The 265,217-nt window shown below is 42.9% G+C and overlaps 2 protein-coding genes across 3 annotated transcripts; one reads left to right on the forward strand and one right to left on the reverse strand.

The window, feature by feature from the left end:
- Positions 1–247: 247 nt before the first annotated feature.
- Positions 248–47,488, forward strand: SLC41A2 (solute carrier family 41 member 2; the record flags this gene model as incomplete). The annotated part of the gene is made up of 10 exons (XM_084272032.1): positions 248–802; positions 3,438–3,545; positions 10,271–10,342; positions 11,180–11,324; positions 14,170–14,316; positions 23,714–23,861; positions 24,425–24,504; positions 36,061–36,192; positions 37,095–37,243; positions 47,183–47,488. 10 exons carry the CDS (start codon positions 248–250, stop codon positions 47,366–47,368), a joined length of 1,722 nt encoding a protein of 573 aa, XP_084128158.1. The 3' UTR covers positions 47,369–47,488.
- A 17,627-nt stretch (positions 47,489–65,115) lies between these two features.
- On the reverse strand, positions 65,116–233,953 carry CHST11 (carbohydrate sulfotransferase 11; the record flags this gene model as incomplete). 2 transcript variants are annotated; one of them, XM_084279593.1, is made up of 3 exons in its annotated part: positions 65,116–65,964; positions 159,972–160,063; positions 233,851–233,953. In XM_084279593.1, the coding sequence occupies 3 exons, from the start codon at positions 233,951–233,953 to the stop codon at positions 65,116–65,118; spliced, it is 1,044 nt and encodes a 347-aa protein (XP_084135719.1). The 2 variants fall into 2 exon arrangements, with proteins under 2 accessions (XP_084135719.1, XP_084135718.1); XM_084279592.1 differs by having other exon boundaries at positions 233,836–233,953.
- Positions 233,954–265,217: the final 31,264 nt, after the last annotated feature.

The raw sequence follows: 265,217 nt of genomic DNA on the forward strand, positions 1-265,217 counted from the left end.
GTGTAGTCTGTAGTGGTAAAATGTTTCAAAGCTTGAACATATACTTTTTACTTTTTTGCAGATCCAGTCTTGCTTATGGAATTGTTGAAGATCTGAGATCAATGAAAAAACATTTTTGCATGCAAAAAAGGATAATTTTGGTTTATCTGTTTTAAAATCAAGTGTGGTATTTGATGACTCATCTACAAGATCTCTTCACTGACGTCTGAAGAACAAAGTGCTTTTCAACCTGTACTTCTGTAGCACTATGACTAACTGTAAAGGCAGATCTACCATTTCCAAAACAAATAGCAAAGTTCACGACCGAGAAGGTTTTGTAAACTGGACCATAAATCTTAATACAGTTCAGTCTGATAAATTTTTGAGACTGCTTTTGAGTATGGTTCCTGTTGTTTACCAAATAAACCAGGATGAAAGACACAAAAAAGTGAATGGTGTCTGGCAAGATGGATTACAACCCGCAGGACACAATTTTAATGTTAGGTCTGAACAACACACAGACTACCATCACTTCTCAGAAGCAAGTTTTCATGGTAGTAATGGACACAGCCCATCTAGCTGTAGCCCTAAATATGATGATTTTACCAGTTATAATTACTGTGATGGAATGGGAACTTCAGAAACAGATGCCATGTTGCAGGAAGACAGCCTATCTAGTGACAGCAATGAAGATGTCATTGTGGAAGGAAGTAGAAAACAACCCAAAGAATCCAGTAGTGTTATGGCACTGCAGATACTTGTACCATTTTTGCTAGCAGGATTTGGAACTGTTTCTGCTGGCATGGTTTTGGATATTGTACAGGTTGGTATTTGCTTTGAAACATATTTTTTTAAACAGGTGGTCTGTGGGTTTTATAGTTCTGACGTGATATTGTAGATGATAGGAATGTTGAAAAGAAACTAGGTCTGAGTGTGGTTGTACTATTGTGAACTCCTTTTCCCCAAACCTCATTTTAAACAGTTCCAGTGTTTCAATTGGAGTCATTCAAGTCTTGTAATTGTTGTTGCTTAGCCACAGTGAGCTGCTGAATAATGCTCTTGCCTACTGCTTTAACTAAGGATAGAAATAGAGTAATGGTTCAAAATTCTGTTGACACTAATAAATGTATACATTGTCAAGTGGACTTGTAATAACCATGAAGCTGCAGTAAAGGAGAGTTTAACAAGATTAGAAGAATTTATTCCATTATCTAATCTTCTTGCATGCTTCAAGTCTGTGCAATTTCTGAAAAACTGTGTAGATGATAATGCATATGTTGTGTAAAATTGTGCACGACGTTCATACACTGTATGAAATTCATATGAAGTGATTTAGAGCTTTTTTGAATATTGAGGCGTATGTAAGGGACTCCTTCATATAACATTAGGTATACCAAACACTCAGAATTATTGGTATTGGTGAGGTGAATAGGGCTGCAAAGTCATGTCCAACCTGAAATACAATGGTAGTAAGCCCAGAGAAGCTAGATTATGTTGGCTTGTGGTAGCAGGTTTAACTTATGATAGTTATTTAGGACTAAAATAAAAGAGAACTTTCTCTAAACTTTAAGGCTTAGTACAATTACATTTTAAAACCTGGCTCAAAGTATTATATCACTAAGATCCTATTGATACAGAACGTTTTTAGAACTATTTTCTAACTTAAAACAGTTGTAGATGTCAGCAGCATTTCAGTGGAGTTAAAAGTAATTGTTGCCTATGAAATAATTCTTTGTGCATGATAGTTGAAGAAAGTTCTGGAGAAAGTAACAGTTAAGAAATGTTTATTGGACTTCCTTACTTTCTTGCCTAATTGCATTTTGAAGGCTGTGTTTACTTTTGTTTGCGAACTAATTTCTGTTTTTTAAAAGTCTGGATTTCTTATAAGCAGACCTCATGGAGTCTCTTGTTCTGTGTGAGTAGAATCACAAAAATTACTCAAAAATATGAAATAATCACAATATTCAAATTGAAAGACAGTAGAGATTTTTTCTTTTGTTTCATTCAGCTCTAATGTTTTCTTTAGTTACACTTAAGGACTTAACAGAGTTAATTTAAAGAGGAGTAAGAGGTGACCATCTTTGTCACTCCAAAATTTGCAAGAGTAAAGGAAATTTGGACTTTAATAAATTGCAATGAAAAGACACTTTTCTACATTAAGAAAAGGGAAAATAAAGATTGACATGCAGGCTTTCCTGATTCCTTGCACTGATTTACACCAATCTTTTACTTCGTTCATTTTACCAGTTTATTCTTTGTACAGATGCTTGTTTGGACTCTGTTAATATGTGCTTTATTTCATGATACAGCCTAATGATCACCCAAAAGAGGCAGTTGTGCCTACTGTCACTGCTGGGTTCCAACCAAATGCTTTACCTTGCCTTCCCTCCCTTAAGGGAATGTGTTTGTATAGCTGGGTTTTGAATCGGGTGGAAATACATCTTGATTTTTCCTTTTATATTATTTTTAATCTTGATGGATTTCCCAGTCCAGCTCGCCATGAATGAGAGAGATTTGACAGCTAGTCCCAGTGCTACCTTTTTTAACCTTAAACTAAGCATTCAACTGGGATGCAGTACAGCAGGATTTTGAAATGTGGCAGAGCATGAGAATTTGAAGACAACAGAGCATTCTAAGCTTTTTTATTTACAAACCATCTTATGGCTATTCTTTCTCAGTAGTAAATACCTAAGTAACTTGACATAGAGGGAATTCTCAGATCTTGTTTGCAAGACTTGAATCCTTTTATCTTAATTCAAATAATCATTTAAATGAATGCAAATCCATGAATGCAAAAGCAGTTTTCAGTTTTCTTACTTTAGTTAAAGATGGGAGATGATTACAAATTAAATACACAGATTGACAGACATGCAAAGCAGCACAGCATTTCTGTGTGGAGAATCAGTGCACACAAAATTAATGGGAGAATCCGTCTTTGCTTTACAAAATCTGAGCTTTGGAAAACGGTTCTCCTCTAAACTTGACACTTAGAAGTAAAAATTAAAGACAAGCTTTTTTTCATTTACAAGTTCTATTCTTTTGACACCAATTTCCTTGCTGCTTTTCTGTGAGGTTTCTACACAGCTGGAAGGGAAAAGATGAAAATACTGTTGTAAATTAAGAGCAGGATTCAAGAGCAGTCATAGCACCTGGTACTGGTCTAAAGTCATGAAATTAAGACTTCAAATTAATGACATCTTTTCTTAACTAGCTTTGTTTCATGGCCAAGTTTTATATCTCTTATTTTTGGTATTCTCAACTTTGAAGTTGTAATATGCAGTCATAAATCTGTTTTATCTAGCCAACGGTTCTGGCTTTAGACTTCTAGGTCTAATACAAAAAGATGGATTTTTTTTGTTTTAAGAGGAAAAATATATAGGTTATAGAATTTTAATACTTTGCTGAAGGTCTAAAAAGAATTTTTCAATTGAATAGTTCCCACTGTATCATTTATACAGCACTGGGATGTGTTCAAGAATGTTACTGAAGTTTTTATCTTGGTTCCTGCACTTCTTGGTCTCAAAGGAAATTTGGAAATGACCTTGGCATCCCGCTTGTCAACTGCTGTAAGTGATTTTTTTTTTCCTTTTGCTCTTCATATATATGTTATAAGTTCTTCAAAAGGAAACAAATCTTTGGAATAGAAATGTTTTATGTTTATGGCTTAATCTACGTGCTACAAGAGCCCTTCAAACCTGTTATTAAATTGGCAGAGTTAAAAAGATGACCCTCTTCTAATGGCTATAAATCAAAATTTTGCTTCTTCATTCTTTTTCAAGTCATCATTCAGAAAAGTTCATTTTTGAGATTTGCATGTGTATTCTGCAGGGTTGACAGATCTCTGTGGCTTTGATGGGGTTTGAACAGGCTAACAAAATGTGAACATTTTGAACACATATTTCTCTAGACCACTTGTGTGACACCAAAATAAAGCATTTCTAACATTGCTACTCTAGATCCTTGTTGGTCAACCTATAAGAAACTCTTTTGTGGATTTCTGGCTGAATAATTTAATCCTTTTTTTGTTGTTGTTGTTTTTGGAGGTTTGCCTATTTTTCTGTGTGTGCATGTCAACGCCATGACATAGCATAACAACATTTTTTCTATGTCTTCTTTCCTACATGCATGTCCTAGTTGTTTTCTGTGTCACAGGGGCTGTTCCATTCCTTTGTTTTTCTAGTCTAAGCAAACTGGATTACCTTGCCATATAGCTTTTTTTGTGGGTGTGAATAAATATAGCGAGCAGAATGTTCTAATAATGTAGCTAAACTATTTCTGGTACCTGAACTGGGTATCTCTGTAAGAGGTACAGTGTAATGAGGTGTTTTCCCTTGGTAAGATCATTTTTCTGTTCTCCAGCAGGGCACCCACTCTCTGCCTGTTCCTGCTTGAATGACTCTAGAAATGATTCTAGAAAATGTTTGGTCAAGGGTATACATAGCTCCAGATGAGACCTTACTATGGCTTTGTTGAATAGCACTTCCCTAGTACTCTCAAAAATTGGTCTTGAAACTTTCTAGGTTTATATGCATTTATTTTCCTAGCAGTGTCAGACTTAGACCTCTCAGTCACTTTGTGATCAATGACTGTCCCCTACTATTTTCCCTTTTGTGATAGTTCCAGCTGTCACTCTGATTTCTGGCAGAAATATTATGAGTCTGTAAGTGCATGACCCTGTATTTCTACTGATGAATTTAATCTGTTTTCATTACTGTAATCATCAAGATCATCCATTTTTTGTACAATATCAAAATGTTTTGTATTGTCAAGGTCTTCCAGTTTTCTGTCATTAATAAATTTCATTGCCACATTATATTGAGTTATTGCCCAAATGCCCACCATGATGGACATACCATTCCTTAGCAGCCCTATGAAGGTTTGCCTATGTCATGCTCATTATAGAAATTGATCACTTTTGCCCCATATCCATTCTTTCCTATATAAGAATCAACCTTTTGCTGTATCTTTATCAATAGCAGTCATCTATTCAGTCTTGTTTTCTGTTTGATTTTAATGCTCTTATTTTTCTGAGTATTCTTACTGTTTATTAACAATATTTTGTGTTTTAACTGTAGTGCCTTTACTGTCAGGCATGAATACTTTTGTCTTTCACATGGCTGATTTTTTTTTTCCCCTGTTGACTTGTTGCTTAATTTGTTCTTGACTCGCACAGTCTGTGGCCTGAGAAGGGAAAGTGCTTGCATTGCATAGTGAAGAATGCACCAAGTCCAAGATCTACAAGTGCCATATTGAAGGCTTAAAAAAAGAGTCAAAATCTTCTACACCACTTCTGATTTGGTTAATGGGATTTTAGTTCTTTGTCTCAATTGAGCTTATGACCACTGCCAGAGAGGTCAGAACTACTCCAGAACTACTTCTCTGGGTCAATCCGTGGCTGATTTTCCCCTCCTCACCAGTGCCATCTCATTTGTGAACTTCATGGCTCTTGGAAGGTTTAGCTAAGTGTCATGCACTTTTCTGCACCAAGAATCCTGACTTTGGTTCTTATTATCCATTGACTGTTACCAAAGGTCAAGGAGTTGATCCTCCTCCCACAAACAGGAAAAGGATACTGGAGTTTCCACCACACTGACAGCATGGTCAATGGTTTATTAAAGTTGGCATCATGATGTTCAGGCCACTTCCTCTCAGCTCAAAATGGCATTCATGTGATCACTAACTGTGTGATAACGTGATCTTCCATGTGATTTTTTGGAGACAATTTGTCCACTTGAAGCCAGACTCCTACTAAGACTCAACAACATCCCATTCTGAGAGGGCTTAGTTTGGGGAGTGTTACCAGTGCCACTTAACACTGTCATTAAGTCTCACCAAGACATAAATCAACTGATGTTTGAAAGGTTTTTACTCAAGCATGCCATGAAGCCTTCCTCCCCAGTAGCAGAAATTGTCATATGTGTGTCTTGGCCAAATTGTGTTAGCTGGCTCTGTTCACGTCTTTCCACCATGAGGGTGAATTAACTGGCTACAAAGAGGTCTATGAAGTGTACATTTCTGCAGACAATGCTCTGTGGTGTGTGTGAGCTCCAGGAAGTCATGTTCACAGCATTTCAAGCACCAAGCTTATTCCTGCATTTGCATCAGCAGATGTGTGTGTGTTGTTATTTCTGTACTTGTTTTCAAATGCCTCTGATTTCCTTGTGTGACCTGTTTTCTTCAAGAATCATGACAGACCCTGGACTAAGTTACACAGATGATTGAAATACTTTCTGGGACTTCCTTATTCATATTGTAAATCCATTGGACATCCTTCACAGGGAGTAGGTAGAGGCCCATCACAGTTCAGTGAATGATCTTTCTTTTGCCAGTGGTGGCTTAAATTTATTCTAGTTGGTGGAGAGCTCATCCACAACAGACTGGAGATTTCGGAGAATAATATTCTACAAAATAAGAACAGTATAGATCATTCATTATCAAGATAATGCTAACAAGATTATAATTAGGCCTTATATGTGAAAAAAATAAAGAAGGTTTTTATCTTGTAAAGAACCTTCCACCTTTCTCTGATGTATTTTTTTTCATGCTCCACCCCAGTTGCAATCTGCACAGCTCTGCAAGCTGGTGGATAGCTGGCCACATGTGCCCAAATGCTACTGCAAAGGCAAACAAATACACAAGAACTCAGCAATTGTTCTTGTTGTTAGTTAAAAAAACCCACAACAAAAACTATGAAACCTGTGACTCCTACAGGAGACAGCTTGGGCTGAGTTGTCAGGTACGAACTTAAACTCCAGGACAGTTGCTTTGATTGCTCTGCTTCCCTCAGGTTTTAAAAACAGGTGCTATGTCATAGTGTATCATTTGTTACTGGAGAGATTAAAAGAAAGCTTGCTACTGTACCTGAAATTTACCTGACAGTTCTCTCAGACCTCTATGAAAGAGGTTATTCTGACCTTTGCACTCCTCACACTGATTTCATTGACCCTCTACTCTCATTAGCCATCCAATCTTTGGCCCTGTCATCCCTACCCTAAGCGAAAACTGAGAGCATATTAAGTCAGGGCATATGTAAACAGTTATTTGAAGGCAGTAGTATAATTAATCTTCCTTTTCTGACCTAGATTTGCAGTAACTGGCTCCCCACCAGATACTGTCTTTACAGTAAATGCCAATCTGTGCCCCTGTGAAGAGCTTTACCTTTGAGTAGGGCATTTCTAACGTGAGTTCAGCATTGGAGCTAATTCATACCCTTCTTGCTCTGTGATCTAATAATTGTATCTGAATTTGTAGACATGTCTGTGCTCTTGCAGCTGTAAACAAGTTATCTGAACGCCACTGTAATTCTGTAGTCAGCCAAAAAGTAATGTCTTGTTAGCAAGTTTCTGTTACCCATAATATATGTGATTCCAAGGTTTGCCTGATCACCTTCATTCATCTTGTTGCCCAAATTCCTATTTTGGCTGCTTGTTACTGGCCACTCACAATTTCCCATCCAATTCAGAATCAGCTCACTAAATACGTCTCAGGACTGTGTTTTTAATCTACCTCATGGCAAAGCTTGTCCTTCTCTTTGGTGTTGGTGTTAATGTAAACCGTTCTCCTTCGTCTCACTGCTGTGCTGGTGTAACTACGTGAGGTGAACTTAGGTCATCTGCCCATTCAAGCACAATAATTATATTGTGTGGTTTGAATTCTTCATCTTTGTTCCATAGTTCGAGTCACTCCCCTCTTCTCTGTTCACACTGTTGCCTTCTCTTCCCATTCCTTTTTTTTTTTTTTTTTTTAAGGAGAAGTAAAAAACCCCAAGCCAACAACTAACACCCAACACCCAAACACCACTCATCCCTGTAAACTTACACAGGCTCTTGTTTTGACCGTGTGTTATCAGGGTTAGGCATTAGCAATATGACTTTACAAGCTTTTGGGCTCATCTATTCCACAGTATCACAATAAACATGATCTTACTTCATGGAAATCTGCAGCTGCAAGGAGTCCCTTCTTGCTCCCTGAAAAAAGTGGTTCACATCAAGCCAGCAGGCAAATTTAAGTTGCTATGAATTCACTCATGGAGTGGGTCGATCTGGTACGAAAAAGAAAACATGAACATGCACATGATAGTAGGGGAGAGAAGAGCTGTAACTATGCCATCTGGCAGCAGCTCAAATTTAGGCTGGAATAAGCATTTTGCAAAATTACTGTATAATCAGATGGGGTTTTTTGATACTTTTCTAAAACTTATTCAAAGGGGAAAAACTGGGAAGCTCTCTGCAGCCTGCCATTTTGTGTATTTAGCATATAAGAAGAATGCAAAGGAGAGTCTTATCTGCACTTCCTTAAATATCGTCGTAATATTTACTGTATGCATTTGCAGAGCTTTCACTGTACTTTGAACACCGTAAAATATTTATAGTGTAGATTGAGATAAAGTGTCTTATTGTATTTCTAAGTTTTCAAGTTAGTATACTTTGTTCCTTGCAAGTCTCTACTATCACAGAATGGAACAAAGTGGAAAAGACATGGAAGGAAAAACGCCTGAAAAAAATTATCAGAAAAGAAAAAAAGAATGCATTAAGACTTTCTGTATTTTGAGAAGTATGTAATCTTATAAATTAGTATTCTGTGGGAAAGAAACACTAGAATTTAAATGCTAGAATTTGTGCTTAATATATAAAAACTGTTCTGTTATCTCAAAAGGGAAGTTATTTTAAATATAGTCATATTGCAGTGGTATGTACTGTTCTTCAGATCTTGTCCTTTAACAAAAAAGATGAAGTAAAAGTAGGAAATACGTTATAAAAGTCTATGTATGTACTTTTTCATTTTTTAGGATAATTAATTTACCATCTAGAGCTACTGCCTTAGGACTGGACATTTACAGTATCATAAGTTTCTAGCCATATGGTGTAAATGGATGGGTTAGAATGCCAAACAGATGTGGTTTCTGATCTTCTGGAAGCACTTACAGTTTCTCTATGCAGGTAGTTTCGTTGCAATTAATTAACACAGTTGTATGGGATTGCATGTGTCCACACACTCACTCTCATATGTGTCTACACATGCACTCTCATACCATAATGATAGATGTGGTACAAAACTGGGAGGAGTGGCTAATAAGGCAGGTGGCTGTGCTGCCATTCAGTGAGGCCTGGACAGGCTAGAGTTGGGTGGAGAGAAACCTAATGAAATTCAGCAAAAGTAAGTGCCAGGTCCTGCACCTCCGGAGGAATAACCTTAGGCACCAATATAGGTTGACCTGCTGGGAAGCAGCTCAGCTGGGAAGGACCTGGGAGTTCTGGTGGACAACAAGTTCTCCATGAACTACCAATGTGCCTCTGTGGCCCAGGCCAATGGTGTCCTCGGGTGCATTGAGAAGAGTGTGGGCAGCAGGTTGAGAGAGGTCATCCTCCCCCTCTACTCTGCCCTGGTGAGGCCACATCTGGAGTTCTGTGTCCAGTTCTGGGCTCCAGTTCAAGGAAGAGAAGGAACTACTGGAGAGAGTCCAGTGGAGGGCTGTGAGGTTGACGAGGGAACTGGAACATCTCTTGTATGAGGAAGGGCTGAGAGAGCTGGGGCTGTTCAGCCTGGAGAAGAGCAGACCAAAAGGGGATCTCATCAATGCTTATGAATATCTGAAGGGCTGATGTCAAGAGGGTGGGGCCAGTCTCTTTCCAGTGAAGCTCAGTGACAAGACAAGGGGCAGTGGGTGCAAACTGGAGCATAGGAGGTTCCATGTGAACATAAGGAAAAACTTCTACACTGTGAGGGTGACAGAGCACTGGAAGAAGCTGCCCAGAAAGGTTGTGGAATGTCCTCTGGAGAGATTGAAAACCCACCTGGACATGACCCTGTGCAACCTGCTGTAGGTGATCCAGCTTTAGCAGGGGGGTTGGATCAGATGATCTTCAAAGGTCCTTTCCAGTCCTGATGCTCTGTGATACTGTGATTTTTCTATTGGCTCACAGAATTCAAGGGTGATAGAAGCAAGTTCAGTGTAAAGTGACTGAGCAGGTTGAAGGTTTCCCTTCAACCCACTGATCTAATCAGCAGTGGTGCTTGGACATTCCTGGAAATGTTGGGTGGCTAGTGTATCTTCAACAAGTTACTACATAAATTTGCATAAAATTTAGCTACTTTTGGGTAGAGACTGTAAGTACAATTTAAAATCAACAGCAATGATTGACTTGAATAAAGTACTGCTTAGTTTTAACTTGCTTTCACAATGTTTCTTTATGTGTTTGAGTTGAATCATTTGTGGGTTTCTGCCTTGGTGCATTTTCAAGTAATAAAATTTTAAACCCAAATGCCTGAAATTGTGTTGTAATTTCAACAGGTAAATATCGGAAAAATGGATTCTCCAATTGAGAAATGGAACCTAATAATTGGCAATTTGGCCTTAAAACAGGTAAATATAATGGAGTTACTTGATTAAGCCTTGTAAGTGAGCAAAGGTATTGAAAAAGTCTACAACAAGCATTGGTAAGTATGGAGATGGACATTGTTAATGGGAAACTGGCTCTGCTACACTGGCTCATGCTTAACATACAATGTTTGCATGATTGGTTTTGGGGTTGTTTTTTAACACTAATTTTTCTCTAAAGCAATATGAGCTTATATTTATCAGAAGAAGAGGTAAAGTATTCTTTGGGACTGTACCAAGTGTATTTCCTTTTTGATTTTTCTGAGGGAGGATCTGATGATAATTAGAAAAAAATTTCAGATTTGGCAAAAGCTTTTAATTTTGACCTCGCAAATGTTTTCAGTACTGTATTTGTATTGGATTCAGTGTTTAAAGGAGGTATGTGATAAAGCTTTTTGGATAAACCCCAAAGTTTTAAATAGGTGGGTCATTTGAGGAAAAGAGTGTTTGTTCTCCAAAGCAAGTATTTCTTAAGATTAAGAACTATTTCATCTTCTTATGTTATAATATGACATGCCTAAAAATGAGTGAAAAGTTTATGTTGTCACTTCACTCTTTTAAGTGAGGTATTTCAACTTTGGCTTCTGATAAATCCTCAGCTCTTTTCCCTGATTTTACTTTCGTTGTTCTTGAGTCTCTGAAACATTGGTTTCTCTTCTGCATAAGATTTTTCTGCTTGATTATCCAAGGTTAGCATCATCTCTACAAAATGAATCAGCATGATTTACACCTTGAAAATAAATGTATATAGGAGGAAAAAATAACAGGAAATGTTTCTGTATTCCTCTTAAGTCTATCATTCACTTTATTTTTCTTTTCTAGGTTCAGGCAACAGTTGTTGGCTTTCTGGCAGCAGTCGCAGCAGTTATATTGGGCTGGATTCCAGAAGGCAAATACAGCTTTGCTCATTCAATCCTTCTGTGTTCTAGCAGTGTAGCAACTGCTTTCATAGCTTCTCTTTTACAAGGTAACAAGACTGTGTATGTTACTTTTTACAGTTTTTTAGTTTTCTGTGGATGCTGAATGTATATTATGTTGCTATTCCTTAAAACTTTAAGTGTGGTAAGGTGCAATACATCTGAAACACAGCTGATGACAGGATGCCCTTTTGCAATTTCCCTGTAGGCCTGCATATTGCATTCCTCTCCTGTCATATTCTTTGAAGAGATTTGATTTGCCGTGACCTCCTGAGCTTGTCTAAAACAAAAAGTATGGGGTTTAGATTTTTTACTAATATGATGGAGAACTTTTCTCCCCTGCTTTCTATATTCATTATTATACAAAATATATTCTTAGTAGTAAAAAAGTAGAACTTATTTGTTTAAGCTCAAGTGAACCAGGATGTCAGCTCAGCTGAATCCAAACTTCTGGTTGCCCATGCTGCTTTTTGTTTCTGAAATGATCCAGCTGGTTTGGTATGTGAAGGAAACAAGTTCAAGTCCTCCACTACTAATAGTGCCAACATATCTCTGGAGCAATATTCATGAATTTAATCTTCTCTCCCCAGTTGTACTTAACTACAAAAGACAGTACTTAAGGGACACGAGGGCAGAAAAATGTACCTCTACTTGTGACATATTCTTAATGAAAATACATAGTCAGTAGTCTTAATCATAGTAAGTCAAGTAAAATGTTCAACTTTTTTTTTTTTTACAAATGTGATATGCTTACTTATGTGAAAATTACAAAACTGTTCAATTTTGGCTTGGAATTAAGAGCATATCTAAAAATTATACTGATGCTCTTATGCACCTTATCTGATGAAAGGAAATTATGGAAGTTATGCCAAAGACGACTGTTAATAACAATGTGAAAATTGGTCTCAGTATCCACTTGCTTTCTGTGGGGAAAAGCCTCTTGAAAAAGTTACTGTTCCTGTTTATAGGATCCCCGCCCCCCCCCCCCAATTCCCAACATCATAGAATCATAGAATCAGAATGGTCTGGGTTGGAAGGGACCCCAAGGATCATAGAACTCCAACCCCCCTGCCACAGGCAGGGACACCAACCTTCAGGCCTGGATCTACACAAGGCTGCCCAGGGCCCCATCCAACCTGGCCTTGAACACCTCCAGGGATGGGGAATCTACTACTTCTCTGGGCAGCCTGTTCCAGCACCTCACCACTCTTTCTGTAAAAAACTTCCCCCTAATATCTAATCTAAACCTTCCCTCCTTTAGCTTTAGTCCATTCCCCTTTGTCCTGCCATTATCTGCTCTTTTAAAAAGTCGAATCCCCTCCTGCTTATAAGCTCCCTTCAGGTACTGGAAGGCTGCAATGAGGTCCCCCCGCAGCCTTCTCTTCTCCAGGCTGAACAAGCCCAGTTCCCTCAGCCTCTCTTTGTAGGGCAGGTGCTCCAGCCCTCTAATCATCCTTGTGACCCTCCTCTGAACCCTCTCCAACAGTTCCACATCCTTCTTGTATTGGGGGCCCCAGATCTGGACACAGTACTCCAGATGGGGCCTCACGAGGGCTGAGTAGAGAGGGACAATCCCCTCCCTGTCCCTGCTGGCCACTCCTCTCCTGATGGAGCCCAGGATACCATTGGCCCTATGAGCTGCAAGAGCACACTGCTGGCTCATGTCAAGCTTCTCATCCACCACAATCCCCAAGTCCTTCTCAGCAGGGCTACTCTCAAGAAGCTCTTCTCCCAGTCTGTATCTGTGTCTGGGATTCTTCCGTCCCAAGGGCAACACCTTACACTTGGCAGTGTTGAACCTCATTAGGTTCCCTCGGGCCCATCTTTCCAGCCTGTCAAGATCCCTCTGGATGGCTTCCTTTCCTTCTGGGGTGTCGACCACACCACTCAGCTTGGTGTCATCCACAAACTTGCTGAGGGTGCACTCAATTCCATCATCCATGTCATTGATAAAGATGTTAAAGAGCACCGGTCCCAAGACAGATCCTTGGGGGACCCCGCTTGTCACCGGCCTCCACCTGGACATAGACCCATTGACCACCACCCTTTGGCTACGGTCTGTTAACCAGTTTCTTATCCACTGGATGGTCCATCCATCAAATCCACATCTCTACAATTTAGAGATAAGGATGTGGTGGGGGACTGTGTCAAAGGCCTTGCACAAGTCCAAGTAGATGACATCGGTCGCCTTCCCTTTATCTACCGATGCTGTCACTCCATCATAGAAGGTCACCAGATTGGTGAGGCACGACCTTCCCTTGGTGAAGCCGTGCTGGCTGTCCCGGATCACATGCTCTTCCCTCATGTGCTCCAACATGTCGTCCAGGAGGATCTGTTCCATGATCTTCCCAGGCTCAATTTAAAATGTTTTACCTGTATAGCAAGCAAGATTTTTATGTGTTGTCTAGTATTTAATTTATGATGCAACTTTTTGATTAAGTACATGACTGGATATGTGCTAAGTACATGACTAAGTACATGACTGGAAATCTTGCAGTGTCAGATGTCAAAGTATTTAAACTTCTGTTGTTTTCAGCCTAGTCTACTTTCAATTTCAGTCAGCTGAAGTTAATAGGGTGTAGAAATAGTACACTGATTTTTTTTTCTTCAGGAAACAGCTGATTTGCAATTTCAATAGTTCTAATTCTAATCATAAGCAAAATAGTTCAGATTGTTCTTGATTTGTGTGTGTGTGTGTGTGTGTGTGTGTGCTTGCTGTGTTTTTTTATGAATACAACCCCTCATTTTTAAAAATGGCTGAACCTTAAAATACAGACATCAGTCTGGTGGGAATAACAATCCTCCTGGGACAAAAGCAACGAGTTCTTACTTATCATGATCTTGGAATTTTCTGTGGAGTTAAGATTACTCTGTTGTCTTCTGTGTTGATTCTAGGAATAATAATGGTTGGAGTTATTGTTGGATCAAAGAAGACTGGTATTAATCCTGACAATGTTGCCACCCCTATAGCAGCAAGTTTTGGAGATCTTATCACTCTTGCTATACTAGCATGGATAAGTCAGGGTCTTTATGCTTGCCTTGGTAAGTATGTTTCTAAGTGTGTATGTCTGCCTAAGATACTCTTTTGGGTTAGAGGGGTAGGGAGAAGGCAGGGAAGGAGAGGTTTAGAATACCTTTTGGTTGGACTGACTTTTTTGGTCAGTATTTATAGTATTGAATGATAAATCTGGGGTTGCAACATTACAACATGATCTTTTGTGAGAAGATGGCAGCCACTAACCACAATCTCAGCAAAATCTACTAATACTTGAATGACTCTCACAGAATCACAATCAATCTGCATGTGATTTAGAAAGTATAGTTTTTGAATTTGCTTTCTTCGGGGGAGGGAAGCTGTCTTCATCCAAGCTTTCTTCAATCCCTGACCCAAAATGAAATATTTGCCTCTCAGAGCCCTTTTGAAGTGTTTTCCCCATGCACTAAGGGGAAGGAGTTCAACTGACTGTCTTGATCAGATGCTGGGAGAGGAGTTCTGTTTTGAGAACTCTTTTTGTTAGGGTGTGGTTTTAGGCGACATTCAAAATATATCTTGAGCTGCAGCTATGCCCAGAAGTCAAAATAACAGTAATTTGGTACTCTGGTTAGCAATAGCAAGTCTGGAACAAATATGTATTCAAGGAACTGAAGCCTAATTTTAGATAGATGTTGTACTCTGTGATTGCTGTGACTTCTTAATGATTTATGCCAAGACAATTATGAGTTTCCTTCTGATTCCTTCCAAGTGCTTTCCAGCTGCCATTGCACTACCTCCTTGTTTCTCATTCCAGCCTCCCAGTTTCCTTAGCTCTTTCCTATTTCTTGTTTCTCTCAGTGTGACACTTCCATGTCTCCCTCCTGTTGCCCGTGCTTGGTTTTACCAGCATTTCCTTCTGCTTTTAAGTAAACAAAGTAACAACTTTCAGCTTTTCCACATAATGGCCCTGTTCTTTTCTGTTTTCTTTCTGTTTTGTTTTCTAAACTCTATTTCAAACATAAATCTGCTGATTTAACTGTAGCTTTCTTTAGAACAGTGGTTCTGCCATGAAAGATGAAAAAATATATAACCACTCTGAATAGCTAAGCAGCAAAGGAGAGGCCTTCACTGACTGTTGACTGCAAAAGGCAATGATCTAATCCTACTTCATGCAATCCTACTTGATGGCAGCTTTTTACTGTTTGCTTATTTTCCCACTAGTATCTATGAACAGGTGAATTATACACAGGCAGCTCCAAACTAACTTGTGAATTACTTTTTTTCAGTTTGCAGTTCTCTTCCACTAGTTACTTGCATGTTTCACAAAAAGTGTGGAAACATTTTCTCACAAGAGGAGAACATTCAGAACAATATTTAAAATCAAATGATTGCTGTAATTAACTCCTTCCATAGAAACTATTTAAAGTATATTATGTTTTAAAAGACATTACTGTAAACAATTATAGTATAGTGTACCATACCATACCATACCATACCATACCATACCATACCATACCATACCATACCATACCATACCATACCATAGGCCAAATTCTGTGTTGTCCATACTTGTTTTACCAGACATCTTGGTATCACCACATAGATTCTTTACATTTATGCTCATTGTTCAAGCCCTTTTATGTAAAAAATTGAGCTCTTCTGTGTAAGTATTATAACATCAGTCAGAAAAGGTATCTAATAAGACTCAAGCTCACTTTGTGTGACTTGGTATTTTGTTTCTTAGTTTTCAACTGATTATATTTTGAACATTTGAATGTTCTTATTTAGAAAATGATTAGTGTGCAATACAGACATTTTAATATTTTCTATATTTTTGTTAAAACTTAAATTGCATTGTTGATGTCACAATTCTATTAAATAACCTTGTATTCTAATAACTACAGAAGAAATATATTAGTAACTATATAATATTTATATAAATACAATATTTTTTAGTATTTATCAAAGTTTTCCTTTAGATACTTGTTTTAAGTGAATTTATAGACTTACAGTGAAAAGAGTATTTGAAAAGATTTTTTAAACCTCTCCTCTTTCTGCTGATGAGAAGAACAGAGAGGAAGCCTCTTATGAAATTTGATGTCTCAAGCTAACGCTAGGACTGGGATAATAATTAGAGTTTAGCTTGTTAGAGACTGTTTATCTAGATTTATTGCTATGCCCAAAAGTCTTACTAGACTGGAACATTGGGTTATTCTGCTAAAAATAGATTTCATGTCCCAATAACTGGTACGTTGGATTGGAATTTGGCTTGAAACTAGGGTCTGTGCTAGTCATTGAAGTGCCAGGGAAGGTGACATAATGGCTAGATGGGAAGGAGTTAGCTAGGAGAGTGTTAACTGGGATTATTGGCACGTACTAGCTATCTGGGAGGGTGTGGAGGTGGAAGAGGTTTCCAAATTTGGGTTAACACTGAGATGAGATTTGGGGCTAAGGTTGTGATTAAAATTTATCCTACTCAGGCTGTGTCTGATTTGAACACTAATTGAATGCTGATTTTAATGCTAAACTTCAGGCTTTAAATGTTAACTAGCAAGTATTTCAAATGAAGTTTTTTAGAAACTTGCACCCTGTAGGTCAAAGTACATTTGGTTTTGAAAGTTTTGCTTTGTAAACTACATTGTAATGAATATGCCAGTGATTTTTTCATTTGATTCCTAAATCTTTTCCCTACAAATAATATTCTTGTGTATTTGCATTACAGTGTTCTCTATATAATTGCTTAAATGGAACTCACATAACTAAAAGACTGTAAATCACTAATACTGAGTCTTACTGTTTTTGAACAGCTTTCTCTATTCATTTCCAATTTTTTAATTGTGGCCACAGGCAAAACTTAGTTACGTGTGCTGGTATTTTAATAGTACCTACATTTTTCATTTGTAAATAAGCAATATATATTATATTGGGGCTGTATCTAGTTGTTTCCCCTGCATTATATAAGTTAGAGATCACATGCTTTTTTAAAAGGAGTAGCTAATTACTACTAATATTTCAGTTACTCCTAAACCATGTTTGTGTTTTTTTAATCTTAAAAAAAACCCAAACAGCAAACACTCAGCCCCAAAAAGGCAATGGGGAAAGAATCATGGACTTCTTTCTTCCTTTCACACATTTCCAGAAATTTATATCTATATTTACAGGTGGCCTAATGTATCCCAGTGCAATAAAAAAAGAAGTAGGGCTGGTTTGATGGATCCTTTGCTACTTTTACAGCTGACGTGGCCTGTCATGTTTTAGTCAGCCATGGCAGTTGAAAAGCTGATCTCACACCTGTGTAGGGTGAAAGGATTAGTGCACTCAGGTACACTTTTCAGAATTACTCTCAATTTTCTGCTAATTGTCTTCTGCAAATACTTCTCTTTTGGTGGCACATGTAATTATTTAGCTACCACTAAAATGGCTGCTTCTGCTCTTTATATTTTTCAATGCGTTTGTATTTCTTTCTCTTAGAAAACAGCCTTTCTAAAGCAAGAACATACCACAAAGACCTTGGAAACGTGGTTTCCAAGATACATGTATTTGAACTATGAAATAATAACAAGGAATAGAAGTATGGAGTAGCTTCAGCTCAGGAGAGGTACATAAAGTTGTGACTGGCAGTGAAGAGGCATTTGGAAAATGATTAGACAACAGATTAAAAAAAAGTTAAAGAAACTTTTTTACACAACATGTGATTGGGATGTGGAACTTAGTGCCATGGTGTATTAAGAGAACCAAAGTCATTTTAGAAAACTATTTGAATAAACTAATCAGAGAAGAATCCGCTGAGGTGTACTGAGTGGAGGGGTGCTGACAGAAACTTGAATGATGAAATCCCTGAGGCAGACAGCAGCAGCAGCTGGCAGAGCACACTGAAAGAAACATCACTCTAAATTTGTCCTTTTCTTCTTTCCACAGGCCTGACTGTAGTCAGACCTGGGGTACGGTGCTAGATGAGACCTTCGGCCACATCCAGCCCATCCTGCTTTCTCAATGCTAGAATAATGAGCACAGTGGGAATGTTATAAAGCAACCCACAGTTTATGGGCCAGTAATGAAGCTGTATTCTGAAGCTCTGAGCTGTATTCTGAATTAACTATTTTCCCCTACGGTTTACTAGGTTAACTACTTAAATGTGCTGAAACAAAGTGCAAGTTTCTGGCTCCTTTCTGGAGGAGAAGAGTTGTTTTCAGCTGAGAAGACTGAAAGGGGGAAATTATTTCTGTCCAAGCTTTCTGTTTGTCTGTAGCAGAGCTGTGTGCCTGTCGTCGCTCAGCCTTTGGTCTGAGAGAATGCTTCATGACATGCCCAGAAGAGGCAGGGGAAAGGACTGTCCCGAGGCTAGGGCCAAATCAAACGTCTTATCTGGACGCCATCGTATATGTAATTTCTTAAAAGTTATTTTTTAAAAATAACGGCAAAGCTGTCAATGGGGGTTTAGATAGCAGAAGGTTAGGAGCTCGTTCAGGCTCCCGGCCCAGCCGGGGAGAGCCGGGCCGCTGGGTGCCTGTCACGGAGCAGCGAGGCACTAGAGGGCGCCCCAGGACCGTCGCCCGACGGGCGCGGGGTCTGGCAGCGCGCGGGGCCGCTCTGCGGCGGGAACACCGCGGAGCACCGCGGTGCGCGTCATTTGGCAGCGGGGCTCTGGGGCTGCGGTTAAAGCTTGCTTGCTTCTTTTAGTTTCTTTCTCACAGAGCGTGGCCTATATATATGCAGTTATCTCTAGTGTGGTGGGGTGGGGACCTTTAAACGCCATCTAGTCCAACCCCCCTGTCAGAGCAGGATCACCGAGGCTAAATGACACAGGAATGCATCCAGGCGGGTTTTGAATGGTTCCAGAGAAGGAATACTCTACAACCCCTCTGGGCAGGCTGTTCCAGTGCTCCGTCACCCTCACAGGGAAAAAGTTCTCCCTTATATTCACATGGAACTTCTTAATGTTTGAACTAAACCTACCCTGCTCTAGTTTAAAACCATTGCCCCTTGGCCCATCACTACATGCCCTTAAAAACAGGCCTTCACCAACTTTCTTAGAGGCCTCTTCTTCTACTGTAAGGTCACTATAAGGTCTTCCCTGAGCCTTCTCTTCTCCAGGCTGAACAACCCCAACTCTCTCAGCCTGTCAGCGTGTTGGATCCAGACTGAGAAGACAAATTTTGTGATTCATATTATTGTTTTCAGGTTCCTAACAGTTGCTCTGAAGTAGTATATTTTCAATTTTCCTCTCAGTACTGTTCAGTGGCACTGCGGTAGGTATCAGTAGATACCCTGCACAAGGAATAAAACATTAAGCATCTCAGTTTTCTGAACTACAAGATGAATTTATATCACTGTTTACTAAAGGGATGAGAGCTTAAAGTAAATGAAGAGCAGTAACGGACTCAGTTAAGAACCTTGACTCTTTCCTCTTCCTTCCTGTCTTCTTGCCTTTTTAAATTTAAGGACACAGTCAGATGTTTGCTGAAGAGTTGGGTGCCTTTAAGTGTTGATCTTACACTGCAGGATGGTACAAATTCTATAGCAGAGCCAGGTTGAGCAAGATTCCTTTTACCATGTAAGCTACCTCTTACAAAGCTACCAAAATAGACTTGAGCCCTAAAAGAGGAATCATTTATTCCCTCTTCCCATTCTCCAGCTATTGCAGAATACATTTTATTCTGTGAATTAAATATGAAGAGGAAGATGGCCCATCATTCCTTACAAGGTGCATCTCAAGGCTAACATCTTTTATATTTTTATAGTAAGGTGTTCTGCAGTAGAGTCTTCCATAGTTTAAAAAAAATAAAAGCCCTGCACTCTATTCCCCAGAGTTAGGTTGGAGCTGAGTAGTTTCAGTGATCCTGTAGGTAACTGGAGTCTATCATTGCTCACTTGTGACAGGTCCTGTAATACAATTCTAAACAATTAATTGCTTCTACAGTTCTGATTTTAATTCCACTTAATAGACAGGCAATAGTTCTGGTAGTGAGCAACTAAGCATTGCCCTAATTTTTATATCATCTTTGTCTAAAAAAACCTGGACAGGGTGAATTTAAGTTGTCTCATCTAAAACTTACAAATGGATTTACATGTGTACCTGATTTCCTCCTTGTTTAGGAGTGCAGAGATGGTTGATGGGCTTTTTTTTTTATTCATTCCCTCCAGCACTTCAAACAGAATTCATTGTTCACTTCTTGGACTGATTTCAATTCTATCTGTGTGCACCTTCCCCCCCACCAGAAGAAAGGAATTTATCATATAATTACTTATTATACTTTACATATTTTTAGTGCTCTGTAATTCTTGGTCTGTGTTCTTGGACTAGCTCTTCCAGTTTGGAGACCAGTGCAGCTGGTTAAATACTCTCCCTTTTTTCATGAACACGTTGTAACAAGTTCTTTAGTTGTTAGTGGCCTTGAAAATAATTTATTGTAAAAGGCATACTTTTTTGAACTTTAATTTCCTTTCCTATGTTGGTAGAAGTTCTGTAGTGAAGAGTACAGTGGCTTAATTGTTGATGTACAAGTGAAAGAATTCGTTGATCAATTAGGATAATGTTCATCTCTGCATCTATATTTTCCTGTTGAATGTTTATTTGCAACAAAGGATCTTTGCTGACCAGCAGACTTTACTTTTTAATGAAATTGGCAACCTCTCCAAAAATGTGGCAGAGCCTTGGAACTTGTGTTGTGCCTTTTTCTATTATACTAAATATACTACATTAGAGTTGTTCTGTCATTCTGACCTTCAAATCAGTTATTTGGCATATGGTACATGCCTATGCCTCAACTTCATTCCATATGAGAATCATAGAATCATAGAATGATTTCAGTTGGAAAAGACCTTCAAGATCATCAAGTCCAACCGTCTATCCAGCCCTACTACGTCCAACACTAGACCATGTCACCAAGTACAACATCTACTCTTCTTTTAAACACCTCCAGGGATGCTGGGTGACTCAACCACCTCCCTGGGCAGCCTGTCCAATATCTAACAACCCTTTCAGTAAAGAAATTTTTCCTAATATCAAACCTAAACTTCACCTGGAGCAACTTCAGACCGTTTCCCCTTGTCCTTTCACTAGCAACCTGGGAGAAGAGACCAATCCCCAACACACTACAACCACCTTTTAGGTAGTAGTAGAGAGTGATGAGGTCTCTACTACTCAGTCTCCTTTTCTCCAGACTAAACAATCCCAGCTCCCTCAGACACTCCTCATAAGATTTATCTTCCAAACCCTTCACTAGCTTTGTAGCCTTTCTCTGGACATGCTCAAGCATCTTGATGTCCTTCTTGTAGTGAGTGGCCCAAAACTGAGCACAGTACTCCAGGTGCAGCCTCACCAGCACTGAGTACAGGGGAAGGATCACTTCCCTACTCCTGCTGGCCACACTGTTCCTGGTGCAGGCCAGGATGCCATTGGCTGCTTTGGCCACCTGGGCACACTGCTGGCTCATATTCATCTGGCTGTTGTTCAACACTGGAGGTGTCTCTCCTCCAGACAATTGTTGAGCCTGTGGCTTTGCATGGGGTTGTGACCCAAGAGCAGGACATGACACTTGGCCTTGTTGAACCTCATGCAATTGGCCTAGGCCCATCTATCCAGCCTGTCCAGGTCCCTATGGCAGATCAACACTCCTGCCAATCTTAGTATCATCTGCAGATTTACTGAGGATGCACTCGACTCCCTCATCCATGTCATTGATAAAGACATTAAACAGCACTGGCACCAGTACCGAGCCCCAGGGAACGCTGCTGGTGACCGGCCTCTAGCTGGATTTAACAGAGAAGAACAGAAAGAAATGGGGAAAGAAAAAGTAGCCAGGATAGAGTATGATTTATGTCTTGGGGGGAAAAAAAGGGAGAGGGGAAAAAGGAAATTCCAAAACTTTAAATAAATAGGTGCAGAATGAATGATGCCTTTCCATGTGACTAATTTTAGTGCACACAGGGATCTTTCTTCATTGTAAGTGGATGCATTACCTGGACAGTGGGTAGTTTAAGAACTTTACTTTTTTTACTTTTTTATTGTTTGATAAAACAAAACTGTAATTATCAAATAAAGGAATCACGTATTGTGTGTACTCTTTTGAGTAAGAACTCTTTGCATTAGGCCCACCTCTTAGTTCGTAGAAAAAGGAGAAAGGAGGAAAAAAAAAAAAAAGGCACCACAAAGGAAGGAGAGAATATATTGTAGGATGGTTAGATAAGGAAAGGAAAAAATTAATTCTCTTTTGGGTTTTGTCTCATTCTAATAGCTTTCTACCTTTAGCTTACCCTGTGAAAGGTATCTTACTATCTTCTGCTGTCTCTGTTGTTACCAGTCAATGCAGAAGTGTAGTAACTTCTAAAAACTTCTACAGCAATTCTTCCAGGACTAATTTTAGATCCACCAAGATAACATCAAAGTAGTAATTGCTTGAATATGCTGCCTTTGTAATAAGCCATAATGCATGGTTAAGAATATTTTTTATATACTAAATATTGTCTTTTGTAAAGTGTTTGTGTGTTCTATATTAACTACTTCAACTTGCTAAATAAAAATGCAATTTGCATTAATACCTGTCCAAATTCTGAAAGTTTAGACAGAATGTATTTAACATTAAATACATGGCAACATTGCTCCATTTCTCATAGAACAAAATATATGTAAAAGTGGAATGTTTGCATATTATATATATTTTTACCATTATGATAGATTTTCCATTTATTTCTTTACTGTTAAATTAGGAAGTCTTGAATCACTGTGATAGCTTCTGTGTGGATGGGATTATAAAACCAAGTAATCTGAAAAAAATAGTATTCTTTCTGGGAGACAGCTGTTTGCTGTATAAGCTCAGCTTCATGATGGTACACACTGGTGTATGCAGTTGCGTTCCTATGAAATGTGATGCATTTCCGATGGATAGGTGCAAGCAGCAGAATCGTGGCTGGGAATTTTCAGACTTAGATTGGTTATAAAACAACTGAGCTACAGATATAAATGTCTCAATATTGCATACTGTGCTTGCATCATTTCAGATATGCTATTTCTGGGACAATTACCATATTATCTGTGCTTTGGAAAGAAGGGGATAGACATATGCTATGAATTTCTGTATAAACAAAATACATTTTTAATATATACAGTTTCTTTTTTGTTTTGGTATTTATGTTACAATATAATGTTTTATATTCCACGTCCTTATTGCATTTTTATCATAGAGCATCAAACAAAATTCCTCTTCAAAATTCCTTCTTGGTACAGATAGTTCTGTCCTTGAGGAGATGGCAGACAATCATCACAGATGGCAGATGTTAACCATATTGTTTAGTGCAGTAGTTGAAACTTTAGTACAGCAGTGATAAAGGCTATTAAAATTCCTCAATTGCATGATTTAGATTATAATTTATTTTAGAGTTCTAGATTAGGAAAAATACATAAGAATGTATTGAAAGTAAAACAGTTTTTGTTTTGTTTTGTTTATTTTTCTATTATCATTCTAGAGACATATTACTATGTATCTCCTTTGGTTGGTGCCTTTTTTTTGGCTCTGACTCCGATGGGGATTGTCATAGCTGCCAAACATCCAGCTACCAGAACTGTTCTCCATTCAGGATGGGAGCCTGTTATAACTGCCATGGTTATAAGCAGGTAAGTCTGGTTTGCTTCATCTTGACAGTCATCCTGTGTCTCCGTATATCTTATTTAACATGTGACTGTAACTGAAAGAAACATTAAGAAGCATCTAGGATGTAGAGTGTGAGTCAAATTTAACCATTCCAAGAAAAGGAAGTTGCAAATTTAAGTTCAAGGTGGGAAGAAGTTGGGAAGGCAGCAGTCGCCTGTGGCAAGGACTGGGCAGGTGTGTGGTATCAAATGAAGGGAATAGTGAGCTGTTCATCTCCTGCAGTTTCCAGTCCAGATTGTACACTGATCTGAGTGATTATTTAATTCAGTGAAAGTTATGAATCTTAAAAGTGGAGTGTTTGGCTGAGAATCTATGGTCTTTGTTATACAAGAAGCCCATTTTAATATATGAACAACTATGGGAATGATAGTCTGTAGCTGAGAACAAAGTAATGGGGTAGGAAGAAAGATGAATTGAGAAGAAAACTGTGTTTGAAGATGTTCTAGGACAGACTGCTAAAAAAGCTTTTAAATACTAATTAATGTACCCGCTTGCCTTATTCTAAATATTGTACCTTGTTTTTCAGCATTGGTGGCCTTATTCTGGACACAACTGTATCTGATCCTAATTTGGTTGGAATTGTTGTTTATACCCCAGTAATTAATGGTAAGATTCTGACAGGATTATGTGCGACTATGTATCACTTGATATACTTTGGTCTGAGAAAAGTCTATCACAGTAATTTCTGTTATACCAATTAGTACTGGCTTAACCAATATGCCAATTAGTATACCAGTCAGCACCAAACTGCTGCTGATTGACTCAGTGTTGGTCAGCAGCGTGTCCGTCCTTTAGCTGGCTGGTATTGAGTCTGTTAGACCTTCTCACAGAAGCACCACTACCAAAACTTGGTAGGCATTTTCCAGGTGTGTAAAAATATATTTGTGAAAATTTGATCCTTAAGTGTTCTATCATCTAAGGGTAGCCACAATTTAAGTTTATAAGAACAGTTAATATATAGTTTTATAGGAACACTTAATGTTAGACGGAAGCAGTTTGGAAATACAGGGTGTTTTTTAATTCTACAGTATCACAGGGATAATACATAGGTAGTCTGCAATAATTACAATCACCAGATTTGTTTCCACCGTATAGAAGCCTAGCTGTTCTTTTGCCCTTTTGTATTTCTCCATTTGATTTCTTACCTTATTTTGCACTTTAATGTATTGTTGATTTTTAAACCATTTTTCCGATTATCAAGATAATTCTGACTTCTAAGTTTTGGCTTATGAAATACTTTTGACTTAACTTGACCTTTGCAAATTCCATATGGGTACATTCTGTTCTGTGTTCTAAGCTATCTATTAAATGAATTACAACCATTTCTTTTCCCCCGTTGATAATAAGCTGTTAACATGGACTCTGAGTTTTAGTTTTCAGCCATATTGGCCTGATATCATTAATGTTCCAAGGGCTGCTAATGGAAATGTAGCATGAGATAGCACCAAAGCATTCTGCTAAGCTTTACTACAACTGAAACTTAGTACATCTATTGCTGTGCCCATTAGGTAAGATGTTTAGTTAGAGGAGGAAATCATATTGTTTTGACAGAAGCATGTTCTTGGCTAATTCATGTTAGCTCTTGTTTTTCAGTTTTCACGTTTTCTAGATGGTTCTGAATTGTATTTTTAATATTTTTTTAATACTTATGTAGGAATAGAAATCTCACTCATACAGATTCTCCAGATCACCCTTTTTGGCCCCTATTTAAGATACATCTTCTGTTTTCCCCACCACAGCCCTCTGGTATTCTCTAACCTCCAATTTAATCAGCATGCAGTAATGATCACTGATAATTCATGGATTGTTCATCTAGCTCTCTAAGGATGCACTAAATTTAATTTACCCTCAGGCCCTACAGACTTAATACGCATCAGCTTGTGATCAGCCATCACTGTTTTTATGAAGGCAGTAGACAAGAGGAACCGAGTATTTCAGTCTTCCAGAGAGTCTGTTGCTTGTTCTTTCCCATTAAGAGGCTTTATTTCCTTTCTTCTTTTTTAATATGAAGCATTTCTCTGTTGCCCTTTGTGTTCATTGCTAACTGTAAATTCAGTTTTACACTTCAGCTTCTATGCTTCCTTGTCTGTGCCTTGTCTTTATATTAATTTGAAATTGCAAGTACTTACACACATTTTGTGTGCTTCCATTTTGATTTCCAGCTACCTAAAGAGCAGGGAAGGCATGTTGGTCATTTTCTTTCACAGAAATTGGCTGTGAAACCATATTTGCTATGTGTTTACATTTTACTTTTTTAAACAGTTTTAGCTAATGATTAGACTTAAATAAATAATATTAATTGCTGAGAATGAAAACTTACTATGAGCACACCTCTAGAGAAGAGTATAAATGTACCACTTTGTTTCTGATTTTCACTCCTAAGTTTATCAACAGAATTAAGACAATGCACATACATTTTTTTGAACTATCTTTAGAGAAAAAGAACCAGCCAAAAGCTGTATGAAGCCCTGGAGCATGAGCTGACAGGTCAAAAGATCCTTGAAGAATTGGGCAGGTGGAATAGAGGGAAGGGGGGGTGCTATTGGAGTGGGCAGGGAGAGGGTCCAAGAAGGCAAAGGTAGCAAGAGGCATGCTTGTATCTGTGGCAGTTCCACAGTGGTTCTGCAGTGATGATTCCTGTGATGATTGTACCACCATTATGATTGTACCACCCCTATTCAAAATGTTGTTTTTTCATGAGAAGTTTTGTATTTCTAGACTGTTCTTAGCTTTTTGGATCTGTCCCTCGGACAATATCCCGCAATGCCTGACAGTGTCATTTTCCAAGCCACACCAGGTGCCTTACTCCATTGATCATCTGGGTTTTGCATGTTTTTCTCCTTCTTTTCTTGTTATGTGTAAAGCAGTCTTTGCCAGCTCTCAAAATTTAAGCTTTTTCAGTGGCTCGTAATGGACCATCAGCGACTTGTTCACAGTCCTGTTCTTATTCTCAGGACCTTTGCTATCTTCCCAAAGTTAAACTCCATATTGTAAGAAGAGAAAGCTCATACATAGCTCCATTTTTGAGTTCTTAACAAGGTGACAACAAGCCTAATAGGCCGAGACTAGAGTTTTTGCCATGCCAGAATATGGTGAAGTTAGCATAAGGCCTGTGGCCCGTTACCGGTAATAGCAATACTACTTCTGCAGTGCCACTGGGTGACAACAAAAGTACTAAGGGATCTAGTTTTCTATCATCCACAAAAAAGCAGAGGGAATCGATGTGTAAGTGTTGTATGTGTGCGTGGTAACCCTCTCAGAATTCTGAGGATAGAGGCATTTCTATAGGGAAAATATGTTCTGTGTAGAGGATGCAGATTTTTCTGGTACACGTCCTGGAAAAGGAAACTGTAGGTGATTTTTTTTTTGTTCCTGTTAGATTAGCCTCTCCTGGGTTTCATAATTCTACTGGCACCTTTTGATATTACTGGTCAGTATTGTGCAGTAAACCAGAGCTTAGGAAATCTTTCAGTTAAAAAAAGCATATTTACTGACACTTATTTACTGTCAGAAAAGGTGTGCTAGACCACTTAACAGATGGCTTTTATGTATTACTGTTGCAGAAAGCTTTCCCAGCCTTGGAGTTCTTATTGTAAGCCTAACTAGCAAAATAAGGTGAGGGTTTTCCCCTCAAAACTCTTCTCAGGTGCCTTTTGCTTTCTCTTACCTTAAAATTTGCTGCTCCTATGATACAGGAAACCTGAAAGAAACCAGGGAAACCTGGAATAAATATTGTAACCTGATGGGATTATGTCTAGCCAAAAATTTGTGGACAGTGTAAATCTGTCCAGGATTTCAGTCTGTCACTGTTCTTTTTCAGTGCCAGTTGCCATATCTTGAAATCCAGATCAGTATGTGGTGCAAAGTCATCAGGTGTTAGGATTCCTGTGTGTGCCATTAAGGAGCTTCCAACCTGGTCCTGCCGAGGTGACTTGTGTATTCTTAGGTGGGAAACAAATTACTTTAATCACGTATGTTACAGTGTGAAGCCATAAATCTTTTGGTTTAAGGAATATTGGTCTGGAATTTGAGCAAGCTCAAAAGTTCCTACCCTTATTAACAATAACTGCAAATATTTGCCAAGAATATTAAAACGGATTTTAAGCAGACAGGCATTTATAGTCAGCTCTCCTGCTGGTGGCCAGAAGTATTTTACAACGGCTTTTCCATTTTCCCCCGTTAAACACATTTCTTGAGATGAATAATTATTTTTAATTCTATGGTTGGTTGGGTTTAATTATAACTCTGCTTTTTAGAAGTAATTCATTTTGCGGTTTCAGCCATTGTGGTACTTAAAAATTACTGGAGATTTAGATGTCTGTGTTTGATGTACTGAAGTTCCGAATAAAATAACTAGGCATGAGCTTCAGCCTAGATACTCAAGTTGATCTTTATGTTTTCAAATGGATGAGATAGTTAAAGTTTGAAAATCCTCTTACAGCATCACAGCATGTTGGAATTTGGCTCAGGAATTGCAATTTGTGAGTAACTGTGCTCCTTTTGTGCATAAAAAAAGATAATGCCTTAATTATATTCCTCTGAATATACAGCTGAAATGAACTAAGGTGCAGTTACCAGAGCCACATTCCTCTCCATTCTTGTGGGATATCTTCTAAGTATTTGCATTTCAGGAGTTACTGCACAGTAAAAAACGTGTTGGTAGACCTTACCCCATTTTTGTAGAGTTAAGGTTCTGCAAATTAATTCTGAAAACATCTGAAAATCAGAAATGCTTGGCAGGCTTTATGTAGAAAAAAATTGCCTTCGCAGATGGTTTGAAGCAATACTCTGTAAGGGTAACATAAAACTGTTGTAGTATTTCTTACTCTTTGGCTGAACATGTTGTAAGATTATTTGGTATCTGGAGGGAATAAATGTAGATCAAGGAATATGAGAAAGCCATATGAGAAAATCTAACACAGAACTTACTGAATGTCTGTTGTCTGGGAGATGAAAGTTAAGCTTATGTTGTATATTCCCCAAACCATACCTTTTTATCTATTAGTAGGATAAATTGAATGACAAACTTTCAGGTTTTTCAGATTGTGTAAATTGTGTGCTTTGGAGAATATGGAAAGAAAATACCCAGAAACCGTTCATCCTCAAAAAAGAACATGCATTTTTTAATAACTTTGTATATTTTTATCTCTTACAGCATAATTGTACTCTCAGCTTTCACATAACATAGCAGTGCTTTGATTGGAAGATATCGAGACAGTTTAGCATCTGAAATTTGCCTCTGTAAATTACAAGGAAAAGCATTAGTGTACCTGTATGTTATTAAAGCAATTTGGCTGGGTGGAAAATTAATTTTTCTGCATCCTGAATTGGAAAGAGTCTTTATTTTCACATGAAAATGGAGGCAGGCTTTGATTCTGGATATTGAATTCCAATGCATTAGTCATCATTAGTTTCATGACTTTTTAGTTGCTAGCCTGTACATGGGAATCTGCATATTCTGTGCTATTAGAGATGTGTGTTCTTTCTTTTCAATCTTGTAAATTTTTCATAAGATGTCAGTATTTATTAGTTTTCATGTCAAAATTATACACAGAATATTTTCATTTTTTAACAATCATGGAACAATTTTGAATTAGGCATAAGAAAGAAATTATTTATAAGCCAAATGAAACATAAACTACTCAATTTTAAAATATCATCATTTGCATGTATAATGTTGTCTCAAAAATGTCTCCTAAAAACCATGCCTAGAGGAAAAGGTAATCATTTCCAGCTGTTTCCCTTCAAACATTTTTAAGTGTTAAAAGAAATATTACAAAATGCAAAGGAAGACAAAGGAAATATAGATGAAAACCCAACATTAACAAGTACCTAGTTAAGCTAGGCTTCCATTCTAAGTATTTCATTTGTATAAAACATGATTTTTAGTTAGTGATAAGGAGGTCAGGGAAAAAGTTGATCTTGAATTTTCTGAAAGATAACCTGATTATTCAATAAATGTATAGTTTTTATTCATTATTGTAACTGAGATTCTTTTCCTTTCTCTTAATTTCATTTTTGTAATACAAATGACATCAAAGAGCAAGTTGTTGTAGAACTCCAGAAAGACAAATTGGCACAAATTAGTGTTTTGAACTATGATGGATTGTACACAGGAATGCACAAAACACAGAATGTTCTTGCCTTATTTCTCTTGATATAGTTACAAGAAAATCAAACTGGTAGTTGTATTGGCCTCATTCTTCCCTTATGAGGGTATCAGTTGTCCCTGCGTCAGACTCACTCCAGTGAGTCTATTTCTTGCACTGGGAAGCCTGGGAATGGATGTGGTACTTCAAAGGTGGTCTCACCAGTGTGGCTTACAGAGGAAGCATCTCCTCTGTGGACCTGCGGGTGATACTTGTCCTGATGTAGCCCAGGCTGCTGCTGGCCTTCTTTGCCATGAAGTTGGATTCCAGGGTCAAGGTCAATTTCTTGTCCTCCAGGACCCCTGGGTCCTTCTCTGCAGAACTGCTTTCCAGATGGTCAGCTCCCAGCCTGTACTCGTGCATGGGGTTATTCCCACCAAAGTGCAGGACTTTGAGTTTCCTCTTCCTAAACTTCATGAGTTTCCTCTCAACTCAGTTCTCCACCCTCAGAACTGCAGTACAGACCTCTGGTTGATCAGTCACTCTCCCCTTTTTTCCCTGGAAAATGTCGCCCTGTTTATCAAATACACAGTGTAAGGTCTGAGGGGAAAAGCCAGCCTGGTGTGCTACCCAGAGCACTGGATGGTCTCGGACTAGTCTGTGTCAGCAACACCCATCCAGCTTCCCTTAACTTCTGGTTTTATACCTGCAGGGGAAGTTACGAGCCACAGACTTGTTTTGAAACATTCCTTAAGTTGCATCGGTGTAAAGTACTTATAATGTGTTTTTCAGAATAGTATGGTTACTTCTATTATTAGAAAAAAACCCCTTTCTCCAAATAATGATTAATAGAATCACCCCTGTAGGCCTATTTGCAAATACATGACATGATTTTGGCTCTACTTTGGCTATGGTTTTCTGTGCTTGTTAGACAAAGAGCTGTGATAATTTTCAGAAGTATTTATTCTTGCTTAGCCCTAAACTGGCTTGATAAAATGATGAGGTTCTCAATTTGCTTCTAATGCTGTAAGTCAGCATGACACCCTTCACACTTCAGCAGACAATGTCTCTTCTGCTTACTGACAATGAGCCGCTCTCGTATTGAAGTTAAACACATCAGCTGTTCTGAGGAGAATGCAGTAGCAGTTGCAGGATTTTACTTTTGAAAGAAATTATTTTCCTCTGTGTTGTAGTTCTCAGGAGGATGAAAAGAAGCTAACACTGTTAGTCTTTTATTATAAAGTATTTGCTGTGATGGCTGCAATAATGTTTTCCAGGAAAAAAAAATCTGACTTAAATGTTCATGGAAACAGTCCTCATACATGCCTACAGAGATTTTCATAATATGAGCAGCTGCTGAAGACACAACCATTTTATGCATTGAGAAGATGCTGAGAAGCTGTCAATTTTGTGTATTGACATCTTGTCAACCTACGTGGTTTTATCTTTTCTGCTTCTTGCAGGGATCCGATTGATCTAATACTGCCAAGATAACTTCACATGCACAGCAACTGCTGTTATAAAACAAACTGGGTATCTCTGTACATACTGAAGCTATTTATTCCATGCAAGCACAGCTTTGTACAAGTAATTCTGTGACCAGCAGAATCATTAAATTAATTCTATGCTAATTTGTAACCTGGGTTTTTAGAGTACCAGACAGCCCTTTCAACCCCCAGTATTGCCTGTGACCTCATGTCCCTGCAATACCCGCTGCTCACAATGCTCTCTCCATTCTTCCTCTGCTTTCCACAACATTCCTCTGCATTCCCCTCCTGTGTCACTGAACTACTGGATAAGCAAGAGGCATCATGCCTAGCTCCAAGCTAGGTGCTGGTTAACTCACACTGTTAACTATGAGGCTCATACTACTGCCTTTCTCTCACTGAGAGCAGAGGTTTGAATCTTTCTCTTTGTTTACCTGGCCACTGTTACCATTTTGTTAGCTTGTTTATCCTTTCTTGGAGGTAGGTAGTATTTGTATCCCTGTGTCAGACATGGTTGAAATTGGCCAAAGGTTCAAAAATAATTAGAAGGAAGAATTGGTAGATGAATGGACAGAACTAAAATGCAGTGTCCATCAGCATACGTTGTTAGCTGATTGAGACAGAGCAGGATGTATGGATTCTAGAAGGTTTTTACACTTGAGTATACCTGCCTATCTTCTATGAGTTACAAATATACTACTAATAATAGAGTATTGAGACTGAGACCAAATGAACTTTAAAATAATTTTGCTTAACATGTGAATATTGCTTTTCCAGTTAGCTAAAATAGATGTGTATGTTCAACATCTATTTTCTATTTTAATTAAAACTAATGTGTTACACCTCTTGAAATCACACTCCACGCTGTCTGTTTTGCACCTCTTTTTACCAGTGTCTCTTGACTGGCCAGTTTGTTTTAGTATCACTTTTAATACTTTTCAATCACTTTTTTTTGTTACCTACATGAACACTACGGCTTGGGACATACATATGTTGGGACATAACATTGTTTCTCTAAACAATGGTTATAAAAGTAGAAAAAAACCCACATTGATTAATAGTTATCCATCAAAGGACTGAGAAGCAATCTCATACCTTCCTGCCCATGTCTCTCTTGTCCAGGGTTTTTTTATTGCCATTTTAAATGGGCAATTTTCTGTTTTCCTTAATTCTTTTCTCTCATTCACTTTCCCTTGTTATTAATTAGGGAATGAGGTCCAGATCATCTATAATTTTTCTGATTGTCTCAATTTGTTGAAGCAGATAATTATCAGTCACAAGAGGAAATTGCAAGCACTTGAAATCTGGAGATTTTTTTGTGCCAACATGGTTTATGATTGCATTGCTACAGACCTCAAAGCTTACCTTGGAAAACAGCCCTATTTACTTCTCATGCTATATGATAGATATGGACAGTGAAAGAAGAGTTTACTAATTTTTTGCTTTTAATATTCTTGTGAATATGTCAGTTATTGCAGTTGTTAGCCTGCTTTTAATTACCAAGATTGCTTTTATCCCTTCTTTTTTAAGCAGAAACTGTTTCATATTTTCCAGTCATATGGCAACATCCCCAGCTTCATAGCTTTATTAAGAAACGGTTTTACATAACAGCTTTTTCATAATTCAGTCACAGAAATTATCTGATCGCCATCCAAATACAGTGCATTGATCCTTAGTTTTATTTCTGTCTCCCTTTCCATACCTTATTCTCATTTGTCAGAAGTCTCAAAATTATTGTTCTCAGTCAAAAGACAGACTTTAGACCCTACTTAGATTGGTTTTAATCTGTTTAAACCCCTTTTGTAGTTTATATAAATCCCTTATTTATGATTCTGTAGTTTATTTTAAAAAGCTATTGTTGTTTTAATTTTCTTTGCAAAGACTGACTCAACCTTTCAGTAGTTCACATTTAGTCCCAATATCTCCTGACTGAGATGTTGCAAGTCATTTTCATAATGAATCCTTTCTGCCAACTCCCTTACTTTTTTTTACCTTATTTCCTAATTAATATTTAAAGCCTTTTGTTTAAAAGTCCTACAACCTTGTTAGGGTCTGCAATTTTTGGTTGTTAAGCAGTGGTGAGACAGGAAATCTGTGTCCTCAATCCTACATGTTTGTCCAAACCAGGCCATTCAAAAGAATTTAATAAATAGCATCTTCTGGTGACCATAGACATTTGTTCTGCATCCAAACAAAGCTCTAAGCATCAGATAAACAAATCAGTTCAACTATGATAAACAAGAGTTTTCTCCTTCCAAAGTTGGGCAAGATCTGCCTAATTATATCTTCTTGCTATGTGAAGCATCTGGGAAAAACAAGCATATGCCTGATAAGCAAGCAGACAGCTCTGTAGTGTATAATAGAATTTTATGCTAGTGCTACTGCATCCTGCAATGTAGATAGAACAAATTGGTTTAGTTTTCTATTCACTGAAGTAATAATGTATAGAACAGCCAGATTGGAAGGGACCTTGAAAGATCATGTGGTCCAACCCTTCATGGGAAAGGGAGTCTAGATGGCATTATTTACAGAATCACAGAATCATTAGGTTGGAAAAGACCTTTGAGATGAGTCCAACCATACCTGTCCTCTACTAACCATATCCCTGAGCATCTCATCTACCCATCTTTTAAATACATGCAGGGATGGTGACTCAACCTCCTCCCTGGGCAGCCTGTTCCAGTGCCCGATAAGCCTTTCGGTGAAGAATTTTTTCCCAGTGTCTAATCTGAGCCTGCCCTGGTACAGCTTGAGGCCATTCCCCCTCGTCCTATCACCTGTCGCTTGGGTGAAGAGACATTTAGCACCCTGTCCAGTCGTGCCTTGAAAACTCTAGTGGTGGGGACTCCACCGTGTCCCTGGGGTGGTTGTTCCAGTGAATGGTTGTTATCACTGTGAAAGAATTTCTGTATTATATTAAGGTGAAACCTTTTCTGGTGCCTGGTGCAACTTGTACCCATTGCCCCTTGCCCTGTCCATGTGTCTACTTGTGGAGAGAGAGCCTCTGTCCTATTTGTAGCTGCCTTTCAAGTGCTGGAAAACTGTGATGAGGTCTCCCTTAAGGCTTCTCTTCTCCAGGAAGAAAAGACCTAACTTCTTCAGTGTTTCCTGCTAGGGCAGGTTCTTCATCCCTTAATCATCTCTGTAGCCTTCCTTTCAACCTTCTCTAATCTGTCCACATCTTTCCAGGATTGTGAGGACTAGAACTGGACATAGTACTCCGGGTGTGGACTGACAAGTGCTGAGTAGAACAGGATGATCCTGTCTGTATCTCCGCAAGTAGTGATAGATGCAGCCCAGGACCTGATTTACCTTCGTTGCTGCAGCTACACACTATTGAGTCACGTTCATTGTGTCCCCAGATCCATTTTAGCAGGCTGCTCACCAGCCTCTACTGGGCTTTTTGATTATGTTGTCCCAGGACTTTGCAGTTGTCCTTGCTAACCTTCATACTGTTCTTGCCAGCCCACTTTTCCAGCCTGTCCAGGTTTGTTTGTAGAAGGGTCTCCCTTCTGACATGTCCACCACACAGTTTAGTGTAACCAGCAAACTTGGTGAAGGTATTTTCAATCCCATCATCCAGGTCTTTTTGAACGTACTGTGTGGGGCCCAGTATCAACACTGCAGGATGCCTCTTGTGCCAGCCTGCCAGCCTGAGCAAAACTGATCACCCTCCTCCGAGTGCGACCTATTAGCCAATTTCCTACTCATCTCGCAAATTATCCATGCAGTCTGTAACTTGCCAGTTTGACTAGGAGGAAGCTGTGGGAAACTGTTGAAGATAGATGTGACATTTTCCCTTTTCCAGTTGTCAGGGATATCCCTTGGTCTCCACAGTGGCCCTGTAACAGTGCCAGCCACTTCACATGGTAGGGTGGTTTGTTTCATTGAAAACATTTTTCTAATGGGAAATATATTAACCGTCATCAGGGAGAAGATAGAATCTCCATCACCACCATTCTTTTAAAAATCAGTTAGACACTTGTCCTTTCAACCTGAATTATGAATGGCAGAAGGCTATGGCTAATCCTGCTATGTGGCAAAGGGAATGGATAGATTAGCTCTCGAAATCTTTTCCAACCCTGTGATTCTTTGTGAAATCTGCATTTATGCTTGTGGTAGTGAGTGCATCTGCTTTGCATTATTTATACTTGCCAGCAATAATGACCTAGGAAGGTAATCCAGCATTGGCACAACTGTGTAGTACTTTTGTTGTTCCAAGAGGGATTTCCAAACAAGAGGAGGCAATAAAAGGGATCTTCACCTATGAGAAAGCATCAGATTGAACCTTTTGGAGGAATCTTTTGCTCTTATAATGAATTAAAACTGACCTCCAAATATCCAAATTTCCAATATGGATATTCTAAATATCCAGTGATACAACAAACTGTAGCCCAAGGTTTTGATTTATTTTAGTACTTGGTGTTATCCTGTCAATAACTCATATACATTCTAAAGATGTTTCTAACATCTGTATGTAGGAGACTGTGGTAAACACAGGGGACGTTGGTAAATTAGAGGAAACATTGCCTAGTAGACGAAAGAAATAGTTGAAAATTCACCTCTTGTTCCCTTTTGTGTTTCAGGTATTGGTGGTAATCTAGTAGCTATTCAAGCTAGCAGAATTTCTACCTACCTCCATTTACACAGCATTCCTGGAGAACTGCCAGAAGAAGCCAAGGGTTGCTATTACCCATGCAGAACCTATTGCGGTACAGGTATGTATTAGTCCCTTGTTGAGACCACTCTCCCATGTCTCCTCTTTTTCCCTCTGTATGCCAGACCGTACGCTCCATGAGAAACAGCAACAAACTGAATTACTTGTATGCAGTTCAAAGGCAGCAGGGGCTTGGCAGTTCCCTTTGCCTGCAGCTGTTAGCAGTGGGAATCACAGAGAAAGGTGTAACCCTGGCAAGGGCTGCTGATCAGCAACAGGACACTGATGATACCCTTTCAGAAGGATTTCAACCTTCATCTTTCCTTAGCTTGTTTACTTGCTCCTGGTCTTTGTTATTTAACTCCATAAGTTCAAATCAATATCCTGTTAGGACCAAACTTTATATCTAAGACAACTCCCTGCTTTCCATTTGCCATTTTTTTTCTAGATGCTTGCTTCAGAGTTTATTTCTCCCCTGTATTCATCCCTTTCCTAATAATGTAATGATTGTGGTAAAATGTGAAGTGTCAACAGCATGTATAACGCTTCCATACTCATGAAATGAATTGAACATATGAGAAAATGGTAAATGTGGGCTTACTTTTTAGAAACATAAGGTACTTTTGAGGATGCCTTGAATATGGTGCCCAAAACATTTGCTTTCATAGGTTTTAGGAGGTCACTGCAGCTCCCAAAAAGTAGATGGCATTACATGAGTACAGAATGAAAGCAAACAGATTTGCACCTTCTTCTGGAAGGGCCCTGCTTCTCTTTTCTGGCAGACACTAGTGGGGCATTTTTTTCTTCTGTGAAAATCCTCAAGGAGAATTTTAGCAGAAAATAATTCCCTCTGTTCCAATAGTCAATGCTGTGGAATTTCCAAACTGCTTTTTATATTAAAATTAATAAAAATCTGATATATTAATAGAAGACCTTAACTGTGTCACGGAATTTTTATTTCAGGTGTAAATAACAAGTCAGCCCAAGTTCTGCTTCTCTTGGTGATTCCTGGACACCTGATTTTCTTGTACACTATCCACTTAATGAAAAGCGGCCACACTTCTTTAACTCCTATCTTTATAGCAGTGTATTTGTTTGCAGCCCTGCTACAGGTAAGAAGTAGTACAGCTTGAAAATGCTTGTATAAAATGAAGTTCTTGAAGGAATTCATGGTTTATCTGATTTGTGAAATCTCATTAATAGTACAAGAAGGTACGGGTTAATACGAGCTTTCAGAAAGTACAGTTTTGAAGTAACTAATGATCTCCACACATAGACAGTTTACACAGGTGCATCTGTATTGTGGGGGCTTTTCAGAAAACACTTGGCTGCATTATTTCCCAGTCATGCATTTTGCACTTTCACATGCTTCTTGGAACCATTGCATCCAAAACCCCCATCATTTTAATTGACTAGAAGGGAGATGGATAGAAGGAAAAGTAGCATTTATAAATAATGAATACATCAAGAAAAGCTCTCAAAGAAATCTCCTACAGTAGTTCACATTTCTGTTTTAGTCAAAAATGCCATAGATGAGAATGTTATGGCTTGCTTGGTAGGTTCTTACTATTTATTAAAGTTGAAGTTAGTCTGACAGTGATCACTGTACAAGAAATTGTAATTGCATGAATTGTCAAACATCATTACATTATTTTGGCTGGTCTTACTTAGTGGCCTGTTCACGCCCATCAGGGGCAATTCTTGAAAGATGCATTTTGAAATAGCAGTGTCTTAAGATGAAATAATTTCACTTAGAGAAATCAGTAATACAAAATGAAATATTATTAAATCCACAGCCAATTTTTATCCAAAACTTGGCTAAATTATCTATAATATTTCCTTATACCTTAATCCAAAAACTCGACTGTTTATGCTACACAATATAACTATAGTTAAAAGATCCATAAGTTCAATGTACACAAGGCTTCTAAAAATGTGACTGATTTAGTTTTAAAATACAAAGAACATTATCATCAGTCAATCCTTAATAAAAATTGCCATTTCCAATGTTCTGAATTGCCTGTCTTTAACAGAAGGCTATTTCAATTAAGATAGGCTTTGAAAACTGATAGTGTTTTAATTTCATATAAGAATTATATTTTTTTCTGGAATAAACTCACAGCATTCCAACATTTGCAGGTGAGAATGTCATACTGAAAGTTATAAAACTGTTACTCATATACCTCTCACCTACTGTCCCTAATTTCCAACCTTATTTTACATTGTGTTTTGTTGAGGAAGCGATGCTGTTTATTCACTTTGTCTGTCCTTTTAAAGAACTTTTGAATCCTTTGGCCCATTTCAGTCAAGTTTTTCTAAGTTTCGTCTCTCTCAGTGATACTAAGTTCCTATGAGCTTAAATAAAAACAGGTTGAGGAGTTGATGCTGTGTTTGAGTCCCAGTTAATGCCTCTACTGAAGGTAAGCCTGCAGTGTGATTTCAACAACTATTAAACTCAGGGATTCCACATGGGAGTCAAGCTCCGGTCAAACCCATATGAATCCATATGGTCCTCCCACTCACAAAACTGCAGTCCTGTTATGTTTAAGCTTAAAGACCTTTTCTTGAGCAGCAAAGGATAGATTAAGATGTGAGAAATGCAGAAGTTCACTTGAAAACCAAGTTAAGGCATTAGGGCAGGACTTTCAGCATCAGCACATTTACAGATGTAAAGTTGATTTTTATACAGTAAAGGTCTGATGAGAGTATTCAGTTTTGCAGTCGTGCATCTCCATTGCAGTCTACAAGGCCACCCTTGATTTTCTTCATTTTTCATTTAGAAAGCAGATGTGTAGTTTTTTTCCCTTTTTCTCACTCCCTCTTATAGGTGATTTTTTCCTCTTTACCTTCTGTTTTTAGAACTAAGAGGCAGCTTGGCTTGTATTTACTTTGAAACTAGGTAATAGTATTGCACATTATAACTTCTCATGGGTATTAACAGACTTACAATTTGGAATCCATGGGTTTTGACACATTCTGAAAATATTTATAGATTATTTTCCCAATTTAATTTTTCCTGGCATTTTCCTAGTAGTGATTATTGTACTTTTGAGTACCTGTAATTATAGCAGATTTAAAGTTTTCAGAGAGTTGATTCTTGCTTTAACCCATAATCTTGACCATGTTTTATTGAGCTATCAGTCTGAAGCACTTCCCTACAGCACTTCCCTATTAAGTTTCTCCTTTCTCAAAGAAAACTCCTAAATATTTGTACTCATTCCTTTGCCTTTTCTTCAGTGACATCATCTATGCACCTGGATGTAGTAAAGAACAGTTTTCATGCTTCCATTTCTTTTGGCAAAGGCCAGAACCTACTGATCTTATTTTTCCAGAATTCTTTTATATTTTTGTCCTCCCCATGAGACCTCTTCTGTAAAACTGAAAAACCTCACAGCTTATTATTGTCATTTCAATTACCAACAACAAAAAAATCCATTGACAGTCTTTTGAGCAGTGAGTGATCTATCTGCATTCTAAACCTTTTTTATAATATATTGGACTTTGCATTTCTTTTTCACTTTGCATGGGTGGCATGTGAAAACGGATGTCAAAAATGATAAGCCTGCATTTGAACTGGCTCTTTTAATTTTGAGGTGGTAGATGATAATTGAATAGATCACAGTGATTCCCAAAGGTAAGAATTAATTATGGTCAGTCCTGTGTCAGAAGAGGTTTGAGTGCACTACTTTGCTCTTTCCTATTCCTTAATCCCTTGCTTATATTGAGCTGGGGGTGGAAAGGGGAGCTGAATAATGATAGTGGCAATATACCACCTATTTACATTTTTTCCACTATGTTAAAAAATTAATGCTAAATTAAAACCCAACAGTAACAAAGTGAATGTTCTATCTTTAAAATCCAGGTGACTATTGTATGATGTTAAATTATTTAATGAAATATTTTACAGTGGACTGAAATAGATTTTTAATTAACTTCAAGATCTGGCTATGATCTCTGATTGTCCAGCTCTGCTTTTGTTTAAAATGGAGAGGAATCACAGAATCACAGAATTATAGGGGTTGGGAGGGACCTCGAGAGATCATCGGGTCCAACCCCCCTGCCAAAGCAGCTCCCTAGGACCTATCACTCAGATAGGCATCCAGACGGGTCTTGAAGATCTCCAGAGAAGGAGACTCCACCACCTCCCTGGGCAGCCTGTCCCAGGGCTCTGTCACCCTCACTGGGAAAAAGTTCTTCCGTATGTTGGTGCGGAACTTCCTATGTTCCAACTTGCAGCTGTTGCCCCTTGTCCTGTCTCCACAGACCACTGAAAAGGGGCTGGCTGATTCCCCCTGCGTTCCATGCTTAAGATACTTATAGACATTAATTAGATCCTCCCTTAGTCTTCAAAGGGGAAGGGGTTAGGAAAATAACGAAAGCAGAACTGGAATGTTATAATAAGCTGAAAAAAATCAAGGAAATGTTAACAGAAATATTATTATTTTTATATTTCTCTCTTCTTCTGTCAGTTTATGATATTCCACATTATCTCTGCAGTAAATTTGTAACATATATATATATGAATTCTGTTTGGCATTTTAACAACATATTTTCAGATTGCCTCTAGACTTCAATTTTCCTCTTGCTGAAGTGATAAAATGGAATTTAGTTGCATTGCAAGCTTGATACGATATTACTGAAGTTCCAGTTGGGTAGTTAATTTCATTTTAACCCAATTCTGAAACTGTCATTGTAATTTTTTTTCCCCCACCTATGCCTACCAGATTCTTTTGTCTTTTCTCCGTACCTGTTCCTAGAGAGTCTCTCCCCAGCATGTCATTTAATTTAAATATTTATGGGAAATATGTAATTAATATGACATGATGTACATTAGCAAGACTATGATTTAGTTATTATTGAGGAAAATACACTATGTAGTAATATAAAGTACAGTTTGACTGAATATGTAGTTGTTCCCAAATATCATTAAATCAAGATATTCTAAATAATATGAGTAGTCAGTATTATGACCTGCATTCTCTCTGATTCTCTGTGAACAAAATAGTTCTGGCTTTCTAGATTTAAGAAAACCCAGAAAGTGTTTTATTTTAGTTTTATTTTAATTTTCCTACTTTTAATACTACAGCTGTTTCTGTTCTTTAAATAACTACATATTCTTGAGGTGTTCTTCAATTAAATTTATAAATTGGCTGTATTGAAATCCAAGACTGTATTCCCTTTAACTTTAGTGAGGCTAGGATTTTGCCATTATATTTTCATACAGGTGGGGAAAATCACACAAATATTAACCTGTGTTCAACTAGAACTTATAGGCTTGGATTTAAAAGGTCTGATTAAGTTTTGTAGTGAAGAGTCTGTTCCGTGTTTATGAATGGCAGCATCAGAGAAGAAAAACCCACCAAAATTATTATGAGGAAGGTATACCCTGTAAGAATGATTGGTATGTCACGATGGGTGTGCAGTATCTGCAAATGTGTGCATTAATGATTTTAAATGTGTTTTGGATTTAATGACTGGCCAGTATTTAAGAGGGATGCTCTTTTGTTGACAAGTTTACAAAACCAAGTCACACACCAGCACATATCAGTATGCTACAAGCAGTAATGATTTGATGTTGAACCAACGGAGAATACACTAATTGGAAAACAGTCCTCCCCTTATACCTCACCAAGGCACAAGTATTTTTTAACTGCATGAGGCTATGCACTGAGCAAATTTTCATACTGTCTTGTCAACCTGCAGTAGAATGAGAGCAGCACTGGAGCTGCCAAGCCATCAGTCCTGGCACTCGGCTCAGAGCATTCAAAGGTGGCCTCTGTTCTGCATGTCCTCACTGAGCCAGTAAAACACCCTCTAAGGAATTTTCACACCTCCCAACCAAATCTGAGCACACAGAATGTTTAAGACCTGGGAATAAACAAACAATAGGAGATTCCCAGAGCTATCACCATCAAATAAGTAATTCCAAAATGCAGTACTTCTTATCCAGTGAAGGTTAGATGTCTGCTGCGGTGAAGGAACATCTGCAGTGCTTTAGGGCTGTTTGGGGCAATAGAAACCCAAGAATTCAGCAGTGCTCATAGTGACTTCCTACTAACTTCAAAAAGGCTTTCTCAGTAGTGTGAGGATTCTGATGATGGTATGTGCCTCTTCAATGTGGAAAAATAACTCATGTGATACACTGTACATTAAAGAGAAAAAGGAAGGTTGTGTTTATAGAGAAAATATTAGTGCATTACTTCCGAAATGTAGAGCATGTAACTGCTAAAAAGATTCATGATTCAAGGAAATAGGGAAACTAAGGTCCAAGCCTTGACAGTTCTGCATGTTCAAGGCTTTCTCATTGCAGCATGAGAAATAGACTTGCCAGATTCATTGGGATCTGAATGTGGACATCGCCCAATGTTTCACTTCCAGGCACATTGCTGTCTGTGGTAGAAGCCTGGCTCCTACTGAGTTATTAGCAGTGATGTACAATTTTTGTCTCCAGAAGACTGAGCTCAAAGTGGTTATGTATGTAGCATGACACACTGCTCAACTTGGTGTCATTTACAAACTGACTGGGGGTGCACTTGATCCCCTCATTGAGACCACTGATAAAGATATTACAGAGAATTGGCTTCAGCACTGAGCCCTGGGAACTCCCTTTGTTACACCACTGGATGTAACTCCATTCACCACAACCCTTTGGGCCCAACCATCCAACCAGTTTATTACCCAGCGAAGTGTGTGCCCATCCAAGCTGTGAGCAGCCAGTTTCTCCAGGAGAATGCTTTGGGAAAAGGTGTCAAAGGCTTTACTAAAAGTCCAGGTAGACAAAACCCACAGCCTTACCCTCCTCCACTGAGCAGGTCACCTTGTCACAGAAGCAGATGGGATTAGTCAAGCAGGACCTGGCTTTCATGAACCCATGCTGACTGGGCCTGATCACCTGGATGCCCTGGGCATGATGTGTGGTGATACTCAAGGGAAAGCACTCCATAAATGTCCCAACAATGAGGTCAAACTGACAGACCTGGGGTTCTTCAGATCCTTCTTTGGCCATTCCTGTGGATGGGTGTCACACTGGCTAATCTCCAGTCCCCTGGGACCTCCCTGGTTAGCCAGGACTGCTGATAATTGATGGAAAGCGGCTTGGTGAGCACTTCTGCCAGCTACCTCAGTCCCCTTGGGTGGATCCTATCTGGCCCCATAGCCTTGTTTCTGTCTAAGTGGTATAGCAAGTCACTAACCATTTCCTCTTGGTTTATGGAGGCTTTGTTCTGCTCCCCAGCTCAGGGAGCTGGGTACCCAGAGAACAACTAGTGTCACTGTTAAAGACTGAGGCAAAGAAGGCCTCAGCCTTTTCTTCATCTTTTGTCACTATTTTTCTCCCTCACATCCAATGAAGGATGGAGATTCTCCTTAGCTCCTCTTTTGTTGTTAATGCATTTATATAAACATTTTATTGTCTTTAATTGCAGTAGCTAGAGTACTTTCTAGTTGGGCTTTGGCCCTTCTAATTTTCTCCCTGCATTGCCTAACAAGTTTCATTATTTTTCAGTTTCAGAAATTATGAGAAATGGATTGCACGAGAAAACACAAATACTTTGTAGAGGTCCTTGATACATGCAAAAGACAAAAAATAACTTTTCATTAGATAAACTTTTTATTTGTATCTAAACACCTGCAAAGAGTGAAAGTAGGTTTTGTTCCAAGTGATGAAGGGAAAACCTGCTTTGCACTGTATAATATTCCCATTTTTAGTCTTGCAGTCATGAGATTGGAGCTATAAATAGTGAGACTCGCTCATATTTGAGCATTCGTGTTCAATTCCAGTTTCAACTTGATATTCATGATTTGAATCAGAAAGTTCAGTATCAAGAATTAGTTGCTATTTTTGCCCTTTGTTGTACAAAATGATATGTGTACTTACACTCCTTATTTGCAGACTCTTTATCATTAGGGCCTGAGAAAGACTTACTGTTGCCTTCCCTCTCTCCTTCTCTCCCCCACCCCTCTCATTGATACATTCTGCTGCTTCTGAGGACCTTCTATGACAATGTGACTGATAGGTCATTTTAGAAATACAGTCAAAAAATGATGATGTCTTTAGTATAATTTTCCTCAATTTTGGTTGCATTTTTTCCCCCAGAGAAGTAATAATACAGCATGATCTTCCTTTTAAAATATAAAAAAATCTGGAATTTTGCCTGTATTTTTCCAATCCTAGCTTTGGGCTGTTTTTTCTTTGTCATTTGTCTCCCTTTTCTTAGATCTTTTTATGTATATAGATACTTAGATATTTTTTTACCTTTCTTATGCCTTGCAGTTATTTCATTCTTCAGTCTGGAAGGATTCTTAGGACTCTTTCATAATTCTGCTACTACTTATCTCCTTTTGTGCAGAAAACACTCAATTGTTCTCTTTCTCTGTATATTAAATAATTTAAAAATGCTAGCTCACATCTTGAACAGTTCTGCATATACTTAAAAGCTTTTCTTATCGTTATTCTACAGCATTTCATACTGAACAGATCACTTTTGTACTATCTTATTGGGCTTTTCTGTAATGTTGATCCCTTTATTTTTTCCCTTAAGCCCAGCTGGTTTTCAGTTTGAAGTAGGAAGGCTTTCTTCTTCATAGTGTGAGTGCAGAGCAGGAGTACACAGGATTTGTACTGCTGTGCCATCTGTGCCATTTTGCTGACATTAAATATAGGCCACTGCTAAATCCCAGTGAAGTGCTGTGCCACCAAAGTAGTAAGTCTTGTAATGGTTTTTGTACAATTTTTCTCCCCCTGCACTCCTTTTTTTATTTTTACCTCTGTCCAATCTCTGTAAGTGATTTCTCTTATCATTGTAAGTTCACAGATTGTCTCACTTTTGAAAATTCAGCCAACTCATAGTAGGGCTTTTGCTTATTTCTTCTTTAAGAGTACCAGTTGACTGATGACTTTGATCACATCCTGTTACCATTGATAAGAAGCAAAATCTCATTGAAGTCTTAAGTGACATTGATTGACTTCTATCTTGCAACACTGTGGCCAAATAAGTAGTTCTTAATTTCCAGAGACTGATCTGTGTAATTTTTAAATGTCAGTGACTGCCCATACAGAAGCACGGTGACAGCATTATTCCTCCACCAAAATAAAGGCTGGCAAACTGCAGTCTCGTAACTTACTCTAAGCACTATGCCCCAGCTGCCATAATATACTGTTATAAGAGTCAGTTAATATAATCTGTTATAACCTTTTTCCTATTAATTGCAGAAGCCAGGTTTGTTATCATTTGCATGATGTGTTACGCACGCGCCAGTTAATATAGCAAGAGATAGTAATTTGGGAAGGTTCACACAACTGAATTTCCAAACTACCCATTTTTCACAGCAGTCAGTTTTTTCAGGGTAGAAAATGCATGGGCAAATTAAAGGTTTTCATGTCATGATTTTTAAGAGCCATAAGCGTATACTGTCATTTAAATTGGATGGTGTATGATACGCCTAATCGGTTGTGTTATTCCCATGAGTTATGAATTATTCTTTGAATGAATGCTCTCATCTTCAAGTAGAACATGCATAACTCCTGTTGATGTGGGGTGCTACAGAGTCTTCTGTGCACATCCTGTAGGAGATGTTAAGGTACAGTATCTTTTATAAAAAGGCCCCTCTTTGTCTCTCTTAGAAGAAGGAGCTGACTCAAAGAATCTGATAGTCTTCCAAGGAAAACATCTGTTTTAAATATATTTGTTTGGATTCCAGTCAGCACACCTAGGACTTGCATAATTAGCTTAGACTACAGAGTTCCCTTTTCAGAAGATATGTTTATACAAATAAGCTGTGCATTTTTCATTAAGCAAATACTCCTCCCTTTCTTTTTTTTCTTTTTTTAATTAGAAATTCAGGCTTGTATTTTAACATGTACTTTTCCAGAGTAAAGATTAATTGAGAAACTTTTTCAACGTTTTTCAATGTGACATTCATTTTACTGTATTTCATTTCACAGAGAAGTGTCTTGCAACCATCTTATCAGTATTTCGGTAAAAGTCTGAGTACCTTCAAAAAGACACTTTTGATACCAGTAATTGATCATTGACCAAAGAAAATATTAATTTCGTACCTTTTGACACTGCATATAGTAGACTTTAAAAAGATTAATTATGGCAGTAACTGTCTTAAATTTACCCTTCTCAAATATCTGATTAACTAAAACCACATAAAATACAGTATTTATTTAATCTTAAGAAGCTCCTTAGAAGAGACAAGAAGAAATGGAAGCTCAGTGAGTGGTCCTTTCTCCATTCATCTCATGTCATGCCACACCACATGATTCCACTGAACCAGAATCTCTTATCATGCAGCTGTGCAATGTTAAAATAATTCTTTTCTGAAACTGGATTAATGATTATGCATACCTTTGTATTAAAATCAAACCTCTCAAATGTTCAGAAATTCACAGTTGGGAACAAAATCTTTTGCTCTGGAACAAATTCAACCTGGAGTGGCAATTTCATAATATACATTGCAAGTGTGCCTTATTACAGAAGGGCTGATGCTGGTATTTCATGCATAAAAGTAGCTTCTAGGACATTCTTTACGGTTCCTACCATCCAGGTGAAACTGTTCTTAATCTGACACAGTATTCTTTATATCACATCTGATCTCAGCTCTGTCCTAGACCTGTAGAAACAAGAGTTGTGCCTGTGTTGAGTATGGGCTCATCTGGGACAATGTCAGTCAGTTCTTAATGATCTTGAAGCCCCACTTTGGCTCTTGCTGTATGTGTGAAGAAGTGCAGTCACATGTTTTGTTGGAATGTTTGCACTTTTTTTTACCATTTTCAGAAGCCCACAAGTACAGATTGGGTGAAGAATGCTATATTCCACATGTTCTTTCTAACTGTGCATGTGACTGACTGAGCAAAGTTGCCTAAGTGTTCTGGGCTCCAGTTGTGGGGAGTATTTAAAAAAACTATTTTTGGAAAATATTTTTCAAAAGCAGTTGTATACAACAGTGCTGAATGCTAAGGAGACAATAATGCCAGCTGCTGACTTCCTTTTAGTATAACTTAAGCAATGATAATAATAAGATTTTGTTTGCTTGGTGTTCCATAGGTGTTTACTCTGTTATGGATTGCTGACTGGATGGTGCACCACTTCTGGAAAAAAGGAAAAGATCCTGACAGTTTTTCTATTCCTTATCTTACTGCACTGGGAGATCTGCTTGGAACTGCCTTATTAGCTATAGGTTTTCATTTTCTGTGGCTCATAGGTGACAGAGATGGTGATGTTGGAGACTAATTATTCCTGTGGATGCAATGGCTTTTCCTGGAATGTTGCCATGACCAATCGTTCCACTTGAAGGTCCTCAAAGTGATTGTTCCATTTGGGATGAACAAATCAAGGTGACACGGATATGAAACAGCCTTAATGATTTTAGTTGGTTTGGTTTTTAAAAAATAAGATGGAACTAGGAGGATACTTGTGACCCTTACTCTGAAACCGGGACCGATTGCTGCTAGTTGGAAACATCTGAGTAGACACAATGAAGGGCAGATGGATTCTATATCAAGATCCAGTCTTTAAAAGGACAGTTCCATAGCTGTATTACAAACCAGAACAATCTCCAGTTGCTCATTCAGTGGTGATGAGGAAGAGGGCAAGACCCAATCTGTGACTTGCCTTGTCTTTCCCTCCCAGGGACAAAGAGGAACAAACCTTTTCACCTTACCACAGAAGTGGTTAGTAGACCTCAGATGAATTCAGTTCAACAGACATTACCCAATTAGCTGATGATACTTTCTTATCTTGCAATTTCAGTGCTGTAGCTCTCTGACCATTGCATACTTGATATCAATAACAACTGTTATGGTGATTTGAACCCTGATTGTCTAAACATTTTTTCACTTTATTTTATGTATACTAATATGACCATCAGCATTTATATAATTAGAACTTGCAAAGCACTTTGTGCTACAAAGAGCAACATAATTATTTTGATGTTCTGATTTATTAGAACAAGAGCATAGGAAAGACAAATAATGTGACACTGACCTGATCGATATTAATGGATGAATGATTAAAACTCCCTGTGCTGGAAAGTGTATTTTCATTTAGCAACTGAAAAGTTGTTTAACTAACTGATATTAATGGTGTGATGGCCAGTAACCTGATTTTAATGAAGTATTTAGAGGTGTTAATTCAAATGTATATACTGATCCCTGATTGAAACGCGGGGTATAAAAGGTTATGTTTCTTTTTCAGGCGCTTAGGAAGTTACATAAACTTCTAAAATTCCAGAGCGATGTATGTCATCCATTTCTAAGCAAAAATCTCTGCTAACAGGATTTCTCCTTTCAAACTGTGCAAGTAATATGGTCAATGTGGAAAACAACCGCTCCCGAATGATTTCTCTTACTTTTATAGCTCAATGTGTCTAATAAGACCTTGGGCACGGGGACTCCCGGTGCTGCTTTGAAAAAATTGACAGATCCCTCTGTTTTAAAATGTAGCGGGGTTCCTCAGGGCATATGTTTTTAAAGGCTATAGCACACACCCTAAATGCAGAATTAAATAAACAACTCCTACTTTAAGTGTTGTGATTGAAAGTTTTAAATTTTGAGACTTAGACAACTAAATCCCTGTACCAGCATATGGTGTAATCCTGTAAACATTAGTCGTGTGATTTATGCATATAAATCCTCCCTTTTTATTTGATGGGCCTACTCAGATGAACTAAATTATGTGGATGAGTGTTAATGGGACTTCTATAAGTGTCGGTCACCTTAAACTCTGTGGAAGTTGAAAGTGTTTGCAATTCTGAAAATTAAACCAGCTATTCAGTGCCTACACATGGATTTAGATGCCTGACTTTTAGCTCCCTCATTTAAACACTTACTTAAGCTTTTTCTTACAGTTATGATATAGTATAGTTGTTTGAATGAATCGTGTATTATGCCTTTTATTCTGTGAAAGATGAAATCTTTCTAACTTCAGGTTCTCTGACTTTTCTTAGTTTGTATTAATGTTATTTAAAATAGTTTATTGTATGTAGCTTTGCAGGAAATACTCCTATTAAATTGTTTAAAATGGACTAGATGTAACAAGTTTGGGGATTTTTTTTCAGTAATAGTTACTTATTTTCGGTACAGCTGGAGATGCAAATGATTTTTTTTTTTATTCTGATAGAAATGCCACCTGAATCAATGAAGCAGCCATATCAAGCAGATTTCTCATTAGAGTTACTGAATTTTCAGTCCTTTTTAAATGAATTGCCAGATTCTTAAAAATTAAAATCTCTTGAGATGCTTGTGATCGGTGCTTATGTGATGTGCGAGGGCATTGCAGGATTTAGTCACGACAGTACCCCTAGTGTGGAAAATCTTTTCCCAGTAAATAAGCAATGACTGTTGGTAGAGTCTGCTGATAAATGGGTGAGTGTTTAGGTTGCAGAATTGGGGAAGAAATAATAAATGGGACAAATTCCATGAAATTTGAAAAAGGAAAATATGTTGACAGACTGGAATAATCTGGGCAGGGAAACAATAAGTGATGGAAAAGTATAATGAGAAAATTTGATATTTCAGGAGGGGGGAAGTTCATTGCATGGTTAAGAGAGCAAAATTTGTGTTGTGGGTGCAAACTTTCAAGCATCCACTGCGAGAGGCAGGAGCAAGCAGAAGGAAGTTATTTGGAGAAAAGAATAAAAAGGCACAGCTGAACTTGTTTTTCAGGAAGGGAAGAAAAATGTACCTTGAGTTGAAGGGAACTGGGGATGAAGTGGAAAAAGAGATACTTTGGTGAATGGTGGAAGTTAGGAAAAAAAAAACCTGCTCTCAGTAAGATATGGTTAAAGAGGGGTTTGAGTGGGGAGAGAAGTAGGGCATTGATAAAGCAGAGGAAACCCTGACATCTGGAAGAGCAAAGGATAAATAATCTATGATGTGGAAAGGGGCTTGATTCCTATGTAGAAGGAGCATTTTAAAAATAGGTTTTGCTAACTCTGCTACTTAGTTTTATGAAGGTAAAAAGCTCTTACCATGAAGTGTCGGGGGAAATATTATTCCAGCCATGAGGATAACGTGGCAGAAGGCACAAAAAGGTACTTGGACACTAGAGCATCTATCATCTACTCAAAAGCTGTACTCCCTAAACCGTTTCTAACTCTAGTCAAGTCAACCTCTCCACAGTATTCCACCTACTCAATCTTTTAAACCTGTCCCAGTAATAATCAGTTACTTCACTGTATGTGTGAGTAAGAAATGTTACTGAAATTCTGTGTGAAACAAATTGTGTGCTTTTGTACTGCTCAAAGCATACAAACCAAGAGGGACATCATTAGATGATATTCTGCCTCTCGTTATGAAAGCAGCCATGTTTTGTAATCTTGCAGATCAAGTGATCACTCTTCATATTAAAATTCAAGTGTTTTCCTCCCCTCCACCTGCTGTAAGATTCTTTCAAACCCTCCTTTATAATTTCTAGCCTAATTAGGGCTATGGCTGATTCACATTTGTCTGCTTTTGTATCAGCATGCAGCATTTTCTTAATTTGACTCTTGCTCATATCATCTCATTCAGCTGGTGTAAGCTGCATGTTGTCTTAGGCTCCTCCTGCAACTTCTTGTGCTATTTCCATGCTGATGATGAGCTAGACCAGGCTGAAGCTCCAGTTGCTTTGCCTTTATAAGATACTCTGTAACCTGCTACTGAGTAATGGCTGGAGTGCTCCTGTTGGGACCCATTCCTACTGTCCACTCTTTTTTTCCTCTACTTCAGAAATATAAATAGAAGTGGGGGCAGGTTATCTGAGATGTGCATCATTTACCATTCTGAAGGACTGTGAGACCATCATCTCAATTGTTCTGGGGGCACCCGTGAAAGTGGGCAGTCTCATTTGTTAAACTACAGCTAAATGCAGCTTTAAAACATGGAGTCAGAAGCATAAAATACCTATGGTGTTTATTTTCTTTTTCTGCTTTGAAATGACCTCTGCATTCAAGTGAATTACTGAATGATTCCAGCTTATTTTTAGACTGATTATATAGCCAGGGTAGTTCCACAGTTTACTAGTCTGTTCGATACAGGGGAGAATTCTTCTTTTAACATATTTAGATCAATATTTTGAGTTTTATAGCATCGCTGTACATCTTGCCTTAATCTGTGATGTTTAAATTTGCAATATCCTCTTCCACTCCCATGTTTAATATAATATTTTCACTGGGACTTTTTGAATGCTAATGAGAAAGTGGCAGGCAGCAATTTAATTTCACTTCATTTTACAATTTGCCAACTAAATTAGAATTTTTCTCATACAAAGATTAGAACAGCATGAGGATTAAGGCTTTATAAATGCAGAATAGTTTGCAGAATCAAGACTCAAAATAAGACCTATCATCTTTTTAATGGATTTGCTATTTCATTTCAGTTCTGAGCATCATGAAAAGCTCACTTAAGTCCAAGAATAACCCAGAATACTCATTGGGAAACAGTAGTAGAAGCACTCTGTTAAATGAAGTGTTTGAAATTTCCTATTATTATAATGGTAAAATTGCCATTCCAATGAGATTGTCTCTTTAGAGGTGCAGAAAATGGCAATAGAATATGGTAATTGAATTATAACCTGCTTTAAAAAGAATAAGCTGATGTTCAAAAATAGTACCAAACTGTCAGGTCTCATAGTAGGGTTTTCCTTTTCTTTTTGGCTAGATTTTCTGTGGTACAATACATTGCTTTAATTGTATTCTTCATTCTGTATCAAGTCAGTCTGTTGATATATTTTGGATTATCTTTTTCCTGTACGTACTCAGAATTAAAAAACCAGCTTTCTGTTATATAAAGGTGAGGAAGAAGAACCGGCAGAGAGGCGTGTTTTGTCATTAAAGCCTCATTCTGAGAGCCATAAAGGGAAGTGTTCCTGTTCAATTCAGGGAAAATTTGATCATCATCCATGCTGTGCATGGATACTCTAGGGAATCTAGGATTAACAAAACAAGAACAAGTCACAATTAAAGCTAAGAACCAATGTTTTTATACATGTCCAAGATGGCCGTCTTTCGGGTGGGTAGCCAAGAGCAGCAGCATACCCCTTAGTCACTCAACACTGGCAGGGCTGGGTGGGCTTTACTTTCTCTGCAGCTAAAAATTTAATTTGTTTTCAAGTCCTGCTAGTTGTTTATTTAATATGCAGGGTGGTTCATCATATGCTCTCTTTATGCTTCTGCTTCTCAGTTCAAGCTGTACTTGAAACTTGCTGCCTCTTTTACTTTGCAGTCTTCAACTTGCTCTTTGGGGAGATTGCTCTTCAGTTGTTGCTAAAAGTCTTGAGAGGTCAAGGAATTGCTTTACTTGAATAATTTTAAATTTGCTTTTTGCAAGTGAAATAGGGTCCTGAATGAATTACATGCTAGACAGCTTTGGGAATAATTAACTTCAGAATAGTTCCTTGAGATTTAATATCTCTAAGTTCTCAGATTTACATTCCGTGTTTTACTCTGAACAGGATCGAGAAAGGATTTTGTCTGTTTACCATTTTCTACTGTCATCTCCTGGTTTTGATTAATGAAGTTGTTGCCATGTCCTGTCTACAGTAGAACAGCATTTTAATAAATCTGACCCTCTAAATGGTTTTCCAAAAGTTATGAGCAATAATGCTCGTTTTATACTTGGGAAGCAATCATCCACTCTGTTCCTATGAATCCTCATGCTGTGGTTGGCTTTAGATCATCCAATGCCCTTTCTTTCCTGTTTGCTTTTGAGGCAGGTGTTTTTCCCTGTACTGACACAACCAATTATTTTGTTCTCTTACAGTATGCAGGATTCTGGACTAGCATTAGGACATGCTTCATTTCAATTGCTTTGAAGACTGAACACATTTTTACTCATTACACAGGAAAATTTAGACATGTCTGATTAATTCTAGTTCTAGGAAGATGAATGGTAGACTTAGAAGAGTGCCTCTGAAGTCTGGAGCGTTTCCAAAACAGAAGTTGGCTTGTGTCATGGTTTAACTAAGCAAGCCCCACGCAGCCACTCGCCCACTCCCTCGAGTAGGATGGGTGAGAGAATTGGAAGAGTGAAATGAGAAAACTCCTGGGCTGAGATAAAGATAGTTTAATGGGTAAAGCAAAAGCCACACACACACACAAGCAGAGCAACACAAGGAATTCCATCCCACTTCCCATAGGCAGGCAGGAGTTCAGCCATCTCCAGGACAGCAGGGCTCCATCACAGGTAACTTACTGGGGAAGACCTGGTGTCTTCCTGAATGTCCCCTCCTTCCACCTTCTTCTTCCAGCTTTATGTGCTGAGCATGACATCACATGGTATTTGGTATCCCTTTGGTCAGTTGGGGTCAGTTGGGGTCAGCTGTCCCAGCTGCATCCCCTCCCAACTCCTTGTGCACCCCCAGCCTGCTCACTGGTGGGGTGGTGTGAGGAGCAGCAAAGGCCTTGGCTCTGTGTAAGCACTGCTCAGCGGTAATTAAACCATCCATGAGTTATCAGTGCTATTTTTGGCACAAATCCCAAACAGCCTCATACAAATTGCTATGAAGATAATTAACTCTTACCTCATCCAAAAGCAGCAGTATGTTAAGCCTGACCACCTTAGGTAACTGAGACCAGCTCAGGTACCAAGATCATCTTAGTTTGTGGGCAAAAACATAGATGATTTGGAGATGTAAGCAAGCTCTGTACTTGCCTAATACATGAAGATTGGCAGGTCACTTGTCTCTGTTTCATTCATTGCATCTTCATGATTTGAGATTGCCACTGCTGCTTCTTTAGAGCCAGCCCACCAAGGCTGCTAAGTACCACAGCAGTGCAAGTCTATCACATCTGTGTGGGAACTGTGGTCCCCCTCTGTAGCAGAAGGCGTTAATGCCTCTCAAACAAGCCCCTTACAAAACCTGCATGTCGTTTGTGCAAGGTAAAAGATCTAAAATGCTGCGAAATGAGATACAAAAAGACACTCATTCCTAGGTTTCATTTTCAGCTGGCCTTTGCTTATTCCCACAGTCAAAAGTGGATATATATATATATTTAAAGACTTCTTTTAAAGCACTGTGTCAGATTCTAGGCCTGGGGGAAACCAGGACACACTGTAAGGTTACCATGCCAGAGAACAGGAAACCCAGCTCTGTTAGATACCATGGCTCCGGGCTCCGTGCCTGAGACTGACCTGAGCTGTGGCTGCACTCTTTGAACAGAACTAAATCCCTTGCCTTGAGCACAACCTGGTCATATAGTCTTGGCATTAAACAGAATACAGCTCTATACAGGATTGGCACTGTGCTGAATGTGCAGTATTGGCTGCGTGGGGTTCTTCATCTCAGACAGCTCTATAGATGGAAGAGCTGTCACCGGGACACCCACTGTTTTACTGGTACGTGGTAAGACTTGGCTGAAAATTGGGAAAGAAAAGCTTTCTGTGCAACAGTTTTTCTAACACATCCAAAGGTGCTTCCTGAGCTATCCTCTCTCTGCTCCACGGGCTGCCCCCTTGCTCCATGCCTCAATCATCTGCTTAGGTTCTTCTTCACCTCGTTGACTTTGTATGGGGTAGGAACTTGCAGATGCCTCTATCCAGAGACACAGGAAGATGCCAAAATGTCCATCAGTTCAAGGGAAGTCCAGTTCTGCTGTTTGCTACAAAAATTGCATTTTAAACATTTATTAAGACCTGTAAATATTTTAAAGTCCTTCTGACTTCAGATTATTGCATGACATAAATGTTTAATAGATACAGAAGCTGCACTTAAAGTGCTGATTAATGCATATATACCTCTGGAATATGTATAGCTTGCAGACTGGCACTAAGAAACAAACCTGAACATTTTTAGCACTCACTACAAGGAACAGAAAAATGTCCTCTCCCAGCATGTATTCATGAGACAAATCTAAGAACTGTTCACCTTTCTGATTGTTGATTCTCATTAAACTCTAACAACGTTGCACCCAGCTTCCTGGCTTAGTACAGAACTGAAGTGTCCAGCGTACGCTCATTTTTAGTTAGCTGATTTTTTCAGAGCCACAGCATTCCTGCTGACTCCCTGCTACCTGCACCATGTCATGGCTGCCTGTATCCCTCACATGGCCACAGTCCTGCTAGGTAAGGACGAAGTCTTGTAACCCATTTAGTCCTGCTTGTACCTGTGTAGGAAGCTCCTGCCACACGTAAGACATTTTTTGTTCTTTTTTTTTTTTTTTCCATTTCTCCTGCTTGTAGGAGGCTATGTGAGTAACAGTGAGTAACTGGGGTAGGCTGCCCAGGTTTAGGATGCTTCTTTGCCTCAGGAAAGTGAGGGAAGCATCTGGCAATGCAGCACACGGTTGCATTCAGTTCACGTCTATCATGACACGTATCCAGATCACATCAGTGAGACCTCTGTTGCAGAAGGAAACCATTAGCTATATCACCATCATCTCTTCAGCTAATTATCCCGAGGCTTTTTTTATTTGATCAAAGGAAAAATGTGAGCATGTTATTTCACTCGGAAGCAGGAGCACACCTGGTTGAATACATCTACTGAAACGTCCTGCTGGAGGGAAAGCTACGTCTCTGTTTCCAGATGGAAATCTCTGCACACCTCAAAAGCTCACTTTGCAAGGTAATTTGATAATAAAGAGAGTTAAGAGTAACACCTATTGCATGGACTGTGACTGCACCTGTGAGCAAAAGGCTGGCTGCAGTCTGATCCTGGTTTAAGGTATGGAGGGCAGACAGTTCCTAAGGGCTTTGGATGGAGCCTCTGCTGTTCAACTCCAAGCACAAAATGTCTTACACCTGAAACTAGTTACTTATGTCAGAGGTGTTCACCTGCACGCTGTCCATCTGACACCTTTCACTCATGAAAACTGAGACTGAAATCTGGACACTGCAAGAAGATTTGCCAGTAACCTGAAATACACCACAATAAGCAAAGCAAGAGTACTCACCTCACTGTGTTCTTAAACGCTTCCCTTTAATGTAATTCTCGGTACCTCACAAGGAGACTCTCCACACTGAGACATTCCATCTTAAATTTCCTCTTGCATTCCTCTCCCTTAGTTACACAGACTTAATTTCTCACCTCACTTGCACTCAGCTGTGCCTCCTTCTAATTCTTGCACTGCTGACTTCAAGGGATGTTTTCTTATAAAAAAAGAATTGTGGATTTATTTTTTTAAATTATCCTAAGTGAAACAAGGAGGCTTTAAAAGCATCTGCTGTGGAAATGATACACATCGCACGTAAAGTTGTATTACACACACACAACAGTAAAATTTTTATGAAAAAAGCAAAGCACAGTGTAAAAATTAATACAAAATAGCTGATTTTGTTATGTCTTTCCATATAGCTAAATGCAAATTTCTCACTAAATCATGAATAGTCATAATTCCAGGAGGGAAAATACTTTGTTTTTCTTGCATGGGTGTCTCAGCACTTACCCAGACACCTCTGCAAACAGCACTTGCCTCTCCAGAGCAGGGCTGCTTGCTCTCATTTGATCTTTTTCTTTCCCTACATCCATCTCTCTCAAGTTCAAAAAATGATAAAAAATAATACATGCAGCAATTGATTGCATTAATGGAACAAACAAACACTTTAGAAAAAAACAACAACCCAACACAGTTTTAGACATAAAACTAAGCCTGTTTTAACCAGAATAATTATCTGCTGAGATAAGCCTGGCTAAACTGAGCCTAAGGAAGGCCTGGGCAGTGCCCAAGCCCTGTCTCTGCAGAAGCTTTTACAGTTACTGATGCTGGTTGTGGGTTGCAGGTTTTGAGTTGGTGTAGGGCTGCAAATATTGGCTGACAGCACAGAGACCTCTTGCTAGCTAAAAGGTCATGAATTGCCACAGTATAATTCTAGTTTTTAGAATAAGCCAAAGCCTAATGGCCTAACTGCTATTATTCAGCGGTGTGTTACCCTGACAGCTTTATGTATTTGTAAAAAAATAGAAATGAGGGCATAAACCTTGGATTGATTTTTCCCTTACTGAGGCAAACAGCTTTGCTGGTTGTTTGTTTTTTAATCAAAAACTCTGACTGAAATGAGATTTTTCAAACCAACATAATTTTATTTGAAATGCTATGTCTCATTTTCCACCTTCATCTGTCCAGTTGTTGCACAGTGATAGTGTGCAGACTGCAAAACACCTCAAGAAATGTTATACCAGCTCTGCAGTTACTCAAAAAATGGGGACAGAGCAATCAATTTCAGTGTCGAAGTCAGGAACATTCCAACAATATCGGCAAAATATGTTTTTAACAATGTATAAATGAATGGAAATATTTGCTAATTCCCCCCCCCCCCCCATGAGTAAGTCGCTACTCTCAGTGCTAAACGTGCCTGCCCTAGCCAGCAGAAGCCATTAATTGACAATGAGCTGGAGCTCATAGTCTGGAGGCTTGAGTACTCCAGTAAAGTGACATTTCAAATAACAGGGGGAAAGGCCCAGTGTTTATCATGCAAACTGGGAAAAGAAAGTTGATTTTTTTTTTTTCCTCTTTTAACACAGCTTTTTTTAAAAAAACTGATTTGCATACAATTTGGGGAGGTGGCACTGAAGAATAAACCAGACTCAGCGGACACCCCCACCATGCAGGATCTTACCACTTCATCACATCCCCCAGTGCTCTGCACTCATCTCCCCAGTGCCCAGGGGGCTGTGGTCCTGCTGCAGCCAGTTCCTCTGTCATACAGCAGCAGAGGGTGGTCTGTAATGTGGGACAGCCACGGTGCAGAAGCTGTATGCTGGGTACCAGTAAAAAGGGATTTTGTACATTTATAATTATTTAATGGAGAAAATAAAGGCCCAGTCAGCATGGGTTCATGAAAGCCAGGTCCTGCTTGGCTAACCACATCTCCTTCTGTGACAAGGTGACCTGCTCAGTGGAGGAGGGAAAGGCTGTGGGTGTTCTCTAGCTAGATTTTAGTAAGGCCTTTGATGCAGTTTCCCAAAACATTCTCTTGGAGAAACTGGCTGCTCACAGCTTGGATGGGCACATGCTTTCCTGAGTAAAAAACTGGCTGGATGGGTGGGCCCAAAGGGTTGTGGTGAATGGAGTTATATCCAGTTGGTGACCAGTCACAAGGGGGGATTCCCCGGGGCTCAGTGCTGGAGCCAGGTCTCTGTAATACGTTCATCAGTGGTCTCAATGAGGGGATCAAGTGCACCCCCAGTCAGCTTGTAAATGACACCAAGTTGAGCATGAGTGTGGATCTGCAGGAGGGTTGGAAGGCTCTACCGAGAGACTGGATCAATGGGCCAAGGCCAACTGTGTGAGGTTTAACAAGGCTTGGTGCTGGGTCCTGCACTTGTGTCACAACTTCAGGCCACACTACAGGCTTGGGGAAGAGTGGCTGGGAAGCTGCCCAGCAGAAAAGGACCTGGGAGTGTTGGTTTACACTAACTGAGTACAAGCCAGCAGTGTGCCCAGGTGGCCCAGAAGGCCAACAGCATCCTGGCTGACATCAGAAACTGGCCAGCAGGACTAGGGAAGTAGCTATCCCCTGTACTCAGCACTGGTGAGGCCTCATCTTCAGTAGTACTGTGTTCAGTTTTGAGCCTCTCATTACAGGAAGGACATTCAGGTGCTGGAGCATCTCCAGAGAAGGACAACAAATATGGTGAAGGGTTTGGAGCACAAGTCTTATGAGGAGCAGCTGAGGGAGCTCAAGAAAAAGAGGCAGAAGGGAGACATTATTGCTCTCTACAACTACCTGAAAGGAGGCTGTAGAGAGGTGGGGGCTGGTCTCTTCTCCCAAGTAAAAAGCAATAGGACAAGAGAAATGGTCTCAATTTGCATCAGGGCAGGTTTAGATTGACTAGTAGGAAAACTTTCTTCACTGAAAGGGTTATCAATCATTGGAACAGGCTCCCAGGAAAGTGGTTGAGTCACCATCCCTGGAGGTGTTTAAAAGCCCTGTAGATGTGGTGCTTAGGGAGATGGCTTGGCATCTCCCTAAGTGGTGGACTTGGCAGTGCTACATTAACAGTTGGACTTGGTGATCTTAAAGGTCTTTTCCAACCTAAACAATACTATGATTGTTTCTAATTGAGGCTTGCCAAAAAGACAAATCCTTGTGCTTCCTTCCACTGGAGCAAATCCAATTTCGTCAGTCTCTGTGGCAGTATGAGGGACTGGGCTCTTCTCTGCTATCTTACAAGCAATGCAGGAACTCACCCAGGAGCTGTGCACCTAAGACCTGTCCAGAGAGGCCATTTCTTACCCCATTACCTCAAAAATGGATGTTTCTAGAATTGTGTGCATGTAATTTCAATTTTTCTAACACCCCCCCCCCCCCCCCCCCCGCTTCCCACTGCCCAGATTGCTCCTCCCGTGGCTGAGCTCTGTGGCTGCTGATCCCTGCTTGTCTGGGCTCAGTGTCTTGGTGTGCCCTGCCCCACCTAGTCCCATGCAGCCAGAGGATTTCTCCTGGCCCCTGTTTCTGCGTGGCACCATGCTTCATCTTTGTGAGCAGCAGATGCTGGTGAGGCTGATGGACTCTCTCAGTGCAGCGTTGTGGCTTGTTTAGGTGCATGTGCTGCCAAAACAGGATTGCATCACTTTGAAGCACGTGCAGTCCATGCCTGGCCAAGCTGCCAAGGGAGGCAGAGCAATGAGCAGAGTGGCTGGTATCAGGCTAATCACTTAGATTGAGTTCTCAAGATCTTCTTAATTATTTCCCTCTCTGATTGAGATTGTGGAGGAAACAAATCACCAATGTTTTGGAATGATCTGTTGTTGCCTTGATGTGGCACAGCCAGGCTGTGCTTTCAGGAAGCTGTGCTGCAGTTCTGCTTATTGATTAGAGAGCACAGGGTGGTGGGGGGTTTGAGGTGGGACTGGGCTAGGACTCTGAAGAAAGCCATTGCCCCACCATGTGCTATGACACCTACTCAGCAGATTTCCTATTTTCTGTTGTCCTTGCTCTCATGGTACATGTCTGCCTTGTGAGGAGCGGGGCTGGCAGATTAAATGGTCCGTTTGCCACAGAATATGGCACCCAATTTTGGGGCCCTCCCCAATTCAAGAGGGATGTTGAGATTTTGGACATGTCATTCTGATGGGATACCAAGATGTTCAGTGACCTAAAGAATACCACCTATGAGGACATGTTGAGTGATCTGGCCTTATTATTTAGTCTGGTGATGGCATGGCTAACTAGGAATCCAATAGTAACTGCTTGAAGGGGACTTAGAAAGCCAGTGAATCCAAACTCTTCTTCCAGCAGTGACAGATGATGGATGCAAATTAAAGGCTGGGAGTACCAAAGTGGCCACTAGGAAAAAACACCTCTGCTAGGTGTGCAGCATGGCATTGGGACAGGTGGCCCAGAAAGGCTCTCCATCCTCAGAGGTACTGAAGCCTTGGCTAGTCGAATACATGCCTGATCTAGTCTTGGAGACCTTCAGGAGCAAGGTGGCCCAGCTGAGCTTCAGTCAGCTCCAGCAACATAGGTGTTAAGATGCTGAGCAGTTAATGCCTTAATTTATGCTTTTCCTGAATATAATTTATGATGCTATTTACCTCATCAAATTTGTCTTCAAAGCCCAGTTGAAAGTTTCTGCTCTGGGGTTATACGTGGCCTCAGTGAAAAACACAGGTGAGCCCATGCAGATCTGAGCACTGCTGGAAATGTTGAACTCAAAGCCACAGTTAGTAAATTCACATGAACGTGAGCAAGCACATGGCCTAAAGTTCATCAGATAGCTGGAGTTTATGTCTTAAATTGACAGCCCTCATCCTTGCTGGCTGGGAACTCGAGGAGGAAGGGAGCAAGAGGGATGTTGTTACAGAACTTCAGCTTCCTTGATCCATTGTGGTAGATAATTTTTGAGTCTTCTGCTTGTCCTGCCACAATAACCTTCATGAGATGGCAAAGCTATGCAGAACAAAGTCCCACTGTGAAACATCCACCCTGAAAGCATGACCCAGAAATAAAGCACACAGAGAGGAACTTTCTTTCTTCAATTTAATTGAAGTTACTTAGAAAAATAATCAGGCTTGAATGGCTTTTTTAAGGAAAGATTCATGAGCAGTTCACACTTGTGTTGGCAATGTATAATTTAGCTTTTTCTCTTTATTAACAGTATATTTAGGTATGAGGAGATACTTTTCTACAACAAGCCTTCTACTGCATACAAATAGGTTAAAAAAAAAAAATCCAACCCCACATCGATGTTAAATTATTCGTACACATTGTATTGTGCATGCATGTAAGAAAATAACACTCTCTGTAACAAGAGTAATAGTAAGGACAGTCCCTTTTTGTACCTGAAAAGTGCAGCAGACTACAGTGAAACCTGAAAACATCTGGGGTCAACTTACTTCTAAAAGCATTTCTGCTTGTGGGTTATTTATTTCACTTGCCTTACGCAGCACATGGGTCAGGCAGTTCGCACGTTTCTGCAATAACTCACATGGTTTATGACGAGGCTGAAGCATGGACCAAGTCAGGTTTGGGGGGAGGAGGGGGACACATACATCCCACCGCCCAGGAGTGACCACCGTGTTCAGATGGGCCAAATCCAGGTTAAGGTGCTTGGGGCCACCTGGGCGGGGGGGGATGAAACCCTGGCTGTGGGTATCACACCGGGTAAGGAGCCGAAGGTGCTGCTGGGCTCAGTGCTGGCTCTGCCAAATGATGGGGAGGCACCGGCGGCTCAGAGACTGGTCTCACCACTCCTCAAGACCAGTGGCTTTGAGAGGGCTGGGGACAGAGGCGGGGAGCTTGAGCAGGACCATCCCTGCTGGGTCGTTCCTCTCTGCTTTCACCACTACTCAACCATAACTAACCTTCTAAAACAGCAGGTCTCCGCGTGGACCTCGCAGCCCATGGGCACATCCATATTTTGCATTTTGCTGTGGCTGCAGTTTCCCCTGTTTGTCTCCTGGGATCAACCATGTCCGCAGCAGAAATGAACCCCAAAGGGAGGCAGAGCTCTGGGGCAGACCAGCCCCTTCATTCCCCCGGCTGGGAAACCCAATGAAGAGCTGGGCATAAAATCAACCTGCTTCCCCGCCTGCCCCCGCACTGCCTTTGGTGGCTGCCAGCTCACTGAGATAAGGAGGAACGACCCTGAACATCCTCCTGTGTGGGTGCAAGGGAAACAGGTTTGGGGTTGGGTTTTTTTTTTTGGCTCAGTCAAAACAGCACACCCAGTAGACAGAGAAGTCTATTCATTTATGGTCATCCTCTGACCCGGTGAGGGCTTCCCGCTCACCACACTGGACATGATCATACCCAGCATGTCAGCTGTTCTGTTTTTGACACAGCCCATTCACAGCACCCCAAAGTGGATATACCACACTCGATGGACAGTTTGTAATAGTTTGGGATCAAGGTTTTTTAAAAACTGACCTTTTAAGTACCTGCCTAAGACCACACAAATGCCATTACAGTGCTGAGCATCTGCCCGCAGGGCAGCTCCCGGCACGGAGGCAGAATCTGGGTAATTGAACCCAAAGCTGCTGCTTAAAATCCTGGCTGGAGCAGCGCTCACCTCTCAGATCTCCTGAGCATGTTTCTCACCTCAAGCTTTCCCTTCACAGCTGTCAAGAAAGGGTCCTGTGTCTCCAAAGCAGTGAAACTAAAGAGAGGATTTCAGAACAGATGAAAATGTGGTGCTGACAGGGTAAAGTACACAAAGAGAGGGAGAAGCACATCCCATTTTTAAAGTATTCACTTTCTGAAGTAACTTTTTTTTTCTTCTTTAAAATCAACAAATTCACACCACAATCTGCTGGGGGGTGATTAACAGCTAGCTGAAAAACAAAGTTGGACCAAAATATTTGCACTGTCAGATCAAGACCGAACATGCCCACAAAATAGCCTGTGGAGAATACTGGAGGGGGAAAGGGGGAATCTGCCCTCACACAGATTATATTTTTTATTAACAGACATGAGAACCACGCACAAAAGACAGCCAGGGCACACTGTGATAGGCACTTGCAACAGCAACATGCTGAATGAGAGAAAACTCCTTTCCAGCAAAACACCGGCCAGGGATCCGGAATCGGGAGCTGTCAGGCGCAGTCAGCCAGCCCTTCACTAGCCACTGGTTTATAAACAGGACCTGGGTTATGAAAACTGGGGCTGTTCCGGGATGGATGAGAGATTTATTTGGAGGGTATGATTAAAAAAATAATGACCCAAATCCTGGCTCAGAACAAATCCAATTGCAAAAGGACTTCAGTTGCTGTTTGTTACGTTAATTTGTTCTTCGCTGAGATTTGTTCAGCGACTTATTTTTATGAAATAAGATGGAACCTGTTTTTCCTCTTTAACCACGTATGTATCCTGGAGACTAATGTAATTCACTGGATGTAATTTGGCTGCTGTACAATGTGACGTTTTTTGGCTCTCTCTGATCTGGTTAAACCAGCTGAGTTTATTTAAATCTTCACTGATTTGTGGAAGGGTTTGGCATGATCACACGACTGACAAGGCAGGCAAATCAGAAGCCCCGTTTAAGCATCAATCAACTTTAAAACAGATTTTGGGTTCCCACAAGTGCCTCAACTTAAGCCTCTGCCTCCTCCTGCCTCTCAGCCGGCTGCTGCCCTGGGATGGGAAAGCTTGTAGTGGCTACAGACCATTCCCAGGCAGGTCCCTGCTGCCCGCTTGGCCGTACACCCCACCTGCATCAAACTAAAGCCAACCTTCGGAGAAGCCTGTACTTGTGCTGACTAGCTTGCTAACAGAGCCACACCAAAGCCTCAGTTTTCATTATTTATTTGCCATGAATAGATTACTCTTTGCCCAAAACGATCCCTCAGTGTGCCACGCCAGGTACAACCTGCCATCCCAACAGGCTGCTACACAGAACACCATCAGTACCGAGACATTCACCTTAACTAGAAAGGTCATGGTCTCACACGAGAGCTGACTCAGAAGCAATACTAACCCCTGGAAATCAGAAACATCCCTGTCAATGGCAGTTAGGCACCAACTAAAAAAAGATTCCCCCTTCTCCCTGGGAAAACGCCACGAATCCAGCATGTAGGAAGATGAGACCTTGCACGCTCAGAGATCAACACAAAGATGACTTTCTAACTTTTCAAATGACATGCCCACATCCTTCACAGCAACATATTGTGACCCTGTTTTTGAAGCTAATTTTGCTGCCCATCTTAAGATCAGATAGGGAGGGATGACTTGCGGAGGATGGAGCTCCCCCCAGCCCCATCCTGGATATGAATGAAGTCAATGCCAATTGCTCGGGGCACTCAAAAATCTCTGCAGCCACTTTCAAAATGCTGATATTTTTCTGATGGACCATCTGCAAATCTGCATTCATTTGGGCTGGAAGCCTTCAAATTAAGAAACAACAGGACTAGTCATATTCTTGACAAAATCATGAAGTCTAGATTTGTAAGAAGTTCATGGTTTCTCTTCCCAAGGAATACATTCACATTTCTTTCAGTCATGTGTTTTAGATAAGCTATCAAAATCTGTTTTGCTTTTCCCTTTCAGGGCTAGAGATTTTTTTTTTTTTTTTAGTACATTTAAGTGCAATATCACTTTCTGAAGCAATTATTTCTACCACTCTTCTCAAAACATGTGGTATCAAAAGCCATTCCCTTATTTACCTGCACCGACGATTAATGGAAGAATATCATTACCCAGAGACAAACTCAACTGAGGGAAGCACAAAGCCAGACTCCTTTTGTCCAAATGTTATCTTATCTCTGCTGCTGAAGAGACACCTACCAAGAGACCATGTTTTAAATAAGTATAAATAACATTAATTAGAATTGGAGGAATGCAAGATCAATGAAATTCACCAGAACACAATTAACTTTTTTTTTTAAAACAGTGTAGCAGTATTATGCATTTCTACAGCTAGATCGTCACACTCCTGTTACCCTGCAAAGAGAGCTGTCCTTTCTTACAGTTGATTTAAATAATTTTGACTGTGCTGCTCGCAGCATCATTCAAAAAAAAAAAGAAAATATTAATTTACAAAATAACCCATTCTCCATATTTATTATGACAAATAAAAATCTTAAATAAAACAGGCTTTCTCTCCCCTCTCTCCCCCCGACCCATCCCTCATTCCAATTTCAGGTAGCTTGGCACTGAGTAATTGAACATTAAAAAATCAAGTTTGTAGACTTCATACAGCTGCGTTTGGTGCTCAGAGCTGATGTTCTGGAAGAACTCTGTGGTCATTTCATCAGTAGTTCTCGTGGACTTTGCATAGGTGGGGAACTTCAGGTAGCTGCCTACCCCCGCCAGCTGGAGAATGTAATTCGAATCCTCTTCGAGCGTTTCGTATTTTCCTATGAGGTCGTAGTGGATGTGGCAAGGGTGGCAGAGGGAGTACACAGTCTGCCAGTGCTCGTTGAAGGGCTCTTCCCTTTGGGTGTGCGGGTCGATGAGATAGGCCACGAACTCTTCGAATTTCACGTCGTCACCTTTCCGCAGCGCTTCCTGGGTGGCGTTCTTCCGCTGGCGCCGGACGATTTTGGTGCCGTATCGCTTGTGGAAGGAGGTGTTGTACTTCTGGGTGAACTTGTTCCTGTAAGCTGACACCAGTCTCTCGAAAGGCTCGCGAACAAAGAGGAACTTCATGTAGTTTTTCAAGCGGTGGTTGATCTCTGGGATGCTGTACTGGTTGAGGGTCTTCAGGTTCGAAGACACGTGGGCTTCATTGGCTGGGATTTCCATTGGATCGCTGTACTTGCCTCTTCCTGTCAAAACCATCATGACTCTCTTCCAGTTTGTGCAGGCCACTTTGGGAACATAGCAATAGATCATTTCATGATCTTCATCCACGACCAGGTGTTTGAGATCGTTGGGTGTCAACACGCGGCGCTTCCTGCTGGAAACACTGTTTGCTCGGCACGTGTCTGTCACTTGGTCTCGTCTAATCTGATGAAGAATCGCGGTGTTGGACAGCTGCAAAGAAAGCACAGGTACCTCTCAGTCAAGTGGACAGGAAATCCTTACTGCCCCTCTGTTTACTGTACCAATCCAGGGAACAGCGGATTACCGCCTGTATAGAACAGTTCATTGTGTCTCTGAGCAAAAAGGTTCTTAGGCTAGAAGATAAAACCCTTATTGTCTCTGAAGGTCTTGATACCTAATGCTTAAATGCTGCTCACAAAGAAAGTGCCCAGGGCTTTGCTTTGAAGACAACACAAAGGAGCACAAGCTCCCACACAGCCTGGTGGGAAGTGTATTTACAGCACCCTCCTCCTGAAATGCAGTCACCGCCTTTCTTAGTCCTAGAAAACTGATCTCCCCTCCGCTCTGCAGCCTGTCCCATGGCTACAGCAGTGCTGGACCCTGCCTGACCTTTTTCTGCTGAGATGGGCTAGGAAGACACTGGAGTTGGAAAATGTGTCAAAATGAAATCAGCACATGCTCTTGCTGCTGATGTCTGCTACACTAGAGAATTAATAATTGCGGCTTGTTTCTTGGCTATGACCTTGGCAGAAGAAATGAAGCCTATAGAGATTCCTACAACTCCCCAAGGGGAACATTCACTCATATGTGACTTCTTGAGGGGCAGGGAGAATATTAGCAATAAATTGGCTGCTCTGTAAAATCTATATGGACAGAGAAGGAAAAAGCACATGGCCTTCAAACACACACAGCCCTGCATCGACCCTTTATGATTTTGTTAACAGCACCCTAACTTTCTACTGTTACTGCTACTGGATGCTTTGAGAGGCTGTGATCTACCCTGGGTAGGCCCACAGGGCAGCTCCACAGAGATGGCCATGGTCTTGCCACCAGCCACCTCCTGTCCAGACTGTGTCCAGCAGCAGCAGCAGCGAGAGGTTTGGCTGAGGCAGGTAATGAGCTCCTCTGGGAAACAGGGAGTATGAGCTCAAGCAAAGGACCATGCTGACGCAGGGCTCCCGTGTTTGGTTACTTCAGAGCCATGTGAGGTGTCTGCACAGCATGGTGTTTTGCTGTGCAGCCCAACCTTCACCACTACAAGTGACGTTGTACATATTCTGAATAAATTCCGTCAGAGTATCAGGGTTTCGGCAATATTATTTACTTTTACTTAACCCCACTTACCTGGGGATTTCAAACTTATGCATAATAATTAGTTTGGCCTCAAAGCTGAGTATTAAGCAAAGTATTAACCTTCCACTCTGACAGGTAAGGAAGTCTCAGATGCCTTCTTGAACACTGAGTCTTTCAGGGGTGTTTATCTGATGCCTTCTAGCTAGGCTAATGTGAATCACAGGACACTGCAATCAATCAGTTGAGGCGAAGTAGACTGCAGCCATCTGCTATGGGGGCCTTTGGTTACAGGGGTCTTACCCCTTGACCATGTAAAACCCTTGGCAAACGCTTTTGCACAGCTTGGGGGTTCCTACTGAAACTTCCAATTCTTGCAGATATGGGTCAAATCTCCGCTTTCAGCCTCAGTAGTTAGTCCTGATTCATATCAAAAGAAAAATCCCTTTAAGAACAGGGTCCAAATACACATTAGAGGCAAAACTCAAACTGACCCACAAGATGGGAACAAGCCAGTTGCAGCTTTTATGAGCTTTGGAGAGAAAGGAGATAGGAACCCTGTTGTTACAGACAAGAGCCCAGGTTTCATCCACCCAAAGGGCAGCACAAGTTTCTGCAACACGGGAACAGCAGAGATTCTCGTTCCCTCTGAGCTGCAGAGGGTTGCAGAGGAATGTTCCTGTGGGATGGGCAGCACCAAGAGGCTGGTCCACCTCAAGCTGGGCAGGAGGATTTTTCCTTCAGGACAGCATTTATATGCCAAGCCTGGGACCTCTGTATTTCATACAGTGCCACCCACATCCCCTCCGAACTCCTTGATACTTTCCTCATCTCTTTAGCCCCTTTGTTCAGCAAAATGCTGGCTAATGGTTAAAACATGCAATAGCCCAGTGCAGCTCCTTTAGACAGCTTGGCTTGTCTTTTGTGCTTGTGTGGTATCCCCTGAGTACCTCCCAGGTGCATCTCAAGGGCAGTTTTGTATTACAGTCCAAGAGATGAGAAGCCAGATGTGAATCGTGCTTCATGTTTCCTATGAAAACTGACTGGCAGGGAGTTTCCAAAATAAGATGTTAGAAAGCAGTTGTCAAGGGCCACACAGATTTTTGAAGAACATTACTTTTCTCTTTAAAAAATAAATCCATATTTTGTGATTCTATTATATCAATTTATGCTGTTCTTGGAGAGCAACAGGATGGTCAGCCCTATACTGGTTAGTTACCAGTGAATAGTTTTCAAAGAACTAAACAAAACGGTATGCAAACACACAGACATACACATTCTCTGCAGGCAGATGAACTGCTCAATCTCTCTCCTCCTGCAGATCCTCAACAGTATCATATCGCAGAGTACTGCTGTTGGCCTCTGGTTTTAGGGTAAAAAAATAAGAACTGCCTGACTATAGACTGCCACATTACAATATGTTAATGCACAGTATTTGCTCTTCTGAGGCTGTTCTTGGGATAAATACAGAATTGAGTAGATGAGATTCTACAGCCTGAATTAGATAAAAGGTCAGATTTGATAATCTAATGGTTGCTTCAGACCCTAATCTGTGGAGGAGTCTTGTAGAGCTGTGCTTTGCTCCTGATTTCATTCCTACATCAATAGGCTAAGCATTCCTTCCCCATACATTAACATTAATGAGATTTTCAGGCATTCAAGAAAAAATGCAGCCTTAGTATTTGCAATTTCAAATGAGATTGTACTACATTAAATTCACTTAAAAGATGATACTTGTGCATTCTGAAGTGGTACTTGTCACCCACTCTTTTTAGCATGGAAGAAATATGAAGAAATGGCATAGAAGTTTGGTCAGTGACGTTTACTAAGCACACACCAGCACCCCAGGGTGCTCTGGTAGCACACGGAACACGTGTTAAATTGCAGTGTAACGCCAAAAGGGTATTGCCCTGTTTCATAAATTACAGATCCATATGGCTGATGGATGAAGGGTCATAGAGGAAAGAAGAGTTTGGAAAGCTCTACTTTTTTGATTGTTTTTTCCTATTGCCTTCAGCATATTGGGAAGAAAAAAAAAAAAAAAGGCTGATTTAGTGACTGTCCTAGATCAGTACCAGCTGTACCAAACCCCATTTTCTTCTGCAGCTAACACGTGATGCACCGTGGAAGAGCTGACCCACCTGAGGCCCCATCCCTGGAGATATTCAAGGTCAGGCTTGATGGGGCTCTGAGCAACCTGATCTAGTGAAGATGTCCCCGCTTCCTGCAGGGAGGTTGGACTAGCTGACCTCTAAAGGTCCCTTCCACCCTTACACATTCTATGATTCTGTACCTGGTCCCCCCCAGAGAAGCAAGGAGTCCTGCTGCCTCTCCTTGAGCTGTGATGAAAGCAGCCCTCTCACTGAAGGAGTGGGTGACATAAAAGACACGGTCCTGCTGCACTAGTGAAAAGTTGGGTAAGGCACTGGAGAGCCTTTAACTGAGCTCCTGCAGAGCCACCAAGCCCTTCCTTGGAAACTGCAAACATCAGAGGACATACTCCATGGTCCCTGGAGCCTACACCACCATGCAAGGTAAGCATAAGAGCATTTTTCAGTTCAATATTTTGAAATGATACGTTAACACTGAGTTATGGTTTCTCAACGGTTTATGTTACAGGCAAAGCTTTTGAGCCGCGTAATAATTCCACTCTTGAAGCTGGTGGGAGAGGTAGGATCCAAATGATGGGCATCTTTAAAGCTACGGATGGTGAAAGACAAGTCAAAAAAAATAGGTTCATCGACTGTCTTCACCCCAAAGCTGTTGTAGATGTGGCTACAGCGGAGCTGTGAGAGCACAGCCGCTGCCTGAACCTCATCATGGTCATCCCCACAGGTCCCCACTGATCCCGCAGTTCAGGAAGCCCCAGTAAGTAACGGCCTAAACCCACCCCACTTTAGGAGAGGGCAGTTTTCAGCATGTGTGCAGGTTGGCCTGAGAGCTGCATGGCGATGTGATAAAGCCAATGCTCAGGTCTGTCCTTCGACAGTTCAACCTGGACTTCAGCTGGGCATTAAGACATGTGATAAAAGCATCTGTTCCTCTCTGAAAGGACTGATACCACCACAGAGGCACTTGATCGCAGGGTTTTTTTCCTGCAGAAGTTGTAATAGGGCCAGAGAAGAAGGGCATGTCAAGATAAAAGTTTTATTTCCTTTTCTGATGCAGCAAACGAGTCTAAGAGGGAACATGAGCAGCGGGAGACTCCTACTCCTGAGCTCAGCAGCATTGAAAAGAAGAAGAAAAAAAGGTAGTCTGGGGACACTCTGATCCCAGAAGCTTTTCCTCTCCCTCAGTCCCAAACTAACAATAAGGGAGGAAAGCTAAGTCCAGCACACACTGCTCATGTGGATTTTTCTATACAGCGGGGGACAGGTGGGGTGGGGAGGGAAGGTGTGCTTTGAGGGTAGAGAATCTGTACCAAAAATGCATATTCTGACTAATTGACAACCATCAACCCACGGATATGCAAAGGTTATTCAAGGTAAATCACAGTAACAAGAGGAGAGGTATTTTCTTATGGCTACTTAGGCACAGCAGGATAACATAATCTTTGAGGGCCTTTCCAAGCTTGATGGCCAAACAGCAAGCAAGTCCAGATTTAGACACAAGACACTTTTAATTAAAGTAGGAGCAGAGATCAATCCAATTCACAGGTACCTGCATTGAAAGCACTTTTTAAATAGAAAATGTCACTCAAAACCCCTCCATTAATTAAATTTTGCCTTGCTACAAAAAAATTAGTGTGTGAAGAAGTATCCCCTGCACTTATAAGGCAGGGTTTTATTTATTTCTGTTGGGCTGCCTGCAGCTGCAGCTGGTTCTGCACATCACTCTGCTCAGGCTCCCAATCAACCCACACTGAGAACGCTAACGCAGCACTGGAGCATGGCAGAGCAAGGGGCAAAATTATGCAAATCAGTTTATAGTGGAATAAGGAGGATGAATGTTGTGAATGGGGTTTGCAGTCCCACGCCCCACTTTTCTCTGCAGCTTTGCAGTAATGAAGGCTTTGCATCTGCCTTTAATTCTTCAGTCACACTTGTGTTTGGAGGTTTGGACTCTGTCCTGCACTAGAACTATGTGAGTTGCTGCAGCATCTCCCTTACCTGTGGTCCAAGCACACATCAATCAAAGTCAGCTGGATCTCTGTTGAACACCCAGTTGGGTCTATCCAGTTAAGCTTTGCATGAACCACAGCTCATCCCCACCGAATTCACGTTAAGGGTGTTTGTTTAGGAGGTGTGTGCAGCAGGCTCATAATCTGTCACAAACAAGGTCTTAAAAGTGGGAAGTGTCAGGCAGACTAACTATAGGTGGCACTAACGGTCCTAGTTATGTGACATCAAGAGACACTAATATTTCAGTTGACTAAAATCTCTTGGGTATTATCAGCTGTTTGTCCCCCAGCCCATCAGCCACACTATCCAAGTTCTAGGAGGTGTTTAACATTTAATATATAGGCTATGTCTTGGTAATATTTATATTTCCCCAAATGCTTAAGGGTTGGGATTTTTAAACATGAGGTTACATGCAAGCACATTTCCAATCCTGTTTTCACATCAACAGTGTGAGGAAGATGATTTCAACCTTGATTGACAGCCTTGAAGTTACTGACGTATTTTAGGCTACTTTAATATTTGGTTTCTACAATTTGGATCCATAACTACCCTACTCGGTACATATGTTTTCAATACATGAAATTCTAGGTTGTTTTCTTAAAAATGTTCAGCATTAAGACAATAAAGGGGAACTAGCAATTTGTCATACTTGGCAGTCCAAGCAGAAGCATTTCTCACATCATCACAAATAATTATTACTTCTCACAGATTTCTACAGCTGACAGTCAGACAATTATAGCTGTGAATCAAAACACTGAATCTAAAAGAACAACTGCATTCTAGATAAAGGAATGTTATTAAACTGACCTGGACTACAATAATATTTTTTAAAGTAAGCTTTAAGTAAGCTTTGCAATGTTTCATTTATTTCACATTTCATAGTGTATTATCCTCAACATAACCTCTTAAAAAATGCCCAGCACTCAAATGAGAACTCCACCAAAACCTCAATTAATATTTGCTCACTTAACGTTTTTGAAGATTTCCAGCACTCAAATGAGAACCCCACCAAAACCTCAATTAATATTTGTTCAAAGTCCAATAAAGCCGACTAGAAAGCACATCATGTGTACTGGGGATGGAAATGCTTAACATCTTCCCTGACAACTTGTGGATGGACAAACTGGAATACAAATTTGCTATGAAAATGTCTCTGCAGAGTATCTGGATAATAGAAGATAATAAAACTAATATTAACATAGGAACGTTTTTACTGAGCGAGAAAATTTTAGAGACATAATTATATCCTCTGAAGGAAACTCTTGGAATATTACAAAGCTGCTTTCTTGTCTCCATTTCATGCATTGAACTTATTGCCCCACAGAAAAGATAAGGCTGAATATGCATTTTTTTTTTTTCCCAAATAATTCTCTGGTTTGCAACCCAAGATAAACACACCCTCTTCAGTTCCCACTGTACAGAATGCACCGGGGCTACGAAAAGAAAGATCAAAGCTGTTGAAAGACAGCCACATGCAGTAGCTGCTAGTGCTGTACTGCCACAAATCCTGAATTGCTCCACAGGTTTCCTCCTCCTCCCTATGCACAGTCCCAACTTCATCCCTGCACACCCGTGTGCGTGCAACGTAGCAAGGTAGGATGAAATAACCCAGTAGTTGCATAGTTCTGTGTCCAGAGGCTACAATTATTTGAGTAATGACATGCCCCAAACCCACATCAACTTTGTCATTCACTCTTCTATGTCCAGGTACACGATTTGGGTGCTAGAAAAGAAACAACACTAAACCAGTCAAAATCTGGCAGCAGACACACATGCAGCTGCAGACGCTGATGCTTTCCTGGGAAAGTCATTATGTATTGGCCTTTTTGTCTCAAAGAGAAAGTAAAGTACCACAGTGAGCCTAAACGATGCAAAAAAACCCCCTTGAAAAATCACAGACTGGCACCAGCTGTATGTTAAAACCAGCTTTTTAATCAGCCTGTCACACAATAAGGTATGGATTCAGGAAGAAAAGAGCGGGCCCTCTTCCAAATGCCACCTTCTCCTGTATAATCCTGTTCGTTCCCATTCTCCCTGCTGGAAACTACTTGTTGTAAGGACTCAGCCAATGTGCAGGGTTTGGGGCTAATAAGATGAATGCATCCATCCTGTAAAATGCCTCCTTTAAACAAGGAGATGGAAAATTTTTGAGGTCCCTGGAATGCCTGGGCAGAAAGAGCAACAGCCTGGACACACAGGGGATTAAGAATGAGCTACCATGTATGTTGCTGGTTGGAAGCTCTACAGGAATCTTACAAACATGGGGCAGGCAAAATTCGAGTGATGGAGCTTTAAGTGCAAGACACCCCAGAGGTAAAGAATCATCAGGAAGGCTGGAGGAGCTGGGAGCTACAAAATAATTAAAGCAAAAAAAATCTTTATGCTGGCAGGTTTCTTGGGACTTTATTTGTAGAAGACAAGTTTGGTGCATCATGCTGTGTGTACAAAAAGCACTTTGCATTCTCTTTCCAGCAGCTGACGCTGGCTGTCGGACAGGAAGGGGGGGAAAGGGGCATTTGGCAGATGGGCAATCCCGTTTTTTTTAAATCTCATAGCAAAAAGAAGTGGATGAAACCCCTGCCCAGGCACTCAGCTGCTGCCAACTGAGGCTGATAGAGATGTGGTGCCTTCCTGGGGCAGAGGCTCTGCTCCCTGGAGCCTGACTGTCCCGTGCTGCCAATGAAGTGTCTTGCCACTGCTCTGACAGAAAAGGACAGCGCGTGATGAATTTGTCCGCTCCTGGCTCATTCTTTAAGTGGAGCCATAAATCACTGTTTGTATGAAAAAGCAGAGAGGTCTGGCTATCTTATGAATTTAATTTTAAAATGGAAACTTCCTGGCCTTTTGCCTCTAAGAGGCAGGCACACATGCACAGATGTGATCTCTGGCACTGAGCTCATGCGCTCTGTACCCATGTGTATCACCTGTAACGCACAGAGACACAAGAATGGCCTTTCTAACCCTTCCTGGTCCCCAGGCACACATGCTTCACCTCTACACAACAATCACTGCCACTCAAATATGCCTCAAGCAGCCCGTAGGAGCCCCTACCTATCATCATCTTTCTTTGGAAGACTTACGCTGACGGGTCGCTTTGACAGAGGTGCAGCAGCAAGGAGTGAGTTTGCTCTCAGGCAGCTGGGGGACAGAGAGTGGTGACCTGTTGGTGGGACACAACAGAATGCCACATCCAAGGGTATGAGGCCGCACTCAGTCTTCTCAGTCAAGGGGAAACCGATTGCATCTGGCCTGGCCTGAGAAAGCCCCTTCCTGGGGATACGCTACTGTTGGCTGCAGCTGCTTGGGACAAGTCTGGGCTTGCAGAACTGCTTCCAAGTCACCAGGGTCTATAGAGACAGTCAAAGGGACTTCCACTGTTTGTTTACCTCATGATTCCCAGGTTGCATTCACAGAATCACAGAATTCAAGGTGTGGATGGATAGCAAACTGGAACAACCCAAACCTGGGTTGTTCTGGGACACATGCACATGCACTGGGAAGCTCGAAGCCAAGGGAGTGACCTATTGCCCGTGTATTACATCTCTACTGTGGGAGCTGTAGATGTGGTTTTTCAAGGAGAGTGTTGAGAACTGGTTAGCAAAAGGCATGCCACGGGTATCTATCTGCACATGGTGCGACAGGATGAGCACTGGGCTAGTGATGCATGGAGTCAGCCAGGGTGGAGCTGGGAGTAGCCCTTACAAAACAGAGTAAGAAACTGCATTTTAACATCACTGGCTTCTAGAAGACAATGGAAAAACTGACATTTATTTCTCTGTTGCAAGAAGTTGTGGCAGGAGGGGTGAGATAAACTGGGTGGAAGGACGAAACAGGATGAAGTAGATACGTAAATACAAAAATACATAAAATATTCCACAAGGAGGAAGGGAATTACCTATTCACTGTGGTCAGGAAAAGTAGCAATAAAGCTAAACAAGAGAGATGCAGTTTAACTGTAAGAAAAATCCTGACAGACATGGTGTGTCTGTGAGGAGACAGTGAGGAATCTCCAGCATTGGGAACCTCTAAGAAACTGCCTGTGAAGGTGTCAGAGGACCAAAATGATCCTACTTGTGGGCAGGTGTCTCTTTGTGGGTCCTTCAAGCTTCATGGACCTGGAATGGCAGCTTCTGGAAGCTAAGCCCACTGTTGCAAACCTAGGTGTTAAACAGGCTTCAGGAACAAGAGGTGCAGCAAATACTGGGAGTCACGCAGGCAGAGAGGTGAGGTACAGCTCTGAATGAAACCTCCCCCTGGGAAAGGCAACAATATCAAACCATGGGCTGGGCAGAGCCCAGACAGGTGCTCAGGCACCGTGAGGACAGACCCTGTGCGAGACCCGTCGCAGGACATGGTGGAGGAGGTGGGGCAGCCTGAACGCCTGGCGTTCCCCAGGACACGCACGCACCAATCGCCCCGGCAGTTCTGACCCGGCAGCCGATGTTAATGGATTTCTTGGTAACACAAATCCTCCTCCTGTACCTCTGGGTTGCAGCTTAGGTGTCACACAGTCAAGTAGAAATACTTATTTTCTTCTCAGCAGGGTGTCTGCTATTCTAACCGAACACAATTTACTCGGTCCCATGCTAAATCAGGGTAATACGTTTCCAATTTTTAACTCAGCGTGTAACGCACCAATATTGCTCCAAAGCTTTTGAAACCCAAATAGGAAAAAGAGAAGATATTTGCTGCATAGCTGGTTTCTTTACATCTAATTCATGTGCTTTAGCAACCCACTGGAGGCGAGGGGAACCCCATAATTACATGTTCAGCCCTGCTGAGTCCCTGTGAGTTCCCCCATGACCGGGGCAGGCACTCTGTGTGGGATGCTGCGGGAGGTCCCCTTCTAACACCACCTCCCTTCCATGAGCCAGGGACACAAGCTCAGGTCCCCACCAAGAAACATGGTGCTGGGTTTTTTTCAAGGCAGGATGCTGGAAGTAAGTGTGATGACACCCAACAGTGTATAACCCTGCTGTGAGCTCTTCCTGGTGAGGCTCACTTGCTGTCTAACTGGACAGCGCAAAGGTCTGGAGAAGGGAGAGCTGATCTCACCCCCCAGCAGGTCAGAGGCAGAAACCAGAACAGATTACATCTCCTATCTCAGTCTGACTTTTTTTTAAAAATTAATTCCTCTGGACACAGACTGGCAAAATACACAAGTCCTTTGGATGATGGATTTTCTTCACCTCAACTCAACAATTACAAATCAACGCTGTATTTCTTTTACTCCCCTTTGGTGAGGTTATCTTGTGCTAAGACAAAACCTTGCTATCCCAAGGTAGCTTTTCCTGGCACATGTGTCCATGCCGCTCACTAAGTGTTCACAGAAGGCAACTAAGGAAGGCTGCCCTTTCTCCACGGCCTTAATTACAGTTAACCAGAAATGTCACCTTTCTGCTGCTGTACAAAAAGAATTCGATGACCCCCTGTTTGAAAAGACAAAAGGCCTTTTTGTCAAAAAATCCTAACATCCATTTATAATCTTAATTACAACAGGTTTCCCAGGAAAATTTCCTGCCACAGAATGCAGTCTGGAAATAGGAATCTGGGTTAACATGGAAAGCCTGTTTCAGCTGTAGGTCTGATTTCTCCTACCTTGAGCTAAATACCAGTTGACTCCAACCCTGAGGTAGGCTCAGCCACAGACAAGCCAGCAGCAGTCATTTAGTCCAACCCTAACACTGTCATGATTAGACCAAAAGAGGGACCAAAGCAAAAGACTGACGATGTACCATGGCACAGGAGAGGGATTTGTTTGCTTTTGCAGTATTTTCTGATTCTTGTTAGAAACCAGACATTTCAGTCTTCGTGCCCTAAAAGAAGCTCACTGCCAGGAGCTGACCACAAATGACTCCACCACAGGCTTCCCTGGGAAGGAAAGAGCATCTGCATAAGGCTGCTCTCTCTGTTGGCCACCAACGCCTCTTCCCAAATGTCAGCACACCCCGTGCACCGTGCCAGCTCTACAGCGACAACAACATCCAACAGCCCGCAGATCTGACCACCAGGCCCTCGCTGGAAACTTCCCATCTCCCTGGGTCCCTCTGAATTGCAGAGGGGGAGACCTCAGCACGGCAGTAAATGAACAGAAAGCATGCCTAAGGAATCACCTTTAAATCCTGGCAAACCTAAAAGTGTCTCGGTTGTATTTTTATGCATCTGACTTGCTACATAATCCTTCTTGTGTCAGATCATGAGGGCAATGTTAAAAGTAACTTCCAAAAGCTATTTAAGACAACTGGAAGGTACAATTATTAGCATGATGCCTTGTTAATTTTCCTCATCTCTACAGCTGTGTTTACTGTGTTTTCTAAGGGCACTCTGTCTCATCTAATAACAGATCCGTTTAGGGACTGCATACTAAATGTTAACTTACAATAGAAGAACAAATTCTTAGTATTTCTTTAAAAGGCTGCTATTTTTTTGAAACTGTTCCCTCAGCTATACCCTGAAAGAAACTGCACATCATCTTTTCCCCCCTTTTTTAAAGTGCTCATTCTTTTTTAAACTTCTCAAAGAAAATGAGCCACTTGCTTGAGTTCTTGCTTTCGGGTTCCTTCTCCGGCTGCGGCCAAGTGCCATCTCCTTGCACTCTGCTCCTTTCATGGATGCTGAACGTGTGCCAGCCTCTCATCAGTTCACACTCTGCTCTTATATCCTTGTCATCTGCCTTGTTCCACCTGCAGCTTGAGCATGCCAGCAAAGACCAGAAGAAAAATAAACTCCAGGACTGAGTCTTCAGCTAGATCTTGCTCGGCATGCAAACTCCCCCAGAGCGGATCCTTGCTGTCCCTGAGCCCACCGCAGAGTTAGACAGGCACTCAGGGCATTTGTTAGCATGGAGGACATTGAAAGATCGGGGAGATAGCCCCTCTCCCCAAGCAACAGGGCAAGGCGGTGGCGGAGAGGTGCCAATCCGCAGGCCAAAGTGACGCGGTCTGACAGCCAGGAGCAAGTTGAGGCATTCAGCCGTGCGGGCAAGGGGAGCCAAGAGCATGCAATGGATGGAAAAATGCCCTCTCCTGTGCAGCAGGGAACAGGGAGGCTCTGTCCTGCACCCAGGGCCAGCACTGTTCCATGTCCCATCAGAGGCCTGGCAGAGGAGCTTTGCCTTAAGCTGCAAACAGGGGCAGCTTCCCCTCAGAACAGGTAAAATGTAATGCCTGGCAGGTGACACCCAGGGCACCACGTTTTGGTATGACAGCCTTGGAAACGTACCTGGGGGGAACCGACTGCTTGGTCACCAATGCCTACCCACACCAGCTTGTTATTGTTCTCTGGGCTTTGTATAGCTCTAAGCTACCTAATTCCTCTTTGCTTAGCAAATACCACTAGTAAGCTACGCAGGAATACATACATCTCCCTGCATACATGTGGATGCAGATGCATAGACACATCCTGGTGGTAAGCACCCAGGCGGCACTTGGGCTTATGTCGGTCACAGACCGGGGTGCACGGGTGTTTCCAGGGAGTATGGAAGCACTGAAAGGCATTTCATGTGTCAGTAGGTGGGAGTGAAAACACTCAGTAGCACAGTGGAAGCAAAGCATGGCCGGCTGCTGATCTCAGTTAGTAGGTTGGTCTGAGAAGCATGTGGTCCCCACAGTCAGTACCTGAAACTGCTGTCACCTTTCTGATGAATTCAATCAAGACAGCAGAGGCATTTGATAGCTCCTGAGAAACTCTGGGAGCTGTTGCCGTTCTGGCATACCAAATGCAGGTTGTTCTCCAGAGCTTCCAGGTGACACAGATTTAGGAGTGGGGAAAAGTGACAAGTTCACATAATGCTGGAATAGCTGGTATTCCTGACAGGAGAAGTAAACCTAAATTAAAGTTTTCAGCTAAGGGTGCTGTCACTTTAGATTCTCTGTGTGGTTACTTCCACCCACTGGATCCATGAATGAAGAGCTGATGTCTCCTCAAACATGCAGCGATGCCTGCTGCAGGACCCATCTTCACAACGCAGGGAGAGCTGCCAAGCACCACCATGCCCTTCACCCCTTGGGAGGTCTTCCATGGCACAAATGCCCCCCACAAATAAGCTGATAATTAACAGTGCATTTTGCTCTTTGAACTTATCCTGCCTTTTACGAGTTGCATCAGCAGACCTGACCTGGAGATTAATAGTCATCCAACTGCTCTCAAACCTTTTAGCTCTGCATTTAAAATAGAAAACAGTTTTGTGAAAGTCAGCTTATCCTGTTGTTTCTGAATGCCTTCTCAAGGTTAATACTAGCTGGAGCAGGTCACCATGTGAAGGTCCCATTTGCAAGGACCACACTTAAACACTCTGATCAGGTGTTCAAGACCCTGTATCCATTCCTGTAATTCATCTCCACATGTATTTTCCAACTGCTGTGTAGCTCAGCTAGCACAGGCAGAGAAGTTTCATAAAGCATCTTCACAGCTCCTCCTACTGTTTCGAGAGACCTTCTTTTCCTGCTCCACAACCTAACTTTATCTCCAGCTTTGTTTGTCTAAAAATAAGCTTTGTTCACAGGGGAAAGCAGTATGTGGGATTCGCTGCTTCCAGGAACACACTGCCATTTTGTTCAACTTCTTCTGTCCTCCTGGGTGCTCTTTTCTTCCAGCTTGCCATCACCTCCCTTTACACATGTACGTGCAAGCCCCCACTTTCAGCTTCTTCCCCCTCAGAGCTCTTCAGAGGTGGTTAACATCCCCTAACTCACCTTCTTAAAACCTCTGTGCTCTCTCAGCCCCTGGCTGATGCAATGCAGTTTCCAAGGTAATCCCAGTTACTTTAAGGTTAGTCTTAAGTCTTCATTCTGCCTGAACTTCTTTTTCACTTGTGCCTCTCACTGCTCTTTCCTCACTCTGGCTGCTCTTCATCTAACCCCTCCAGCATCCCTTTTGCAAGCTGCGCTCAATGCCACTAGAGCTCAACTTGAACTTTCAAACCCATGGAGGGCTGGGAGCAGAGGGGGGAGATGCAAATATTTTCAAGGAAGACATGAATGTCAAACAAGACGAGTAAGAGGCTGTTCCAAACCACACATAGTGTTTGGGAGATTGAGATAAAGCAGCTACCATGCAGTACTAGTTTCAACCTGATGCAGAACATCTGCTCCTGTGTCGCTTTTAATGATTCATGTTCTCTTGTCTGCAGCTCCAGAGAGAGAAGGACCACCTGAGCAGAGATAAACTACAGGTTCACTTATACTGTTTCCAGGAGGAGAAAATGCTTGCCAAGATTAGCTGAGAAAAAACTGCACTGCTGAACAGCCAGCTAAACTATGCAGAGCCTACGCATCAGCCTAATAATATGCCTTGTTCCTTCTTCACCAACCCCAACATTACAGACAGGATCAGGCCCCTCTCATCCACCCCCCTCACCACCACCCCCCACCCTTAGTTTTTGTGGATCAACTGCTATCAGTAAAGCTTAGGAGCTCAGCCTAAAATCAGTTTGTTGGAAATAATATGAGATCACTCAGCTCCCTGCAGCAAGGTACTGGAGCAGCCCTGAGCCCATGAAAATCTGGGCATATTTTAGCTATGACCTGCCTCGTTAGGGGCTGAAGGCAACAGATGTACACATTCAGTGGGAATAAATGCTGGTTCCCAAATAAACCTCAGATAAACTGCAGAGGGATCTGCAGGTGCTGGCAGGATGGATAATTCCTCCTGAAGCTGCATCTGGAGCTGTTATTGCAGACCGAGGTCTGGGATAAAAATAACACTCAGTACTTATCTGGTCTTTTTCCATCTGTAAACTTCAAAGCTTAATGCATCACCCCCACTTTCCAGATGTGAGAAGCAAGCCACAAAGAACTGGCCCAGTGCTGCTGTATTTTTCTACCAGAAGCTGAACCTTGTCCTCTCCCAAGCACGACTCTGCTGGGTTCAAGGCAAGGCAACCCAACGCAACCAGCACTTTTCCATGATTCTGCTCATATTTTAAGATGGGGGATGGGGTTTGTTGTTCAGCCCTGGTTCCCAGGACTTCTCTGGGAGCATTTCAGAATGAAAATGTTTCTTTAAATGTTTGTCCTCCCTGAAGCTTCCAGTCCTCCCAGTTACATACTGTTTAAGTAAATGGATTACTCAGAATGCAGGTTGAGGAACTGTGGCAGCAAAGAATGCTGTTACCAGCAGATTACAGACATTCAGAGCCTTTGGTTTAGATTTACACCTTTCCCTCTCCATTATTTCTTTACTGATCAACACTGGTGAGATTCACCACTGGGTGTAATGCCCATATGAAGCTGGTGTCTGTGAGAAATTGGTAACAGACATTTGGCACCGCCCGTTGTGAGAATGTATAGCGCGTACCACGGCAGCACATAGAATTCTCCATTTATCAAAACAACTGTGAGGTAGCCACTGAGACCTGATGGGAAGCCATCAAAGTCCAGTACAAAAAGAGCACTCCAAGATTTGTCCCAGGGTAAAAAAAAATAATCTCCCAAAGTACAAACAAAGAAGGGTTACATGGGTTGGTCTGGATTTTAATGTGGTAGCTTGAGTTTGCCACAGCCCTGAAAACCAACGTGTATGTTACTGAAATGTAAAGCTCATGGATCTGTAAAGGTCATGTTGAGAAGTAAAAAGCAGCATCTGTTTCTTTTTGGAAAAGTGCTGCTGAAACAGGGACGTGAGAAGCATACGGCTCATCTGGAATAGGTGGGAGCATTAAGCCAGACCAGTCTAATTTGGGCTGCTGGTTAGTGGATACAGCTTAAACGAAGTACAACTCTGCCCACCTGCTTTAGCCTACTGCCTCTTACAATTAAACCAACCAGAAACACAATAGTGGAGAAAGCGTGAAGGAGGATGAGTTGTTTGAGCAATCCCCTGGAAACAGAAACCAGTAAGCACAGCACAGGCTGCCTGGGAACAGCTCTCTGGGTTTGAATGGCATCTGGCAAAGCAATCTGGTACCTTGACATTGGTGTGAAGATGAATAAATGGTCTGAAATCTCTGTCCATGGATGACAGGAGAAAAAAGTTGGTGAACGTGTTTTTAAAGCGTTGCAGTCCCCTCCAAGGAAGCAAGTGAAATCAGAGCCTGGCTCTGGTGTTAAGAAAGTGAAGGGGAAGGAACACAGAGAAGAAAACAAAACCCGATATGTAGTAAAAATATTGCTCCTACATCTCTGGGCTGAAGAGCTTCCTTTGAGGAGCTCTTGCTTTTGATGGCAGAGGATGACATCTCTCTGGGACAAGAGAGGAAAGGAAAACAGAAAAGCCTGTGATAGATGAAAACTACTAAACAAAAGAGACTGTCAGGGGAATTAATATTTATGAAATGCAAAAAAGACTGTAGTAAAATAAGAGATAACACAAACCTAATAAAAGCAGAGTTGTTCTGAATTAAAAACCCAAGATGCAGAGCCTGCAGTCGGGTGCTGTACTATCAAGAAACCAATTCCCCTCTGTATCAGGCAATGTCAAAAGAAAAAAGAAAAAAACCCAACCGACACATAGGCTTGATCCAAAAGCCAGAGAAGTAACTGGGAAAATTCCTCTTGATTTCCAAAAGCTTTTGATTTGACTCTTTGGGAATTTCTGATGTTGTTAAAGAGATGGAAACTGCCACAATAACTTGCTGATGAATTCCTACTGCTCACCCAGCAGCACAGAGAAATGCTGTAGGGCCAAAGGGTTACTGCCCCAAGTTGAGTGGCTCCTCTGCTCAGTAAAGGACAACGGTGCATCCTAAATATTGGCATGGGTCGTTGAGGGGTGGTACCTGCAGCATTATGGAGATGATTGATTAACTTTGAAACTGCATATAGGAGTTACTGCACCAATGGCTCTTAAAGCCCTTCAAAATCTTCCCCCATCATGAGTGTGAGCTAGAAAAGATGTTTTCACTCAGAGTCCCTCCCCCTGCTATGGAGTACCAGTGTGCCACATTCAACGCACTGTCTAGTCTTGTTTTTAAAGCCCATTTGTTTTTTGCAGACTAAAATATTTTACAATCCTAGTGTATCTCTCTGTTGAGAAGCATTTCTTCTGATAGTCTGCTAAAGTTTATGGGGTTTTAAATTTTTTTAAAATTTTCTATTAAATATACCCATGGCCAGAAGACGGTGAATGTGGAAACGGGTCAGTTAGAAAAGGCTGAATGAAAACCACTCTGACAACCTCAATTCTGAGTTTGTTTCTCTGTGGGTCTGTTTCTTGGATGGGGTTTTCATTTTAGGTAGGGTTGTTTTTCATTTCCAGGCATGGTTTGCTCTGGTTTTTGCCCAAGGACTTGCACTAACAAAGTCCTACGGTTCTGTGAAAGGAGTATAAACATAGATGGTGATCATCTAAAAATCATACCTTCTGCACCGCTGCTTTTCTTCAATAGCTCTTCCAGAGAGAGGCCTTTAGGTGGTGTAACTGCAGCCTGGGTCCCCAGGCTCAGAGTTACAGATGCCAAATAACCGCCGCAGCCCTTCCTCACACGCCGCCATGTTTGAAAGAGTGTTTGCTCTGGCAAGGAGTGAGCATGTCTTCACCCCAGGGTACTCATGGAGAGCCAAACCACACAGACCCTCTGCTCACACCCTCTTCACAGGGGCAGCCTTTGGTGCCCAGCACTGACTTGAAGAGGGTTGCTTACCCCACACCCACACAACATTGGCTCAAGACTGTGTGGGGTGCCGTGGGGTCCCGCTTCCTACCTGGCATTCAGGGACGAGTGCAGAGTCCCACAGGGGCAGCGGAGTGAGGGTGATGCTAACCCACCTTTGTCCCATTGGTTTGTAAGGGCATGATGGTGCAGCAGTGATGCCACCTGGCTTGAGCCCGTGGCCATCCCGGTGACAAATCTGTACAGGCAACAACCCCTGGAATTACCGGCTTCTTTCCAGGGAAGAAAGGGTGAGCCTCTAGAGGGAAATGCCAGGTCACAGGACATTTCAAGCCTGTTAATGTAAGTTAGAAAGAAAGAAAAAAATCCATGCTGGGCTATTAGCAAAAATCAGGTGTTAGAGTGCAGGGAAGATGCATAAAAAACTGCATTAAACTCTGGCAGTTTTGCTCTACCTCAGAACATAAAGGTTATTGAATGGCTCCCAGAAGAGGGGAAAATGGATTTGGCACTCAGCAATAAAGTCTATAATTAGATTTTATAGAAAATTCACAAACCATGCTCGACTCCTGATGATTTTTTGTGATGTTGTGATGTTGACCAATGAAAGCCATTGTCCAACGCCGCCATCAGTGGGAGTAGGACGCACAGCAGGAGGAGGACTCAAGGATGCGTCTTACCCTTCATGAGGACCCATGGCAGAGCAGGAGCCCATGGAGGGGTCTGATTCTCTCTGTTGTGTCACTGGAAAGGAGGAGTGACAGGTCCCTTCCTTCAACCACCCAAGGCCACCTCAACCACCCAGAGGGCCAGCAGACAGGACCAAAGCTGTGGTTGACCTGGCCTTCAGTGTATCCCAAAGTTGATTGAGGCAGCAAGGGTGACCCATCCTTGTCTGTGCTGGAAAAGCCAAACTCATGAACATGTCTGTGGCAAAGCAGGCCTGGTGTTCTGTGACTCATGGACTCTTGAACATCCCTAACATCTGGTTTTCCAGAAATGGCCAACCTGATGCTTTCACTGCCAAATTCACAAAATAAATGAAATGCGTGGGTATGTGAAATCATTCAATGCAGACAGGGACGTAATCTCCCTTCATGGAGGTTAAAAAAGCTTTGCATCTCAGATCAGAAGGGATGAGAAGAGATGGGATAATTAAAAAGATTCTGTAGCACCACAAAAAAAACACTTTCTGAAATTTATGCAACAAGATTTTACGTTCAAGGACACCAGAGTCATTCAATAGGAGCTACTGCAAAGAATAACAAATACAATTTTGGATGAAAATTTATAGATGTGTTTTTGAAAATGCACATGCTGATACCCTCATTTTGCTTTTTTTTAATGGCCCTGCGTTCTGCATGTTCATGGCCTTCCTGAACCTTATGAGAAGTCTGAGAGGACTTGTAAATCAGTTCCTCTCCTGGACCTTTAAATAGCAAGTGAATAAAACTAAACCCAAGCTCTAATTATATCAAGGAAACCACTCAACTAGTTCTGGCTGTGGTCATCAGGCATGATGCAAACTTGCTCCCTCTGTGGCCCAACAACGTTGAGAAACCACAGACTATTCCCAGACCCTGTTAGAGTCTGACTCTAGACAATGGTAATTTACACTACAGTTAGTCACCCTAACCTATCTTTTATATCCAACCTAGAAAGACCTTCCAAGAGAGAAGACATGTATTTTACTTAGAGATTAAAGAAGCCCACTCAGCAGAGCTCCCACTGCTGTACATCGAATAGGTGAATGCCAACAGAAACATGACTAGACCAGCCCCATCTGTCATCCAAACACAAAGCATCAGCCATATATCTGGGCATTTGTGAACAAGCAGACAGATTCTTTTTGTGGGGGGCCATACAGGATTCCCGCAATGAAACTCTCAGCCCCACTGTGAGGCCTGTAAACATTACCAGAAATGTGAAACTTGGTCAAGCTGACATGGTAAGGATGTGGCAGAGACAAGCTCAACACCCACCAGTGTTGTGGTCTCCCGTCATTAACACCAGCTTCTGCAAGCAGCAAATCTACCCAAGTAATGAGGAGATAATAAAAGAAAAAGGTTCCCAGTTTGTAGCCCAGTGTTTTCCTTTCTGCATCACACTTTTCAATTTTCTTAGTGAGTTCAGCGCTCAGTGAAAAGCGTGTTTGCCACTGACAAGGCTGGAATTAAGCACGACGCAACTTTCTACTGTGCCCACATTTCACTGCAAGAAGATTGTGGTTTGGATCACGGGCCTTATGAAAATTAATGTCAAGCCTGCCAGTGACTTCAAGGAATTCAGAACTTTGTCCTTTGTGTTTGTGCAATGTCCAGAACTGTGGAGGGCTGACTGCTAGCTGAGACCAGCAAGTGCTATTCCAATAATTAATAGAAGTAAAGGAGAAACTGAGTGGACTCGAAAGGTAAAGAAAATGAGCAACAGTGAGAATACAGACAAATAGCATGAACATGCTTTGACTCCTCATGGCAGTGTTTTTTTCATTGCAAAGCCGGGTATGAGAGGTTTCCAAATGCTTTAGGGGCTATTGCATCAACAGCAGCTTCAGAGAGAAGCGACACTTTTTATAAAGAGGAAACACACAGCAGAGTTTTGTGAAAAACAACAAGCAAACAAAAAAAAAAACCCCTACAAATGTTTCCAATCTCTATACCTCTATGGGGCTGCTTTGCTTCATCAGCCTCAAATGATGGGAATTGTCCAATTGCTATCATGAAAATATCCACCTGAGAAAGTTATGAGAATTCCTGCAGGATGCAACGCACCCTGCGGAGGGCTGAGCAGACAACCCGCTAACACGAGGGAGATTTATGTTATTAGGAGAGCTGCCCACAGGTTTTATTATTAAGTTCCACACAAAAGTTTTCACACAGGAGGAATTAAAAAATGACAAGGGCAATGATTTTGATATCCTAAGCCTGAGTCCATGTCTGAAAGTTTACATGGTGACATGACTGAGAACTGCAACAGATGAGAAGAATTTGATGTCTAGATCAACAGACTGACAGTGCTCTGCAGGTGCCTCCTGCGGTGCTGGTGTTTGTTTTAAGCTCTCTTGCTTTGAAGAACATAATAGAGACATTGAGGTTTGGTAAGTTCTGACATGAAGACATTTTTTCCAACCTTGCAGGTCATGTTTTCTGCCTCTTCAGTCACGGGAAGTTCATGCCAAAGCAGTATTTCACGCTCTCAGTAACAATCCAATTTCTGTAACCAGATTTTTGGAACAGAAAGTTCTTATTTCGGTCAAATCCCATGTGAAGGACAATCCTTGGTAGCCAGATGGATACTTTCAACTTACTAATATGGTTTATGGAATCTTTCATTAGCAGATAAGACAGCCACTGACTTGTTGCACTTCATCTGTTAAAAGCTATTTAGTGTAATACAGAATCTTGTTAATGCAACCCAGAAAGCCACATGTTTTAAGTGAAAGAGAAATGCTCTTATTGCAATACTCTAATTTGGACCATGATCAAAAACAAAAAATCTGCTGCTTTGCACTTCATGGTTCAGATGTACCGCAGCATGTCTGTAAAATGGTTTGACTCTGGAAGCCTTATCATAGATAAAGGGAACAGGCATCTTTACTGGAAATTTCCATATTATATAATTAGATTAATTTCCATATTGTGGTACAGAATTGCTGCAGGACAGAGTATTGCCTGGTGCTGCATGCAAGGATGTGGGAACCTTCAGACCCTTAAGGGCTGATTTATGGAGAACGAGAACAAAACCTGCGCTGTTTCTACTGGAGATTTGTACTTGGTTGCAGCAGGCTGTCATTTTTTTTGTGTCTGCAAAGAGTCTGGCAATTTGAGTACAAATTTTCTGCTTTCAGATCCGTAATGTACAGAAGATCAGTTAATGTCAATGGAAATCCCTCCTGGGGACTGAATACAACAGTGGATACAGAGATGTGAGAGCGAGATTTTCTTCCTGTGGTTGGAAAGGCTGTTTTCTGGAAGGCGCTCAGGAAAAGGCAGTCTTTTGACACAACACTGCAGAGCAAAGAGGCACTGGTAATTCCACCACCTTGGACTATTTTCCACCCATATTTCAAAGATGGTCTCATCAAAATTGCCAACCTTTCGTGCGGGCAGCCCAGTACATAACCAGGCCTTGCACTGGAGACATGAATGGCAACCTGTGACACAGGAGGCATCAGCGTACATCTCATAGATGTGATATGCAGGTCAGGTCCACCGGATGGGGAACCACGTCACAAAACTTCTCTGCAATGGGATACCAGCTTCTCCCTTTCAGTCGAGAACCCCAGGATGGACAGGGGAGGCAGCAGAATTGAGGTGGTGGCAAAATAAGGTTTCCTGGCCCTTAAGCATCCAGACCTTGACCCTGGCTCAGCTGCTGGAGAAGAGCCTGTGTTTGGTACACCCTTGTTGTCGCCCTTGTCAGCAGTCTGGGCTGGGCACACTGCGGTCAGTCATGGCAACCTTGGTTTCTGTCTGGGACTGGTGCAAAGGGGACAGCAAATGCCCTGGGTTTGGGTTGACTCTCAGCTGCAGGACCGAGAATGCAGAAACTGTATGTGTTGCCCTGAATATGTATTGAAACCAAAAGAAACCAAATTCACCAGGCTTTTTTTCTTAAGCTTAAACTGAGCCTAGGGAAATTCTATGTGCAATTCTAGTTGAAAGTAACAGACCTAATCTGCAGGCCCTTTCATGTCTTACCCCGCTCAAACTCCCAGAGCCTGGATATACCATCACGCTGTGCAAACTCTGCAACACATCGCTGATGTGCGTGTTTAGTAGTGCTGCGTATCAGCCTGAGCTCTGCTCCCACCAAAGTCAGGTCGATGAGATTAACTCCCCGCTTCAGGGGGAAATTAATTAATATCATGTCAAGTGCTTTTTGAAAAGTCCACCTCTCTCACTTTTCAGTTGTGGGTTTGGGTTTTTTTTTTTTTAATAATTATTAAATTTCCACTGAGAAAGGCAGAGCTAATAGAAATACAGAAATAATAGCAGAGAAATACTGGAATGCTGCCCATTAATACCTAACTGAGTAACTGGCATGGCTCATCTGACCACTTACTCTACTTCCCATTCAAATGAGGTCTGTAAATAAGTATCGAGCAGATATATAATCCATGTGCTAAATTTTATTTTTGCTATAATAATAAAAGCTACAGGGAGAGAGTCATGATAACATGAATCCTCACTCGACTGCACACAGCAACGGCGTTCATTACATTCTGATGATGCATTTAGCCCTCAGAGTACAAAGAGAGTTTTTACTTTTTTTTCTTTTTTTTTTTTTTCTTTTTTTGGGGGGGCGATTTGCATGAGAAGTACAGAGCATTTAGTCTTTGAATTAATCAAAATATCTTTGCCTCCACTGAATAAATATATTTGAATACATGAATAAATAATATATTGAGTAAAATAATGAAACTAATTTAAAATAAGGCTGAGAATGAGGTCACAGATTTTATTAAATGTGACATTTTCCACAGTGTTTATACTGCAAGAGATAATGGCCTATGTATTTTAAAGTGGGTAACAAACCATCAAAAATCTACTTTAGATAAATTAAAGTAGCTTAATTTTCAGCAAGCACTAGGCTTTTAACCCGACTTTCTAAAAGTCAGGTTAAGATGATTCAAGATGAAACTTGAGCTTATGTGCCTAGGATGAAAAACTTGATTTAAAAACCAAAGCAACCACTTAAATGACAGTCAATCCTAAGGACTAGGGGTCCAATTGAAAGGTCAGTCTTGCTAAAGCTCTCAGGCGCCTACCCTCAGAATTAGATGGAAATGTTTCATCTAGTACTTGCATTTAATCTATACATTCAATCTATAGGCATACCATAAATACAATACCCTGATTATCTGGTTAAGTTTGCACAAAATCCCATTCCTGGAAGCAGAGAACTGTATAGACATAAACAGGAACTAAGCTTGAAAGGCTCTCATGAAAACCCACCAAGCCAGATACAAAATCTATTCACGAACAGTTGACTTGAGGACAACTCTATTTTACTTGGCTGCCTATAGTCATTGCTTGCCCAGACAAGTCAGCAAACAAAAATGCAAGTGAAGCAGGTACTAGAAACTGACTCCCATTAAATTGCAAAAAGAGGAGAAAGAAATGAAAAAGATGACAGATGATACTTTAAATAATGGAATCCATGGGACACACCCTGTAAAATACCACCACCTCCTATCTTCATCCCTGGTGCCCCCCCAACCTGCATTCGATAAGCAGTAAGATTGTTTTCATTTGCTTCTGTCTGTTCGGGGCTCATCTCAATTAGCACGGGATAATCAACAGTTCATTAAAAACAGAATAAAAAACCTAGCTCTAAGAGACATTTATAGGATTGTCCGTTACCGCCATATTCGAGTGCTGCAGTTAAAACAGACATCCACTGCTTCACCTCTTGTAATTGCGACTCCACATTAGGTTTCACTCATTTAACCCCTTCGTGACGCTCTTTGTTATTACCCCTATGCTCTCAGCTGGCTGACAGGATGAGTTTCTCAGATTAAAATGATCCAAGGACAGCAAGTACTGGAGTAATGGGAAAGGTGTGTCCCGCTCTGCTCTTTCTGCCAAGGCAGCAGGGGAAAGGTTACCTTGCCACTAATTTGTCATACGCTGCACAGTCACAGTAGAAGGGGTTAAATGCCCAGACCATTTGATGAAGCTACCTAATTCAGTGCATTAATTTGCCAACCTTTTTCAGGTGAAAGATTCCAGTCCAAAGTTAATTTCTATATTGAACAAACTGGACAAAGCCAACCCTGGGCTTGAGCACTGGTCGGCCTTGTCCATCCCAATGGCCAGAGCTCTGCCAGGCATCACCATGCAGCTCTTTCCCAAACTATCCTTGGGCAGGGTTCAAGGGTCTGCCCTGACCTGGGCCATCTGGATTTTTTGGATACAGTCATCTTGGTCTGGGGGAGAAGGGGGCTGAGCTGCAGGCAGGGAATCAAACTGTGCCATGGCAGTTCATCTTTGGGCCAGAGAATGGAGCCTGGTGCTCTTTGCTCGCTGCTACATCCTGAGCTTTGTGTTCACTCTGCTCTAAAAAGAAAATGTTTCGGTTTATACTTTGATATGCTTTTGAGTTTAAAAGCTTTTTTGGCTTTTTTTTTCATTTTGTTTTCCCTGAGAAAAATAGTTATTGTTGCCCATCACTGTAACCTTTTCATCAAAGCCTTTATAAATCTCATGCATTCTAATGCACTACATTTTCTGGCATGGTGGAGCTATTTGCCCAAAGCAATATTCACAAAGCATAACGCAAGCAGCGCTCGCGGCGAGTCATTAGGATTAGTGATGAAACGATCTGCAGTGTGGCTTGCCCACGGAACCTGCTGAGAAAGAGCTCAAAGACTTCAGCTGACTACACATAAACCTTCCACACTTAGAAAAAAATAATAATTTACTCTCACAATAACTCAAGTTGAAGGCTGCCTTTAGGCTCTGATAACCTCTCTCCATCTAGCAGATTTCCCCAGCAGTCCTGGGAGGAACTTTTCTGTGCCAGGAATGCATGAGTGGTTTCCACTCCTATGCCCAGGTACTTCAGCAGGTGAGGAAATGGGTGGAGGAGTGCTGTGGGAGATATTCTTGGAAGACTGGTGAGGAATTGAGGATAGAACAGCACAATTTATAGACCCACGTGAGCAATCCTGTTTGTCAGTGCCAATCACACTGCTATGAATGACGTCAGGGGAGTCACAGAAGCAGGACAGAGATGCTTCCCCAGTTCCAGCCAGTTAACCCTATCATACTATAGATTACAAACCCCAGTGATGTATTACCCAAAGTTTAACAAGTCTTTGCCTTAAAGAGTGCTTAGGTAAATGAGGTCAATGATATTCAATGCTTTTTGGATAGGTTTCACATAGGTTTCGCATTAGGCAAAATAGCACTGCTTTAGGAACCCCCCTCCACCCCAATCTTTCCTTTTCAACCTGAAAAGTTAGTACCTTACGTCCCTTTTAATTGACTCTCATTGAGCCAATACTGCCAGTTACTTTCATGTCATAACTCGTTTATGCAACTAGAAGCAACTCGATACAAGCACCTAAGTCCAAAATACATGTGCAAACCCCTTCCAACAAGCAGTCCTGCTCAGAGGGGACCAGATAACTGAGACCCCCCACTAGTATCATTGATACAATTAAATAATGCCCACTTTTGTAAATGCCATCCTCTGCTACCTGACATCCCATTCTAGGGGTGCTTTTGACAATAATACAAATAGAATCCTTAATTTTTGTGAGAATAATGTCAGAACTGGACACTGCTGGACAGCAAGCCCTGAGCCATGCCAGAGACAGTGCTGAGAGGCAGTGTTAAGCCCTCTGCATTGTCTGACACAGAATCACAGAATCATTAAGGTTGGAAGAGACCCCCAAGATCTAGTCTAACCGTCCCCCTACCACCTGTATTACTAACTAAACCATGTCCCTAAGTACCTCATCCAATCTTTCCTTGAACACCCCAAGGTGGTGACTCCACCACCTCCCTGGGCTCGTCCCAATGCCTGACCACTCTTTCTGAGAAGAAAAGAAACTCCTCGTTTCTAACCTGAACCTCCTCGGCACAACTTGCAGCCATTCCCTCTTGTCCTGTCACTACTTAGCTGCAAGAAGAGGATGACCCCCAGCTCACTACAACCTCCTTTCAGGTAGTTGTAGAGAGTGACAAGGTTTCTCCTCAGCCTCCTCTTCCCCAGACTAAACATCCCCAGTTCCCTCAGCCGCTCCTCGTAAGGTTTGCTCTCCAGCCCCTTCACCAGCCTGGCTGCCCTTCTCTGGACACGCTCCAGGACCTCAATGTCTTTCCTGCAGTGAGGGGCTCAAAACTGAACATGGTATTCGAGGTGTGGCCTCACCAGAGCTGAGTACAGGGGGATGATCACCTCCCTGGTCCTGCTGACTACGCTATTCCTGATACAAGCCAGGATGCCATTGGCCTTCTGGCTCATGTTCAGGCGAGTATCAACCAATACCCAAAGGTCCTTCTCCTCCGTACAGCTTTCCAGCCACCCTGCCCCAACCCTGTAGTGTTGTCTCGGGTTGTTATGACCAAAGTGCAAGACTTGGCAATTTGCCCCATTGAACTTCATCCCATTAGCCTCTGCCCATCATTCAACCCGTCCAGATTCCTCTGAAGGGCCTGACACAATGTGCTCCAGAAGTTCCCATGAAGCTTCTTTAAAGAAGTCCCCATGAAACATTGCCTGGAAAGCTTGCTCTAGGCTGAAGGTGCATGGAGCATGTGACAGCATCTAGAGATACACTATGTAAGAAGTTAAGTAAGTTAAACCAGGTTTGTTGGTTGCTTTTTGGGTGGGGGTTTTTTGCCTCCCCACAGGTTTTTGGAGAACCTATGCAAGAAGAACTCCCAAGGTAAAGTTCTCCAGCAGGAGATGCCACATGGGATGCTGCCAAGGACTACTAGGTGGCAGGAGCCACCATAATAAGGACAGGGAAAGGCAAACAAATGACTTAGTAAGAGAAACCATGTCAGCACAAAAACAAAGAAACAAAATAAGCAGAACTGACAACCTAGAGGCAAGCTCCCTGTTTACATCCAGGCACCAGGATGGAGTGCACCCCATGTGGGTAGGAAAAGAAAGGCCCCCATATTGGCTGCCTCCCATTAAAGTCAGAATGGGCCCATGGTATACACATTTCAGGAGAAAAATGGGAATTTAATTAAAAAAAATAACCAAAACAACAAAAACCCAACAAAAACATCCCAACACATGGGAACAGTGACACTTTAACCAATTCCTTTTGCAGCTCTGGGCAAGGAATGTTAACCCTTAGCCACAGCTTTCCCCTCCTACAAAACACAGTTGGCAATTCCTACTGTTGCTTGACATGGGGGATAATATGCATCCTCCCAGCATTCAGAAGATTAAATACTCCACGCAGCTTGATATATTTCTGTTACTTTCTGATACAAATCACACAAAACCATGACTCATGTTTTAATATTGATCCTGTAATTAGTTCAGTGCAGGTAAGCCTTCATGCCAGATAGTCCCATATTTACTCACTTGGATACCATTGTAATATTGGGCTCTAGATGCTAAACCTTGACAAAGAATCCTGTTCCATGCCAGTTCACATTTCCCAGTGTGGTAACAGCCTCCTGTAACGGTATTTTATCTGAACTAGAATTCTCACACAAACTGCATGCCCTCCCTCCCGTACACATCCAGATGGGACATGAAAAGCACCATCCGTAGTGCCTAACCCCTACCCCTGGGAAGGAGCCACTGGACAGGCGATGCACAGATTAAGGCTCCACAGGAGCTGTTGATCTGGCTCGTGTTGCTCTGTCATGTCTCCTTATTTTAACAACCATCCAATGTCTCAGGGGCTCACCTCTAGCAGTTCGTGGCAGCAATGCAACGCCTGACGATTGCTTTCTGGGTGCTCTTCATAGCTCCACACTGCCCACCACACTGCACCATTCTTCATTGGGCAAGATGAAATGCAGGGTGCTGGCATGGTACATTTGGAAAGCTGCAACATACAGCATCCCAAACACAGCAAACTCAGTGAATACCATCAGAACCTGCAAAGCACTGGATCATAGCTTTGCAATCTTCTTACAGAAAGCTAAAAAGGACCTGACCTCTGTGCTTTGCTGTAATAGCATATTCACTGTGGGTTTGGTGGGTCTGTGGAGGATGGATGACTCATCCTTCCACTGAACAGCACCATGGGATTTGGAAAGGCTAGAACCCTGGATATCATGACAGACATCTTATTGAGCCCTGCCAAGAAGCCTCCACCTCCAGATGCAACTGCTAATCCCAACAGCTGGATCACTGGCAGCATCTGTCAGCACCTTGGGTGGCTGGTGGGGACACATAGAGGGTGAGCAGTCCCTTCTGCCAGGCTCCAGAGCAGTTGAGGATATGGGCAGTGAACCCAGGAACATTCCTCCACCTCTTCAAAACCTCCTGCCAGGAGCCCCAAAGAGCTAAGCTCTGTATCAGATGGTGCAACCCTCCCATCCCATCTGACCTTCCCTTGTCCATCAGAATACGCCTGTGTGGGTCCTCCTCTCCCTGCAGCGTAAGGAGCAGAATTTCCCAGCACTAAAGCAGCTCTGCACCTTCAGAGAAATTCTTCTCACTTTAGTTAACAAGAGAATTACAGATCCACTGGGTAAAGCTTAAAAATAATACCCCATACTCTCGAGTCTGGTACAGTAGTGTGTGCAGAAAGTTCCTGATCAAAGTGGTCTTTTGGCAACAAAACCAATCACAAAAACAAATCCTGCTCAATTTTGTCTGGCTATATTTTTTTCCTTCCTGGTAAATGATCATTTAGCAGACTATACCAAGCCTGAACATTTCACAGGCTCTTTCACTGCTACCGGAATATCCTCCCAAATGAAATACTAAACTGCACCCATTTATCCAGACCATTACATGGAGAGATGCAGTCCTTGGCTATTTTGGGCTTCCTTTTCAATCTCACTCACAAAGCGCAATTGCAGATTTTCATTTACTCTTTTTTCATAAAGGTAAATTCTTCTCATCACAACTGATTTAGAAGCAAATCAGATACATAGCCAGTAACACAGCCCCATTTAAGACATTCAGCACTCCAACTGGCATCACCCTGTAAGCTGAAATAAGCTTCTCCTTTCATTCAGGAGAGAGAAGGGAGCTGTTTGTATGGATGGACATTACAGGCACTGTCTACTTCAGAGCACACATCCAAGAAGTGGCATTCAGCTGATTTAGTTAGTGGCCTGAGCAGGTCATGTATTAAAGGTCTTATTTACATGCATTTCTGAGAAAATATCAGGCTCCAACTTAGCTCATCATCTTGATGCAGCCATGAGCTTAAGTGAGCGTTTAACATTAAGCCTGTGCCTAGCTGTTGTGAAAATCAAGCAGCTGTTCCAGCACTTTGCAGAACCATGCCTTCTGCTTTTAAGAAATAGCTATGAAAAGTAATAGAAAAAGTTCAGTAATCCTCCATAATGTGCTAAGAAACTTTGTGGGCCTTACAAAAATCATCATCACCATCTCTTTACACAACTGCTGCAGTTTCTCAACTCGTGAAGGTGTAATTATCCCTACATTTTGAGGGCAAATGTGTGATCCCAGAGAATCTAGTCATGTGGTATGTGCCACTTGATGTCACATAAAATGTACTAGCTCCCAGACTACCACCTTCCTCTATTGCTACTACTATTAAAAGCTGAAGACATATTTGAGAAAAGCTTTGTAATCCCAAGTGTCACCAAAACCTGGAGATGGAGACTGAGAAATAGTGCTGCACTAGATACAAATTCATAGCTCCCATCTTCTCAAGCTAGGCAGCGCAGGTGGAGGATTACACCTTTGAAGAATGCACCTGCCCTGAGGAAACTTTGTTGAAACTCATTGCTGATGTGTTTGAGAAGGGCTGGCCTGAGGTGATAGAACCAGTGGCATCACTTAAAATTCGGGACAACAAAAAAAACGTTCCGGTTTGGTCAAGTTCATCATGGCTTCAACTCCAGATTCTTGTGCAGGGCACCAGCTTTTCCTACACCATGAGATGTAAATCCACATTCATTCCCATGAGCAAACAGAAAACAGCATCCTCTGATACTGCAGCAATCACATACTCAGGCAGTAGTCCATGAATTTCACTGCTCCTTTATGGAATGATTTTTGACAGCCAAATGCCAGGGTAAAGACAGCCAGCACCATCTGACTAGCCCTTCTCCTGTGCCAAACACCCTGCTAGCCACCAACATGGCCCATCTCCAGCAGTGGATCTGTCGTGAGGCACGGTTAAGATCAGTCCCATTGCCCACCTCATGCAACCTCCATTCCATGTTGGCAAGGTATGACAGCAACATCACATCTTCTCAGAATTTGTGCAGACCAAGCATTCACATCCTCAATCCACAAGCATTAGCCTCAAACAAATAGACATTTCAGAGGGATTAAGTCCCTCTAGCCAGCTTGTCTCCTTAACCTCTTGCTTCAAAGAAAGCTTGTTTCTAAGCCCTGAAAAATAATGCTAGGGGTAGATAAGTACAGAGTTGTCCTTCAGTCACTGACACAGTTAGCTACAGATTTCCCAAAATGTTAGGCTTGCACTGTGCTTTAATTATGAAAAATCAGGCCCTATTGCCTACATGGTAGACAAGAAAGGATTTATAATGCCATATGCTGCTTTTATTTTCAGTCTAGTGCCTGCAGAAGTGGATACTGGGAAGAAACCTCCCTTTGTAACCTACTGGGAATGCCACAGGCAGGGTAGCAAATGCTCCCATTCGTAGAACTGGCCAAACAGGGCTCACACCTCTTGCGTAAAGAAAGGGCGTTGGGAGCAACAAGGAAAGCTGAAGCATGTGCCACATTGGCTATCGTCCTGAGCTACGCATTTGTTTGGCTCCAGTTAGAAAAGCCCTTGGGCCACATATAGCTACACAATCAAAGTCTGTTTTATAACACCCAGAGGGACTGTGTTAAGGTTACCAGGCATCTTTAATCCTACTCTTTCCTAAGTTCTGAGAGACTGACTTCCCCCCCTCCACCATGCATTCTTGCATGCAGCCCTTTTTAATCTAAAATTAGTGATGACCGTGAATTTGAATAGCAATAGACTCAAAAGGAGTCATGGGACCATTTATGTTAAGGAAACAGGTGATGTTCCAAAGAGATGTAGAGACTGATCTTCAGATGTACTAAGAAAATTGTTGTATATTACATTATTTTGTGAAAAAAAAAAAAAGGAGAAGTGTCAGTATCAGGAAAATGACCAAGATGAAGGAGACAGTTACTTCCTAGGAATATTTCCTTTAACCAGCTACCCATGATACCACAACAAAGGATCCTTTGCTAATCCCCTTAAGCACTCCACCAATATGAACACATGCAAACACATTAAATTCTTACAGAATACAGAGGTTTTCTGTCTGCAAGAACAATAACGTAGGCTCCAAAATGCATAACCTTCAGGACACTGATGATTTTTGTCAATTACTCGAGTGGGGACAGCAGGTCTACTGTCACAAGCAAAAATAAAGCTGTTATTCTTGGAACCAAAAGCACTTATTTCCAAAGCTGAACTCAGAAAACTGACTCATAGACCTGTCACTCAAATCAAGATCAACATGTTCCCAGGTATAGCTCAACTGTAGGAAATGAGTTACTGCTCAATGGAGACTCCCTTGAGATGAAGTTCACCTCTGGCAGGCCAACACCACGAGACCATTATATCTCTTGGAAACCAAGGGAGGGATGTGAAACCAACCGAGACCAACCAATGTCTTGACTGATCGGGGATTATTCACTGTCAGTTCTGCTCAACCATCAGGTATTTAACTGCACTGCATCTGCCCTGGGGCTTTGAACTGTGGATCTGTGGTCTCCAAAAGCTTGAATAAGGTCAGTTTTATTGAGATAGAATGACAGAAAGAGGACTCTGGGGAAAGCAGGGTTCTTTCTCCGGAAAATAGCTAAGATGATTATGTTTAGGAAAGCTGCCTCCAACAGAACAGCCAGTCTCAAGACTGAGAGCAGTGATACTGGAATGATACCAAACTCAAGAGCTAAAGCCTAACCCAAGAGGGCAGATGGCCTCTGCTGCTGGTGCAATCAACTGGAAAAAGACATACATACACCAAAGGGGGATCAGAGCAAAAACTATTCTGTCTTGTCCATGAGGATAAGTGCTTGTAGCCTTAAAGATGTGTCAGGATCTCAGAGCATTTATACAGAACTACAAAGCTGCAGTTGCAAACCAGAGCCATAACTATATTCCTATTCAGTGTTCCTATTTTTAAAAAAGCCACTTGTCATGGCTTACCCCCCAACAGCAGCTGAGCATCACCCAGCTTGCTCACTCGCTCCTCCCACACTGGTGGGATCAGGAGGAGAATTGGAGGAAATAGATAAAACTCATGGGTTAAAATAAGGACAGTTTCATAGGACAGCAAAGGGAGAGGAAAATAATGACAATGCCAATAAAAGAATATACAAAGCCAGTGATAGGCAATGAAATTTGCTCACAGTCCAGAACCCGATGGCTGTCCTGCCCCTGAGCTGTGATCCTTCCTCCTTGGGCAAGTCCCTCCCTTATGTACTGAGCACGATGTCACACGGTATGGAATACGCCCTTGGCTAGTTTGGGTCAGCTGTCCTGGCTGTGTCCTCTCCCAGCTTCTTGCAAAAACTAACTCTATCCCATCTAAAACACTGAAGAGGATGAAACATCCTGCACTGCTTTTGGTCAGTAAAGATAAGCTTCTGGTGCCGAGTTAACTCAGGTGACTGGCTGTCTTGCTCAGCTGAAGCTGGGTGTGAGCAGCCATCCTGCAAAACTTTACTTGAGATAGTATGTCCTCAAGGGTACATCACACGGAGCACCAGGCATATCAACACCTTGTAGAGGAGAAGTGCCTAACCTCCTGGGCTTCCCTTTAGCAGCAACAGGGCAATGTCCTGTTTGTCTTTCTGGGCACACTATGAATAACAGAAGATCCTAAGGCAACTATGAGGAGAGCATCATTGCTTGAGAGGTGGACGGTCCTCACAGGATCCTTGCTGCAAGGAGCTCAGGTAAGCATCTGGAAGCAAAGGACTACCATAAGATATTACCTCCTAAGCAGCACTACATCCAGAAGGGCAGGGTTTGTGTGTGGTCAAGGACTCGAAAATCATCTGAGTTGATACCGCAGATAAGATTAAATCTCACTTTGCAACCCACTTGAAGCTCTCTGTTACACAAATTCAGCTGCAGAAACACAAGACACAAGGGTGATATTTCACACACCTGGGAATTATCTAGTGCAGGGGCTGGAGCTGTTAACAGGCTGGCAATTAACATAACCACATCTCACTCTATGAGAGGTCACTGTTTTTCAGGCCAAGGCTGAGATCATTCCCATGGACATCTGTTTACATGTTCCTCAACCTCCATTAACTGCAGTATAAGCATAGTATATCACATGAGTGCATTGTAGGCCAGTGCTTCATCATCACCATTTTATAAAATTGTACAGCAAGACACAGAGACAAGGTTTAGATAACCTCTGCTGAATGAGGTTGAAATGTATGAAAGGGTCCCTCTTACTGTTGGAGCTCTCACAGTAACACAACAGATTGTTTTAATCCCAGTGGAAATATATTGCAATGATTCTGCCACAGTAATATATGCATTAGATATTGTGGGCCCTTAACACCAGCCATGGTAATTACTGTAGGAAGTGAGACAGGAACACAGGGAACTGTGGGGGGTCCTTTCAAGGGAAGGAGCCCATCACTGTCTATGCAGGAGAAAGCAAGGTACTGCTCTCATTGCCCCTCACTTCCCCTCAACCTGACGTTATTTGAAATAACTAGAGGCAATAGAAAATAACATAGACACAGAAATAGAGGCAGGCACATTTGCTGAGATACATCATTCCCAATGAACGGTGCTCAACTTCTGCTCCTCTGCCCACACCAGGGCTGCCCGACAAGCAGGTGCCATTTTGAAGAGGGTGGAAATGCTCAGGATACCTCTTGAACTGGACTAGAGAGGTGTTTGGATAGAGCATGCACTGACAGGACCCATGGCTGGTAACAGAGTCTTTGCTGTTTGTTCTTAAGACATGACTCCACACTGGACTTGGGGGTTGGACTCAATGATCTCTTGAGGTCCCTTCCAACCCCTACAATTCCGTGACTTTGGGGTGAGCACATGCCCTGTGCCAGGCATGTGTTTTATATGTGCATGTGCTTTTCTAAAGGCTGCAATCACTGAGTCTAACAAGAGGGAAGAACTTTCAGAAGTGGCAGCCTACTAGCAAAACAGACTTCTTTGCATCTTAAAAGAGGACACAGATTATATGCTAGCCTTCCATGGAGAAATGAATTTCACATGCCGTTTCCCATCTTCCCTTCAAGTATCTGATCCTGTTCTAAGCCTCTAGTGCTATTTTAAAAAACACTCTGCCTGTACTCCTGTGAAAGCCTGGAGCAAACTCTTCAGTGGCTTGTACTCACAAAGGGTCTCTGTTGCCCATTTCCTGGAGGTGATCACAGATTGAGCCCTCTATGAACTGCTTTTCCTTCAGACATATTCATCCCAGGACAGGCGAAGCTTTTCAAGCTTCAAGCTAACACCAAAGTATCTTTTACAAATTTTTGAGCAAATGTTCAGTTTTAAAGCCCAGTAAGGAGAGCTAAGAGGCCATCACAGGGCAGTCATTTGCTAAGCAAACTCACTTATCATCAAAGGAGAAGAGCAAGGAATGATTTACATTGATAAAAGTCAATAAGTCATTAGGGGAAGAAGAAATGTGTAGATGGTGTTTAACATGCTTTGAAGGGATCCCCAAGGGATCTAATGTTACACAGCATGTATTCAGACCGACTGCTCTGCCAGAGGTAAAATAAGTAGATCCCAGATACCTACTCTTCCTTAAGTGTGTGCTTTCTCCAGAACAGAAAGGTCAGATGATGTATTTGTAGAATCTTTCTCTTTCGCACACATGCAAATTATTCAGCAACTCTAACCCACATCAAGACAATGATTCCAGGAGACTGTCACCATGGCCTCTTTGTAAAATGTAAGACCATCTTACATTACCTCTGCACTGAAACAACAGACCCTATAAAATGAATTGCAAATAATGACCTGGATTAGTTAACTCCACCTCAAGCTGCTTCAGGAATCTGACTCCTCCAGCTTCTAAACGTTACCTCCCACTGGCACAACCTCTACTACAATCTAAGCTTCTAGTTAGGAAAAAAAAGTTTCCACTGCGACCTTTCTTCTGATCTATTTACAATGGTCAGCACACCTGCAATTTCATAATCTGTCCAGTTTTGACAATGGAGGATGTAGTTTGGTCCACCATGACAGACATCATTAAATCAGCAAGTGATCGCCTCTTCAAGAAACACCAGCCCTTTAAAATGTTCAGTTCTCAAAACTATTGATCCAGTTCCATTTCAGAGCTACGAAGAAGGCTGTAATCATAGCAAGTGCAGCATGGGACAGTGACGGACACGCTTTCCCCTTCCCAAACCAGGGGCTGCACAAACAGGACCTCAGCGGTGGCTAGGAGAAGCTGCCTCTCAAAGAGGCACCAATGCCACCCAGCAGCTGCCTGGCAGAATCCTGCCCACTGAATTTCAGATCCCATTGGAAGAGGAAAACACTTTCTTGAACAGGACACCAAAGCTCTCAGCTTTGGCATCTCGTTTTGGCAGCTGTGCCAAATTTTGCTGTCCCCTGGCATACTGTTTCTCTGCACATACCTGCAGGTAGCAAAGCAGGTCGGCATCGAATGACATTCAGAAGTGCAAATTCTGCTCTCTGATACCAGCACTATCGGCTGGGGCAATCTACGTTGGAGCATTAGGATGTATGAGGGAGGTTTCAAGTCTGAGCTTCCCGCCTTGTAGACCTGATCTGAACCTTGCTGAAGTCAGAGGAAGTCTTTCATTATTTTCAGTAGAAATGGATCAGCATCACTTTAAACCTTAATCACAATGCCTTCTAAACACAGCCTTCCATACCTGAACACTCAGCGAGGCTGAACGAAAGCAATATGCTATATATAAACATGTGGAGGGAAGCATCATGAAATTCTTTATAAGTTTCCTATAATGCTCTTGTGAATTGAATCCTTTCACTCAGCGTCTCATCATGATAAGAACCCGTCATTATCTTCCCGCGTACAGCATGCAAAACTAAACCTAGCCTCTCTTTCCTGTACCTTCTTATTCTTCCTCACCGCTGGAATACCATCTACAAAGGGGAGTGTTAAACCTTCAAGCTAGAAAAACAGAGTTTGAGTCACTTCTTCAAAAGATTATGTAACGTGACAAAATCTCCGGTGCTTCCAGGTCCTCTGAATTCAATGCAATTTGGCCCTGTAATTGTCATGGAGCGAAGACAGAGAAAGACAGTTAATGAAACCATGCTCCTTTGCCATCTAATACTCCATCCCCCCACGCTGCCAGTCAACCACTCTTAAAATTACCCCTCATAAAATTTCATTCCTAGCTTCAGAGGGCTGAAAATCCTTTCGAGGTCTAATTATATAATTTCTTGAACCCACGAGACTGACGCTGCATCTTCTGTAGGTAAGGGTAGGTGCCACGTAGAAGCGATTTTTTGCATATTGATGGCTGCAGCCCAACATCAACATGGAAAAAGTCAAAGGCTCCATATGCAGCTAGGAATGAAATTTTAAGAACACGTGGATTTATTTTTCTTTCACATTCATACAACATTGTCTACAGCGTAACTGGCATAGTCTGGGCTCTTCAAGGAAGGCAGAAAGGATCATACAGTACCCACTGTGTGTTTTAATATCACTTCACTTGTCTAAGCAAAGCCCCACAAATTACAGGCAGCATTTGATGGGGAAATTAAAATATCATCTACATTGCAACTGGTCTGCTGCCAGCTGCATGGATCACATTTGGGATGCAGCTGCTGTATAAACAGAGCCATTTACCAGTTTTACCTAAGGCAGACGGTTAAGTAGGTTTCAGATGCTACACAAAAGATTGTGAAGCTTTACTTGCCTGCAAATACAGTCTCTGTAGAGCCACAAATGTTTCGAAGCTATGTTGCATTTCAAATCCCACAAATTGGGCCTGAATGGGCTGAGTATATCAAAAAGGTATTACCCAGCTTTTCTGCTGTTGGTTATGTACGCTGAAAGGAAATCTCTTTACTGCCAAACTACGTTTCCTTAAAAGAAACTCGTGGTTTCAACTTTCTCATCTCTCATAATCCTCACAAAGCAGGACACCGTGTACCTTGGGAGGTGTTTCACTTGCAACTTGTTGAAACAAAAGGCTCTGGATTTCACCAGTGCTATGTCTTTTACTTGCTGCAGGCAAAAAAAAAAATAATAAAATAAAATAATAAAGAAAGAGGCTTTGAGCACTCCTGTCGAGCTATTATCTTTGGGTCTCATTCTGACTGCAGGCTCCCTGCTCTTGAAGCATGCCCTTTGATGAAAAGAAATAGCATCCAGTTGCAACGGAGACAAAATGTATATAGATCACACTGAGCTGACCAAGAAACTTTGCTTCAATGCCTCTCTCTGATGGTGCTTCATTTGTCTCCGGGACGTGCCGTAGAACAGAAAAGCATTCAGACAAGGAAAAAAATTGAAATATAACAGAAAATTTCTCTGTAATTTTGATACTAGCAGTTGATTCATGCCATGGGAGGGCGGGGGAGCAGTTCTGTGGCAGTCTAAGTATCAGCGATCATTTTTTTTCCAGCATCACCGTAGCAACACTGTAGTTATTGTCAATGAAGCACTTTCATTCTAAGGTGCTATTTTTAGATGATTTTACCTTTCCAGAAGAATTACCCTCTGGGCTGCAATTTATCATGTTTGTTCCTTGGCCCATGGGTGAATTTTTGTGGGACCTTTATTTTATTTTTAAAGCAAAACCAACCAGCTCTGTTTTTCCCCCCGCAGACATTTCTGCACTCAGCTCAAAACGTCTCTGCTTTAACAGCTCAGACCTGGCAAGTATCAATGAAGACTGAGCTCCTGGTGGAATTCAAAACAAAATACCAGCCTCCCTCCTCCAGCAACCACCAGTAAAGGCAAAAAGAAGAACAATTACACTTTCAGTCCGTGGAAAAATGAACTGAGGATGAGGATGGGGAGTAGTGGGGATAGCTGCAGGAAGATGAAGACCCAGCCTTCTCCAAGGCTGGAGGTGGTGGTTGCAGCAAGCTCCTTTGGCTGTGCCTCATCCACTCCTGGCAGCAAATCTCAGCCTTTTCCCCATCACATCATGCCAACAGGGCAGCTGCCGCCCAGCAGCGGGTACCCCTCTTGCTGGGATGCTCCTGTTTAGCTTGTCCCATCAGTGCAACCACAAGACAACCAGACTGTCTTGGAAGCTGCTCTGTGCCACTGTGGGTGGAGAGAAGCATCAGGAGAGCCATCTGTGGAGCAAGTGCCCCTAAGTGTCCCTGGCACACCTCATTCTGCATTTGGGGAGGTTAAGTATATATTTATCCATCAAATACACAGAACTGAGATGCTGTACAGGTCCACAGAACTTCAATTCAGAAGCATGAAACAGACATAGTAATGGCTCAAGAACATGGAGCCTACAAGCAGGAGAGGGTTATGCACATTCAGATACCAGATCCAAATGAGCCCTCTGCTCCTACTGCTATAAAGTTAAAAAGACCCTGTGCCTACTGAGTGCAAGTGTACTCACTGAGGCGTTGAATTGGTGCAACTGTTTCACTACAACCCTTCCTTCCCACACACAAAAGTCAGATAAAATCCCCAGGTTACAGCAAAGCTTCAGGTTTCTACGGTCTAGGGGCTTGAGGGATGGTTTGGGGGGCATGTCATCACACAGCTGGGATGACAACCCCCAAAGCACTGCTGCAAGACAACACACGCTTGCACACATGCAGCTCCATCTGCTGAGGTCAGGGCCAGGCATATGTGGTGTTCTCAGCACTGCTGAAATCTATGCAAGGGCACGGTTCAAGCACCACGCCTCCTAGCTGGTTTGCTGGAGGTACCACGGGAGGCCCTTAGGGGCTTTTCACATCTGGATTGAACTTCATCTTCCAAATCGTGACATCTCCACACCACCGTGGTTTTGTCATGATATGAAACTGGCAGTGAACAGGTTAAGTACCTGGTCAAACATCGATCATGCTGCTGTTCAGCACTGTATGCAGTGGGGGCACAGATCTGTACAAGGGCAGGAACAATTTCCTATTCGCATTGCTGAATAATGTTATTGTCTCAAAATGTGGTCTACTTTTGGGGTCTGAAAACAGTTCCCAGGTCCCATAGTTTCCCTCTCCCTCCACCCTTCTGAGCTGCGCCAAATGTAATCCCTTGGCAAAGACACCATGGCCCTGCCGGCAGCCATCCTTGGGTGGGATTTGGGAGTGTTCCTGAGCCTCTCGCCTCACCCAAGCCCCACAACTCTTGTCAAGATCTCCATAATTACATCATCTTTTGCTCAGGGCCACAGTCTCCAGACACCAGTTGCCTAACTCATGGAAATCAGAGTTCAGAAAACACTAGTTTTGCTCTCACATTTAAGACACCAGTGATTACTCTGGCACAGGGTTTGTATCAAATTGCATAAAGCTTGATTCTCTCAAATAACCACAGTCACAAGTGAAGGAGAGGATTATGGAGTGCTATTAAGAAGTCAAAGAATAAAATATCTGCTGCTTCCTGACTCCCTAAAACATTTCTTTAAAATGTAGGCTATACACTGTCACACATTCTTCATACCACAACTCCATCCATGCACCAAGAAGCTAATGAAACAACCTGGGTCTCTGTCTGACACTTGACAATAGAAGTGCATCAAACCAGCGCTGAAAACAGGACACCACTTCTCACAAAAATTCTGCCTTCCACTTCTGTTAGACATTTTATGTTTTTGAAGAAGAAAAACAAGCACTTTTCAACCTTAATTATGTCTAGGCAAGCCGTAGTAAAGCGAGGAACCAGGATAATGTCACTGCTTCCAAACAGTTCTTTCACCTGCCACACTTTTGTACTCAGAGCACCTCTTGTTAAGTTTTATTTTCATATTAGATTGAATGCCCACATTCTGCTCTCAAGTTGTAGAAAGAGTAACAAACAAGCGCTTCTAGAAATTATCTTTTCTGAGAGCTGCTATTATGTACCAGCACGTACAGCCGCCGCCTTCATTTGTAGCCTGCGCAGCAGAGAATGACTCATTCGAACACCAGCGCATCAGAGGATCAACTTTTTGTGCTGGTGATGGGGATGTGCTCATCTAAATAAATGAGTGCAGGTTCATCATATGAATGGCTCGTCATAGGACAGCACAGGTTGGAATTCCTCACAACCCTGAGATGATGAGATCAATATAAAGCCTGGTTTTACAGATAGTGGGTCCAGAAGCCAAAGCTGGGGGTCCAGCCAGCCCAGCAATACACGTGAGGGTATAAGCACCCAAACATAGCTCCACACCACATCATTTTGTTCACTGCTTAAAATTATAATTACTGTATTAAAAAAATACCAGGATCAACTCCATACTCTTCCTAAAGAAAACAAACCAAAGTGGAAACAAGTAACTAGTGTCCAGGGAAGCAGAAAGGACTGTAGAAATGCAGGCGAATAGGGCAAATTTCCTGCAGCAATTCTTTCTCCTTAAAAATACACCCCAGGCCAAACAAATCTGTCAACAATTTCGACAAACTATTTCAATCAAAAAGGGCGTATTTTTAGTGGGTAAGAAGTGAAAATGTTTAATCAATAAAGCCATTTTGAAGCCATCGGTGGAAGAAAGAAAACTACCATACAAAAAATTATATTTCTGTTCTATAAAAATATGGTTCAACTTGGGCTGAGAAACAAAAAAAATAATTAAACCCCCTTCATTTTGGATTTATTTTCAGTTGGGAAACGCCTTTCTTTTGTTCATTTCAGATACATTTTCTGTTATTTTGCTGGACTGGCTAACCAGCTGAAGAAATCAAGTGTTCAGCTCAACTACTACCAAGCCAGTTATAATTCTAATTTAAGGTTCCTGTATGGCAATTGCTTGGTGATGACAAGTGCTGGGTTTTGCAATAGCGCAGCCTCCATCTTCTGCAAACTTGCCAATATTTCAAAAACTATAAATGGAAACCTTTAAAGAGGAAAGTAGGGACATACCTAGGGAAATACACTGGTCTTTTTTAGACTAGAAAAGAAATAGTCTGTACTTTATTTAAAAACGCAAAGAGAAATGCAAATTGAGGCTTCTAAAGGAACGTAACTTGCATCTTGTAATTATAAGGGTGACTAATGAATTCTTTTAGGGCAGAACTTTGCCCTAATTTTTATATATGCCTATTGCACAGATCTGGAGCAGAAAACTTTTAGCTTCTCCATTTTGGAACAGAAAACTTTTACCTTCTTTGCTGTCACCAAACAGTTCCACCTTTGGGATCTCTTCTCTCTCCATCTGGATGACAAACTCGTTAAGTCCCAGTGTGAGTTGTCATCATGACAGCAGCTCAGCTGAAGTCACTGTTATTTGAATGCCTAAACCCATGTTTAAGTGTAATTTGTTGGATTTCACTATGTTTTGGTCTGCTGTTCTATCCTCCAGCCCTCACTGTGTATTTTAGCTTTTCGTCTTTTTTTTACCATATGATCTGGATTAGCCAAAGAAATTCTTTAAAAATACTTCAGTGGGAAGTCAAATGCCAGCTCAAATAATTCAGCATTTAACTTAGGAAGTTTCACATGAGTGCCAGAAAACACTTCTGGCAATCTGGACGGCAGCTTAGCAATCATGGCAAATCCAAAACCCAAAGCAGCCAGGTTGTCCTGGCATTTCTTCCTTGGTCCTCACATCTCCTCTCTGAACTACAACGGGTGGATGTTACCACCCAAGTTTGAGGTGGAGACGCTTCATCTGTGGTCACCATGCTTGCAGCTTCTGCTGTTCCCTTATAGATCTAAACCCATGATATATTTGTGGTTTGTGATAGTTGGGGCAGCAGGAGAAGATGCTCTGAGCATCCTCCTGTGCTTAAACAAAAAATTCCCACAGCAAACTGGGTGGGTCCTAAGGGCCAAGATTCCCAGTGCAGGGAGGGATGACTGTGGATATCCAAACCCATTCTTAGACAGGCCATATCCCCTAGCACATCTCCATCTCCAAAATCTCTAAAGACGTGGTGCCTCTCCATAATACAAGCAATACTGTGCAGAGATGCCTGTACTGGTAACCTGGATACTAGAAACAATGACACCTGTGCAAAAATCTTATCCCAATTATCTTGCATGTCATAACATGACTCCTGGACTTCATTCAGTCCTTTCAGAGCTAGCCTGGATATCTCTAGAGATCCCTGCACCCTCCTGATGAGCAAAACCTCAAGAGAGGCAAAGCCATGTGTTTTGGCTGTCTGCTAGTCTGCAGGCAGGGAAGTAGTTGATGGAAAGGATGGGCTCAGAATTCCTCCTCTCCTGCATGTCACTTGCCTCAGCCTGCTAACATGCAATCCCAACTGGAGAAGAAATTTGGAGTTAAAGGGTGCCCATCAACTCTAAAATCTGTGAAACACAGAAGCCAGCCTGTCATTGACTTCGTATGGGTTAGGTAAACGTTTTAATTAAAGAAAAAATCCTCCCGAGTTCTCTTGCTGCACATCACCCTTAAAAAGTCTGCAGATTCATTCTACAAATACTTTTCAGGTGGTTGCTTTCTTCCTGTGTTTACAGGGGAGGGAACCCCAAGATAGAAGGGCTGGGTTTGCAAATCTTCAGCTTTCCCAGAGGCCATTGCTCAGTTTCCTGCAAGTTTAGGTACAGCCCAGAGTGCAGGAGTTAGCCAGTAGTGCATCACTCTGGGCCACACTGGGAGCTGGGGAAGGGCTCCTGTCTCAGTCCTGCATCTCCATCAGGTTGCTCCCAACGTGGTTCCTTTGTTCAGACTCTGAGCAGCCTGCAGCCTATGCAATCCACAGGAGAGACTGCTCTCCTCATCCTGAGTGTGTGCAGTGTACGGCCTCATCTTCATTTGGGCACAATAATACAAACTGTGGAGTATAATAAAAATAATAACAATAATACCACAATTTTATGGTTTCCATTTAAATATTTACAGTTGTCTTTTAAGCTTTAAAATTTCTTACAGTCCTGTGTCCTGGGCTGCTGCATATTGGCATAGATTATACAGATCCATGTGCAGATGGGGGAGTTGCCTTACCTCTCTAAAGCAGTAAGGCTGTTATGTATCTTTTTAGTGTGCTGTTTTGAGCTGCAAACATCCACTAAACTATTGTTTGTTACAAGTCTCCCCCTCCTCTGTGTTATAAAAGAAGTTTTATGCTTAATTCCTAGTGGAAACATTACATTACCTGTGAAAGCCTGATCAAACACTGCTGCTCTTTATGCCCTGTCGCTGCTGATAGGCACAGTAATATATCCTGCTTTTCTCAATACAAACCCTCTTCCAGTGCCAGGCTTAAGCTGGGTTATTTAAAATGAAACGCTGTTCGACACAAGGTCTTGCACCCCTTGTCCCATTCATTTGCGTCTATCACTTGAGCGACTGAATAACTCTTTGTTTCCCCTTGCCTCAGACTTTTTTTTTTCCTTTTACTTTTTCTGAAGCAGTTCTGTATGTTTTCTAGTCTGCTTTTTGTAACCACTATATTCACTCCTCCAGCTGAAGGACTGATCATTTGTTTAACCCAGCTCTGCTTGACATAAAAGCTGCGTTTGTTGTTTCTTGTTTCATTTACTTTTTAAGGGTAGCTAATAAAGACTACAACACATACTTGCTATATATTTAAAAAACAACAACAACAAGAAATCAGCACAGAGGTGCGATTTTCAATCACTGCTCTGGAGGGGCACGGGAAAGGAATAGGACTATTGTCAGGAAAGCCTGGGGTGCTTTGGCGGGGTGAGGGAAATCTCGGCTCTTGCCAGCATCGTTTCAAGCTGTTCTGAGTCCTGCTGGGTACTGGCTTTTCATGAGCACTGAAATACCTTCCTCTTTTAAATACATGAATAAACAAACAAACAAAAATAAAAGCAAGGCTGCCTGAAATCTTGCAGGAGCGGGGAGGGGTAATTTCAATGTGTCATTTGTTTCAATCCGAATGACCAGCCAAATGCTGCTCTGGGGAGTTTTGCTCCAAGCCCTCTTGCAGAGCAGTCATGCTCCAACATCCCACTGCAGAACAGTTGGCAGCTTATTAAGCAGCCGATAGCGCTACGCCGGCCGTGCCGTCTGTACAGCCCAAGTCTGCGGAGGCCGGTAAAACTGTATCATTGAGGTGTGGATGAGCAAACCTGTTGTAGGCTTCCCTGTGCATTGGGCACGTGCGCTGCTTCACTGATTTAATCCATGTTTGCAGATCGTGTTTGGTATCTTAGGAATTACTCAGACATTTCAAAATGATCACGCCTTCCCCCAGCCAATCCACACAAAAATAAGAATAGAACTAAAAAAAACCCCAACCAAAAATCCCTAACTAGCCTTTATAAATGTACTGGTTTTGTCAAAGTTGGATTGAGCATGAGGGATGTACTGGTAATAATTCAGCCTCTAGAGCTATGTGAACCTCCAAGAATCCAATTTACAAAGGACCGATGATTCTGTCAGAGATGGTTTATATGTGCTCTTGAAGTTCAAGAAAAATTTGTTTTGAATTAATTTCAGTTTCTCAAACACAATCCGCATTTTGAAAGCCCAGTATCTGGGAATGCCTCACTGGCAGCTGCTTCCATTATACAGCAAGCTTCATAATACCATTATGCTTTTACAGCCTTAGTGGCTGGGAGAAGGGATTAGGCTTCCTGGATGACATATCTACCTAGCTGACATACCTAAACAAGATTTTCATTAGCCAACCAAGGTGAGGGAAAGCAGGACAGCTTCCCTGATGCTTGTAGTCATGTAAGTGTGAAAAGCATGTTCTCAGACTTTAAACAGGAAATAAAAGCAAACACATCTTTAGGTGTTTCAGTTTTAAATCATACAACTCATTACATTTTTTACTATTTGAGAGCCAACCATGGTTGGGAAACATCCCTCAGGGATTGCACTAAGAGTTAAGGGAGCAAGTGACAACCTGGGCATTTTCAACCATGCTCAGTGCCACAGCAGATGCAAAATCACCTTCCTGTTACCACCACATGAAAGATGGGTGGTTAACCTTGGCATGTAAGATCTGACACTAGATAAAGAGAGATTCCACCCTACTCTTCCAGGGTGGCACCTGAGGACAAGGCCAGGTCAAGGATAAATCTGGGGCGAAACGGTCCCTCCCTCTTGCCATGCCTCTGGATGCCAGTAGCAGCAGAAACTCCACCAGCCAACAGTTCCCTCTAGAAAAACAGGAGACAATCTCAACCTCCAGTTTCCACCAATGGAGAGGAGAAATGTCCTTTCAGCACACAGAGGCAAAAGGATCTTGTGCAGCAGCTGGAAGTAAGGAGGTTGTAGCAGCATGGAACAGGGAAGGTGTATGAGGGCTCAGTGGAGTACTGGCCTCAGAGTGGAGCTTCTGGGCCGTTCAGATAAATGGGGGCTAAACCTATAATATGAAAGAAGAACAAGGTTAATGCGCGCCTCAGACAGAAGGAAATAAAGTGCTTGCTTGCGCTAAGCTTGACTCGAGCCAACTATTAATATAAAACTTGGCTATAAGGAGTGATTCAGTAGTGCTGCAGCAGAGCCTTCTTCCAGACAGCAAGCGAGTGCAGGAGCAAAATAAATCTTCCATTGGTTTCACCTCTGGATTTGCTCCCGAGATCTCTCCCCCACTCCAGACACTTAGAATCCCTATTGTGTTACTACTGCGATATATCATCATGCCAGGGATGTGACAGCATCTCTCAAACAACATTTTATAGCAGACATAAAGTTTAAGTTTGGGGAGAGGGAGGTAGTAAAGGGAGAAATGATGCTTGTTACCATGCCAATCCCCATGAAACCAGAAGGACCAGATTGCTGTGCTTTTCCAAAGAGCAGTATTAAGCCTCATTTCTCTGATGGTTTGATTTTCCCTGTTTAACATTGTAACCAGTTATCAAAAAGACCTTTAAGAGCAGCTAACTGCATCTGGAGACACTGTGGGCCAACGATGCCCTAAGTGAACAAACAGTCGCTCTCATGCCAGGGCCTCTGACTCTGAGGGAGGCATTAGGGACAGTATCATTGCTAACAAGGATAGAGCCCCAAATCTGTACTTTTGAAAAGCCTGTCAGTTTAGCAGCTTGCCTTTTGCCTTTTTCCATGTGAGCGATTGAATGGGATGTCTGTTGCTGGAAATCAGGACAGGGTGCCAGAAGACATGGGATTTAATAACCGGGTGTGACACTGCACAGTCACCAAGCCCTTCTGAATCTCCACCTCCCTGCCTGCACATGCATATAATAATTATCATCTACCCCATGGGGTTTATTAAGTGGTATTAATTAATAGCAGGAGTGCTTTGTTCAGATCCTTTCATTATAATGCCTATAAAAGAAAAATACTGTTATTGCTACTGACCAACTAAGAACCCAGTGAGCCCTTTACTTGGTCCCTTGGTATTCCTGATGGGCAGCAAGGACAGGGAAGCTGCCTTTGAAAGCTAAAATGCAAGGGAACGCTACTTAACAGCATATTGAGTGTGACAGCATGTTGGAAAGTTCACTCTGAGGCTTATGCAGTAACAGCATTTTGTGCGCATGGAGAATCGCTGTTTAGATCACTAAGGGTCAGAGAAGTATCATCGACCTAAACGTTCCCATTATTCACAGAGATTTGCAAACCCACCACTGGTTCTCACAAAGCCTCCCCGATATGAGCAGGTACCACCATGCACATGTAACAGGTGAAGGAATCGAGGTGCAGAGATGACCACAGTGCCCCGGCGAGCAGAGGGAAGTGCCCGAATCCACCCTGTTAGGAGTCTGCAGAACAGCCATACCTTGTGTGGGGCTGCCAGCCTAACTCACTACGTGGCTCCTGCACTGTAGGACCCTTCATCCTAAACATGCTGCCGACCACAGGTGAGGCTTTGTCTTGAACAAAGAAGATGCATTTTATGACTGCCTGTGAGGCAGCATGCCTCCAACCACACAGCTGACACAAAAGGAAGGCTGTGGAGCTGGGAGAATACAAATATTCACTGGTTAGGGTCTGCTTAATCAGCTGTAAGCACACTGAAACCCAAAAGCAAAGGCAGCAGAGGACGTTTGCAAGCGGCAGCCTCCAGCGGACTCGGGCAGCCTGTCAGAATCTCCACTGCCAGCAACAGCTAAAACTCCGATTCCCCCAGAGCAGCAGTCAGCGATAAACGTTTGAACAAATCCTCGCAAAATCTAATGCCTTAAGGGCTCTGGTGACATTTCCAGAATGCAAATGTGAAGCAATAACTTCTCAGTTCGACAGTTTAAATGGGGAAATGGATAGGGTAGAGAGCAGCTGAAGAGACACTTAGATTCCGTGCTGAAAGAGAAGAGGAAAGCCCTTCCAAAACAGAATCAGAAAATCAGTATCATTTTAGAAAGAAAAAGAAACCCTCAAAACCAACCCCTGCCCAAAAAAACCCAAACCCCTTGGAAACACCAAGTAAGACCATATAAAAATAATTCTGTAGTCTAGGCTTGAACCATCTATTGGTTCTGTATAATTACGCAAAGGATCCAGGACAATGGGCTCGGATCTGTGGCACACAGACACCACTGCAGAGCAAATAAAGACCAAAGTGCAAAAAGAACAAGGAGATGGCATCGAGAAAATAACTCTTAGATCTCTTTACATTCTGGCTTTTTGTAAAGCTCCCTGATTTTTGAGTGTGGAAGACATAGGCAATGATTTTTTTTCCATGATTTGGGAAAGACATTGAGATTCATGATTCTCATGACACCCCAAAACTTCATCAAGGATTCACTGAGCCAGAAGCTGTAGAAGCACAGGGTAAGAGGCCATCTACACCTAATCAACTGACAGGTTTTAAAGTGTATCTAAAAATACCATGACAAGCACTTTTATTTTCTTCTTCTATAGAGTGGGAATAGATTTTCCTTACAGAGATCTGGCAACATTCCCGCTCAAGGGGAAAAGGGGTCAGACATCTCCACTGGGACCTGGGGGAAAGACTCCCCGATCTGACCGTAACGTTATGGAATGTGTCAGCAATTCACAATAAGACTATGCCAGAAAGGCCTGAAAGAACGTCTCAGGGAATAGTCAAAGCAGGACAGGTAAAGGATAAACTCTTTGGAGGTAGAAGCTTTTCCCCTTGCAAATATTCACACAGCTTCAAATATCAAGTGGACTAAGTAAAGCTGAATAAAGCTAAATAAACCGAATAAAGCTTTTCTGAGCACAAGCTAAGCTTATGCTAAGATGAAACTCAGAAAAACTCAGCATGCAGAGCCCTAGAAGCAGAGTGGCATCTCCAAGATCCAGTTATGTCAGAAAAAAATCTGACATTAATTCTACCAAGTTTCAGTTCAGGTCTGTAATTTGACAACAAATTACAGCACAGGGAAAATGGAAGTAATCCCACACACCAGTTAGAACAGAGACCTGATGCACAACTACTGTGCAAATTAAAAATGAGTAACAGATTTGAAAACTGCATTGAGGCTATGTGTAAAATATGTGACTTTAAAATACACTATAATTAAACTGGTGAAGACAAGTACAGAGAATGAAGTTGCACAATTTTTTCTTGGCCAAATTACTTGGCGGAAGTAGAGGAGATTAAAGGGGTGATTTAACAGATGCACCACGAACAAAAATTCAGATTGCAATATTAACATGATTTAGTACTTTAGCTGGAGAACTAACAGCAGGCCACCTGCCACGCTGAGAAACTGAAACAAAGGTCATCTTGCTCTCTCTTCTTGCACAGACATTCAAACACATGGTCACTCTTCCTGGTTTCATCACACGGTAGAGATTTGCTGTATTAGACTGGAAGGACTGGAAGGACTGGTGCAAGCAGACAGAAGACAGTAGAATCTCTCCACTAAATGGTTAAGTACGGAAATTACCAAAAATTAAAATCTGCTCCAAGAAACAGAAGTTGCTTTTCTGAGGGGGCAGAGAGGTAATTCCTTGGGGAAGAGTGCTGACTGAAGGCACCGAACCCCAATTACAAACTAAGAGCAAGTCACTCACCAAAAATAGTAACACAGAGTTTTCTGTTTGTCGTATACTGAAAGCTATAGGGCTTGATTCATAAACTCCACCAAATCCATGGGAGTCCATATGATTCACTCAAATGGGCTTTGGACCCGATCCACTGCAGGTTTAATTTTATGGAGGGTCTCAGAATGCCATAGATTTATTACCCAGATATAACAGCACCAACTTCCTGCACTGAGTATTAAAAAGAAAGAAGAGTTATTCTGATGAGGAGTATAGCTTCACTGTAGCAATTGTCAGCTGCTCTCTCAACAGGGCATTTATTTTAATTCCAGAGCGTATTTGGGGTTTGCGAGCGATGCTACAGTAAGGAGGCAGAGATAGAAAGCACAGCAGCACACCTCCCTGCTCTCCCCCACCACCCTCAGGAGATGCCAACTAACCCCAGGAAGCCTGTGCTTGCCAGCTAGCACCCAACAGGGTTGTGATTAACAACTGGCATCCAAACTCACTTCATGCGGGTCACTACATCTCTGCTGGTGGCTGCTCCAGAGGATGAGTCAGTCGCCATCACCAGCTTTAGTTGAATTCCCGTGACGGAGCTAGGCTGGGAAAGCTGCAGGATGCCCTTTCCTCGACCTGCTTACTCTGGTACTTTGGGGAATTATCCACACTTTTCACCTCCTGAAACACAGATGTGCTGGCTAAACAGAAGTGCTGAGGTTCAAGTGACACCCCAGCACGCCTGGGATGCACCCAAACATTGGCTCGCACCACTCCTGTACAGGCACTTTGGGTCTGGCACATGAGGACTTCAGTCCTCCTCTTGTGTTGTGGACACCACAAGTCATTTCTTTGACACTATGGGATGGACACAAAGTCATGCTGAGGACCTTTCTGCCCATTTTACCCCCACAAAGCCCAGTATTGATGCCCTGAGTTGGTATTATCCACTTCTCTCCTGAGAGCAGCCTGCGCCTTACAGTCACAGTGTCCTCGGCTGCTGTACGCCTTCCCTTCCCTTTCATTCAGGGGAGAGTTTTCCTTTTGTGTGGATTCCCCTGTCTAAAGAGGAAAAAGAAAGGAAAGAAATCTAAAAGCTATAAAGGAATTTTGGAACCCCACCCTTTGGAGGCACTGTCTGCCTGGCACAGGTCATCAGTGTTTTTGCTGCATATTTTTACACATCCTGAACTTTGGGAACTGCATGTTCAGCTGCGGCAAACACACCCATTCATTTACACAGTCCTGTGTTTGTCCTTGTCCCACATCCCAAAAGTGAGGTTAGTCTGCGTGCCGGAGCAAATGCATGAGAGTAAATAAACTCAGAAATTGGTTTACACTGCATTTAACCAATCTGCAAATAAACATACAAACATACCCCCCCCCCCCCCCTATTTTCACACCTTATCAAACCGTTTAATATTCCAAAAGTATGCAGCCAGGTTTTCCAGACCTGCCTTAATCCAAACTAGAAGCATCTCATTCTGGGATCAAGGGTTTGTCATGTAAAAATAACCTCAAAGTCAGAAAGACTTGTACTGAAATAACCAAAATGAGGAAAGAAGGGATCCATAAACAAACAAAACTCCACAAATAATACTGAAGAGCTAGAATTACCCAGTTAAATTTAAAGATCACACATGGAACTTTTTTCAACATAAAAACAAGCTCCTGATTGTTGAGGTTTAATACCAAGCCCATTAAAAAATGGAAAACGCACCAGAGGCACGGGAGCTTGGAGCACAGCTGGCCTAATGAAAAAACAAAGTATGTAATTGTCAGCGATTAACAAAATTGTGCCTTGAAGAGTTGCTAATTTATCCAAAGCTCAACGCCGAGCAAGGATTGACTACTTAATGATTTTAATTTTTCCAAAGACTGTCATATCGCAGAGAAGTTACTAAGAATTTGGTTTCTTAAGTAATCGCTCCAGGGCTGGATTTCTCCATGGGATGCAGTAAAAGTGGACTTCTTGATCATCTTCTTCCACTTCTCTACTTCCTTCAGGGCTGACTGCACCTTTGGAAGAGCAGTGACAGAAGGGTGGCACAGAGATTTGGGTAAGTAGGACAGTGCAAATTTCAGCTGCATCTTGACTTTCGGTGAAAGCCACTGTGCAGGAAATCAGAAGAGACTCCTTACTGGTTTGTTATGGGAGACCACCACAGAGTGCCTGGTCCCTCAGAAAGCAGGTGCCGGTGGCACGTTCTCTAACAGAGGGGCAGGACCAAGAGAAATATTTAGTGGGAAACGTTGAGCTCCCCACAGAGAAGGGTGAAGCCCACTACGCTTTCAAGTGGCACTGGAGTTCATGGAAAGCCCACGGTACCTGTCAATCATGCCGCACCCGAGCGCAAGTGTGGTTGCCAACAGCAAATTACTGCAACCTCTAATTTGTTTCTTTTTTGGTATCAAATGATTTTTCATTGCCAGAGTGCTCTATGAACTCGTAATAAATTTGTTTTGATCTAACTCATCACATGTTACTGTATGTCTCACTCCACTTATGAGGTGCCTACGGACAACCTACTTCCTATGAATTTCCTATGGCTGCATGCTGAGGTGGGGAGGCTCACACACAACCCTTTTAATGACCTTTATATTCAACAATATTCAACCAGATGAGTGCATTGGCCCAAGTGATTAATGTAGGGACAAAACTAATTACTCTTTCTTTTCCTGAGTTTCATCAGAACACACACCAAGAAAGATGATGTTCAAAGCTAAGTCCTTCAGAAGACCTCTGCGCCAAGCCTGGTGGAAGGGACATCATTCCCTAAAGATTAAGAAAATGAAAATCTAAACAGAGCAAGTACCCTTGTCCCAGCTTCTGCAGATTCATAGGATTAAGAAAGATTACCAGGAACATCGAGCCTGAGCTACTGCTTCAGCCAGAGCGCACAGTTTCACAGGCGGGCTCCAAGCTGAGTAACTTGTCAATGTGAATTTTTAATGACTTTTTGATTGCGAACATATGCTGTAGCTGGGCTTGCTCCAGATCCCAGCTGAAGTCAGCTGGCGCCTGTCAGGGTGCAGCTCTGTGTCACGCTTCGTTCGGTTTAAGGGGGGGAACTCCTGATGAAGCAGGTAGTCTTGGCTTCCCTGCCTTGCCTGGCATTGCCTGAACCAGGTCCGCTCATTGATCGGACAGAAGCACTGGTGGGTACAGCCTGTTCCCAGTGACCAGCACGTCTCCACGAAACTGCCACAAATGGAAAGCCATCTGCAGTGTGCTATGCCAGGGGCAGGGCCCCACAGGAACACCCACTGCCCACCCAGGAGTGAGCGTCTGCCTAAAAGTACACCAGAGGGAAAGGTATCAGGAGCTTTAGAAGTTTGGGGTTGAGGAACACGCTATGGGCATGTGGAAAATTGACAACAAATGGTGGTTGTTCAGCTTTTGCAGTATTTAACTGTTCTCTCTCCACTACACTACAGGCATCATGTGCTTATATCCTTGTGCTTTTCCTCCTAAAGCACCAACTTTTCAATATATTATGGGACATAAAGAAAGAAAAGCATCCTGAAGTGAGTTTGCATGTGCTGTCTTACATAGGGAGAGCACTACCAGCAGAAGCGCTTCTTTTTTCAACAAAGTGTCTTCTGTGTTGACCCAGGAATAAATACTCATTACTTCCTACTCTGTTAAGTGTAAACTGTTTGGAATTTAGGTTTAAAATATGAGTAATATAAAAATACAGGTTCTGCTAGGCACCTGAGCCCAAAATCTGTCTGTAAGCAGAATAGTGACCTATGGCAACAGAAGTTGCGTGTGCTCCGCAAGTCTGAAACAGAAACTCTTTTTTTGCTATTTCAGAAGAGCATATGGGAAAAAAAACAACGAAATCCCATCGAAACGTCACAGAAATTAGGCACCCAATTGCTTTAGGTGCCCATGAAAACTCTGTCTGTAACCTATTTTTGTGTGTGTGGTTATGATATTCCAAAAATAAAACACTGTGAGACACTGAAATGAAAAGCTAGACTGCGACAGAACAAACCACACTTCTGATTAGCAGGGGTGGGAAAAAAAACCCTACTCTTATTGTTGTTACTGTTTTTTTCTCCCTTCCCAGGGAACAGTTGACATTTGTGGTAGCTTTGGCTGTAGGTCATAGCAGCTGGTAGTATGCATCACATTAAATATACTGGTGGGTCCTGCATGGTCATTCTGGCACCATTTCTATTTCACACAATGCCTTCAGTTTTTCTATTTAACCTCAATAATTTATCAATCATTCACCAATGCCAATAAATCAAAGTGCCTGGGGACTCTTAAACATAAAAATAAGGAGCTGTAAAAAAAAATATTACTAGAGCAATTAAAGACTCAAATAGTAATAAACTCTCCTTGCATTACACCTTTAGAAAGCCCTATTGAAATTAAACAAACATCCAATATCAACAATATGAAAGGGGCTTTTTCTTCTAGTTTATAATAGCTACTGGTTTATTCAGAGCAGAAGCGAATTAGGGTTGTTTTTTATAGATCATGGGGACTACATGTAAAAAATAGGGAAGGAGGAAAGAAGTAGCAAAACGATAAAATAAATTACGGTTTGTGTTTTGGCTTTTTCCTCCATACTAAAAAACAGAACCAGAATTTACAACATAAATATCAATCTTTTTATCCATGAAGTGTAATCTTTTGGTTTGGATCAAAACCTTATGGTTAACAAATCTATTTTGAGTCAACCTCATAGCTGGGTGTTTTAAACTAAAGTTTCCTATTTTAATGCATAAACTTCTTTTTTTGTTCCTTTCCTCAAAACTTATTTTTATTTTCCAGAAAAGTTTTTGGTTGGTTTTTTTTTAGCTGACACCCAAAGTGAGGACAAAGGTTTTTGCAGCATTAAATAAAAGAATATTACAGATGGGTGAAAAAGTAATATATGGAGATGAACAGACCTAGACATTGCCTAAATCAAGATCGATGTCTGAGCTGCTACAACCCTTAGGAAGAAGGGGCATCTCTCTTCAGAAAGGGTGATAACACTGTAACTGTCATGGTAGTCTGGCACTGGCAAGGACAGGCCACTCACCATTGTGTTTGCTGAGAGCCTGACAATTCCCATTAAAAGCTACCACAGAAATGCTGGCGTGTCCTAAAGAGAGCCCAGGCTTGGGTTTACCCATGCCAAAATCCTGAGATTTTTTCACAATATTCCCATCTCCCCTTGCAAGGGGAAAGTAAGTCTGAGACTTCGCATGGTTTTTCCACCAAGAAGCTCTTGGAGGGTGCTGTAAGTGGGCACTGCCTGTACTGCGGGCTGGGGAGGGCTCTGCCCCCAGCTTTTTCGTTCCACTCATTAGCTGAGGCCAACACTTACTGTGAAGAGGAGCTTTTTCACTTTTTACAGTGAAAATACTGCAGGGATCCCAGTGGTCTTTATTAAAAATTACCGGTTCCACAGTCCTGTTGGTTTGGATTGGCTTTTGTTACCAGCCCGCTGTAATTACTGCCAACAGAAAGGGGCTGATGAGTTGAACTGAACAATAAAAAACAGGGTTTCATTTTCTTCTTTCCCCCCTGCTCTCTGTTGTTGGAGCTTTCTGATGGGACCGTGGCTACAAAAGGTAGTCAATGGCCAGGCCCAAGGCAACATGGAGATCCCCATGTTTGGTGGCCTCCTGGCAGTATCCCAGCTTGGGGTAGGTTGGTGGCTGCAGATTAACATTTTCAGACCCAAAACAATGTAAACTGTATTTCTAATTTCTTACTTTTATCAATCACCTCCAGAGTGTCCTTATGGTTAAGTCAAAAATTTCATAAATATTGACATCATCTGAAAGAATACTACTGGGGAGCGACCAGAGGCCGTGCCTAGTTGGGTATCTGCAACCAGTGGAAATTTCCTTCACGCTTTTTTTGCAACAGTATTCTCTTTCAGTAGTTTCCTCTCTGCTATAAAAGCGTGCTTTTATTATATCTGCGTTGAGCTGGTTCCAACGACGCACCGAAAATAGATGAAACTACCCCAGTGTGTTTTCCTACCACAGAACAGCAAGCTGTGCTGTCTGCGGCAGCAGCACCGGCATCAAGACCAGGCATTCAGCAAAGCGCTTACCTCTGCCAAGCACAGGTACTGCCAACATCGCCACCAAGACAGGGCCAATAAATCCAAGCACGCTGTGCATCTCTTGCCTATGCTCCCTGTGCGCACTGAATAGTTCAGGGACCTCTTCTCACAGCCCAGTTATTACCCTTCCCTGTGCACCTTGGCGTTTCAAAGCCCCAGCAAGCTGCAAATCTACAGGAAGAAGACAAACGGACTCAACACAAAGCCTTCAAAAAGCTGTATGATTAAAGCAGTCTTTGGGAAATAAGCTGTAGGCTTTGAGGATGGCTGCAAAAGGGCCTGGCAGAAGCAGGGATGATGAACCCACAACCCAAGCTGCTCCAGCTGGAGATCCGTCTGAGGAGCCTGCACTGAGCATGCAGTGGCCCATTTAGTAACTTAGCGTGGGTAAGGAAGCTAAGACTGGGCTTGTAGAGACTGACTATATACAGACCTCAACAGGAAGGTGCAGAATCGACACAGTTTGAGTCTGACTCATTGTGTCCTTGTTACGTTGCCGGTTGCTTGGAGACTGACTGAAGGCACACAGCAAAGATGCTGGCTTGGGAGTCACTACCCTGCCTTATTTTCTTTTTCTCCATGCACATAATTTTCCTTTAAAGGCCTGCCTTGCCTCTGCAGATCGCTCAACTCCCTCTACCACTGTGGAAAACTACGGCAGGGGAGGCAGCCGGGTGTCCGGGAACACTGTCAGCGTTGTTCCACCTTCACCTCCCAGCCCCGTCTCCGTGTGCTGCAGGGGGAAAGAAAGCACGCCTTTATTCCTCTGCAGGCTCGCCTCAATGCTAAATTTTACCTTAAGCCAAGGCACAGATTGCTTATTGAGAGACGTTCCCACACATTTCCAACAGGTTACCCTTAAGCCTTCAAACTTCCTTAGCTGGGAATAAATATCTACAACCCCCCAAATGTGGTTGAAATGCAGTGGGGGACTTGAGCACATTCCGCTACTCGACAGGCATGGCACAGCTGAGCTCTGATGGTTAATGTGGAAATCTTCCTTGTATCCTCCACAAAAGCAAGTGGTGTGGGGACAATTATTCGTAATTCAACAAGTGCTGAAATTCAATGCCCATTGTATCTCAAGTGCTAACAGTATCATGCTTCAAAGCGGGAGCCTGTAAAATATAAGCTGGACTTCTAGGACACTGTTAAATTACAGGGGCTGGAGTCTATGCTGGTATAAAAGTAAGGATTGTGTGTCCACTTCTAACAGCCCTGTATCTCATGTATTCTTAACAGTCGGAAAACAAGCACTGTGCATTGGTATACGGTAATGAATGACCTCTTACTTCTCTGTTTTAACAGATCTTTATTCCCCTAATCAATCTCATCATTCACACCAGGGGAATTGGCTAAAAAGCTCTTTAAAAATACATAGGTGCACTCAGGGCACATCCTGCAGATTTTTCTGAAAAGACTATTTCTGTAAATAAATGATTAAAATGGAAATAGAAGCAAAGAGGCTTTTGTGCAAATTACAGCGTGCAAAGGTTTCTTCTCTGGGAGCCAGAGAGCAGGAGGGAGGTGAGCCGACCTCAGCAACAAGAGGTGACATGAAGCACTGGGCTTCTCAGACCTCTGAGCTGCTCTTTCTCCATCCAAAGTGGTCCTCCCCTAACTTTTCTTGGAGAAAATAACTAAGGTAAGAAAATAATGGTGCTGAGTTACTTGCAATTTTCAGAAGGGGAGAAAAAAAAAAAAGCTTTTGACAGTGAAGGAAGGAGCCCCACAGAGTTTACTTACAGCCCACTCAACTTGAATGAAATCCCCCACAATGAGTCAAATGACCTTAAGACTATAAGGGCACATTGTAGTTGCATGTGGGACCACGTGGCAGGAGGATGGGTTTTGGGAACACCAGTTTGTGCCTTGGGCCCCGCTCCAAAGGCATGGATTCAGCCCAAGCTCAGTGGCACGTCACTCTGCCACCTGAGACACCCCATGTCCCCAAGGTGGCGAGATGGCACAGCCAGGCACCATGCTGCACAAAGAACAGAAAGGCGAGCATGTCACAAGTCTGTATCAATCTGCATGTTCAAACAGCTCCCCAATTTTCTCTCTTTGCCATACAGCCGCTCCTGTGATTCAGCCTGGGAAGGCTGACATACACTTGGTCAGTAGTCAACAGCAGGACACAAAGACGGCTTAAAGCTGTGTTAGTCCCGTGGGGTCGGGGCTGTGGTGCTTCAATCACACCAGGCAGCCTTGCCACTGGACCCTGATGAGCTGTCAGCAGTGCTGTGCCCAGCAGAGCTCCACAGGACCTGCTCCCGCTTTCTCTGCAGGGACAGAATTCCTCAAAGTAAACGAAAACCCATGCCAGAAGTGGCCTTTAACAAGCTGTCTTAATTGTCAGCAGCTAAATCCAAAGCTTTCTGCTAGGTTAAATAGCTTATAACAAAAAACTGGGAAGGGGGGGGGACACCCCTAAACAAAATAGGACTTCTCCAGAGAATCATTACAAAGGTATGCAAGCTAGGCACAGACTGTACCACAACCCTTTCAGGAAAGCCTTCATCACAAGTAAGCTGGGCTACAAAGCAAAGTGTGCAAAAATCCAGTTAACTCATTGATGCTGATTGTGATCATTCAGGGTTTTTTCTTGAACGACCCAGATACAGTTTGGCTCAGGGATAAAGCAAAATGAAACATGAAGCAGCTCTTAAACATGGAGATTTGACGTCGGTGTTCAGTCCTGATGCAGTGTGTCAGCAAACCTCAGAATCTCCCCACCGAAACAAAGCCAGTGCCTTGCAAGAAAAAAGAAAATAAAGAAACCCAACCCCCAAAAGTATGCAATTATTTAAAATTACATTGATTGTGTATGGAAAAAAAATAGAGTAGGGAAGGGTAATCTGGGCAACCTTCACTTCAGTACTTTCTGAATTTGCAGGCTGCTCCTTGCAGCCTCCACCAACCACTAATACCAGTTTTGAATAGGGTCTCTCATTGCATTTCTCTGTGTCAGTGGAAGCCAGACAGCTAGCTAGTGTATCCTATAATAAATAAACAAACATCCCCCCTGTCCCCAAACACATGTAAAAGATAGACTTAAATCATTAGGATTTACTTAGCTCTGAAAGGGAACAATTTTTCCCCAGCCTGCAGAAAACCCCACTGCAATGGAGGCACTAAGGCTGAGGTTTTTAGAAGAAACGGAAGGAGTTCAAGTACCCAATTTCTACTGAATTTCAAGGTAGTTTGGCCATCGGGCTCCCTCTTGTTCCTTTCCCTGAGCCCTTGGTTTTACTGAAAATTAGATTTTTACTAACTCAAAAAGTAACAGAGTAATTGCAGAAGGTTACAAGCTATTTTTAAAATAACATAGGGCTTCCTTCATCCTCCACGGTGGCTGAACAGTTACAGCCAGAGTAATGCAGCTCTCAGGACACAATCTGTGCTGGGGAAAAAAACCTTGTGAAATTCCTTATTCTACCACTAACTTTTTGTATGGACTCAGGCAGCCAGTTAGACATTTATACTGTGTCCAGCAATGTGTTTGCAGAAGTGCTGGTACACTTCATTTCTTCAGATTTCAAATGAGGACAATGAGGTAGTTTTAAACTCACCTCAAATAAAAGTTTGACAGAATTTGCAAACACTGTTGATAAGAGCAAGGATTGCTCTTTACAGCTGAAACTTTCCATCCAAACAATATCATAGCTCTTTATACACAAGAATGATTAAAGATGAGGAATGTGCTGGTGATACAGGTTCCTTATTTGCTTATAGCTTGAGTTTGGCAAAGCATGTAAGCGCTCTAGGATGGGTGCCAAGGTAATATTTCAGTGTGGCAGAACTGAGAAGACTCCCAAGACTTCCTAAGGCTTCCTTTAGGCTATCCGAGGGCTACATGTAGGGTAGACCCTCCTCAAGTGCCAGACTGCAAATGAGTTTTGCCAGGACCTTGTCAAAGTCCCAGACAAACAGCGGCTCTTGCATTCGTGCAGGCAAGCAGGGGGTTTATTTCTGTCCTTGTCCAGCATGGCACCGAAGCCACACACAGCTTCTGGCTGGGCCAGGAAGGATATCTCATCTGCTGTTCTTTGCCTAAGGGGACCTTGATAAAATTACCCTTTAGGCCCCCTAGGTAAAAAATCGAGTAGCCCATGTAAATTCAAAGAAAGAGTAGAAGTAATTCCATCTTCATGCAAATTTCCTACCTCCTTTCCTGCCTCAAGCTAAATGATCAAATGCAACAAAAGGAGATATGAAAGTCATACAAGAAGCTTCAAATGGCCTTCACTTTCTTCATGCAAATATCTTGTCTTTGTTTCATGACTTCTGATTTCTGACATAAAGCTTATACAAATGATGGGACAAAAGGAGAGAACATCATCAAGTATCTGGCAGCAGTCAGACTGGACTCCAACCAACCAAATTCACATAGAAGATCACAACTCATAAGACCCTTTGCAAACTATTTTATTGGTTGTTGCTTAGACTGTGGGCATGCATCCATGCACCAGGGAGAGCACTGCAATTTCCATCATACTTCTGCAGAACCATATTAATTCATATTTGCATGATCCATTTATAGGAGGTGCAAGATGCAGCGTGTGAAGCTGCCCTCCTACACCTTATGGCAGATCCCAGCTCCCTGAGGCTGCTCAGCACGTCTGGGAGGCACTGTCACTCTTGGAGATGGTTTCGCACCAACAGGGGACAAGATCAACAAGGCACCAGCTAGAGAAGGCTTCTGCCAATTTGCACTAACTAAAAAGGCAACTGCTTTTCAGCAGAATGAACCCCAGCTTACAGAAACCTGAGCAGCTCCTTCACTGAGCTCTGCTGCATACTTAGTGAATTGGCCACTGAGAATTTGATCCTAAATGTAGTGCAGCCTTTCAATCAAATTCCCCTTATGTGCTGAACCACAAGCTTGCCAAGCAGTAGGAATGCTAAAGCATTAAATAAAGAACATTTTTAGCAGTCAAGGCCAAGGTTAAAAACATAAGGAATGTGAGGAGTTGCTTGAATTTACTGTACAGGCAAAGTAATAAGCCATTTGCATCTGAAGGCTCTATACCATAATGATGTAGGTTAGCAGCACTTCCGTTGATTTTCTAATTTTATGTTTTTAAACACAGATTTTTGTTACCTTGCACAGGGCTCTGCTCGTACTCTTTTACTCTCTGTGGCACCTCAGTAACAGCAGTTTCTGCAGGACTGTGGTGGTAGGCTCGGAGCAGTGTCTCCCAAATTTCCATCATTCCTTAAGGAAGGGGGAGGGTGGACTGTCTTTTTACACTATTATTTATAAAGCATACTTTCTTTAATAAGCTACTTGTAAAGGAAAAACAACTGATCTTTTAGACCAAACTGAAGAGGACATCTGCTTTTTCGGATATGGGGTCTGTCTGGTTCTGTCACTCAGAGACACAAGTCCCCATCTGCAAATGCCTACATACCTGGGGTTCCACTAGCAAACACTCAGGCTCACAAATTAAAAACCTGTCTAAAAACCTACCACTATTCATGCATTCAAATGCTTTTAAGAATATGGGTTTGATCCAGAAGTCCATTAAGGTAAATGGAAAGATGAATTGATTTTCCACTGACATTGTATTAGGGCCTAAACTTGCAGCACTGGTCTAAAGATCACCTAATTTCTTCAGCTTTTAAACCGAACCCATTCAAAGCCTCGATTTACAAACACAGGCATTATAATGGGGCATTCAGATGCTGGTAGTGGATTGTCATTATTAGCTCTTTGGTCCGTAAAATATGCACTACGCACACCTCAGTGCCAATATAAACACCCTGCTGCAGAGATTTCTAAAAAATCTCATTATGATTGGTCTCAACAAAAATATGTTACTACTTGGGACTACTAAAGTGTGAGGGAACCAGAGGAATGAATGAGAAGGCAAAGCTGAGTGACCTCACTTCAATTCCTCTCTATCAACTGCTTCTCACTTGCAAAGCCTGCCTGGCCAGGTGAAGGCAGCTGACAACTTTCCAGGACAAGATGACTCACAGTGAGATGAGAATTCATTGGCAGTCAAGGAAAACATTAAGATACGCAACAGGTGATCAAGAATCCAGCACTGTGGAAACCAGGAAGGCTAAAAGGTGTTTTGCAAGATGAAAAATGGTACAGAGAGAGATGAAAGTGTGTGTATTTAAAACAAGAGTATTTGAGCAGAGCAGCTGCTAAGTTGCTTATGGTAAAGCAAAGTCTTCCTTCCACACAAGGACTGAAAGTGAAAGTCTTTAAGGCTTTAAGAGCTAAGTTTTCCTACCTGACAAAAAAACATAAAGCACTTCTTAAAAATTTCAGTTAATAATCAGCATGGAAACTCTGCCAAAACTGATGTAGCTCTTCCTGGAGCCTTTTCTAAATATACAAAAATCAAAATTTAATGAAAGCTGCCAAATTTCCAAACTTGAACAAACAATGCCAGGTCAAGAGAGCATCCAAGCCCAAACACTCCTCCTCTCCCTGACAAGTTCTGGGTTACAAAAAACTACTCTTTATTTAAAAGCACAAGGGATAGCTCTCTTCCATCAGCAGATCACTAAGGACCTTCATGAGATACTTCTTTATTAGCTCTGTGTTTATCACTGGCAGCTGCTGTCCTGAGAAGCCCGGCATGTGCTGCAAGCTGTGGTGACAAAGCTGTGTTAGAGTGCTGAATGGGGCCTTTAAAACACTGTTCATAGCAGCACAAGATGGAAATGGGCTCCCCAGTGGTGTTGTTCATTGCCTAACAGCGCACAAAATACCATCTCTGTCAGGAGCTGCATCCTGTGTTTGCTGATACGAAACCCACCTCAAAAGGGGAAGACGGGGACAGCTTCAGGTGGTGTTACATGATACACCAGAATCTAACCTCTAATTATCCTGCAGCAGGGTATGAACCAGGTGCTCAAACCACTGCCAATGCTCCCCCCCAAAAAAGCAGTTGACATTAAAGACAGCTGGAGCAAAGAAGGCAGCACCCCCCTATGCTGGGATTGCAAGCATCAGTGGACAGAGCTCTGATGAAGAAAAATGCTATGATGACATCACCACTTGCTTCACATCAAACATTTCCCCAAACTGATGGTGTTTTACTTTACTAATGGATTGGGGGGAAAAAACCCACACTCTTGAGTTGAATTGGAATCTCAGTCTTTTCCTTCTCTCACATCCTCTGTATTCCCCTTAGAATAAATTATATGGAAATGTTCAAATACTTTCTGTATTGATACTGGGAAGTAAGAAGATATGTCACCGCGGGCTTTTGCCAGGCTGCGATCCCGCAAGACAGATGACTAGCACATGCTTGCATCCTGCTGACATGTTCCTCCGATAATTTTTACAGCGTGCTGCTGAATACATGATGAGGATACAATGCCTGCTATTATGTTCAGCTCTCACTGTTAACACATTTATACCAGGGTTTCACTTTGTCGTGCGCTGGGTGACCGAAAATTGCCAAGGACACTAGGACTTGAATGTACTAATGGTAATAATTTCCACAGCATCCAGCTGCTTAACTGAACACTATCTCCATAGTCTTTTCCATTTCATCCTTTCTCACATGTCAAGGGGGCAACTTTCACGGTTTAGCATGAACAATTGGGACACCCAGCACACATTTAGGAGGTGCCTGGCATACGCTGCTGAAATTTGTTTTGTCGGTATGTAGTTTTCTCTTCCCTACATACATTACAGTTGTCCTGATAGATCTCAGTTATGGATGTATCTACAACACATTCCCTGCTGTTGGGAGGAATAAATTGATTTGCTCTGAGACTGACATTGCCATCATTAGACTATTACCATCACCCAAACATGAAGTTGCTCCACGGATCGTGGTACTTTACTTACTGTATGCATTTTCCCTTCTGTGGCTTAAAAGCATCAAGATTTGCAGACACACAGCTCTGTCTGACACTGTCTTGACTGTTGTGTTGGCCTTTTAATAAGCTTTTTTTTTTTTTAACAAAATCCTCAGCATTACTAACGAAAAATGAAACAACTTCTTTGTAAAAATTTACTTTTAGTCAAAAAAACATTTCCCCCCATGAATTTAGAGGCGGCCTGGGCGATAACATTGTAATAAAGAACCAAGTAGGGATCTAAATGCCAGACCTGCTTCAGTGTAAATCACCATTAAACTGTGCTGGTTCTGGGGAAATTGGTTTTAACAGCACATTTCACCACAGATGTAATAAAAAAGGAAATTTTCCTGCCCGTGTTGAGCTATTCAGGATAAGAACAGATTTGGGGTTTCATCCTGGAGAATTTGCTTTCTCGTTCTTTAAGCTATGGGATGAACAAACAGCCGCTCGTTTGGTGCTGCTGGGTGGTCTTAAAGTGATCATAAAACCCCCTAACTTTGGCTTTGGTGAGTCCCAGAGTACTTTAGGCAATTCCCCGAGCCACAGTAGAAGGAGAATGATTTAATGAATCCAAATCTAGGTTTAGGACAGAGGTCTGAACTTCCCAGCTGCTCTGTACACAGGTATGCACCCTGCAGTTACACAAGCCGGATGTATGAGATACGGTTACAGGGCACAGGCTCAAATAAATACTCATTTGCAGACACCCTTGTCCTTTCCCTTTTATCCAGCCAGGGCTACGGCACTTCCTGAGGTATCCCACAGAGGATGAGATCATGAGAGCTGTCCCTATCCCTTGCGGAATTCTAATCTTGATATTCTAGTTTAAATTCTAATCAAGATATTTTTGTCAAAATTCATTGTATATTCACTTTTGTTCACTTAGAAGAGAGCCTCCTAACTACCACACATGCCATCAGATTGTAAAAAAATTAAATTATTTCAACAATGCAAGCATTTGAATAAACTGGGTTTTTTTAATCCAATTTGTGATTTTCCATGGAGATTTAATGACATGGAAGATTCTCGTAAGCCTATTGCAGTGCGGTCTCCTAAGCTGCTGGAACACATTATCAATAACAACTGGCTCTAGGATTGGGAAGGTAAAAATACATCGAAACAACACACCAGAGAAGTTTCCCAATATATTCTGTAAAACAAACAGTCCAGGAAGTTAGACCGTACAGGCTGGAGAGACAGCTTTGAATACTTTGAAAGCTTTTATTATAGAAATTAACATTTTGCCTCCAGGCCTTCAGCTGGCCTCTGTCATTCTCTCAAGCAATGGAGAAATTCTCCCAGTGATGCTCCAGCACTTCTGCTGTCAGCAGTTGACAACCCACATGTAGGACTGTCCAATCTGGTTGTTTCAAAATACATACACACTTTTGCATTAGGACAGTATGCCTGGATTTAAAGTCCACCCCTGAAGTCAACGAGAATTATTTCTATTGACATTAATGGTGACTGAAATCAAGTCCTGCTTCTTCTCATCAGCTGTATATTAACTGTTTAATCCTTTAAGTGTCTGACTTTGCAAAATGCCAAGAATCCCTAGAGAGGCAGGAGCAGCTCATAGCTTATCTCTAGTTTTCTGTTTCTCCTGGTTTTTCTTCTAAAGCATTTTCATTCTTCAGTAACTGCATCACATACAAAAGGAAGTTTTAGAAGAAATAACTCATTAATAACAAAACTTGTGTGCCTTATCAGCCTCCCAAGCTTTTATGTGCCAAGAAAGACTCAAATAAACCCTGCGGCCTTAATACTGAAGCCAAACTCCCCCTCAAATCCATGGCTAAGTAGCGCCCAACCCACTGGGAACAGATCATGAGTTAAAGATTGTTCTTCAGTAAAGCAACAGATGAGTCAACTTTCCTAGCAATTTAGGGTGTTCCTTCAGAAAAGGTTGCTGTCATGTATGGAAATGACACTGAATGGGAAAATGGCTTTCCGAGAACTCTCAGGAAATTTCTGTTGAAAGCCCTCAGCAGACTGAATGCATCAACGTCAACTTCCACCTACAGCTGAGAGGACTTGGCTCTGCTAAGAGGTCGTGAGAGACCGAGCAGAGTTATAACATGGCCCTTTTCAAGGGCTGGAGAGCCAAGAACAGCCATGGCCGATACTGAACTGAGGTCAGTGTTGTTACTGCTGAACAGTCTTCACCGCCAGCTTATCATGGGCACGGCAAGGGACAGATTAAGAGGACTAGGTCCCACCCACCAACACTTCAGTATGTCCTTCAGATCACCTGGACAGGTCTGTCATTGCCATCACAACTTCAGCCAGCATTAGTAAACTATTAAGACAGCCAAGTCATCTACCGTAATCTATGGATTACTGTTTTCCATACAGGCATACCAAAAAGCCATCAGTTGATCTCCCTCACCTTTTTTGGGACCATCTTTACAAAAAACACAGAGTGCTAAATAATGCTGCCAATTCCGGGACCTCCAATCAGGCGGTCTCCTCTAAAGGGTTAATAGCAATAAACTCTTCTCAGGTACTTACCAGAAGGTGAAGGGTCTTTTAAGGTTCTTTGGTTTTTAATTTTTTTTCCCCTCAAACTGGTGAGATGAGCATGTTCCTGAGGGCAGACACTATGTATCACCCTGCACATCACTGTGCAGTAGAGCCACATGCAGCAAGCTCCACTTCTGCTTGAATGCCACAGTAAGAGGTGCTACATTCTTCTCCACTGCCAGATGTGGCATTTCTTGCCAGCAACATTAATTATGTTTCCAGACATAGAAAACCACTAAAAGACTTGTTAACAAATTAGTAGGGATGTTCATACTGCAATTTAATAAAATGATAACCACTGCATTTCCTTACTGTACAGAGGATGCCTCGCTTCCCTGCACCAACATCTATCTACTAAGCTACCTTAAAATAAATTTCATTTATTATGCCTTCTTACAAATCCCATTACTTGCTCAACAAACAGTTTTGTTTTCCTGTCTGGGCATCCCTCCAAAGACAGGCTGCTGTGTATGTTTTTGTAATTACTGATACACTGCATAAGAAACTATGGCATGTTTCTGACAGACTAATTAAAGGCAAAGAACAGCCTTCCCGGGACCTTGATTCAATTGTTATTCTCCCCTTGGCTTCTCCTGTGATCTCCACCAAGCAATGTAATCTCTCTACGCTTCATTTCCCCACCTGTAAAACAGGGATGGAACCTCTCACCTGCCTCACCTACTTAGGAGACGAGATCCTTGTACAACAGGCCACGCCTTCAACTGACAGCCAAGTGCTCCTGCATTAGTTGTGTGGTTTAATAAAGGCAGAGGGCAAACCCAAGCCTTCGGGTCAACACGGGGCTCCTTGCAGGCACCTCCAGCAGCAGCACAGCTATTGCAGCTTCGCAGATCCACTGCTACTGCACAGGGAGCAGCAGGCAACAAACACGGTGATGGGAAGACAGACCACAAGAGAGTTACCGATCCAGTCATTCCCTGAGCCACAGCCCAGTTTGCCCTCTGCAGCCTGTTCAATGGCTAGAGTCCCATTTCGGCCCCACCAAGTCACCAAGGGAACTGCCATCAGCTGTTAGGCTGGGGGGGGGGCCGTGGCCACTCCCCTGCCCAGGAGGGTGGCAGCAGCCAGGACCCTACCTCCAGCCAGGGAGTGGCTGCAGACCTTAGCTCTCCAGGCCCCTAAACAAGCGTTTAAATGCATGAGTGGAGACCTAAAAGCAATCTTTTCTTCAAGTGTGTGTTCTAGACTAAATCATAAATTTTCTACAGCTCTCCCTGGGTAATGTTGTCATCTGGTTTTCTTACATAGTAACACTGAAGGGCAATAACTGTTATCCTCACCGGCAGATCCGGGGGAAAAAAAGAGGGGAGACTTGAAAAGCTCATTACAGAAATTCCTGTGGTTTTTGCAATTTCTTTGTGCACATTAAAAAGGAAACAGCTGTCATTTTAAGCCAAAAATCATGTGTAAATATTTCATGCAAATACACAGTTTCAAGTAACAGTTCAAGTCCAAATGTCAAAGCAGCCTCCAACACCGCTTGTCTCAGTTGACTGTAGAATTTTATCTCCAAATCATTAGAGCAATGCAGAGTTTTGCTTCACTAAGCACAATTTTTACCCAATTTGCACCTTTTCAGCACTACTGTTAAGAGCATAATATTAACAATAATTATTATTATAATTGAGAAGACAGAAAATGCTAAGACTCGATTACAGGGCTGGAAGAAAGGAACTTATCTTCCCAGAAGCTGCAGGAGATAGGCAAATATTAACATAAAAGCAGAGGTCAAATTCTGTATCAACTATCACGTCTAGAAATATTCGGTACTTACGTCAGCTAAGTATATGACCTTTTTTTCCTAATACCTTTATCATGCAATTGGAATAAGCTGGCAATGTTTGTCTAATATAATTTTCTTTATGTTACGGGAATCAATCATTCTGGAGAAGGGTGAAAGCATACAAGCTAGGCTGGGAGGTCTTAATTACCCTATCCTCTCTTCAGGTGAAGAAGAGATGAAGATTGCTTTTGATAAAGAGTAGAAATTGAAGTAGGAGGGGACAAAAGAGAACAGTCACATTGTACAGGCAAAATGCAGACTAGAGATTTCTATATTATTCTAAACTTTATTAAGAGGTAGACTAAGTCAAGCCCCGTAGAGTGGAGTCCTGACTTTAAAGTATGATTTTTTTTTTTTCTGAAATAGATTAGGACACAAAAAAGAAAAACCAAAGAAGGATTTCTTTTCTTAGCACCATACGGGTATTTTTCTCATTTTAATACAAATTTGGGAAATGTAACCATGGAGCACATTATCTGGACCACACCAAGGCCAAACAAGTTTGAGACTGCATGAGGAGTACCTTTGGAAGGCCTTTTGTAGTTCCTAAGGAGCCAAAGGGGGAAGCACAGTCCATAATGGTGTTTGCCCAAGTGGGCAAGGCAGCCAACAGCATCCTGGCTTGTATCAGCAATAGCTTGGCCAGCAGGTCCAGGGAAGTGATTATGCCCCTGTACTCGGCATTGGTGAGGCTGCACCTCAAGTGCTCTGTTCAGTTTTGGGCCCCTCACTACAAGAAAGACATTGAGGTCCCAGAGCGTATCCAGAGAAGAGCAACGAAGCTGGTGAAGAGCAACAAAGCTGGTGAAGAGTATGGAGCACAAGTCCTGTGAGGAGCAGCTGAAGGAACTGGGATTGTTTAGCCTGGAGAAGAGGAGGCTGACGTGGGACCTTACCGTGCTTTACAGCTACCTGAAAGGAGGGGTCCGGTCTCTTCTCCCAGGTAACTAGCAATAGGGTGAGAAGACATGGTCTCAAGTTGCATCAGGTGAGGACTAGATTGGCTATTAGGAAAACTTTCCTCACTAAAAGAGTGGTCAGGCACTGCAACAGGCTGCCCAAAGAGGTGGTGGAGTTACCATCTCTGGAGGCGTTCAAAAAACATGTATACATGGCACTCCAGAACATGGTTTAAATGATATGGTGGTATTGGATGGACAATTGGACTTGATGATCTTAGAGGTCTTTTCCAACCTTAAAGATTCTATGATACAACATTTTCTACCTCCTTAACCTTCCAGGTTTCCCTGTACTTATTAGTGACAGACAATACAACATTAAACTTTGCAGGTATCACCAACATCTATTACAGGTACAGCAGCACTTTCTCTATACATTCTCCCATTTTTTGAAGAATCAGTCTCTTTAATACTCACCTTTGGACAAATACATAGTAGCCTAGCTGCCACAGAAGCAGGAAACGTGAGAGAAAGGTCCAGTTTGCCTATCCCATAAATGCTTCCATCAACTTCTCTAAGAAGTCTGTAAAGCCCATGGAAAGGCAGGTGTAGGACTGTCTCCATTAGAATATAAACTCAGTGTTTTAAACAGAAAGAATGTGTACATATATCCCTCCAGGCACTGTTTGCTTTCACTGTAAAAACCTACACACTACATGTGGACCTTTTATTAATAGTCATTTTATTCCACCTGCATGTTTTTTCTTAGTAACCAATTTAAGCAAAGCTGACGATTTGAAAGGAGGACTCCAGCGAACAGTATATTTTACATGAAGGTTTGTCACCAAATGTTATTGCTGTTTCCTACAGAAAACCGTGTAGGTTACAAATACATTTTATTTCAGCTGCGGTGCTGATAAAATAATTTCCTTTCACACAAAGAAGCACTTAGCATCACATAATCACAGACTGGTTTGGGTTGGAAGAGGCCTCAAAGATCATCTAGTTCCAAACCTCTGCCATGGGCAGGGACACGCTCCACTAGCCCAGGTTGCCCAAAGCCCCATCTAATCTGGCCTCAAATGCTGCCAGAGAGGAGACAGTGAACAGCAGTGTGCAGCTTTCTGCAGTACTCAGGTCTTCTGTGTGGAAACTGTTGCAGTAGTTGAGCCTCTCTGGTAAACCCCATGGTCTCAAAGCAGAGGGTACCAGCTGTGCCATTCGGCAAACTTCAGCAAGCACATTTCAGTACAGAACAGATTTTGACCTCAGTGGTCCCATCCTTCCATCTCTTTGTATACAAAACCCTATTGATCCAAGAGCACCAAGCTCTCAGATGCACTGGGGGGGGGAGGGGGGGGGGGGCGGGGAAGAGGGACAGAGGGAAAGAACAAAGCAGAAGAAACAAGGGGAAGAGAAATGATCTCGTGATGTTGTAATCTCCAGGCTGGAAGGAGCAGACTTAGCTCCAGCTAACTCTGCAACTCGATTCTGCTGTGAGAGCTGAGCAGGAAGAAAGTGAAAAAACCTGAAACACAATAGCTGTACAGAAGCATGCTGATAAGAAAATGACTGGCATTTATGGTGAAGATTACTGACATTTTCCCCATGCCTATTTTGTCAGTCTTGAAAAGGCCTAGCATGTATCAGGCATTTAATGAATCACGCAACACATCACCTTGTGAACTGAGTGCAATCAAGATCAGGCAAAGGGGGATAGATTTCAATGAACGTGACATCAGAAACACCTTACTTGATGAAGACATGCATAGGTTCATGTTAGAGCAGCATTTAAACAATCTCACTAAAGGGCACCGGGCTGATGAAGAAAATCAAACATGAGGGGGAAGTGAAAGTCCTCTAAAGCTGAACATTAAATCTTTATACAGATAGGCAAAATTGTCTTTTCAAAGCTGTAGCACCTCACTAAGCCATGGCTAAAATGATTCTCCTTTGCAAACTACAGTTTTTCAGCATTTAATATTGCGACCACTTCAAATCCTGCCAACTATGAGAGCCTACTCTGAGCTACTCACTTTGTTGGAGAGATTTCTAATGGTTAGTTTTCTCCTCCTAAGCTGCAGATGTTATCTTAAAACTTAGGCATTGCCTAATAAGACTAGAAAGCTTATTAGATAAGATGTAACTTCATTAGGAAGGCTGCTGGGGTACTGATTGAATCAGGAGACCGGAGACAAATCCAGAATGAAGGTTTCCATGAATTTAAGGATACTTGGTTGGCCTAATTTGTTCATTCTTTCTTAAGTAATACTTCATTTATTTCAATCTCTTAGAACCAAAACTTTTTTGCTGTATTTGTTATGAACACCCCATGCTTTATTTATACCTCTACACTAATGACAAACCCCCAGAGCTTTCAAAACACGTCTGTAGAAATATGCAAATTATTGCCCAGTACAAGTGGAGAAGTTTTCAGTCAAGTCAGATGCCTTTTCTACCTTTTTTTTTTTTTTGACACGAAGTTGGGACAATTTTGGTCACATGAGAGAAGATCAAAGCAGTGAGGAAAATAAATGTGGTCATTTCACTCCCAAGGTTGATCCATGGTACTGTATCTCTCCCACTCACTCATACTGCTTAGCTATCAGGCAATACAGTCATAATCTGCTCTGTCAGTATAATGTACAACTAATTAACATCCATTCTACTGGAAAGAAGATCTAAGGTACCTCAACTCCAAAAATTAGTGTCCTAAGTCACAGTCCCAAAGCTACATCCTTTTAATCAAGAGACATTAGCTACATGCTTTGAACTATCAGGTAAGAGGAACCCACCAGTAATTCTTCTTCTGTTAGTGCTGCCAATCTAACCCTGAAAACCAAGTTTTGTTGGTAAACACACCATACAGAACAAGAAGTCACTGGGGGTTACATCCAAAGCGCAGACACAGCAAACAGCATCCTTCATTTGCTCTCACCTGCACCATCTAGAAAGTCCAGCAACTCTGATGGGTCAGTCTCTCCAAGCCACCTCAGGCAGTGGGAGAAGCCGAGGAGCCATACCGCTCCTACCTTCATCACCACGTTAACCTACTCCCCAGCTAATGCTGTCTGCAGCAGATTAGCAAGCACTGATGTAATCCCTTCTGCCGGTTGGATTGGGAAGAAACAGATGACAACAGGAGGAGTCTGGACTAGTCTCAAACAGCACCCAAGAAAACAAAGAAAGCATCTCTACTAATAAATCATCTCTAATGGCCCCTGCTGGGTCACACAGCCCAAAAAGGATTCAAATTGCTGTAATTTAGATATTGAGTGGGAGAGGGGGGGGGAGAGAGAGAGAGAGAGAGAGAGAGAGAGAGAGTACATTAAAGATTTAAATCACAATTTCCTTTTTGGTTCTGTAGTTATTTAAAACTTGAGAGTTAATCACTTTTTCTGCTATGCCGCTCTCCAAATCTTCAGCCTGTAAAATACACACACATATATTCTCTTGGATTGGATTACTAAATGGGCCTATAAAGTAATAGGAAACAAGTCTAAATTATACTCTAGCTCATGAGTTTGACTTTAAGGATGACTGCTTTAGGTACACTGGAGTAATGACCTTAAAAAATAAAAGCTGAGCACACAGAGGCCGGCACATTGCGCACCTGCACACTGGGCAAGGCACTGCACCAGGATTAAAAGTGCCCACAGCAAGGTGAGAAGATGCTAATTCATCGATGCTCACGCAGTACTAGAGATCCTCTGATTGAAGGCTCTACAGAAGTATAGAGAATTACTAACTACAGAGACGCTAACTGTGAATTTATGAATAATGAAGAAAGCAAAGGACGAACAACCACATAGTTCAGTTTCGTAATCACTGCCTCTTCAGTATTCACCCGCACAGTCAGATTGGCAGACAGTGACTGCAGCTAATATCTTATGTAAAAAGGATGGGATTTAGTAATACAGCATTCCCCATACAAGCCTCAATTTGGCAATTTATTCAAGTTTGCTCTTGAAGCTTGGCACTTAGGTAAGAACGCCGCTGAATGAAGGTGTCAGCATCCAGCAGCACAGGAAGCCAGGGGAACGCAGAAGGCAACAGAGCCCAGAAATTACGGTGAAGGGTGCAACGAAAATCCTCAAAACACTGACCAAGAGTCAAGCTCAATACAGCACTAAGAGCTTCACAGATGAACAGCCCATGGTGAGGATTCCAGCCCTTTCCTGGACTGGAAAATACATTAAACCCTGTGCTCCTAGAAGGTAGCAGGCAGGCGTTTCTCTGCTGGTTTTCACTTGAGCCTTCCTATGCCACAATGTTTCTTTAGTGCACGCAGCTAATCAGCTCACGGCATGTTACCAAGGCTCCTAACCTGTTAATGCGAGCCCAGGCTCTTTAAAGAACTGTAATTGCCACGTGTCTCACAAATCAACTCATCAAAAGAAGGGTCAGAAGAGAGTTCAGGAAGCAGACAGCAGAAACAACACCTGGCAAATCCAATTCCATCTCTGCAAGGCGAGGAACAAAACTGAAAATTACTACATAGTGGTACCAGAGGTTCCTTGACATTTGGTGGTGAGACATAACTATAAAGCTTATTTATGACTGCAGTGGCCATAATGGACTTCTTTTTTTAGGTTTCATTAATCCCTTTCTAGTCTCATGTTAACAGGCAGGAATCTCATCTCTGTTCCATTTTAAACTGATTGAGGATATATGACTTATTGCACACTGTTCAAATTTAGGGGTATAGCTTAGAAGTCATTACTTACAGTAGCAGCTGCCAATGATAAAACAACTATTGTACTCTTGTGACAGGGGTTGACAGCATAACGCAACTTTTAGGACTTCAATTTTGGGTTCGCTAGGATGCCTGCAATACCAGGCAAAAATAACTGAGCAAGAGAAATGGCATTCTGCCAGTGTTTTTCAAGGCTTTTACCAAAAGACAGGGAATTATCTATGAAGGACATGTTTTCCATGTGAGCTTAGATATTTATTTATATGGCTATCTACAGATATCATTATTTATCAGATCACGGTGTCTCAAATGCCAAAGCAGTATGTTTTAGAAATTCAGGGAAAACCTGTGTCATTGCAGGTTTAGCCTTAAACTGGTAGTAAACATTCAGTTTTTTAATGATGATCACTTTATATCCACCCAAATCACAAAACCACCTTGAGGCATTTACAGAAGCTAAAAACGAGGAGAATTTCCCTCCTTCAAAACATGTCTAAGCTCTGAGAAGCACCAATGCATAGGCAGTACCATGCTACTCCACAAACCTGCATACTTACACAGAAAGCTAAGTGCATAAAAATAAAGCCCAAGCCCTGCTGCCCAAATTTCTGCAGGATTTTACTGCTTTCAACCCTCAAGGATCAATCCTGACAAGGAAAAGCCCACCTTATATTCTATTTCTGCTTTTCCACCATCTAACAATCCCATTTGGAGCATTTCACACTCAGAGAATTAGTGCCACACCAAAGACAAGCAGTTCAGCAAAGTTACTGCATTCATCCCCTGAGACACTGGCAATAGGGGCAAAAAGAGGCCAAACTGGAAACTACGGTGCCTGCACCAACCTCCCTCTGGACGCTGGATATTTGTTTCTTATTACATGATTGGGGGGGGGAGGGAGGGGGGGCAGGGAGAAGATAAGAGAAAGATCTCTCCAATTTTCAGCACCCAAACCAAGCTTCAAAGGGAGACGCTCAAGAAGTCCTTCTCTGCGTCAGCTGACAGCACACAAACCACGTGTTTAACATTTTTATACAGCAGCCATTTTATGGCAGAGTTATGCTTTCAGATTCTCCATGGTGCAGGCTGCCTGGAGCACTACGTACAGCAATCCTAGGATACACACCTCCACCTCTGTCCTGGGACCACGGCTTCAGAAATGAGCACATGAGAGAAGCACGGGGTCCTCTCGCCACCTCCACAGCATGATGCTCCCATCCAAACACCAATTAACTCACCAGTTCCCTGACTTTATTAGAGGCAAGAAGAGGGCAGGCTTGGCTACGTGAATACAGCAAACAACATCAGAACCACTGAAAGATAAAAAGACATCTGCTGGCCTTCAAATTTAAGGTGGACAGATAGTAAACCCGTCTTTGAGGACAAAGCGGTCCATCCAACTCTTAAGGTCAGAATCTAAGCTCTAGTGTAAGTCCCTGCAGCTCTGTGTAAGATCTGAAGAAGTACAGATGATATGTGGATGATACATGCATGAATACAAGGGACCTTGTGCTGGCAATACTCCAGCAAAACACTCGGTGCCAAGTGGCTGCTGGGTGAAGGAAAGGACACAGAGAGCAGATCAAGACCCAGCCAGATGATTTAATCTAGCTATAGGATCGATAAGGTCAGTAGCAACAAAAACACATTAGCATTTCTTCATCAACCCTGACCCTTCAAAACCTGCAGAGGCTGAGAAAACGCCATCGCGAAGAGCCATCACAGTGAGCTGCTAGGGGTTTCTGATGAGTCCCAGGCTGCCTACAGCCAGAGTACTCTAAGTAACAAAAGCAAAACCAGGAGAACGTTACTTTATAAAACACAATTAGAAGAATTTAAACATTGTTCGATGGAATGATGCACTGTTCCATGTAATTGCTTGTTTGATAAATAGCAGGCAGTTAGAGTGCACATTTTTAGCCTTGAATTATTGCCAAACTGAGTTATTTTGTGAGGTAGAACTGAATCAGCAGTTCACTCACAAAAATTAAGCCCTGGAGAATGTGAAACAACGAAATATTTCTACTCATTAAAGAAGCTACTGGTGCTAGGTAATCAGCATACAGAAACAGCACCAGGAAGGTGCCCCGATCACTTTTCCTGAGATTCATCTGGTATGCAAATTGTCTACAGCTTGATAGCATCCTTCAAATTTATTTCCTCCAAAGATTTACAGGGATGTCCTTGTTGCTGCTCTTCACTACAGGACCACAGTGCTCATGAGACATCCCAGAAGCTGACTGGGGCTCCCCAGGTCACCCCCATGAGCCTCACCCTAAAATCAAGTGGTGAAGACAAAGGTTATTTCTGTACCAGATAGTGTTAAAACTCAGGAGTCACTTAGTGGTTCATGGAAAGAAGTATCATGGTGGCAACCCCATTCACCATGGACACAGGTCCTGGCCCTCAAGGCACAGCATGTCTTGACACTCATGGAAAACACTGCAAGGAACTGATGGCTAGATATTGCCCCTTTCGCCCTGGTGACTGTCCCCAGAGAACAGCAGCAGCAGTAACATATCTGATTTGTGGTTAAATCCACATCTGACAGTTCAGCATCCTTCAGAAAATAAAAAATTCATGTCCATCCATATGTGTAAATTACTTTTGGAGCATATATAATAAAAGAATTCAGGACACTTTACACAGATAATAGTACCAAGGGTAATTTGCTTCACAAAGAAAAAAAATCGTATATATTTCCTCCTACAGTGTGAATTCATTTCCCGCTGCAGAATATTAGCCTGAGTTGGAATATGTGCAAATTTTGGTTCCAAGACAATTACATGTTTTGGAGCTGATATTTCACAAGTCATTAAAAGCACAGACCGAAGCTTTTGATGCTTTAAAAGGCAACGTCTCATTTTTCCAAAGAGAATTACAATCTCCCTTTCTAGCTTTCAGAGATATTGAAACATCAAACTTTACTTTCAATTTTGTTACAGTTGAGAAAAAAACTGTGTAAAGTAATTTGTAAGAGTTTTTAAATTTTTGTTTTAATTTCTCCCCTCTCTCCTTGGAGCCTCTGTGGTTACTGGAGAGTAGTTTTACAAGTGGAATAGCACTGATGCAAATCGAGAATGATGCAAAGTTGAGAGCAAGCCTAAATCCATGCTGACAAGCCTTTATATCTTACAAACACAGTGTGTACCTCTTACTCTATCTGTTAACTGCTCGGCATCTTGGGAAGGATACATCTTCAAATACATGCCCAAGCACGCTGTTATTTTGGGATATATAATACAGAGTCTGGGAGTTCAGAACAGAAAGTGATGAAAAGTAACAGATTAAAAGGAAGAAGTGTAACCTGGCAGAGGTGCATTATCCTGGGGGAAAAATTACGAGTAAGATCAAACATATTTATTCTTGTAAGCCTTTCCCGCTGACAGTCAGCAACCCAGCTGTATCCAGCCCTCAAGCAAGTGATGTGTCAGAAGATGGGGCCCTGCTGAATGGCGACTTGAGACCGGAACTGGACATGCAGGGTCACCACCAAATCCCTGGTGCTCAACTACTTCCATCCCAGCCGGTCCCAGCTTGGTGGTTTGTGCTTCAAAGGTTACGGGCTGAACAGGATCAGTGCAGCAGATGCATATACCAAACCGGGACACGCCGGATTGGAATAATGCACTTGGTATTCTGGAAATTCCTTCCTAGCTGCTATTTTTAATACCTAGTATTAAACATGCTCATGGATATTCCATTTCCAGAACGGTTATTACTATTCAGTTGCCATTAATGTTAATGGTGGGTGTTGGTTAATGCCAAGCCACGGGATGAAATTATTTCCTTTCCCATCTGGGTTTCTACAGTCTTAAATAAAATAAAAGGAGACTAGTGAGATCACAGCTGAAACATTCATCCTGATCCCCTCCACCGCCACACATTTGGGAAGAAACCTTTGTTTACAGGATAAAGCACATCACCGGCATTATCCCCTCTACCCTACCTAATGCGTAGTGGATAATACTACAGTTAAAAATATTAATGAAAAATGACTAATGGTAACTAAATGATTCACTTAACTTGGCTCTCTCTATAATGTATTCTTCATATGACAGGCATTTATTAGCTCTTGCTGATGACTCCACAGACACCCCGCTATGCACAGAGTGCCTGTCTACACATTAAAACTTAATGCACAAAGCAAGAATTATTGATGTTAGCTCTGTTCTAAAAGGGCGTATCAGCAGGAATTTTTTTTATTATTATTTTATTTTTTGCACTAGCTTTAATTTTCCTTAGCTGCTGAATAACCATGGATTTTTAATTTTATCAGAAGCTAGTGGTCCAAAACATCTATTAATTTCCCCACAATATTATTTTCCCCACAACCGTTGTCTTTTTAACGTGATTATTTTTTTATAGACACATTAAAATAAGTACACGTGACATTTCAAGACTCTAAAAAGCAGCTTGGAAGTCCTAGCGCTCGCACACTGTGCTGCTATCTGTGTGCCTGGGGAAGCAGCGAGTCTTAATGGACCTTGTGTTTTCCTCAGGATTTCATAATTTTTAAGAGCAGCCAAATGCTGATTATTTGTCGAATACTGCCTTGAATATATACATACAACTGCCTCCACTTTACTGAAAGTATATACAGTTAGGAACGAGCTGGAACGAAGTGCTTCTGCACAGACCTGATGAAGCATCTCACACGCTGGCACGCATTAGCTCTGTTGTCTCTTCCACCCAAGAAGCTGCCTGTTGCTCTAAATCCCAAGCCTTGCTTTTGACATTTGCTGGGTGCCCACTAAACCTGGTATAGATGTGCGATTTAACTGCCTTCTGGGGTCCCTGGGTGAGATCTTTAGTGTCTACTCCCTTGACACTTGGGAATCAGCTCACACAGCATCAGGATGAAGAGACTGGGGCAGCCTGAGTTTTGCTGGTGGGAATTTGGGTGGTCTCTTCATACCTGAGACAGCTGGACCACAAAATGCCATTTCCTGCAGCTGGACAGATCCTGCCTGGAAAGATGTGGCTGGAATCTGCCCAAAAGCCACCTTCACTTAGACCAACGTCTAGATATTGCTGCCGCTGCCTTGCAAAGACCCGCAAGAAGGCACCCAGCCATGGCTGCTTCAGACCAATTCTCCACTGCCCTGAACCTGATGTAACCCTTAGACCGATGGAAAGCGAGTAAAGAGTGGATGCAGAATGGTATGGTTTGGATTTGGCAGACTAAGACACCTGGTCTCCATCCCTTCACCAACTGAAGGAACTTCATAAAACCTCTACAACAAATGGGGGAAAAAAAAGAAAAAAAAAAAGAAGAAAAGAAAAAAAGAAATAAGTCTCCAAGCTCCAAGTTGAGCAGTTAAGTGCTCCCTCCAATTCTTTCCCTCTGAATAGAGATAGAAAAGGAAGCACTTTCAAAAGTGCTTGAGTGCCTGTCCCTGAGACTTAACCACCCGACACCTGAATGAATCACTCCTCTAATTGCCAAAGCCAGGCTGGAAACAGACTTCAACCCAAGAGAGGCATTTTCCCTATGCCTGTGCAAGGCTGCTTTAATGTAAACGGCAACTTAGACCAGGTACAGTAAGGTCTATAATCTTTTAGCTGTGTTTAAACAAAAGAGAGGTCAACAGGCTATTTGCAATGATTCATTTTTAGATTTCATGAAATTATAACATAAGGAACAATAAAGCTTGACCTTAATGATCAGGAAAGAATGCGGCTCTGTGGTGCTTTTTTTTAAAAAAAAAAAAAAAGCTGAAGATGGACGGAAATGGAATGATTTGTTAAAGAGATAGATTTGATAAAGGAACATTTTTCAATAATAAAAGTGAAGAATGCTGTTCCAGCTAGACATTTCTTTTCATTTTTATTACACAGACAGTGCTTGATTACAGTTTAGGGAAATGAACTGAAAGAACAGATGTACTATTTTTTTGATAGGTAGTCAGAAGGGTATTTTACAGAGTCTGGGAAGAGTTGGAAGGCAGATCATTCAAAGGATAATTGAAGAATGATATTTAAACAGGTTACATTTGTGCCCTCAGGCATTAAACATAGGAGACTGTTTTTAATTCTCAACACGGGAGTTCACGTTGCTGTGAAGCAAATGAATACAATGAATTATTTTGTTTCAGAGACATGCAGTAAGTCCTGGTTAGCAAGTGGGGAATTTTCCACGATGCAGGGAAATAGCAACACTTTATTTGAAGTTATTTAGATCAAGCCAGATGCTATTCAGTTTAATATTCTTCATCATTCGTTATGTTATAGTGTCTTATTTTCCGCAGCAGTTTCAGAACAGAGATCAAAACCATTTTGGGGTAACGTAGGCCATAGCAGGAACGCACAGAGACAGACCCAGACCCAGGAGTCTGGCTCTCTAGCATCAGGACTGCAGAGGTCTTGCACAGCTTGTTGGGAAGCAGATGACAGCTGCTCTATGGCTCTACCGTCTGAGGGTGCTGGTGAAAGCTGTCAGGCAGGTGGCAATGCCTCCCCTCACTTGCCCCTCCAATGGACCAGATCTACTTCAAACATGAGCATCTCTGTCCTCTGCTGAGATGCCCCAACTTCACGCAACCCATCTGCACTCCTGGTGGCATGGCATAAGGGAAATACAGGGGCTGCAGGATTTTAGTGTTTAGCTTCATACTCTACTTTGTTCAAGCTACATCTTTAGTATGAACTCTAGTATCAGAAATCAGAAAAAAAGGTACCTTTCTAAGAGTTTCAGCCCCTACTAAGAGTTTTCAGCTCCAGGCCATGCTCTGAACTATGTAACAGCATCAGTCTCTTGAAAGGCCGTTGGTTCTCAGCATCTGATACTCCCCTCATCCTACAGAGTACACCTTAACCCTTTCCAATAAAAAACACGTATATCAATTAGCAAATTTCAGTGGAGTACACACTACATCCACATCAATGACACATTAGTTTATCGTGATTAATGTTGTGCACTTCATGCCAATTGAATTCCTAATGATTAGCCACTTAATTCTGAGCTGACACAATTACTCTTCCCACTGAGAATTACTTGTTTCAGCTCGAAGCTCAGTGTAGAGAAAGCCAACCATACCCAGTCATGCAAATACATCTCATGGCATCTAATTTCAGGTTTACCAATACGCACTTTGTATGCATAATAAAGCACTGGGCATACAAAACCATTGCCGTTCAAGAGTGGTAGGACTGCTGGCAGGACTGAGCACATCCCCAATTCATAGATCTCAGCAGCAGCTGGGGTATGTGTGCATGCATGCTCATACTTGGGCACAAGAAAGCAGTTTGCCCTTGGTCTGCAAAGGCCTCCACAGAAGCACTGGCTCTCCCTGATGTTATTGAGACAAACATTCCAGACTAGGTATGTGTCAGTGGAGTCTGCAGTAACAATGTTACATGTCAGAAAATCAAGTGGGTACATCATGATTTAGATTCCTTACAGTTAAGACCAAATACTTGGCTTGCCTTCGAGTAAGTGAGGAATTTAAACAGTGAATCTCATGGCAGCTGTGAAGCTTTGGTAGGTGCACAGTTTAGCTTGTAACCAGTAATTGTACTGGCCATCTTCTACAATAAAAACACTATGCAGACAATAATTATACCATCAACGTTGCCCTGAGAAATAAACAGGCACAACTCATTTTATAAGTGTGGAATCAGACATAACGACCTGACGACAAATAAAACACTAATAGCAAAACCAGCATTGAAACGTAGGGTGTGCTCATTGTGCAAACTGGCTCAGACAACAGCGCTGGCTGAATATAACTGCAGCAGGATGCAAGAACTGTGTCTTGCCAGGCCACTGCTGCTGCGACTTCGGCGTGATGATGATTACTGTATTTTCACTACGCTGATTCAATGAAAGCAGCGATGTTCCCACCATGAGAGAGACAGAATATGGTAAGACAGCTGAGCATCACTGAACAGACGTTAGTTCTCCAGGACCAGTTGCCCGATGGAGTATTTATAACAAAATCAGAGCTGTTAACAATGTGAGCGGCTTCAGTAGCCACTGGATGTGATTCCTCTCACGCGTGATAGAAGGGGTTGCTCAAACATCTGCAGGAGCCGGCAAAACGATGTCTGTTAACTTTCAAAAGGCATCAGACCATTTCATCACCTACACACTGACCTACCAAGCAGCACAGTATTTAGATTTCCTATTCCATGTGGACTTGCAGCTTTGCAGTGACATGTACCCTCGTGCTTCTCTGTATGAGGGATCTGAGGCTGATGCACCAGTGAAGATGCACATGGGAGCGTATTATTCCAAAAGACCCTTGTGTTGTCCAGGAGATGGTACTTAGAGGAAAGACAGAAGCTGCTTCTCAGAATTAACATTGAAGAATAAAGCAACACTAGCTGTTAGTTGTAATAAATTTGCAACTAATTGCTAAATGTGTGGTTTATTTACATTGCCTTTAGCTGCAGGCTGAGGTCTCCCCTTCGGTTTTATCTTTCTTTGGCCTCTGCGGTTACCCTCCAGGCCCTATTTCTCCAACACAAAACCCACGTAAAGAAACAACAGTCCCCTGTGTTTTCTAAAGATATACCCACAGGCCAAGGCCATTTGCATCTGGACTGCTTCCCTATTCCTATTCCTCAGGCCTCCTTAATAGAGCGAAAGGAAACACAACCACCACTATCTTCCGGGGCTCCATGAACGCCCCAAGTTAGCAACCACCAGTAGTTCTGTGCCAGATCCTTTGGCAACACATGCCAGCACACACATACACTGTGCAAAGCCAATCTGCACATGGTGAGAACTCTCGCAACATACAGCTTCCCAGGACAGCAGTAGGTTTGGCAGGGAAGGAAGCTTATTTATCTTCATTTTTGGATAGAGACAACTGACTGAATACATGGGGTTTTCTCATGTTGGTCCTTACACAAGACTGACTTGTTAGTGACAAGGTAGATCTTGAACCTGCACAGCTGCAGGACAGCCCTTAATAACAGATGGCAGTACTCTGCCAGTGGTTGGGTAGAGAGGTTCAGTGTCTCAGCAGATGATGCCTTCTATCTCACTTCTTTAGCCACCGATTTAATTACACTGATAATGTCATGAGAAGCAGAAATCAATTATTCATTAAAACTGCCTAAGAAATCATTCTTTTATCCCATGTATTTTGTTTCAAGATCATTTACACTTGGATAAAGGCAGTTTTCTTCCTTCAGCGTCAATATTTTATACAGTAACTCACTTAACAGCTCAAGTGAAAACTGAAGTGGGTCTGTTGAAGAAGACCAGGACATGATACCTTGTGCAAGGCATGAAGGTGATGCTTGAAAACCCCACCAATCTGCCTGCTGCATATCAGCAGCAGTGTAATTCAGGGATCATGAGCAGGAGGCATGGAGTGATCTGTTACATCCCTTTTGAAAACAAAGCCCTTCAATGCATTTACATCTCAGTCTCCCATGACTTTTAGAGGTTGCTGGAGGTGAGGACACAGATCTCATACTGCCTGTTTTCTAGCTCCCATTTTTAAGAAACACAAGACTTGGCCTGCCATTACTTTCTTGAGACAAAGAAATTTTTTTCTACATTCCCATTAAAAGCATTTTTATAAACTAAAAAGAAAACATTAACCTCTTTTTACCAGCAGACAGACAAAAATCTTTTCTTTTGCCTGGTTTGGTTTTGTACTAGTTTACTGAAAATAAGTAAATAAACCAGACTGCAGTTTTCAGAGGGACAAGTCTCTCCTCTATCTGCTTTATCATCAAGTGTCCACCCTCAGCCTCTTGAAGGCTGGCCCCACCACCTTCTGACAAAGCCACAACTGTAAGCCTGCACTGTAACTCAGCTAAAAATATTCTCATCTTTGAGAAGCAAGATTAAACCAACTCTGCAGACCCACAGCCACGCACCAGAGCAGAGCACCTCCATTCTTTGCACGGAGACTCAGATTAGCAGCAAGCCCTGCACAATGTGTGTGCTGAGGGGGCTAGACAAGCCTAGAGATACAGGGCTTACCCACTCAGTGACAGCGGGACTGTGCCTGGAAGGTGCAGTGTGGACGGGTTTGTTTCCAGGCTGTAAATATGTGGTGTTTAAATGTAAGGAAATCAAGACACAGGCTTCTGTAGGTCTAAAGGTATAGGGGGAAAAAAAAGAAAAGGGAAAAGCCTCTGTTGTGCCTACAAAAACTGCTCAGAATAGTCATTCTTGGCTATTACTTTCTAGAGTGATGTCACTGGCACAACAATCTCCTACAGAAAGAAAGCTGCAATTGTGGAAGTACCTAATATTGCATCTCACCTTCACCACAGGAACCTTGATTCAATTTACATTAAGTAAGACGTTACCCTTTGGAGAAGTACCAACAATTTCGGCTTCCCCTTACCAGTTCAATGAAACATTTCTTTTCTCCTTCAGCTGAGCTTATTATGAATATTTAATGTATCAAAATGAACTGAAAGCTACCACTGTGCATCTGCTCTCCCGCTCTCCGTCCATCTATTGACATCAAGGCTTAGTTCCCAAAATATGACATTAACTATATTGCTATGTAAATACAACTCCTTCAACTACCATTTCATAAGTAAAATGTATGCAAGGCAAAAGCCAAGCCTGGCTTGAATAGATGAAACTGTTCTCTCCCAGCTAGAGATGTCTTTGTTACTTTGGCTCCTGATGTCAATTCCCTGCACCAGCTTGTACGTTCATCTTCTGTCCTCTAATTGAATTAATATTCACTTCCTCTTACTAATCCCCAGATGCTTGTCTGAAATGATCTAAGACACAGCCCACGTTTACAGGGAGAATAGAAAAGATTTATATTAGGGCATGAGTTTGATAGCTACAGAGGTTTGCTAATTTGCTGTGCAGCCAGGCAATCCAATTGTGGGAATGTTGTGATTATTTTTCAACCGTTCCTCTAAAGCTTGCATATAGTGTTTTGCTTTTAGCCCTGTGCTGAAACCACACTCAGAATAGTGTTCAGATGTGATTTAAGATCGAAAAGAAAGGAACACTCCTTCCTGGATTTTCCAGGCACTGTACATATAAACTCCAGTGCACTGTAAATTTGCCAATTTTCTCTGGTTTGGCTACAGTTATTAAATCACTGACAGGGGGGAAGGAAAAAAAAAGGAAACCTTTTCAGCATCAGGCTACACTCTTCATCATTTTCTAGGGCTACAGAACATGTGGAATGGTGAAAAGGGAGATAAAGCAATGGTGGCAATCAAGCTCCCTTCCACTGGATACACTGGAATCTAAATTTTGGTCTTTTTAGAGCTTAGGATGGTAAAAGTCAATTTTCAAGAGGTCAGGTTTCATTTTTCTCCCAAGGTTATAAATGGACTGGAACATCTACACTGACAGTGTGCTGGAAAACACAGAACACAAAGCCATGCTGCTCCTCCTCCCACGCAACCACACAACCGTCTCAGCGTGAAGGAAATGAAATTTTGTTCCCATGCTGCCCCCGTGTTTTGCCGTTGCCCCAGGAATATAGGGATGGTTCAGAGCCCAACCACACTGGGATATACAACTGCTACAGGCTGCTCAAACAACAAAGGTCTGCTTGAGTGGCCCTAGACTGATTGCTAGCTGCTACGTTATTTTTACAGAGGGGAAAATAAAAAAGACCTCAAGAACACAAACACTGGGTTCGCTGTGTTCCAATGCTCTATTGATATTACCTTGTAAAAATACTTTCCCCCCCTCCTTTTCTTTCCACACCTCTTCCATATGAGTAAGAAGCAAGGTCTGAGAAGCACTGAATAAAAGCAGTTCAAGCGTGGCCGGCCCAGGTGATGATTACTGCAACAACCAATCCTTCAGTCTGACGATTAAACAAGCAAACCTAAGAGCAACTCTGACAACCAGCAGTTAGGGTGTTTCTTTCCCATGCATGGGGGGCACACCTCCTCTGCTTGATGGGATTCGGTTCCCAGTCCTCTGGGTTTGGGAGAGCACCTTGACCACCAAAAGTAGCAGCTCGGGCCCCTCCGCTTCAAACTTCAGATTCAGTGGACTGTTCATTACTGTCGTCACCAGGTCTGACGGTTTCAGACAAAGATCGACAGTGAAAGGCACAAATTTTCTCTTTGTTTTCCTAGACAACAGATGAGCGCACAAGGTCTTGAAATGTCCATGGCTCTTTATCATAGCCTCAGATCATCCTGACAACAGGCTTAATAAAGAGCCTGTTAGCCTGAAATCCCACTTGCTGCTTCTATTTAGTTTCAGAACGCAAGACAGGAGCAACAGGAGAGACTGAAGACACCGCATGGCATCACTCACATACATGACTTGAGCACACCTGCTGCCAAACGTGGGATGCACAGTCAAATCACCTCAAGTCCACCACTATCCCTCTACACATAAGATTAATCCCAAATCAACCCAAGTGTATCCCAGCTACTGCTATTGGAATAATTCAGCCCCAACAGCTAGTTTCAGTCATCCCCCATCTGCATGTCTTCCAGTTGACCTTTTCATTCAACCCTGTCCATACCCATGGGGTGAAGCCACCTGCTTCTCCAGCGCACTAAGCGAGTGCAGCATCCCACTTGACTCACCTTAAACCTCCCCACAAACTTCATGAAAGAGAAAACTAACTTGGAAAGTGTCCCTAAATAATCTGTGCTTGATTTAACGATTTACAGGCTGCTACAGAAGGGTCTACACGCTGCCTCCCCACAGTACCATGGATTTCCATAGCACACTAATCCCAAAAGGCATGCTGGCTTCTGCAGCCACATCTTCAAGGGTCAGCACTTCAACCTCACTTTGTCTGCAGTACTTCCAGAGAAAAAATCCTGAATCTCTGTGCATAAACAGACAGGTAAATGATTGCACTTTTACCAAGTTTTGGTAAGGTGCAGCTGGTTCATTACTGAGGTTAATTTCTACTGCGCAGAGCTAAAAAGTGAATGAATAGTACATACCAGTATTACATAGAATGTCAATGAATATTACAGGTCAGTTTGTAGAGCCTGAGGTGCTACATCAGAGACAGTTAACTGTAAAAATGGGATTGGGGAAATCTAATCTCTGGAAAATAATTGCAAATTTAAGTTCTTCTGCCCCTCCTTGATATTAAGGTTAGATAGTAAATGAGAATTACAAGTACCAGTAGGTAGGTTAGGGAGCATACAAACAGGAGGGGTATCAACTATTTAAAAGGGTAGAAAATGGCAGCACAAGGGGGAATAGACTGAAGCTAAAGGAGGGAAGGTTTAGATTAGGTATTAGGGGGAAGTTATTTACAGAGAGAGTGGTGAGGTGCTGGAACAGGCTGCCCAGAGAGGTGGTGGATCCCCCATCCCTGGAGGTGTTCAAGGCCTAGTTGGATGGGGCCCTGGGCAGCCTTGTCTAGATCCAGGCCTGGAGGTTGGTGGCCCTGCCTGTGGCAGAGGAGGGTTGGAACTCTATGATCCTTGGGGTCCCTTCCAACCCAGACCATTCTACGATAGATGGGTTTTATGTCTCTATTCTTTCATTTTCCCGGATACATTACAGTCCCTCAGGAAGAGCAAGGTTTCTGCTGGGCTCTTAGGATTTAAAGACATCATCTCATCCTGTTACAAATGGGCTTCAATTCTGCTGCACACAGTTAAGAAACCTCTTTGATACCAAAAAACATGGTGGGGGGAGAGGGGGGGGAGAAGGCAGATGTTTAAACAAACACAGTTGCTACTCTTCAAACAACAGAGTGCTGCCCAAAAACTACTTGCACCAGAAATAATCGAAAGAGGCTAGAGTTTACAAGGTCTAGGCTGAGAATACTGGGATACAGCTACTTCGCCAGCGATGCTGGAGCCCTTGTTAAAGCGCAGACAGAAAGGATGCTCTCAGCCACTGTGCAGGAGCCAGTGGCAGAGATCTCTGCTCATTACACCTCATTGCAAACACTGATATCCTTACACTGCCCTTTGCTTCCTAATCCTCCAAAACATCCACCTCCATCTCCCAGCAGTTTAAGGTATCCAGGTTTTCTGGTGTGTAATTTCCAAAGTGGTGGGGGGGAGGAACTTAATGCAGAGAAAAGTGAGGTGCTCAGTTCAGGGAAAGCATCTGACTCAATACACTTCAGGTCACCAGAGGTCCAATTTGGAGACAATTAAACACAAAAAGCCACTCAACAGGACTAGGTCAGATGCTAGAGCCCAGGTCTTCTCTCCATCTAGATACCCCAGCATTTGTCTAACAGAGAGCCCTCACATCGCACATGGATATCCACCTTTGAAAGCTGTGTTACGCTCTTTCCCCTCTAACACATATAACCCTTTTGTTTATGGCCATGCCTCCTGTATGATTAAATACTTCTTCTCAAACTTTATGCCTCTAGGAAGCCTTTATATTAAAAGTCTCATGCTCTCTAAATAATAAAATATGACTCAAGTACTGCAGACATTAAAAAGAGGCGTCTCTGCTGCTTCTTCTTCTATCAGAGAAAACTGAACTATTGTGAGTGACAACTGTATTTTTTCATTTCATGCAGGTAACAAGTCTTTTATTAAACACAGGTGCCAAAAAATTCTTCCCAATGCACTGCAGTAACTTGAATGAGCATGTCCTGGGGATAATTTTGGCCTCGAGTGCTGGTAGTTACTGTACATACTTGTCTGATTAATTCCTCTTGACTTACAAAGGCATCCATCATGTCACAACAAATGATCTATGAAGCACACTGTACCTGAAACCCTCCCCTCACCAAGCCATTTCCCCATCATCTAAAACAGGTTCTTATCATTTGCAATCAGTAATTAATAACAAAGCATTCTCACTAGTGCAATTTTCCTGCTAAGGTTAATGTAATATTTCATCGCAGGCCAGCTGCTGTTTTATGACTTCCAAGCATGACAGTTAAGTAATGTCTTTGCATAAGAAGTCATCCACGGAGTAAATCAATTATCTCCTCTTTCATCAACAGGTATTTTGCTGCAGCGAGGGACGCTAATTACATATAAAGTCACTGTTTACCAACAAGAGTATGTACCCAAAGTTTGGCATGGTACATTGTACATTGACTTTTCTTCCCAATGTCTCCACTCTGCATCTTTTCCATTAAGGAGTTTTTAATCTATGATCAATCAAACACTGTGATCATGAGCCACACTTACCATGCTGATGTTATTGGCACAAATCTGCCTACAAAGACCAGCAACAACCAGTTTTCAGTAATGGTAACATTTTTTAGCCACTTCTTGCCCTCAGAAAGGACACATGTACTTACAACTGTTCATAACAATTGCAAATCATCATTAAATTTGAACATACTTATTCTTTATATAAGTTGCACTGTTTTTTCATACCCCAAAGTTCATGCGGGGATATCTCTATTGCTGTCCCTGGGAGGAAATTCAGCCAGAACATATATATATATATGTGAAAAAGGGAGAAAAAGTAGAGAATAGTACTGGTGTACAGTACTCGTGTAATCTTCCTGTCTTGCTGCAATTGGCAAGTTACTTTGGAGGCCTATGTTGTTTCCCCCACACACTCCCTGCCTTTTTTTGATTGACACAGTAATTGTCTGGCATATCAGGCTCTTCTTGCATGATGATGTAGCTGATGAAGATGAGTCTGGCTCAGTAATCTCGTGACCCAGAGGTTGTTGTGCACTGGCAGACTATCACGAGTTGTTTATTCTCCTGCTGCCTGTTCTGGTCACCTGCTGCCAGAGACAAAACACCAAGAGAACTGGACCTTTCATCCTACTCAGTGACCTGCCCTCTGGTTCTTGTGTTCTGAGAATGAGAAGCTGCAACAGGCAGAAACAAACTGTACAGTGCTCAGCAACTCTGGATTGCCGAGGGCAGCAATACCAGGTTTAAAGCATTCAAATCTTTCATTCAATGTGCAGATAGAGCTCAAACCACCAGGTTCACCACAAACCTCTGTCCAGGAAGCAGTACAGTTACCCACAGAGTCATCCTAGTGAGTGGAAATCAACTGAAGAGAGGAAGTTACAAGCCCAGAAAAAAAGTTAACTGATGTGGGCTGAACCAGGCCAATATTTGCTGATGCTATCCAGGCAGCCTGAGCCACGGATAACCACACAGCAGCTCCAAAAAAGGAGCATTTGTGGTCTGAGGTGACTAAGGATGTATAAACACTGTCTGCAAGGCAAGAGCTCATTTTCTTCCTTTCACTTGGTGGAAGGAGGGGAGAAAAAACGCAGAAGCAATAAAATAAATGGGTCATTTCAGAATAACTGCACCAAAACAGACCAATACAATTTCATTAAAAAAAAAGGCAACACGGGGCCCACAGCTCTGACTCACTGGGTTTAGTAAATCACTAGACATCCTGGCTCCAGCTCCCCCAAAAGCAGCCACCTAGAAATACATCCCCTCAGCAGAAAGAAATGTGTTTGAAAAGGCAAATAACAAATGGCAAACAGCGTGACCTTTAGTGAAATAGTCACGTGGACTCATGAATTGAAGTCAGGCAGTGTCAAACTAAAAACTGAAACAAACTCATCCTTGGATTTGGTTCCTAATGGAGACAGGACTGTATCTCTGCTGTGCTTCTCTCTGCGGCCTAGACAGATCAAATAATGGTGTAGCCTGTATTTAATGAGAATTAAATGTTAATCTTGACAACTAGAAGACAAATTCTAACTTTATGCAATTATTTCGCATTTCTTTAACATTTGGTCTACTTTGGTTTGCAACTTCTTGCAGTTCAGTAGCACAGTCATTGCACCAAACAGATCGACATTAATCACTAAAGTCTGGAAAGCCTCAAGTATGATGCTGCCCAATTCTGAACTTCTGGTGACTCCAGCTCATGGGCTGAGCCACAATTACCTGTTATTTTTGGAACAGAGGGGCTGAACACAGCCATGCAAATTACAAGACACAGTTCTATACATTGTCTTCTAAGAATATCTTTTGCAAATATTTGTTTGTCCATATTCTTAAATTCCTGGGGGTCTGCATACCAAAAAAACCCTACCCAAGGTACAATGCAAGCTTACTGCACGTTCCTGCATGGCTCTCCATCTGTGTTCAGTTACATCTAGAATTTTCTCCTTTGCTACTTGCTGTGTATTGAATTCTCTCTTTCCATTTACAAATGTGTGTGAAGGAAAACAGTTCTGCCTTAATACAGATCCAAATTAGCTTTTTAATAAATTCATTAAAGAAATGGTCCATTTCAGCACTCAAAATTTGCTCCAGGTACATCCTCTTCACCTTATTACTAGACTTCTACCTGAAAATGAAAGGAAAAGATAATAGGGTCTCAAAAACAGGCTGCACACTGCCTGCCACGTATATGGAGACTACAGCCTGGAAATCCACTTACTCAGTGTAAATCCAGTTCAGTTATATTGACTTTTCTTTCCCTCATGGTATATTAGTGCTCATGAAAAATCTTCCAGTGAAAGCCCTAGAGAAGAAATCTTTTGTCCACAGACAACTGCACTTCCCACATTCTGCTCTATTACAACAGGCAAAAGAGCAAAAGTGTTACTCCTACTTTTACAACAATCACAAGGCCAGACACTCAACAAAAACGTCAATAATGCATGGGCTTTGTCACAGACACTTCCTTTAGCCCTAATTCAGTACTATCTCCACCCATTTATCCTCACCTCCACCAAATATACAAACAGTTATAATCAGTCCCCTGAAAATTTGACTGTAACTCTAAAATTCAACTCCTACCAGCCACCGAGACCATCCTTTCAGTCACCTCCACACCATTGCTACATTTGAATTCACTCAACCCAGATATTCCTTTCTGGGTTTTTTGTTTTTGGGTTTGTTTTTGTTTTTGGTTTTTTTGGGGGTTTTTTGTTTGTTTGTTTTTTATTTTATTTTCCCTTTTTCTTTTGTGTTTTCTTCTTTTTCTTCCTTTCCTTTCCCTTTCCTTCCCTTCCCCAATCATTTACCAAGCCAAAAAGAGATTAAAGAGAGAAATGACAAATCTGCAAATAACTCAAACAACTCCATAGAAGGAAACAAAACACTGCAGGATCAGAGAGGCTGGTATATGTCAACACTGTAAATACCCACAGTCAGAGTCTCAGCTGGTGCAAAACAACCCGCCTGGTTTTATGAGGGCAGAGCAACCTGATGTTGAACACACAGTAGAAAAACCTTATTTGTGTTAAACTCCAGCATTTTTAAATCAGAAAGTATTGACCATACCTGGCACCTAAACTCTCATTTTCTCTGACAGGGAATGGGCAGGAGCACGGTCCACATGAGGATGTTAATATGGGCCCTTAATACCACCTGAAAGCAGGGAGCCCCGTGCAGCCTCTTCCCTTGCCCACCTCTCTCAGAGGTCCTGGAGACATTCCCAGGAATGGCAACAGCAGCAGCAATGGTTGCACTTTGCTGCCTACCCAAGGAAACCTGAAGCACATGAAATGTACGGTGCGCTCTATAGCAGAGGATGGAGAACCACAGGTGGGTTCTCCTGTTATACCAGATCATGTAAAACACATGCACATAGACAGATAAAATATTTAGTCACAACTGCACACCTAGTTTGTAGTAATCCAAAGCCGTAGCTGCAGGGCATCTTTCAGCAGCCTACGTCTGGTGTTTGAATTATACAGACTCCTTTGAACTACAAGGAAAACTACTACAAATATCTGCTCAATCAGCTCCATCGTTCCTCTGAGGCAACTGAACTGAGTGCTTAAGGGTTCCTGTGATGCCACGCACAGCCACTGGCATGCAGCAAAAACACATGGGTTCACCAAACCAAGAGTCAAACAGGTTCTGATGGTCAAGGGTTAAAGATCTGACCAATGATTTCAATTATATAGATAGATGAAGAGATGTCAAGACAAAAATGCCTTCTTGTGTATTTATTATATATCAACTTCTGCCTTGACTTTACAAATGGCTGAACACAACTGCTTCAGCATGAAACTGATGAGAAGGATTAGGGGTCTGATCTCCACCCCCCCAACCTCACATCTGCTGGTGAGTTCTTGAGGCCAAGAATGCTACTGCAAAAACACAGACCTGTTTCTGCTATCTTGGAGGCACTTATTTGGGAAAGAATGGAAAAAGAAAGACAATCCATGTGTTTGAAAAAATATTCTACAGGTCATCTCCAGTCTGTTGTCTTCTATGGTGGCCTCTGCTCACTGCCTTTTGTTACTGTTTTCCCAAAGTGCTCATGCTTGCTTGCCTGACACTGCCCGTCCCTCTAGGACTGAGCGCAGTGTGCAAAGCCCCATCCAAAAAGCAAACACACACCAATTAAGAACAAAGACACAAAAACTAAAAAGCTTGGTAAGAACAGATGGCAGCAAGCTGAAGGAAACACATCACCTGCAAGAACTGACACGCTTCCTCAACACTGACTTTTCTGGCTGGCTCGTAAGCGACCTCAAAAGGGACGCTAATGATTTGCTGGTCAAGCTGCGCAGAAAGGAAGGAGAGGTGGGGTGATGGAGCTGCCAGCTGTGTCCCCTGCTTCAGGAAGCTCAGGAAATCTTTTCAGTTGACCAAGCTTGCAAGGGCTTTGAGATTACAACCCTTCAGTGGATGGGGATGTTTCTAACGGGATGGCCTTTAACGATGTTAAAGGGCAAGGAGGTTTTGACTGACACACAGCAGACCCCAGAGAGACTAGTTACTTAGCCAGTCTCTTTTCCCTTGACCCACCCTTCCTGAGCATCTGCAAAGAGTCTTCGAATTTAACCTGAAAATGCTAATATTTTTCTTTGTAGCACCAGATTGGTCCCCTTCACAGCGTTTACATGCACTTTGCATTTATGCAATGCTAACATGCTAACTCCCAAAATGGCCAGTATATTAGTATGATAAACTCATGTTCCCAGCAATGCAGAGAATTCAAACTGAATTAGAAATCAGCCTATGTTCATAAATACAACACTACTGAGCAAATGGAGCTTTACTGCACTACGTAACAGATACCACATATCTTGGGGTTGTTGTCAATTCTTCATATAAATACTTTCAATCACTTAGACTTCATTTTGCACTCTATATAGTGAGTCTCTTCATAATCAAATAGTATTTAAAACATTTACTGCCTTGTTAAATCTAACAAGTTAGATTTATTGGGATAGTCACTTTCCTTAATAGCCAATTTAGTAAAACTCAATGTATTCATTGATGGATAAATATATAATAGGCGGTTGTTAAACTTTAATAAATATGTTTAATAGTCAGCTGGCATTTTCTCTCAATGGCAGCACTTCCTCTCAGCTGCCAACAGGAAATGCTGCTCCTGAATGTGCCAATTCAGCCCACGTGTAGGGAATAAATTCATCTAGAGGAGTGAAAAGGAGCACAAATTTCAGGTACCTTTCCTGTGCTGCTTCTCACAAGAACACTAGTTGAGATTATCCTAAACTCCCACCAAGACCGCCGGGTGTTAAATAGCACACAGTGTTTGCCTAGACTCCGTACAAGCCATGAACCAGGACAGGAAGGGCAGCTGGCTACATGAAAGCCATACAAATGATATTCATGTATTATTATTGCAATTTACAGTCTTACCACACTCCTTGTTTCGTGTATATCATGTTGCATTCTCTCACTGCACCCTGCCGCCCCGTGTGCTGATCGACAGATTAAATTACGATGTCTCAGTTTCTAGCTGGGCTATCTAAAAGGTAGTCTTTCAAGGCTCTTAGTTACCCAAGAAAAAATTTTGTTAGAGGAGTCCACATCATTAGATGACTGAAAACCTTTAAAAATCAGGCCCTTTGCTCAAACTGTAGTATTTTATGGTTCAACTCTGTGGGTCCCACAATCAGTCCTTCAAGCCAAAGGCATTTACTGCATGTAAATAAGAAAAAACAGATCAAAATATCTTCAAGAGAAACTGTACTCATGCTCTGGGCTGGCAAGTTTGGTCATAGACACGAGACACTCACCTGGGTGGGATTATAAAGTTCCTGAAGTGGGCTTCTGGATCCCTTCCGGCAGCAAATGTCCATCCCAAATGGATTTCTACGCATTACTGCAAGGGGAAATTGAAATTAATACAGGTTAGCAACACTGGTTAGCAGTAACCTACTGCAATACATAAAGCAAGAATTAGGGGATTTCAGAGACAGTGTTGTGTGTTATTTCCTAATCAACTTTCACTAGAAATTGTCCAAAAAGCTAAATCTTTTATCTATTGTGAGAGTTATTAAGAAAAAAAGCTGTTGTCCAAAAACTCTGGGTGCAAAAAAATTCAAGTACAGGAACCAAAGCAAGACAATCATCAATGGTGCCAGGTACCTGCTTCTCTGATTATCAGGGAGGAGTCAGATGGATTCCTACAATCAGCATCCCTGAGAGGCAACGTTTGAGCCTCTCTCAGCCTAAATACAGAAGTACACAGGAACCTAATATTAAAAGATTTCATTTTAAAGTTTTCGGGCTCCGTCTTTGGTTTCTCCTAGAACAGACACTCAGCAGTACATGACGTGCATGCAGCCAGTCATTGCTGCACTTCTTGCTAGGAACTGTATTTTGCTCTACATACTGCAGCTGAATATTTGACTGATCTGAAAAACAATATATGCTATGCCATCCCAGTTGGAGATCAGCAAGTTTTCAAACCAAAGGCTCTGTTAAAAGTCTGACTGAGGAGCATTTCGGGTGATCAAGTGTTTCCAGAAGAGACCTTGATCTGAGCCTCAGCAGGCACAGAGATCATCAGTTCCAAGTTAGACCTTTGTGGCCTCCAAGTCTACGTAAGAAGCCATTTGGCTCCAATCACCCTCTACAGTCATGAGGAACACAAGAGCTTCCCTGTCCTTCTAATCTCACGTGGCCCACATCCTCCTCATCAAACGTTCTTCTGCCCCAGCTTGCACTGTCAGCTACTGAAGGAGCATCAGGCAATCAGATGCCCGCATCAGGCATCGCAGTGAGGGGAGATTTGTCTCATCAACGTTTAATTAAGACACAACTGAAAGGAAAAAAAAAGAGATGATCCTGCTGGGAATCCAATGGCATTAAAGCAGAGTCATGCACGCTCTTGCCACCGCTTGCTGCAGTCTTGTAACCAGAAACTAGTGAAGTGTCCTACAGCAACAGTCCTGAGCTGCACCGCACGCAGTCATGACATTGCAGGCTTCCAGCCAAGAGTCAGAGAATAGAGTCAAGTGATGGTTTAATACAAAGGGCAGATACGCAACTGTAATTGGTACATCAAGTAGCACGAACCACAGAAAGCTGTATACAATACCAGTCTGGAAACATAATAAGATTCCTTCATTCCGTTTGTATCTGCTTTTCAATTGAAGGTAATTACCTAATAATGTGCCACATTGCTTTTCCCCTGAGCAAAGAGAGATTCCACAGGTCTTGCAGCAGGAGTCAGACATATATGCTTAGCAAACAAACTGACTAAATGCTTTTGTTTTCCTTGCAATTAGGACGGTAATGTTATTAGAGGCTATGATTTTAATCCACGTGTTTAAATACCTGATTAGCTTGAAGCATTTTTAGTCACACAGCTGAGTACTGCAATTCCTTCATTTCTGTGCTAGTGCGACGTTTTTACTTACAAAGTATTTAAAACAGTTAAAACTTTAAAAAGGTTTTGTACAAGTAAAGTCAGCTTACAGTGTCTGGAAGTTGTTTTAGGAATTAATAAAACCAACCTGAAGTGCGGTTGTGAGACATCCAGGAGTCACTCTAACCACAGAGCTCCTGTCTATCCCACCCCTATCTGTTGTTCCCCCCCTCCATACTCTTGTGCCAGGAACAGTGTCCAGGGATGTTTCAAAACCAATTTCGTAGCTCCCTCACATTTCCAGGAAACCTTTACAGAATGGAGCCCCCCATAAACTGCAAAACACATCAATTCCATTAAAAACACAGGAGCCTGGGGAAAGGAAGAGGGAATGTGTCAGTGCCCAGGTAATCAGACTGGGATTAACCAGGATCCTGAAATGCTGATGCTGTGCTCCAAAATGAAGAACTATTCTAGCATGGCGTTCCCTAATTTATTACTTCACTTTTCATTTCCATTAAACACAGTAAACAGTAACGTGCATAAATGTATCCCTCCCTGCTTCACTTCACCAGCAGGTATCAACACAGCAACACTTTATATGCAGCAGCAACAGCCATAAAGATTAAATTATTTGCACAACATGCAAGATTTGATTCCCAGATGCAAACAAACAAACAAACAAAAGCAACTGTCTCCCCAGCAAAACCTAAATGCTAAAGCAGAACCATAGTCACAGAAGCCATTAAATCTTCTTTATGATTCCCAATATTACTTAATTGGTTTGTTTTTTCAATAAAGCCTGTAGAAGACTGCGGAGTTAGCATAGCAACACAGTAGCTCAACGCAGCACTTGGTTCCCTGTTCTGTTGGTGTTCAGGAGCAGCACGCCCTGGCACAGCTGTATGCAGCACCTCTGGCACACCTGGAATTCCCATGCCCGGAATTTAACCGCGGCATTGACATAAAGAGGAACACTCCCCGTTCCTGAGCAGAAATCCCCCTTGCGCCCTTTGCAGAATCATCCCTGTGGTGAATAGCTATCAGGGGTGCTTAGATCTAGTTCAAAACACGTGCTGGCGTGCCCGTGGACAAGCAAGCTCACTTCTCAGGGCTCCTGCATCCAGCTGTCTGCTGCCTCAGCTTCTCTTAAGGCTGTGTCGTGTTGCATGAACGATGTGACCTTTTTGGCCTGAATCTCATCCACAGCAAAACTGCAGGAAGAAAACCGCAACAGGGATGCTAACTGCTGCTATGCTAATTTTAATAACACTTTCACTAAGACTCCTCACACAACTCTGATAGTGAAAATAGGGAGAAAAAAAAGAATCAAGCCCTTTATCTTCAACAAATCTTATTAACATAGTGAATATCTAAATTTACATTTTATGGCTTGGGCTGATCTCCATACATAATTACAGTTAATTATAATCTAATGGTAAGTATTGCATATGCATGGCTCTGAGAACTGATTAAAAGATCACGTTCATGCACACTAAGTGTGTGAAGCAGCTGACAGCAGCAGATAATGCCTTTAAGGATTAAAAAGTAATGTTAATACTGCAACTGCAGCAAAATCAGCAGTCCCCCGAATTTAGCCAGGACTGAGAGCAATAGAATGAATTGTTAGCTTGTTATCTGAATACAAGAGCTGGAAGAACAAGACTTTTCTTCCACCTCCAGAAATGATCCGTTCAAAACACAATCTTGGCCCATTTTGTAATCTGTGCCATCACTAGTCATTAATTTAACAGCAAGTCTGGAGAGCATGTTAAATGGGCACCCAACTTCAGTTTATCAAGAAAGATTGATAAACAGCCCTGCAGAATACAACGCTCATCAACATAAAAATCACCTATGTATACATACATAGAGAGAAGGAAACTACAAGCACCTCAAATTAGCTCAGAACAGAAGCATCCATGTACAACTTGGCAGAAGGCATTTACAATGCACTTTGTAATCAACAAACACCCCATCCCAGCATGAGAGACCTCCATTATTCCCACAGGATAAACAATGATAGGACAAAATAATAAAAATAAGAAGCCACATGAATGCAATCTCTGTCTCTCCCTATCAGGAACTACAGAGAAACTGAGAGAGGGGATGTGGTGGCACTTCTCTACGGAGATTACTGGTCTGAAATATTGGGAGTATCTAGACAGAAGAGAAAGGAGAGGAAGGAAAAAAAAATCATAGGAACCAAGAATCTTACAGACTTAAAACCATAAAGGTCACCTTCTCACAAAGTGTCGGAAGGGTGAATGAAACCATTTCTCACAAGCCTAAGTGGGATCAAGTCACAGAGGAGACTTTGCCGGAAGAGAACACAAATAACAATGGCCACATCCTCCACTGGTCTTACAGAGACAAGCGAGTGACATTTCCGATGCTGGGTATATCCATTCAGCAGCCACCTATATCATTACCACCTTACAATCCCATAAATGTCAGATGTTCCCATTCCCACAACTTCTGTAGAATAGAAGTTCTCCAACTGCTATCTAGCAGCTGTTTTCCTACTAGGTAACATTTAATTTACATTTCTTGGACTATTCTAATTACTTGCACAATAACTAAATGTAAAAACTTTACCTCTGTTCATTGCCTCTTCAATTAGCTGTCTCATATTACAAATATTTGAAAAAAGTTCTGAGGACATATTAATATTTAATTTTTCATTACATTGCTCTAATGTACAAAGACAAAATTCCCTAACACAGCACTGCTTAAAGCTGATATACATAATTCATTCTGCCTGTTTGGGATATGCGTTGTCTCGCTGAGACAAAAGCATGCGTTGGCAGCAGTATGGTAAGACTCGGGCTGAAGATGGGATCCTGTTCTTGTGCTAAACAGAAAAGCTATAGACAAGTCAAATACATTCCTTTTTCTTTTGGTCTGATTTCTGTTCTCCTCTGGACTAATTTCTCCATGAAAGGCTGAAAATTGACAGCAGTCTACTTGCTTCTTTTGGCTGAAGCACACTGCTTTCCTGCTACCACTGCTGTCCAGCTGCCCCTCCTTTCAGGCCAGGGTTAATGTTTTCCATGGAGCATCTCACTGAGAGCAAAGTACAAGTACGTAACCTAGTACCTTCTTCAGCCGAAAGGAGTTTGGGCTGAACAGTCACTTAAACATCCCTTACCCAACCTAGAGAGAAAAATCTGTGCCACTCAGCTCAGACAAGATAGCAGCACAAAACCAGTTACTTAACATCTCTAGCCATGTTTAACTAAGCTACTGCCCTCAAATTTCCTGATTTTTTAGAGCAAAGCAAGACTAATTAATTATACCCATACTGGAGGCTTAGAGAATCTCTTCAGCTAAAGATTTGGACATGGTTTGGACTCTTGCATGGCCTTCTGCTATGACACCAAAGCAGCACATACAATTACTTCTCTTTGGTACACAGGATGAAGCACTAAAATTCACATTCAAATGCTACACTCAACACCACCTCAGAGACACAGAGACACCCATTGCTCAACTAGAAGCATTCATCTGTAAAACTACTGCTCCATCTGTACCAGCAAGAATTACGCTCAGGACAAGCTGGTCACACCCAAGTGCAAACCAAGCAAGGGTCAATCTGACAATATTCTGCACATGCAACACTCTTGAAGTATGAATATACTCAGGGCAAAGTTGACTGACTGACCCTAGGAAGCCATCCTTTTCCAGAGTTCATCAGAGGATGTTGGACTGAATTTTTTGTAATTCCGAACATCCTGTCCACATACCTTCCAGACACTTAGCTAAAATCATGCTGAACAAGCTTGTCATTAGTAACCAGCTCGTTCTGCTTCAGGAAAACGAGGCTTCCATAATAATTTACAACAATCTGCTCTGCAAGACTTTAGCCAAGTCCAAACCGCAGGCAAAATCGGAAACTCAGCAACAACAAAAAAAGACTACCTCATTTCAAACTTCATTAACATTCCTCCCTTCTACAGACTAATCAGGCTAAGGACAACAAATGGTGTGAAAGAGTTAATTTTTAATCAGCAACCAGGAGCATGAGGAGTGAATGCAAATGCTGTCACCCAGCAGTGACTCCAGAGCCTGAGTAAGGAGACTTTTAGATAGCTCTCCTGGCAATGATTTATGAACACTAATCCTTCAGTAGCGGTTCACAAAGATCGACAGATTGATAGCAACATTTTGTGACATCTGGGGCCTTGCGCTTTGCTGCGTTCAGCTCGGGATTTTAGACTAAATTATCCGTCCTTCATCCGGAGACCGCAGGTACAAGGATTTATGACTAAACCCTTGTCTGGCCTCTTTTGTTTTCTTAAGGCAAAACTATAGCTTTCTTTGCTGGAGCTCGGGGATCTATTTTTGGAAAGTAAAAATCAGATTAGGTATTGCATGCGAGCATGCCAAAGTCTTAAACGCAGAGAATAGGATAATATTTATTCTCTCTGTTAGTAGAGAGCCAGGTTTTGCCTCGCATCAGACAGGAACTGGTAACACAGGGTTTTCCTCAGCGTGAGAAAACAGCAAAAATCTGTGGCCAGAGCCCCTAACCCTGTCTAACACCACCGTGCCTCGCAGACACACTGATAAACCAGTGACCCTACTGAGCTGGATGCTGTATGCACACAGCAAAGAAACAACCCCAAAAGCTCCCACGTTTGAGAGCTCCACCTGAGGAGAAGGGATGCTGCAATTTGGGTTAGCAGTGCCGGTTCCTGGATTCAACATCCCCCCTCCTATCCTCTCCTGATGTTTCCACTCCCACTCGTGTACCAGAGGGACTCACTAAAGAAAGACTTTGGATGGATATGACAAAAGTGAAGGATGAAAAATTAAGAAGTCTCACCTAAGTGAAATTATTATGGCTGAGACAAGCTGTAAAGTCATTAGATACGGGACCAAGGACCACTGAAGTAGTGGTCTTCAGTTCACGGATCAGAAAAATAGAGGCAAAGAGGTTAAAAACTTCCACCAAGCAAAGCAAATTAGTTGCTACAGATCGAATTCAATTTTGGAAGCGAGATGTCTATTTTAATCTCCTACAATTAAAAAAGAGCTGCAGCTGCAGAGATGGGTTGCCCCATGTGCCTCTGGAGGTGCCTCCTCTCCCTTCCACCAACCAACGACTCTGGATGGGTTGATGGTTGAAGTTACATGAAATAAATCCTGGCACAGCAAGGAAATGAATCTTAACGTTTATTTCTAAGCTCTAATCACTAATTACAAAGGTTGTAAATGCCCTCCTAAGAATAGAGAGATATTTAATTACTTTTTGCTTTAGACAGATTTCCAGAAATAAATTTGTATTTTATCCTGTTTGTTCTCAGATTAGCATGGGGATGGGTTTAATTGGGCACAGTGGGGAAGTTAATATCCTTGGGTGAAATTATGCAAAGACTTAGATCCTTGGCCACCCTACGGACATTGCAAGTGGCATAAATTAGCACAGCATCTTTCCTGTTAATGAACAATGAACAACTTTTTTCCAGTCATTTTGAAAAAATGTTAATCCATACGGAATTTCTTTAGAAGTCTTGAGAAATTATTCACAAACCTAAATCAAGAGACTTTTCTGTAGGCTTTACTTCTCACATGAGGAGAGCTCTGTTTTGTTTCTTCCTGTCACACACAGGCATACCCTGCTTTTAACATGCACATTTTGTGGGTGTAAGCTTCAAGCTATATTAGACTTAGATTTTATTTTTTTTTCCCTGATACAACCTTGCTGTTTTGCGACATATTGTGATGCTCCTGAACATGTAATTCATGCCTGTGACATAATATGTCACAGGTCAATTCTAGATGGATCGCTGACCACTTCAACTGCCAGCTCACCTCAGTGTAGGCTAATGCCATCTGTGAGCATCCAAAGCCAGGTGTTCCAAAACACTAATCAAAATTATTAACTTCACCCAGAAGTATTTCTAAGTCTTCATAAATTAAAAAAGTTGTGCTTTGTTTTTTTTTTACCATCCACATCAACATAAGAAGTTCTTTGTGCCCTTTTTTTCTGTCTCAAATGCAACTTTCTACAAAGGAAGTAAGAAACTAAAGAATTGTGACCAATTTTAGCTATATATTTAACAAACACGTGTATCATGAATTTTTGTGAATGAACATTGTTGATCCAGTACACCAAATCGCAAAGCAAAATTCTTTCTGGATGTTAAACTCTTCCCTACTTTTCCACTACACGTTATCCATGTGCTTTGCAAAATGAAAAGGCAGCACTTGGGGAAGGCTGGAAAATTTCTAGTGAAGCTTACAGGTTTCCAAACATGCCTCCCTCCGATTTGTCGGTACTTGCTGTAACAACATCAGTGGGCACATCTGCCGCTGGGGTCTCTTTATAGCAAAGAGTTGAATCGTCTACTCTGTTCTTCTTATCGGCCTAGTTTTCAAGGCTGTAGATAGCTGGCTATATCCCATCTCTCTGATGCAAGTTCAAACAAAAACTCTGTAAATGTAGGTCCAGGGGAAATAAAAAAGCTACATTTGCATTGTCCTTAAAAAATGAGAAGTTAGGTTTCTTTGCATGTATTTCCCACTACCTCCACAGCACTGTCAGCACCAGTCTACTTAACAAACATGATCTATAAGCTCACTCCAGAAAAGAAAAAAAAAGAGGGATTGAGAGAAAAACCTTTAAAGGAGAAAGGTTTCTATAGGAAGCTGTAATTTTAAAAGCATTTATCTTGAATCGCGGTCAAAATGAAAACGACGGCTGCAGCAGCTGCAGTCTATTTGAGCTACTGTTTCTTTGCTGTTCTTCAACAGATGTGCATTGAAGATGAAACACAAAATCATATTTGCTATGGATATACTCAAACACTCAGCAAGTCTCCTCACAAGCCAAGCAGAACAAGAAATAGAGCTGCAGAGCTGCAGCAGTCATTTTAACCCGGAGCAATGAAAGGCTCAACCATTTGGTCTCTGAACATCAGACACAAGTATTGCGCACACATTTATGCACACCTGACCCTGACACAAACAGAAACCAAGGGACTCTAGTCATTTCTGTCCTAGTGACATGTCCAGATGGACCAAGATTTACCACCTCTGAAGCAGCGGCCCTGATATTTTTAGTGTGATCACATTCTCCTGGTACTTTACTGTGATTTATGAACAATAATTTTCTTTACAAAAGAAAAAAAAAAATAGAAGGAAGCACTAAACAATTTGGTAAGCAGAAAAGAAAGTATGAAATCCTGCAGTAATCACTTCCAGAGCAGTCATTCATTACGGCAAAGAGGATTACGACTGCAGCTTGTTGTATAAGCAGATGAGCTCTTATAAATGAAGGATGCAACTTCCTTGGCAATGTGAAGGCCAAATACTGGTATTGAAAGGAAAAAAGTAACACAGACAGCAAAGGCCCGATTCTGCGATTTGCAAAATGTTCAGACTAATAATTAATACACAGCTGGGCTTTACTGTCTCATTCCAAGAGTTTATTCAGTTTAATACTTCTAAACTCCAAGTAATCCCGAGGCACAGAGATGCAATCGGCCTCTTTGCAAGATCTTTAACTTTCCCAACAGCCGATTATCGCCTCAGCTGACTGGGATCAGGGCAGGTCCAGGTCTGCAGGGCCACCTCCAGGTCTGAGGGGTCACTGCTGGGCCATGTCTAGCCCCATCGGACCATGGAAGCTCTCCAGGGCTCCTAGAATCATAGAATGGTCTGGGTTGGAAGGGACCCCAAGGATCATAGACCTCCAACCCCCCTCCTGCCTTCTTCCAGTGGGACCCGTACATCTGTACGCTCTGACTGGGAAGCTGCTTTCACACACTCTTCTCTCTCTGTTAGCAACGAGCTGTACGCAGATAATATTGCTTTCAGATGTAAGAATCCCCTCATGCAGCAGTTTTGAAATATTCCAAACCACAGATCCTTCAGGACGTTTTACATATGAATAGGACATTGTCAGCTCCCTCAGACCCAGGCTGCACTTCACCACACAGAAGAGTAAAATACACATTAGCACTATAAAACTTCATCTCAATTAGCATAATCTGTATTTCCATTATAGAGCCCAGCTTTACAGCCAACCTCGGGTGATGTACTGAGCATTCTGGATCTGTCTTTCTCTAAGGACAAATTCCCCAAACACAAGAAAGCCATTCAGAGCGGTGAATGCGGGAGCTTTCAGTGCCCGCTTATCTTTCAGTGGTTCTACTCCCTTCCTCTATCTCCTTCCACTGCTCCCATCATTTCAATGAGTTCAATTAAAACCTTGTGATGCACTTTGTCTACAGCGAGGAAATGCAGTCATGCCTCTCGCATACCCGAGCGGATGGGCCAAGCAGACCGAGTCTGCATCCAAGAGAAAAAAGGAGCGAGTGACAGAACATCTTTCTGTGATTTTATTTCCAGGGAGAGCGTTTAAAGGAGAACCAAACCAGGCAGCAGTTAACAAATAACACATCTTCTGGTATCACTACCAAATAGGATGCTGGATAGACTAAACATTTTAAATTGATTGCGACTCTTCTTCCAAATATTATGCTAGAGAGCATGGGATAGTCATATATATGAGGCCCCTATGCAAGGAGCTTTCTTCCGGAACAAACAGGAATGAAGGATCCTCATATTATTTCAAAGCTCAGAATAGTCGATACCTCTCAGAACTTTATTGCTAATAATAATCATCTTTCATAATTAGCATGCATAATAGTAAGCTTTGGTTTCAGTCACTAATAGCCTGCCAAATGCATTGTGAAATTTCTAGTAACGTTGCAGCTGGTGACTGCTAAGTATCTAAAATACAGGATCACTCTGACAGTATGACTCTGAATCAGATGGACACCAAAACTGCTAGCAGAACCATGAACTTAAGACATTTTTCCATAGGAAACCAATTCTGTTCCTGTATTTGTATGGTCTCATGCAGAAAGGGATAGAAAGAGCAAGAAAGAAAGGAAAAAAAACCCAAAGAATCCTTTCAAAAAGTCTTCAAAAAACTAAAGCCCAATTAAACTGTAGTTCATCTTTCAGAAAGACAAGTCATCTTTCTAAATTTGCCAGAGGCAGAAAATCCACCTTGAGAAACTGATCTGATGTCAAACTCTCCTCCCCAAACGTACCCTTTTGCTAAGCTGAATTGACTTATCCTCACCTTCCAGCCAACGGATCTTGTGGAGCATCTGTCTACTCCTCACGGGCATAGCTCTTTATGTAGGAACCAGTATTTTATGATCAAGACAGCTCCTAACCTTCCGTCATTCCATGGCAAGTTTTCTAGGCACTTCCTCCCTCTTCTTGCTTTCTTCTGAACACGCTCAAAGGTAACACTACAACTTGCTGAAATCAAGGTGACACAGCATCACAGTAAAGGCTGTGTCAGGACCCGTATGATGAGCAAGTCCTTCCCTCTCCAGTCCTTTACTCCATCTTTACATGTGCCCAGGTGACATTAGCTCTCCTGTGGCCCATGGAGCCATCAGGCCAGCTGCTGAACCATCATCCTCAAACCCTTTCCAGACCTCCCTTTCAACAGGAGAGGGTCCTCTACTCAGTAAGCATTGCCTAGAATTTATTCCTCTATACATTTACCCTTACTAAAATTAGTAAAATTGGGCTGCCACCCAAGTCACTGCATATTCACAACTCCATATTAATGACTTGCTTTTTTCTTGCCCTAACTCTTGCATTCTCTGTAAACCTGATCAATAAGTGAATACATTTTGTTCTGGATCATAAATTAGAACATTTAACTAGCGTCAGCCCAAAATCTAGTCCCCAAGGATTCCATGGAAAATGCATCTGCTTAGTGATGATTTCCCAGTTACAGCTATTTTTACGAACTGTCAAACATTTTTTAAATCATTATTATGTGCCATATTGATATGAGTTCACTTGCCAGATTAACTTTTATTTTTTTCATTTCCATAAGTACCTGCACAGGAGTAATTCTCACATTCAAATATCATGTAATTAAAACAAAAAGGGACTTAAGCATCGAGAACTCATTTTAAAGCAGTTATTTGTGGAAAATGTTTAGGGTAATTGTCTACCTTTAATCTTCCAGAGAAGGCTTTTGTGATGTGTTACAGCCTTGTGCTGCTCTCAACTCTGCATAGGTTAATTTTGTCACAAGTTTGTGAAAGCTGAAACAGCAAAGCTGCATTTTAATTGAAAATATTTTACACTTCCAGCTCAAAAATATAAAGCAGAATGAAAATTAAAGTTTAACTGATGCTTTCTCAAGCCACAGACTTGAATGGCAGATAGAACTGAGCTGGAGGGGAGCGTTCTCATAATGCTGCTGCTTTTTGGGGTAATCCTTATGTTTTGTGCTGAAAACTCCATTTGTCTCTATTAAATATTAATCAGCCATTACCAAGGAGCCATATAGAAATGCTGTGTTAAATAACAGAATCCAACAAGTGAAAAAAAAACAACCCTGCTTTGCTTTCACATCTACAATAAGGAGTTGAGGCATATCACCCCTTTCCAAGCTGAGATAAATCATATTGGCTTCGTGAACTGAAATGGATCTCTGTCCTTCTACATGGCTGAGAATTGCACCTGAACCATCTATGGTGAAAGGAAGATTTACTGACATCGACTGCTTAAGCCCTCAGCAGGCAAAGCGTTTTATTCAATGAGGAAGGACACCGTTTGTGTGCATATGTGCAGCTACTCATGCAGGTATGATGTGACTATATTATGTCCATACATGAGTGAATATATACATACATTATTGATGTCGACGCATAACACCAGTGCGTTACCCACCACCACATGCTGTTGTTTGCTTTGATTCACTTTGTAATTACTTCATTTGCAGGAGTTGTAACACGCTGCATCACGTTATACTGTTCAGATCCAACAATTATATGGCGGTTTGTTTTGGTTCCTCCTTCTCATTCTCTGTATTTTCCTCCTATGTATTTCATTACAGGGTTTCCAGGCTGAAAGCGTAAGTAATTTTCAGAGAAAACGGCAATATGAATTTTTCATCTAATAGCAGTCGCTTTTAATAACCTTTTTTTTTTCCAGAACACACCGCTTTTCAACTCTTCTATTTAATCAAGCTCTTGACATAATATTTTCCTGTCAAAACCTGTTCTACTTTTCTGAAATCTTTATCGTCCTCTCTCAGACCTTTTCATTTTTCCCCACACCAAACTATTCCCTTTGGCGCTCTACTGTTGCCCGTGCATACCCCTACCGACCTTTTAGGTTCACGCCCTGCTAACTATTTCTCTTCCCACACCTCCTCTAGTCTTCTACCACCATCCAGCTCCCTTCCACTACACTCCCAAAGCAAAGAGCCAAAAAAACACCCCAACTTGCTTCCTAACCCAGCCACCACACTGGGAACCTGGGTCCCGCTGAACCTTGAGCAAGGGGTGACAAAGAGGGCACAAGAGGGGAGGTGGGGAATAGGAGGGGCTGATGGCACAGAGACTTGACCTGTTGTTTGAGAGGAACCAGAAGACAGCCCTGTCCCACGTGTCCCCCCTACATGAGACTGAGGGGGCTGGGCTTGTTCAGCCTAGAGAAGGTTGCAGGGGGACCTCATTGCAGCCTCACAGTACCTGAAGGGAGCACATAAACAGGGGGGAATGAACATTTTGATTTAAGATGATTTAAAAGTAGACAATGGCAGGACAAGGGGGAATGGACTGAAGCTAAAGGAGGGAAGGTTTAAATTAGATATTAGGGGGAAGTTCTTTACAAAAAGTGGTGAGGTGCTGGAACAGGTTGCCCAGAGAGGTGGTGGATGCCCCATCCCTGGAGGTATTCAAGGCCTGGTTGGATGGGGCCCTGGGCAACCTTGTGTAGATCCAGGCCTGGAGGTTGGTGGCCCTGCCTGCGGCAAGGGGGTTAGAACTCTATGATCCTTGGGGTCCCTTCCAACCCAGACCGTTCTATGATTCTATGATTTTCAGAGCTTTAATCCCATCCCTGAGCTTGGCAACCCTTTGCCATCATCTCAGTTCCCCACTCCCAGCTCAAAGTTCACTCCGTGCACTTCTCCTCCCCATTCCCAGGAGATGCCATGAACCCAGAGGCTCCACATTAGCTGAAACACATGCAACGCAAAAGAGTGTCCAAGAGGCTTGAGAGGCAGGCAAATTACAAGGCCAGGAGCCACTGTGCAGTGCAAGGCAGCTGGAGGCACGCCTGGTTTTATTTATAGCTTTCACTCGGCACTTTGTTTTTCCTGCAGTTCAAGCAGTTAAGAAAGATGACAGAGTTCGAGGTCAGGAGCACCGTCACAGGCACACAAAGCATGATCAGATGAGAAGTGCAGCAGCAATGCTGCTGAGAGCTTTCCCCTGTCTCAACAAACCACACTTTTCCTTTCCATTTTCCATACTTGCTTTCAACTCTCTATCCTAAATGTTTAAAGGAGCAGCCATTCCCTCATACAATTAAAGGCCACTATTATGGAAAATAGTCCAAAATTTCATATCTTAGTTACTTTTTGACAGATGCACAAGAAATTTACTCTTCCCGCCAAGGCTACAGGCTAAAGTCAATGTCAGAAAAACAAAGATTTTAGGCAAATACAAACTGCCTTCACCTTTACCTCAGATATGGGAACCCTGGATAGAAAATAAAATGAGAAGACCTCAAGATGATAACCCCACTGTCATTAACCTTGTGGAAACCATGCTGGTAATAATACTGCATTTGTGGCTTCCATAAAATGCGTGCTAATTTCAAATGAGAGCTGAATATGCATATCTAAAAACCAGCAAATCCAAACCACTAGCACTGACTAATTTTGCTGCTCAAGACCTTAGCTATATTCTTTTGTTGTTGTTTTACATCACCTGCAAAATAACAAGGGATGCAAAAGCTGTAGATAAAGTTGTGAGCGAACCTGAAAAATCAGAGCTTCTCATCACTGTAAGTAATTGCAATATTAAAAAGGAGCGCAGGGTGAAGGTAACCAGTGATTTTATTTAGATCCTCCCACATGAACAGGATTAATTCCAGGCTCTGCAGATGTTTCATTTGTGTCCTCCTTATACTATAGGGAAATTAAAACACAGGGTGGTTTGCTTTATACTCCATTTACAATGTCAAGAGAACTTAACTGTTTCTGTTGCATCTGTGCTACTTCCCTTCAAAGAGAGGACAATAGCTCTAATCCTCCTACAACCTCTATCAGCTCACCCCAGCTTCCCCACTCAGAGAAACTCATTCAATTCCTGCCTGAGGAATGTCATTTTAAGCAGGATGCTCTCTTTGCCACCCTCATGCCATACTAGTAATGCTACTAAGTACTGGAAGTCAAAGAAACTGTTTTAGGCTGAAGTTCAAGCCCTTAAGAACAATATGCATTTGGGGATCTGATGTGAGCTCCTCTATAAGCTTTTTCTCCAAAATACTCTAAAAGCATCATCCAACTTTCCAAATATCACTTGCACAACAGCTACTGATAAATGTAAATCTTAAGTTGGACAACAAAGCATCAATCATCTCTTTCCAGATCTGTTTTGTTTCAAAAAGTCCCTGCTGGAGCTGGTTCTTTACATAAAGGCCTCTTTGCATGGAAAGAAAGCAAAACTCCTGGTTGCATTCCCACCCTACTCCATGCAAAGAACCCTCAGAGAAGCCTCCTCACAGCCAGGTGGGAGCTTGATCTTCTGGTGTCCCTCCAGATGGTGCTCAGGACTGGGCACAGGTTGTGATGCATCTCAACCTGCTCTTCCCAAAAAGCAGCTAGAGGTCAAGTCATCCCTATCCTCAAGTCAACCCCAAATAAAACACACAGGGCAGGGAGAGAAATGGGGAAACAAAACAAAAGCACATTGAGTCCCCACCAAACATAAGGGGTTTTCTCCTTCATCTGTTACCTCTTCTTACAGCCAAAACACAAGAGTTAAGCTGTGTGCATGACTAAGGATTTCCAGCACCAGGGTTTCCCAACGCTGTTTATCTAATCAAAAAGTCAACAAGCTACATCACAGCTTTCCTATTGCAAGGACAACACTGAAGGAAGAAACCACAAGACTCATTTCCTTTCTCCCATGTTTTTCAAATAGCATCTGTTTCTTCACCGCAGACGAAACAAAACACAAGCTTCATCCCTCCCTTTCAACTAGAGATCAAGATACTCAGATAGACTTTAATATTGAAAAGCCAGTGACCAAAACGGTTCTTCCAAACCCAAACAGCATTTTTCTTCTCCACTGTCCAGACACAACATGGGAAGAGCTGTACACCACTTGCCTGAACTCTGCAAATCTCCTTCTCCAGCAGCAGCTCCCTCCCAGCAATGCCATTTCTCCTCTCAGTAAAGCTTGGGTTTGGATCAAAGGGGTGGGGGAAACATATGAAACACAAAAGGTCTTACTGGCCACATCATGTACAATATTTGAGACAGTAATGATAAAAGTCAATGGAAGACTTTCAGCTTCCCAGCAAAAAGTAGCCATTAAAAGCAGCTGTCAAGCCCAGGAGCCAAGCTAACCGCATGCAGGGTGACAGCCAGTCCCACCACTTGTCACTTGGTGAAATCACTATCTACGTGCTAGTGCCTCAAACAAGCACTTAAATACATCTTGTTCCTCAAATCACACTTAGAGAGACCAGCAAGATGAACTGTAGGCCACACACAATGGTCACTAATGATGCAATTTATTTCTAACAGATACGACATTGAAGCAACCAGCATTACTGTTTGACCCGAGAAGTATAGAACACAGCAAGAACAAACACTCTTCCTCCCTAAATCACCTCTTTCCCCTTCCCATGACCTTTCTCCTCTGCAAGGGAGGAAAAGTTCGTTTTAAAAAACAGAAGAAAATGGGGAGAAGATGACAAAGCAAAATTGAGACTTATAAAAGCTGCATCTATTTGGCACAAACATAAAAAAAAAAGCTTCAAAAAAATGAAGGTTTCTTTAAAAAACCCTAACCAAATTCTACTGCCTTTCTCTTTTCAATGACAGCCTTTACAGGAAAGATGTGTCCACTTTCCTGCCCAATTCAGTAATTCAGTGCTGCCATTACACGGGCACCAGCGTTACTGGATTTACACAGAGTCCCACCCAGGACATTATTCAAAATACAAATTACACAATCCAGCCCTACACACAACAGCTTTCCTGAATTATGTCTCCTTCCTAAAATACAAGCTGGTACCACATTGCTAACTGCAGCCAAGCACATGACCAACCGTGCTGATCCAAGCCGCTTCAAAAGAGGGAGCGGCAAGAAGAGACCACCAAGCCGGCACACTCAGCCCAGGCTGTGAACACCAGCACGCGTCTATTATTAGGTTGTTCTTCTGAGTTATACTACCAATGTCTTGGCCACACTGGATAAAAATAAAAGCAGGATAACTTTACACACCATCTGCCTATCCTGATGCAAGGTGCTGCCCGTGCTCCACAGGGAGAAGGAGCCACCCAAGCTGAAGGGGGACACGTGGAGAAGCTGTGCTGCATCTGGACCCTGTATCGGTGGTTTCCTCTCAGCCTCCCTGTGTAACCTTGACAGTACCACTTCGGCCCAAATACTGAAGCGCTCGCCTCACATCACGCAGCTGAAAATCAATGCAAGTGTATCGATGCAGTCAGGACTTGCTGAAGGTCAGGAAGTGAACTGGTGACAGAGCTGGAAATAAAACAGAAACCTCCCGATCCCGAGATCAATTCCCTTACCCTGCAGGCCATGTTTGCATGAATTAACAAGGGAAACAATTCATCTGCAAGTGGTCTGAATCATTTTAGTGATCAGGTAATGTGTCCCAGTTCTGTCATCATTATACTTGTTGGCTCAGAGCTCCAATTTCCACCCCCATGCCACTTGCCCAACAATTTCTGTCCTTGGGAAAAAGTAATCAAGTATGATAAGGATGACAATCATAATTAGCTTAAAATACAGGCCTGCTGGCTTGTACTGAGACCATATTTTAATATAAAGAGCTAATGTGAAGGGAGCAAGACTAAAGCAATAGAAATTTTAGATTAATTGAATATGGATATCCAAACCCAAATTATGAGAAACGATCATTTTAGGAAGCAGCAGGAATTCCCTTTACATAAATTACTCCTTTAAATATTTAAAATCCCACTTCAACCTCAGTAGAAATTAATGTTTAATATCTGCACTTCTGTAACCTGACAAAAGCATTTGTAAAACACATTTAGCCCCATCAGCCACGTCCTGCTCTCAAAATATGGGCAAGAGAAGGCAGACAAAGACCAAAGGACGTAAGAACCCGTCTGATTTCAGTCAGATAGCTTTGCTGAGCTACCTGTCATCAAGTAAATCACTTGCCAGAGAAGAAAGGAGAATAGACCCAAAGACTTGAAGGTGACTCTTTGTAACAGCAACCAGTTATAAATTATATCACATTAACACCACTTCTGTATTTTAGAGATTTTCCAATACATTTGTCTATCTTCTGCCATTTTTCACAGTTAAGCAATTACTGGTCTGCTGGAAGGATGCCAGCTGCCAGTACTTCTGTCAAACTGACACTTCACAAATATGTAAGAGTCCGCATTTCTGATGATGAATTCCTCACTGCGTGTGTGACAGGATAAATTACTGCCAGCAATACCTACACAAGGACTCCATGGGTCAGCAGGCTTCCCATAAAGACAGACAGGCAAGGTGAAAGGCACTGTTACAGGATGACAACTGCCACATCGTGGGGTTTAAGGAGAGACTGGTGTTTGGGTTTTTTTTAAAGCTAAACTTTAGAATTAAAATCCCAGCTACCGAAATGCTGCGAGCACCATGGCCATGCCCACTACATCGGTAACGTGTGTGATCAGGGTCCAGCAGAGCTATAGGAGAGGTCTTAATCAAGAAAGCATGCATAGCAGTGCTAGGTTGCCTCTTCAACACAAGGAGCCACACACTATCTGGGTCCTCCTGAACCATTCCCCAGCTTCTTCAGTCTGGAGAAAAGGCAGCTCCGGGGAGACCTTACTGCAGCTTTCTAGTACCTAAAGTGGCCTACAGGAAGGCTGGAGAGGGGCTGTTTATAAGGGCATGGACTCATAGGATGAGGGGTAATGGCCTGAAGGAAGGTAGGTTTAGATTAGATAATACAAATAAATTCTTCGCTCTGAGGGTGGTGAGGCACTGGAACAGGTTTCCCAGGGAAGTTGTGGATGCCCTCTCTCTGGAAGTGTTGAAGGCCAGGATGGATGGGGCTTTGGGCAACCTGGTCTAGTGGAGGGTGTCCCTGCCCCTGGTAGGGTGGTTGGAACTAGACGATCTTTAAGGTTCCATCCACAAAACACATGCAATGGGCACACATGTTCCGGTGCTCTGTCCCTGCTCTCCTCAACTGCACAGACACAGTGGGGAGGCAAACACCTTTCCCAGCAATTCTCTCTGCTGGGTCCTCATGACTTCTCCAGATGCCCTCCCCCGTCCTCACTGCCCATAAAGACAATGTCTGCTGCATTTGCAGGGAGAGAAGCTCCTCAGCTACACTGATAGTTGCAGGCCAGCATGCAACTCACAAGAGTCTTAACCTTTCATTTGAACACACAACCATTTTTAATCCTTTCACTCAGCCTACAGGCTCATGTATCAGGGATACAGATGCAGAGACTGATACCACATTGATAAAAGATGGATATCAAAGCCCTGCCACAATGGGCAGGCAGTATGTTACATTTATCACAGCAATGTCGGTTAAGCGTGTCTACTGCTTAAGCCCACTGTGGAAATAACCTCTTAACCTGCCCTAACTTACATCCTTTCCAGCCCTCACCAGTGCAAGAGCTCAGCACAAGTAGCAAATCCCAGTGGATTTCCACACCTTTGCCCTTCTGAGTTTCTTTGGAAGTCGTGCATAGCCACATTAGGTGAGAAGTGAAAGACAGCGTGGGGTCAGCAAACTGCTGAATAATAAAGGCTTATTTAATCAACCTCTTATCTAGCAGAGCTTGACCAACTAATCTATACAAGGGCCCAACTTTTCCACTAGCTCTTTTGCTAACCCTCTCCTGACCAACCCATTAAACAGAGCAGTGAAGTACTGCCCTGGGCAGGGAACTAAACACTTTGCTGGAGGAAGGAAGGAATGGTCTGAGATCGCTTAATGTGGCACGAGATCACTTGATGTGGCACTTGGAGCCAACATGCCAAGGTTTCATTCCAACTGAGAAAAGAGAAGTGCTGCTATCTGCGGGGAAAGACAAACAAGGCCTTTTCCTTGTTCTTTTTAATGATTTCCAGCACTATCAAAACACACAGATCCACATCTACAGCTGGTACAAATCTCAGCAAATCCACCAACTTTGACAACACTTCATGAATCTTAAGCAACCGAGATTTTTGTTCCAAAGCCTTAACAATTACAAGTAAAAATCAGCACCCTAAATTTGGTTCCTATTTAAAACCTCACTGACTGCCCCTGATAAAACCTTATTTTCTGCTCACCCAGGCAAAAACCCCAAAATGTGCTTGTCTCAAATCTAACAGGAAGAAAGAACTACAAGGCATGTAAAATAACAGCAACCACTGACTGCTGCCTCCACTCCTGCAGCTACCTTCCATCACTGTAAGCAATCAGTCATTGTGTTTAAGTTTTCTGGACAAACCCATAACAGAGAAAATGAAACAGTAGTCATGTAGGAATAAAATATTTAAAACAAAAAAAAAATATTGAGCTATTGAAGTTAAATATTAGTCATGTTGATTCCCTCAAATCTGTTTCTGACTCACTGTAACTACCATAGGATAGCAATGTACTACAGACAGTAGCCAAAATGTCTACCTTTTCTAAAAAAAAAAACCCCACCAACTCCCCCCCCAACTTATATGAAGTTATATGAATATAATTAATTTGGAAGACTATGGAAACCACAACTACAGGAAGGACATATGATACAAAAAAAGATAATGCATTTTTTCTTGGATATCCCACAAAGTGCTGTAACATCTAGTTAATTCCAAAACAGGATTCCAACAGAAAATGAAAAGCCACTGAAAATAGCAAAAAAACCCCAAAATAGCACCAAAAACCTGAGAGAAGTAAAGCCTTATAGGGATGTGTTGTAAAAATGTCTAACCACAGCATCCCTAGATACCTCAGCTACACATGGATGATATAAATCATATTTTTAACAAGACAGAGCATCATCAGTAAGTGTGACTCGGTAAGGTTGCAGGTGTACACATGAACACAGAACATGTTAGAGTAAAATCCTCTGCATTGAGGCAGACCTCACAGTTGCTCAAGGCAAATAATGGAGCTCCACTGAGCAAGAAGTTGAAAGTGTGGTGGGATGTAATTCAGACAGCACGACGAAGCCTGCTGGCACAGAAACCCCTGCAGAAACACCCAGAGTTGGGTTTTGGAGAGGGAAGAGGGAAAGATCTGGGTTGCAACCTGGAACCAGCACCCTACATTGCAGCCAGCTCCTGCCATCAAGCTGGAACCTGAGCAGCAGCGTAGCTGCTCTTCCATCCCAGGGTTTGGGTTTGGTCCCACATTGGGTCTTGATCCAAGACTCAAAGAAAATGAGAGCTAGGTCACTGGCTGTATTTAGCATGGACCATAACGATCACAGACACTGTCAAAAGCAAGCTGAGCAGAGGCAATACACAAGCAGATTTATGTAGATAGGATTAAAGGGATCCTTACAATTCATATTTATATATAGAACATCTGAATCTTGGACTGATTCCTCCCAAACCTATGCCAAAAAAATATTAATTTCATGTTTTAGCAGCACCCTGCAGCCTATGCAACCAAGCAAGGGACATGCACAAGATCTGAAACGGGACTCAATGTAGCTTTAAACTAGAATAGATTTAAAAACATCTTCAGTGGGTTTAGTTCTGTCTCCTCTCCCGATTCAGGCCATAACTAGAAAAATATCGACATTTCTTTCTTCATACAATAAAAATAACACAAGTAACAGCACAAAAAGGAAAGAGTAAATCTATGATTTTCAAATTATTTGCCAAGTTTCTAAACAGAAATTAAAAAAATACAAAAAAGAAACAACAAAATAACAAACCCTGATTGAATATACTTGACTTTTCTAACTTAATTTTCCTTGTTAAAACCTGCCACTGAAATAACACAAACTGGAGAGATGGGATTATGCCTTTAGCACACAAATTGAACCAGCTTAAGCTGTCCTACAGAGATGGCCAAAGGATGTACAGATAACACCTGGAACTAGATCATGCAAAACGAGAAGGACTAACAGAAGAATTTGTCTCTAAAGTGGTCTTTATTTAAAAAAAAAACCCACCCAAAACTAATCACAACACATAAAATACTGCAGTTTGTAAATCTAGGCTTTCTAACTTCAACTACTACGCAAGAGCATGTGATAAGGACTGGAAGAGACAGAACAAGACATCCCTCTGTCCACTTACACAACCAGAACCAAGGAAGGCAGTGGGAGGGCAGGCAGGGAAAACCAGCTAGCTAAGGCACCAAGCTGCAGCTACAACAGGGAGCTGGGACTTCCCTAACTGGTGAAACAAAGCTTTCAAAACAAAGGAAGGATGTGAACCGAGAACCCACGTGGCAAAGGTAGGTAAGAGCACTTCCAGGCAACACACTGGCATCAAAGAAAGGGCAAGTGGTTTCATGCTGTCTGGATCACAAGTGCTGAACAGAGCCAGAAGTAAAAAGAAACATAAAAAAAAAGGTGCTGTCATTAAGGAGGAATGACAAGACGTGTTGGGACAAAACACTGGAGGAAGCACAGGCTGGATTCACTGATGAAAGGAAGACAGGCGGCAGATACATGTGGAGCAACCCTACTGGAGAACAAAGCCAGAGTGGTCTGGGAAACCTGATAGTGTGTATCAGGGCGGTGGCTAAAAAGGGAAAAAATAATGGAGAAAACTTTAGCAATCTAAAGGCCCTTTGAAAAAATGCTTTCTGAGAAGGATAAAAAATAGGCAGAAGATGTGGGCTCATGTCACGTCCATACCATAATCTGGGCAGCACACCTACACAAACATCCATGACACTTGCAAATATTTGGCTAGGAATATAAAGCTTGCTGTAGAAGATAACTAATCCATCTAACTGGGTATCCTGCTCCATCCATGTTTCTACAGAAAGTGAAAGTATCCAATTAAACATCTGGTGCTGGGCTAACCACAAAAGGGAAAATTATCTTCCTACCACCCACCATCGTCTTTTAAGTCACGAGCTTCAACTCAGATTATCATCTCAGCCTGCATCAACACAGCACTACTGGTGATCATACCATTACCGTAACCAACCTAAGGTTTAGATACTTGACCAGGGCTCTTGCTGTGAAGAATGCCAGAACAGACCTCTTAGACTTCTGACTTCAAACAACTTCTCTTATGCAATATTTGAATTAGACTGACTGAAGAAAGACACTGGCTGGTCAGACTGAAGAATTCTTTTTTTCCCATCTTTTTAATCAAGATATCTCTACTTTTCTACTTCTGGGATAAAAATACCCTGCATACCACGCTAATTCACTCCACACCCTGGCCCAGCCTATTCAAGTCTCTTCCAGTGAGATCTTTGCGCATCTCTCTTGGCTCAGGGTGTATCAGCCCTGACCCTGGATTCTCCACCTGCAATAATATACTTAACCTCTCGAGAACTTCCTCTCTGCTCCCACTGGCTCTCCACTTATCAAAAAACTAATTCCTAGTTTCAAGCTAAATTGCCTCCTTCCCCTATGGTTATTTATTTTCCAGAACAGCTTCTTTTAAGGGAGGCTTCAATTTTGAGTATCTAAATTAGTTACAGCCTCCGGGTCAGCTTTATTTACCATTTCATTAATTTTTTTCAGATTATTCTTTGCAAATTAAAGGAAGCCTTGCAGAACCTGGCTGTGCAGCACTGCTCACATCTTTCAGGCGTGAGCACACAGCAGGGCTTCAGTTTAGCTCTGATGAGCATGTTCAAAGAAAAATAATTTTAAATACACTACAGTATTTTATCTATCAGAAAAAACATGGTAAGGAAGGAAACAGTTTCAGCTTTTCACACTCAGACTCTCACTAAAATGGAACTTGTTCTTCCAGCTTTGATGGCTGAACTACAGTGAAAACTTTAGGGTTTTTTTCCTAAATTGCCAATAATTACAGACGCAGAATATTGGTAATAAATACCACCTAGCCATACCCAGAATCATGTCAAATCAAGCCCATTTCTGATGTATTTTTCCCCGAAGAGAAGAGCAAAAACAAGATACCAAGCCCTCCTGCCCCACTGGACACAGAGCAGACCCCCTCCCTCATCCCACTTTACAAGCTCAAACACCTTTCCTTTACAGCTCCTGTAGCTGTCACATTATTTCAGTTCTCTCCATCTTTTTATCCTCTTCCAATCCCTATGTCAAGCTCCTTTGTACTTCTGATCTCTCCAGCACTTACTTCTTGTAATCCAGCATGGATAACATGAGGAGGTGATGCAAAGGGCTTCTGTACAAAACCCGAATGATCTCCAGCCGGTGTGGTTCAGCATCTCCATGTTGCACACCGTTTTTTGGCAACCCTCTTCAGACATGCAGGGGGTGTTATTGGCCAAAAGGGACAAACCTCCACCACAGATCTGGAGACCTCATGCTTGACAGGGGACCCTGCACCTACAACAAGACCCCTTTTTCCCCGCCACAGCCTCCAGCCGGTCACTGAGGAGGACAGGGAGCACAGTCGGTCCCCACTAGGAGAGGGTGGCTGCCACACCCAGTGTGATCCCCACAGGTGGTCAGCAGGACAATCGCTTTGGGACAGGCAAGGTAAACACAGAGGGCCTGCACACCTGCTGGAGTGACAGCAAAGGGGGATAAGGTAGAGGCTACTAACAGATTAAATCCTGTCCTGAAGATCATCAAGGTTTAGACTCCCAGTTCCACTTATTTATATAAGTGACACTGTTATGTGTTTGCATGGACCCGTTTGAAATTCCCATCAATCATTTCTATGGGGCAGGGGGAGGGGTAGTAGGGGAGGAGGTGCAGAGCCTCTGGACAAATCACCATTTTCAGAAGAGCACCCATTGCATCATTTTCAGAATGATAAACATCTGACTGATAAATAACAACAAATGTAAACTTCCATCAGATTCCTTCTGCTTATGTATTTAAAGGACTGCAAACCGTGCCCCTCCATCTTCAAGAGCGGCTTAAACTACAGCGAACTGTTAGAAACTAATCAGGTCTACAAGATACCAATTCACTACACTGGCTACAACACAGGCGCTAATCCCTAACGGCTAGCTGGCAAGAATGTAAACTTCATTAACTCCATGTTTTGCTTAGGGCTTGCATAAAATTAAATATTGATTGTCTTGCCACTTAATACAATGTAAAGATGATACGTGCGTGTCGGAGAAGCATATAAATATTTATCGCAGAAGGAAATCAAATGCCAAGCAAAGCCAGACAAATCACTCTCCTAGGCCACTTTTGGGTTTTTTCTCTCAAAGAACCGAAGCAGCACTCGGGGCACGCTAATGGGAGGTGTAACACAGGTGAGGACATGCACACACTTTTGCTTTTAAAGTGAGGGATGCTCTCTAGTTTTTAGGAATCAGTTAAGAATAGACTGTAGTTCTGTGCTGACAGTACGACTGCTCAGAGAAAGGCATTACACGGGAAAGGTTTAATTTCTCATAAAGTATTTTCTCATTGCTTTGTACAGGCGGTCATCTGGGTCAAGCAATTTCCTAGGCTTTGTTAACCTTACTTTTGGGGTGAAAGGAATCAAAAGTGGTTATTCTGTTTACTGCACTTATCGGGACTCTGCAGCAGAGATTTTAATTTGGGGAGCATAAGGAAAAGTGAAAGGAAATAAATCGTGTGGTACATGAAACAGAGTCTTAGCAACCTTGCGCAATGAGACTCTGAAGTAGACTTTATTCTCTGGCTGACATTAAAACTGACTCTACTCCACTGTGCCTGCCAGTTTGGATACTGCACTTGCTGACACAAAAGCTTTAAAAGAATATACTAGTTAATTAGATGAATTGTAATGATTTTTGAAAACATCACTGAGAAAGGAGGCTGAACACGCTTTCACTTGAGGGATTTGCTAGTTCTCTGCTAAAATCTTCGATTTTCAAACTTTCCAAATACAGCCCTCTGCAGCTGTAAAGCGCTGCAAGAGGGGCGCGGGGAATATCCGAATATCACACAAGTAACTAGAATACTCTCCTTCCTGTGACTTTGATATTTTTGCTACAACATGAGGGAAGGAATACTAAAGTCACTTTGTTCCAGCTTTTCACTGTGGTTTGATACTGGATGAATAAAATTCTAAGTGTCAATAACTCAGGAGAGTTCAAATAAAAGAAAAAGAGGATTTTCTTTTCCCTTGGCTAAATGACTTGTCTGAGGTGAAAGACAGGACACGAAACACCATTTCCTGAAACTGTTCATTAGAAAAGGCAGAGGAGTCACTGTTGGGTTTCTATAATTAAACTACTTTGCCCTACTGCACTGTGTGCATACTGTAGAGCTTCAGTCTCCATTCGCAGTGATATCTGAGGACACCTTTGATAAAGCACCGGGTAACTTTTCATGCACCACCATGCACCGTCCCCCGCCCTGTCCCCCAGAGACAGCACTCCCAGGGTAAGAGATGACATTGCCAAGAAAAGGAAATTTTAAGATGTAAATTTGCAGTGCCTTTGCAATTACTCTTTCTTACCCTCTCTCAAAGCAAGTGAACAGATCTGGAGCTTCTGCATTTCAGACACTGCTAATCTGAGAAAAATTATTGACGTTCTGACAGCCCCAGGCAGTCTGCTTTCTGCCTGCTGCAGGCATATCAGGGAACACATCTGGCATGCTGGACAGATGTTTGCTCTTACTGCTTGTTTTGGGGGAGAGGGTCATCTTCTGACAGTTAAGGGCAGTTATAAAAACTTCGATCTGAGAAGCCTTTTTCCCCCAAAGAAGGACTTAACCCTTCACCTGGGCTTTTGGATGCCTTGTAGAGAGGGTGTCAGGAAGACGTGATCAACAGACTGTGGATGCCACTTGCCCTAAAACAGGAAAACTGCCTTCCACAACGTTTACCCCAAACGGTGTCCTGCTATGACGCTGAATGATGGCAACTGATGGCACATTTGCACTGCACAACAGAAATATTTATAACACTCTTTTCCTTAAATGCAAAATAAGGCATCTAGGCCTCATCCTTACCAGCCTATTGCTGCTCTGCCAGAGCAGCCCCCCAGTAACAAAGCATCCACTTGTGTGCACACCTGATTCCTCCAGCACTGCCTGTCTCAGGCAACAGTCTGGCTCTGGCTTTTATTTCATCTTTCATCTGTCACCCGTTTTGTGGCTTGACAAGTACAACTGGTCTCTCAGGTAGGTTCTGAGCCATGTTTTCATAAAATGCTGCCCAGGCACACAGCCCGTGACAGATAAGGAATTATCTTGCCAAAGTCGTATTGCAGAAAGGAGCGTGATTCCCCAAAACAGAAGGACATCTTTTTACAGCTATCATTCAGCTTAGCATCAAAAAGTTAGTAAATCATTTCTCCAACATTAAAATGTTAGCACACACTACTTTTTCAATTTTCTTTAGAAAGAAAAGATCCTCCCTAAAATTTACAATGAATCGGTACTCTTGGAAGAACTTTTTTGTTACCCAGACATTGCTTGAAAATCAACATCTTCCCATGGCTCTCAACCAAGGCACAGAACAGAGGTTGTTGCAGCTGGAAAGGACTGGTAAATCTACAGAGGATGTTTCTACAGGAAATTGAGTAATTAGCTGCATAAACCAAAAGGCATATTTCTCCAACACCACTTAAGATAATTGTTATACAACGTACCCTAGTAGTATGTTGTGTGTTTTCTTTGGTTTTACATTGTACCTGCTATATGGTCTTAAACGTGCTCATTTTTTTACATGAAGAGTACTACCAAAACCAAACACCTAATATTAAAGAAAATTGTGAGAAAATTTTTCCTTTTCCAATATGGTAAAACAGCAAGTATCTTCATTATCACAGTCATTTTCCTGGGACAAGTCTTTCCAGTTTATTCACATTAGTTTCTTCAGAAGTCTTCTTCAGAAGGTTTCCAACCCTTTTTGTAGAAATGCAGGAATTGGTAAGGCAACAGTCATGTTCTTTTTCTTTCCTGTTCCCCAAAAGCCTGTTCCACCTTACCCAGCTCTTAGAAATCTTGACTTCCTGGAGAAAATGTCCATTTCCTTCTATGTAAAACACAGACAAACACCTAATGTACACAACATGTTGTAAAATCACTGTGCCTGTTGAAATATTTCACCAAGTGTTTCTGCAGGAAAGAATGGAAGACCTCTCCGTGCCACAGCACCTCCACCAGCAGCCACCATCGCCATCACACAGGCTGCACTGAACATGCATGCCGCAGCCAACAAACCCACCCGCGGCTGCACTAACGTAAGCACAGGCACTGAAACGCCCATCATCATCTTCACCAGAGCTCCCAAAAGGCTCTGTTCCTTCCAATAGAAGTAAACACTCTTCCCACTGCATTACTGAGAACTGCATCCCGTTCAGCTCAGGGCTTGACCCACCTCTGATCTCACTTCCTCCAGCTAGATAATGTCTGTGGTAAGACTGAGTCATGTACCAATGTGCTCTGCAAAAGCAGAGCCACGAAGATAGAAATTACGATCAGGGCTTTCAGTACGTAAGGCAGAAAGAAACAATTTTCCTCTGAATGCAGTGAGTGAGTGCTCCTACTGCTAAATGAACTGCCTGCATTCACAAGTGCCGAGACACTCATACGGGTGTAATCAAGCTATCCAGACTGGTTTTCCTCCACACTTCTCTCCTGTACTTCTGGCTAAGAGTAGTTTTGAATCTTGTATCTGGGTGTCATCTCCTCTTCGCCACTGGCACTCTTAGTATCTTGGGTGAAAGGCAGAGTAGCGTAGAATAAATGTCCAACATGGGGATAACAGAGCATGCCCTAAGCACCATGGAATTTGTAATGTCTTGCTGAAGGACTCAACGTGAAAGAAAGGATGTAAGGTAGTGCTAGTAAGAAAAATCAGCTAATTTGAAGGAAAATTATTTCTTCCAAGAGGCTAGTGAGAGAAGGAAAAATTCCAATCAGTAAGGAGCCCCAAGCAGTTTTGCTCTCAAGACCGTGGTGAGTAAATAAGCTACAAAGGAGAACCCCGAACTATCACCTACAAGAGATCAGGCAGTCACATGAGTTTTCTCTATTAACTATACGCATAGCAAAAGATTTTTTCCAGCAGATACACCTTCGGCCCAATTTGTCCTCACTGACTTTCTGAGACCATTCCCTCTTCCATATGACCCCAAACAACTCCTTCATTTCCACCAATACTTCACCAACACGCTTGAAAAATCATAATGACAAGGTCCAGAAGAAGCAGCTTAAAGACAGTAAACCCTGTGCCTATCTTCACACTCATGGGGCACAGTGATGCTTGTACTTGCTCACCCAGACAAGCAGCAAAACACGCAGCATTAAGCTCTCAAGTGGCTGTCAAAGATGACGCCTCCCCAGCACTTCTTTAAATTTAGGCTATGGTGTTACACAAGCCCTGCAGCTACAAAAGCGATCCTGTGTAAAAAGGCTTCTGCAACATTAACGTTCGGAAAAAGAAGAAAAATCCACAAGTTTTAATGCCCCTATATTTGCACCCGATCACATGTCAAGACAAAAGTGAGACAAAACATTAGGTTTTGTAAAAGCAAGTCAAAAGGATGTCAGAGGAAATCATCCCATTGCCAGTAAAACTTCACAGATGGTCATTTCTGAAGAATCTACAGCAGGACCAAAAGCATGTATCTTAAAAAGGGGAGGCTGCCCCCTGAGCTGCTCCAAATGAGGCAGAAGACAGCTGCACTGAGACAGGCAATGCAAGGGTTGAGCACCCTCTGACCAGGCCACATCCTCCATGCTCACATGCCTGACTCAGACCGCCCCTGGCACACTGTGCTGGTGTTGGCTGGGATGAAGATAATTTTCTTTACAATAGCTGGTATGGGGCTGTTTGGAATTTGTGCTGGAAACAGCATTGATAACTCATGGATGGTTTAGTTACCGCTGAGCAGTGCTTACAGATAGCCAAGGCCTTTGCTGCTCCTCACACCACCCCACCTGGGGGTGGGGGTGCACAAGGAGTTGGGAGGGGACACAGCCAGGGCAGCTGACCCAAACTGACCAAAGGGATACCCCATACCATGTGACATCACGCTCCGCATATACAGCTGGGGGAAGGAAGGGGTCATTCAGAGCGATGTCATTTGCCTTCCCCAGTAAGTTACCTGTGATGGAGCCCTGCTGTCCTGGAGATGGCTGAACTCCTGCCTGCGGGTGGGAAGTGAGGATGGAATTCCACGTGTTGCTTTGTTTGTGTGTGTGTGCGTGAAGCTTTTGCTTTACCCATTAAACTATCTTTATCTCAGCCCATCCCACCTGGGGGAGTGGGAGAGCAACTGTGTTGGGCTTAGCTGCCGGCTGGGGGTTAAACCATGACTCATGCCAGCACTGTTTTGCTACTTTGTGCAGCATAGGGCCAAATAACCATCAAATGCCATCCAGTAGTAGGTCCCATTTGGTGCCTCTCCCATGAGAGCCCTGGCAGGCTAGTGAGAAGGGTCAGCCACAATGAGAGATGCCTATGGCAAGGGCATTGCCCTCTCCACCTGCAGATGTGGGATGTGCAGACCCAGCTCAGGCTTGAGCACTGCAGGGGCCTCCCTTCTCTGGTTTTGACCGACCTTCCCTCTGTCCATACATCTGTAACCAGCCAGCAGACAAAGGTGCCAGCAGACAGCTCTCAAGAATGTGTCAAGTTCCTGGGACCTCCAGATCCAACAAAACCCACAGCAGATTGCATAGGGCTCAGTTGGAAAAGCTTTACCATGCCTGTTAATGAGGAGCATATGTACCACCATATATGCGGTCTTTAGTAATGTAATACTCAGAAACCACCCTGTCAAGATAAGGTGGAAGAGAAACAAAATCACTGTTGTTATAATCCAGTTTTCATCTCAGCCAATTTACCCTCCAAGCCTCTTGTTACCCAGGCAGCGTTTTCTTTATTATCCAGTGGATAAAGGGAAGAAAATAAAATATAAACAGAACAAAAAAAGAGAAAAAGTGACCTCTAGGGTTGCCAGTTTGCTCCACACTTCCCTGCTTCACTTGTGTGTCCCTCAGCCTGAATTCTACAGACCCATCATCCCAAAGAGCTGCAGGGTAGGAGGGAAAAGAAAAATGGAGAAGTTTTCTGTTCCAGACACTACTGCCAAAAAATTGAGCTGTGAACCCACCAGAAGAAAAAGTGGACACAGAAGAGCAGAGCATAGTATATTACACATATTCTCTCTTTTTAATGGCCCAGTGATGCATCCTACATATAGTAACAACCAAACGTGTATCCCTGGATCACAGTGAATAAGTAAAGCCACCAGAAAACAAACACAGCTTTTCATTAAAACCACAGAGAAACTCCTGGTAGGGAGAACTCAATCTAAAAATTATTCTCCCTAAGATCTGGCTACTGAACCAGAATAAATATTCTTGAGGTCCTCAAGAGGACATTTTCTTTTGAGCAGCTCTCCAACCTCTATGAACAAGGGAGCTATTCCAACACCCTACGTCTGTCTAGGAAATATTTAATAATTTGGGTGAGGTTTGAAAAGGTCTAGAGGACTCAGGAGAGAATATCCAATTATTTTTCAAGAGGGTTCACATGCTGAAGTCACTAAAGATCCACCTTTAAGAATAAGCTAGATAGACACAATAGTAGCAGCTGAGACCAAACTTTTTAAATACAGTGAGTGAAATACGGGCCGTAAGTCACTTGCATAAGCTTAGATTAACTAAAAGCTAAAACATCCCAACACATGAAAGAAATTCAAGATACACAGTGGAACTAAATTGACAAGTCTCTGAACTTTAAATTCACTGGGAGGTAAACTGTAGATCCTGCATATCAACAAGCCTGGGATGCTTAGAAGTTAAGCACATCCAGTAAGGGGATGATCAGGAATACGTGCCTTTATTGGGATAAGAACATATTAAAAAGCTGTGATTTTTTTGTTATTATTTCTTTTCCCATCTTTATGGCACCATTATCCTAAAAAGAAACCATTTAAAAAATTAAATTTCAAATTTATTTCTTTTTTTTTTTAAATATTAGCTTCAAAAGGTGAGATAACGTTCCACTAAATGTCAAGACCGACACAGTATAACCATAGCACATTATTATCCTGAGAAAGGTTACTTCAAAGTGTTAGCACTGGAATGGATTTTGCTTCTGCTAAAGGTCACAGACTTTTTTCCTATTAGTTTCCACTAGAATAAGACAGGGTCATTTTGGTAACTGCTTTGCAACAGCAAAATAGATAGAACTGTTGAGGGAAAAAACAGCAAAAGCCTAAGAACAGTTGGGTATTTTTTATCTAACTGGGTTAACATTTTGTGTACACAGTGATATCATATATTTACACAGCCAGCAAATTATATTTGTTATGGTTACAAAGCTACAAAGATTAGTCATCAAAATCAGTTCTATCGCTACCAATCTCTATAAATATTAATGTTCCACACTAAACTACTTAATCTGCCACGGGGAATCAAAATCATTTCATCTTCACAGAACATTTTAGCTTACTCCTAAAATTTCCATGACTACTACCTTGCTCGGTTTATAAAAGGAATTAGTATAGTTCCACAAAATTAATAGTTTAAATCATCCAAGTGTGATCAAAAGACACCGCGCTTTCTCTCTCTGATTTTATAGCGTCCTTGTTTTTATGGGAAGCAGAACATTATAGCTTAATCTTGCAAAGGCAAATTTTGCATCAATCGTGGCAGGCGAAGAAGACTGATTATCACGTACATAATTATTTATACAGCATCTCCAACTACAAGCCCCAGTGCACAACCAAGGAACCTTGCGTCCACCTACCCCAATGAGACAAGGCCTCTCAGGAAGGCATCCTTGCACACCACCCAACCACCTTCTGTATCCTACAGGAGCATTTCAAAGCCCTTATCAGCTGCCTCTGCCAAAAGCAGCTGATGCAGGGAGAGATGAAGGTTGAGCCTTTCACAGGCAGAGTGGCAGCTGTCACTCATTGATTTCAAGGAGAAGCGGGTGCTCAATTTTGAAGGCCTAGGCAACCTGGGTGCCATCAGGAGCACACTGCAGAGCTGGAGTTCGAATTCACATTGAAGCCACAGTGACAGGGTCACTCCTCCTCTGGCCTTATGACGGAGAACTCCCAAGACACTTGCTAATTAATACAAAGCCTCTGGAAATAGAGAATAAATTGAAAAGATGCAGTACAAAACATATTCTCCATCTGCAATTCTCACCACAAGTCACTCCATAGAAGTTGGCAGTTTTTCCATGTGATTTCAAGGAATAGTAACCTGGTTACTCTCAGTTTTACAGTGATCTCATTGCTAAAACCATTTCAAGCAGACAACCCAGACTCTTGCTCCTTTACCATCAAACATAACAGAAGTAGCCAAGAACCCTCAAGCTTTGCAGACCCATAAAATCACATTTGGCTTTCAGCTACGGAACAAAAATAGAACCAAGTCACAGAGGTCTCATATAGTCCATGTGAGCTTCAGCTACAAAACAAACGCAGGCTGCAGCCTTTGCCCAGATTTTGACAGATCTCAGTTTGCAGCAAGAGTAAAATGGGCTGATGGTTATTGGGTTTGATCTGCTACATAAAACAAGCATCCATTTCCACTATAACTTTCTTTGCTTGACAACTTTCAGCTAACATAGGGCAGGCATGTTTTTGAGAATCTCATCCAATTAAATAAACACCCCAAGCAACAGAGGATTTATCACATAGTTGATAATCAGTTCCACTGCTTCACTGCATTCACTGTTAAAATATCCTTTTTCACCCCCCTTGACTGAGTTTTGCTGACTAACATGGAACCACAGGAAGCAAAGAACCCCCCCAGGATCAGAGATATTCTCCTTATGGAGGCAGCTATACCCTACAATCAAATGTTTCCTTTTTTTTTATAAAGGAGACAATCTGTTTAGTTGAAATTCTCATTATAAAAACATGTTTTCCTAAATTCTCTGGAGTTAATTCCCCATATAGAGTGGTCTCCGAATCTTGTTCTTAATTAAACAATGCTTCTCTTGTACTTTGCATGCTTTCCTAATTATCTTTTGCCTTTTTTTTTCCCTGAGATGAATTGCTTTGATGTGTGAAGCAAAGTCAATGATACAGTCAGAACATTTCACATAAGCTCTCTGCTTTCCCAAGCGTTGAGCATCAATATTAGTATGTGCTTCTGAAACTTTTATTCCAGACAAGAAAGAAAGAAAATCTTTTTTAAAAGAAAGCCTCAGGATGAAAGTAACACTGTTAATTAGATAAGAAAGAGTAAATTACTTTTTTTGTGACAAATTTTCCAACAATGACAGTTACAACAAAGCAGTCCTTTCATCACCAGCAGTTATTTGGTATCTGTATGAAGCAACAGGTGAACCCACACCCCTTCAGAGACACACAGCTTCTAAAGTAAAAGCACCATAGACTTCAGACAGTAGCAGGGGACACAACAAGGTCTTTGTGACCGCCAGTACTTGTGCCTGAGAAGAATTGATAGGAGCTATTAGTATGACCACGCACTCCATAAAACTGCAAAAATACACTTGTTGACAGGAGAAATCCAAGGGCAGAGGGAAGGGGTGACCAATGGACAACATCCCACACAGGCAGGCACTGAGCTTTGCAGCTGATGCCAGAACACAGGATTGAGTGGAGAAAACTCAATGACAGAAAGGGCAGATAATTAAAGAATACATGGGTGAAAGAGCTTGAAATCAGACAAGTAGCTTGGATACATTTTCATTCCCTCACCCATTTTTCAAGACATTTTTGTTGTTCAGAAGTTGTACAGCCAAAGACCAGGGAGACCATCTAACCTGGCTGCCCAGTAGCACCTACCCTCTCATTCAGGGATCCTCATCCCACATTCACTAACTTGGGCCCACTCTGCCAGAAGGGAAACCCTTTGAAACTCCTAAAAGACGGGAACATTTCCACATTGTCTGCTCTGGTTTTGTGCTCTCTCCTTAAAAGGATCTTCTAAGGGTCTGATTTTTTTAATGGAAGGCTGCCAACCCCTTACTCCATATGAAAAGGAGATAATATGGTCTTGGCCTAATCCACAGAGCAATAAGTGTTCCAGGCAGATTACACTCAGGGTGGGGTTTTCCATCTTCATTCATCATATACTCAGGATCTTTTTGCTTTGCATTCAAACAGTTAATTTCCTTTCGGTGACGGAGCCTGGACATGCCTCTACCTATCCTGCAGCCAGTGGCTGTGAATCGTCACCCTGGCCAGGGATCTGGCTGACACCTACCACAGCACAGGCAAAACTTGGAAACAAAACAAATGCTTATAGGGGAACCAGAAGTATTTAGTCAGTACTAAAATAGAATACAAGGGCATAAACAGCACATCTGCATGAGCTCCAGGATCCAGTCGCTGCTCTTGCAGACCACGGCTCAGCTGCTGACCCAGGGAATAGCCATGTGAAGTAATACAGTTGGTAACGGCAGCAGGAACGACTCCTCTCCAGCTCTGTGTGTGGAAACAGCAACAGCAATAAAAATCTGGGAATGCTTTAAAAACCTGTCAAATCACTGCAGTGCGATACCTACGAATTATCCACCGCACGCTCCAGGACTGCAATATATACTAACACTTCCAGCATATGGGGTTTTTTTTTTTAGTTTTATAAAATAAAAGCAGCCTGATTTTGCAGAGCACCAAGTAGCTGCTGCTCCGACTGATAATGGCAGCAATAACTCGGCAGCAGCAACAGGGAACAAAGTCCTATCTCCAGCATGCAACTGTACTAGCGTGCCAGCAGGTGCCTAACTTCATTTGTCCGGACTTGAACATTTCTTTCCGGCTTTCTGGAGATAAACCAGGAAAAAAAAAAATCATATAAAATAGCAGTGTGGGGTTTTTTTTCAACAGTTTTCATAATGCTCCTGAAAACTGAATGAACGCAAAAATATTTTTTAAATCTATACAGAATAATCCTTCATCTTAAAACCATCTTCGGAACCTCAGTCCTCTGCATCAGACAGGATATGGCAGGGAGGGTTTGTTGTTTTCAGGTTTTTTGTTGTTGCTTTTTTGGTTTGGGATTTTTTTGGGGAGGAGAGGGTTTCTGTGGTTGTCTCTTTAAAGGCTAAATACTGAACACCATTTTAACAGTATTCATTTTGCAGTCCTTGCTGCAAGTTCCATTACTGAAAACAGAGGCTGGGCAAACAAGGAGGCAAATTTAACTTCATATTTTTGTTTCTGAGGGCTGTACCTCTTTTCTAGGTTCCAATTCCACAAACATTTAAATGGATGCTTGCTTTTAGTCATACCAGTCATCTTACTGCAAGCAACAGAAACTACCTAAGACTAATTGGCAGATTTTTAGTTTGGTTTCGGTGGGGTTTGAGGTTTTGATTGTTTGCTCTCTAACGAGATTTCCCTTTATTTTTTTCTTTTTTTTTTTTTTTCCTTAAACTATGGATGGAGACACACAATAACTAAAATGGAGACAGGCAATATTTATCCCTGGCCTGCTCTGGGGGCGCCACTTCTAAACTCTTATCAGCATTGAGGGAATTGGAACTACTGGAGATTTATACAGGATTCTGCCCCAAAGCAAAGCAAGCTGTAACCTGAACCCCTGCAGCTTGCTGCTGGGCTGAGAATTAATAAACGAGCAGCTATCAAAAAGAAACTACCTCCTCCTGTTCCCCCACATCTAGTCCACAGGACAATTCTTCTCTTCCTTGGCAGCCAGATCACCAGGGAGAAAAAGAACCTTTTAGTTTTAGTCCTATGGCTGAAGCAAGGGTGAATAGTCAATGAAAAGCCATTTGTTCAAATATGGCTGGAACTTTTTTTTTTTAATGATCTCAAAAGAATGTTAAAATTTTGTGGCTAAACTGTCTAGACCAGATTTGAGCTGTAAAATATTCCATTTAGTAGAGAAAATGCACTCAAAAGCAACTGCACTCCCAAACAGAATAGTCTTCCAAACTGTGGGCACAAGAAAATACTTGTCTGCTTGTGTTAGTTTTCGCTTCTTCTATTTGTCCAATCCCTTAAGCCATCTGTACAACGTCGTGCCTGTTCTACACTAGGCTTGCTATTGAAAGCCTGATCACAAATATCATAAAAACTTCATATAAAATGAAGTTTTACCCCAGTTTTTGGCGCTCTCCCCTGATCCCTTGACCCTAAACAAGAATATAGTCTGCTGTGGTGTTTTCCAGGGACCTCACGGGTCTCTAGAACAGCCTCCAGGCATGGTAGTTCTTTGCCACTTCATGTTGGTCTTAGGAGATGATTTCTTTTTCTCAGAAAGACTAAAATAGAGGTCAAGGAGTTAGAGAATCACAAATAGTAGTTTTCCATTGGTACATGGTTCTTTTCTCCCTGTGCACTCTCAGCCAGGACTCAAATTTGGGGGTCTTGGAGCCTTCAGGCAACAGGAAGATACTTGAAGGGAAATCAGCAGCATCAGGGCCACCAACGCAATACACAAAGTCTCTGGCTTCTAGTTTGCATTGGAGCAACCTCAGGTTTTTTCCACCCAAAGGTCAATGTTTCCAGTGGAACAGAAATTGCTGGTTCTTGCCAACTCTGAAGATAGGCATTGGAAAAAATACCTTGTAAGCTATAAGCTTCCTTTACTCCAACCATAAGACATTATTTCTGTGCAGATGTAGCCCTAGCTATGCGTGTGTTTCTCTTTCCATGATGTTTAGGGCAACTTTGAACCAAACCTGACATAGGAATCTCCAAGTCATCTAGTTCCTGGAAGTCTTGGGAACATGAGGAGCAGAGGGGAGAGACTATCAATGCTACCCATAAAGAGGAAGTGGCTGCTGCATGTCTTCGCACGCATAATAGGGCTCCATCAGAGATTCAGCATTGTATGGAGTGGATGCTGACAGGTAAGATGAAAGATAGATGTTAAGAGGCAGTGCTCCTAGCACAAAATCCATACCTGCAGCAGCAACCTTCCCCATGATCTTGATGGTAACAGGTAAGTGGATTCTGCTGTTTGAAATGGCTTTTTATCCATCAGAATATAAACAACATGGAAGTTATTTCTCCAGTGCTGTACCAGGATCCAGCTATGAACAGAGTAGTCCTTAAGTAGAAACCATACCAGCTAAGGTCTTAGACTCCATCTGACAAAGAATTAAAATACCCACCTGCTCACACACATCAACATCAACTGCTACCAAGTGGAGATCTTCCATATGCTATTCTTAGATGCTGGTGACTGTGGAGGCCTGCCAAGGAACAGGCCTATTGTTCAGTGCCTTGCAGGGTTGCTCAGATAACAGATGTCTTGCCATAAGTAGCAGCGATCTCTTTGAAACAGAGAATACCCTCATGGAGAACTGAAGCTTTCCAAGTCCCTTAAATTACTTCTAAATGCATCTATACACAGTACTGCAATTTTAAATTTTTTTTAATTAAGATATCCATCTGAGCCTTGCAGGAGATCTCAGTGCTGTGTGCTAGCAGTACAAAAACAGAAGCGTGACAAATAATTGTCATTAAAGCATAAGGACTGTGAAAAATATCCTTGGATGTAAACTGACATCCAAGCAGAAGCTCGGGAGGTGATCTGGCAATGACACTGCCCACTGCAGCAAACATTCAATACAGACATTTGCCTCTGCCAGGGTCTTCTTTCCCAGTGCAGGAGCCACACGCCGCGTCACGAGGCAGGTGGGTGGCTGCAGGGCTGGTTTGCAGCTGAACATGAGTGATCCCAGGGCTGCGGTCCACCTCTGCCCTTCTCTCAGCCTTGCTCGTCAGGCACATCCATCACCCGCCAGCAGATCTACCAGTGGTGTGCAACTCGCTGCATACTCAAGGGCCACCAGCTCTCAAGAGGAGTTGGAGTAGGGCAGAATAGTCAGTACTGCCTCAGGGGGACTGAGGCACCTACTTCAAATGCTGAAGAGACCCTGAATTTTTACTTGCAGCTCGGGGGCTAGTCAGTTGAATAAATGGCTTGTGTGATAATTTACTCCTGTCACTGTCCCTGTAAAAGGGATGACAGAGTTAACTCTGCAAAACTATGCAAAGCACTAAAAACATGCCTACCTGTGCCTTCATCTGGTCCTGGGAAATAACTGGGTTAAAAACCAAACTCAAATCATTCACAGAGAACAACTGTATAAATTATAGCTGACTAGACATGGGCAGCTGCTTGACAGAGAGGGCGCAGAGGGGCAGCAGAAATAATCAAGCAGAAGCAGCAACCATACAGCCAGTGCAACCGCTGATGAACTGCGCCCTGGCTCGCACTGCTTAGTACCCTCTGCTACAGGTAGTTTCACTGAAGCTGATGGGACTACCTGCAAAGGTGCTACCCACCGAGCACGGCAGCCTCGGACCGCAGTTCAGTAGGGCAATTTATATATTCAAGAGACAGCTGTGCTGGGAGTAGGATGCAATAACAGACTGCTGAGTTAAGGAGCAGCATTAAACCTGCCCTCTAACTCCATGCCAATCATGCATGGATCCAGGATATACTTATTTTTTCTGTTTGAGTTTTGTTCCTCTTTCACACTCTCCTGTCTCCACTCCAGGAGAGTTTTTTTTGTGAGTCTGGGAAAAAATTGACAAGATCTCTACTCGAGTATGATCTTTTACAGATCAAAAGTGAGCTGTAACAAAATATGCTCTGTGTTTGGCTTTTTAAAAGACAGTCAATTAAGGTTAGTGTTCCAGAAAGGTATTTCCTCTGCAGCCATTAAAATTAAAATGGCAATGCATTAAACACATGGGAAGTCACAACGAAGCTTCCTGTAAGCTCTTATGAGAAAGTCTATAACATGTCAAATAATTCAACAGTAACCTCCGCATGGAATTCCAAACTAGCATTAGCTCTTAAAGTGCCAAGCCCAATGAGAGGCTTAGAAAGCAGCAGTAAAACCTAATTAATAGGGTTTTTTGAGGGAGAACCCAGAAAACTCAGATCTGCTGTGGCTAGCTACACTCCCTGGCATGTTGATGCTGCCCTCTCTCACCCTGTCCTTTTGCATCAGCTTAAGATGATGACAGTGATTGAGATATCCTTGGTATAGTGAAGTGCTGCCACAGGAGAGCCCCACAGGTTGCCCAGAGACACTACCTGCCCATGCTCAAACCCCCCACAGATGTGAAGGCACTCAGTAGGCTGGAGGCTGAGCAAAGGTCCTCTGAGTCAGACAGCTGTGGCATGCAATGCTTTCTGCTTAAGGAGCCTAGAAAAGTCACAAAAAGTTTGCCTACCTTGTAAGCAGCCTGGTGGACATCACAGTGACATCCGTGTCATCACGGAGAAGACTATGAAGGCAGTGCATGCATCCATAGGCAGCACCAGGGCAAGAGAGCTGGACTCTGGGAAACACACTAACTGCAATGACTCATCTCATTTGTGTGTCACTCTCTGTATTTGTTTCAATGTCTCTCCATTGGGCTGAACTACTAAATAGCTCTGACCACAGAGCAAGCCCCAAGGCAGAGACCCATCCATCCCCAAGGGGAGCACAGGATCCATTTGTTTAAAGCAAGGGCCAGAATCTGCCCTATAATTTGTTTTGTCTCCAGCTTCCTCTTGTTATACACCTGTGGCCAGTTAAACTACTTACAGCCCTTCCCCCTCCCTCTTCCTCCTCAGCGTCCAGGGATTCCAACCATAACAGCATCAAATAAATCTTGCTTCTAACTCCATGGCAGATGGCTGGATGCTGCCTCCACCTCCTGCTTCCCTCTTCCCGGAGGCAGCTGCTCTCAGCCACAAACCTGCTGCCACAGCCCTGGGGCTGCTGATGAGCCCACACGGTGGCAGAAGCCCCTGCACGGACCAGGCTCTCCTCACACCACATCTGCCAAGGAGCCACAGGAACCAGCTGTGCAAAGAGCCAAGGACTTGGAAGGCAGCATCCCAGGGTTTTTCCACCCCACACCACACAGAAGCACTGAAAGCTTTACGCCTGCTCACAGGAAGCCTTTGCAGAACTTCAAGCCCCATTTTTGCAAAGACACAAGTATTTCACAGATGGTATTTCCCTGAGAGCTGCCAGACGGGTGGTGGTGGTCAGAAGGGGAATGGTGACTGGGAGAAACAGGCACACTGAAGCAACAGCAAGCAAACCCCCAGGATTCCTCTGCTTCTGTCTGGAGCCACCTTACTCCCCCAGAAGTCCAAGACTGTTTAGCTCAGTCCCCACTAACAAACTACACCAATGTGCAAGCCTCACTTTCTGAAGAAGAGGAAGGGAGGAGCAGAGTGGCAGCCAAGGCTTGGTTCAGAGAACCCATATGCCTCTGGGAAGGAGCAGAAGAGAAAAACATCACAAGCAGATACTGCAGAGCAAAACCAGCCAAGCTCCATGTGTGATCTTGCTTCCAGCTGCTCGCTCACATCCGGATGCAGGTCCACCAGGATACACCTCACACCCTTTGGCACCTGCTGAGGAGTTACAGGTTGATAAGAGTCCCTGTTTTCCCCAATTCTTCTAAACCTTCAGTGGTTTCTCTCAAGCACCAGCTCACAGAGTTGTTCAACACCACAAGGACCTCAACTCTTGTACGAAGATGAAGGGACACCAATGGGACTCTGGAAGAAGAGCTTGAAAATGCAACTTCAGTCAAACCTGAAAAACCAAATATCTATTTAAGGACTTATCTGCCCAATGGGAAAAGAAACGTGCTTCACGAATGCAGATGCCTCTCAAAATTGAGCTTCAGGAATCAGGGAAGATCAATAAGTAAATAAGCAGGAGCTGATATTTGAAAAAAAAAAAAAGTTACATTAGCAGCACAAAGCTCATCCTTTGGCAACCAGGCAATCAATTCAGCCTGCCACAAGCACAGCGGCCTGTCTGCCAGGGAACTGCCACCCTGCGCTGCCTGTGGCAGCACACCCCAGGGCCCTGAGTGAACTGAAGGAATCCCAGCAATACAAAGGTCTCCCACCACCTTGGCATCCAGCTCTGGCTGGAGAAGAGTGAGAAAGAAAACAAACTAAAGCAGAAAAACACCTAAATAGCTTAGGAAAAATAGGGCAAAGAAATGATACGACACAACTTGGTCTGAAAATGTAATGTCATTTTTCCCCTTCCTCCACCTCCACAATAAGCAGACACTACCCAATGAAAGTTAAATTGCCAACCAGCATCCTGAGGCCTCTTGTCAATTGTCATCACGGGATCGTTTGCGGAATAAGGGGCACACACAGCAGACAGATATGCACACTTTGGCCTCCCTTCGGGCTAAGCAGGTACTGAAGAACAAAACCCAACAGGCACACTCAAAATGCAGATAATATGCAAATGCCAGATTTATCATTAACTAGGATTTTTTTCTGCTGTGATTCTTGAAGAGGCACAAAAGCAACGTCAAAAAAAGCTCTTTCATTTCTGCTTTATCCTATGTGTTCATATAGTCTTTGTACCATGGGGCTTATTGGACAGGGTTGCCCAAAACAAAGCTGATACTTTGTCATCCTAAGGGTTTGCAGGATAGATGCAATGGTAAGGGGAAAGAAAAAAGAAGAAATAAGCTATCCACCTCACATTGAACGAATGCTTTTCTTCAGCAGTTACAACAGGCACCCATGAGTCAGGACGTCAAGGGGTTATCTTCCCCTTTTTACCACTGATGCTGTCTGAAAGCAGCAAGATGCTTTGCTACTCTGCAGTTCCCCTGGTTCACTGCAACAAGACAGTAAATGCTACTTATCAAGATCAGAACATGTTAACATCTTCAGAAATCCCTAGGGCCATTTAGAAAATAAATTTTTTTTAAAAAGTTTGAAGACCTAGGGCTTGGGACAATTTCTTTAGGCACTAGCCAGATTTACAGCAGAGCCTCAATAAATTGTATATTGGAGGTTTTCAATAATCTAGTCCCTTTTTTTGCCACCTACATCAAATCTGAGCATTTGGAAAAGAGAACAAGAGAACCTCAAATAAATCCTGGTGCCGAAATCCTGAAATAAAGAACAAATGCCCAAACCCTTCTTAAAGAAAAAAAAAAAAGTTTCCTTCATATGTCACATTTCCATACTTGCTACTTGGGAAATGTTCCTTAGATGAACTCTATGCAATCTCTGTCAATCACTCACTAGAAGAGATCTGAATATCTTGAATCATCTTTTTGGAAGTTGAAGACAGTCTGTCTTATGTTTCTGAACAACATTTTAAACTAAATTTACAAGAACTGTCTCAGAAACAAGTAACATCTCACACTAATGTAGGTTTAACAAATTCAGAGTCAACAAAAACTTCTTTATATAATTTTTGTGGGCTGAAGGTTGTTAATGACTTTCTAAAAAGTTTTGGAAAAGAAAGGAAGTTTTAATGCATGCAAATTCAAAACTAAAAGCCAGCAAACCTTGTGAGGACTACTCTAATGTTTAATAAACTGTACACTCAGAAGAGTATCAATAAGTCAATGACACGGTGTGAACCTCAAATAAACCAGCTATTGATTTCAAGACAATTTAATTTAGGCAAAGCAAACAAAAAAACCCCACTACTGCAACTGAAAGTCATCTATCTTTATTCTACAGACACTTTTGACTATTGAAGGTCATACATGTGTGTGGGAGAAACGCTGTTCAAGTTACAAAGAAGCTGGAGAACAGTTTGAGGCACTTTAGTCTAAATACCAGAGTGCTGCAAGGCAGCATCAGGCCAAGCAAAGCATCATCTTTGCAAAATACTGTTATGGTTCAGACAGACTTTTGTTTCAGTTCCTGATCAGGGCACATCATACTTCACAACTGGAAACCAGCCTCCTTGCAATGCTTCACTCTGGTTGTTTTGATGAAAAAGAGAAGTCTGAATCTACTATCTTGACTAGCCAAAGAGAGCATGGACGGCATCTATATTAATCATTCCTCCTGAAAATACTCTGTTCTTCAGTAAAATGTTTAGGGAATGTCCTCCCTCACTAAACACCTCCCCAGACAGATACAAGACAGGTTTTCCTTCACACTGTGCAGGCTCAGAGGCAGAACTACCCTAAAAATGTCACAAATGGCCACAGAAAACAAAATTTAGGATAAAATGCTCTGACCAGCAAAAATCTGCCTACATCATTACTGCTTCCCTGAAATACAAGCTTCCAAGTGTAAAGCTGGGAAACCAGATGTGGCTGCATATTCCCTGAGCCCCAGCCAGACCCACCCAACAGCCCCGTGCTGTGACCCATAGCTGTACGAAATAAGCATCAAGTAATTTAAAATGAAGATTAACGATGTCCTTCCAGGGTAGCTAGGAAAAACATCAATTGCAGCAAAAGAAAGCAAGAAGCCACCTCAGAAATGATGCTTAAACCCATCATCACGCACACCCCACAGCCCCCGGTGATGCACACACAGCCTGGAGCACAGACCTACCAGTGCTACCAACTCACCAGGTGCCAGTCAACACGACTTTCAGATTTAAACACACAGGCACTTAAGGCTTCCAGCAGAGTAAGTTTCTATCATTCACCATTGTCTCAACGTAAGTACTAAATAAAAGAAAATAATTTAATAAGCCGTAAGCAGGGGGAGTTAATATATGCAGATCTGATTGCAGCATCTTAGCAAGCAGGAATAGCAGAGGATTTTATTTTACAGCTAACTGGAAAGATACAGAATTACTGGGAAGGAATTGAACTCCTAGCATCTTCCTTCAACAGAATTACTCATCTATTCTAGCTCAAAAGCTAAACTATTTTAACCGGGCTGTGCCACTGCAGCGGCTCACGTCAGCTGCCTGCTCCCACCCTGGCACCTCAGCTCCCCAGCTGGGCTACAGGTCCGGGATCTGCTGTGATGCACGGCCTTCCCCAGGCAAAGGGTGGTCACGCATGTACGTGTAGCCTTACCAGGGCACTTACACCAGAGGGTAATGTAAAAACACCGCAGCAGCTCTTCCAACAAGAGACAGCTGTGGTGTGCCTTGGAAAGTTCCGTATAATAAACAAAAACATAGTTGAAAAGTGAATTTAAAATAGGGAGAGAAAACTTCAAAGATGATATAGGGCAACATTACTCAGTTTGACACAAAATTCCACTTCACTGACCCTGTGTTAGAGACCCTTGTGTAAATGCACAGTAAGACCCTGGTGAGTCAGATCCTTTATTTACACACGTTACATGAGAATATAACATTTGAGCACAGAGGAGGGCAGAGTGGTGACCGCATGTCAGACCGCAAAAGAAGCGGAGGCAGACCCTTAGTTAAACAAAGGGAGGTACTAGTGTAAGACTTTCTATGAGAACATTTTTGTCCCTTACATTAAAACAAGCACGTGAAGAAAGGACACTGGCTCTTCAGAGCATCAGAGATGAAAAAACAAGCAGAACTATCAAACAGAGGTAATGTAGAAGGAGAAATCCGCTGATGCTGGTATACTAAAAGAAACCCAGAGGAAACACCCCAAGAGATCTTCTGACCAAAGGGATGCAAAAATCAGTGAGGGGAGATGTATTTTCTGCCTGACTCCTCATTGAACCCCAAGACGACCGCGAGCAAACTACTTTGTTTCTGTGCCTGAGCATCCCTCCTCAGTCTTGAGAGCTGAAACAATACAGGTTCTGACTCAGTTCTTGCCTCAAACCACCTGAGTGTGCATTTCCTAGGATACCAGGACTCCTGGAATAAAAATAATTTCATAAAAGGCAAACACGTATTTAAACTGGTACCTATGGTCTGGCTCTCACTTTGCATTCCCGTTAGAAATACAGGAGCTATTTTTCCACCCAGGAAAAAAGAAAACACAGTGAGTCACTAGGAAGGGGATGAGTCAGTCTGCTTCAGATGCTCTCGCCTTGTGACGATAAATGACAAACCCCTCTGCAGTCTGAACCCTGGAGTCTCCTCCTCGCACCCGCACAGCCCACGAGGAAGGAGGCCAGATCCTGTGCCACGCTGCAGGGCTGTCAGAGCCATCACCTCCCACTGCACCCTGGGGACCCCGAACGGCTCACACCTCTGGGAGCTGACATGGGGATGGGGCCCACAAGCGAAAGGATGAGAGGATCATGCTGTCTGAAATGCAATACTGAACTTGAAATCTTGGGGGAAATAAATCCAGATTTCCATTGGAAGGACCTGGAGTGGATTTACCGAGTTATGAAAAGACAACTTGCCAGGTTCTAACCAGAAAGAGGTGGCACTGAGCACTACATCCCAACAAAGTCTAATAAAAAACAACAAGGAAAAACAATTAGATTGTCTGTATTAAACATTAAACATCTCTGCCCTATACAGAGCAATTATCTGCCTGAAGTTTTTCAAGTTAATTTCACTTTGTTAAAGTGCTTCAAAGCTATATGCCCCTGTGATGCTTTAAGAGAGAAGGATGCATAATAGTACCCTGCTTAAAACACACACAGCCTAAATTGCTAGTCAAACTATGATGAACAGAGATGAACAGCAGCTAGGGAAAAAAAAAACCCAAACCACACACACAGAGCAAGCTTTATCTACTACTTGCCACGGTATTTCATATGCCTGACCTTTTCCAAGTCCTATCATGCTAACCAGGCCTTATTTTGGCACCACATTGACAACAGGCACTCTTCTGTCCCACCTGCATACAGATACTGAAAAATGATAACTGCCACCAATGCTAAAGCACAAGCTTATGTCCCACTGTATGGTCTACGACCAGAGACACAGCTGCCGGGACAAGATAAGGCAGAGACACATGCTGACAAGATGATTATCTGCTTGCAGAAGCCCCTGCTGTGGGGCACAGAGGCACTGCCCGAAGCGGCCTCCAGGCAGGAAGAGGTGGTGGTCCCTTCTCCAAACTGCTTTCACAGAAGTAGGATCTATCAAAGAGTAGCATATTCTTTTAAATTAGGTCACTTTAATGAGGTTGAATAAAAATACTGAGTTAAACTGACTTTCTTAGACTTTCCCCGCTTCTGAAGAGTGGTTAATGTTACGGCTTGTGTTGCCTTGTTTAACTCAATGACCAGTTTTAAGAGTATAATGCTTTTATACAGTAGCTAATGTCTCATGGGCACATCCTAGCGGAAGAACAACATGCTGTTATTATAGCAACAGCCCTTGGATCAGGCTGCTGGACAAGGAGACTTCTGACCGACTTTAACTGGAACAGGCTCCAAGAAAAGACTCAGCACAGCATCTGAATGCTCAGCCATACCCAGTAGCTTGAACTGGTTTTAGCCACAGATGCAGCCAAAGGCTCATTTAGCTAACGTTATTACAGAACAGCAGCGGTTCATTATCACAGGAGAGATTTAGGAGGAAAACCTACTGTCAGAATCCATATCCACATTTTCTGGATGTGCTTTAGTCTGTGCCTACCTTCTGCCATGCATCTGGTGGATCCACAAAAGGATCTGTGATTTGGCCAAGGAAAACCATTAGCAACGTCATCATGCACTTGTACTGTCACCTCCTGTTATTTCAGACTTTTCAAATGAGCAAAATGGATAAAGTTCTCAAAAAAATTACACCACTGTGCAAAAGACCCACGGAATGGAATAGGTATCACTTCTTTATGCATTATGTACTTTGTGGCATAGAGATCTAAGACATTCAGCCCTTGGGTATGGAACTGAACTATCTCATTGCGGGTTTTTTCTTCAGACTGTGAAACAAAACAATAAAGATCCAAAATTCAGTGTTATCTTTCTAGGTATAACCCATATATTTGCCAGGTGGAATAAAGGGATCGCGAGTCTCAGAGGACTTGGGTGGGTTTTTTTCCTCAAAGGCATGGCTTACAGGTTATTCTAGGGAGTCATGTTCGGGACGGGTCACTTTCTTGCTACTGCAGAGTGCTATATTGTATGACACCTTCTATAAAAAGGTGCCAAACTTAAATGTTTTCTCTTTTTTTTTTCTTGTTCCTTCTTTGCAAAAGCTCTTCTGGCACTTTTAAATTTATTCATACCCAAAGTAGATACATTTGTCTATCCTTAACTCTAATCAGACTCCTTCAACTTGTGCCATTCTTATCAGCATGCTTGCAAGCAGCGGTCTCCTCTCAGCAGAGTGAAGCACTTCAAGCTAACATTGAAAGAAAGACCTGGGCACTTCACAGCCAGGAGCTCTGTGCTTTTCACTGACACAAGCGGAAGCAGCTATCATCGTTCTTGTCATGATGCTCTAAGTTTGAGGACCCATAAGGCAGTTCCAGTGCAGCTGCTTTACCTAGTGTTTTTGACACAAGAAATATGGTGCAGAAAGTTCCTCTTGCAGCCAGATGCCAAAGCTTTGCAAAGCAGCTTCCCTTTCTACACCAAGGAAAACCCGAAATTTTACAACGCACACACACGATATGTGGTATTTTGGAACTCTGCTCTCAAGTGAGACACATTCTCAGTGAAAACAACACATGCAAGTTTGAAGAACCCCCTTTGAGCCATGGCTTAGAGTACTTGGTTTCTGCAAACAGTTCCCTGCCACAAGCTGAAAACTCCAAACCTCCCACCCCACCGATTACACTCAAGCAAACTGCAGGTAGTGATTCAAATTCCCTTTTTTTTTTGTTTTCTACCACTCACTGGAATGGATGAGTTGGGAATTGTTGAGTCAGTCATTAAGAATTATCATAATTGGGGTGGGGGGGGGGGAGAAGGTTGGAATTGAAATCTCTAACATACTGCTTATCAGGGCATTTACTCGTTACCCATTTACGAGGAGATATGCCACAGATCTAAAAGAACGAACCTTTGACACACAGGTCTGTAGCCATTCCCTCAAGCTTTCATTCCTTTTAACGCTGTATGCTTCACATAGAAATTAGACCTTGAAGCCAGTAATTGTTATTGGTGTTTTATTGCCCCTCAGGTGTGCTACAGTGAGTCCTGCTGAAAGGAGTCACATGCTTCAATACACACTGCAAAGCCTACCACAAGCAGGGTTGGGTTTGGGGTGGGGTTTTTTAACCCTTCAGTGCTCTCAGGGTGCATACCTGGTGGACGTACCTTTGAACTCACATTGCTTTTCCACCTACAGCGCTTTACCTCAGCAACCTAATTGGCTCACGCTCATACAGTCTTTCACCACCATCTCCAAATGGTCCTCGGTCAATCAGCTTCCTCTGTGATAGGAGACATTACAGGCTCCACATCCGTATCCAACATCTGCCACTGCTGGTCTAAGCAGAACTACAGCAAGTACCCCGGGCGCGCTGTCCCCGCTCTGCGCCCTGAAGCCAGCCTTTATTTACGCACGACAAGTGCTGCGGCCAGTATAAATTTATCAATCTGTAGAACACTTCAGCACCTCTTTCAGCAACAACTTTGGGGATATTAGTAGTGTATTTTCCTTCTCGTCTCCTCCCACACCATTTACTGCTTCTTTGTGCTTCATTCAGATTTTCTATAACCGCATTTTCTGGGCACTTTTCAAGGAGGCCCTGTTTAGCTTGGCTCACTTCCCTTCTTTCACCCTACATCCACACAGCCACCGCTTATCTGTACTAGATCTGCACATCTGAAAACGATTTACTGCAGGCTATAATTCCTACAACACTGGCTTAAGAGAGAAGGATGCCAGCAGCCTTTGCTGCTCACCACACGTACCCAAAACAGTGGCATTTGAAATCTACCCTTTATTTGAGCAGTAAATTACCACCCTAACAAAATATCTATTAGCCTTTTGCTGTTGGTATCCCCCAGTACCTTTCAGGATTTCAATTTTCATTACATTTTTACCTTCAGCATTTTCAGTTGCTGCAACCCTTGTCTACAAAAGGATTAATAAAAAAATGGGCCAAATGTCTTGGAGACATGGTCTAAATTTGTGGAAGTGTCCAGTCAGGTTCCTGCTTCTCTGCCTGGGCAAAGTGCTTTCTGGGAACTTTTGTTTGCTAAGATCACTCCAGTGTCTGTGCCTGATACCCGTTACACTGCTCACCACTTTCCACACCTTGCTCTGAGGGTCACAGCTGAGCTTGTGCCTAGTGATGGGTAACAGGAGTGAAACAGGCTAGGTTTGGGAACAACAACAGTCCATACAAAGGTATACTGACCTGGTCATCTACATGTTAGAAATGTAGCACAACAGTAGTAGTTCCTAATCTTTTCTCTATCTCTACATCTTTTTTTTGCTATTGAAAGCATAAAGGTATTCCCTCTGCATCGTAACCATCTCATTTCTCTAAATATGTAGTGTGAAACAGATTTTTTTTTTTATCTATTTATGTGACTTTATCAGATCCTAGCCATCAACATTTAACTTCTCCAAGAATGGCACTTGTTTTTTCTTTACTACCTGCACAACTTTTTAGTACAGTTACATCTCACTATTCACCCTGGTACCCACCTGGAATCACAAGTTCTGCAGAGGCAGAGCCCGCAGCTTTGGCCCTATGTCTGGGAGAAGGGTGCCACTTCCGAGGAAGAAGAGCCATACAACACCTGCCACAAGGTGACCATGACCAAAGACCTATTAAGCTCAAGGCTGAAAACACAACCACAATTCTTAGAAGCAAATAGCTTTACACAGAGGATCTGCCTTCGAAGTTCCCTTCTCCCACTCACCACACTCAAACCCATGAACACCATTAGAAATCCATAAAAGAAAAAAAAATATTTGTGAAAACTTAAGTTCTTTGCTTCAGTACCACACTGCTGCAGCACGGAAGAAAGGAAGAAGCTTGCCAACACCAGTGAATTTCAGGTTTTCCCATATGCACTCCTTGAAGTTTTCCGTGAGCATGCAGACCCTTAGAAGTTTCAGTTTTTAGTCCAACAGCACATGCAAACTTACTTTACATCACTTTTCAGGCTCTTTCGAAGTTGCGTAGAGCTTCAGGGAGCTATGAATGCAACGCTGGAAACCACTGTGCATGAAGAGCTATTACCAGCCCCTGCTGTAGATCCCACATGGTGTTGATACATCCATCAACTGAACCTCGCATATTGTCAAATTACATCAAAACCAAGAAAAATCACATAATAGAAACTTAAGGGATAAAAAAAAGATGACTTACAACTTGTCACTGTGATCACATACTCAGGGAGAGGGATGGGTAAAGAACAGAAGAAGAAATTCCTAAATACAACAGGGACAACACAAATTAAGTTTCCAGCTCATGACATCAGCACTAACCTATATTCAAGTAACCTCCTAAATTGCATTGTAAGTACTAGATGCAGCAGGAAAAGCATGGCATGTTGAATCAATATGTTTGTAAAGGGACCACCCTCGTTTGCCAGCCAATACTTCATACTCATTGTCACAAATTAGCATTAATGCCCTGCATCCCCTCAGCCAACATAAAGCACATGCTGAATCTATTTTAGTGTTGTTCACTTATATTGGATACAGAAGTTAAGTGCACAATGCACCAATAAAATTAACACAGATTACATTCTAGCTCTTCACCTCAACATCAGCCAGGGTCATCTCTTTCACATCAACTTGGAAGAGGTTTCAGGCTTCCAGCTAACAAAACAAGCCAGAAATACACCACAGCACTGCACGTAATCACAAAACACATCAATACAAGCAAACGCTTCCAGCACAAGGCCCTCACAGAGCAATCCTGAGAGCATTCAGCAGTTTTAAACTACTATTTTTACAGTCTCCTGGGCCTACCATCAGTCAGTGATGATGAGGCCCAGACACCACAACAAATGCTACACTACTGATTCAAACCCAGTCTCTTTCCCATCTGCAACAGAACGTGCAAGGAGGCACCTCACACCAAACTGCTTGGCTTACAGAGAGGAGTCCTGAAATCAAGTTTGCATCCTCCCTTCAGACGTGGGGTTTGAGTTAGCTCCCACTTTACTCAGTTTACCACCGCATGGAGATCCTAACATAACCACAGCGGTACCCAGCAGCACAACACATAAGCAGCAAAGGGTGCAGATAAGAGGATGTGTCAACAAGTGCGCAGCATGGACCAGGATGACTCAGCGGATGAGGCTTAAGATTCACGTAGCTAGATAAGTAAACAGGTGTGTGTGGGGAGGAGGACTGGTTTTCAGCCCAGAAGGGCAGGCTCTGTACTAAGTAAATAAGATATGAGTAGCATTTCACTGGAGGTCCAAGAACTCATTAGCGTTTTGTAAATATTTTATACATGAAATTCTCTGATTTCTCAGATGACGGGCCACATTCCAATCTCAGTGTCTCAATTGTGGAGTCTGAAAAGTATAATCAAACCAGGCTAATGAGAGGAAACAGGAAAGCAAGAGGCAGAGCCCAGGGCTTAGCTGCCAAAAAGTTTGAACTTTCCCATGGAGAACTGGCAATTTCAAATGCTGTAGGTCAGCCAACTGATAATGATAATATAAAGCCATGTTACAAAAAAAAAAAATAGATCATTGTAATTCAGTGGCAAAGCCATGAAAAAATGTCTTTTAGTTTGTTCTTAAATAGTTTGTCAGAATTAAAACAGCCCACTTTTTTCCTTTCTCATTTTGCACATTTTTTATGACACAAAGTAAATAGGAAAGCAAGAAACTTTTCTGAAGACAGTGATTAATGGTGCTGGAGTGATTAAAGGTGCATCATTACCACCGGGATTTTAAGTCGCTTTGGCTGATCCTCTTGGCCAAGCAGGACAGCTCTGCAAAATGGAGAGGATGCCAAACCTGAGCAACCCCACACAGCTCAAGGCTACAGGCTACCTTCTGATAGATGGGGAGTCAAGTTTAATTCCTCTACCTCACTGGCAGCCACCTGAGGAACACTAATTCCTCATCTCAACTGGGTAAAACCAGGCAGGACTACCAGTTTCAGTTTCCTTAAGCAAACAAACTAGCATAGAAGGTACCAGAAAGCACAGAGCTCACTAATCTCACCTGGAGAGGAGGGAGAAAGATGTTTCCAAAACCTGCTCTATGTATCTTGCTCTGGTGGGTTTATGTATTCAGATAAAACTACTATGGGAACTTAGAAACATTTTACAGGGACCCCAAAGCTGCCTTTGACAGTGCAGCTTTTCACCCTTCGAAGAGATTTTACCCACACCAACTCCGGGGGTAAAACCACAGGTGGGGTGCTGAGCAATACCTGACTTCCATGTAAAGCATGGCCAGGAAGAATGAAGGGAATACAAATAAGGGTTCAAGGAAAAGGACAAAGACCAGAAAAGCAACATATGCTTTGAAAATAAATTTAGTTTACTGCAATAATAGGAAAAAAGGAAAGATCCAGGAAGGAATAGGTCACTAAGAATGAAGAGTTGAATAAATACAGAAAAAGGATGGTTACAATAATTTTTAATGGAAGCTCTCCTAACACTAACAAAGGAAGCTGAATGGGAATGCTGCAGTGTTTTATATAGAGAAATAGTCTAGTACTTAAATAAAACAAAACACCAAAGGCAAACGATTTGACTCACTGTGGATTCACGCCTGACCAAGAATGTTTAATTAAGACTCTGGGGCTAGTTCAAAGCCACAAGAGACAGTTTTAAACAAAACCCTGGAAGTTTTCCTAGAACCACCAAAAATTATATGTTGTTAGGGGCATGTTGGATATGCAAAGAGCTTACACTAAGCTTGAATAAAAAAAATAAAAGCAAACCCTTTTCATTTCATCTGTCTCCATATAAAGCACTCCCTGGAAGCTTCTGCTTGACAGCAGAACCTAAAGCAGCTCAGACTGATGCAAGATCCACTTGGCTTTCAGTGCACTCTGTGCCCAAGGGAGATGTAAAGGTGACCTAGAACCAGCACAGTTTCAGCACCAAGTCTGCATCCGGAGCTTCTGTCCTTCACGAAAAATAGGAAATCTTGGATTTATGCAATGACATCACCTCATCCTCACAGAGCTTCCAAAACAGAGGCGTGGTGACAGAATCTGGATCGTTAATGAAGAAAAAACATTTTCTGAGCTCTTTGGATCCTGCCAAAAAAGACACATCGTGATTGCCAAATGTTTCATTCTTTGCAATTTCTAAACAGACGCGCCTCTTCACTGTACTGATCCTCAACTGGCTCCCTTACAGTCCACTCAAGACTGACTTACGGGAAAAGGAAACTAGAAGGAAGAAGCTTATTAAAATCCGACAGTAAATCTGCTTCTTGCTGAAATTCAGCAGCTGCAATGGAGTTGGGGTAGGGCCAGGCTGAGCGCTCCATGATAGGCATCAGCGATGCCAACCTACCCACCTGCTTGTACCTGTGCCTCCCCAGCAGCTCACTGCACCCCACCGACCTACCAGCCCAAAGCATTAAACTCACTAACAGCTGCTTGGGGGACACACGTGCACACACCCCAAAAGAAAGAGTTTTTTGACAAACGGCCTCATCAAACAAGCAAGTGTCAGACATCACAGAGCAGTGGAGAGGAAACATGTAGTACCAGGGCAAAGCCAACTGCATGCAGGTGACACAGTGGATGACACACAGATGTAAGAAACACTGAAAGAGTTCAATCAAACAAACAGATTCTCACTTCACATACACATTTAACTGTTTTACCCTCAATTCTTGCCACGGCATCTCCCTATGCTCTCCACTGACAGTCCCATTCTGTTCATCCTCACCTCCCGGCTGTCATGTGGTACACCTGCACTGCAGTACCTGTAGTACATCACAGGTGAGGAAAGAAAGATGTACAATGAGTGTTTTTCCCCATATCCAAGGAGGTCAGAAGACTTTGCTCTCCCCTTCAGCTCTGCCAATGACTTAGTTTCAAAAGCTGTGTCTGTAAGGGTAGTTTAACTTAGCATTACAGCCACATTGGTAGGCATGTTTCTAAAAGCCTTCTCTGCATCGGCTTTGCCTCACTGTACCAGCCATAAGCCCATTAGCTCTACATATTGGTGCAGCAGCAGCAAAAGCTGGTTATATCCTACCAAAGCTGCCATTCTCTTGAGGCCAACAAATCCTGCCCAGGCTCCCTCCCTGAGGGAGGGCAGCATGTCCTTACTCACACATGCTACAACTTCAAACAAAGTACAGCCCTTGCCTTCAAAAACTCATCTTTTAACTCCATAGCAATGTTTCTCTTTTGCCAGAGTTCTCTGTGCCACTTGCACTTTTTTATTCCTCCTGAAGCCTCTTCACATGATGCTTACAAGTACACAAACAGCTTCACCTTCATCTTCAATGACTCTTTTAAGCCTCAAAGACAGGAGATTTTCAGTACAATGGTGTATTTTGCACTTGAAGTTACAGTATGCAACAAAAACCCACTTTAAAACAAGACCCTTCAGTCTGACCCTCAAGCTTGAAATGAAGTGATGTTTAGGCTTTGATCCTCAATCCCAACTCACAAGTCAGCCTTGGAACTGGATCTAAAATGATCAAGAACCAATCTCTGAATTAATTTCAAACGTGACCCAAATTGTCAGTTTTGCATTAAGATCTGCTCTGCAGAGATTAACACTGTATAAATTGACATAAATTTAAATTCTCTTGTCTGAGATCTAACTTTTTACAGCCAGATCACTTGACAAACTTCCTACTTAGACTTCAGTTAAGGCTTGGCTTCGATAGAGCTCCAAGTTCAAAACTAAACTCCCTGATGCCATAAAATCTGTCTCTTCCAGACTGGCACAAATAATGAGAATTTTTTTGGTACTACATGAAGATAAAACAAGAAGCATTTGTTTTTCACTTCAGTGATGTATCTCTTTTCTCTTCTTGCCTCCCTTTCAAGACAAGAGAACTGGCAACTCCAGTAGCCTTCAACTTCTGGCACTAAGCCACCAAAGCCAAGCAGCACGACCCTCTATGCTACTGCTGTCACTCAGCAACACAATAAAGATCAAAATAAAAACATTCTACAAATCTCACTTTTCAGTCAGTCTTGCTAGAAAAGTCTTAAAAAACTCTCCTATGGCTTCTAATTTTTTCCGACCTCCCTGTCAAGTAGTTACATTTGCTGCCCAGCCTGTGCACAGGTGGAAGCATCTTCCTTAAGATACAGAATCACAGAATCATAGGGGTTGGAAGGGATCTCAAGAGATCATTGGGTCCAACCCCCCTGCCAAAGAAGGTTCCCTAGGACAGGTCGCACAGGTAGGTGTCCAGAGGGGTCTTGAATATCTCCAGAGATGGAAACTCCACAACCCCCCTGGGCAGCCTGTCCCAGGGCTCTGTCACCCTCACTGGGAAAAAGTTCTTCCGCATGTTGGTGCGGAACTTCCTGTGCTGCAACTTGCAGCCACTGCCCCTTGTCCTGTCTCCACAGAGCACTGAAAAGAGGCTGGCCATTTCCCACTGTGTCCCACACTTCAGATATTTAGAAACATTAGTAAGATCGCTTCTCAGTCTTCTTTTCTCAAGGCTGAACAGCCCCAGTTTTCAGTCTTTCCTCATAGGGGAGATGCTCCAGGCCTTTATCATCTTAGTAGTCCTATACTGTCCCCGAATAATGTGTTTCAGTAAAAATAAAAGGGAAAAGCAGTCAAGCACAGGACTGAAATTACAGCCAAGAATAACTGGTGGTAAAACACACAGACTAGCAATATGAATCAAAACCGCATCATATAAATGTGATCTTTAGCTGTAGCAAGTGGCATACTAAATTGCTCGTAAGACAAGGTTAATGAATTCCTGTCATAATGGAACCAAGTGACACATAACTGAGAATTAGGGGAACTTGTCCTTACAACCAGAGATAAACTGCTCCCACTTGTGCCTGCTGCCTCCCAATTCAATTTGAGCTCTTTGTTACCACTGATAACCCAACCCTACAGCAGTGACTGGCAGAGTGAAACACACCTGACAGGCCACACTGCAGAATATTCCTTTGCAAATTAACTAGGACACCTGGCAAAAGGATAAAACTGTACACTCATAATTATAATTTTACTTCTGCGCTTACTATTCCAACACACACCATGGAATCTTCTTGCCAGTCAGGCTGATGCTTCCCAGCTTAAACCTACATACATTCCTTCTGCTCACTCTTTTGAAATTATGATCCCCTCTCTCCAAATGAACCTCCTGTGCAGCCAACAGTAAATGAAGCCACAGTGACAACCAGCCCCTTTTGCCCATACTCAGAAAAATGCTTCTCCTGCCTTAACTTCCAGCTGCAGGAGATGGGTCAGCACACTTCTTACGTGCATCCACAGGTTCCAGGGGTGTTCTTTATTTAATGAAAGCATTTAGTTTAATACCACTAAAATTCAGTAATCTCTTTTAAATTATACTTAATTTCTGACTGAAAAAACTACCTGGTGACACATTTCTCCTCAGCATTAATGCCCACTAATGGGAGTATTTGAAAATCCAACATTTTTAAAGCATGATCTAAAAATCCAATTAGGCATGTGCTTTGATCGGGTTTTGCTTGCTTCAACCACTAGTTCCAGCTCAAGAGACATACCAATATTAAATATGAAGAATGGCACAGCATAGAATAGCACAGTGGTATAGTTTGCATGCCAGCACCACCACAGCCAGAAACCTGGAAGAAAGAGGTCAGCAGGTTTGTGGCAGAAGAGGAAGCCATGACTTTCAGTGTATTTGCACATCACCAGCTAACACCCCTAGGGACTGCACACAGTCTGGATAGTCTGCCCTGTATGTCTAACAAACAGGTCCCAGGCTATGTGTATTCCATTTAGCAGAACGTAACTCATTTTCATCTGAATAAATATTCACAATAAAATAGATTCCCCTAGTAAGGAATCATCCCCCTCAACAGAGCAAGATCAGTTAATCCATACATTCATATCCCACCAACCTTTTATCCTCTTACACCCATCCACTTAAACCCAAACCATGAGCTTAAATGTTGTAACAATGCTGCAAATCCCAGGATTACACCAGCTGCTGTCCTGACCATCTGGAGGGTAACTAACTTGACCAGGCCTGACTACGGGGCTGCTCAGCAGGCACACGGTGCTCCTGGCTGCAACTGCTACCTGTTTCAATGTTGTTTTGAGACAGGATTTCCCTCCCACCCCCGCCCTGCAAAACATCTTCAGGTTCATCATCCCAAATTGGGAAAATGTAAAAGCAGTGACTACCCACAAGGCATTACATCTGCATAAAACACGAAACCTTTATGATCTTGATGGTGGAACAACTGGCACAGCAAATTCTTCTCACTGCTTACTATTTGTCTCCAGGCTCCTCCGCAGCACAAGGCCATCTGTGATACTTGTCAGAAAAGCTTTTTTCAGAAGTTGGTACATCAGCAGGTCATAAAAATGAACTAGCAACCATACTGCCAGGGCCTTGAGGGCACCAACAGGCCTGAGTTACCCTGAACAATCTCCCTTGGAACCTCCATCCACACCCCCAGTGCATGAACCTGCAGGTCTACTCCAGCTTAGGTCTGGACACTCAGCCCTGACCTATGTCATGGGTGGCCCTGTACCCAGCCTTTTCTCCTGATGCCCAAACTTAATAGCTGGTCTTCCCTGATGAACCTTGTCTTCTGGGTCTTAACTTGTTACCTCACCCTACTTGGGACCATGGCCAGAGCTTGTCACAAGCCTGCTTGGGTGCCGTGGGGCTACACCCCACCATTGAGGGCACTCCCCACCCTGGGCTCACCCTCAACTCCCATTTCACCACCTCTCATGGGCAACCCCATGCCTGCTGCTCCAATTCCATTCCCCCATGTAAAGAGAAAAAGGGAAGCAAAGTTGCATTAAAATAACTCACTGAAAGCTTATAAGGAACACAGTGACTTTCTGATCATGTAGTAAAAATCTTCTGGACCCAAACAATAAGAGAGGTGGAAAGTACCAGACACTTCTAATGATGTCTGCCTGTAGCTTAATTACACACCACAGTAATAAGGCAAACCATCTGGAGTCTGTTCAACCTACAAACCTCCAGATTTATCACTGTCTTTGGGGCAACATCAGCAGAACATGGACGTGCAAGTTGGAAGGGAAGAGATGGTCTTGGTGACAGGGAGTCAAATCCCAGCTCCTCCATCAGCTTCCTGGATGGTTGTGGGCAGTTGCAAGGAAATAAGTTAATTTTACTGATTTAGCCATTTTACCACAGTCTAGTCTCCCATCAAAACAGATTACCCACAGACACCACTGTTAGCAGCACTGTCCAAGAACAGTGCTGTGGCACAGCTCATCCTGAAACAGATGCCACGAGTCCACAATGATCACAGCGGTGGCTCAGACCAACAGCCTACAAAGCAGGATATCTGCCTATCCTAGGAAGGAGGCCAGCTGATCAACTTACCTAGCACAAGCTCTTGGTATGGTATAAGGCAGTATGAGATAGGCAGTGAAGAACATAAGCAGGGAAGCTGAGAATAATCTATACTTGGCTCACCTATACCACAGACAGGGCTATATATATCCTTACTTTGGTAGTAATGAACATGGGAGTGTTCTCTCCATCCATACCTTGAAGGTTCCATGAAACCTGTATCTGCACAGAAGCCCCTTTCAACGTCATTCAGAAATAAAGCAGTAATTGGGATCAAGCACGGCCTCACACTTGAGTTTCAGTAAAACTGCAGAATTCCCAGTTCAGTATCCAGCAACTGTTTTCAGCAGTAATTTGCCATTCTGTTGTGCTGGAGCTAGCCCCTACCTCTCTTGAGCTGGACAGGCTCAGAGTCAGTGCTGCCACTGCACATCAGGAGTGACAGACTCCTGCTCTCAAGACCCATCCAGTGGTGTGCCACAAAGGTAGAGTGTGTCCTGGTGCTGCAGAAGAGCAAGGACAAAGAGTGAAACAAAGCAGGAACCAACTAATCCCTCCTAATTGCCAGCTAGTTCCTATGGTCCACTCCAGTCCTGCCAGCTTTTGGATAAAAGTCCTTAACGAGAAGTCCCAAACATGCTTTAGCCATGGATGCAGAAACACAAACACAGGGTTCTCAGATCACATTCATTTACAGGATGACCCCTGATCAAGGGAGATATATTTGGGTCATAAGTGCTTAACTTGCAATTTTGACTTCTCAACCTTGTATTGTAGTGACAGATTGACAACCCCAGAATACAAAGGTGCCTTCCTTCCTGGGGTCAACCTTCTCTCCCTAGCAATCATCTTGTAACAGAGATGATGAAAACACCAAATAAAATAAAACCTGAGTCTTATTCCCCGAACCTGACTAATCTTCTTTGCTCAATAAAAAACGGCAAACGCAGTTGCCAGAGGGCACAAGAATAGATGGAACTGAAAGGGCTACAACATAAATTATACACATAAACACTGGTTGTCTGCTCAAAAATCAGCTCCTTTAATTTCATGGATGCGGTATTTGATGTGGCCATAGCACCATTTCTACATGCCTTCACTTGAGCAAGACGATGGGCGCGTGTTTTTCCAGTTTGCTACACAACTTATGTCGTGCTCCAAACTGCCTACAGCTAGTGAAGATGACAAACATGACACAACCCTGCTATTTCCAGCAAGGCAGTTAAATGTGAACAAAAAGACTGTGTGGGTATTTTTAGTCTATAACTGAAGTTTTAAAGTAGCCCCTCTCCTGAACACGCAAACGCAGATGTAGCAGGCTGGCAATCTGGTACCAGCCACAACTTGTGGCAGAGGAACATTTTTCATAATTTAGTGCAAAATTAATCGTTTACAGATTAGCAAGCAGCAAACAAACCCCAGAATTTCACAGGTGCAGGTACGTTTTTGGCTACACTTGTTTAACTATGAGCAGGGACAGAGACTTCCAGATGAGCAGAGGAGGGGAAAAAAACAGAAACAGAGTTATTCTGAGATGCTTTGCCATGCTGATGAAAGATCTGTCTCTTCAAAATGCCTCACTGCATCTTACAGCCTACAGCTGTTAGTCCTGCGCACTTGCTGAACGCGCGTGACTGTTTCCCACAAGATAGATGGGGAGTTTCTTGTTTACGTTTGCATGACTGAGGTAAAAAAAACAACTTTTCAAGCATGTTAAGTGGCAGGTACAAATAGTTCATTTCTCCACCTTGAACAGCACCATGTGAAACATTACATCTGATGCCCTAGACATCCACAGGAACTGAAGAAGATGCCACATTTACATCTAAGGCTGTTCCGAGCTGTAGCAAACACATTCATGAAATGCTACACCAGAGATACCCATAGTCAGCAGGACCAGGGAGGTGATCATCCCTCTGCACTCGGCTCTGGTGAGGCCACACCTCAAATAACGTGTTCAGTTTTGGGCCCCTCACTACAAGAAAGACATGGAGGCCCTGAAGCCTGTCCAGAGGAGGGCAACAAAGCTGGTGAAGGGGCTGGAACACAAGTCTTAGGAGGGGCAGCTGAGGGAACTGGGACTGTTTAGTCTGGAGGAGGCTGAGGGGAGACCTTATCACTTTACAACGACCTGATGGGCGGTTGTGGTGAGCTGTGGGTCAGCCTCTTCTCACAGATAAGTAGCAACAGAGGGAATGGCTGCAAGTTGCACCAGGGGAGGTTCAGGTTAGAAAGGAGGAGAAACTACTTCTCAGGAAGAGCGGTCAGGCATTGGAACAGGTTGCCCAGGGAGGTGGTGGAGTCACCATCCATTGGGGTGTTCAAGGAAATACTGGATGAGGTACTTACAGACATGGTTTAGTTAGTAATATAGGTAGTAGGGGGACGGTTAGACTAAATTATCTTGGAGGTCTTTTCCAACCTTAATGATACTGTGTTTTCAAGGAATGAACACCAGCCATGGCCCACAGACACCAGAGAACATAAACATCTAAAAGGGAAGTATCTGGGGAACAACGACCTGCAGCTCTATCAGTGACATTGCCCTTTTGATAGAAGTGATAGGAACATTGACCTTAAAACTGTAATAAAATACAAATAAGCAAAATCCTGGGGGAAAAAACGTATTTTGGAGAGGCAATATTTTCATTTACAGATATGTTAAATCACAGGTGTGTGAGTAAAAACACAGGATGGATCATATATGTCTGCCTTTAGTAACACTTAAGAGCTTTGTTGACATGGGAAGGCCATAGAAAGGGTATGGTTTTATTGTAGGTACTCCGCTCTCTCTCTTTTCTTTATATTTTATCTAGTCAAGTGAGGCACATAAAGCTGAAGTATTAAAAGCCACTAACTAGAATTACTTCCCAAAAGCCAGTGAGTGCCTGTGATGTTTTTTCCTTCAAGTATGCCTTCAACTTCCAATTCAGAAAAGAGGCCATTTAATGTTTGTCAGGACATACACAAGGAAGATTCACTCTTTAGAAGAAAAATTCGAAGCAAGAACTGCTCATGTGTTTGCTCTGTAGTGCAACCACGCAGAGCACGCCTGTAGCTTTGCATCAGGACTCAGATGCCCTGTGGCACAACGCATGGTCCCATGGAGACAAGACCCTGTACAGGAAAGCTCAAAAGGAGTTCTCAAAGCCCCATGTATCTGCAAGTGAAGAATTTTCCTGGCAGAAGAGCTATGAAGAACACACAAAACTGTCCACAACAGTCATCCCCACAAGCCTGCAATAGTGTCTTTCAGGCTGAATGCCAGGAATTTGGCTGTAACTGACATCTAATTTGCACTACAGTCTGTACCAATCCCATAGGGAATTGCCTTTAGATCATGCAAGTGTCAGCCTCCACAAAACCATCATACCCTCAAGCTTTATACCTGAATATGCCACTGACCTGCTGGGAAGCCAAATCCCTGCACACACCTGTTCATGCCTCAGTTTCCCTAGCTGTAGAAGGAAAAAGAAAGCAGAGACCTACCTTGCGGAACATTTTTAAGCCTTTTGATTAAAGCAGTGTATTATCACCACAAAAGTGCACTGGGAACCAAATTCTCAAAGATTTCACAGAATCACAGAATGGCAGGGGTTAGAAGGGACCTCTGGAGGTCATCAGTCCAACCTCCCTGAGACCAGAGCAGGACCACCCACAGCAGGCTGCACAGCACAGCCTCCAGGCAGGTTTTGAGTATCTTCAGAGAAGGAGACTCCACAAACTCCTTGGGCAGCCCGTTCAAGTGCTCTGCCACCCTCACAGTAAAGAAGTTACTCTTCTTGTTTAGGTCAAGCTTCCTGTATTCAAGTTAATGCCCATTGTCTCCTGTCCTGTCACTCACTGGGCACCACTGACTGACCCCATCCTCCTGATACCCACCCCTCAAGTATTCACACATATTGATAAGATCCCCCCGAGTCTTCTCTAGGCTAAAAAGTCCCAAGTCCCTCAGCCTCTCTTCGAAAGAGATGTTCTAGTTCCCCAAACATCTTCATAGCCCTTCCAGAATTAATAATCCTAACTTGCTGCTAGTGAAAGCTTTCAATTGCAGCAGACAGCAGGAAAGCACAGACTTGCCGTTAACTAATATACCACACACACTGCTTGACATTCAGCAACGTTTCCAGGTTTCCACAATGCTGGAAAAGTACACCAGGCACACACCTTTGAGGTACAGTCTGGTAACAAGAGATCTCCTCACAGATGAGCATGAAATAAATCCCTCTTGCTCTCTCTTGACATCACATCCCAATAAATGCAGAAATAAGCAAAAGGTCTGACAGAACAAAGAAAACTAATAGGAGGACAGAAGTGCCTACGTAAAGATCGGCGATGGGAAACAAGACACGGTAGTTTGGACATGCAAGAGTTATGGCCCATTTCCCTTGGTGCCCAACCACACTGGAGAGAACGAGATGCATTTCTATTTGCACAAAGAGTTCTCACAGTAACATGTTACCATGTTGGCTACAGCATTCTTGAGATAGATGAGGCTGTTAGTCACTGACATTATGCTGATATATAGGTTTTGTGCGTTACTAATCGTTTGGACACAACAACCCACGTGTATTTTTATTCTGGTAACTGTCCTGACATCCTCTGGAAAAAATCATTTTGCTCTGTCTGCTTCAGAAGGTTTTAAGGAAAGCGTTTGGGAAGGAGGTGACAGAATGGAGGAAGACTCACCAGAAACACTGATGGGTTATGGGGAAGAAACAAGCTGGATCAAGAGAGCAAAATGCACACATGGTTTTCATTAAGCCATATCTGCCTTATGCTACCCACTTCAACTCATCTAGCATCTTCAGAAGAGTGCTTTTTTTCTTTTCTTTAGCACAATTTCTTTTGCTGTTGTGACAGAAATACTAACAGCCTTTTCTGCATGGGACAGAGACTGGACCAGAAGACTTCAATCATACTGATGGTCTGTATGCTAATGGTTACATACAGCTTATCCATCAACGTCATTTCCACAGAAAGTAACAAAGATAGACAGCATCCCCTTCAACACTCCACGTATCTCTATGGGGAAAAAGCTATTGTCCCCTTGAGTGCAAAAGTACTCTGTGAAGGACAAAGTGAGAAAGCAGGAAAGCCAAGCTGTTATTCTATTGTATGCTGCTCTGTAGGATGACACAGAGGGGACAAATTCTGCTTTTCGTTACAGTAGCTTTGATCCAGAATTGACATAGGCAAGCCAATAGAGCTGACCCAGATTTACAGGGTAGAAACAGTTCGGAGCTCCACTCAGTCTGCAATTCTGTATTTCCACCACCACGGGGGACGTGTGCCCTTTATGCAATTCAAAAAATCTCTGCTCTGACATAGTAGTCCTGACCCAGTGCTGACTGAAATCAACTGAAAAGCAACCACTGACTCCTTCTGTCAATCATGCAGACCTCATGCAATCAGTCCACTGGCAAAGTCTAGCCACTCATCAATGCACTCCTTTCAGAAGAGGTTCTTAAAATCTTACGGCTTGCCCAAAACAAAACCCCAAACCCAACAGCCCAGCACGCAGACATGTTCATCTTAGCTGAGCTTCCCTAAACTGGCCACAAAGGACCACCAAGCCTGGCTGGGGAAGAGAAGGAAGGAAGGTGGAGAGGCATAACTCAACAGGCATGGTCCACAGCATCGCCAGCGCAATGGTGGTAGGATCTTTGCACGACTTCAGCTGACTGATCCTGCAACCATTACTAAACCAAGAGAGTGGGGGGCAGCAATACTTGGGAGGCAGAGTATGTGTGTCAGCACCCACCCTGATTCTCTATTGTATTTATCATACTTGAATAGCAGTTATGACAACTTCATAATTACATAGACACATGCACACACTTAACTCCAAATACGAAGCCCTTATCCACATCTGAAAATTCAAATAAGCTTTAAAAGTTAAGCCAAGACCAAAATACATAATCAAGGCAGACTGTATCAGCTTTATATTTATGACCCCAACTGACACATTTTATTAATTACCAAGTGTTTAAAAGCATCAATTCCCTCCCCCTCAGTTACTATAAATGCTCCACTCTCACGTCCAACACGGGCTGTAAAAATACAGACTACTAGAAGGATATATACAGCTCCTGGTACCCACTAGTGTGGGTGCAGCATGTGCCAATCCTTGTCAGGTCACTTCAGATAATACAGACATTTTGTTCTACCAACCAACTCTAAAGCACAATAACACAAATAGTCTTTAAAAGGATTTTAACTACCTAAAGCTCTTTGTTTTAACACAAGGTATTACAGCAGAGATCATCCATGAGATCCAATTATAACCACCTTATTAATTATATGCCTACCTTCCCTAATCCAAAAATCCCTGTGAGTTAACCATTTTAACTCTTTTACCCTCTCACATAATCATTTATCAGCCAGAAAAGCATGAAAATGACTAGCTACAAAGTATGCTGTTAAGTGACTTCAAAAACACCACCTCTAAGAGCCCAGAAACCCACCTTTTTACTATTTATGAAACATGTCTTGAATTGCTAGAATGTCTTAAAAATTAATAGAGTGTTGGTTTTTAAAATAAAACAAACCAGGACACCCCCCCCCACACACACACACACCAGTTCTCTGCTTTTTACAGAGTACAGTATGTTTGAGAAGCAGATTGAAAGTGAACAAAGCCTTTTATTCCATGTGGATTATTTTGTGGACTCCACAATTAAAACCCACTGTCTCCCACCACCCAGTCAGGTGACATCAAAGAAACCCACAATCAATCTTTCACTATTAAGATTACCAAGGGTGGCGTCTTTCAGCCTGAGAGAGCGTTCACAGCAGTAGCAGCAACTCCTCTGCAAACCAGGCACAGCTGAGAAGACCTGCACCCTCCTCTTCCCCCTACTAGAAGGGGAAGAGGAGGAAGGGGGCAGATGCAGCGAAACTGCACGTGGCTCGCTTTACCCACATCCTTGAAATCAAGACTACTTCTACCCCAAAACGAAGAGCAGACAACATTTACAGCATGTGAGCATTTCACACCTGTTTTCCCATGGTGCGGTCCACCTACCTCCATGCCATTTGTTGGCCAGAGTGACCATCTCCCAAGCCCCTGGAATCACAGTGTCGTGAGAAATTCTGCTCCATTGCATCGTCTGCATTTTCCATTTCCCTCAGCACCTTCTTTTAAGTTTTTTCATAGGAGTGTGAAGCCATTGCAGCAGTGATTGATAGTAATGGATGCAAAGTCATCCTTCAGCGTCTACTGCCTGGCACAAAAAGATGAAGGCTACCTTGACAAGGCGCTCTTACTGTTTAAGCTGATACACCCTCATAAAAATCCCTGCTCTTCCGCAGCCTAGAAAGACTTCACAAAATCATTACTTCTCTCAAGCTGGATGTTTCCAAACACGTGTAAGTTGTAAGGAAATAACAGAAATGAGAAACCACACTGACTATATGCTTCAATTAGTAAAATAACAAAGGCGCATATGTGGAGGACTTGGCACGTCTGGGATTTCTTTTAAAAAAGAGCTTCACATTCCTTAAAGCAGCCTTGTTAGGAGAAAAGGGTTTGCCTTTCAGAAATCAATACATTTGGGTTACCTGGGCCACCAACTACAGATTCTATAGTGAGAGAGAGAGATGATGGGTGGGTACGTACACACATCCAGAGTTGTACACGCATCCCTATTAAGTCAGCATTTCCTAAGTGTTCATACTCAGCTTTCCTAATCCAGCGATTCAAATTCATCAGGAGGGAAAAAAGCCTTAAACATTAAGTTTCCAAATCAAGCCTCAATGTCAGTCAGTACACTCTAATGACATTTCGCTCCAAAGTTTCCTGTGGCAGCCATCTAACTTTAACATCTATGTTGTCAGCATCGGAAAGGGATGTTATTTAAAAGAAATAATGTTTCATATAGGACCTCATTTCTAATTTGTAAAATTAGTAAGATCAAAAGCAAAACATTAATTTAATTTTATTGCCAACAACAGGCAAGGTGTAAAAAGCAATCAAAAAGAGCACATTAGCTTAAAATAAAAACAAATTGGATATTTAAATGTGAAATGCATACAGCAGGTAAATTTCTTTACTACAGGGAAGCCTCCCAGACTCACCATGGACACAAAGTTTGCCTGCTACCAATTAACAAATGTTTCTCCTGAACCTATTTATACCAGGCTGCTTAGTCAAACCCCTGCTAACATGCCACAGAAGTATGGATCCTTTCATCAACTCTGGCTCTCTGAGACTTGCCAGCACAGAGCTTGTCACTCCTTGAAGTTCAGAGAGTGGAAAAGGCAAAAGAAGCCAGCTCCCAGACACATCTGCAATCCCCACACCCTCTGCAAGGGGCTTCCCACCAGCCCCCAGCAACCAAACAGGGCCTCACAGGAAGATTGAAGCACATGCGCTACCACGGGATGGTCATCACCCTCCATGCACTTACTCCTTATGTATACATGCACTTTATTTAGGCACTGGCTACCTCTCATGATGCACTACTTCCTAGCAATACTTCAGCCGGTGTGACAACCCAAGAGGAAAGCAGGGAGGGAGCTGAACCCCAGTACATTCATATGAAAGCCTATGACTTCAGTTTGACAAGAGGGAATGGATCTCCTCCAGACAATTTCACCAACTAACTTCTTAAGGAGTACGTGGGGAGGGCAAGCCAACAAGCCACATCCATCGATCTGGCATTAAATGAAAAATGAGGGTAACAACATTATGCAAGAGAAGCAACACAGAGTCCAAGTGTATATATGCAGTAGAATTTTCATTTATTCACGAAACCTTAGGTTCAGGTGCCAAACAATTACATGAAAGGAGAATACGCTGCATCCTCCACTGATTACATTCACAAAATTGGAATCCAAGAAAATCCCTCTGTCTGGAGGCATGAGCCAGAGATAATTAGGAACAGAATTCTCTCATTGGTTCATTGTAGTCTCTTGTGGTCTCATCTTCTAGCTAAAAGCACGAGGCTTGTGCCAGAAATGCCACTGTCACATGCAAGCATTCTGCCCGCAACAAAAGGACGCCGTCTATAACTGGGATACTGAAATACAAATAAGGAGGAATTAACCAAACTCTGCAGTTTGAATTGCATCTCTAAGGACAAATACCTACTTTGTCCACAAAGATCTTACATGAATGGGCTCCACAGGGAACAGGGACATCCAACAAAACACAAACGTGCTTTGAAACATTATCCTTGTAAAATAGTAGGTGGCTGCCAAATCTAAACAGCCCACCACAGACATCTCTTCATCTTTACCCTGGACATGCCAGGTTTAAAAAAAAAATCCTGAACTTAATTTTATTTCTTTAATGAAAGGGGAATACTCCTACGCTTTTCATTGACTTGAGCTGGAGCCCTTCACCCATGCATCCACGCTTGATTTTATACACATTGACAGTTAGGACAAGTCACACACAGAACTCAAACATTTGTCTTGAAAAAAACTACGAACAATCTGCAAGGAAAACCTTCAGACTGAAACCCTTGTGTCCCTCAATCCTGTCCTTAACTCCCTCAGGATCACCTTAGAGTTGATACATAATACATATGCATCAGCCCGAGAGGCTTGGGGGGGGGGGGGGGGCGGGAGGGAAATCCTGCACTGGAATGACATTCACACAAGGACAACTGCAACAGCTTTGTCAGGTAGGATTTGATACAGTACGTCTGGCAATGGAGTCAACCAAAATACAGTAGTGCTGGCTTTGGGAAAATAACATGGATCTAATTTCTTCCCATCCTCTGAAGCACCTTTAGAGTTGGTTACACGGTACAGTACAAGATAAACTACAGGTCACTTCATGGCAACAATTTAAGAAATCAGAAGTATGCTCACCCTATACAGGGAGAAAATTGACATGCTAGCTGCAGCCCATCAACTGCAGCAACTTGTTCATAAAGAGCACCGGGCATTTCTGTTCTGTGCTTATTTCTAAAGGGAAAAATCAAGTTTCCATTGATGCTGGCTTTATCTCTGAAAAAGTCAGACTTTAGCCACGTCACGACACTTACTTCTGTGAGCCAAGAGTGACAATGTTCTGGCAGTCAGTGCAGTCTCCCAATGTTGAGTCACATAAAGAAAAAAATAAAACCTTATAAAAACCCTACACTGTGGAAACAGGAACAGTGGAGCAGGAATTATTCGGATGAATTGATATTTAGTAAGACACTGCTGTTGACAGTGCCAGGTGATTTTTGCTTGAATACATTCAGAAACAGAGAGTTTTATTTCTTAAGGTCAGCAAGCAGTTGTTGTAGAGCTACACTCCTATGCACAGAGACAGAAGTGTTCCTCATCAAATAAGAGGATTATTTAGGAACCAGGAAGATTTTCAGAAGATGCAGAGAGGAGTTTTAACTCTCAGCTTAAAGCAGTTCCAGACTACCAGCACCTTTGCGAAGAGGGGCCCAGAGTTAAGTGTGCTTATGATGATGCAGTCCTGAGGAAATCAATGAGAAGCTTATAAGGACACCGACAAAAGGATACAGCACAGCTCCCTCCCAGGCACGTGGCAGGGTTTCTGCCTGAGACTGGGGCATGGATTTCATCGCGTGCAATTAAATGAAGGCCAGATTCTCATGGCTGTCAAATGAACTCCATTTCTCAGTATCCCAAACAGAATAATTTAAAACCAGTATACGGGATCCATCAAAGGGATGCCACACCCCCACTGCTTGCAGATCTCATTCCCCTTTATAAGCAGGGGAGAAGGCCAGGATCAATTGCAAGACGGGAAGACTGCTGCATTGATTTTCAAACAGAATCTTCCATCAAAACCGATGGCGAGCTTGTCTGCAGACATAAGGGAAAACAAACCCTCATGTGATTCAAGTTGTTCTGACATTTGAGCAAAGGTAGGCATAAGCCTTCTGTAAGGAACAAGCAGCTATCAGTCATACAGTGCTGCACGTGAAACTGAGAAGATCATGGTTACAGTGAAAGTCTGAAGAACTAACCTTCGTCAGCATCCATTGGAGAGCTGTAGATGCCTGAAACAGGAGATGAAAAAAAGAGCAAAACCACTTCGTTCTGCAGTGCAGGGAGAGGAAACCAGGTTCAGAATAAGTTGGTTTTGTTAAGCTGTCTCAGGTAAGAGAATATTAATTATTCTACCTTTGTGTGGAATTTTTCATCCTGATGTGATGCCAGCACATCTCCAGTCTGACCCCAGGCCAGCAGAGACACCCCTGCCCGCACACAGGCACGGCCCCTGTCCAACTCCCCACAGCTGGGATGCCTACAGAAAACAGCAGACACATCTGGCAAAGCACAGGCAGGCTAAGGACTAGTGAGCAAACCAATTTCACGTGAAAGGCAGCAGATACAGCTGTGATGGGCTGTCATCTCAAACACAGGACTGACCCATCCTACAGACAGGAGATCCAGGAGCATGGAGCAATAGTCGGATTACACAGTTACACAGGTAGCACCTGGCAGGAGAGTGAAGGGGGTAAATACTCTGACCAAATTGCTGAGGAAAAATCTCAATACAGCTATAGCAAACACTAGAGAGTTTTAGGGTATTTTTGTCAAAAGTAGCTAGAGGCAACAAAGTCCCCACTACCATTTCCTCCCTCAGGAACAGTCTCCTGAACCCACAGATAAGCCACAAAAATCAAGGCTCATCTACAAGTTTTCTTTACAGTGCCCCAAGCACCAGAGAATATCATGGCTCAACTTCCCACACCAGCAACTGGTCAGGGAACCTAGTTTGGAGGGGTGGGTGGGTTCCCCAGCACACAGGCAAATCTCTGCCAAAATTCAGGCAATGCAAAGGTGCAGTAACCAGACAGCACATTTACAGCCGCTTTGCCAACAGGTACAGAGTTGAAAAGATCAAGGAGTAAAAAGCACCTGGTCTCCTTCCAATACACAGGTATTTGAGATGCAGTGCAAGGGACACAACATCGTATTCTTCCGCGAAGGGCAAGCGTGCCTTCCCTGCTTCAGGCACATTGTTGTTGTTAGGGGGTCTTCTGTTTGTTTTTAAGGAAAGGAAATGACAGAGTTAACAGAAGCCTATTGATTTATCCCATAGCAAAAAAACCCCTCACAAGCCATGCAACACAAATTGTCAGCAGAACTGTGTCTTTCTAATGTTTCCAGCAAGAGATCCGCTTTCAGACTTCCTAAAATGGAAAATGTCCATCAAACAAATGAAGAGTTGTCTCATCCCCGAGGGCAGACATCATTTGGTGGCCTTTTAGCATCTCTCACTGTCTTACACCTAAAACTGTTTGGAAGGCTCTGTAGGCAGAGGCTTCTGAACTTCACCAAGAAAAATCGTGAAGAAATTGACAGATTTTGAAGAAGGAGCTCACTCTGCTTGCAAAGAATTTCACTGAATATGTTCCATTCCAAGATTTCGGGTGAGAATTTTTTTTCCCAACTAATTCTGATTGCAGAGTGCCCATGTTGGGGAGTACAGTAAGCGACCAGTAATGCTGACAGGCACCAAGCCAGGATGTGACAGACTGCTCCCTCCAGTAGCCATCCAAAAACACCTACTCCAGCAGAGACCAACTAAGGTTTAGAACACCCTCCACAAACAAAAGGGCATCAGCCAAAAATTTGAAAGCTCTCAATACCTCCAGTCCCATCCCACCTAACATGCACTCTGCCCACAGTCATTTATACACATGTAAATTCACTGGAGCAACATATACATCAAGAAGGGTTACTAACATATCTTAAAATAAGGATACAGTGCCTCAAGATCTTCTACCTGGTGTATACCACATTGGCAGGTCTGCTACCTCCCTCCCAACCTTTCAAGAACCTCACTTTAATCACTCACACCAGTGACACATACATACATAACACATACAACCATGGAACAGACACCTGGTGACACAAGCAGTTTGAGCCTTACAAACCCTATGTGAAGAGCCACACACTGTGTGGGTCTGGATTAGAGTTCGATAGATTTCTGGCAGTTTCCTCTCTAGAAACAGCCCACCAAAAGAGCAGAATCGGTTACTGCTAGAACAGTACAATAAGGATGGACAGGTTGTGATTGTATTTATTTCTAAATCTACTCCACAACCTAAATAGGTGTCAAACAGAAAATGGGTGCAGATTATCCTCCCAGTAATTTCACAGCAGCGCATTCTCTTCTTGGAGTTTACAGCAAATCCTTTGAATTGTACTGAAATCTCAACCTATTTATAGTTTCACAATAGCATGAACATAAAACCATAATCCCTCAGTTAGGGAGCATATCGAGGAGTCTTGAAAGGTGATTTTTTTCCCCCCCTACATTCAAAAATTCACAGAAGAACATTTAATTTAATCTCTCACCTACTGCAGACCAAGTTTGCGTTCCAGCAGTATAATTCATCTGAAACAAGGGGAAATAATAACTCTTGGCCAGATTTTCTGAGTATGTGTGCAAACTATATTACCTATGGAATGCACCCAAGGAAAATATCAGGCTTTTATGAAACTGGTGAAGCCGCGCTACAACCAACAACTCTGCGCGGTGCCCTCTGAAATAAAGCCTTCCCCCAGTCTGCTACGGGCTGAGCACTCCCTGGGAAGCCAGGAGGCACGGGGCAGACACAGCAGGAAAGAAAAAATATACTAATTTTTCCAAGGAGTTGGCAGGTATTAGCACAGATGGGCACCATACGAGAACGTACTCATCCAGCAAACAAAACCAACTTGGGGGGGAGCAGAGAGCTGATAGAGAAACACCAGCAGGGACTTGGCTTCACCACAGCAGCTCAACTTCTGAGCGCTCTAAGCCTCAACCGTGTGACTCCAAAAACTTGAAGGAAAAAACGTTTCTCATCAACCACGGTTTGGTCGCCACCAGAAGGGAAGGAAAGCGTCAAACACCACATCTCCTCTTTTTCTTTTTACCAGACTGACAGATTCCCTTGTTTAGTATAGCTATGCCTATAGCCACGACACACTGAATAGGAGAGGTTTACAAGTCCAGCTAAGAAAATCCGCCTGCCGAGAAGCGTGGCCGCTTTGCCGGCTGCAGCTGGTGGGCTGCTAAGAGGTACCACTCCGTCCTACCAGCCTTGCTCCTCTCTGCCCAGCTGTCAGAGCCCTGCAGAAAGACGCTGCAAGTGCAACTTACACCTCATTTCTCAGGCAGGAAGGGGGAAAAGAGTGAGACAGACGGACACATCAGTAGTTTGTGTTGGGGGGGGGGGGGGTTAGGTACATTCCGCAGCCAAGCTGCACAAAGCAGTCTCGCTCCAGCCCACCGCGGATCCCTGAGCACGGCAGGCACGGCATGAAGTTTCCGTGGCCCAGTCTCACCTCCGCATGAATCAGTCGTCAGCCTCGGAGCTACTTGCACGGGGGTCGGTACCCGCCACCCCCCAGCGCGCCCATCCCTAGTGCCCACCGCGCTTCCCAGTCGGAAAACTGAAGCCGCATTCGGGAGCCAAGAGCTGGGACCTGAGCTCACCTACACCCCTGCGTGCCACCCCGCAGTCTGGGTCCGTACAGGCGCCAGGAGCACCCCCAGGAGCTCCGCAGCCGCCCAAACGTCCAGGTGTAAGGAGGGGCGGGGCGGAAGGGACCCCGTTGCGGGTTCCCCGCTCCTCCGCGCCGCGGACAGGGACGGACCGGACCGGGCAGCCACCCTCTCTCGCGGCCGCTCCGGCCAACTCGGGCGAGCTGGCACGAAGTTGCCCGCCGGCGGTGACGGGTGCCCCTGGCCGGCCGCGGTGCTCCCGTCACCCCCAAAAACGAAAAGCGGCGGAGCCGAGGGACGCGGCCCCGGCGGCGGAGCAGCAGGGGGTGAGCCGAGGTCCTCCCCTCAACGGGAAGGGACCCGCGGGACCGGGCACCTCCCGGCGCGGCTTCGCGCCGCGGCGGTCTCGCCGGTCGGTGCCGCCCTCCGTTACCCTTCTTCCAGACAGACAAAATATGAGAGAGAAAATAACGACACGTTAAAAAATAAGCCGAAAAAACCCACCCAAAGTTTACTCCCTCCCGCGGGAACTTTCCGGCGGGGGGCGAGGCGAGCTTCCCGCGGCTGCCCCGGGCGGTAGCCGGGACGGGGCTGCCGGCCGGGCTGCAGGGCGCTGCGCCCGCCGCCGCCGAGCCCCACGCCTGCCGCAGCGGCGCTGGGAGGCGAGAGCCGGGGCCGCCGGCAAGGACTCCCGGGGCGCCCGCCACCTGCGCCGGCGGGGAGCGGAGCCGGCACGGAGCCGGGCGCTGCCCTTCGCGGGAGCGGTGCCGGTGCGGTCGCGGTGCCGGCGCGGTCGCGGTCGTGCCAGTGCCCTACCTGGGTGTAACATACTTTGGAAATAGAAGATGACGAGGATGAAGGAGCCCACGGAAGTGACCAGGACCATCCTGCACACCCGGTTCATCCTCATTACTTCCAGCACCGCCGGCTTCATGGCGGTGTCCGGCGGCGCAGAGAGGGGCGGCGGAGCGCGCACGGCTGGCACTGAGAGCCGCTCCGCGCCCGCGGCGCTCCGAGGTGCCGGGGAGGAGCCGCCGCGCCGGAGGATGCTCGGGCGCCCGCGCCCCGCACCGGGGGGCGCTAATGCCTGCGCTGGGCGTGACCACGCTGCGCGCCAGGCGGAGGGGAGCTCGTCTCGGAGCCGGGGGGAGGCGGGCCAGGCGGGGAGCTGGGGCGGAGCGCTTCCCCCCCCCTCGCCAAGGGGAGAGATGGTCCCGCCCGGCGGCGGCAGCGGCGGCGGCGGGCGGGGACGCGCCGGGCCGCCTCGAGGGGCCGCCGCTGCTGCGGGGCGCGCTCCGCGGGGGAGGGGCGGGGCGCGTGCGGGTGCTGCGAGAGAGTCGCCGTCCCTGGGGGAGGAGGCGGCCGCGGGGGTGTCCCCCGGGCCCCGCCCGGCCTCGGCCGCGCTCGCAGGACGCGGGCGAGGGGACGCCGTCGTTGCGGTCACTCTGCCCGCGGGCCTGGCCGCCTCTGGGTCACTTTGTTCGCCCGCCTTGGGGGCTTCGGGTCCGCCGGCGAGGAACGGGCCGCCACCGCGTGCTGGGCCGTCCCCCGGCCCGCCGCCGCCCCGCGCGAAGGAGGCGGCTCGTCCCCGCGCCCCGTCTGTTGGGGGGAGTCCCCTCACTTTGCCTGGCGCCTGCCACTTCGGCAGTGCCGAGCGCCGTCCTCCGGGTCTCCTCTCGCTGTGGTGTTATGTAAGACACCGTCCCACAGGCAGACCTCGTCCCGAGTCGCGGTGTTCGCTGTCCCGGCCGGTAGCTGTTGATAATCGGTGTATAAGCACTGGCTTCAGTAGCAGTGAATCATCCCTGACTAGAACGGTGCCACCTGGCACGACAGCACCGACCGGGGCTTCTGTTTGGGTAGGTTTTGTTTGGGTGTTTGGGGTTGGTTTTGCGCTTCCAAGTGGGAGACTTAAAGTGTTCTGAACTAACCGAGCTGGGTGCGCGTTTGTCCGAGGGAAACAAAAGGTTCCTCCACCGAGGTGTACCTCTGGCAGCCGGGGAGCAGCACCAGGCAGTGAGATACGAGACCGTACGTGGGAGGAATGCAGAAGAGCCTAGTGCAACAGAACAAAAGGCGTCTGCCTTGTCCACCCGTGCGTCGGGGCTCCGGGTGCGGGGCCTTGAGCTGGGCTTGGGTCGTTAGCCACGCAGCAGAGCTCCCAGACTGGGACTGACTGCCCGCTTCCCGCTTGCTCCCAACTAGGCGGGTGTGGAAAAGTACATTGCTGAATCGGAATCAGCTTCCTGACAATACAGTGTTTATCCTTGCGCAGTGTTAACTGCTCTGTTTGTTCTCCCGAGGCACTCAGAGGCTGGTTTGCTATTGCTTTTCTTTCTGCTAAAGTGAAAATAATTTTCCCGACGTTGACATCATCTCATGTGTAAAAGGATTATTTTTTTTTTCCCCTCAGATTTCTGCCTGTTCCTCTGTTGTGGCTGGGGGGAGGGGTCTTTAAAATGAAAATAGCCCTGAACAGACCCAGCTGAAAGCTGGGGAACAGTGGGGTAAAGCAGATTTTGCGATTAAAAAAACCACAAAATAACAAATCCCTAACCAACAAAACCAAAAGGTAGGTAACTTCCTGGTAACTGTCATACACGCATGTAAAGCCATCGGGGTTTTCCATTCAGACCTTCCAAACACCAATTAAAAGGATTTACCTCAAGGATAAACTAGTAATGAAGTAGACATTTGTAACAGAGCAGGTTATTTAGGCTTGGCCTAGGGTTTCTCTTAGTAGAAATAATAACAAAAAACATTAAGGTTTTACACAATATGAATTTTGCTTGCTTGCTGTAGATTTTTTCCTTTTTTTTTTTTTTTTAGCAGTTTTGATACGCAGCAAGCATTTTCTGGTCTTCCTAATGCAAAGGAAAATCTACATTGATTTTTCTCTTTTAAATCCAAACCTCAAATGTGGCACAAAAGCATTCTATCAAAAACACTAGATAAAGAGAAGTACTAATAATGTAACACATCAAAGCAGTGAATCTCTAAGTCAGTCAGCAAAAGTCAACCAGAAGCACAGCCTGGCATTTCAGTGTCCATCCGTCAGTACATATGCTGCAGCACAATAGCAACTGCAGCGTTTTAACAGAAAGAGCTGGACTGTATCCAGGAATGTGGATAAGACACCAAGGGATGAGGGCAAAAGCCTAGAACTCAACACTCAGTCAAGTAACAAGAAGAAAAATGCTTTATGCTGCTACAGAAGGTGGTCAGTTGCTCTTTGTGGCTTAACAATACTCTTTTTTTTTTTTTTTGCTAGCCAAAATCCTCCGATGGACCAATGGAGCTTTTTAAAGCAGCAGGAAGAAAATCACCAGCTGTGTTGCCATTTACTATTAAAAGAACTCTATAAAGCAATATGTTCATTATGGACTTAACATCCACCCGCACTCTTGCAGCATCTCTGCACATTTCAAACTATGGCGTCCGTTCCAATGCCCGGTGAGTCGGGACAATAAGATGCAGCAGCGTTATTTTTTTTAGAGATTGAGACAGCTGTGCTTTGGTTTTCCTACAGAAAAGAGCATAATCGAGGGAGCACAAGGAAATGCAGTTGTCTTTCCAGATGGGTGCCAAGTTCCAGTGTGGGTACACAGACAGCTCAGGCAGTTCTCCTAAAGTTCACCTCCAGGTGGAAACTTCAGCAGCCGTGGAGCAGTATGGAGTCCGAATAGTACTGTAGGTGTAATCACCTACCATTCCCATGACAATAACCAGGCTTCAGTATCTCTGAATAATAATAGTCTCGTCATCCAAGAGGCTTCTGGAAAGAAAGACTTAAGAGATTAAGAACCAGATGCCAGTGACCATCAAAAGAAGTCGGGCAATGTTTCCTAGATTATTTTGTATAACAAGGCAGCTTTACAGAAAAAAAACCCAACCAAACACCAATCAAACAAAACCACCCACATCACTATTTATTGATAAAGCTCAAAAAATTATAAAACCACAGTTGCAAAACAGCACAGACAGAAACACAGTCTGTGGTAAACTCAGGGTGCAATTTATCAAAAATGGCAAGCAGGCTAAGGTTGAAAAGCGTGTTGAAATATGAAACAGAAAACCATTAGAAAATAGATGTATCGGTGAGAGACATCTGTCTGTGCAACTTTTCATCTGTAGTGAAAAGATCTCAGAACAAGTTCCTTTGTTTTATACTGATTAGTTTCAGCCTCCTAAAAACAGAAGGTGAAATTTTTAGAGAATGGCTTCCAGGGGGGTCAACTACTATTCTTGACTATACACTCCCTTTTGGGCATGTAAGCTGCCTTCAGATCTGAAAGAGAAACAGCAACATTCAGACTCTGTCTCTCTGTCTGTCCTTCGATCTATATGACTCCAGTCCCGTTGCAACTCTTCCCACCATGGGGTGAAGCAGTCTAGTTAGGTGGATCAGAACACCTTCTGGGCATGTGTCTCTGGTTATATTATGTGGGGATAGCTTATGCAGAGGACAGGTCTTGTGTTTCATCCCTCTAGGAAGAATCATAGAATATCCTGAGTTGGGAGGGATCTATAAGGATCATCAAGTCCAACTCCTGGCTCCACACATTGTTGTAATGATTCCAGCCAGACAGGGGACTTTCCATTTGACCAGCTGCCCTAACCCATGCCATCTGAAGGTAGGAAGTAAAAAAAAGACCCATGTCAGGCAGCCTTTGTACCCCATACCTTGTAGGGCCCTCTTAATGCAACCTAGGATTGCCTGTCAGTCAAAATGTGCTCAGCAATGATATTCTGTTAATACCAACAGTCTTTTAAGAGACTGATTCTGATCCCATTCAAGAAAGTCACTGAGAACATCCCCACCCCAGCTGATTTCTGTGGAAGTAGGATATTCACCTACACTGATTTCTCAGCCAGCAATTCACTGCATGAACATGTGAATAAAAGGCCACACACCTCCAGAAAGCTACTGCCATAGAAAATCAAAAGAGAACTTTTGTAGCTAAACAGGTGTCTTGCCCCTCCCCTCTTCCCACCAAATAAGAACACCTCCCCCCCCCCCCAACATGTTCCCAAAGCTGAGGAATCTGCTGCGTTTCTGAAATAGCTTGACCCACATCTCACATTTTCTATGATGATACCTTAGGTAATGCCTTCGTGCTTTTATGCCCCATGCGACGTGAAGTCCTGAATTTGAAGGAAAGACCAGGTTCTTGCAGGATCAAACTCTTGGGTCCAGGTAGATCTCCAATATCCAGCTTCCTCCTGTATTTCAGAGGATTTAATCTGTCTTCATTCTAAATGGAACAAGCTGATGGCTTCTTGGACTGTGCACCTCCCAGGTAATGCAAACCAGACTGAGGAGAGGCAGTATTGCTAAGAATGCAACAAGTATTACCTGAAAGACAGTGTTGTCTCCACCTCCCCTCTACCGATAGACCACAGGTTAGTTATAAGCTTCATTTTTACATTAAGGAACTAGAGCTTCCTCCCTTCCTCACAGAACTCACTAGAAATTTTGTCCCGTGATGAGAGCAGATTCTTCCCTTCTCTGAGGAGAGTTTGAGAAGTCAAGGAGCAGGACAGCATATCCAGGGACAAATATGGAGCCATTCTCATCTTTGAAATGCATGTGGTACCTATATTATTATCTATTAGTAATCTTCATTATTACATTTCTTATAAAATATTTGTTATTATTATCATCCTCAATAGCAGGACATCCAGGCAGGCTTTCAGAAGCTCCCTTGTAGTGCAGACCTGTGCTGGTTTTGTCTGGGCTGGAGATAATTTTCTTCACAGTAGCTAGTATGGGGCTGTTTGGGATTTGTGCTGAAAAGTGTTGGTAATCCAGGGATGGTGTAGTTACTGCTGAGCAGTGCTTACACAGTACGAAGGCCTTTGCTGCTCCTCACACCACCCCACCAGCAAGTAGGCTGGGGGCACACGAGGAGTTGGGAGGGGACACAGCCAGGACAGCTGACCCCAACTGACCAAAGGGATACCCCATACTATGTGACATCATGTTCAGTATATACAGCTGGGGGAAGGAGGGGGTAGGGGGCGACATTCAGAGTGATGTCATTTGCCTTCCCCATTAAGTTACCTGTGATGGAGCCCTGCTGTCTTGGAGATGGCTGAACTCCTGCCTGCCTATGGGAAGTGGTGATGGAATTCCTCCTGTTGCTTTGTTTGTGTGTGTGTGTGTGTGTGTGCAGCTTTTGCTTTACCCATTAAACTGTCTTTATCTCAGACCATGAGTTTTTTCACTTCTACCTCTCTGATTCTCTCTTCCATCCCACCTGAGGGAGTGGGCGAGCGGCTCCATGGGGCTTACTGGCTGGCTCGGGTTAAACCACAAGACGATCCTTGAAGAAACATTTTTGCCAGAATAGTACATACCTGGTCTGCAAGGACCCTAAACAGTGCTGCTAATGATAGTTTGCTGACAAGACAAGTTGGAGAAGCTTGTGTCTCTTAAACCCAAGAATAATTTAAATGATCTCACAATGCTGACAAAAGTTTCTGCTGTAGAACTGGCTTGATGTAAAGGTGACAGAATGCAGGATCATGGTTAAGCTAAACAAAGTACATGAAAGGACAACATACATTTGGCTTAACTACATTCAAAAGGAGAAGCAACATGTGATGTATTTCAAGATTAGAGTAGGACCTACAAGCAAAATCTGTGATTGATATAAGATTGCTGCGATATTAGTGGCAAAGCTAGGAGATAAGTACAGAAGCAATTTTTTAAGCTTTGCTTGAAGGATGCAACTTCTAGCAGCAATGGATACTTACAGCTCTGCCCACTGTGATCAAGAGCTGTAGTGGATCAAACCCAGTAGTCCAACACTCTCCAAGACCTGGCCTCAGAAGAAACATCAGTAAGCCCCGCAACAGTTAGCAGCAGTCAAGTCTGCCAAAAGACTGACTGTTGCCTTGTGAGGCTTATTAGCTAGAGCTTGGCTTTTGTTCTTCGATGCAAATGGCTGCACTTGGGGAACAAATTTCCCCCCACCCCAAAATTCAAATCCATGAAAAATTTTGATGCATCCCATCACCACAGGTACAACTGGAGCAGCCAAAACAAATTCCCAGGCAAAGAAGATAGTAAAATATTTGGCAAGTTCCACTGAAGTTTAGCTCCCTTTTGTTTTTTTTTCACCCTATGTGCACTTCCTTTGCCTCTTCCCCATGTCTAGTTAAGGACACATTTTATGAAGTGAAACTACTGGTGTAAAGCCTAACAAATGTAAGGGCCAAGGCAGCTGCAAGGCGAGCCATTCCCCCCATGAAAATTCCCCTTGTATTTAGTTGTCCTGGTTAAAAGGACTTTTAAATAGACAAGTGTTTTTTTGCCCAGCAATGGCAGCACACCCTTAAGCTGCACTGAAATTCAGATGTTTTTTGACTGACCTTAGGACATCATCTCAAGTGTGACTCAGAGCACACAGAGGCTGAAATAAGGAGGAATTACTGACTTTTCATCGGGTGGCTCATCCTAATTCTATTCTCAGACACCAAGAATTACTCATGCTCTTCAGAACATATTGCTGACGCCCTGCTATGCTGCTCATTGGACACAAGGGTCTCAGAATAAAACCTAGTAGCCAGGAAGGCAGGATGCAGTAGCTGTTGGCTAGCAGCAGCAGCACACCATCAGATCAGTACAAACTGCATATACTTTACAAAACATAAGCGTGCTTGCTCCATTCACCCTGCAGCGCCTTCTCAGCTCAAATCCAAGCAAGCTACTTTCAGGAGCAAATTGATTTGTCTCCAAGAGTTGAAAAGGCTTATATGTTACTCTAGGGGGAAAAAATCCAGCTGAATTGGAATAAACACACATACCTAAAAAAGAAAAACTGTCTTTGCAGAAGAGGAGAATAATAGAAGAAACTATTGGGGGAGGGGGGGGGGGGGGGAAGGAGAGAAGGAAAAGGAAAATTTCTACCCCACCCATGAAAAGAGAAAAAGGAAACTAGAAAAACAGTTACTTAAATTGTTGCCATTTTACATTTTGAACAGTATCATCTCCTGTGTTTAGGGATTTTGAAAGTGCCTTAACGTGATTGTTTAGCTTTTCTGAAACATTCTCTCATTATTTCTGATGATGTAAATGAATCGCTGGTATTTTCTGTAAAGTGTTTCTTCCAAAACCACTCCTGGAGAAGATCCATCTTACCAACTCTTATGTTCCATCCAACTGGTTTCCAACCAGTCAAATGTCAATACACAGTCAACAGAAAGGAACACTCATTTACATGACACGTTTATTTGCCCTATTTTGGGCATACAAAGTACAGTGAGATGAATTATGCCCTAAAACTGCCCATCAATTGCAAAGCTCCTGGATGTCCAGCTCTGCTGCAGACACCTATATTGCACGTGGGAAAGTTAGGTGATGTGAATCCCAGCACAGGTTTCTAAATCCCTTTCCATTTTGAAGGAAATGCTGACAAATCTCATATTTTCTGTACCCTAATGTTCAGTGTTATATCCCATTTCCTTGTCCCCTACCTTATAAAATCCCTTGCAGTCTAAAACAGGAGCCACATTCCTCATTGTTATCTGAGAATGCCAATTTTGGTAGAGGTTCTTTTAAGTCAATAATATATCCTCTCTTCACCTATTTCTGTACTAAAAAAAAAAAAAACCCTAGGTACAAATATAAACATTTTCCTTTAGAAAATGTTTCCCATTTAAAGTTTTAACCCTATTACAAAATTCAATACTGTCATAAAACATTCTAGTTCATTATGATCTGGAAAATAATTTTTTCCCCTTTTTTGCCAAAATTGAAGATAAACACATGTACTCTTTACCTGGAACTTGTTCAGAAGACCATTTTAACAGATGCTGGGAAAAATCCTTCATTACTTCTCAGTGGTGAAGCAAGTTCTGTGCAGTTTTTTATTCTAGTGTATATGTATAACTATTGTATGTTCGATTTGTGCACATATTTGATTTTAAAGTATGCTCAAAGTCCTTAGGACTTACGTGTGTTGAAGATTTTCCAAAATCAACAGCGAGTCAACATAGTCTTAAGCGGAAAGTCACATACCTCTTATGTTGTTATGCTTTTCCTGTGTCTCATTCCTCTAGCATTTGTGCTAGGGGAAAAAAAAAATCTAGTGAAGCCCGTAGAAGTGAGGGTGTAAAAACAGATCCGAAGCCGGAAACAAGGTTTTTTGTGCCCCAAGGACAACTGCACCACTGAAAATCATCAGACTGAACAGCAGAGACGGGAACTTGTATTTACAAGTAGGACTTTTCTCACTGCCTACACTGCAGTGACCTTAGGCTTGAGTAGGGGTACTTAACTGAAAAGCACTACGGGATTACAGGGAGCAGTTTAGAAATGCAGCTAAAAGAAAAGCATTTTCTAGAGCTAATTAAACACTAGGTTTTTTTCCACTTTCACCATCCCTCCTCAATTAAAAGGTGTGACTTCAGGGACTCTTTCTATTTAAAGGATGTCTAGGTGATATTACAGGAGAGGGAACAGAGATAATAAATCACACAGCAGCTCTTGAAATAATATTACCCAACCTGTAAAGACATTTTTCCAAATCACTTCACACATTCGTCACTCCGCCAGTATTGCATCTATATAATGAGTTACTCCTTACCTTTCCCCTCTGGTGTGACTCCCCATTCTTATGTGCTGCCTGCACTGCAGTTACAATTCCAACTGCAAAGATGGAATTGACGGTGAAGTCTCTGTAAAGAGAGAACTTCAGCTCCAACAAAGAGAAACAACAAACCCTGTTGAAAGGTGACTATGGAGAACCACAGCTTACATGGTGAAGTCTATCTTGACTAAGGAGAAGGATTGAGTTTCCCACTAGCTTAAGTGTATTAAGAAAAACTACCACAATTAGAAAGGGTTTAGTGATTTCATAAGTCATTCTTAAGCAATCTAGAAGGCAAAAAGGCAAAAATTTATGTCACCTTCCCTCTGAATAGCAAGTTAACAACTTCCTACAGAACAGCAGCAGCAACTACAGCACATTTCCTTGATCCATTCTGGTATGGTTTCAGATTTGGTTTGTGAAACATGAGCCATAATTCTATCAAAGCTTATCTCTTCCTGCAGATGTACTAGGATAACATATCCATATTGATTCTACAACATCTATCAAAGGCTGATGAGGATTGAATAGCATTAAGCTGTCTGTTTGACCCTGCACAGGAAGAAGAATGGCCATTTGCTAGATATGATTCATTGTAAAGAAAATAAATAAATAAAAATCAGAAATGCTTTCAGGAAGCTCCATGCCACCTCATTACCCCCTTGTAGTCAATATTTAGTAAAACCAATACAGAATGAGCATGTGTAGTTTGCACTTCAGAAGTTTACAGCTTTGATGACTTTCAAACCTGCATTAATTCCCCTGTCACTGGTATTAAAATCAAATAGTGTTGCAACTGCACCCTGAGAGACACATTGATTTCCTACCCCAACCCCCCAAAAAAAAAGCTAAGAAAGTTTTCTGTCACTGCAGCTGCAAGCTATCCTTTCCAATGACACAAAAAGGACTTCAATTCAGTTTATGAATCACAACTACTGGCACAGTGTCCCCTCTGAGTGAGAGAACTTCAGACTATTGGCAAACAAAGTGATCTACTTCCACAGACAGAGTGCCACCCTTCCAGAAAATCATGCCATAGAACTGAGCCAGCATTTGGCATAACCAGGGAGACTGAGATTTTCTCACAGATCAGCCACTGGTAGACAGAGATTGACATATTGTCAGAAGATCAGTTCAAGGAAGTTTGCATCTCTACATGGTGCTGGCTGTTCATTCTCACCAAGACTGGAAACCTCTCTTCTGTGTGTGTCATTTACCAAATCAACCTTCTGTATGGCCATACAGTAATTGCTTGTGGTGGGCTGACCTTGACCACCTGCTAGACCCCCACCCAGCTGCTCTCTCACTCCCCCTTCTAAACAGGACAGGGGGTAGAAAATAAAATGGGAAAACTCATGAGTTAAGGACAGGGAGATTACTTAGCAATTAAGATCACAGGCAAAACAGATTCTGCTTAGGGAAGATTAATTTATTGCCAATTAGAAATAGAGTAGGAAGGGGAGAAACAAAGAACTAAAAAGCCCCCACTTTTCTCCTAAACTTCCTTCTTCCTAGGCTCACCCTCAGGCCTTCACACTTCTATGTCCTCCTACCCCAAGCAGCAGAGCAGGACAGGGATTGGGGCCTGTGGTCAGTCCATAACAGACCCTCTCTGCCCCTCTTTCCTCCTCACATGGTTTGCCTGGTCCAGCGTGGGATCCTCCATGAGCTGCAGTGTAGATATCTGCTCTGGCATAGTCCTTCACGAACTGCAGAGGGACAACCTGCGTCACCACGGTCTTCAGAATGATGTCTGCCCCTCTCTCCTTCACTGAAGCCTGGGTGTCTCCAGGGTTGTTTCCTTCATTTTGTTTCCTCACTCCTCTCTCTCACAACTGCTACACAGCATGTTTTACCCTTTCTTAAATATGTTTCCACAGAGGTGCCACCAGCTTCACTGTTGAACTCAGCTTTGTACAGAGCTAGGTTGGTTTCGGAGCCACCTGTGTCTGGCTCACAGAGGCCACCCTGCAGCCCACCTGCTACCAAAACCAGGACACAAGTCTAATATAGGAAGTGGATATGATCATCCTTTGGGTGTTTGGACTATAAACCCTTCCTTTCCCCCTTTCCCACGTTACTACCAGTTTGTGAAGTAAAAAATTGAACAGACTTAGTTCAAAACACAGCTTCTAGCCCACCATGTAACTGATGGGATTAGAGGGAGAGAAAAAAACCAAACCAAAACAAACATCTGCGATTCATTCTAAAGAGAATGTAAACCATGACCAGAAAGCACTTTAGGGAAGTGGATTTTAGCAGTGTGTGCACAGCTTTCAATACACATTAACAAAATTTTTACTGAAATGAAATCTGAGGTTTTACAGAATCAAACCAGTAGCAATCCACCCCACTACCAGAAATCCCACATGAGGCTGGGGAGCCACACCGTCCCTTCTTCTAGAAAGGGCTCAGCAATAGCAAACAGTGCTTCTGGTCTCCTGCAGGTGAGCTGCTTCCCCACTTGTCCCTTTGAAGGCCCAACACAGGTTTCTTCTGCCATTGAAGGCAGAGTGTCCTCTTTAAGGCATTACTGTAAAACTCACTCACAGGTTCTCAAGTGTGGACAGCCACTGCTGTGTTTCTGAGGGCAGCTGGACACATGGCCTCTGGTCCTCAGTGGAGAGGGAAGGTACCATAATATGCTAGGAGACCACTTTTCCTCTTGTGGTAGCATAAAAGAGTAAAGCAACAAGTGAAGAAGGCTTGTAACCACCCTTCTCTTTACCACACTTTCTGGTACAGTGACAGAAGCTCCCATAGAAGGAGGTCTCCTCTCCATTCTGTAAGGAAGACTGCCCTAAAATGCCTGAAACTTTGTTGCTTCAGTTTGATGTTGGGCTCCATAGCTTCAGGTTCACCATAAGGCAGAGGGCTGAGGGAAAAAGGAAAACCAGGTCACTTCTTCAATAACTAAGTCCAGTGGCAGGCCATGCCTTTAGCTTAACCTTTACAACTGTGCTTTTCATTATTTATGAATTTATGTTAATTTTTGTACCTACCTCTGTCACAGCGCTAGCAGCAGGTGTCAAATCCATATATACTAAAACAAATAGCAAGTAGCTTTCCATTCAGGGCAGGGAAAAAAAAATTTAAATGAAATTCTCTCTCCGGGGACCCAATCATCCTGCCAGTTTAAGTTGCAACACACACCTGATGAAATGATTGTGCCTCAAATTAAGCCTTCTAATTTGTATATAAAACTGGGTCACAAAGCTTATTTCCTCTCCCCCTCACCCCCCTTCACAGCTCCTGTATGTTATATTACACAAGGCAGAAAATATGCTGAAAGGCAAACCTCTGTAGATGGCTCTTCAGCATATCCACCCTGCGTGACAATTACAGCTTGCAGCCAACTTGAAATCTGAATCAAAACAAAGCATATTTTACAGGGGTGCTCTCTGAATCCATTACTGTTACACTGCTCACTAGCCCTGATGCTATTGATGCAGTAATCTTACCTCCTTTTTTGGGGGGGGTTGTTTTTTGTTTCTCCCTTCCTCTGCATTTGTGTCACCAGCATCACAAAAATCTTGTGGGTTTTGTTTGGGTTTGGTTATTTGGTTCCAAGTGTTTCCCTGTCCCTTGAGTTATGCAGGCAGTTTCTACATCAGAATTTGTAAGCAAACTTAATCAGCGTTGTTATTGGTTTGCAGAATGTCCATTACAACATGCAGTAGTCCTAGAAGACATCTGTTTTCTTCTACTGCAGGTGAAGGAAAAAAAAGGTTGTTTTTTTTTTTTTAATAGATCTGAAGTATCTGTATTTATTTAAAAGAACTGTTATTGTACTGTAAAGTGGGAGATAAAATATTTGTCACACACACTGACAAAAAACCCCAGCCAGAGCCTCTTATCAGCCAACCATACAGACAAACAACTAACTGTCTCATCCCCCCAACAGATGTTCCAGCTTCTCAGGTTAGTGGAATACCCACTTCCATCTCTACCCAACAGCAACAGACTCAAGCTCTTGAAAGTCACCATCTGACACCGGGAACAAAAGGTCAAACCATAGTCTAGACAGAAGCTGTAAACTGGGATACTCAAAAGCCATCAGTCTGACAGACTGGAAGAAGAGCCCAGCAAGATTTTTGTAACAGACTATGTGCAAAATCTTATCAAACATGCCTTCCAAACAAACAATAAACACAGGTTGGATTTTTGGCCCACAGTACAATCTGTATAGTTTCATAGTTGTTTATGCATCCTAGTTTATGTATAAAAATAACACAGTTTTCTCTCTTTCTCAGTAAGGTATCCAGTCACCTTGTGTGAGGAAGCCAGATCCAAAAATCACAAGTCACACACACTGTACACATACCTTGATGGAGGCAGGAGCAACTCAACTGCAATTACTAGGGGAGTTCCAGAGATTCATTTAACCCTAGGATTAAACTCAGTCTTCTGTCCAGAAACACCAAATTGAAAACCTGTGGCAAAACAAAGACTTAAACTATACAACTTCTGCACTTCCATTCTTTTTCTTTTCCAAACCTGTCACAATGCTGCTAGTGTCATCCCAACACCAAGCAGTACAGGCACCCCAATCAGCTCTCTGACACCTTTTATTTGACCTCCTCAGGGGCCAGATTTCACCCCACATGTTTTATAGCTCACAAGTAGAGTAGCAATCTGAAGGTGATGGATGAAAAATGCAACAAAACATCCAGGATTTACACTCAGCTAGTGCCTCATCATGTTTCCACTTGCTAAACTCTACAGTGGTGTCACAGAGCAGAGTCAAACACATTCTGCATTTTGCTCCAGAGCTTTAATGCACACGCAGCTCCTATGCCCCCTGCCTGCTTTGATTACTCCTGCTTTTGGCAATTAACACCAGGAGATTAACAATTGGCTCCAGGACAATTGACTCTGGAGGCAATTAGCCTCTTACAGGCACCTCACTAGTTGCCAATTTCATAGAGGTGAGAGGTGCAGGGGCTATTAATGAAATGCATCAGGAAGAAATAACTGAGCTGTCAGTTAGTCTTGGGTCTCATCCATAATTCTGCTTAAGGACAAATGCTGTAATTCTACATCCCATGTGAATCACCAGAGGCTAAGTGAAGTCACCGTAGGAGGACTGCTTTCCTTTGCCACAAATAAGGGATTTGTTGGATGCTCCCATTATGGTAACATCCATTTAAAATTTCCCCTGTTTTATACAAATTAGGTGGTAGTGAAGTGAAATGGCAAGGACATGACTGTACCTATTTGAAGTCACAGGGCTCCTGCTGACTTCTAAAATGCTGAGCAGACACAAACTCTTGCCAGTCTCGTGGTGTGTGTAAAAACAGGTACCTTTGCAGATGAGCACTGTTTGCAGTGCTGTGGTCAGTTCATAACCAAATCCAAAAATACATGAACTGTTGCAGAAGCAGATGGTCGACTTGAGCCATTTAAAGAGCAACAAAATTTAAGGGTTTGGGTTTTTTTTTTTTTAGTATTTGTAGTACACCGTGAGATGAGCTCCTCAATCCTTTATTATTTGAAACTTTATTTATATTGGTGGCAAGAGTTGTGTGGGCATACATCCTTTGAGAACACAGAAGACAGCTTCCAGGTTTTTACTGTTCAAAGAGCAAAGAAATAAACTCCATTCAGCAAATGCTCATGTTGGAAAACCAGGTAATGTACAAGTAACACAGTGCTACCACAGCTGTGTACCAGGAGCTTCTGGGGAGTAAATCTGTGAAAGGAATTAGGTGCTTTATGACCACAGAGGGATCCTCATGTTCCCAAGGGAGAAATTGATGCTCAAGACTGACAAGAAATAGGGTGCACAGCTGTCCTCAGAGGGTGTTGTGGGGGGAAGCTGCATCTTGCATCTTGTCCATTACTTCATTTTGTCCACATGGGATTCACAGCCTGCAGTTAAGTATATTATCCAGTAATAATATTAACGACCCCTGCAGCCAGGACTGGAGTTCAGGACACCTGTCAGCTCTAAACATGAGCTGCAATTCTCAGCCCTTCATCAGTTTGTCTGTGAGGATAAACACTAGGAGACAGCATCATAAGCCTTATTAAAGTTGAGATGAACAGCATCCCTTGCTCTCTGCTTGTCCGTCACACCAGTCATCTCATTGTAGAAAGCTGCCAGCTTGGTTAAGCTTTTTTTTTTTTTTTTTTTTTCCTGCAAAAATCCATGCTGATTACTCACAATCACCTTATCCTTCATGTGTCTACAAGTAAGTTTCTGGTATTAGCTGCTCTGTTACTGTCCCAGGTACAGAGGTAAGGCTGACCAACCTGGAGTTCCCTGGATCCTCTTTCTTGCCCCTTTTGCATACAGGAGCGACACTTGCTTTCTCCCAGTCTTCATACGGCCTTTCAAATATAATGGAGTGGGTTTGGAGAGACATCAGCCAGCTCCCTCACCACTCCTGTGCGCATCCCATCAGGTCCCATGGACTTGTGCATGTCCAGTTTGTATATACATTTCCTAACTTGATCCTCCCCTGCTGAATGTGAGTCTTTGTTGTCCCAGACTATTCCTGTGGTCTCAGGTGCCTGGGATTCCTGAAGGCAACTCCTACCAAGGCATAGACACTGACTACATCAGCGTTTCCCATGTCCTTTGTCACCAGGTCTCTGCACCATTCAGCAGCAGGCCCACATTTTTATGTAGTCTTCCTTTTGCTACAGATGTGCTACTAGTAGAAGCCCTTCTTGTTGCCCTTATACCGGATTCAACTCCAGGTGGGCTGTGGCACACTTGGACAGGGTCTCTAATACCTCGGGGGTCACCTGTCCCTGCTCCATCCTCTTGTATTCTTCCTTTTTTACATTTGGGGTTTGTCTGCAAGGATAAGGGGCGGAATTTGAACAGCTTGAACACACACTGAGGAAGAGGATGCACAGTTAAAGCTGCACCCATTTGTATCATGCTTGCATCTGTTTCCTGGAGGCACTGCCTGCTATTTCTAAAAATGTGCCTTAGCTTGGTTAATCCACCTTTGATAGATTTTTTCCTGTTAGCAAATTAAAACTAGAGCTCTGGGGGCCAACAAAAAGCAGTCTCTTAGTGCAGGTGGGCTTTTTAAAAGGTGCTGAGCATTTTATTTGAGAATCGGAGAGGGAGAAACAGTCACATAAAAATTAAATTACACCTATTTGATACCAGTCATCATTTTATTGCACATAAAACCTGAAAAGCAAAACATTCAAACTCTTCGATACTTTCGGGTCAGTTATCTTGTAAAATATTATATTTAGCATAAAAGACATTCTCGACCAAAATATTGCTCTACCAGTTACCCTAGACAGAAGGCAAATAAGTGTCAGTTTAATAGTGTCTGGCATTGCAGTTTAAAAGCTTTCTGTTACAAAGAGAAGGAGGTGAATTCAGAATCCCCATATGCACATTGGACTGGATCTTCTCCAGGCCACAACCAAGGGCCTGTTCCTGGAGCTGGTACCTGATCTGTAGAGCAGATACCACAGCCCTTCCTAGCCTGATTTCTCATCCTCAGTGGCCATCGAGGAGCACAGTGTCAGGTGGGGTTGCACACAGGTGTAACATGGATGGAGGAGAGGGACCATGTGTCTGTTACTTCGAATCACCTTGTTAAGCACTTGTTAAGGTTTCCATCTACACAAAAAAAGCCAGCCATTACCAATGTTTGATCCCTACCAGCCTTCATCCCCTGAAAGGTGTTTGGGAGGCCTTCAGCCGTTTATGACAGGTAGTTCACCGAGGAGCATACAGGCAATTCAGTACTGAACAGCCTTTCACTACACAGCCTTAGAAGGTCAGAATTTCAAGGCAAGACATGGAGCTGCAAGGGAACATATAGTATTACAAACATTCTCCTAAAATACATATAGACTCATAACCTGGCAGTGGCTGGAAGGAGGATCCATACAGACCTGAGAGGAACTCAAAGCACAGTCCACAGAAAACCTCTATTCCTACAAAAAGAGATACAGGTACCTGTTATCTGATAGAAGGCACAATATACCATGCTAATTCCAGCTGATCCAAGCTGGCTCCCTCCGTAGAAGACTACCTAGAGGAAGAGGGTGGGTACGTCCTTTTCCAGCATGCAGAGTTCCAAGGCAAGGGTGCTACAAAAGAACAGCTACGCTTCAATGTGTGCTGGTAGTCCAGCAGGTCTGTGAATGGCAGTTTTAGAGCAGGAGCAAAAAGCAGCAATTAAGAAACAGAAAAGACCCACAACCTTACATTTGGATATTTTGAAAACTTTTCCGTCCAGCTGAAAGTAAAAACCTGTCTACAGAGTGGTCAGTGCGTGTGAACAGAGCAGGATGACTCTGGTACGGAAAGGTAGGTGTGCATTTTTATCCCCAGGAATCAGTATGATGCCTGACTGCCTCACAATAAAAGTCCTATCAGAAGCTTAAGGGGATGGGACAAGGGAAAGCCTTTGAATTTGACCCCAGCCAGAACAGGATTAGGACTTTAAGGCCACATGTACGACTGAAAAGCACAATACTGAGGCGTACAGCGCTGGTAAAACAAATGGTCAGAAGAGCTTTGTAGAGCTACTGCTGCCAGTGGAGGCCAATTTCTGTCTTGTGACAAGCGTATTAACCTTTTGAAGCTCTGATCCAGGTGTCTTATCAGTGCTGTGATAATTCTCTCTCTCACCATCAGCGTGCACGTTGCACTCATGCTTTTCCATTTGCCAGCCAGGTCACAGGGTGCCACTGCTCTGAGATCATTTATGGTTTGATTCCACACACCCCTCCTCCATTTTTTTCAGTCTTAAAGTTCAGCTCCCTTTCAAAAGCGCTTAAGCTCCCCGAGTCTCTTCTTGTTCTCAATGGGAGATGAATCCTTTAGAAAATGCCAAATCTCCATTTAGAGTGTGCAGCTCTGTTGGAAACCCAATCCTTAGCATTTCGGATAGCATTACCTACCCACATGCTATGCCTGTTGCAATTCGTTTTGCAGCTAAAAAGAATTCCAGTAATATATGACTGCATGCTGGATGAGGGGCCTGAAAGGAGACAAAGCACGCTCCCTTTTATCAGCAAAAGAATGCAAACCACCTCCCTCTCAAGAGTGCAATTGTACCAGGGACTGCTTAGCCATCATATTTAGATAAGAAATCTTTGTGGTTATTGGTGCAATAACACCTGCACAATCCCTTGATTGTATTTATTCCCACGTCACCCCCGCGGGGGTAGTGTTATCACCTCCATCTTGCTGATAAGGAGTTGAGACAGGGAGATGGGTTAAGTTAAATCACCCAAGAAGTGTAGGCAGTCTGACAGCTAGCCCAGGGTTCTGCTCAGCACTTGCCAGCAGATGTGGACTATTCACACTGAGGAACTACAAAATACTGAAACTATGAATTTATATTCCACAATTAAACCCCCGACACATTGACCTCGTTTGATTATTTTAAGTAATATATTGATAGCTAGTGCCAAGGATGACTACTGCATTCTAGAGAGAGTCCTAATACCAGATATAAATACAGAAACCAGCTGGCAGATGGAGAACTGCAAAACAGGTCTCTAAGAAACCAGCAACAACCTTTAGTTTAACACCACAAAATTGCTACATTTCTTCATACAGCATATCGGTTGGAAAGTCCATTGGAAAAAAATGGCTTTGTAGAGTTGTTGAGGGCTTTTTGTTGTGGTTTATCCTTAATGCCTTTTAGGCGTTAGTTCTGTGAACCCTTACACCCCTTTACACCCCAACAAGCAAAGCCACTCACAAGTATTTCTCAAAAAGATTCTTCTTCCATGTAAAATACTTACAGAATTGGATTCTTTAAGAATATAAACTATCACTGGTGAATAAGCTTAATAATGGTGGGGTTTTTCCACTGATGTTAGGAGGACATTAATAAAACCTACTGTTTTCTCCAGAAATCCTTACAAGCCTAACTTACCTAAGTGCTTTGCCCCTTCCAAAATTTTCTACACCTACCTTTACTTATTCCTTACCTGTCCCCCTGGAAGCAGAAGGCTATAGAGGCATGTTAACCATTGTTAACCAATGTTAACCAGTGTTAACCACCACTGCTACAGGGCTGCCTGACCCACCAGAGGTGCTGACCTCCTTCAAGGTGCCGTCCTCAGTCTGTAGCTGAGGCCTGACCCTGGAAATGCCTCTGCACACATGAGGTCACCCAAAGGCCTTTGCCTGTTCCACTCTTCCCTACTCTCTTTCAAAGAGCATTTCCTTCCTCCTTCTTCATGCCCTGGGAAGATACCACACAGGGTTGTGAGTGTGAATGTAGCCTTCCAGGGCTGTGGTTTGCTCACAGCAGATTATTTGTCTACAAAGCATTTTCTCACCTAGGTCACCTCTTTAAAGGGAATTTCTCCAGCTTGTGTTTGTAATGTTTCTGTAGAACATTTATTACATTGCTATTCACCAGCATGAAATCCATGCTCCATATGAGTTCATCAGCTACAGCACAGCAACTTCCTAGACATCCTGCTATGCCCAAGGTCCAATTCTTAAATCCAATTTTCTCCACTTTAAGGCTGGCTGTCACAGTTTCTATTTGAGAATAATTCAGTAGCTCAATTTTAGAATCTGTTACTCCCAGCAATTTTAGCAAGATTGGTCTAATAAAGGCAATTTTTCAAAGGCAAGTTGGTGCAATTCTTTGTTTCTCTGTCAGACTTATGGGCAAATTATTTATTTTCAGTATACCCAAAAAGGATCTCCAATTCTGGACTAGCACTATCCTTCATACAGAGTGCAATGCCACCATCACACCCTTCAGGTATTGTCTTTTCTTCCCTACAGAAGTACCATTAGTGGGCTAATATTGCTAGTACTGTCATCAGCAGACTTTTATTGTACCTCTACTACTAAAATGCAATGTAAGGCCAGCGCTTCACCTTCTGTATCTCATCTCCTTTACCTCTAAAGTACAGATAACGTGGGTATTGCCGTTGTAGGTGGTCACTAATGCTTTAGGAAAGAGCCACGACTTTGGGGCTAACCAGAAGCTGGACAGCAAGCCAGAATACAGCATTTAAATGCACTTTAATTCAGTTAAACAATGAACTTGTTTGTGTTAACCTTAGCTATTTCTCCTACAACAGCAGGCAACTGCTCCTTTGCTCTGGTTCAGTATCACCTGCTATTAGTAACAGCTTTAAAGCTCTTTATGGTCTGTCTCATCTACTCTCCAAGTAATACTGAACAGAACAAGTTTCCTGGCTCTTTTCTGCCCTTTTGCTTTTGCAATCAATGTTCTTCATTGTTAATTATTCATGGTATCATTACAGATCTCTAATTGGTGAAAAAGGTCACTGCAGTTTCTTGAACAGGACATACCTTGAATGAAAAGATGACCCCTCTCCCAGCAGGTTTACAATCTGCAGGTGACCATGAGTCAATATGTGGATGCACAGAGTTCCAGGTAAGAAGAAAAGATGATGATTAGGTTCCCTCTTCTTCCAGGCCTCATGTGTGAGTGATTAGATCCTTTTCTCCTCCTGAATATCAGCCTTAGATTGATGTATACAACACACCAGATGATTTTAGTCCTGGCTTCCTCATAAGGTACCATCTCAGCTGTTCCTGACATCAACTCAGCCTGCTTAGCTCAGGGCAGACAGATCATGACAACTCCAAGACCAGCAGCTGATGTAGCCATCACATCACCTAGGATTAACACAGGCTGGGGCAGAAGTCCCAGTCTGCCCTTCTCCCTCCTGCTGCCCCAGAGAGGAGAGTGAGGGCTGCAGAGCAACAATACCCATACAGCCTGAAGGGATGCTATATTGGATCTAGATTAGGTAAGGAGAGCTGTGCGGCTCCTTCATTTAACTCTTGATGACCGAATGAGCAGCTTGTCTCTTCTACCCCCAAGCAGATAATACATTTACAAATTGGGGGGGAAGGACAGTTCTGAATGCTGCTTCTGGGTCTTAGGGAGAAATTGGTGCTGAACTTCAGCTGCAAAATCTGCCTTACTAAAGAGATCCCCACAAAGGAAGGAGAGCCTGGTGCTTCTATACCCTTAAGGCACTTGGGAATCTTGCAGACTCCCAGGGTCCGTCCTACATACAATGAAAATCTTAATGAAAAACAGAGACACTTAGAGAGAAAGAATAGAAAAGAAGGACTCGGGCCTGAAAATTAACTTCTTTTTGCCCTCTTTCCTACGCAGAGCCTCATCCCCTGGGACAGGGACAGGAATTTCCCTACACTAAACTGTTCCCAGAAGGGAGGTCCGGGATCACAGCTACCCGGGTGGCCCTTGGCTAAACTGCAATTTCCTCCTCCTTTGCAAAGACAGCACAGCGGGGTCAGACCAAGGCACAGACAAAACCAAAGTCTGCAGCCCTGAGGAATCCGGCATGAGTCAAACCCAGTCTGGTCCTGATGCAGTGACTCAGTGGGGACTGTGGGGGTTTCCTGCCCTGGGAGATGCTGTAGGGCACGGAGGAGGTGGCACATGGCCTACAGGGAGGGGGTGACCCCCGTCCCCCATGGCCCATGCACGCTCACCACCACATCAGCCCATTTGACTAAGGCACACACTGGGAGGGGAAAACCAAAGTTGCTTCCTCTAGCAGCTGGGCCAGCTGCCCTTGGCAGGTGCTGGCGTCACAGTTAACAATGACTGCATAAGAAACCTGCCTTTTTTCCCTCTCCGTTTCCCAGTTTATGACCTGCTTTTGGTCAGGAGTTGCCTGAGCTGGCAGCACAAAAGGACTTGGGCAGAGCCAGACTTCTGGCAGGAGTAAGCCAACAGGTAGCTCAGTTAAGCAGGAGAAGAAACTCCCAAATCTGCTGCTTTGTTGATGTCTTTTCCTTTAACTGAAGCACAGCAGGAGGAAAAAGCCGCCGGGGAGCCCTGTGACAGGAGTGCTTTTGACCATTTGCCTTCCCTTGCTGTCCCCCCTTGGGTGCAGCATCAGTAAGGGAAGCCTTCCCCTCACAGCGAGCAAAGGAGCCCGCCAGGACTCCCCTTCCCTGGTGACAAGCGAGCTTTCGGGAGGAGTTACTCAAGGTGTGCCGTTCCCCTCTGGAGTTACAGCAGCTTCACGCACTGCCGCACGGGACCGCAGCAAGCTCCAGGTCGTGAGGGGTGAAGAACCCAGGTAGGTACCTCTGGGGTAGAGGAAATCCTCAGCCTAGGGTTTACCTTTCCGCCGGCCAGGTAGGACGGGGAGGCCGGGTGGGTGCCGGCTCCTCGGCGGGGCTGGACGGCCCCGGGGGCCGCGGGGCTCCGGGGAGGCGACCGGGGACTCCCCGGGACAGGGCCCAGGGCCGCGCGGTTGTGGCGCCACCTGGCGGCCCGTCGGGGCCACGCCGCCGCCTGCCTGCAGCGGCTCCTGGCGCGGCCCCAGCCTCGCCCGGGGCAGGTCGGCGTCCCGGGGCACGGCGTCCCCCCTACGTGGGGTCCGTCGGCGGCCGGCTGCGGCTGCCGAGCTCGCAGGTAAGGTCAGGCGGTCCCGTGATTTCATAGCGGCCATAATGCTGCGCTCAGCTCTGGGTGCCTCGCTGCGGGAGGGACGCTGAGATGCTGGGGCGCGTCCAGGGGAGGGTGAGGAAGCTGGTGAAGGGCCTGGAGCACAAGAACTATGGGGAACGGCTGAGGGAGCTGGGGATTTCTGGTCCTGAGGAAAGGAGGCTGAGAGGAGACCTCATCACTCTCTACAGCTGCCTGCAAGGCGGCTGGAGAGATGTTGAGGTTGGTCTCTCCTCTCGGGTCACAAGGGATAGGATGAGAGGGAATGGCTTAAAATTGCCCCAGGGGTGATCTAGGTTACAGATCGGGAAGGATTTCCTTGTTGAAAGGCTTGTTTCAATAATGGCCTTGCCATTGGAACAGGCTGCCCAGGGAGTCACCATCTATCTAAAAGGCATGTAGATGAAGTGCTTAAGGACATGATCTAGAGGTGGACTAGTCAGGGTTAGGCTGTGGTTGGACTCCATGATCTTAAGGGTTTCGTCCAACTCAGGCAATTCTGTGATCTGCCTATCAGATGGAGGTTGGTCCCAGGGGGCTTTTGGCCCCCTCAGAAGTAACTAACTGCCAGCACAAACTGCCATGGAAATAGACCTGCTGCCATCCTGGTCCCTATCTGTATCTTGGCAGTTGCCCCAAAACTGCCAACTGGTGTTTTGAGTCCCATTGCAAACCTGGCCACTCACTGTGGCAGCATCAGGTCTGTGAGAGGCAGGTCTCTGGTCAAGGCAGAGGTAACCACGACGGGTCTCCCACGGACATCTCTGCAGAGCAGGGTTACTTAGAGATGAAGGTGGCGCCAGGTAAGGACCACACAGCTGTGGGAAGGAAATGCTGGGCACCCTCAGCTCCCAGACGTTCCTCATCATGGGATAACTGCCTGCCAGGGGAGGACGGCAGTCTTGTTCAGAACAGACTGCTGCCTTGTTCCCATATAAACTCACACCAGTCCTGCCCAGACATAGAGAGGAGAGCAAGTAATTTAGTGTTCTGCACTTGAAAGTTTCTCCTGAAATCTGAGCTGCTGGGCAAAAAGAATGAAAGAATGAAAATGGGAGCAAAATAAATCTCATCTGCTTTCACCTGCCTCCTTCCCAAAATAATTATCCACAACCTGTAGCTTATTTCCGAGATATAGGAGCTTAATAATGCTGTGCTAAAGGTGGCCGTGTCTGTATAAACAAAGCCCTACAGTAGAAGCTTCCTTTAGCCTGCCTCTTCTTTTTGTCATTTTAAATTGATTATTACACTCAGGTGGTCCTTACTGTCATATCAGAGCATCTCAGAATCAATGCTGGTCCAATGATCTGGCACCCACCTAAACCTTAAAACCAAGCCTTGGCCTGAGTAGACGACCACCAGCACCACAGTTCAGCTACTCCACACCAATGGCACGGAAGCACTTACCAGACCCCTCAACAGGCTCTGTGACATTAGTTTAGGAGTCAGGGGTTTCCTGCCACAAGTACAGCTCGGAAAAGAAATTAGCAGGTTTTCCTTGTAATTTGAGAGTAAAAGTTTTCTTTCATTACTATTGTAAATGTGATCACCCACGTGGGCTTTGTTTGGGAGTTTTGACAGGGGATGGGATGAGCGGGCTGGTTGGAAATACTTTCTTGCCCTGGGCATTAAAAGTCCTTTGAAGATGTGGGGGTTTTCTTGCATTTTTCTCAGGGGATCACTGCAGAGATCAGGGAGAGGTGCGTGAGGTAAGGAATGTCTCCATCCTGTGCTGGGGCTCTGTGCTCTGCTATGGTCAGCTTGAGCTTAGAGCAGATGAGCAAATTTTGCTCATAAGCCACAACTACAGCAGAGTAGCATGAGGAAATGGACAACATTGAGCAACAGTATGTAATGGCTTCAGGATACAGAAAGGGGTGAGAGAGAAGCTCACACCAGAGTATGTTAGTCCCCCTGGCAGACAGTCACCTTTGAGAGAAAGCACTCTTCATGAAGAGAATATTCTCCAAACCACATTGTTGTGTAGAAAAACACACTTTTAACAAAATGCCTTTCTTAAATAGTTTACTGGTCCCCCCCCTTTACCTTTTGGCAGGGGGGAAGGCAGTATTTGTAGTATACTGAGAATTACAGATGAGCCCTTGTTTCAGCAGAAACAGGGAAATGCCACTGAAAGGGATGTGTGACAAATCACAGAAACGGTGATTTGGAAGAGTGGGAGGTTTTCCAGGATTACCATTTCTTGTCAGAGAGGATTTTATTTGCAGGGAGGCTGCAAGGCAAATGTCCACACTGCAGTGGGCAGCCCCACATTTCTCTAAGAATTTCTTGTAAATGGAGTTCATGAATTCAGAGCTGGAAAGGATCTGATCCCTGCAGGCTCAAACACCTTGACAGACAATTTTCTAGCTGTTTCATAAAGACATTTTACAACACTGAAGATAATACAGTTTTCCTGGATAATCTATCCCAATCCCTCACTATCTTTTCAGGGACAAGTATTTCCAGATGCCTAAGCACAGTTCCTGGGACAGAAGTAAGTGTACATACATGGTGTGACCAGAAACTGTAAGGATGTTGAATTACATAATACACCTGTCCCCTCACTTTCCCATCAGCACTGCAGAAAACCTTAATGACGAGTTAAAAAAAAAAAAAAAGCCATTTTACCCAGTGTTACTCACTGTAAGAACAGAGGAATTTAGGAATTTTCACAGGAGTGTGCGTTTGCTGTATAGACAGAGTGCCTGCAGACTGCAAGCACATCTTACCTGCCCAGTGCAGCTCCCATGCATCCCCATGTTACAGCCCTAGCAGTGGTCTCCTGCCAGTGAGAGGCCTAAAGCCTCTTCTTCCTTCAGGACATGGAGCTACTTGGCTTTGCCATCCTGCCATTTCGAGTGGTTGTAGGTCCCATTATGAACAAAGGATGCTGTGTAAGGTATCTCCCACATCAGAATCCCTATCATACTGCCAGCAATCAAAGCAGCTGTTTGTAATACCCCACTCCTCCAAAAGCTGTGTGGCTCTCTGTGCTTATGCAGACATCTATTGCTGCTTGTTTGAGAAACAGGTGTGGGGGTGAATCCAGCTATAATGTCTGAAATTCTCTACAGCTTCCCAGTTTAAACTCTAAATTGATTATTCTCTGAGGCTACATTGTTAACTGGCACAGCAACCATGCAGGAAAGGTAAACTGTTCGGCTGGCCAACGCCTGCATGATCAAATAATTAATCAGCCTCAAAGGCAAAATTAGATTTCCAGGAACCCTGCTTCTTTGGGATTAGATTTTGGAGTGGAAAAGGTCAGGCTGAGCTACCAGCTCTAATAACTCACTGTACTTTCTTCTGTCATTTTTATTTCATTTGCAACAAGAAAAATAAGGTTCCATCTAGAGCAAGGTAAAGGAGTTTTCTCTTTCTTGTTAAGATCCACAGGGCAAAATCCTGACATACTTTCTTAAACCCCCAGTAATTATTTTTGGCTTGGTCCCAGTTTGGTTTCTAGCAGATATTTGCCTGCAAAACAGCAGTCCCCCTTGCCAAAAGCAAATTTATTCACTCTCTGGAGAGAATCACTGGGCTGGACAGTCAAGGACTAACTTGCCATTTATCACAGATCTGACCAAGACAGGACTTGAACCAAGATGGGACTGTGGAGCTTGTATTGCTGCTGAAAGAGGGCAGGATCTGTCTCATGTGAGAGAGGAATTATTTCTCTTGTGATATTTAGGATCTGGACAGTGGGTGCAGTGGGGAACATTGAGTCTGACAGCACTTGGTCCATCCCTACAGAGATTACAAACTGTGGGGCAATATAGTCAGCCTCTGGCCCACAGAACACGCTCACATGGTAAGTACCTCTAAATTTCCTTGGGATGCCAGTTTCTGAGAATGAATCCAAAGCCTGTTACATGCAGAAGTTAAGCCCAGCTTCAGATGTCCTCAGCTACTTTGAAAGCAGAGATGAATGGAAGGAATCCCACCGTGCACAAACTCCTGAGGGCTTTTCCTTCTGTTCAGGTGACACCTTCCTTCTCTTCCCAGCACAGTGTTGATGCTTACACCTGCAAGTGGTCAAGTCCATTTTTGATCCTTATATACAACTGTAATAAGTTTGCCCCTAAGGGGAAATCCTCCATCACCTCCATTACTAACAACCTGAGAATAATTTTTCTTTTCTTCAAAATTTCCATGTTAAAAATATTTGTTATTCCTTGCAGCATGCAAAAGCCAAATGAACAGGACAGACCAAGATATGTCAAGGTCTGGGGGCAGGACGAGATGACTCTCCACAGTCACCCACCAGGTCAGTGTCAGGGCTGAGAGAGAGAAGCCTCAGTCACCCACAGCAGTACCTATTATTGTAGTAAGCACAACCTTCAGCCCCACAGCAGCACACCAGAACATTCCTGGTAAGCACATGCTGGGAACAGGCACTTCCAGTGTTGCAGAGGATCCACATCATCTTTAGAGCACCTCCAAAGAAGAAGTTTGTGTGCAGCAAGCATGATGGTGAGTTACAGTGCATCAACATATCAGCATATCAACCCCCAGCATGATTGTGCTTGAACTGTGTGAGGAGGGGAGTGACCTGCCCCCTGCACACAGAGTGCCCGCGGTGCCCGCACAGGAAGCGAACGCAGAGCAAAGTGGATGCTCCGAGCTCACAGATCAGCTTCCCCCCACGGGGCCAGCAAAACTCTGAATGCAACACTCGGAGCTTATGAGGATGCCTGGTTGGGTGTGTGGCCCAAAATGTCCTCCTGTTTATGGACAGGCACAGCCTCGTAGGCTTCTTTAGTATCCAAGTCCCTTAAGACACATATGCCAGCGGTTAAAAAGGGCAAGCAGGGAGTGTAAGGAAAATACTTTTATCCTCCAGCTTAGGTGTGGTCCAGCTAAATAGCAGGCTTCTGTACACCAGGCACACCAGGCATCAGGAGAACTGAATGTCATTCACGTGTTTCCTACCGGTGCTAAGCTCAGCTCTCACTAACACTTTCAGTCCTCTCCTTCCCTGAGTACAGAAATCTTTCCAGTTTGTTTGTTTTCTAAACAAAAAATAAAAACTAGGAAGAGGGATATTTCTGAGCTCTCTATTCAGTCCCAGTTGTTTACAGGTATGCTGCTGGGACAGCAGAGCCTGGGCTTAGTGACTGGCTGCACTATGAAACTGCCCAGAGACAGATCTCAGGTTTTGCCAAGAATAACTTTTCTGTACCAAATCAATTTCCATAGTGAATGTACAAGAGGGAACAGAAATTTTAGGCATATGCTTGAGAAATAAGACTTTCAATTACAGGCTATCAACAGGTCCTGGAAATTAGGGGAGGGGGTTGATCCACTCGCCTATATGTTTTAGAAGTACATAAGGCCCCAGCATAAGTGGAGCACTGTTGCTGTCATTTTTAAACTTTGAGAACAGCAAGCAGATTGTGTCTTATCAGGAAACACCTCTGAGGTTATATGTAAATGACACATGCACACACCTTGACAAGACGTTTGTTGACAGTAAGTGCTCAGCTACCACTTTCCACACTTTACAGTTCCAGCTAAGCTGTCTTTGAAAAATAGGAAGAAGACAACAGAGTTTATTGCTTAAGATACCCAGCTGCACTAGAACTGGGAGTTCTCCTATCTTTTCCCACCGATTAGAGAGAGAGAGAGACCCATAACAGAGCAGGATTGCTGATTGCTGGTGGGACCCACACTTGGGCAGCTGGTGAAGAGCTGAAGTCCCGTGGGAAAGGACTCACACTGGAGAAGTCTGTGGAGGACTGTCTCCCGTGGGTGGGACCCCATGCTGGAGCAGGGGAAGGGGAAGAGTGTGAGGAATGCAGCCCCTCTCCCCCTGAATAAGAAGGAAAATAACTTGTGAGAAACTGACTGAAACCCCCATTCCCACCCTTCCCCCCCATGCCACTCTGGGTGTGGAAGAAGGGAGTGAAATCATGACTAAAGTGAAGTCTGCTAAGAAGGGAGGGGCAGGGGGGAAGTGTTTTAAGATCTGGTTTCACTTCTCATTAGCTGACTCTGGTTTCACTGTGTAATAAATTAGATGCTTTTTCTTTTCCTTTTTAGTCATGGGCAAAACAGACTCAACATGGATGCTAATTGTGGAATGATCTCTCCCTGTCTATCTCAACTCCTAAGCCTCTCAATATATATTTTCTCCCCATCCAGCTGAAAAGGGGAGTGATAGACTGACTTTGTTGGGTGCCTGGTCTCCAGCCAGGGTCAAGCCACCACACCATGTCAAGTGATTTGCCCTCATGTGAGACCCAGGACACCTCTACTGTTTCAGGCAACATCACAGGGATGACTCACAATGCAAGCCTTCTGTGAGGGCTTAGAGGGCCAGAAAGGAAATGCCACATCCCAGTTGAAAATCTAGGAAAAAATAGCATCCCAGAGACCTGTGAGGTTGAGAAACAATATTTTCCAGTGTATCCAGGTCCACAGTACCTTCCAGTGTATCAACATCCAGTGATCAAAGCTTGGCAGACCTGGCTTTTTATGCCTGGGATTCCAGCTGTTCCTGCTGCTGCGCCTGACAGATTCCTTGCAGTCAGCTCTGGGCTGCTGCATGTGGTGACAGTCTGATATCCACACAATGTCTGGCATCACTACAGAGGCCCCCAAAGTCACCCACCTGCCTAAGGAAGAGCAAAAAAGTCTCTCTCTGTCCTAGTCCACTGAGATGGCCACAGAGAACAATCGTCCCTCCCTCTGGAAAGGGCTGTGGAAGCGGAGGGGTCTGGCACAGCAGTATGTCAAAGAAAGTGTTTTCCCTGTGATTTTTACGAGTCTCTGCAAGAAGGAAATTAGAAACTGAAGTCTACACTCTCTCCCATTTATAAACGTGTCTGTAATGTGTACATTGTTCTGTAGGTTAATGATGCAGTTCTCAAGCAAGATTAACTGCTGCTTCAGACAGCCATCAATTCTTTATGATTGCAAGACCATTTCCCTACTAAAAATGAATGTCACATTCCCTGAGGGACGGGCTGCATTCAGCGCCAGGCAGGTGCGTAGGGTGGGAAGATGAGAATAAAATTTAAAATAAACCCCAACCCAACCAAAACAGCAAAGCAAAAGACACACGCTCCTTCCCCAGCTCCCACACCAGGGAACAGGTACGTGACTTTCCTCTCTGCCACTTCTGAGCACCCCGAATAAGGTTAAATATGCAGACATGTGGATGTGCCACTGACCCTCACTGACGGGGTCAGCTCCCTCTAAAGCAATGCTGTAAGCATTTGGTGCCCAATACCAGGCAACAGTGACTTTGTACAAGATCAGCACAAGTGTCATCCTGCCTCAAGAGCCTGGGACATTGTTTGTGCCTTAGAAAGACAGTCCAGAGATTGCTTAATGCTATAGTGGAGCTTTCTATCAGATCTAGCCTGTATTTGGGGCAGTAAAACCCGCAGACCAAATATTATCCATTTACTGTGTGTGACAATATTGGTAAAGTCTGTCCCTTCAGTTTTTTGAAAGACCCAGCTTGCATACTGGGTGGTTGGTATGAGTCATTCTTAGGAGACACGATGGTTTTCAGGGCTGGCCAGCATCCATTGCAGCACTGTAGTCCTGAATCTTCATAACACGAAGGTGGCCAGGCCAGGCCATAACCACAAAGGCCATAGACCACCACGGAGGGCAGAGTGATCACTGGCTCTTCTTAAACACCCCAGCAAAAAGGAGGGCAAATGCATGACCAGCCAGAACGCTTTTGTAAGAGCAAATATTTATCAGGGCTTATGCCAGTAGAGCCTCAAAATACCACCACAGGAACTGATCAAAAGAGGCATCTGTCCCCCTGTATTCCTCAGCCGCTTAGAGAATGGCGACTGTTGTTTCTAAAAAACTGAGAGGCTTGACAAAGTAATTTTCAAATGCAGGAAGGGTGCCAAAATTGTAAGTGCAGGGACTCAAGCTTTCCATTCGTATGCAGAACAGGTATAGTACAAGCTGTAGCAACAAAACCTCAAATTTATCTACTGCTGTGGTCCCACCATCTCCAGAGTATGGCAGCTCCCCACAAGTGCTCTGACAAAGCAGCAATGTTTTCTTCTCTTGCAGCACACTGGAGATAAAATTTGATTAATTCCAAGCTTGTTTGCCTGCTCTGGCTCTATGTGTGTGTGCACGTGTTGTCGATGTGTCTGTAGCAACTTAGCACCTTTGCCAGTCTGTTTTCGTGCACAGGACTGCTCGGAGCACCACTGGACAGCCACAGGCTTATGGAAATAAACAAACCTAATGTAAAATAGAGATACACAAGCATCCACAACTCCAGAACTGCCTCCCTTTCATCCACCTGGAGGGAAGGGAAAACATCCGTCTTGCCTACAGACAATAAGAGTTACTATCTTGTTTGTCTAATAAATATGGGCAAACGCACACTGCAGGGACCTAAGGCTGTATTGCCATTTTGAACAAGCTGAAGACACTAAACTGCACATGCCACATGAGAGATGCGACAATTGCACCGGTAATTATTTTCATGTTTCCTAATTCTACCACAAGGTACTCATTTCACTACCTATTGTACTCAAAAATAGTCACAGTGCAGGGGGATGGAGGGAATAGCTTGTATCTCCATGACGTGGTCGCTGCCAGTACGTCAGCGTATGAAAACAAATGAATGCGTTTTCCCTCAAGTACCAGGGTGAGCAACTACACATCAAAACCCTTTGACTTAGTCTTACAAGGAGAAAAGCTATTTTTAAAGAAATAGCATTGGGGGCAGAAAAGCAAACCAGAATAAGGTTACGGTCACATAAAATCAAACCAAAGCAAAAGGGTCAGACAATGCTCTCTCTCATGCCATAGTGGCTAGTCCTTGCACCAGCAAAGAAAAGGAGACATATATCTGATTCCTTCTTTGCTGTGTTTTTAAATGAAAGTATTTCTCCTGTAAATTTATTTGGGCTATAAATATTAAATCTTGGCTGCATATGCTTTTTTGGAGGATCCTGGCAAGCTCATTGTGACATTGCATAAGCTTTCCTCCCCCAGATCAAGTTTCAGGGAAGGAATACTGAAATTTTAGGCCCAAAGTTTGCCCCTTTCAGATAAGCCCCAGCTTTTCTTCCCAGCTTGCCTGGGGCATACGGGGTTTAGCCAAATAAAGGCAGGCAACTGTAAGGTTGAAGGGGGTGTGAGAGAAGAGAATAGCTTGATTGACTGGTCCGTCAAACACTTT

The sequence above is a fragment of the Gallinula chloropus genome (genome assembly GCF_964237585.1).
Source record: "Gallinula chloropus genome assembly, chromosome: 1".
Lineage (NCBI taxonomy): Eukaryota > Metazoa > Chordata > Aves > Gruiformes > Rallidae > Gallinula > Gallinula chloropus.